The sequence below is a fragment of the Rhinopithecus roxellana genome, chromosome 5 (genome assembly GCF_007565055.1).
Source record: "Rhinopithecus roxellana isolate Shanxi Qingling chromosome 5, ASM756505v1, whole genome shotgun sequence".
NCBI classification, from domain to species: Eukaryota; Metazoa; Chordata; class Mammalia; order Primates; family Cercopithecidae; genus Rhinopithecus; species Rhinopithecus roxellana.
In genome coordinates, this window is record NC_044553.1 from 113,769,998 (window position 1) to 114,058,355 (window position 288,358).

Sequence of the window (288,358 nt, forward strand, 5' to 3'; positions counted from 1 at the left end):
CTACAAGGCTACAGTCACCAAAACAGCATGGTACTGGTACCAAAACAGAGCTATAGACCAACGGAACAGAACAGAGTCCTCAGAAATAATACCACACATCTACAGCCATCTGATCTTTGACAAACCTGGGAGAAACAAGAAATGGGGAAAGGATTCCCTATTTAATAAATGATGCTGGGAAAATTGGCTAGCCATAAGTAGAAAGCTGAAACTGGATCCTTTCCTTACTCCTTATACGAAGATTAATTCAAGATGGATTAGAGACTTAAATGTTAGACCTAATACCATAAAAACCCTAGAAGAAAATCTAGGTAGTACCATTCAGGACAGAGGCATGGGCAAGGACTTCATGTCTAAAACACCAAAAGCAATGGCAGCAAAAGCCAAAATTGACAAATGGGATCTAATTAAACTAAAGAGCTTCTGCACAGCAAAAGAAACTACCATCAGAGTGAACAGGCAATCTACAGAATGGGAGAAAATTTTTGCAACCTACTCATCTGACAAAGGGCTAATATCCAGAATCTACAAAGAACTCAAACAAATATACAAGAAAAAAGCAAACAACCCCATCAAAAAGTGGGCAAAGGATATGAACAGACATTTCTCAAAAGAAGACATTCATACAGCCAACAGACACATGAAAAAATGCTCATCATCACTCGCCATCAGAGAAATGCAAATCAAAACCACAATGAGATACCATCTCACACCAGTTAGAATGGCAATCATTAAGAAGTCAGGAAACAACAGGTGTTGGAGAGGATGTGGAGAAATAGGAACACTTTTACACTGTTGGTGGGATTGTAAACTAGTTCAACCATTATGGAAAACAGTATGGCAATTCCTCAAGGATCTAGAACTAGATGTACCATATGACCCAGCCATCCCACTACTGGGTATATACCCAAAGGATTATAAATCATGCTGCTATAAAGACACATGCACACATATGTTTATTGCAGCACTATTCACAATAGCAAAGACTTGGAATCAACCCAAATGTCCATCTGTGACAGACTGGATTAAGAAAATGTGGCACATATACACCATGGAATACTATGCAGCCATAAAAAAAGATGAGTTTGCGTCCTTTGTAGGGACATGGATGCAGCTGGAAAGCATCATTCTTAGCAAACTATCACAAGAAGAGAAAACCAAACACCACATGTTCTCACTCATAGGTGGGAACTGAACAATGAGATCATTTGGACTCGGGAAGGGGAACATCACACACTGGGGCCTATCATGGGGAGGGGGGAGGAGGGAGGGATTGCATTGGGGAGTTATACATGATATAAATGATGAATTGATGGGTGCTGACGAGTTGATGGGAGCAGCACACCAACACGGCATAAGTATACATATGTAACAAACCTGCACGTTATGCACATGTACCCTAGAACTTAAAGTATAATAAAAAAAAAAAAAAAAAACTACGATACATCCACATGATGGAGGACTATGCATCAATGAAAAGGAAAGAGATGGAGATCATGTAGCTCCAGGATAACTGGTTCAGAATGGTGCTTATAGCATGTACCTTTAGTACACAAAGCAGGAAGGGATATGAAAATATATACATATATACTTATGTTTGTAAGAAGCTATGATGAGAAGATTAAACCCAAAATAAATAAAAATGGTAAACAAATGGAGAAGGAGGGCATAGAGTGAAGGGCATAGAAATAGTCCTATGGAGAAAAAATACATCAAGGAAGGAGGAATAGGGAGTGTTGTTGGGGGGCGGAGGGCAGGATTGCAGTTTTACCATTTATTTATTTATTTTGAGACAAAGTCTTGTTCTGTCACCCAGGCTGGAGTGCAGTGGTGTGATCTTGGCTCACTGCAATCTCTGCCTCCTGGGCTCAAGCAATCCTCCCACCACAGCCTCCCAAGTAGCTGGGACCACAGGTGCTTGCCACCATGCCTGGCTAATTTTTGAATTTTTTGTAGAGATGGGATTTCACCATCCTGCCCAGGCTAGTCTCAAACTCATGGCCTCAAGTGATCCACCCAGCTTGGCATCCCAAAATGCTGGAGTTATAGGCCTGAGCCACCACGCCCAGCCAAGGCTGCTTTTTAAAACAGCTTTCTTGACACATATAATATTCACCTTTTTTTTTTTTTTTTTTAAGACGGAGTCTCACTCTGTCACCCAGGCTGGAGTGCAGTGGCACTATCTCAGCTCACTGCAACCTCTGCCTCCCAGGTTAAAGCAATTCTCCTCCCTCAGCCTCCCATGTAGCTGAGACTACAGGCGCCTGCTACCACGCCCGGCTAATTTTTGTATTTTTAGTAGAGACAGTGTTTCACCATATTGGCCAGGCTGGTCTCAAACTCTTGACCTTGTGATCTGCCCCCCTCAGCCTCCCAAAGTTTTGGGATTGCAGGCATGAGCCACCACGCCCAGCCAGTATTCACTCTTTTAAGTATACAATGCAATTCGTTTGAGTAATTATACAAAGTTCTGCAGTCATCACAACCACTGAGTTGTAGTATATTTCCATCACCCCCCGCCAAGTCCTTCATGCTCATTTGCAGTTACTCCTTGTTCCTTTCCCAGCCCCAGCCAACTACTAGTCTACTCTTTACTACTACAGATTTGCCGTTTCTAGACATTTCCTACAAATAGAATCATTTTGTGTCTGGCTCCTTTTGCTGGGCATAATGATTTTCAATTTCACTGAAGTGGTAGCATATATCAGCATTTCATTCCTCTTTTGTTGCTGAATTATATTCCATTGTACGGATACACCACATTGTGTTTATCCCTTCTCCTGTTGGTGGCCATTCAGGTTGAGTCCATGTTTTGGCTATTATGAAGAATGCTGCTGGCCAAGCGCAGTGGCTCATGCCTGTAATCCCGCTTTGGAAGGCTGAGGTGGGTGGACCACCTGAGGTCAGGCTTTGAGACCAGCCTGACCAACATGGAGAAACCCTGTTTCTATTAAAAACTTAGCCTGGCATGGTGGCACATGCCGTAATCCCAGCTGCTCAGGAGATTGAGGCAGGTGAATCACTTGAACCTGCGAAGTGGAGGTTGCATTGAGCCAACATCACGCAACTGCACTCCAGCCTGAGTGAGACTCTTTCCAAAAAAAAAAAAAAAAATGCTACAAAAATAAGATTCTCATTCACCAATCTCACTCAGTTGTTGAAGAAATTACTTAATTTTTTAAATTGTGAGGTAAGATGGTATAATGTGGAGTTTTTCCTCTCGTTTCCGATTTCTCAGAAATTTGGTTACACTATATTTACAGTTTTAAGAATAAATTTCATTCATTTGATTTAAATTTTATCATGAAATAGTTCAGTCATATACAATGGCATAAGAAGTATAACAACAATTGTGTACACACTACAGCTCAAGAAATATCCCTTCCTCAAGGAGAAAACCACTATCATGAATTTGTGTTTATCATTTTCACTCATTTATCTGTATGTACTTTTACCAACCTATACACATTCTTATACAAATACAGTATTGTTTTGCATGATTTTAGATGGAATATGCACTACATAAATATAATCCTGCTATGTATTCCTCTTATTACTTTCGTACTAACATATTGTAATTTTCACAATAACCATAAGATGTGGAAAATATTATCCCAACTTTACAGGTAAGAAAATGGAGGCCGATCAAGGTTGGAGACGTGCCAAGGTCTTACTGTCAGGAAAGAACAGAGGCAAGTTTGAACCAAGTGAGTCTAACACCAGAACATCTGCATGACTATGCCACACTGTTTCAAATGCTGTTATACTCTTGGTATTCTTATGCCATCTTCTTTTTCCCTCAGCATTATGTTTTCAAGACTCACCATGTTGATACATGTAGCCCTAGTTCATTATTTTCACTACTGTATGGTATACTGTTCAATAAATAGACGATAAGTAATTTGTTCATTCTTCTATTAATAGAAGACATAACCAACAATGTTCCAAGTGCATACTTGTACATGTCTCCTTGTGCATATGTGCAAGAGTTTCACTAGGCTTTACACCTACAGGTACAATTTCTGGGTTACATGGTATGTGCATCTTCAAATTAACAAGATATTACCAAGTATTCTCCAAAATGGATATCATTTTACTTTCAGGAAATAAGTTTGTAAGAAATTCTGCTGTCCATCGTTACCATGTATAAAAAAAAGATACTACAATAAAAGAGAAGAAAACATCAAGAAAAATGACAAAAAATAGGAGCTAAAATAGGATAGCAAAGTAACCCAAGTCTGCCATTTATTTATACATTCTTCCTCTTAAATGTATGCAACAGAGGTGAAACACAGCATTTCTCTACTCTCAATTTTCCTTGCCTTCTAAGCAGTATTCAACTTTCAGACCTTCTCTGAAGAGTGTGGACATGAGAGTTTACTACAAATATTAAAATTTCTGAATTTGACATGAATCACGTTAAGGTGGATTTCCCTCACAATTCGGCATTTCATTTGATTCCTCTCCTCCTCAAGCATTGCCATAGGTTTCTTCCCTACCAGCTTGAAATTTGCTATTTAATTTCACTCACAATGATGGAGTATGAAAGAGCTGAAATGCTCTATTTCATATGGAGATGTAGATACACTGTAGAGACATAGCTATAGACCTCAAGTAAGTTTTCTCAGCAAAGACCTATGATAAAGTTGTAAGAAAACAACAAATTTGGCATGATATTTTAGTTTGATAATTTAGATGCATCCAAGTAATAACAAATCTAACTGCATTTTAAAATAAAAATATAGCCCTAGTTCATGATTTTCACTACTTTATGTACTGTATGTATACTGTTCAATAAATAGACCGTAGGTAATTTGTTCATTCTGTGCAAGTGAAGGATGATGGCAGCCTGAACTGGAGAATCTGATAGATGTGGAGAGGTGGTGACAGAGAGGAGGCAGAGTGGCAGGATTTGTCAATCAGATGTGAAGGGTGAGAAAAAAAGAGAGAGGGAGGAAGGATGTTCCAAAATGTCCAGACTGTGCAATTTAATTTCCTTCACCTCCCTGTCAAATGGCAAGTTTGAATGCCAGCAGCACCAAAGCATCCTGTGATTGAAGATCTTTTGTTTCCCTAGATGCATAGTAAGGCAAGGCTAAAAGCCTCCAAGAAAATCAGAATGGCAAAATAGCCCCATCACATATTCATGTAGAAGAAGAGAACTCAGAAATGAATATTCTCTCTCAAGTGATGGCCTTGGCTCCCTTTGCCATTTACCTCCTCCTTTTCATCATATTGCTTTTTACCCTGTCTTAAGGTGCAATGTTTTGGGGTAAAAAGGGCACTCACTCTCATACAACAGTCAATGAAAGTGTAAATTACAGCAAGCTGTTTGGTTTTTGTTGTTGTTATTGTTTTTGAGACAGAGTCTCACTCTGTCACCCAGGCTGGAATGCAATGGCACCATCTTGGCTCACTGCAACCTCCACCTCCCAGGTTCAAGTGATTCTCCTGCCTCAGCCTCCTGAGTAGTTGGGACTACAGGTGCCTGCCACGATACCTAGCTACTTATTTGTATTTTTAGTAGAGACAGGGTTTCACCATGTTGGCCAGACTGTTCTTGAACTCCTGACCTCAAGTCATTCGCCCTTCTCATCCTCCCAAAGTGCTGGGATTACAGGCATGAGCCACCGCGCCTGGTCTACAGCAAGCTTTTTGAAAAACAATATGGCAATATTCTCCAAGAGCTTAACTATATTCATAGGTTTAGGCCAGATAATTCTAGATCTGATAATTTAACTTAAGAAAGTAATTATCTGGAAAAAATATTTATGTACATAAATGTTTATATTGGAAATATTTATAGCAGTAAAAAACTAAAACCAATGTCCATGTAAAAAAATTTGTACCTTGTGAAATTAGACACATCTCTGTTTTCATTAATGTTTTAAAAGAATTTTTAAATGAAAGAATGTTTATATTATAATGTTAAGAAAAAGCCAGGCAAGGTGGCTCATGCCTGTAATCCCAGTACTTTGGGAGGCCAAGGCGGGTGGATCATGAGGTCAGGAGATCGAGACCATCCTGGCTAACATGGTGAAACCCCATCTCTACTAAAATAAAAAAAAATTATCCGGGCGCGGTGGCATGCATCTGTAGTCCCAGCTACTCAGGAGGCTGAGTCAGGAGAATTGCTTGAACCCAGCAGGCAGAGGTTGCAGTGAGCCAAGATCGTGCCACTGCACCCCAGCCTGGGTGACAGAGCGAGACTTCATCTCAAAAAAACAAAGCAAAACAAAAAGAAAAGAACAAGGCTGAGGTGGAGGATCACTTGAGGCCAGGAGTTCGAGACCAGCCGGGGCAACATAGCGAGCCTCTGTCTCTACAAAAAATATTGAAAATATTATCCAGGCATGGTGGCTCATACCTATAGTACCAACTACTCAGGAGGCTGAGGCAGGAGGACTGCCTGAGCCCAGAAGTTCAAAGAGGTTATAGTGAGCTATGATTGCACCACTGCACTCCAGCCTTGGTGACACAGCGAGACTCTGTCTCAAAAGAAAAAGAAAGAAAAGAAGGAAAGAGAAAGAAAGAGAAAAGACAGTATAAAAGTAAATATCTATTATAATGTCAAGTTTATTTTATAAAAGCATAGCAAAAACTGGAAAAAAATATATCAGAGGATGGTGATATAGGTGATTTTTGTTTTCTTCATTTTATTTTCCTCAAATTTCGATAATGTAATGATATATAATGAGAAGAAAGGGTGCTTTTTTCCAACCCTACCCCACTTCCACCTGTTAGATCAATTCCGAGGTGTTAAAGCAAGATCACTGACAAAGCAAAATAGTTAAAAGACAAGTTCAGTTTGGCTGGGCGCAGTGGCTCACGCCTGTAATCCCAGCACTTTGGGAGGCTGAGGCTGGTGGATCACAAGGTCAAGAGTTTGAGACCAGCCTGACCAACATGGTGAAACCCCGTCTCTACTAAAAATACAAAAATTAGCTGGGCGTGCTGGCATGCGCCTGTAACCCTAGCTACTCAGGAGGCTGAGGCAGGAGAATCGTTTGATCCCGGGAGGCAGAAGTTGCAGTAAGCCAAGACTACACCACTGTACTGTAGTTTGAGCGACAGAGTAAGACTCTGTCTCCAAAAAAAAAAATAGACAAGTACAGTTCAACTGGACTCCTGGGTAGATTACTAGAAAGAGTGCAGCATCAACCTGAGCTACCCATAGAAGCTCAGCAATTATTTAGCAGCTAATTAATACTGAATTTAAGCCAGAGTAGGAGAGAAGAAGAGCTGACCTTTGGGCTTTACCCATTAGAGATTAGGATTGAAAGCTACAGGATAAGGAGCCAACCAGTGAGGCTGAACTGATGGCCTCCTACCTTTTACCACTGCCTCCATCTTTGAATTAGAACAGCTCTGTCACCAGGACATCATTCTCTCCACCTTGTAGGCTAGGACCAAGGCTTAACTTCTCACGTTCAATTCTTGGACCCTTTGAATAATTACTAGGAAGATAATAAGCATGGCCGGGGAAATATGCTCATCTTTATCTATGATTAATAAGGCCCTTAATAATTTGTAATATGTCAAAAAACATTAGAGGGAGAAGAACTAAAACAATAATTGTCAGTGCTGGGACAACTGAATGTCCACATGCACGAGAAGGCAATTGGACCCCTGCCTAACATCATATTCAAAATTTAACTCAAAAAATATCAAAGTCCCGAATATACGAGCTAAAACAATAAACACGTAAAAGAAAAATAGGCATACAGTCTTCATCACTTACATCATCAAGTTCATAAGTGGTTTCTTAGTTAGGACCCCAAAACCACAAGCAGCAAGATAAAATAGGTAAACTGGACTTCATCACACTGAAATATTTGTGCATCAAAGGACACCATCAAGAAAGTGAAAAGTCGACCTATAAAATAGGAGAAAATATTTGCAAATTATGTATCTGATAAGGCATTTGTATCCAGAATATATAAAGAACTCTTACAACTCAGCAATAAAAAGACAGATAATCCAATTTAAAAATAGGCAAAGGACTTGAATAGACATTTCTTCAGACAAGATATATAAATAGCCTTTAAGCACATGGGAAGATGTGTTCTAATGATGTTCAACATCATTAGTCATTAGAGAAATGCACTTTGAAACCACAAAATAGACACCACTTCACACCCACTAGCATGGTTGTAATTAAAAAAAAAAAAAAAAAAAAAAAAAGGAAATAACAACTATTGGCAAGGATGTGGAGAAATTGAAACTCATAACCATGGGAATGTAAAATGATGCAGACACTTTGGAAAACAGTTTTGCAGTTCCTCAAAAAGTTAAATACAGAGTTGTCATATGGCACAGTAATTTCACTCCTACATATATACTTAAGAAAACCTATTCACATAAAACTTGTTTATGAGTGTTCATAGCAGTATTATTCACAATAATGAAAAAGTTGAAATTTCTGTCAAGTTTCTACCAACTGATGAATGTCTAAACAAAATGTAGAATTTTCGTACCTTGGAATGTTAATCATAAAAAGGAATGAAGTACTGGTATATACTGTGACACAGATGGACTTTGAAAATTGTATACTGCCTGGCTCATGCCTGTAATCCCAACACTTTCAGAGACCGAGGTGGGGGGATCACTTGAGAGTTTGAGATCAGCTTGGGCAACATAGTGAAACCTCATCTCTACAAATAATAATTTTTAAAAAATTAGCCAAGTGTGGTGCCATGCACCTGTCGTCCCAGTTACTCGAGAAGCTTAGGTAGGAGAATTGCTTGAGCCCAGGCAGTCTGCAATGAGCCATGATTATGCCACTACACTCCCAGCATGGGTGACAGAGCAAGACCCTGTCTCAAAAAAAAAAAATTAAAAAAATATACTAAGTGAAAGAAATCAGACACAAAAGGCCATGTATTGTATGATCCCATTTATATGAAATGTCCAGAGCAGGCAAACCCGTAGAAACAGAAGGTAGATTAGTGGTTGCCTGGGGCAACTGGTAAAACTGGGGTACAGGATTTCTTTTTGAGTTGATGAAAATGTTCTAAAGTTAGAGTGTGGTGATAGTTGCACAACTCCTGACTTTAGTAAAAACCACTGAATTGAACATTTTAAAAGGGAGTTTAATGTTATGTGAATTATATCTTCCTAAAATAAAAGAGATAAGAGAAAATATACATTGTAGGGGGAAATGCAGTAAACATAAACCAAAAACAAACTTTGGGTACCTACGGGGAAAGGGTGAGAGCTGGGTGGAAAGAATGGGAGGATGGGAATGGAGTAGCAGTGATAAGGAGAGAGTAGCATTTCTCCTATTGTAGTTTTGTATATAGTTCTGACTCGGAACCATGGTAATGTTTCACATACACACGTACATCCAGTCAACCAGGGTGTGGAGGCAAGCCAAAATAGAATGCAAGCAGAAAAAAAAAAAAAAAAAAGTGTTATAAGTGACTAACATCACCATCACAAAGTGGGTGGAGAAGAAAATCACTCACTTAAGTAATTTAGGAAACTTTTATTTTGACTGTGTCATAAGACTAAAGACAAAAACACTTCATACAAATATTGTCCTCTAGTTGGTACATTTGTTTTTCACTGGGGTATAAATTAGCAATTGTGAATCTGCCTTATCTGTGTCTGTGTATCATTGAACAAATAAGTAAAGTTGATTGTGACTAATGACAATCGAGATTCTCCCCATTGGAAACACAAGTTACAAATAAGAAAAGGGGGAAGGCTAGAATGACCTCTGTTGTTTTGGATTAGAATCAGAGGTGTCAATCCGAGGTATGAACACATGGTTTTTAGTGTACATACACGGATGGATACGGCAGGAACCCGCATCCAGGAACAGAGCCCTATGTTCCTCCCTCAGAATGAATGGAGACCAGAAATCAGATGTTTATGCCCAATAAAAGCAGGATTTCTTTCAGCACTTTTCCCAGATCGTTGGGGTGCTGACTGAGGATGAGATGGGGCACCCAGAGACAGGAGATGCTATTGCCCGGCTCAAGGTGGTCCTGGAGTACAATACCATTGGAGACAAGTATCACTGGGGTTTGACAATGCTAGTAGTGTTCCAGGAGCTGATGGAGCCAAGGACACAGGATGCTAATAGTCTCCAGTGGGCCCTGACTGTAGGCTGGTGTCTGGAACTGCTGCAAGCTTTCTTCCTGGTGACAGATGACATCATGGATTCATCCCTCACCCGCTGGGGACAGATCTGCTGTTATCAGAAGCCGGATGTGGGGTAGGATGCCATCAATTATGTTATCCTTCTGGAAGCATGTATCTGCTACCTGCTGAAGCTCTATTGCCGAGAGCAGCCCTATTACCTGAACCTGATCAAGCTCTTCCTACAGATTTCCTATCAGACTGAGATTGGGCAGCCCTGGACCTCGTCGCAGCCCCCTAGGACAATGTGGATTTTGGCAGATTCACTGAAAAGAGGTACAAATCTATTGTCAAGTACAAGACAGCTTTCTACTCCTACCTTCCTGTAGCTGCAGCCATGCACATGGCAGGAATTGATGGCGAGAAGGAGCACGCCAATGCTTAGTAGATCCTACTGGAGATGGGAGAGATTTTTCAAATTCAGGATGATTACCTTGACCTCTTTGGGGACCCCATTGTGACCGGCAAAGTTGGCACTGACATCCAGGACAACAACCTGCTGGCTGGTGGTTCAGTGTCTACAATGGTCCACTCTGGAACAGTACCAGATCCTGAAGGAAAATTACAGACAGAAGGTCAAGAAGGTAGTCCGGGTGAAGGCACTGTATGAGGAGTTGGATCTGCCAGCTGCGTTCTTGCAGTGTGAGGAAAACGGTTACAGCCACATTATGGGTCTCATTGAACCATACACAGCACCCCTGCTCCCAGCCATCTTTCTGGGGCTTGCGTGCAAAATCTACAAGCAGAAAAAGTGACCTAGAGACTGCACGGAATGGGGAGAAGAGTTAATAAATAAATTATTGTGTAAAAAAAAAAAAGATAGATACAAAATATATAGAAATATCTTTATTTACATTTTTTTCTATATTTTATTAACTAGTTCTGTTTGTGAGAGGACCTAGAAGCAATAATACACCAGTAGCAGTGAAATCTAACATCAAGATCTTGGTTCCTTAATATCCTTTTCCAATTTAAAAAAAAAGAGCTTCTTGAGAAATGACTGATTCTAGAGTTGGAGCTAGGGAAAATCAGAGCCGAGACTGGAGCATCTTGTGGTGCCGCAAAGCAAGGACATGCTCTGAAAGGAAGGGAGCATGACAAAAGGGAGCCAGGAGCTGAATCGGGGTTCCCAATGGCTAATGCTTGGACAATCTGAGCAACAAAATAGTGATAATCTTACATCATAACCCATAAAATAAATATCCATAGTGCACACTGATACAAATAAATAGAAGAGATATGCTTCCTTGTCACATAATTCCAGTTAATAAATGTGGAAGGAATAATGGAAATGGAAAATCACTGTGAAGCAAACATTGCAGTTATAATTGTTGCAGACAAAAGCTACTGATGGATGCTAAGCTTAGTGGGTGGAAGAATGATGAGAAACATCGTAATCTCAAAAACATCATAATCTCAAAAATATATCCCCACAAGAAACTTAATAGTGGAGAAACCTAGCAGACACCACCTTAACCGAGTAGTCAATGTTAGCATTACCAGTAAGATGACATATGTTCCCCTCAGTATGATGCACTGGAAAGGACACAGATTTCTGTTGTAGTCCTGCCGGAAATGTGTAACCTCAATCTAATCATGAGAAACCATCAAACCCAAATTGAGGGACATTCTACAAAATGCCAGACTAGTACTCTTCCGAAGTCCCAAAGTCATGAAAGACAAAAGACTGAGGAATTGTCACAGCTTTAAGGAGACATGACACCTAAATTGCATGGTCTGTTTTCGATTTTGGACTGGAAAAGGACATTAGTGAGAAAACTGGGGAATACCAGTAAGATTTGTAGATTGGTGGCCGGGCACGGTGGCTCAAGCCTGTAATCCCAGCACTTTGGGAGGCCGAGATGGGTGGATCACAAGGTCAGGAGATCGAGACCATCCTGGCTAACATGGTGAAACCCCGTATCTACTAAAAAATACAAAAAAATAGCCGGGCGAGGTGGCGGACGCCTGTAGTCCCAGCTACTCGGGAGGCTGAGGCAGGAGAATGGCATGAACCCGGGAGGCGGAGCTTGCAGTGAGCTGAGATCTGGCCAGTGCACTCCAGCTTGGGTGACAGAGCGAGACTCCGTCTCAAAAAAAAAAAAAAAAAAAAAAAAAGATTTGTAGATTGGTTAATCATACTGTATCAATGTTAGTTTCCTTGTTTGGATAGTCATACTATGACCATGTAAGATGTTAATGTTGGTGGCAGCTAGATGAAGTACTATTTTTGCAACTTTTCTGTAAAACTAAAATTAGTGCAAAATAAAAGTTCAAAAAAATTTTTTAACTGTTAAATAAACTGTGAAAGCGTGTGATAGGAGAGACCATCCTTGAAAAACATGGAAATTTTAGTTGACCCTATGTGTTCAGTCAAAAAACATGTAGCTAGGCACAGTGACTCATGCCAGTAATCCCAAAACTTTTGCAGGCCGAGAGAGGAGGATCGCTTGAGCTCAAGAGTTCCCGACTGGCCTGGGCCACAAAGCAAGATCTCCGTATCTACAAAAAAAGCCTAACGTTAGCCAGTTGTGGTAGCATTCACCTGTGATCCCAGCTACTCGCGAGGCTGAGGCAGGAGGATCACTTGAGCCCAGGAGGTTGAGGCTGCTGTGAGCCATGACTGCACCACTGCACTCCAGTCTGAGTGACAGGTGCTTTATTCACTAGAACTCCTCCTAGGAAAGTACCATGTGTATGAGTTCTTTTTTTAAGAAGTACTTCTGGAAGTCACTTGGGGTGGAGAGCTGGAAGCCAAAATGATAAAACATAGTCCCTCAACTGCTGTACATAAGATGACTACAGGACTTAAAGTTGCTTCTCAAAGGGAAGAGTGGAGGGAAATCACTCAAACACAAAGAAAAGATTGTGGGGATAAGAAGGCTAGTTTCTCCTGCATTGGGGGGAGAGGAGAGAAGGGGAAAGTCCCTGGAAACAACACAGTCAGAAGAGAAACTTTGAAGAATAAAAATGTCTAAGAGTAATTTTTTTTTCCACTTATATCTTATGTGGCCTCTCACCTCTCTCCCCGACAAAATATTCAGTGGTCCTTATTGCACAGTTGTGTGAGTGGATTCTTGTGGGTAAACATAAGGCTGATTAGCATGGGACAAAATTTAAAAACTGGAGGATGAGGCTGGGTGCGGTGGCTCACGCCTGTAATCCCAGCACTTTGGGAGGCTGAGGCGGGCGAATCATGAGGTCAGGAGATCGAGACCATCCTGGCTAATACGGTGAAACCCCATCTCTACTAAAAATACAAAAAATTAGCCAGGCGTGGTGGTGGGCGCCTGTAGTCCCAGCTACTCAGGAGACTGAGGCAGAAGAATGGCATGAACCTGGGAGGCAGAGCTTGCAGTGAGCTGAGCTCAAGCCTCTGCCCTCCAGCCTGGGTGACAGAGTGAGACTCTGTCTTAAAAAAACAAAACAAAACTGGAGGATGAGAGGAGAATGGGCATCTGGACTAGAATAAGGCCAGTGATAATCGGAACCATTTTTGAGTTTACTAAATGCCAGGTGCCATGTTAAATTTCTTATGTACTTTCTATGTTCCTCAAAACGAACCACAAGGTACATATTATTACAGTATTTTTATAGAAGAGGAAACAGGTTTGGAAATCCTAGGTGTCTTGCCCTAGCTCACGTAGGTACTATATGAAGGTTATCAGATTCTAACCCAGGATCTCCAAAACTGGCACTAAACTGCACCTCCTCCTCTGTCACAGCACTGTTTCATTAGCTCTGTAGCTCTGTTCTTGTTCTTCCTGTGGAGTATGAGATGGGCCCATGTTCTGTAGTCACCTGTATCTTCACTGCTCGGCACCGGGCCTGATGTGGAAGGGATGCACGGCAGATAGTTGCTGAGTCAGTGAGGGAAGGCTGTGTCATGTGACAACGAGGTGGGAAGAGCAACTTATTAAGCTAATAAAATAACTGGCTGCTGTTTGTTGGAAGTCCAGATCAAGAGAAGAAACCCCATTGTACTCTTTGCTAATGCAGTTACAGCTGAAGCCGTGCACCACACTTTAAGGGTGGCATGGCAAGCTAGTTTTCAGAAGGGGCTGACTCCCTCAGCTCAGGGTGGTAGGTAGTCATTATAGAAATTAAAAAGAAAAGCCACAGTGTCACCAGGGAAAACCCAGTAACCAACTGCCATGCGGTCTCACTGGTTGTGTTTGGGAAGTACTACCATTAATCAATGTATAAACCAAGTGCAAATTTGCAGGAAGAAAGAGAATTATCATGCAAACGATATTATAGCCAGCCTGCACAGAGCATTCTCTCCATTTAGATAGATCAGAAAGTTGCTGGTGACCCCTCCTTCCCCCGTTCCACCATCACCCCCACCCTCATTCCAAGGAAATGACTTTTCAGCTGAAATCACCAGGCTAAGTATGCATTCATTAGTTGAGAGAGTGAGTGAGAACAGGGAAGAGAGAAAAACCAGAAAATTTTTCATGAATAAACAACTGTATATACAAAGGTTCTAAAGGGAAACATGGCATGATATTATTTGAGAGGAATTGAAAGGTGGCCACAATGGCTAATCAACCAAGAGCCAAGAGGAGAGAGACATGAGATGAAGCGAAGAACCAGGGTCCAGATGACATGAGCTTGTATTTTGTTTGTCTGGTTTTTTTTTTTTTTTTTTTTTGGTTTTTTTTTTTTTGAGACAGAGTCTCGCTCTGTCACCCAAGCTGGAGTGCAGTGGCATGATTTCAGCTCACTGCAACCTTTGCCTCCCAGATTCAGGCAATTCTTCTGCCTCAGCCTCCCAAATAGCTGGGATTACAGGTTCCTGCCACCATGCCTGGCTAATTTTTTGTATTTTTAGTAGTGACGGGGTTTTGCCATGTTGGCCAGGCTGGTCTCGAACTCCTGACCTCAGGTGATCTGCCTGCCTCAGCCTCCCAAAGTGCTGCGATTACAGGCATGAGCCACTGAGTCTAGCCAGTGTCTGTTTGTTTGTGTCTGTTTTGTTTTGAGATGGAGTCTCACTCTGTCACCCAGACTGAAGTGCAGTGGCACGATCTCAGCTCACTGCAACCTCTGCCTCCTGGGTTCAAGCGATTCTCCTGCCTCAGCCTCCAAAGTAGCTGGGATTACAGGCACCGCCACCACGCCCTGCTAAATTTTTGTATTTTTTTTAGTAGAGATGAGATTTCACCGTGATAGCCAGGATGGTCTCTATCTCCTGACCTTGTGATCTGCCTGCCCCTGCCTCCCAAAGTGCTAAGATTACCAGTGTGAGCCCCCAAGCCCAGCCGTCTGTTTGTTTTTTAATGAACATTTTGGAAAAATTTGAAATTCACATAAAAGTTGCAAAGATAATACTAATAGTTCCCATATATCCTTTATCCAGTTCCCCCTAATGTTAGGATCTTACATTACCATGGCACATTTAACAAAACTAAGAAACACTGATATACTACTATTAAATAGACTCCAAACTTTTTTTACTGGTTTTTCCTGTGATATCTATTTTCTGTTCTAGGATCCAATCCAGGATACCACACTGTGTCTCTATAGACTCCTCTTTTTTTTTTTTTTTAGTTGGAATCTCACTCTGTCACCCAGGCTGGAGTGCAATGGCACTATCTGGGCTCAGTGCAACCTCTGCCTCCCAGGTTCAAGCGATTCTCCTGCCTCAGCCTCCTTAGTAACTGGGATTACAGGCATGTGCCACCATGCTGGCTAATTTTTGTATTTTTAGTAGAGACGGAGTTTCACCATGTTGACCACGCTGGTCTTGAACTCCTGACCTTGTAATCCACCCGCCTTGGCCTCCCAAAGTACTGAGATTACAGGTGTAAGCCACTGTGCCCGGCCTATAGGCTCCTCTTAAATGTGAAAATTTCCTCAGACTTTTTGTTTTTGATGACCTTGACAGTTTTGAGAAATACTGGTTGGGTGTTTTGTAGAATGTCCCCAAATTTATGTTTGATGTTTTCCTGGGATTATGGGTTTTGGGGAACCAGTACCACAAAGATTAAATGCCTTTTCATCACATGATATCAAGGTGTGCTATCAACTTATCACCTTAACCTTGATCACCTGGCCCAGCTAATTTTTGTATTTTTAGTAGAGACGGGGTTTCACCGTGTTGCCCAGGATGGTCTTGATCTCCTCACCTCGTGATCCTCCTGCCTTGGCCTCCCAAAGTGCTGGAATTAATCAAATGATTTTTAAGCAGTATTGTGACATCAGATTTCCTTTTTAAGATTAATATGCTGGCTGTATCGAATGTACCAAACGGAGACAGGAGTAGATACGGGATACATCAGTAAAAAGGTTGCGGCTGGGGCAGGCGCAGTGGCTCACGCCTGTAATCTCAGCACTTTGGGAGGCCGAGGCGGGTGGATCACGAGGTCAGGAGATCAAGACAAGTTTGACCAACATGGTGAAACCCCGTTTCTACTAAAAATACAAAAATATTAGCCGGGCATGGTGGCAGGCGTCTGTAGTCCCAGCTACTTGGGAGGCTGAGGCGGGAGAATTGCTTGAACCCAGGAAGCGGAGGCTACAGTGAGCTGAGATCTCGCCACTGCACTCCAGCCTGAGCAATAGAGCAGGACTCCACCTCAAAAAAAAAAAAAAAAAAAAAAAAAGTTCTATCAGTGGTTGGCATAAAAGTTAAGAATGAGAAAAGTGGGTAGATTAATAGGCATTTAACAAGTAAAACTGTCAGGATTTGTCCATTTTTAGTTGAATAGAAGGAAGGAAGAAGGTTTGAGAATGACTGCGAGGAACCAAGTTTCTGGTTGAGAAGCTGATTGGATATAAACAAGGGTGAAAGCAAAAGTACACTGAAGAGGCAGGCAGAGCAGGCTGAGGACTTGCTGATGGAGGCAACCCCAGCGCTATGGAGGAAGAAGAATGCTGTGGGTCCGGTGCCCCTGCGGAATTCCAGAGGCATCGATTTTCTGTGTATCCATATCTACTCTGATGATTCTGCACCCTGGACGGAACCCTTTACAAATAAAACACCCCTGTCCAGTTAGGTAAAGCTTTGATTCCCTTGAGGGAAAAGTCTTCCTCATTTGCTCGAAAATCCATGAGAGTAACAACAATGTAGTCTTCATACTCTGCATTTCCATCAAGGATTGTACTCTCAAAGCACCAGCACTTGTACATGCAACACTAGGTGTGAAGTTCATTATGGTTCTGAGTCCCCAGAGAGCTCTGTGGACATTTCACCAATTTTGTTTAAGCCTCAGTAGCCATATTACCAAGGCAGAGATCAAGATCCTAAAAAAAGACTCAGTAACATAAAAGGTTTCAGATATTGGAAAGAGAGAGTGTGGTTGACACTGTAGGGAAGCTTCTTGAGCAAGGGAAAGATGAAGTCAAGCTGTTCACAGGGAAGTAAATTGTGAAAGTCCTTGGAGCCCATTTTAAGAACTTGGACTATTTCTCTGTGTGCAGCAGAAACCACTGAGTTGTGAACGGAGAGGGAACACAAGTGATCTTACATTTTGAAGGATCCTTCTGACTGCAGGTTGGGAACAAATTGCAGAGGAGCAAGGAAATAAGCCAGATGACCAGCTAGGAGATCACTGCAAAATCTGTACAAGGGACTTCAAGTGGCTTGAGTCAGGATAGCAGTTAGTTTAATAAGTAATTTTTATATATGAAATTATATATATTAATTTTTATATAAAATATAATTTATATGTTAATTTATATATAAGTATATATAATTTATATATAAGCATATATAAATATATAAATTATATATAATTATATATATATTTTGAGACAGAGTCTTGCTCTGTCACCAGACTGGAGTGCAGTGGCGTGATCTTGGCTCATTCAACCTCCACCTACTGGGTTCAAGTGATTCTCCTGCCTCAGCCTCCCAAGTAGCTGGGATTACAGGCACGCGCCACCACGCCCAGCTTATTTTTTATTTTTAGTAGAGATGGGGTTTCACCATGTTGGTCAGGATGGTCTCAATCTCTTGACCTCGTCATCTGCCCGCCTCGGCCTCCCAGAGTGCTGGGGGTGAGGGCATGACCCACTGTGCCTGGCCCTGGATGTATTTTGATGAAAGAACCACACAGTTTTGCCTGATGGACTGAATGTGTATAGTGAAAGAAAGAAAAGAGTCAGTGGGTCCAGAGGATTTCCACCTTTAGTGGGTAAAAAGATGGAAATGCAATTAACTAAGATGGTGAAAGATTCAGGGATTAGAGGTTCAGATATTCAGATTTAGACAGTAAATCTGAAGTGCTTGTTAAACATCCAAATAGACATCAGGTCAGCAATTGGATATCTGAGTCTGGAGTTGAAGGGAGAGGTCTTGGCTGGAGATATGTTTTTGGGAGTCATCAGCACATGGTGGATCGTAAAAGCCTTGCTACTGAAAGAGATATCTAGCACCTGAAGGCAGGTAAGGAAAAGAAGTAAGCCAAAAACTAGCCAGGGTACTCCAATATTTAGAGTTAGAGAGTTTAGCTTGGGGAGATGAGGAAGATTCATCAAGGGAAGCAGAGTAATCAGTGACATGGGAGGAGAACCAAGACAGAGTAGTGTCCCAGAAGTCAAATTAAAATATGTAGAAAGTCATATAAAAGTCATATAAAAATAAAAGAAAGTCAGATTAAAAAAAATAGTCTACATAAAATATGTAGAAAGTCACTGTGTCGAATGTCACATCAAGAAAGTTGAGGACTGAGAATTCATCCCTGAATTTAGTAGTGGGGATGAGAGTCTGTCTGATTGATACATGTTCAAGAGACAATGAAAGGAGAGGAATTGGAGACAGCAAGTATTATAGACAGCTCTTTTGAGGATTTTTTCTATGAAGGGAAGCAAAAAAATAGGGTAGTCAGTGAGAGACTGTGTGTTTGGTTTTTTGTTTGTTTGTTTTTACCATAGGAGAAACTATAGCAAGATCAGGTGCTAATAGAACTGGTCCATTAGAGACGGGAAATTGTATGATGCAGAGTACTTTCCTCCTGCAGAGGAAATAAGAAAAAGGTCTAACACGCAAATGTAGAGGTTGGCCTTAGAATAACTGATTCACCATAATAGCAGGAAGGGAAAATGAACCAGTGTAGATGCAGCAGGGGAGGTAGATATGGCAGAGAGAGGATGTAGAAGTTCTCAGTGAAATAGGAAGCAAGGTCAATGGAAATGAGATTGTGTCAAAATAATTGTGTTGCAAGAGTTTATAATACTAAACTCTATATATACATTCTTCTGTTGCTCAAATAGCCTAGTCATCCACCTCCTACTTTAAAACAGTGTAAGGAATCACGGGTCATGGTGTGGATCTCACATGAGCTGCTCAGGCTTAGCTTTTAAGGCAATCAATTGTAGCCCTAGGCTCAGTCAGCTGTCTTAAAAATGCTGCCTCTAGTCATAAGGCAGATGAATCCACAAAAACCCAAACTGTAGAAAAATGATTTAGCGTTGCCCTGTCCTGGTGATGGGATCCTAATAGCAGAAATAATCACACAGAGCTCCCAATTATAAATAAAGGATTTGTTGTATTTTCATGTTCTGTGAGATGTTACAAAGCACCATTTCCCTGTAAGCACTTTGCACACTATGCAAAACGTGTCCAGATCCAAAAGAGGGGCAAGCAGTTTAAGTTGGGGGCAATACAACTGGGAGGACACATATAAAAGGGTGGAAGGTGAAAAAGAGGGAGTATGGGAATGGCCACCTGGCCACCAAAAGGCCAATGGGGAAACCAGTTTCACCGAGCTGACCTTCATGCAGAGTTTCAGCCTGTGAAAGGGATGGGGAAGGAAGCAGAGGTCTAAGTGGCCCCATGCGATCGGCAGGAAGTGGTGCAGTAGGAGGACGCCCAGTGACTGAGAGCCAGTGAGAACTACTGGGAGGTCAGATGCCCCCAACTCTGTGACATTGGGCACGTTTCTTACTTGTTTTAAGCCTGTTTCTTCAATAGTAAAAGAGGGAAAATATCTACTTCAGAGGGTCATCATGAAGATTAAAAATTATGTATCTAAAGTTTTTCACACATGGACAACAACCATTAAATAGCCATCACACTCTCTCATGCTGTATTAGTCTATTTTCTGTTGTTTATAACGAAATACCTAAAATGGGTAATTTGTAAAGGAAAGAAATGTATTTTTGTACTGCTATGGAAGTCAGGAGGTCCAAGGTTGAGGAGGTGCATCTGGTGAGTGCCTTCTTTTTTTCTTTTTTTTGAGACGGGGTCCCACTCTGTCACCCAGGCTGGGGTGCAGTGGCATGATCTTGACTCACTGCAACCTCCACCTCCTGGGTTCAAGTGATTCTCCTGCCTCAGCCTCCCAAGCAGCTGGGACTACAGGTGCACACCACCATGCCTCGCAAATTTTTTTTTTTTTTTTTTCAGAAAGACAGGGTTTCACCATATTGGCCAATGTCTTGAACTCCTGACCTCGTGATCCACCCATCTCGGCCTCCCACAGTGCTGGGATTACAGGAGTGAGCCACTGCACCTGGCCCTGGTGAGGGCCTTCTTGCTGGTGGGGACTCTGTGGAATCCTAAGGCAGTGCAGGGTATCAATGGCAAGAGGACTGAGCATGCTAGCTCAGGTCTCTCTTCCTCTCCTTATAAAGCCACCAGTTCCCCTCCCATGATAACCCATTAATCCATTAACCCGTTAATGTATTAATCCATAAATGGGTTAATTCATTCATGAGAGCAGAGCCCTCATGATCAAATTAGCTCTTAAAGGCCCAACCTCTCAACACTGTTGCATTAGGGATTAAGTTTCAACATGAGTTTTGAAGCAGTCAAACCACAGCACATGCTATTACTGAGAATATGATGTTCAGCCTCACCCCAGCCTCATTTGCTACCAAATGACATAATCAAAACCAATTAATGTTCATTCCCATTTGTTGTTGTGATTTTTGTTGTTCTTGTTGTTGAGACAGAGTCTTGCTCTATCGCCCAGGCTGGAGTGCAGGGGCACCATCTTGGTTCACTGCAATCTCCGTCTTCTGGGTTCAAGCAATTCCCCTGCCTCAGCCTCCTGAGTAACTGGGATTACAGGCGCGCACCACCACGCCCAGCTAATTTTTGTATTTTTAGTAGAGACGGGGTTTCACCATGTTGGCCATGCTGGTCTTGAACTCCAGATCCCAGGCAATCCACCCGCCTCAGCCTCCCAAAGTGCTGAGATTACCGGTGTGAGTCACCGTGCCTGGCCCCCATTTCTTTTTAAACAAAAATATTATTGAGCTCTTACCAGGCTCTGAACTGAGCTCTGAAATAAAATGGTAAACAAAAACAGCCATGGTTCCTGCCCACACAGAACTTAGTATCTGTTGGGGAAACAGATATATTGATTTAAAAATCACCGGCCGGGCGCGGTGGCTCAAGCCTGTAATCCCAGCACTTAGGGAGGCCGAGACGGGCGGATCACGAGGTCAGGAGATCGACACCATCCTGGTTAACACGGTGAAACCCCGTTTTTTCGTATTGAAAAATACAAAAAAACTAGCTGGGCGAGGTGGCGGGCGCCTGTAGTCCCAGCTACTCGGGAGGCTGAGGCAGGAGAATGGCGTAAACCCGGGAGGCGGAGCTTGCAGTGAGCTGAGATCTGGCCACTGCACTCCAGTCCGGGCGACAGAGCGAGACTCTGCCTCAAAAAAAAAAAAAAAAAAAAAAAAATCACACAAATGTAACTCTGTAATTGAGACAGTGGCATTTTGTAAGACTGTAATTGCAGAATTTAACCTAGTCAGGGAAGGCATCCTGAAGAAGTGAATTTTGAGCTGAAATCTGAAAGGCAAGTAAGCATTAACCAGATGCAGAGGCAGAAGGAACAACATGGGCAAACATCTGTGGCAGAAGGTCCTGAAAACAGCTCAGCAAAGCTGCAGAAGAGACAGACCCCCGAGGAGGACACAACTGAAATGAAGTAGGACAATCATAGTAGAGACCAAACCACGTAGGGAGGGCCTGGTAGAACGTCAGCAAGGCTCTAATTCACAATGACAAAGTTCTTTCAAATGACAAGGCAAACAAAATAATGGTGCTTCAGGACTTTATTCATGGCATTAATAACTTTCCAGTTTAAATTAGTAGTTGGGGCCAGGCGCGGTGGCTCAAGCCTGTAATCCCAGCACTTTGGGAGACCGAGACGGGCGGATCACGAGGTCAGGAGATCGAGACCATCCTGGCGAACATGGTGAAACCCCGTCTCTACTAAAAAAATACAAAAAACTAGCCAGGCGAGGTGGCGGGCGCCTGTAGTCCCAGCTACTTGGGAGGCTGAGGCAGGAGAATGGCGTAAACCCAGGAGGCGGAGCTTGCAGTGAGCTGAGATCCGGCCACTGCACTCCAGCCTGGGCGATAGAGCGAGACTCTGTCTCAAAATAAATAAATAAATAAATAAGTAGTTGGAGTGATTTTTATTTCTTTCATTTTGTATGTTTTCTTATTGTTTACATTGCTTCTGATAAGTGTTTATCATTTTTCACAAAACCACTTTTTTCTTTTCTTTCTTTCTTTCTTTTTTTTTTTTTTTTGAGATGGAGTCTTGCTCTGACACCAGGCTGGAATGCAGGGGCGCAGTCTCGGCTCACTGAAACCTCTGCCTCCCGGGTTCAAGCAATTCTCCTGCCTCAGCCTCCCTCGTAGTTGGGACTACAGGTGTCCACCACCACACCTGGCTAATTTTTGTATTTTTAGTAGAGACAGGGTTTCACCATGTTGGCCAGAATGGTCTCCATCTCCTAAACTTGTGATCCGCCTGCCTCGGCCTCCCAAAGTGTTGAGATTACAGGAGTGAGCCACCATGCCTGGCCCAAAACACTTTTTTCTAAGTCAACTTCATTGAGATATTATTTATCTACAATAAAATGCACCAGTTTTACGTGCATATCTCTATGAGTTTTGACAAATTTAAACACCCATGTAACTACTACCACAATCAAGATGAAGAATATTTGTATCACCCCAGGCAAACTTCTTTCTCAGTCAATACTCACATCCCAGCCCCAGGCAACAGCTGACCTGCTTTCTGACACTACATATTGGCCTTTTTTGAGTTTCATGTAAAGGAGATAATACACTATGTACTCTCATGACTGGCTTTTTTCACTCGATATGTTTTTGAGATTTATCTATTCTGTTGCATGTACCAGTAGTTCATTCCTTTTTATTGCTGAGTGACATTCTGTCTTATGGATATTCCAAAATGTGCTTATTCACTCCCCTGTTGATGAACATTTGGGTTCCAGTTTGGGCTATTATCAATAAAGCTATGAATAATATCAGTATATGTTTTTATTTCTTTGGGGTAAATATCTAGGAGAGGAATTTCTGGGTCCTATGGTAAGATATGTTTAACTTTATAAGAAATTTCCAAGCTGTTTTCCAAAGTAGTAGTGCAATTTTACATTATCATCAGTAGTGTGTGTGTAAGACTTCCAGTTGCTCCACATTTTCCCAAAAGCTTAGCATTGTCTACGTTTTTCATTTTAGCTGTTCTGGAGAATGTGTAGTGATCTCTTGCTGTGGTTTTAAATGCATTTCTCTGATAACTAATGGGACTGAACATCTTTTCCATGTCTACTGGCCATTTGTGTATCTGCTTTTGTGAAGTATCTGTTCAAATCTTTTACCCATGCTTAGTATTAGGTTGATGATGATCTTGTTACAGAATTGTAAGAGTATCACATATCACAAGTCCTTTATCAGATATTAGTGTAGTACAGATTGTCTCCCATTATGTGGTTTGCCTTTTTGAGAGCTTTTTTGTAATAGCTTTATTGAAGTATAATTCAAATACCTTCTGTTTGAGTTCTTGAAATGTCTTTTTAAGAGTAAAAATTAAACATTTTTAAATTTTCAAATTATCAATATTTTCTTTTCTGGCTCAAGCTTTGTGTGTTCTGCCTAAGAAGTCTGCCTGCACCAAAGTTGTAAAGATTTTCTCTTACATTTCCTTCTAGACGTTGTATAGTTTTCACATAAATTTAGGCCTGTGATCTGTTTCCATTTAATTTTTCTGTGCCACGTGAAGAGTTGAGGTTTATAAAAACCGTTTTTGTTTGTTTGTTTTTTGAGACGGAGTTTCGCTCTTGCCACCCAGCCTGGAGCACAATGGTGCAATGTCGGCTCACTGCAGCCTCTGCCTCCCGGATTCAAGCGATTCTTGTGCCTCGGCCTACAGAGTAGCTGGGATTACAGGTGTCCCCAACCACGGCATGGCTAATTTTTGTATTTTTAGTAGAGAAGGGGTTTCACTATGTTGGCCAGGCTGGTCTCGAACTCCTGAACTAAGGTGATCCACCCACCTGTATGGTGTCGTGCCGGCCATAAAAACCTTTTTTAAAATTAAATTAATAAAACACACAGCAAGGCACAGTTTAAAAGACCAGGTCACAGACCAAATCAGAAATAGTCACTGATTTCCCAGTGTCACATTGCTAAAGAAGTAACTGCAGTGGGGCCGGGCACAGCGGCTCATGCCTGCAGTCCCAGCACTTTGGGAGGCCAAGGTGGGTAGACCACGAAGTCAGGAGATCAAAACCATCCTGGCTAACACGGTGAAACCCCGTCTCTACTAAAAATACAAAAAATTAGCCAGGCGTGGTGGTGGGTGCCTGTAGTCCCAGTTACTCGGGAGGCTGAAGCAGGAGAATGGCTAGAACCCGGAGGCGGAGCTTGCAGTGAGCCGAGATGGCACCGCTGCACTCCATCCAGCCTGGGCAACAGAGCGAGACTCATCTCGAAAAAGAAAACAAAAAAAAAAAAGGAAGGGAAGACCAGGAAGGTCTAGAACAAGGTATAGCTTCCATATTGCAATCAGATTTGCTGACCTAAAAATTAGAACACAAGGTCTAACAAACTATGTAATTTTCTAATCCGTTCATTTTTACAAAAAAAAAAAAAATTTTTTTAACGCTAGCTCCACATTGAATCATTTACCTAATTTTCTTTGGTCACAATATCTCTGAGTATTTTGCATATCGGGTTGCCATATCCATCAACCCCAAATGGCAAGCCAGAGAGAGAAGGCTGGGGAGGAGGCATCAGTGGAAACTCTAAGCAGCCAGGGGCACTGGAAACTGCAGAAAGCATGGGAAAGAAGGAAGGAAGGAAGAAGAGGGAAGGCGACCTGAGTCTGCTTCTAGCCTGAGTCTGCTTCTCAGTCTGCAGTCTAGCCTAGTGACAGAGAGAAGGACTTTTGGGTAATGGGCACCCCTGAAAGAGTCCACCAGGGGGCAGAAAACACACTGCCTTCCTGGTTGTCATCCCATAATTCATTGCCTGTCTCCTGTGTTGAGCTTTACCCTTCAGCTGAATTTCCAGGCAGACCCAAGAAATTAAGACAAAATGGCATATAGAGAAAAATACATACAATTTATTCATTAAATGGGGAAAAATTTTCCATAACTATGGAAAGTCAGGTTACATCATCACAGCTGTTTGTTTAAAACTAGAAGTATGTGTTGACAATCGTTTTGATGAGAGTTAAGAAAATTAGGCCGGTTTCACAATATGGAGTGTCCTTTCTGGTCAACAGTATTGCTTCAGGAGAGATAGCATTTCACAGATCTTTCCTGTAACTTCTAGAAAAGTCATCCAGCCAGATTTAGGTTCAAACTTCTTTACAAAGCCATTTTCCTATGAGAGAATAAATTTAACATTTTAAAAATCATTGTAGATTAAGTATGCTGTAATAAAAAGCAAAAATATTTTCATTTAAATAGTGCAAATAGTTAATCTTCTACTCCTTCTACCCCTCTTAAGCAGCATCATCTAACAGAAATACAGTGTGACCTACATCTGTAATTTTAATTTTTTTGTAGCCATATTTTAAAAAGTAAAAAAATAGGTAAAACTAACTTTTAAGATACATTTAGTGTTATTTTAATATGTAATCAGTATAAAATCATTAATGGGATATTCTTTTCTCATAACAAATCTTCAAAATCTAATGAGTATTTAGTACTTACGGCATATCTTAGTTCAGACTAGCCACATTTCACTACCATAGTGGACAGCAAGCACAGCTCTAGAGGATAAAAAGTCTTTTGTTGTTCTCGTTCTTGTTTAATTGTCCATTGATTTCAATGCACTTATATTTGTAATATGAATTCTATTATACAGTAAACTGCATTGTATTGAAAATCATGAGAACTCACAGTAAATCCAAATTAAACCAATACCTTTGAAGCTATGAAAAGGTTGATGGTTTCTTTTATAATCTACTCTCTTTGTGATCAGACATAGTTTTAAAAATATACGGTAACCCAACTAACTGGACATTTTATTTAGTTAATTTACAGTCTGTAATCAAAGAATCCTCACTGAAAATTACCTCTGAGATAATCTAGCCTAAAGCCCTCCCTTATTTTAACCAATGAGAAAATCGAGGCCCAGAAAAAAAATAAGTTATCTAAGATTAGCCAACCCCTTGGTGCCTGAACCTGGATTAGAATGCAAACACCCTACTTCTTTCCACTCCATACATTTCCAAACAAGTGCCAAAATAATTAGAAAATTGGTAAAATAATTTTTTCAAATGATCATCTGGCAAACATTCACGTCTCCATCTTACAGGTTTCAGAACCTGGGGTTACAAATACCTGCAAGTAGCTCAGAGCATAGTAACTTAATATTGAAACGGAAACCAAGCATAACTCTTTGATAGTTGGGAGAGATTCAAGAGCTCTGCGGTGCCTTGGAATCACTTTATGAGCATCATTGGCAGAGCGGATGAATACCACCAGCCAGGGGGATTTTCCATTTGAAAGATTTCCTAAGAAAGCCATTTTTTGCCTACGTGTTAAGTGTGCATCGTGCTGTGAGACATGCTGTCATGCCTTGATAGAGGAAGGAAACTGCCCCTCTCTCTTCCTCTTTCCCTCCTGCCAGTACGTACTCATAGTTTCCCATACACTCTCAAGAGGTATCCACTTCGTTACTCTCCTTCCTAGAATTTTCATAAACCCCATGTTTCGCAAGTATAATGAGGCCCTCTGAAATGATTTTTTTTTTTTTTTTTTTTTGAGATGGAGTCTGGCTCTGTTGCCCAGGCTGGAGTGCAGTGGTGTGATCTCGGCACACCTCAGTCTCCGCCTCCTGGGTTCAAGCAATTCTCCTGCCTCAGCCTCCTGAATAGCTGGGACTACAGACGCATGCCACCATGCCTGGTTAATTTTTGTATTTTTAGTAGAGACAGGGTTTCACTATGTTGACCAGGCTGGTCTCGAACTCCTGACCTCATGATCCAGTCACCTCGGCCTCACAAAGTGCTGAGATTACAGGTGTGAGCCACTGTGCCCAGCATGATTTTTATTATGACAATGATCATTGTCTATTATGATTGAGCAGTCATAACATATCATGTTATATACATCAATGTCTAAAGAAAGGACAGTGAACAAAGAAAAAACTAATGAATTCAGCCAGATGAAGATTAAAATGTATTTATTATTATTATTTTTTGAGTCAAAGTCTTGTTCTGTCACCCAGGCTGGAGTGCAGTGGCGCGATCTCAGCTTGCTGCAACCTCCGCCTCCTGGGTTCAAGCGATTCTTCTGCCTTAGCCTCCCAAGTAGCTAGGACTACAGGCACATGCCACTACGCCCAGCTAATTTTTGTATTTTTAGTAGGAATCAGGTTTTTCACCATGTTGGCCAGGATGGTCTTGATCTCTTGACCTCGTGATCCACCCACCTCAGCCCCCAAAGTGCTGGGATTATAGGCGTGAGCCACTGTGCCCGGCCTAAAATTTTTTTTAACTATGAAAAATTAAAATTAAAAGAACAATAGTCTAGGAAAATATTTACATATAGCATGAAAGAGTTCATTCAAATGTAACGGAAAATTCTCAGGCCCTTAATAGTCTAAAAGGGAAAGACCATTAAAGAGAGAAATATAAATCATTAGCAAGTGTATGGTAAAAACACTAATAGCAGTTAAAGAAATGTACTTTCAACACAGTCTTATTGTTTTTTAGACCTATTAAATTCGCTTTGTTACTTTATGCCTACCAAACCCTCAAAATGATTAATAGTACCACCCACGTTGTTAAGTTTGTTGTGACATTGTTCCATTGATATAATGCTTTTGGAAAGAAAATATGTTTTCCAATATGCTAGAGTATTGTAATTATATACATATCTTATGAACCAGTCGTTCCATTGTTAGAAATTTATCATGAGGCAGTCTTCTAAAATATTGGAGGGTAGGGGGTACCAGAAAAGCATACCCATGCTTCAGTACTGAAGCCTTATATCTAGAAGGGGAAAACTCAAAAAAAAAAAAACTGTCTAACAATTGGGAATTGGTTAAGTAAATTATGATATGACAAATTAATGAAATATTCTGTAGATATTAGAAATTAATACCTAATGTTAACATGGAATATGTGAGACAGTGTTGAAAATATTTATGTCACACGAAAAAACTCTTGTATGCCCTAATTACAGTTGCATACAGTGTCTGCATGTGGATATGTTACAGTGATGGGAGTGACTTTTCTTCCTTTCAAAAAGGTTATTTTCAAACATATTTTGTTTAATGATGCTATTTGTATCTTAAAACCATTATGTAAAGATAAATATACGAATAAGGATTCAGTATCTTATCAGTAATGTAGTAGTAAATAAGAATTGTTTCGGCCTTATTATTTCTGGAAATGGTGATAGTTTGTTAAATTCAGCTACTTTGGTTACAAGACAACCAAAGCATAAAATAATATGCTGTATTAATAGTCCAAAGAAAATCAGAACCTCAGAATTTTTTTTTTTTTTTTTTTTTTTTTTTTTTTTTTTTTTTTTTTTTTGAGACGGAGTCTCGCTCTGTCACCCAGACTGGAGTGCAGTGGCCAGATCTCAGCTCACTGCAAGCTCCGCCTCCCGGGTTCACGCCATTCTCCTGTCTCAGCCTCCCGAGTAGCTGGGACTACAGGCGCCGCCACCTCGCCCGGCTAGTTTTTTGTATTTTTAGTAGAGACGGGGTTTCACCGTGTTAGCCAGGATGGTCTCGATCTCCTGACCTCGTGATCCGCCCGTCTCGGCCTCCCAAAGTGCTGGGATTACAGGCTTGAGCCACCGTGCCCGGCCCAGAATTTTTAAAGATAGAGGCAGCCGGGTGCAGTGGCTCAAGCCTGTAATCCTAGCACTTTGGGAGGCTGAGATGTGAGGATGGCTTGAACCCTGGAGGTTGAGGCTGTAGTGAGCCAAGATCGCGCCACTGCACTCCAGCCTGGGTGACAGAGCAAGACCCTGTTTCAAAAAAAAAAAAAAAAAAAAAAAGATACAGACAAATACCATTATGTTGTTCCCATTTCTCTAAATATTATTTATTCATGTATTCATTCAGGAAATATTCATTGAGCACTGGTTAAAGCACTGGAAACACCAGTGCTTTACCAGTTAAAGCACTGGAAACACAGTGGTGAAGAAAGCATACAGGATCCCTGCCCTCAGTATGCTTATATTCTCATGGCAGACACAGACAATAAAGAGATAAGCAAACAAATATGCAATGGGATATCCAGTCATGAAAACTATTATGAAGGCAATAAAGTTGGGTAGGGAGACAGAGAGTGGCAGTAGTACTTTCTCAGTTGGGGTGATCAAGGAAGACTTCTCTGAGGAGGCAATCTTGGAACAGAGGCCTGAGCAAAGGGAAGAAGTAAGGATAACAAAGAAAAGAGAAACCTCTTGGCCTAATGGTATGACCCAAGCTTTAAAATGGTGGTTACTGGGAAAGCACCAACTCTGACTGTATATCCTACTTTCAGAAAAGCAAAGAATAACCTATCTAAACTTCCTGGAATTTCCCACGTAACCCTCATCGTTGCATAGTATTTGACAGCTTGGAAAGCACTGTTTTACAAAAAGTGTTTTATAATCGTTTAGCTTTCCTTTAAAGGTAGGTAAAAGCGTTTTCATTAAATATTATATAAAATAAATCATATGTCATATCATATTATTATATACATTATATAAGGAATCTGAGTCTCAGAGTACCTCAGTAACTTACCCAAGTTTATACCTCTAGTGAGTGAGAAAACCAGAGTTCAAATCTCCAGTTTCAGTGTTGCTTCACTGAATCATTCCATCAGCAAATATTTGTTGTTACCATCTATGCAATAGGCCCTATTCTAGGCATGAGGTACACAGTGATGCATTAAGTAGACATGATTTCTCCCACGTGGAGCTGAGTGCCAAGCATTCTTTCTACTCCCCCGGCATATGCAGAGGAGAATGCTTCATTGAAGGGGGAGGAAGTAAGAAGAGCCACCATGGCCAGGCGCGGTGGCTCACACCTGTAATCCCAGCACTTTGGGAGGCCGAGGCGGGCGGATCACAAGGTCAGGAGATCGAGACCATCCTGGCTAACACTGTGAAACCCCCTCTCTACTAAAAATACAAAAAATTAGCTGGGCATGGTGGCGGGCGCTTGTAGTCTCAGTGACTCGGGAGGCTGAGGCAGGAGAATGGCGTGAACCTGGGAGGTGGAGCTTGCAGTGAGCCAAGATCGCGCCACTGCACTCCAGTCTGGGCGACAGAGCGAGACTCTGTCTAAAAAAAAAAAAAAAAAAAGAGCTACCTGGTTCAAAAGGAAGGGTGATCCCAAGGGAAGAGACATGAGTTTCATCTCAGGATCATTCTAATGGTTTTTAAGAACCATCCTTTCCTCATGAATGCTGAAGGCAGCCAAATGGCACTAGCTCTCCTATCAGATCTTGTGAGAGCACATCCTTTCTCAGCACTTCAAATTAGGAGAGGGGACAGGAGGAAATCATGGTAAATGTGGAAGAGGAGAAAAAGAGATGAGAAGCCACCAAAAAAGAAGGCAGGCAGGCAGGTAGGAAGGCAGGAAGGCAGGAAAGACAACTGATAAAAAGGAGAAAGAATAACGAAAGAGATTATGAGTCCCATTACTGATAGACCAGTCTTGTTTCTTCCCATTAGAGGATCTGTTTTATATGGTAAACAACAGCGGTAAACTTGTATTGAGTACTCATTTTCAGCAACTGTTTCAAGTGCTTTGCATATATTGACTAATTTGATCCTTATACCAGTCCCAGGACATAGGTTGCAATATTTTCCTGTTTTTACAGATGAGGAAACAAGACAGGGAAGTTAAGCAACTTGTACAATTCACACAGGTAGTAAGCACTCGAGCCCAGAAGTGAAGCCAGGTCTGTCTAAACATCTATGCTGTGCTCACATACTGCTTTTTCTTTTTCTTTTTCTTTTTTTTTTTTTTTGAGATGGAGTCACTCTGTTGCCCAGGCTGGAGTGGCACAATCCCGGCTCACTGCAACCTCCGCCTCCCAGGTTCAAGTGATTCTCCTGCCTCAGCCTCCCAAGTAGCTGGGATTATAGACGCCCACCACCACACCCTGCTAATTTTGTATTTTTAGTAGAGACAGGCCTTTACCATCTTAACCAGGCTCCTCTTGAACTCCTGACCTCAGGTGATCCACCCACCACAGCCTCCCAAAGTGCTGGGATTACAAGCGTGAGCCACCGCACCTGGCACATACCACATTCTTGATTAAAAGTTTTCATAAAGTCTCTGGGCAATTTTAACATTTAATTAAAAATATGTTTTATGATGACTTCTTGAGTTTTTTCAGGTGGGTAGAAGTGAGAGGCTGGTGCGCACATCTTGATAAAGTTGTAAGTGCCTCCTCTACCCTTACTTCTTCTTGTGGGCCACTGACTCTACTAGCATAGGCATGTGATTGTGCCATTTCCCTTGAAATGAATCATTCAAGAGTAAATTCATTCATTTGAGCAGATTTGTCAACATCACTATGAAAAGAAGGTAACAGTTTTCCATGCCAGTTTGCACTGAATCAAAAAAGCACTGCCTATCATTGACAGAATCAATGTCTCATCTGAGGTGGGAAAGCAGCACGGAGATTGCTTTGAAGTGACATCTTCAAGAGTATTTCATGTCTACAACCTGAACTATTCAGGTGCTTTTTAAAAAAAAAAAAAAAGAGCTTGGAAATTTTAGAAAGGCTGAGTATGTGCATGTGCAGGCAATGTGTGTATTTGTATCTACACTCGGGAGAGGTTCATCCCACCACACTCATGTTTACATCTGTACCACCCTTGAAAGATGAGGGTACTGCTAGAAATTCTCAGAGACAATTCCACACCTCTTGCTAACAGTGAGTTCCAGGAGCTCACAAAATTTACTGTGGAGAAGTTAAATTTTTAAGTAACATTTATTCACTGTCTGTGTGTTCTAAGTACTAAGCTAGGCATTGGGAATACAATCCAAACCCACAAACCTACTGCAAACTAGTAGAGTATTTCTCTGCAGGCTCATCTGTGGTCCTCTGTGCTAGAGAACGTTTGCCTTCACCTGAAATCTACACAGTACTGCTGAAATTTCCACCAGTCCTCAAGTATAGCCTCCTCCCACAGCCAGAAGAAAACATGATAAAACATTTCACATGCTTCGCCCAGCCTCAGTCAGGCGGAGTTAGAAAGAACTAAGTTCCAGGAAGAAGGTGACTGAGAAAGGGGAGTAGCTGCAGTAAGCTCTATCACGCAGGAAGGCCTTAAACAAAACGAAAAAGGCATCAAGTAAAAGATCAATAAATTTGATCGCAACAAACTTTTAAAGGTTTATAATGACCAAAGACGTCGTTAGCTTTAAAGGATAATCAGCAAACTAAAATACATCTGCCACATATATAAACATATTTTGGCTGGGTGCGTGGCTCACACCTGTAATCCCACAACTTTGGGAGGCCAAAGTGGGAGGATCACCTGAGGTCAGGAGTTCGAGACCAGCCTGACCAACATGGTAAAACCCCGTCTCTACTAAAAATACAAAATTAGCTGGGTGTGGTGGTGCACACCTGTAATCCCAGCTACTTGGGAGGCTGAGGCAGGAGAATTGCTTGAAACCAGGAGGCAGAGGTTGCAGTGAGCTGAGATCACACCATTGCACTCCAGCCTGGGCAACGAGAACAAAAACTGTCTCAAAAAATTTAAATAATAATAATAATAATTTGTATCCAGAATATTCAAAGAATTCCTACAAATCAGTAAGAAAAAGACAAAATAAAAGGAAAATGGGCAAAGGGTGTAAACTGACAATTGCCTGCATTTACAAATGATCAGTTAATATACAAAAAGATGCTCAAAATGTAAAAAAAAATTTAGCCTTACTAGAAATCAAGAAAATGAGAATTGAAACAAGATAAACTCTATATTTTTAGCCCAAAAAATTAAGGAAATTATGACGAATTGCAACAACCTAATGTTAGTCAGCTGGGGTAGGGGGACTGCGGGATACTCTAAGAAGCTGCTGATGGGAGTGGAACTTGGTGGAGCCACTTTGGAAGGCAAGGACCTAGTAAATTAAAAAATGTACGCCACCATGACCCAGCGTGTACAACCCAACATCCACCCTGGAAAACTACACACACGCACAAGGGAAGATATATGAAAAATGATATTCAATGAAGCATTGTGTGTGATAGCAAACTCGAAATAACCTAAACAGCTATCAGCTACAAATGGCCAGACACTCTACAGCATTTACATACAACAGAATATACACGGCATTCTTAATAATACTATTTTAAATAACTCTGGATAAAAAAATAAGTGGCAGAATTAGTACCATGTACTATTTTTACATATACACATGTAAAAATATATACGCAAAATTTATATGTATATATAAAAAAATTTATGTATATATGTAAAAAAAAGTATGTGTTATATGGTATAACATTTTTTTACAAAAAATTTTTTACAAAGAAGTATTGTTTATTTTCTATGGATATATATAGTAGGCATGTTTTACATGCAAAATAATTGATAACAGTGGTTACCTCTTGGGAGAGGTGAAGGCCAGGAATTAGGGGTTGGAGAGAGGATTCATGAACACTTACATGCTTTAAAAAAATAATCATTAAGTATATTGGGATATAAAGGAAAGCATATACATCCAGCTGTGTCAGGCTTTTTACCAACATGAGTTTCAACACAGGCCCCTACACAGTCTTGGCTTTTTGAGGCACTGGATAATAAAGTGAATTTTTATTTGAAAATTCTTGAATAAAGTTTCTTGCTGGTGATACTGTACATTATGTTTTAATCAACAAACTTTAACAGCCCAGAATTTGTTATTATTAGTAATAATTTGTTATACATTATATATAATTTGCTATACATTAATATATGTTACAATTTGTTATGTATTAGTAAACTGAAAAACACCAATTTGTAAGCAATGAACTTACGAAAATTTACACCTGTCTTTTGCAACCTCATAAATACCTAAAAATAACAGCATCTAATAGCAACTCTTTCTGTACTGATTGTAGAAATTTCTGTACTGTCTGTACTGTCATGACAACCCTAGCAAAAGCTAAGTACTAGATTAGAGTGTATACACAGCTGACTGTGAAGCTGCATGAGAGAGGTGCTTTGTTAGTCCCCAAACTTCACTACTGTCATTTATACTGTTAGGAATAAAAACTGGAAACACAAGTGCTTTCCAACTATAAAGTTCAAGTTCAAGGATTCATCGGCGATCAGCCAGAAAGTATATTATTTTAAAAATTAAAACAAACCACCCAAGGAAACTAGTATTCTTAGGTAAGTGTTTTGTTGTTGTTTTAATTAGCAAGAAAATTCTCAATTTCTATTTCACAGTAAAGAACAATGAAGAATTTTTTCCATCACACATACCCAGCCTCCGTTTTGCCTTATCCATTCTCCTGTGTTATTCATTATGAACTCAGCAACAAAATACGAAATCTCCTTATAAGTATCCACATCCGGGGCAATTTGCTGTCGTAGAAGTTTCTTGATGAGAATACCTTCAAATGCAAATATGGTTACAATTCTTCCCCAGTTAATGATGCCATCTTCAAACTCCTTTTCCATCACTTGATTGAATAGTGTTCTGGCAGTGTCTATGGATGCAACATTAACATTGTCCAAGCATGGCTTCAGATTCTTTTCCACTTCTTTCTGGACTGAGAATGCAACCTTTTGTAGCACTCTGGACGTTTTGCTTGGACCCGATCCAGGTTGTGGTATCTGCAGGACGTACTGCAAATAGTCCTGAGCTAGCCTGTAAATATATCCAAATTCACAGTCTGTCATCTTCTGCCTGGTGGAGAGCAAAGTCTTGAGCTGGCTCACCTTGAAGCTGTTGAGGCAATGTGACGAGAATGCTCACTGAGCTTGGCTGAGTTATGACACATGATGATACGTGGAGGTTGGTGGAATTTCTGTTTGCATCACTTTATAATAGCCTTCCTCCTAGTCACTTTCGTGCGTAGGCTGTGTTTCATGTCGTGTATGAAAGAGAAAGTTTAAAATGTGAAAGAGGAAAATGTTTCAGAGGGGCCACTTCCTCATCCTGTGATTAATTCAGCTTTACAAGTCTTAAATGCAGGATGTGGAGAAATTAGAATCCTTGTAGATTGCTGGTGGGAATGCGAAATGGCGCAACCCCTGTGAAAAGGTTGGCAGTTTCTCAAAAAGTTAAATACGGAATTATCAGAAGACCCAGCAGTTCCATTCATAGGTATACAACCAACAGATACTCAAATACTTACATACGAATGTACATAGCAGCACTATTCACAATAGCCAAGAGCTGGGCACAACTCAAATATTCATCAACAGATGAATGGATAAATAAATTATGGAACATTATTCATTCAAAAAAAGGAATGAAGAACTGATACATGCTTCAACAGGAATGAACCTCAAAAACATTAGGCTAATAGAAAGAAGCCAAACAGAAAAGGTCATACATTATGTGATTCTATTTCTATGAAATATCCAGAATAGTTAAATCCATAGAAATAGAAAGCAAATTGATGGTTGCCCGGGACTGAGGAGAGGGAGGAGTAACTGCTTAATGGGTAGAAGGTTTTCTTTTGTGTGATGAAAATGTTTTGCAAGGCCGGGCCCGTTGGCTTACGCCTGTAATCCTAGCACTTTGGGAGGACAAGGCAGGTGGATTGCCTGAGCTCAGGAGTTTGAGACCAGCCTGGGCAACATGGTGAATACCCGTCTCTACCAAAATACAAAAATTTAGCCGGCGGGCAGCATGTGCCTGTAATCCCAACTACTCGGGAGGCTGAGGAAGGAGAATTGCTTGAACCCGGGAGACAGAGGTTGCAGTGAGCCAAGATCACGCCACTGCACTCCAGTCTGGGCAACAGAGCGAGACTCTGTCTCCAAAAAAAAAAAGAAAAGAAAATGTTTTGCAACTAGATAGAGGTGGAAGTTGCACAACACTGCGAAGGTACTAAATGCCACTGAATTGTTTACTTTAAAATGGTTTTGTGAATTTCAAATTTAAGAAAAGTCTTAAATGCCATCCACGGAGTAAACCGGAGTAAAGACAATTTGGAACGGAGACTACAGAACAGTCTGGGTGGCAGAGAACAGAGCCTCTCGAGGTGACTCTGGCAGTACTGCTCTTGATCATCTGTAATTGAGTAAGGATGATACAGAGAGGGAAGAAGAAAATACCCTCTTTTCAGGAGATCGAGACCATCCTGGCTAACCCAGTGAAACCCCGTCTCTACTAAAAAATACACAAAAAACTAGCCAGCCGTGGTGGCGGGCACCTGTAGTCCCAGCTACTTGGGAGGCTGAGGCGGGAGAATGGCCGAGAATGGCGTAAACCCGGGAGGCAGAGCTTGCAGTGAGCTGAGATCCAGCCACTGCACTCCAGCCCGGGCTACAGAGCAAGACTCCATCTCAAAAAAAAAAGAAAGAAAGAAAGAAAATACCCTCTTTGGGCCAGGCACCGTGGCTCACGCCTGTAATCCCAGCACTTTGGGAGGCCGAGGCAAGCAAATCACCAGGTCAGGAAATCGAGACCATCCTGGCTAACATGGTGAAACCCCGTCTCTACTAAAAATACAAAAAATTAGATGAGCGTGGTGGTGGGCGCCTGTAGTCCCAGCTACTTGGGAGGCTGAGGCAGGAGAATCATTTGAACCCAAGAGGCGGAGCTTGCAGTGAGCCGAAATTGCACCACTGCACTCCAGCCTGGGCGACAGCGCCAGACTCCATCTCCAAAAAAAAAAAAAAAAAGAAAGAAAGAAAAGAAAAAGAAAATATCTTCTTTGGTCTTCACCTACCGCCTGCTCTAGGATTTCTGATAGAAAACAAAATTCTGCTTTAAGCCTGACTTAATTCACATTTTTAACTCAGGTAAACTATCCGATGTGTGGATTAGAAATTTTGGGACCAGAAAGAGCACTGGACTTACAGTCAGAGTGCCAGGACTCAGTCCCAGTCAAATCTCTCTTTCTTTCCTGAGTATGTACCCTGGGTCTGTGCTTAATTTGTAAAATGAGGCAATACATGTTGACCTCAGAGGGCTGAGGTGAAGTTCAAAGGGATGACCTGTGTAAAGCCTCTATCACCATGCCTGGTAAAACGTAGGTGCCTAATCAAAGCTAGTTCCCCATTGTTCTTTTGTGGACTAATGAGGAATTTGGCCTCCCAGTTATCTCTTTACCTAGCAAGAGTATAACTTCGTAAGTGAAATGCAAATCTCATTTTATTTAGCTATGACAGCAAATCTGAGAAAAGATTTGTAGTGGGTGGACGAAAAAGGAGACAATTCATGGTCGCTGGAGAAATTGAATTCACTTTTTTTTTTCATCCACATATGGAGTGACTTTGAGTCTTTTATCCTGTCTGTACCAGCTGCAAATAGGAAAAATGATTCATATAAAACTTGCATTTCTGAACTATCACCATAGGGTTAAGGAGGAAAGGAGAGGTGTTGCTTAGAATGCTCGTTAATAGAGTGGCAGCCATGAAAATGCACCTTTCAGACCTACTGCAGTGGTTTAATTGACTAAGGGCCCCAGCCGCAGTGCTTTGAATCTACCACAGCTTTGCACTGAGGCCACATATCCTATAGGCTGTTCCCAGCAACGACTGAGCAAAGCAGGAACCTTAAGACCGGTTCCTGCAAGTCAACTTCCTTTGATAGGTAACTTTGGTTCAATGACTCCCCATGGGCTTTGCTGAAACTTCCTTTGACTGTACTGTCATGGAAGACTTCCCTACCCCATCTTCCTCCTTCTCTCCTTCGCAGAGGTCAGTCCTGAATTGTAGTCTGACGGCTCTGTAGTCTCTTCTGCCTCCCTCCCTTTTTTCCCTCACAGGTATTTACCACAATCATTTGCCAATTAAATCTGTTAGACATTTAATCCCCTCGTGACATTTTCTTGGAGTACCCAGACCGATACAGGACCTGTAGAGCACAAAGGAGCATACAGATATGTGGTCAAGCCACTTCTCCAGGAATTCCCCTGGGAAAGTTCTCCCATGCCTCCTAGACTGTGCCCGTTGGCCCACAGGAGCACAAAGCCAAGAGCAGGCTGCTTTCCCTCCTTAAATCATCTTTGAGCATCATAAGAAGCAGGGAAAGGATGGGAAGATTGAGTTTTCTGTCCCCCATTACATTCCCTTGGTGGTGAACATTTCTTCAAAAATAACAGCAGCAGCTGGACGCGCTGGCTCACGCCTTTGGGAGGCCAAGGCAGGTGGATCATTTGAGGTCAGGAGTTCAAGACCATCCTGGCCAACATGGCAAAAGCCCGTCTTTACTAAAAATACAAAAATTAGTCTGGCAGTAGAGGCACATACCTGTAATCCCAGCTACTTGGGAGGCTGAGACAGGAGAATCACTTGAACCCGGGAGGTGGAGGTTGCGATGAGCCGAGATTGTGCCACTGCACTCCAGTCTGGGCAACAGAGTGAGATCCTGTCCCCTCAAAATAATAATAATAATAGAAGCATGTGGTTTTAAAATTGCAATCAAGCATCTTTGGCTATGTGTGGTGGCTTATGCCTGTAATCCCAGCACTTTGGGAGGCTGAGGCAAGTGGATCACTTGAGGTCCGAAGTTTGAGACCAGTCTGGCCAACATGGTGAAACTCCATCTCTAATTATTAAAAAAAAAAAAAAAAAAGTACAAGGCCAGGCAAGGTGGCTCATGCCTGTAATCCCAGCACTTTGGGAGGCCAAGGCGGGTGGATCACAAGGTCAAGAGATCGAGACCATCCTGGCCAACATGGTGAAACCCCGTCTCTACTAAAAATACAAAAATTAGCTGGGCGTGGTGGCACACCCCTGCAGTCCCAGCTCCTTGGGAGGCTAAGGCAGGACAATCATTTGAACTCAGGAGGTGGAGGCTGCAGTGAACTGAGATTGCACCACTATAGTCCAGCCTGGGCAACAGAGCGAGACTCTGTCTCAAATAAAAAGAAAAAATTTTAAAAAATAATAATTAGCTAGGCATTTCATTTATTCAACAAAGATCAACTACCTTCCTTCACTGGGTCCTGGCTTGGGCAATGGGTGGAGACAGAAAAAAGATAGACCCTTGTTTTTGTTTTTTGAGATGGAGTTTTGCTCTTGTTGCCCAGGCTGGAGTGCAATGGCACAATCTAGGCTCATGGCAATCTCTGTCTCTCGGGTTCAAGTGATTCTCCTGCCTCAGCCTCCCGAGTAGCTGGGATTACAGGTGCCTGAGACCACGCCTGGCTAATTTTTGTAGTTTTAGTAGAGATGAGGTTTCACCATGTTGGCCAGACTGGTCTCAAACTGCTGACCTCAAGTGATCTGCCCGCCTCAGCCTCCCAAAATGCTGGGATTACGGGCAAGAGCCACCATGCCCAGCCTAGGGCTTCATATTTCTAATCTTCTGTATACAAAAAGGAGTTGCTTTAAAAATTCTTACATATTGTGGGCCAGGCGCAGTGGCTCACACCTGGCAATCCCAGCACTTTGGGAAGCCGAGGCAGGCGAATCACCTGAGGTGAGGAGTTTGAGACCAGCCTGACCAACATGGTGAAACCCCATCTCTACTAAAACTACAAAAGTTAGCCAGGCATGGTGGTGGGTAACTGTAATCCCAGCTACTCAGGAGGCTGAGGAGGAAGAATCGCTTGAACCCAAAGGTGGAGGTTGCAGTAAGCCAAGATTATACCACTGCATTCCAGCCTGTGTGACAAGAGCGAAACCCCATTTCAAAAAATAAATAAATAAAAATAAAAAATAAAAAGTCTTACATATCATGGCCTGCTTTAATTTCTTTTGGGGAGTTTCCAAATTATCACTTTTCAAGGATAGGTGGGAGAGAGAAAGACAAAGTTCTTTGCAAAAAAAGGAACATTCTTTCTTTCTTTTATATGAAATGCAAAAGGACTGGTGTGGGGTGGAGTGGAGAGGCAAGTAGCTGACCATGGACCAAGTGTGAAGACATAGGGGATATCTTTCCTCAGTGCCACTACAATCTGAGTCTGCATTCACCAGAGTCTAGTGTACAGGTTCATAAAGACCAGCTCATGGTTCCCCATCCTCTGAGCTGCTCTGTCAATGCATGGAATTTTGTATGAAATTAGGGGTCCACCCCAAGTACATTCTGAATGAGTCAATCAGAAGGCATATTGTCTGGAAACCGTGTGTGTATCCAGTTATCCCATAAACATACACTAAACTGCTACTATGCAACAGGGACCATGTTAGGCGCTGAAGATAAAAATTCTTGCCTTCAAAGGATTTTCAGTCTAGGAGAACATATGCCATATTATAGGCAAAGGAAATGCATAAGGAAATAATTAAAGTAGGTCACAGCAGTGGCCCCAAATGCAGAGACCCTCCCTGGAACCCTTGCTCAGGCCCTGGAGCCAGGTTTGCAGCCTCACAACTGGGAGGTTCTGGAAAATGCACATGTGTAACACTCTTCTATCATAGGTGGAAAGGGCAGCCAGTTGGCGAGAGGGTGATGATAGAAGATAATTGGCGAAACCTGTTCACACTTAACAAGTACCTAGCCGGGCGCGGTGGCTCACGCCTGTAATCCCAGCACTTTGGGAGGCTAAGGCGGGCGAATCACGAGGTCAGGAAATCAAGACCATTCTGGCCAACATGGTGAAACCCCCATCTCTACTAAAAATGCAAAAATTAGCCTGGCAGTAGAGGCACATGCCTGTAATCCCAGCTACTGGAGGCTGAGGGAGGAGAATCACTTGAACCCAGGAGGCGGAGCTTGCAGTAAGCTGAGTTCGTGCCACTGCAGCCTGGATGACAAGAGCAGGACTCCATCTCAAAAAACAAACAAACAAGAAATAATAATTATTATAATAATAAGTACCTATGGCCCGACCAAGGTTCTCTCTGTGCTTATTTTGTCCAGAAGTTCTTACTGAAGAAGCGTGAAGTCCTGTCTAGGACTGAGGAAACTACTTGTGTTTGTCATGAGAATAACAATAAGAAGAATATGAACCATCTTAGTAATTAACAATTTCTTCTATTTGTAAGGTGCTTTGGACTTCATTCCTGTGATTCTTATATACAAATATGTGAACTACAACCTCATGAATATTCATTGTGCCTACATAAATTGCCACATTTATATACATATGTTCCAGTTATACATTGCTTTGGTAACAAACTAAGTTCTCAGAACTTAGTGGCTTAAAACAGTAATAATTTATTTTGCTCATTAACCTGAACTTTGGGCGGGACTCATTAGGAATTATCGGTCTCTACTCCAGAATATCTGGGGTTTAGCAGGAATGATTCAAACAGCTGGGGATTGGCTCTCCTCTGACCAGGGAATAGAAGCCATGGGCTGACACCCTAGCCAGGTAAGTCTTGATGGGGAATAAGAGGGAAGAACTCTGAAGCCACCCTGGCTGATGAGTGGCCAGAGGAATGCAAGCTACAAGACAAGGTTTGTAACCTCAGAAAGAACTCCTGAGGTCAACTTCTTCTTTCTCCAAAGTTGGCTGGGCTTTTGGCTGCTTCAGAGGAGGTGACTCAGGGGAACTCCCACCCCTACTGTACTCTTTAGCTTCTCCAAGCTTATCATGGCTACTTCCCTATTCCAAGGCCCCGACCAGAGCAAATTATCTGTAGGGGAGAACGATCTTCAATAGTGACACAATCATAACACAAAGGGGAGCGGGAAAATATGCATGAGAAGCCACCTGCATGTCTTCCAAGTCATCCCCCTTGGTCCCATGGGGCCAAGTCTTGATGGTCAGAGAACACAATGAGGGAAAGTCCCCCAGCCCATCAAGAAAAGCCAGAGGTCTAGTGTGACAAGGCTTCATTCAGTTGGAGCTTGGTTTCTATCTGGGGAGATGAATTTCCAGGAAATCCTACAAGCACAGGATCCATGTCAGCAGAACTTCCTCCCCAATTTTCCTGCTATCTTTGGGTACAAGGCTTAAGAGGGTACAGGAAAGAGTGACTAGTTGTGAACCAAGGGAACTGAGAGGCAGGGAGGGAAGGAAAGAAGTTTCACGAAGCCTGCCTAGTGGGGCAGAATGTTTTGACTGAGGTTGTGGAGAACTCAAAGGAGATGGAGGAGGAAAGAGTTGGGGAAAGGAAGCAAGAGGGGAGTTAGAGTTATGGATGGCCCATATAAGATGGAGTACCTGAGTGCAACTGTCATTATGTCACTAATTTGTCCTTCCTCATCCCCTCCGGCACACCTGTGCGTGCAGGTGTGTGATCAGCGCAGCCTTGCCTTACCCTCTGGGAATCTGACTTTACTGTCCACTGGCCCTTCCAGTAATCAGCTCAGGATCCTCCAGAGGATTCCCACTGCCCATGAAGAGGAGCTTAGATTCCTAAAAGACTCTTCATGCTCTGACTCAGCCTCCCCAGTCAACCCAATCTTACCCCACTCCAGTCCCCTGCCAGTGCCTACCCCGACACCGATAGGCACTTACTTCCCTGGCACCAGCAATGTGTTCTTACTATTGTCTCTAACTGAAATGGCTCTTCTCTTGCATTCTTGTGTCTTTAAATCTTCTCCATCTCCAGGGCCCAGTCAAATAAAGCCTTCTTTGTTTACCCTGGCCAAGAAAAACCTCTTAGTCTGTGCCCCCAAGGAATTTGTGCCTGTATAATAGCAGGTCTCATGGTGTATCTTATACTGCAGCCATTGTGCTGTTTTATACCCTTTGCTGGACTCCAGACTGGCAGCTCTCCCAGGAAGAGGGCTGTCTTACTTCTCTTTGATTCCCTTAGAAGGCATAGTGACTGGACTGCCATATGCTAAGCACGTGAGAAACGCTGACTGGATTCTATTATTATAATTGCCGGTAATGTTGAGTATTCTACAAATGGCCTGCTTCATAATCAGGGTGATACTGTAGCTGAAGCTAAATTAGTGTTTCTGTTCATTTTTACTCCACAAAGCAAAAGCAAAATTTTCTTTTCTTTCCCTAAATGACATCTGGGGGGAAGTACAAGAGAAAAACCTATTTGAATAGGACCTTTAAGTGATTTGGGCAGAAGGCCTTGGACTTTCCACTGCTCTGAATGGAACAGCAAAATATTCAACATGAACCAAAGAAGCAGAAGTACTCAGTAACAGCAAGCACAACCGGGCCCCTGGAAGGTAATTCTTCGGGAGAGTCGAGGCCTCAGAATGCAACAAAGAGCAAAGTACAGAGAATCCACAGCACTCACTCAGCCCGTTGCTCAGTCAACTTTACTGAGCACCAACTGCATGCAAGGCCCTGCACTGGGCTCCAGGAATACATACACGGGGATGTTGTTTTGCTCACAGGGCAATAGGGGTGCCACACCTACTGCCAGAAAATTCACCTGCAGAAAGTTAAGTGCCACAATACAAAATGACATGAAGTTCATCCTAGAGGAGTAAGAGAGGCCTTGCAAAGTAGGCTGACATACAAGCTGGCCCTTATGGGACTAATAGAATGCCACTGTGCAGACAGCATAGCATTGGTAAATGTCAGGTGTGAATCATGAACTATGCTTCTAATGAAGCTGAAATGTAGAACCTGGGGCTGTGGATAAGTTGTAAAAGGGGAGCAGAATTCCGGTTGTAGCAGCCTTGTGTACGGGGTCAGAAATTCAGAATTGACTTTGAAAAGTAATAGGGTCTGGGCATGGTGGCTCACGCCTGTAATCCCAGCATTTTGGGAGGCCAAGGCAGGTGGATCACGAGGTCAAGAGATCGAGACTATCCTGGCTAACACGGTGAAACCCCGTCTCTACTAAAAATAAAAAATAAAAAAACTAGCCGGGCATGGTGGCAGGTGCCTATAATCCCAGCTACTTGGGAGGCTGAGGCAGGAGAATGGCGTGAACCCGGGAGGCGAAGGTTGTAGTGAGCCGAGATCGTGCCATTGCACTCCAGCCTAGGTAACAAGAGCAAAACTCCATCTCAAAAAAAAAAAAAAGAAACAGAAAAAGAAAAAGGAAAAGGAACAGGAACTTTTGAAAGGTTTTAAGCAAGAGAGTAACATGGTTAGATGTGCATTTTAGGAAGGCTATTTGGACAATCCTTTTTTTTTTTTTTGAGACAGACTCTCACTTTGTTGCCCAGGCTGGAGTGCAGTGGTGCCATCTCAGCTCACTGCAATCTCTGCCTCCTGGGTTCAAGCAATTCCCGTGCCTCAGCCTCCTGAGTAGCTGGGACTACAGGCGCACACCACCATGCCCCACTAATTTTTGTATTTTTGGTAGAGACAAGGTTTTGCCATGTTGTCCAGGCTGGTCTTGAACCCCTGACCTCAAGTGATCTGCCCTCCTCTGCCTCCCAAAGTGCTGGAATTACAAGCATGAGACACCACACCCAGCCTAAACAGTCCTATTTCTAATGAACTTGTTTCTGGGGAAATTGGAATCAAGAATAGCAGAGATTATTTTGTAAAATCAACTTTAAGGAGGTGTAATTTCCAAAAATAAAATCCACTCTCTTTAAATGTACACTTCGATGAGTTTGGGGGGAGGCGGTATTTTCGGTTTTGTTTTGTAGAGACAGGGCTTTGCCATGTTGCCCAGGCTGGTATCAAACTCCTGAAGTGAAGGGATCCGCCCACTTCGGCCTCTCAAAGTACTGGGATTACAGGTGTGAGCCACCGCATCTGACTATTGACCTTGATAAGTTCTGACAATTGTAAATACAAATGTAAACATCCCTACCACAATATAACATAATATAAAACATTCCTACCACCCCAAAATGTGCCCTTATGCCCTTATGTTCCTTTGCAGTCATTTTCTTTCTTTTTTTTTTTTTTTTTGAGACAGTCTTGCTCTGTCTCTTAGGCTGGAGTGCAGTGGCAAAATCTCAATTCACTGCAACCTCTGCCTCCCGGGTTCAAGTGATTCTCCTGCCTCAGCCCCCGCGCCGAGTAGAGTAGTTGGGATTACAGATGTACGCCCCTACGCCTGGCTAATTTTTGTATATTTAGTAGAGACGGGGTTTCACCATGTTGGCCAGGCTGATCTTGAACTCCGGACCTCAGATGATCCACCCACCTCGGCCTCCCAGAGTGCTGGGATTACAGGCGCGAGCCACCGTGCCCGGCCTTATAGTCAACTTCTTACCACCCTTAGTCAGAAGCAACCATTGATCTGCTTACCATCACAATAGATTCAACTTTCCTATCCTAGAATTTCATATAAATTGGCTAGGCATGGTGGCCCATGCCTGTAATCCCAGCACTTTGGGAGTCTGAGGCGGGTGGATTTCTTGGGGTCAGGAGTTCAAGACCAGCTTGGCCAACACGGTGAAACCAGTCTCTACTAAAAACACAAAAATTAGCTGTGCATGTTGGTGCACAAGCTCCCAAGTAGCTTGGGAGGCTGAGGCGGGAGAATCCCTGGAACCCGGAGGCAGAAGTTGCAGTGAGCTGAGACTGTGCCCACTGCACTCCAGTCTGGGTGACAGAGCAAGACTCTGTCTCACAAAAAAAAAATTTTCCTATAAGTAAAATCAATCAGTATGTACTCTTTTTATGTCTAGCTTCTTTCACTTAGCATGATGATTTTGAGATTCGTCAGTGTTATTCAACACATCAGTAGCCCATTCTTTAAAACTGAGTGAGGTATTCCATTGTGTGAATATACCACTATTTGTTTATCTATTTTCCTGTTGATGAACATTTGGGTTGTTTACAACTTTTGGCTATTATGAATAAAGTGTCTGCGAACATTCACATATAGATGTTTTATTTACATAACTATTCAATGTTGTAAGTATGTCACAAGTATCATTTGACTGTTGCTACAATAATGCTGCATAATAAACTTCCCCAAAACTCAGCGCCATACACCAATAATCGTTCAGTATCATGGCCACCAGTTTGCAGGATTGGCTGGGGCAATTCTGCTACAAGCTGCAGGGCTGCGGGTTAGCTGGGCTGGCTCTGCACTCCCTGGCTCTGCTCCCCCTGGCTCTCATCCTGTGGGACTAGTGGCCTCCATGGGATGTACTTTTCTCACCGAGGTGGCAGAGGCACAAGCAGCCCCAACCACAAAAACTCATTTCAGGCCCTTGCTGGAGCTGCATCTGTTAACATACGCCTTAGACAAAGCAAATCGGATGCCCAGTCCTCTAGTGAGGGCAGTGAATATTTGCTGAATAATCCAAACTATAACACCAGCTATAAAGGAAGTCCCTCCCTTGGTAAAGAAAAATTGATCTTTACTGATCTGCTACTGTAATGGACATCTATTGTTTGTCTGCCCTGCATGCTCCCCTCCTTTTTAGAAACAGCACTTCCCTTTTTACTGAGAAATTTTCTGCTCACCAACTCTAATCGTAAGGTTTCAATTATAGGTATCAGATTTGCCACAAAACCCTTCAACTCCCAAGTTTTAGTATCTAACCCCACCAGAGGCCAATTAGAGCCCTCCCTCCAAATTTTTAATTTTAATAACACAGCAAGAATAATTCTGTTCCCTCCAGCATGCACATTCTGGATATGAGGCCCAACAGCTTTAGCGGTGTGTTTCTGACTTTGGGAAAGAAGTTGGTAAACATAAATGAAATTTGTATGCAGGAGAAGAGATGGCAGGTGGGGAGGGCGTCCTAGTGGCCTTCAGGTCCTTTTTTTTGAATTGTTCCATCCTGTATTTAGGTACAAAAACATCTCAGAGCCCCTCCAATAAATTCTTTTTGTCATCTCTAACTACAGGGCTTCCAACAAGTATATTTCCCCAATACAGGACCATCGGGAGAATCTGCTTTGGCTCTACTAAGAAAATTGAACAAGGGTCAGGATAAAAGACTTCGAGAAAGAAGGCCAGGTGTGGTGGCTCAGGCCTGTAATCCCAGCACTTTAGGAGGCAGAGGCGGGTGGATCACGAGGTCAGGAGTTCCAGACCAGCCTGACCAACATGGTGAAATCTCATCTCTACTAAAAATAAAAATATTAGCCAGGCGTGGTGGCAGGCACCTGTAATCCCAGCTACTCAGGAGGACTGAGGCAGGAGAATCACTTGAACCCAGGAGGCAGGGTTGCAGTGAGCCAAGATCGCATCACTGCACTCCAGCCTGGGTGACAGAGTGAGACCCCATTTCAAAAAAGAAAGAAATAAATTACTAGCAGAGATGAAGTTGACACTGTGACTTTGCCTGTCTCATATTCGAACACCTGTTATATAAACCTTCAGAGTGAAAGCTAAATGAAATAATGGTCAGTGCTATTAGGCATTGAACAAAAGCTCCTGAGGCCTGCTCTGAGGCTTATTAGAATGAATTGCACTTTAATGAGTCAGTACACGGAATTCGTAGCAAACAGACATGATGGAACTGGGTTTTAGCAAAAATGTGGAGTAGAAAAGCCATTTGACATGTTTTGTGATAAAATATACAAAGCATATACTTTAGCCATTTTTAAGTGTACAGGTCAATGGCATTAAGTACATTAATGTTGTTTTGCAACAATAACCACCATCTATCTCTAGAACATTTTCTTCATCCCAAACAGAAATTCTGTACTTTTTCTTTTTTTTGAGACGGAGTCTCACTCTGTCGCACAAGCTGGAGTGCAGTGGTGCGATCTCGGCTCACCACGAACTGTGCCTTCCGGGTTCATGTGATTCTCCTGCCTCAGCCTCCTGAGTAGCTGGGGTTACGAGCATGCACCACCATGCCCAGCTAATTTTGTATTTTTAGTAGAGAGGGGGTTTCTCCATGTTGGTCAGGCTGGTCTCGAACTTCCCACCTCAGGTGATCCGTCTGCCTCGGCCTCCCAAAGCGCTGGGATTACAGGTGTGAGTCACCGCACCTGGTCAGAAATTCTGTACTCTTTAAACAATAACTCCCCATTCTCCCCACCCCAGCCCCTGGTAACCACCATGTAAAGAAGGCAGAGAAGCTGCTCATGGAGAGCGGCTGTTTCAGCAGTGGAGGAGACTTCTTCTCCTCATAAAGACTTTATGTCTTTGATAATTTGACTATCCTTGATATCTCATGTAAGTGGAATAATACAATATTTGTCATTTTTATGTCTGGCTTGTTTCACTTAGCATAATGTGTTCAAGGTTCATTCATGTTGTAACATGTGTCAGAATTGTATTCCTGGCCAGGTGTGGTGGCTCACACCTGTAATCCCACCCCGGTAATCGGGAGGCCAAGGTGGGTGGATCATTTGAGGTCAAGAGGTTGAAACCAGACTGGCCAACATGGTGAAACCCCATCTCCACTAAAAATACAAAAATTTGGCCTGGCCTGGTGGCTCAAGCCTGTAATCTCAGCACTTTGGGAGGTCTAGGCAGGCGGATCACTTGAGGTCAGGAGTTCCAGACCAGCCTGGCCGACATGGTGAAACCCTGTCTCTACTGAAAATACAAAAAATAGCTGGGCATGGTGGCAGGCACTGTAATCCCAGCTACCTGGAAGGCTGAGGCAGGAGAATCACTTGAACCTGAGAGGTGGAGGTTACAGTGAGCTGAGTTTGCACCATTGCACTCTAGCTTGGGCAACGAGAACAAAACTCTGTCTAAAAAAAAAAAAAAAAAATACAAATACAAAAATTGGCCGGGCGTGGTGGCACACCCCTGTAATCCCAGCTACTTGGGAGGCTGAGGCAGGAGAATCCCTTGAACCCAGGAGGAGGAGGTTGCACTGCACTCCAGCCTTCATGACAGAGCAAGACACCGTCTCAAAAAGTAAATAAATAGGTGGGGCTTAGTGGTTCATGCCTAGAATTCCAGCACTTTGGGAGGCCAAGGAGGCGGACCATGAAGTCAGGAGATTGAAACCATCCTGGCCAACATGGTGAAACTCCATCTCTACTAAAATACAAAAACTAGCTGGGCATGGTGGCACATGCCTGTAGTCCCAGCTACTCGGGAGGCTGAGGCAGGAGAATCACCTGAACCCGGGAGGTGGAGATTGCAGTGAGCTGAGATTGCGCCACTACACTCCAGCCTGGCGACAGAGTGAGATTCAGTCTCAAAATAATAAAATAAAATAAAAATACATAAATAAATAAATTATAGCAAATTGGAAGATGTCAGTTTTGTAACTTCAAAGGTAACTTTGAAGTCTCCTTGTTAAATTGACTTTAATAAGTCCATTTAATAGTCCATAAGTTTGTAGCACATTTTACATGTGTGTTTATGTGTGTGTGTGTGAGTGTGTATATACGCACAGCTTAAAATTCCTCATTGCTCAAAATCCTCTACAGTTTGCTTTAGAACTGGAACAACAAGAAACCACACTCTAATATGCCTGGAAGAGCCCATGCTATCTGGCCCTGACCCCTACTTTCTTCTTACCTCCCTTCCCGTTGCTCGCCTGACTCCAACCACACCATTCGTCTTGCAGTTCCCAGCACACACCATGCCTCTCAGCACCTTTGTACTCACAGCCCTCTGCTGCCTGGAATGATCTCCTCTGATATCTGCATGAGTTTTCCCTTCACCTTATCTTCTTCATAGTGCTTATTGCCACCTGACAATAGATGATTTATTTGTTTGCTTCAGCTTCTGTCTCTCCCACTAGAACGTAAGCTCCCTGAGGAAAGAGGCCTTTGTTCACTGCTGTAAACTCAGTGCCTCGAATATAGTATTTGTTGAATGAAAAATAGATGGGTGGAAAAAGACTGTTTGAGACATGGAGAGTAATAGGACCCTAATGCTATTGTTTAAGATCCTTAATCCAGCCACATCTGCACCAGACACACTGCTAAACTTTTCAGTTATCTCAACCAATAAAGTCTTTTTTGCTTAAGTCAGAGTGTAGCCAGCTATTGCTGTGATAATGCTATGTTACAAACAATTCCCAAATCTCCGTAGCCTACAGATACAAACATGTTTTTTTTGTTGTTTTTTTTTTTAACTTGCAAGGTCTGTGAATTGGTTGGCGTGACTTTGTTTTAGGCTGTGGGTCAAGTTCTAGTCTGCAACGTTATGTCTCTCATACTGGGTCCAGCAGCTACACCGGGCCTGCTTTTCTCACAGCAGATAGCAGCAAAGAACCCAAACAGAACTACCGAGCACACACACACCTCTGCTCACATCATGTCTGCTCACACTCCCAATGCCAGTGGGGCCAGGAAATAGCTACTCTAGTGGGAAGTACTATAAAGTTATATGGGAAGAAAAAGGCATGGATTTATAATTTCAGTATAGGGAAGAAGCGAAGAATCAGCAAAAATAATTCAATTGATCACATTCAGTAGGCACCTGTTGCTTAAAAGTGAAAAAGTTGTGACTGATGCAAATCTACTGCATTAGGGCTAAAGCTTCAGTGGAGAAGTCGGACTAAGAGACATGGGCGATAGAGGTCACAGGTAGAGACAAGGTGGGTAGAGAAGGTCATGTGAGTGAGAAAAGGCTACAGGGGAGCTGATCAGGAGAAGACAGACATAAGGACAGCAGTCCTGAGGATATTCATGTGGCAGTGGAGGCGCAGACTCTGCATTCAGTACTCTGGAGCCAGCTGACAGAGTGGAAAGAGCCAGAGAGAACTGGACTCTGACCCAGCTTGGTCACTGTAACTCTGTGGTATTGGAGAAGTTTTCTAACCTCTCTGAGCCTCAGTGGATGAATAGTAGCAATAGTAGGTGTGTTTTGAAAGTTACAAAAAAAAAAAAAAAAAAAAAGCCATTAAAGGACCTAACACAGGACTTTGGCCCACAATAAGCCTTCATAGTGCTCCTACACTCCCCAATTCTTGCCTAAGGGCAGAATGGAAAGTGGCAGCCTCTCCCTTGCTGACTGTACTGATGTTCCAAGACCCTTTGAAAGTTATGTATCTGGGATTTAGTGCTAAAGAACTGGCCACCCCTGCCACTCAGATGCTGCCTGGCCAGTCAGTGAAGGAAAGATTCACTCCCCATCAAGCATGTATCCCTTCATGCCCAAAGGCTTCTGGAATACTCTGACTCTCCCTCACCCAGCTCTGCATCACCTTCAGCCACATCAGGGAAGATGTTCCAGCTTGGTAGGGAACCTTGAGCCCAAAGTCATAATGGCATCCCAATGCCTGTGGATCTTACCAAAGAGACCAGATTTCCGCCTTTCACAAAGCCACTGTTTTTGTGGTTTTTCCTCTTCGGGGTAAAACTACAAGAGATGCTTGGGGTCTCAAAGCTACTGGATCCCAGAGGCAGGCAGCCCAGCTCTGGAGCATCCCACCTTTCACCTGGGACACAGCCAAGCCAAGAGAAGGACCCTGGGCTGGAAAAGACATTCTGAGACCTTGGGGCTAATCCTGGATCAGCCACTGACTCAAATCCCTTTACTTCCTGAATTTCCTATTGTGTTTATAAAGATAACACCTACCATTCATAGACTTTGTGAGGATCAAATGTTCTGATCAAAACGAACGTGTTTTGCAAACTCCTAAGCTCTGGGTCCATGTGAGCTGCCTCATGATGTTCAGTGGGTTTTGAGCAGGAAAGTGTCTCAAGTATTCTTGCAACACTCTCTCTCCTTCATAATAGATTTTACTGCAACCTTCAGTGGCTCGTCATTGCCTGAAGCTAGACAAGTCAGCCGCTGGGAGGTCTAGGCTTGGTCTCTAGCCCAGGCCCAGACTCAGGCTTTCAGTGTGCATTTTCCTCTCTGAGTTTCAGTTTTCCTACCTGTAACCTAAGTTGGACTAGAACATTTCCCAGGTTCCTCCCGCCTGTAAATTCTATCTTTGATACTTATCTTAGATCTTTACAAGGGCTTAGCAGTCTCCTAAAATAAGGGAAGAGAGTTGCTTCTACGCTAACAAAAAAAAGTTGGGGAGAGATGAAGGAAGAGTGGGTGAAATGTTGGAAAGCTGTGAAGCTGAGTGAGAAGCAGGTAGGGGCTCATTATGCTCCTTTCACCATTTTGTGTATTTTAAAATTTTTCCCTGATAAAAAAAGTTTTTATAAAATAGAAGTTCCATTGAATTTGAGTGTCTTTATAGCCTTTGTTTTCTGGTACCCCTGGGAGGCATCCATTCTGTTTAATAAAAGGTACCTTCCACAGGAAACTCCCTTCCTTTGTCATCTTTGGTATCCCCATCTCCATCTTCCACAACAGACAGTTTCAACAGCTACACCACCTCAGCATCAGGACAGTTTGGGGGGGTTTCCAGAATCTTCTCTTCCCACTTCCCATTTCTCAAATCACTTGACCTGTCATATACATAAAGTAAAGAGTCATAGACAAGAGACAAGAGAGGATTCAAATTCTTGGCCAAGCTGGGGACATTAAGGAGGCCTCCAGTGCAAAGCCTCTATGCCTACAGCTGAGTCTTCATTGTGGATCTTAGTCCAGGTACAGAGGAATTAGTGGTCAGAGGTGGTTTCTCCCTGGTTCATTATATGCCTTGTGTTTGGTAGCATCTTAAACACACTGGGGAAGCGGTAGGGCTCAGTGAAGTGGTTTGGAGACCCCATGGCCTGTGCACAAAGCATCTCCTCATGTCTCAATTGCCCCTCACTGGTGAACTGCTCATAGTTCAGGTCCCTGCTCAGGAGGACTTCTCTTAACCTGAGGCAAGGTGGGTGACTCCCGTTTTCCCACCTAGATGGGCTGGTCATCCTAAGGAAAGGCAGCGATCATTCCAGGCCTAGGTACATCCTCTCAGTGGAGATGCCTGAACCTCTTTCCACAATAACAGAGGGGCTGTCAGGACGACAGGGACTCAGACATAAGTCCAAACCAAGGGAGGGCAATCCCAGCCCACCCATCCTTTCTGTCTTGGTTCCCTCTCTGCCAGCCAAGCACAAGTGGCCAGTCCCAGCTGCTGGCTCCTGCCCATAACAGGGGATCATGTGTCTGCCCTGAGGGGCTGCACTTCTCTCCACAGCCAGGCAAGTCTGCCCTGGAAAGTTGCCTTTTTTTTTTTTTTTTTTTTTTCAGAGACGGAGTCTCGTTCTGTCACCCAGGCTGGAGTGCAGTGGCTTGATCTCGGCTTACCTCTGCCTCCTGGGTTCAAGTGATTCTCATGCCTCAGCCGCCTGAGTAGCTGAGATTACAGACGTGCGCCACGGATGCCTGGCTAATTTTTGTATTTTCAGCAGGGACAGGGTTTCGCCATGTTGGCCAGGCTGGTCTCAAACTCCTGAACTTAGATGATCTGCCCGCCTCAGCCTCCCAAAGTACTGAGTTTACAGGTGTGAGCCGCCACACTCGGCCTGGAAGGTCGCTGTTCAAACCACTCTGCAGTTGGCACGTGCAGGCAGACAAGCCTCTGGAGTTGATGATTACAAAAGTAACTGTTCAGATTTTATCAAATTTTCCCTGTTGTGTGTTTTAAGCAAAAAATACCCCAAAATTTTGATCTGAATAGCTCAGGTTTTTCTGTGGTCCAGTAAGAGGACATTGGGTGGGGAAGTAGGGGGAATGTACCCATATAAATTGGATGCATTCATTATGTTTTCATTGATTATTTATTGAACTTCTGCTATGTATCTAGCACTGAGCTGGGTGCTGAAGATGAAGAAAAATCAGACAAGTCCTGCCCTCAAAGAGTTCCCCAGACTAGATTAAGTAGCAATAAGACATAAACAGAAAAAGCTATCATATAATAAAATAGAAAGCAATGAGCGTGAAGGGATTATGTAAGGTGAAGAAGAATTTTTTTGTTTTTGTTTTGTTTTGTTTTGTTTTTTAGACAGAGTCTCACTCTGTTGCCCAGGCCGGAGTGCAGTGGTGTGATCTCAGCTCACTGCAAACTCCGCCTCCCGGGTTCAAGCAATTCTCAGCCTCCTGAGTAGCTGGGACTACTGGCGTGCACCACCATGCCCAGTTAATTTTTTGTATTTTTTTTTTTTTTTTAGTAGAGACAGGGTTTCACCATATTGTCCAGGCTAGTCTCTAACTTCTGACCTCGTGATCCACCCACCTCGGCCTCCCAAAGTGCTGGGATTACAGGCATGAGCCACCACACCTGACCATAAGGATTTTTAAAAGGGAAAAATGAATATTTACTGAACATCTAGCATGTGCCAGGATCACACTGAGAATTCTAAAAACCTCATCTCATTTAAAGTTTGCAAAAGGACTTATTAACTGTTTCATGGAGGAGGAACCCAAGACCCAGAACTTGATGAGTCACACAGCTAGTAAGTAGCAGAGCCAGGATTAAACCTCGGGGCCATCTGACTCCAAAATACATAGATTAAATGCTACTTGTAAATTTTTCCGCTAGGCATGGTGGCTCACACCTGTAATCCCAACAGCTTGGGAGGCCAAAGCAGGAGGATCATGTAAGGTCAGGAGGTCGAGATTGCAGTGAGCTATAATCACACCACTGCACTCCAGCCTGGATGACAGAGTGGGACTCTGTCTTTAAAGAAAAGTTTTTTTGGCTGGGCACGGTGGCTCACGCCTGTAATCCCAGCACTTTGGGAAGTCGAGGTGGGTGGATCACGAGGTCAGGAAATTGAGACCAGCCTGGCCAACATGGTGAAACCCCGTCCCTACTAAAACGCAAAAAATTAGCCGGGCGTGGTGGTGAGCGCCTGTAATCCCAGCTACTCGGGAGACTGAGGCAGGAGAATCGCTTGAACCCGGGAGGCGGAGCTTGCAGTGCGCCAAGATCACGTCACTGCACTCCAGCCTGGAGACTGAGCGAGACTCCGTCTCAAAAAAAAAAAAGCTTTTTTTTCTTAAATTCACATATAATGAATGATAAATGCAACCATTTGATAGCTCTATTCAGCATAACAAACAATTGGGTATCAATCTCATCTCTAACTCTCGGTTATTGGGGCTTCTGCTGTTGCTGGGCTTGGCAGGCTATCATGTAGGAAAAATGTCCCAAGACTATCTCAACAGGCCGCCGCAGGGCGCCATCTCGTGTTCTCAAATGGAACTGCAGTAGAGGACGCTTCGTAGGACGGAGCCCCTTCCTCTCTCTGTGCTTAGTATCAAACTGTAAGGTGCTGCAGGCACCATTACCAAAGGCTTAGCCTGAATTGAGAAAACCAGAGACCTCTGTCAATTCTTTATGGGAAAACACCTGCAAATCAGAGTTGCTGTTCTGCTGTGTTTGCAGAACGTCCTTCATAAGAAGTTCCTTGTCTGTGACAGCCATTTGCTAAGGCACTGAGGATTTGAGAGGGAAGATATGGCCCTTGAGTCGCTCACAGTCTAGTGAGGGAACAGCCAAATGCATGAAAATCATAATTGCATGTGCCAAGTGCTCTGATAGAGAGGAACACAGAGCGAATTGGAAAGCCTCCCAGATGAGATTAACATGGAGCTGAAGCTTTAGCATGTGTAGGAGTCTGCCAGACTGAGAAGAGGTTAAAGATAGATGATCCAGGCTGAGGGATGAGATAGAAAAGTGAACAGAAGCTGGGGAAGAACTGCAGGTGTTTCAATTTCAACAAAGTCCAGTTAACAACCAGTGGAGGAAAGGCCACAGGTGGCCAGGGGCCAGGTCATAAAGGATCTTCAAGTGATGCTAAGAGGAGGAGACCGTCTCCTGCAGGCTATGGGTCTTGGAGCAAGGCACTGACTCAGTTAGATCTGAATTTTATTTTATTTTATTACTATTATTATTTTGAGATGGAGTTTCGCTCCTGTTGCCCAGGCTGGAGTGCAGTGGCACAATCTGGGCTCACTGCAACCTCTGCCTCCTGGGTTCAAGCCATTCTCTTGCCTCAGTCTCCCGAGTAACTGGGATTACAGGAGCCTGCCACCACGCCTGGCTAATATTTTTTGTATATTTAGTAGAGACAGGGTTTACCATGATGGCCGGGCTGATCTCGAACTCCTGACCTCAGGTGACCCACCCGCCTCAGCTTCCCAAAGTGCTAGGGATTACAGGCGTGAGCCACCATGCCCGGCCTAGATCTGCATTTTAGAAAGAATAATCTAGTAACAGAGGAGAGTCTGGAAGGGAGAGGACCAAAAACAATGGAACCTAGTTCACATGCTTTAGTAATTTTGTAATCGCCTTTGTAACTAGAGAAGACATGCTTGAGACCCAAATTAAGGTCAAGGTCATCAGGGTGGAGACAAAAAGACAGATCTGAGAGGCATTAAGGAAGCAAAACCACAGTGACCAATGACTTGGGAATGAGGAAACTGGAGGAGTTGAGTAAGTAAAGGATACACTCCTGAGGGCAGGTTTGATGGAGAGGACAAGATCCGCTTAGGACATGTTGAGTTGGTATTGAAGGAACAAAGGAGGCAGTTCAGTAGGTCTGGAGCTTATATTTACAGCTCTGAAGTCTTGGAAGAAATTGAAATCACCCATGAAGAGCGGGTTGTGTAGGACTGGAAAGAAAAGCATAGGGTAGTACCTGGGGGACCTTGGATGTTGTTTTCAAGCTGCTAGAAGAGGAGCCTGTACCAAGCTTCTAAAAGAGGAGACCAAGAAGATGGGCCAAAGAGGTAGGAATAAAAAACAGGCACATGTGGAATATATACTTCTGAGCAGTACTGAAGATTTTCCAAAGGGTATCCAGGAATGGAACTTTAAGAGAATCTTCAATTTCATGTGTTCTCTTTTCTAAGCACAGATTGCCTACCAATGAACCAATATTCGAAGGATTGTGCTGGTGGTTTTGTTTCCTACTTCCTATTCCACAATCCTAGTCTGCCACTGTGGTGCATTTTTCCCCAAGGTATGAAAATCTCTAGGGTGCCAGAGCAAAGGGACAACTCAAAGTTTTAGTGTAGATATTGACAGCATTGCTAAGAACCAATCAAATAATCAGCTGATAAATTGTTAAAAGCAATTCTGATGATAGATTATTATGTGATTTTGGGAGGAGATTTCCAATTGATTGACATTTATATAACAAACCTTTCTTTCCTATCTACTTATTTTGTTTTTAAAAATCTTTCTCAGTGCTTATGGTCATAAAAAAAAAAAGAAAGAAAGAAAAAGGGATGCTGACCCCTAGCAAAAAGAAATAGTCACTCATGGATATGTAAACAAATAGATAAAATATTTTTAAAGTCCCATCTATCTCATTAAGAGATGCATCCCCAGCTGGGCGTGGTGGGTCATGCCTGTAATCCTAGCACTTTGGGAGGCAGAGGTGGGTGGATCACCTGAGGTCAGGAGTTTGAGACCAGCAAGGCCAACCTGGCATAACCCCATCTCTACTAAAACTACAAAAATTAGCCGGGTGTGGTAGTGTGTGCCTGTAATCCCAGCTACTCAGGAGCCTGGGGCAGGAGATTCACTTGAACCCAGGAGGCAGAGGTTGCAGTGAGCCAAGATTGTGCCACTGCACTCCAGCCTGGCCAGGCAACAGCATGAGACTTTGTCTCAAAAAAAAAGGAGATGCATCCCCAACAAAAGTATACACTTTCATATTAAGATTTATAAGATATTTATGTTATTTTGAAAACTAATAATTATTATAATGATAACTGCATCCAAAAGAAATTGCTATTCATCTGACCCTTTTCCATTTAGTCCTGCTGTGAAAATCTTTGTCCCGGCCCTTGCCTCATGTCACTTGTCAGGCTCTCCCAAATCCACTCCCATTTCTCAACACCCCAAGACTGATCTTCCTACAGTCTGACCATAGGAGTCCCTGGGAACCCAAAGTGTGGGCCCTGAGGCTCCTGCAACAGCATTGGCATCACCAGGGATTTTTTTTTCTTTCTTTTTTTTTTTTTTTGAGATGGAGTTTTGCTCCTGTTGCCCAGGCTGGAGTGCAATGGTACAATCTCAGCTCACTGCAACCTCTGCCTCCCGGGTACAAGCAATTCTCCTGCCGTAGCCTCCCAAGCAGCTGGGATTACAGGCGCCCGCCACCACGCCCGGCTAATTTTTGTGTTTTTAGCAGACACGGGATTTTACCACGTTGGCCGGGCTGGTCTGGATCTCCTGACCTCGTGATCTGCCCACCTTGGCCTCCCAAAGTGCTGGGATTACAGGCATGAGCCCAGCCTGGGATTTTCATTTTGGTTACAATACAGCTTAGCAGTCCTCCAATGGAATACTGAATAAAAAACTATAGTACATATGCAAATAGAATACTACTCAGTAATAAAAAAAAAAAAGGATGGGCTGGGAGCAGCGGCTCCTCAGAGACATGCAGTCCCAAGGTGAAGATTGACTGTAAAGAATGTAAGAGGATCGGGAGGCCAAGGCAGGCAGATCATGATGTCAGGAGATAGAGACCATCCTGGCTAACACGGTGAAACCCCGTCTCTACTAAAAATACAAAGTATTAGCCAGGCGTGGTGGCGGGTGCCTGTAATCCCAGCTGCTTGGGAGGCTAAGGCAGGAGAATGGCCTGAACCCAGTAGGCAGAGCTTGCAGTGAGCCGAGATTGTGCCATTGCACTCCAGCCTGGGCAACAGAGCGGGACTCCATCTCAAAAAAAAAAAAAGAATGTAAGAGGAGGCCGGGTGCGGTGGCTCTTGCCTGTAATCCTGGCACTTTGGGAGGCCAAAGCAGGCAGACCACCTGAGGTCAGGAGTTCGAGACCAGCCTGGCCAACATGGTGAAACCCTGTTTCTACTAAAAATACAAAAAAAAAAAAAAAAAAGACCTGACGTGGTTGCACACACCTGTAGTTCCAGCTACTCAGAAGGCTAAGCCAGGAGAATCACTTGAACCCAGGAGGCGGAGATTGGAGTGAGCCGAGATTGTGCCATTGCACTCCAGCATGGCGACAGAGCGAGACTCCATCTCAAAAACAAAAATAAAGGCCAGGCGCAGTGGCTCATGCCTGTAATCCCAGCACTTTGGGAGGCTGAGTCATGTGGATCATAAGATCAGGAGTTCAAGACCAGCCTGGCCAATATGGTGAAACCCCGTCTCTACGACAAATACAACAATTAGCCGGGCATGGTGGCAGGTGCCTATAGTCTCAGCTATTCAGGAGGTCGAGACAGGAGAATTGCTTGAACCCAGGAGGCAGAGGTTGCAGTGAGCCAAGTTCGTGCCACTGCACTCCAGCCTGGGCAACAGAGGGAGACTCCATCTCAAAAAATAAATAAATAAATGATAAAAAAAAAAAAAAATGTAAAAGGACTTGCTGAGTGACAGCAATATCCTATACCTTGGAAGAGGTTTGGGTTACATGTGCATTAGTCAAAATTGAACTAATGTACACACATTAGGCAAATCCCATCTGCACTTAATTGACTATAAATTTTACATCAAAATTAAAAGCTATAAGCAAATATTGAATTCTAGTTAACAATATGCATGCTGACTATCTGGGTGAACTATACTGATATTTGTGATTTACTTTAAAATAGACCAAAAAAAGCCCAGGCACAGTGTTTCAGGCCTATTGTTTTTGAGGCCTAGGTGGCAGGATCGCTTGAGCCTAGGCTTTCGAGGCTGTCATGAGCTATGATCACGCTGGGGCACTCCAGCCTGGGCAACAGAGCCCGCATCTTTGAAAAAAAATAATTTAAATTGGCCAATATAAAATGAATTAGGCCAGGTGCAGTGGCTCATGCCAGTAATCCCAACACTGAGATGCCAAGGCGGGAGAATCACCTGAGGCCAGGAGAGACCAGCCTGGCCAACATGGTGAAACCCTGTCACTACTAAAAATACAAAAATCAGCCAGTCGTGGTGGTGCATACCTGTAGTCCTAGCAACTCAAGAGGCTGAGGCAGGAGAATCACTTGAACCTTGGAGGTGGAGGTTGCAGTGAGCCGAGATCATGCTATTGCACTCCAGCCTTGGCGACAGGGCAAGACTCTGTCTCAAAAAAAAAATAAACTAAATAAATAAGTAAAATAAACTAAAATGAATTAATCAAGGGATGAAGGGATGAAAAGATCAGTAGTTATGTGATAAAGCTAGTAGAGTAAAATATTAATGGTAGACTCTAGCTGATGGGCATATATGGCTCTAAAACAAAAAAAACTAAGGTGAAAAATAAATCTGAACAGTGGTTGCTGAGGTCAGGGAAGATTGCCCGGGAGAGGACTTGAGGGAACTTTCTGGGTGATGGCAGTGCTCTCCATTTTGGCATGGCTCTGTTTAACACAAGAATATCTATTTGTAAATTTTGTGAGACTAAGATTTATGCAGTTCAATGCATGTACATTTTGCCAAGAATAATAATAGAGTAGAGGTGAGGGGAGGTATAGATAAAACAAGAATAGCAGAGGCCAAGCGCAGTGGCTCATGCCTGTCATCCCAGCACTTTGGGAGGCCGAGGCAGACAGATCACCTGAGGTTGGGAGTTTGAGACCAGTTCAAGAAACCCCATCTCTATTAAAAATACAAAATTAGCCGAGCGTAGTCGTGCATGCCTGTAATGTCAGCTACTCGGGAGGCTAAGGCAGGAGAATTGCTTGAACCCAGGAGGCAGAGGTTGCAGTGAGCCAAGATCACGCCATTGCACTCCAGCCTGGGCAACAAAAGTGAAACTCCGTCTCAAAAAAAAAAAAAAAGAATAGCAAAATGTTGAGTTTTATTAAGGCTGGATGATGTATGGGTGGGAGTTTAATAAATTATTCTCTTTATCTTATATATGTTGAAATTATTTCTCCAATAAGATGCCTTTCCAAAACATGTGATTTACAATAGCATCAAAAATATCAATATCTAGCAATAATCTAACAAAAGATATGCAAAAGCTCTCTGCAGAAAACTACTAAATATTATAGAGAGAAATTAAAGAAAACTTACATAAATGGAGAGATATAATGTGTTTACAGATTGGAAGATTCTATATTTTAACAATATCTATTCAATGTAATCTCAATAGAAATCCCTGCTGCTTATTTAGTTGTGTAAATTAACAAGTTTAGGCCGGGCACAGTGGCTCATACCTGTAATCCCAGCAATTTAGGAGGCCGAGGGGGGCAGATCACCTGAGGTCAGGAGTTCGAGACCAGCCTGGCCAATATGGTGAAACCCCACCTCTACTAAAAATACAAAAATTAGCTGGGCATGGTGGCGCATCCCTGTAGTCCCAGCTACTTGGGAGGCTGAGACAGGAGAATCACTTGAACCTGGGAGGTGGAGGTTGTAGTGAGCTGAGATCGCACCACTGCACGCCAGCCTGAGCAACAGAGACTCTGTCTCAAAAGAAAAACACACACAAACACACACACATAAGTTTATTCCAAAACATATATAGAAATGCAAATGACCTAAATAGCCAAGACAATGATGAAGAACAGAGTTGAAAGATTTGTACTACTAGATTTCAACGTTTACTGTGAAGTTATTAGGGCAGTGTAGCATTAGTACAAAGATAGGAGAATGAATAGACCAACAGAATAGAATAGAGTCAGAAATAGATTCGTACGTACACATGCCTTGATTTATAACAAATGTGCCACCACCACAATTCAATGGTGGAAAGGATGATCTTTTAATTCAATGGTGGTGGATAAGGTAGATATTGTATAGGGGGAGGAAAGGAGAACTTTGACTCTTACCTCATAACATACATAAAAATAACTTGAACTGGATCATCAACCTAAATATGAAAGGCAAAACAATAAGGATTCCAGAAGAAAACATAGGAGAATATTTGTATGTCATCAGGGTAGGCAAATATTTCTTAAATAGGACACGAAAAACTCTATAAAAAGTAAATTGACAAATTATACTATATCAACATTAAGAACTTCTTTAATCAAAAGACACTATCAGGAGACCGAAAAGAGAAGCCATGGATTGGGAAAGTATATTTGTAAAACATATTTCTGACAAAGAACTCATAACTACAATATATAAAGAACTTCTACAAACCATTAAAAAAAAAAATCAGCCCTGGCCGGGCGCAGTGGCTCACACTTGTAATCCCAGCACTTTGGGAGCCCGAGGCGGGCAGATCACGAGGTCAGCAGATCAAGACCATCCTGGCTAACACCGTGAAACCCCATCTCTACTAAAAATACAAAAAAATTAGCTGGGTGTGGTGGCGGGCATCTGTAGTCCCAGCTACTTGGGAGGCTGAGGCAGGAGAATGGCGGGAACCCAGGAGGTGGAGCTGGCAGTGAGCCGAGATTGAGCCACCGCACTCCAGCCTGGGTGACAAGGCAAGACTCTGTCTCAAAAAAAAAAAAAAAATAGCCCCATTTTAAAAAATAGGTTTGGTCAGGAACTTCATAACCAATAAATATATGGAAGAATGCTTCACATCATTACTCAATAGGGAAACGTGAATTCAACCACAATATGATATCACTACACACCCCAGAAGAACAGCTAAAATTAAAAAGTCTGACAATATCAAGCGCTGGTGAGGAGTGGAGCAATAAGAACCCTCTTACATTGTTTTTGGAGTGTAAATTTGGAAATGGTTTGGCAGTATCTACAAATAAATCAATACCCCAGCCTGGCAATCCCATTCTTAGTATATACCCAAGAGAATCTGTGCTATGTGCATCAAAAGACACATACAAGAATGTTCACATCAATTTATTTGTAATAGCCTCAAAACTGAAACAACCCAAATATGCAACAACAAGGAGAAAAGATGAACAGAAGTTAGAATAGTGATGGTCTTAAGGATGGAGTTGTAATTGATTGGGAAACCTTATGGTTCGCTGTAAATATTCAACTTGTTCTGAATAGAGGTTCTCTGGGTACAGACGTATGTAAAAATCTACTGAGCTGCGCACTTAAGCTTCATACAATGTATGCACTTTCTGCATGTTATATTTCAATTTTAAATATTTTTATAAGCTTCTACTAGATACTATAAAAGAACATATTCATGACAAGTGTTTCTTAAATAGGACATTAAAGCACTAATGGTAAGGAAAGAACTGATAAAATTTGACCATGTTAACAATTAAAAACTTCCCTTTATCAAAAGATGATGTTAAGAGAACGACAAGCCTCTGAGTGGTGGGGATATTTGCAATACTTGTAATGGACAAAGCATTATATCCATATTATATAAAGAGCTGACTCTATGTACATGTTTGTGTACGTGTGTGTATGTCTACATAATAAGGAAAGAAAAATACAGAGCTCACAGTAAATAAATGAGCAAAAGACACGAATAAGCACTTTGCAATAGAGGATACTAAACGGCCAATAAACATAGGAAAACGTGCTCCATCTCAATAATCATCAGGGAAGTACAAATAAAAACCATTTACGGGCCAGGCGCGGTGGCTCACGCCTGTAATCTCAGCACTTTGGGAGCCCCAGGCGGGTGGATCATTTCAGCTCAAGAGTTCGAGAGCAGCCTGGTCAACATGATGACACCCCATTGTGGTAGTGGGCGCCTGTAATCCCAGTTACTTGGGAGGGTGAGGCAGGAGAATTGCTTGAACCAGGGAGGCAGAGGTTGCAGTGAGCCGAGATCATGCTGCTGCACTCCAGCCTGGGCAACAGAGCAAAACTCCATCTCAAACAAACAAACAAGCAAACAAACAAAACTATTTACACCCACCAAAATGACTAAAATTTAAAAGACCATGTTACCAAGTGTTGGGACAGATATAGAGTAGCTGCTTCTCTCGTATACAGCTGGTGAAGTGTAAACTGCTACAATCACTGCTTATGCTGTATTTATTAAAGTTGATGATATGCACACTCTTAAGATCAGAAATTGCACTCTAAGGTTTGTACCTAGCAGAAATGCATGCATGTATAGTGCAGGAGACACGCAAAAAAAACCATATTCATAGCAGTATTATTCAGAAACACCAAAAACTAGAAATAATCAAAATTTTCAAAAAAAAAAAAAAGCAGGAGCTGAATATGGTGGTGTGTGCCTGTCGTCCCAGCTACTCAGGAGGCTGAGGCAGGAGAACTGCTTGAGTCCAGGAGTTTGAGTCCACCCTGAGCAACATAGTGAGATCATGTCTCTTAAAACAAAACAAAACAAAACAAAAAAACAGGAAAGTGGTGGTGGTTTCCTTAAAGGTCAGTGTTGGAAATAAGAGCTCGGAGTCACAGGGAAAACAAGCATTCAAACAAAAGGTTTCTCAGCAAAGCAAGCTTACTTCTGCAGAAGGCTGCCGCTCCTCCTTCTGGCCACTGCCAGAGCACACCTAACAAAGGAGAGAAGGAGTTTTTATCCCTAAGGCAGTCCCTATTCCTGTGTCCTTCCCCTATTGGCCAGGACTGCACAATCTAAGCTAACCCCAGTTGGCTAAGACTTAAACTTTTTGGCCAGGCATGGTGGCTCACACCTGTAATCCCAGCACTTTGGGAGGCCGAAGTGGGTGGATCATGAGGTCAGGAGATCAAGACCATCCTGGCCAACATGGTGAAACCCCGTCTCTACTAAAAATGCAAAAAAATTAGCCGATCGTGGCGGCACACACCTGTAGTCCCAGCTACTCGGGAGGCTGAGGCAGGAGAATTGCTTGAACCCGGGAGGCAGAAACTGCAGTGAGCTGAAACTGCACCACTGCACTCCAGCCTGGCGACAGAGCAAGACTCCGTCTCAAAAAAAAAAAAAAAAAAAAAAAAAAAGACTTACACTTTTCCAATTAGGGTAAACGTGTGAATCCCAAGGGAGGGTGGGTGTTAGGAGTGGTCCCTCTGCTACAGCAGAAGGCATGTTCGGACATGTCTGGGCAAGTCAGGGCACAACAAGAGTGGGAGGGCTGCTTGCAGGCTAGAAACAAGAAAGTACAAGGAGGTGAGGCCTCCGAATCAAGGACAAGGACATTACACAATTAAACCCTTTGAAGAGGAATTCACCACCTCTGGCAGTCGGAACGATGGAGGGAGAGGACTGCAGATAGGACAAGGCCTTTGGGAGAAGGGGGAGTTGAAGTGGAGGAGGTGATGCTGGAGTACTGGGAATGTTCTATTTCATGATCTGAGTGTGGATTACTTTGGTATTTGCTGTATCGCAGTTTATGGAACTGTGAGTTTATGTTTGATAACACTTCTCCAAGTAAGTGTTACATTTTGCAATATTAAAAAAAAGAAGAAGAAACTTTAAAATTAACAGGGAAGGCGGGGTGCAGTGGCTCACGCCTGTACTCCCAGCACTTTGGGAGGCTGAGGCGGGTGGATCACCTGGGGTCAGGAGTTTGAGACCAGCCTGACCAACACGATGAAACCCCGTCTTTACTAAAAACACAAAAAATTAGCCGGGCACGGTGGCAGGTGCCTGTAATCCCAGCTACTCAGGAGGCTGAGGCAGAAGAATTGCTTCAACCTGGGAGGCAGTGGTTGCAGTGAGCCAAGATCACACCACTGCACTCCAGTCTGGGCGACAAGAGTGAAACTCCATTTCAAAAAAAAAAATTAACAGGGAAAAATCAGTCACATGTAGGACTTGACCAGATAGAGAAGGGAAGGAAGGCTTTTATAGACAGGGCAGAGAGCACGAGGGAGATACAGGGCCTGGGGCCTACCAAGCTAGTGGATTGGCGGAAGTATGGAAGGCTGTCTGAAGGCCCCACAACAAGGAAGGGTGCAGTGGGAGACAAAGCCAGGACAATTCAAGCCAAGCTATGAAGGACTGTGAATAGAACCACCACACATGACTATGAAATTCGTGCCCTGCATCCGGGTACCAGCCAAGAGGGCAAAGGTATTCACCCTGGCATGTGCTGGTTCTGCTGAAGGAAGAGTAATTCTTTTCTAATTGCACAAAACTTCACCTCATGGAGAACACAGTATTTCTTTATATGGTTTTTTTCCTGTAATTTGAACGCTTAAAAAAACATATTTTATATACGTATATGTAATATATATTTATATATGTATATATTATAGATGTATAAATATATGTATATGTTATATATACATATATGTATATACATATATAATTATATATGAATGCATATATTATTATGTATATTATATATGTATATATTATAGTATACATATACACATATTAATATATATATTTATATATTTAATATATATATATGAGAGACAGAGAGAGAGGAAGGATGTGGGACTTTATCCTGGAGGCACTGCTGAATGATAATATGCATCAGGCCTCCTCCCAGCATCAGACTCAAGTCCCTGTAAGGCTTCTTCCCTACCCAAATTAGAGGGCTGTGGAAGAGGAGCCACTACTAATTCTTTGCCTTCTTTCGCATACCCTCCAGCAGCCTCAGAGCACTCTGTGCCTGTGAGGTTGCTGAAACATAGCAGACTGGCTCCAGGCTTCTACCCATCACCATTACTGAGGCTGAGCCAACAATGGCATTTTAAAGGATTCAGCAATTAAGGTCATTAGTGGGATAAGGTGATCTCACAGGTGGAGCAGGCCTCAGCTGCTTCAAAATACAAAAGATCAGACTGTCTCCTGAGATTTTACACAGGCAGGCTTTGCCGATTATGGTGTTGAAAGGGGCAGTAAAGTCTTAAACTGGGTGCCAAAGGCCTGTGGCAGTCCAGGTGGGTTGTTTCCTCAATTCCTCCTTCCACTCCACACCCTTGCATCTCTTTTTTTCTTCTCTTTTTTTTGAGATGGAGTCTCGCTCTATCGCCCAGGCTGGAGTGCAATGGTGTGATCTCGGCTCACTGCAACCTCTGCCTCCTGGGTTCAAGCAGTTCTCCTGCCTCAGCCTCCCCAAGTAGCTGGGACTACAGGCATGCACCGACACACCTGGCTAATTTTGTATTTTTAGTAGAGTCGGGGTTTCACCATGTTGCCCAGGCTGGTCTCCATCTCCTGACCTCAAGTGATCCACTTGCCGCAGTCTCCCAAAATGATGGGATTACAGGCATAAGCCACAGCTCCTGGCCCATTCTTGCATCTCAATTCTTCACAAAAAAAATTCTTGAATTGGCTGAATATCTTGGAAAACGTCCTCTCACCTTCATCAGTGAGTAAGAACACTAATATAAACAAACATCATTCAAATTAGCTGGAAGGTGAACTAATGAGGACGAGTACTGGGCAGTAAGTGGGAAGTCCTATCATGTTGACCATTTGTCCTGGAGCACAGCAGCACCTGCCCAGCTCCCTGCCGGCCTCCTTTCCTGGGCCTGTGATTCTCTGACTCTGTTCTACAGACCCTCTAACTGCCATGTCCCAGGCTTCAAGACTGGGAGAATTAGGGGGCTCCAGAAGCTTTGAGGGGCTTCAGCAACAAGGCAGTCTGGCTGCTGGTCCCTGTGTCATAGAGACCTGAGTCTCTGTCCTGAAAACCCATCTGGCCCTCAGCCTTCTTAGAACCAGTGTACTCAACCTGGGTTTCCAGATAATGCCAGCTCCAAACTTCCCATTCTTGTGTGCTCTTACTGATAAGGACTCCTGCCATTTCTTGCAGGGCAAAAGATAATATTCAGAATTTGTCTCTGCTTCCAGTCTTTATCATGATTCAATAAAAGCAAAAATGTGATATTTACATACGCTGAACAATAGACTTCAGTTGCATGGCTGATACCATATTCTATCATGTTTAATGTCCAAACAATCTTTTTTTTTTTTTTTTTTTTTGAGACAGGTTCTTGCTCTGTTGCCCAGGCTGGAGTTACAGTGGTACAATCACAGCCCACTGCAGCATTGACCTCCAGGGCCCAAGCAATCCTCCGATCTCAGCCTCCCAAGTAGCTGGGACCACACGCATGCACCACCATGCCAGGCTTTTTTTTTTTTTTTTTTGTAGAGAGAGGGTCTCCCTGTGTTGACCAGGTTGGTATCAAACTTCTGAGTTCAAGTGATCCTCCCACCTCCAACTCCCAAAGTGCTGGGATTACAGGCATGAGCCGCCATGCCTGCCCTCCCATCAAATTTTTTTGCCAATACATTCCATCCCTGCTCTGCAAAGTCGGGATATTGGTGTGACGTGAGTGAATTAAGCTGAAATACTGAGAAAGACACGTTATGAATACAAGGATATGTGCGGCCTCGTCCATGCTACACTGCTGTTCTCAGAGGTAGTTCCCCTGGAACTACCCCCACCATTTGCAAACATCCTCTTTGATTTCCACAAGCCAAGTGTCCAAAGAGCACATCTAGCTGCAGATTCCTGACCCTTTCAACCTACTCCATTTAGTTGGAATTAATTGCTCCATGCTCCGTCATGTCACAAGAAAAAAACCAGAGGTGATTATTATATAGTCCAAAAACCGGCCTTTTCTAATTTGATGTATGAACACGTTTTGTATGACATTTAGGAAAATGAGGCATAAGTGGCTCCAAATGAAGCTCGGTCATATATAATTACCACGTAACAAAAGGAATATAATTCAAAACTATTAAATAAAAAAATTGTCGGCCGGGCACGGTGGCTCAAGCCTGTAATCCCAGCACTTTGGGAGGCCGAGACGGGCGGATCACTAAGTCAGGAGATCGAGACCATCCTGGCTAACACAGTGAAACCCCGTCTCTACTAAAAAATACAAAAAAAACTAGCCGGGCGAGGTGGCGGGCGCCTGTAGTCCCAGCTACTCAGGAGGCTGAGGCAGGAGAATGGTGTAAACCCAGGAGGCGGAGCTTGCAGTGAGCTGAGATCCGCCCACTGCACTCCAGCCTGGGTGACAGAGCGAGACTCCATCTCAAAAAAAAAAAAAAAAAAAAAAAAAAAAAAAAAAAAAAATTGTCCACATTTGAGAGTTAAAGATCTTCCACTAAGGATAAATCCTCTTTAAAAATATGGGTTATTGTGGCACAGTGGTCTCACTTAAACCTCAACAAAGGTAAGTACAATGAAAAGTTCATTTTAACTTCACATTTTATCAAGCCCTTGACTGCATTAATATTTCTAATAGCTCATCTCTCTCATTTTGAACCTTTCAGGCCTTAGACCGCTTGAGGGTTTTTGTTTTATTTACCTCATATCATTGGAGACAGCAGTATTTTAGTGACATATAATAATGTCTCAGGCCAGGTGCAGTGGCTCACACCTGTAATCCCCACACTTTGGGAGGCCGAGGTGGGCAGATCACCTGAGGTCAGGAGTTTGAGACCAGCCTGGACAACATGGTAAAACCCATCTCTACTAAAAATACAAAAAACATCAGAAGGTGAAGTGATGCGCACCTGTAGTCCCAGCTACTCAGGAGGCCGAGGTAGGAGAATCGCTTGAACTGGAAGGTGGAGGTTGCAGTGAGCTGAGATTGCACCACTGCACTCCAGCCTGGGTGACAGTGCAAGATTCTGTCCCAAAATAATAATAATAATAATAATAATAATAATAATAATTATAATCCCCCACTGAAAGGTGAAGCCAGCTAAGCTTCTGGGCCAGGTGGGGACTTGGAGAACTTTTGTGTCTAGCTAAAGGATTGTAAATGCACCAGTCAGTGCTCTGTGTCTAGCTAAAGGATTGTAAATGCACCAATCAGAACTCTGTAAAAACGCACCAATCAGCACTCTGTAAAACACACCAATCAGCACTCTGTAAAATGGACCAATCAGCAGGATGTGGCCAGGGCCAAATAAGAGAATAAAAGCTGGCCACCTAGCCAGCAGAGACAACTCGCTCAGATTCCAGTTCCACAGTGTGGAAGCTCTGTTCTTTTGCTCTTCACAATAAACTTTGCTACTGTTCACTCTTTGGGTCCACACTATCTTTATGAGCTGTAACACTCACCGGGAGGGTCTGCAGCTCCATTCTTGAAGTCAGCGAGACCACGAACCCACTGGGAGGAACAAACTCCGGACACACCACCTTTAAGAGCTGTAACACTCACCGTGAGGGTCTGGGGCTTCATTATTGAAGTTAGCAAGACCAAGAACCCACGGGAAGGAATAAATTCCAGACACCCCACTTCCCATTTTCTAGTCTGTCTCTGTTATTGTTAACTCTTCATCTACAGATGCTTAGATACAGCTATATTTTCTAAGATGAAGAAGAAGCCAATACTATCCTGACATTATGAGAAAAGAATAATCTCAAAATATACAGACTTTTCTCATAGCTTAAAAGATAACATGAAAAAACTATTAGTCTCTTCAAGTGACTTTTTGAAATATGTTCACTGTGTGTCATATTTTCACATCCCTAACAGTAGCCAGCCACCCAACCTACGGAAGTGGAATCATGGGACCTCCTGACATTCTCTTACTCCTTGCAGCTCTCAGCCTGCAAAGAGTGAGTAGTGGGATGGGGAACTTCCACAAAGGCCCCTCAGAACTGGGCACAAACAGGATCAAAGGACCAAAGTGGTACTAAAGGGCTAGAGGCACAGCCAGAGACAGGAGATGCAAATAGAGGTGCCATGCCCGGGATGCGGGACAGTCCCAGCAGGCATGGAAATGGACTTCACAATGTGGGATATTAGACATAAAACCCCATGAGAACCTTCCTAGGGGCAAGTCAAGAAGCAGAATCAGAGGTCTGTGATCTTCACACCATTTTTTTTTTTCTTCTTCTTCTTTCTTTCCTTTCTTTTGTTTCTTTTGTTTCTTTCTTTCTTTCTTTCTTTCTTTTTGACAGAGTCTCGCTCTGTCGCCAGGCTGGAATGCAGTGGTGTGATCTCGGCTCACTGAAACCTCCGCTTCCCGGGTTCAAGCGATTCTCCTGTCTCAGCCTCCCAAGTAGCTGGGACTACAGGTGCCCGCCACCATGCCCAGCTAATTTTTGTATTTTTAGTAGAGATGAGGTTGCACCATGTTGGCCAGGATTGTCTCAAACTTCTCACCTCAAATGATTCACCTGCCTTGGCCTCTGAAAGTGCTGAGATGACCTCGTGATCCACCCACCTCGGCCTCCCAAAGTGCTGGGATTACAGGCATGAGCCACTGTGCCTGGCCTCTATTTTATTTATTTATTTATTTATTTATTTATTTATTTATTTATTTATTTTTGAGATGCAGTCTTGCTCGTTGCACAGGTTGGAGTGCAGTGGCATGATTTCAGTTCACTGCAACCTCCGCCTCCCGGGTTCAAGCAATTCTCCTGCCTCAACTTCCCAAATAGCTGGGATTACAGGCATGCACCACCACACCTGGCTAATGTTTGTATTTTTAGTAGAGGCAGGGTTTCACCATGTTGGCCAGGCTGGTCTCAAAACTCCTGACCTCAAATGATTCACCTGCCTCGGCTTTCCAAAGTGCTGAGATTACAGGTGTGAGCCACCACGACCTGTCAGACACACCCTGTAACTTCTTTTTTCTTTTTTATTTGATACGGAGTCCCGCTCTGTCGCCCAGGCTGGAGTTCAGTGGCGTGATCTCGGCTCACTGAAACCTCTGTCTCCGGGGTTCATGCAATTCTTTGCCCCAGCCTCCTGAGTAGCTGGGATTACAGGCGCCTGCCACCACACCCAGCTAATTTTTTGCATTTTTAGTAAAGACGGGGTTTCACCCTCTTGGCCAGGCTTGTCCTGAACTCCTGACCTCGTGATCCACCCGCCTAGGCCCCGCAAAGTGCTGGGACTACTGGCATGAGCCACTACGCCCGGCCAGATGCACCCTGTTTCTTCTATGAGTTCTGTATTTTTGTTTGCCACACAAGGTTGTTTTGCATTTGGTAGTACCAGAGGTTTAGGTTGGCACCCCCTCAGATGATGACTGAACAGCTCATTGGCACAGAAACCTGGGTGGCACTCTATGGAGGATGCCAATGGACAATCAAACAATACTCCTGCTGCAGATTGTTTTCAGCCTACTTGCCTGACACTTAAAAGTCAGCAGCCCCACTTGACCAATGTAATGGTTAAAAGCAAGGAGCCACCTTGTAAGGGTTTTAATCCTGACTCTGCCACTTACTAGTTAGTTGCATGACCTTGGGCAGGTTACTTAATCACTCTGTTTCCCTGTATGCAGAATGGGGATGATAATAGCAACTATTCCACAGTGGTGTTGTGAAGATTGCATAAGTTAATACAAACGAAGATCCTACAAGGCCTGAAACATAGTAAGCACTCACTAAATATTAATACTAGATATTATTTTTGTTTCCACTCTTTTGGAACCTTCCACCTAATTTTTCCTGCCTCCCCAGGATCCTCCAAATTCCTTACCCACATTTCTTTACCACTGTCGACCAAAAGTCCTTATTCTCTCATGTTACCTTACAGTAGCCCTAGAATTCCTGACAGAAGAGCCTTTACAAAAAAAGCCAACCCATCTCATAAACTATAAAACAAAAAAATTATAAATTGGTTCTATCAAACTTAAAATATTCAAAGGATACTGCTGAGAAAATGACAAGACGAGTCACAGATTGTGAGGGAAAAAATCAAAATCTGTATATCTGACAAAGAACTTGTGTCTAGAATATGTAATGAACTATTGTCCTCAGTAACAAAAGACAACTTTTAAACTCAACGTCTAAAAATGGGCAAAAGATGTAAATAGGCATTTTGCAATAGATATATAAATGACTAATAAGCAAATGAACAGAGCTCAACATCATTAGTCAACATGGAAATGTAAATTAAAACCACATTGAGAGGCTGGGCTAACTGTAATGCTAACACTTTGGGAGGCTCATGCCTGTAATGCTAACACTTTCGGAGGCGGAGGTGGGTGGATCACTTGAGGCCAGGAGTTCAAAACCACCCTGACCAACATAGTGAAACCCTGTCTCTACCAAAAATGCAAAAACAGGTAGTCAGGCGTGGTGGCGGGCACCTGTAATCCCAGCTACTTGGAAGGCTGAGACAAGAGAATCGCTTGAACCCAGGAGGCAGAGGTTGCAATGAACAGAGATCACACCATGGCACTCCAGCCTGGGCAAGAAGAGTGAAACTCCATCTCAGAAAAAAAAAAAACCACGCATTGAGAGACTGCCTCTCAATATACCCTCTAGACTGGCAAAAATAAAAAAGACTGAAAATACCAAGTGTGATGAGGACATAGAAGGACTGGAACTCTCATACACTGCTGGTGGGTGTGTAAAATGGTACAATCACATTGGAAAAGAGTTTGGTAGTTTCTTATAAAGTTAAACATAAACTTACCATACAACCACACAATTCCACTGTCAGTATTCTATTCAAGAGAAATAAAAATATGTCTACCCAAGGAAGTCTAATCAAATTTTCATAGCATGTTTTTTTTTTATAATAGCCCAAAGCTGGCAACAATTCAAATGCCACCAACAGGAAAATGGATAAAGAAAATAGTATATCCATACATGGAATAATAATCAACAATAAAAAAGAATGACTTACTAATACATGCAACAACATGAATAAATATTTAAAAATAATGTTAAAGCAAAAGAAGCCAGACGCAAAAAAATTCCCTATCACATAATTCTGTTTATATGAATTTCCTGAATAGGCAAAACTAATCTTGTAATGGCAGAGAAAGCAAATGAGTGGTTTTCTGGGGCTGGGGTATGGGAATTGGCTGCACAGGGGCATAAGGGAACTCTTTGAGGTGATGGAAATATTCTATATCTTGATTGTGCTGGCTGGCGGTTACACAGGGGGTTTACGCTTGTCAAAACTCATTGAATTGAAAAAAAAACCCACATCAAATGGTACATTTAAAATGAGTGCATTTTTTTATATGTAAATTTTTCCTCAGTAAAGTAACTTTTTAAAAACAATCAGCCCCTTTCTTTAGCAACAAAAACATTAGTTCTGCATGCCCAGAGTAGCAGGGGACAAGATAGCTAGAGGCGAGAGAAGGAGTCAGTTGGGGCTGAGTCAGAGGGACTCTTTCTTAAATAGATTTTATTTTTTAGTAGTTTAGGTTCTCAGCGAAATTGAACAGAAGGTACAGAAATTTACCATTCACTTCCTGCTTTTATATCCTCACAGCCTTTCCCACTAACAACATCCCACTCCAGGATGATACATTTGTTACATCTGATGAACCTACATTGACACATTATTATCACCCAAAGTCTAAATTCACTTTTGATGTTGAACATTTTGAGTTTGGACAAATGGATAACAACATGCACCCATCACTAAAATATTATACAGAATAGTTTCACTGCCATAAAAATCCTCTGTGCTCTGCCTATTCATCCCTCCCTACTCATACCTCCCTACTCCCTAATCCCTGGCAACCACTGACCTCTTCACTGGCTCTATAGTTTTCCCTTTCTAGACTGTAATATAGTTGGAACAATACAGTCTGTGGCCTTTTCAGATTGGTTCCTTCCACTCAGTAATATTTAGGGTCCCTTCTTAATCTTTTTATGGCTTGATAAATCTTTTATCTTTATTACTAAATAATGTCAGTTTTTCTAGATGTACCACAGTTTATTTATCCATTCATCTACTAAAGGGCATCTTGATTGCTTCCAGGTTTGGCAATTATGAATAAAGCTGCTATAAACATTCATGTGCAGGCTTTTGTGTTGACATAGTTTTTAATCATTTGGGCAAATTAGAAGCATGATTGCTGAAACATGTAAGTCTATGTTGTGCTGTGTAAGAAATTGCCAAGCTCGGCTGGGCATGGTGGCTCACGCCTGTAATCCCAGCATTTTTGGAGGTCGAGGTGGGCAGATCACCTGAGGTCAGGAGTTCGACCTCACCTCACCAAAGAAGATATACAGGTGGCAAATAAATATATAAAAAGATGCTCACATCTGTCATTAGGGAGTTACCAATTAAAACAATAATGAGATACCACTACACACCTATTAGAATGGCTCCAATGCAAAATACAGACACCACCAAATGTGGTGAGAATGTGGAGCATCAGGGGCTCTCATTCATTACTAATGAGAATACAAAATAGCACAGCTACTTTTGAAAGAGAGCTCAGTAACTTTTTTTTTTTCTTTTGAGACGGAGTTTTGCTCTTGTTGCCCAGGCTGGAGTGCAATGGGGCAATCTTGACTCACCGGCTCCACCTCCCAGGTTCAAGCAGTTCTCTTCCCTCAGCCTCCCGAGTAGCTAGGATTACAGGCATGCGCCACCACGCCTGGCTAATTTTGATTTTTTATTAGAGATGGGGTTTCAGCATGTTGGTCAGGCTGGTCTTGAACTCCTGACCTCAAATGATCTACCAGCCTTGGCCTCCCGAAGTACTGGGATTACAGGCCTGAGCCACTGCACCTGGCCTGCTTCCCCATTTTGTAACCAGTTTGTGTTTGTTCCTATGGTTGAGTTTTAAGAGTTTTTTTGTTTGTTTGTTTTTATTTTGTTTTGTTTTCAGATGGAGTCTCACTCTGTCGCCAGGCAGGAGTGTAATGCCACGGTCTCCGCTCACAGCAACCTCCACCTCCTGGGTTCAAGAGATTCTCCAGTCTCAGCCTCCCAAGTAGCTGGCATTACAGGCGCCCACCACCACACCCAGCTAATTTTTTCGTATTTTTAGTAGAGAAGGGGTTTCACCATGTTAGCCAAAATGGTCTCCATCTCCTGACCTCGTGATCCGCCCACCTCAGCCTCCCAAAGTGCTGGTGAGAGATGACAACGTGTTGGCGGCCCTCCATGGCTCTCGGCGCCTCCTCGGCCTCCGCTCTGGCCATGCTTGAGGAGCCCTTCAGCCCACCACTGCACTGTGGGAGCCCTTCTGTGGGCTGGCCGAGGCCGGAGCCGGCTCCCTCTGCTGGTGGGGAGGTGTGGAGGGAGAGGCGCCAGCGGGAACCGGGCTGCGCGAGTTCAGCGTGGGCGCGGGCTCGGCTGGCCCCGGATTCAAAGCGGCAGGCCGGTGAGCAGGCCCAGGCAGTGAGGGGCTTAGCACCCGGGCCACCAGCTACAGAGATTGCGCAGGGTCCCCCAGCACTGCTGGCCCACCCGCACCGTGCTCAAATTCTCGCCGGCCTCAGCTGCCTCCCTGTCGGGCAGGGCTCAGGACCTGCAGCTCCCCATGCCCAAGTCCCCGCCTCAGTGGGCTCCCACCCAGATGGAGCCTCCCTGAAGGGCCCCGCCCCCTGCTCCACGGTCCCATCGACCATCCAAGTGCTGAGGAGCGCACAAGCCTGGTGTGGGACTGGCCGGCAGCTCTGCCCACCCCGGCGCGGGATCCACTAGTTGAAGCCAGCTGGGCTCCTGCGTCGGGAGGGGACTTGGAGAACTTTTATGTCTAGTTAAAGGTTTGTAAACGCACCAATCAGCGGTCTGTGTCTACCTAATCTAGTGGGAACTTGGAGAACTTTTCTGTCTAGCACTGTGTCTAGCTAAAGGATTGTAAACGCACCAATCAGCACTCTGTGTCTAGCTAAAGGTTTTTAAATGCACCAATCAGCACCCTGTCAAAACGAACGGATTAGCTCTCTGTAAAAGGAACCAATCAACTCTCTGTAAAATGGACCAATCAGCAGGATGTGAGTGGGGTTAGATAAGCAAATAAAAGCAGGCTGCTCTGCCCAACAGTGGCAACCTGCTGCGGTGTGGTTCCATACTGTGGAAGCCTTGTTCTTTCTCTCTTTGCAGTGAGTCTTGTTGCAGCTCACTCTTGGGTCCACGTGGATTTTATGAGCTGTAACACTCACAGGGAAGGTCTGCAGCTTCATTCCTGAAGCCAGCGAGAGCACTCTTGAAGCCAGCGCGGCCACAACCCCACCGGGAAGAAGGAACACCTGCAGACTTGCTGCCTTTAAGAGCTGTAACACTCACTATGAAGGTCTGCGGCTTCACGCCTGAAGTCAGTGAGACCACGAACCCACCAGAAGGAAGAAATGCGGGACACATCTGAACATCTGAAGGAACAGACTCCGGACACATCATCTTTGAGAACTGTTAACACTCACCGTGAGGGTCTGCGGCTTCATTCTTGAAGTCAGCGAGACCAAGAACCCACCAATTCAGTACACACCGGGATTACTGGTGTGAGCCACCGCGCCCAGCCTTAAGAGTTCTTTGTATATTTTGGATAACAACAGTTTATCAATTATGTCTTTTGCAAATATTTTCTTGCATCTTTGGCTTGTCTTCTCATTCTCTTAACAGCGTCTTTCGCAGAAGAGAACTTTAAAAATTTTAATGAATCCAGCTTATCAATTTATTTCACGGGTTGGGCCTTTGGTGTTTTATCTAAAAACGTCTTCGCCATACCCAATATCCAATGTCACATAGATTTCTCTTGTTATCTTCTAGGAGTTCTGTGATTTTGCATTTTACCTTTGGGCCTATAATCCATTTTGAGTTAATTTTTGTGAAACATGTAAGATCTTTGCCTAGATGTTTTTTCAAGTGTTTGGCCAGTTTTTCACCGCAATTTGTTGAAAAGAATAGCTTTGCATCATTGTATTGCTTTGTCCCTTTGTCACAGGTCAGTTGACTATATTTATTTGGCTCTATTTCTGGGCTCTGTTTTGTTCCATTGATATATTTGTCTATTCTTTCACCACTACCATACTGTCTTGATTATTGTAGCTTTAATAGTTTTGAAGTTGGGTAATGTCAGTCTTCCAACTGTGTTTTCCTCCTTCAATATTGTGTTGGCTATCCTAAGTCTCTTGCCTCTCCATATAAATTTTAGAATCAGTTTGGCAATATGCAGAAAATAACTTGCTGGGATATGGATTGGGTGTATTTGGCCATTCTTGCTTTGCTGTAAAGGAATACCTGAGACTGAGTAATTTTTGAGGAAAAGAGGTTTAATTGGTTCACAGTTCCGCAGGCTTATATAGAAGCATGGCACCAACATCTGCTTGGCTTCTGGTGAGGACTTCAGGAAGCTTACAATCGTGGCATAAGGCAAAGTGGGAGCAGGCATGTAACATGACTAGAGTGAGAGCAAGTGAGCCAGTGGGGGAGGTCCTAGATTTTTAAACAACCAGATCTTGAGTGAAGTAACTCAGCAAGAATTCACTTCTCACCAAGGGGAAAGTGATATTACGTCCCTCCCAGGCCCCACCTGCGACACTGGGAATCGTATTTTAGCATGAGATTTAAAAGGGACAAACATCCAAATCATACCATTGGGATTGCATTGCAATTATAGATCAAGTTGGCAAGAACCAGTATCTTGACAATATCGTATCTTCCTATGAATGACTATGGAATATATCTCCATTTATTTAGTTATTTGATTTCTTTCAGCAGTTTTATAGTTTTTCTCACATAAATCTTGTGCATATTTTGTTAGATTTACACTTTATTTCATTTTTTGAGGTGCTAATGTAAATGATATTGTGTTTTTAATTTCAAATTCTACTAGTTCATTGCTGGTGTATAGGAAAGTGATTGACTTTTTTGTATTAACCTTATATCCTATAAAGCTGCTATAAGCACTCATTAGCTCCAGGGAAGTTTTGTCTATTCTTTCAGATTTTCTTTTCTTTTCTTTTTTTTTTTTTTGGTTTTTGTTTGTTTGTTTGTTTTGTTTTAAATTCAGACAGAGTCTTGCCCTGTCACCCAGGCTGGAGTACAGTGGTGCAACATTGGCTCACTGCAACCTCTGCCTCCTGGGTTCAAGTGATTCTTGAGCCTCAACCTCCTGAGTAGCTGGGATTACAGGCACGCACCCTCATGCCTGGCTACTTTTTGTATTTTTAGAAAAGATGGGGTTTCTCCATGTTGGCCAGGCTGGTCTCGAACTCCTGGCCTCAAGTGATCCACCTGCCTTGGCCTCCCAAAGTGCTAGGATTACAGGTGTGAGCCACCACCCCGGCTCTTTTAGATTTTCTACATAGACAATCATATCATCTGAGAACAAAGACAGTTTAATATTCCTACTTAACCCATACATCTTTTCTTTTCTGGTCTTATTACATTATTAGATCTTCCAGTATGACACTGAAAAAGAGAAGTGAAAAGGGATATCCTTACCTTGTTTCTGAGCTTAGAGAGAAAGCTTCTTGTTTCTCACCATTAATAGGTGTTAGCTATAGGGTTTTGTTAATGTCCTTTATCAAATCGAGAAAGTTCTCCTCTATTCCTAGTTTGGTGAGAGTTTTCATCATAAATGGGTATCGGACTTAGTCAATTTTTTTTTTTTTATCTATTGATATAATCTTGTAATTTTTGTTCTTTCTCTGTTGATGTGATGGATTTTAGCGATTGATTTTTTTGAATGTTGAACCAGGCCTGCATACTTTGGGTAATTCCATTTGGTCATGGTATGTAATTCTTTTGTTTTGTTTTTGAGACGAAGTCTCGCTCTGTCACCCAGGCTGCAGTGCAGTGGCATGATCCCGGCTTACTGCAGCCTCCACCTCCCAGGTTCCGGTGATTCTCCTGCCTCAGCCTCCGGAGTAGCTGGGACTACAGGTGCGTGCCACCATGCCTGACTATTTTTGTATTTTTAGTAAAGACGGGGTTTCACTATGTTGGCCAGGCTGGTCTTGAACTCCTGACCTCGTGATCTGCCCACCTCAGCCTCCCAAAGTGCTGGGATTACAGGTGTGAGCCACCACACCCGGCCTGTTTTATTTTGTTTTGTTTTGTTTTGTTTTGTTTTTTGAGATGAAGCTTCCCTCTTGTCACCCAGGCTGGAGTACAATGGCGCGATTTCAGGTCATTGCAACCTCTGCCTCTCAGGTCCAAGCAATTCTCCTGGCTCAGCCTTCCAAGTAGCTGGGACTACAGGTGTGCACCACCACGCCCAGCTAATGTTTGTATTTTTAGTAGAGATGGGGTTTCTCCATGTTGACCAGGCTGGTCTCAAATTCCTGACCTAAGGAGAGCTGCCCTCCTTGGCCTCCTGAAGTGCTGGGATTACAAGCATGAACCACCAAGCCTGGCCCTGGTTATGGTATATAATTCTTTTTACACATTGTTGTATCTGATTTGTTAATATGGTGTTGAGTATTTTTGCATTAATGTTCATGAGAAATATTGGTCTGTAGCTTTCTTTTCTTTGTCTTGTTTTGATATTAAGGTAATATTGACCTCACAGAATGACCTAGGAAGTATTCCCTCTGCTTCTATCTTCTGAAAGAGATTGGAGAGTCAGAATAATTTCTTCCTTAAATATTTGGTAGAATTCACCAGTGAACTCATCTGGGTCTGATGGTTTCTGTTACAGAAAGTTATTAATTATTGATTCAATTTTTTTTTTTTTGAGACAGAGTCTTGCTTTATCACCCAGGCTGGAGTGTAGTGGCATGATCTCGGCTCACTGCAAGCTCCACCTTCTGGGTTCAAGCAGTTCTCCTGCCTCAGCCTCCTGAGTAGCTAGGATTAAAGGCGTGTGCCACCATGCCCGGCTAATTTTTGTATTTTTAGTAGAGATGGGATTCACTATGTTGGTCAGGCTGTTCTGGAATTCCTGACCTTGTGATCTGCTCACCTTGGCCTCCCAAAGTGTTGGGATTACAGGCGTGAGCCACCGTGCCCTGCTGATTCAACTTCTTTTTTTTTTTTTTTTTTTGAGATGGAGTCTCGCTCTGTAGCCCAGGCTGGAGTGCAGTGGCCGGATCTCAGCTCACTGCAAGCTCCGCCTCCCGGGTTTACGCCATTCTCCTGCCTCAGCCTCCCGAGTAGCTGGGACTACAGGCACCCGCCACCTCACCCGGCTGGTTTTTTGTATTTTTTTTAGTGGAGACGGGGTTTCACTGTGTTAGCCAGGATGGTCTCAATCTGCTGACCTCGTGATCCGCCCGTCTCGGCCTCCCAAAGTGCTGGGATTACAGGCTTGAGCCACCGCGCCCGGCCTCAACTTCTTTAATAGATATTGGCCTATTCAGATTGTCTGTTTCTCTTCATATGCTTTGGCAGATTGTATCTTTCAGGGAATTTGCCCACTTCATCTAGGTTGTCAAATGCCTGGGCATAGTTGTTCATAATATTCCTTTCTTAGCCTCTTAATGTTCATGGGATATGGAAAAGATATCTCTTTCACTTCTGATATTAATTATTTGTCAACTCTTTTTTTTTCTTAGGCTGGCTAGAGGCTTATTTATTTTATTGATCTTTTCAAATAACTGACTTTTAATTTTGAAGGTTTTTTTTGTTTTGTTTTGAGATGGAAGTCGCCCAGGTTAGAGCGCAGTGACATGATCTCAGCTCACTGCAACTTCTACCTCCTGGATTCAAGTGATTCTCCTGCCTCAGCCTCCCAAGTAGCTGGGATTACAGGCATGCACCACCACACCTGGCTAATGTTTATATTTTTAGTAGAGGCAGGGTTTTGCCATGTTGGCCAGGCTGGTCTCAAACTCCTGACCTCAAGTGATCTGCCTGCCTCGGCCTCCCAAAGTGCTGAGATTACAGGCATGAGCCACCACGTCCAGCCTTTTTTTTTTTTTTTTTAAGAGTCAGGATCTTGCTCTGTTGCCCAAGCTGGAGCGCAGTGGCCCAATCTCGGCTTACTGCAACCTCCGCCTCTTGGGCTTGAGCGATCCTCCCAACTCAGCATCCTGAGTTTCTTTTTCGTTTTTTCAGACTATTTTTTCTTTGCTTTTTCATTTCAGAAGTTTCTATTGACATATCTTTAAGCTGAGAGAATCTTTCCTCAGCCTTATGCACATTACTAATGAGTCCATCAAAGACATTCTTTATTTCTGTTACAATGTTTTTAATCTCTAGCATTTACTTTTTATTCTTAGAATTTCTATCTCTCTACATTGCCCATCAGTTCTTGCATGCTTTCTACTTTATCCATTAGAGCCCTTAGCATATTCATCATAGTTCTTTTAAATTCCTGGTCTGGGCTGGGAGTGGTGGCTCACACCTGTAATCCCAGCACTTTGGGAGGCTGAGGTGGGCGGATCACGAGGTCAGGAGTTCGAGACCAGCCTGGCCAACATAGTAAAACTCCGTCTCTACTAAAAATACAAAAATTAGCCAGGCATGGTGGTGCATGCCTGTAGTCCCAGCTACTAGGGAGGCTGAGGCAGGAGAATCACTTGAACCCAGGAGGCAGAGGTAGTAGTGCGCCAAGATCGTGCCACTGCACACCAGTCCAGGTGACAGTGCGAGACTCCATCTCAAAAAATAAAATAAGGCCGGGCGCGGTGGCTCAAGCCTGTAATCCCTGCACTTTGGGAGGCCGAGACGGGCGGATCACGAGGTCAGGAGTTCGAGACCATCCTGGCTAACACGGTGAAACCCCGTCTCTACTAAAAAATACAAAAAGCTAGCCGGGCGAGGTGGCTGGCGCCTGTAGTCCCAGCTACTCGGGAGGCCGAGGCAGGAGAATGGCGTAAACCCGGGAGGCGGAGCTTGCAGTGAGCTGAGATCTGGCCACTGCACTCCAGCTCGGGCGACAGAGCGAGACTCCGTCTCAAAAAAAAAATAAATAAAATAAAATAAAATAAAATAAAATAAAATAAAATAAGGCCAGGCGCGGTGGCTCAAGCCTGTAATCCCAGCACTTTGGGAGGCCAAGATGGGCAGATCACGAGGTCAGGAGATCGAGACCATCCTGGCGAACACAGTGAAACCCTGTCTCTACTAAAAAATACAAAAAACTAGCTGGGCGAGGTGGCGGGCGCCTGTAGTCCCAGCTACTCATGAGGCTGAGGCGGGAGAATGGCGTAAACCCGGGAGGCAGAGCTTGCAGTGAGCTGAGATCCGGCCACTGCACTCCGGCCTGGGTGACAGAGCAAGACTCCGTCTCAAAAAAAAATTTTTTTAATTTTTAAAAATAAAATAAAATAAAAATAAATTCCTGGTCTGATAATTCCAATGTCCCTAGCATATCTGAGTCTGGTTCTGTTGCTTGCTCTGTCTTTGCAAACCGTGTTTTTGCCTTTTAGTATGCCTTGTAAAAGAAACTGAGGTAAATAAGCCTTTAGTGATGTGGTGGCAAGGTGTGGCACTAGGGGAAGGGAAGCATTATATAGTCCTATGACTGGATCTCAGTCTTTTAGTGAGCCTGTGGCTCTGGATTGTGAACTTCACAAGTACTTCTCAGGTGTTTTTCCCCCTACCTAGGTGAGACAGCGTGGCTATAGTGGGTTGAGGTTGGGTATTTTTCTTCCATCAGATAGAAGGCTAAAGAGGGCTGGAGTGGGGCATTTTTATTCTCCCTGATTGACTAGGCTCTGATAAAACCCCATTAGTTTAGACAATGGTGAATGTCGTTTCTCTGAACTCAGGCCTTTATAAGGATAACAGAAGGCAGCCAGGCATGGTGGCTCAAGTTTCCAATCCCAGCACTTTGAGAGGCTGAGGCAGGAGGATTGTTTCAGGCCAGGAGTTTGAGACCAGCCTGGCCAATATGGCAAGACCCCATCTCTACAAAAAACATTAGCTGAGTGTGGTGGTGCACACCCATAGTCCCAGCTACTTGGGAGGCTAAGCAGAAGGATCCCTTGAGCCTGGGAGGTGGAGACTGCGGTAAGCCAGGATTACGCTGCTGCACTCCAGCCTGGGTGACAGAGACTTTGTTTCATTAAAAATAAAACAGAGAGAGAGAGAGAGAAAGAAAAGAATATTCTTATATATTTCAAAATGGTTTGTTTTCCCCTCTCCCTGCTAGAAGCACAAGGGGATTTTTCTCTTGATATTCATTTTGAGAACCTGTTAGAACTCCTGGAGGTAAAACTCAAAAGTGTAGGGCCCTCCCTGACTGAGTCTTCCTGGAGTTGTTAACTGTCAGACTTGCCACTCTGAGTCTCCAGCAATTCTTTTTTTTTTTTTTTTTTTTTTGAGACGGAGTCTCGCTCTGTCGTCCAGGCTGGAGTGCAGTGGCCGGATCTCAGCTCGCTGCAAGCTCCGCCGCCTCCCGGGTTTACGCCATTCTCCTGCCTCAGCCTCCCGAGTAGCGTAGCTGGGACTACAGGCGCCCGCCACCTCGCCCGGCTAGTTTTTTGTATTTTTTAGTAGAGATGGGGTTTCACCGTGTTTGCCAGGATGGTCTCGATCTCCTGACCTCGTGATCCGCCCGTCTCGGCCTCCCAAAGTGCTGGGATTACCGGCTTGAGCCACCGCGCCCGGCCAATCTCCAGCAATTCTTGAATTACAATTCAGATTTTCCTATCCTGGTACAGTTTCCTGTGGAAGTTTCTATTACAGTGAGTTGTGATTCTCTGCATTTGCCTATCTCTCTAATTTTTGGGGCAGCAGTTTGCTATGTGACCTCACTTTTCTAACAAAACAAGAGAAGAGTTTTTTTTTTTTTTCAGTTTGTTCAGCTTCTTACTTGTTAAGACAGAGTGCTGACTTCCAAGTTCCATACATGTCAGACTGGAAACCAGAAGTCAGGAGTCAGTTTTTCAAAAACACAAGTGCCTCTCTAAAAAAAAAAAAAAAAAAAAAAAATTGTATTTATTTAGAAAGTGTATGATGATTGAAATGTTAAAGTTAGAAAGAATTTATAAATGGGGAAATTGAACTCTGGAAAGGTTGTAACTTATCAGTCAAGGTCTTGGTGGAAACAGATGGTATACTTCATTTTATTTTTATTTATTTCTGAGACATGGTCTCATTCTGTCACCCAGGCGGGAGTGCAGTGGCACAAACACAGCTCACTGCAGCCTGGAACTCCTGAGCTCAAGCAATCCTCTTACCTCAGCCTCATGAGTAGCTGGAACTACAGGCACATGACACCATGCCCAGCTAATTTTTCTAATTTTTTTGTAGAGATGGAGTCTCGCTATGTTTCCCAGGTTGGTCTCAGCCTCCTGGGCTCAAACAATCTGCCGGCATTGGCCTCCCAAAATGCTGGGATTACAGGTGTGAACCACTGAACCCAGCCCTAGATGGTGTATTTTAACAGGGCAATTTGAGAAGAGTGTAAAAAAGCAACTATATATACAAAAGGTATAAGCATGGTTTAAGAAGACATACAAGGCATAAATAGTGCAGTATGCCAGGGCTAGTAACAGCCTGGAGCTATAACCCCCGCTAAGGCTAAAGAGGCAAGGGTGAAGGACTAGTTATCAGAACACACGAAGATTATCACGAGGAACAACTGATAGAAGCTATGACCCCTAAAAGGATGCAGCCAACTCACAACAATATGGTAGGGAGGAAACCTCCCACCTTCCCATCTCCTGCCAATATTGTCCACTGACCAAGCCCAACCAGAAGATGAAGGGCAAAGGTGCCATTGATGACACCCATCCAGGGACACCAGAGTACAGCGAAGTGGAGAGTGGATCTTCATGCTGTGATATCCTTGTCTCCCAGAGAGGTATGTTTAAACCAGGATATTCTTTGCAATAAATAGCATTCAAAGTCCTTGTTTTGGTCACATCTGTTACTTTTAGAGAATACCTAATTTATACACCCTGGAGGAAAGATACCTTATTTAGTCCTGGAAAAGTTGTTCTATCCCCACCCCCTAAAAAGAGCAAATGATTTCTTCTAAGGAGCATTAAAGATAGGAGGGAGGAAAAAGGAGAAAAATCATGGCCCAACATTTATATCCTATACCCCACAGCTGTTTTTCCCCTCTGGAACCCTCCATTCTGCTGGGGTGGCAGCAGAGGTAAGCTCGGGGTACAGGTCCTTGGTCCAAGTCTTTTCACGTCAGGGGTCTAGCGGCAGGCAGGGAAGCCAATCAACAGATGTTTTCCCACTTCTGCCAGCATCACTGAGACCCTTAGGACGAGACAGTCAGGGCTCAGGAGCTGGGCCTGGAGCTTCTCCAAGACTTGCTTCTCTGCTAAGTGTACAGCTGGTGACACAAGAAACTTGGGCCATATGGACCAAGAATCCTACTCCCCACATGCCTTGCAGAGGCTGCTGCAAGCCCAGGTTTAAACAGTGATGCAATGCAGCCTCCACTCCTCCCTCCCCAGCACTCAACCATCACCAAGTCTTGTCAATTCCAATTTCAAATAAATTTCAAATTCATCCACTTTCCTTGATCCCTCGTGCCCCAATCCCAGTCCACAGCTCTTTTGCACTTTCTCACTTGTCTTCCTGTTGTTCTTCCTGCTCCCATTTTGTCCCTTCTAGGCTTTCTCATTACTTTAAGGAAGAATTCAAAATCCATAAGATGACCTTCAAAGCTTTACATGATCTAGTCCTGCCACCCTCTCTGGAGCCATCTGATATTCACTTCTTACTCTTGATCCCTTAGCTATCCTAACCCTCTTCTCTCCTCTAACACAACCTCTTTCCTGCCTCAGGGCCTTTGCACATGTTATTCTCACTTAGCTCATGCTTCAGACTTTGGTTTAGTAGCCACATCCTGTTTTCTTCTTCTTCTTCTTCTTCTTTTTTTTTTTTCTTTTTTTTGAGACAGAGTCTTGCTCCGTCGCCAGGCTGGAGTGCAGTGGTGCGATCTCGGCTCACTGCGACCTCCACCTCCCTGGTTTAAGCAATTCCCTGCCTCAGCCTCCCAATTAGCTGGGATTACAGGCGCACACCACCACATCTGGCTAATTTTTTTGTATTTTTAGTAGAGACGGAGTTTCACCATGTTGGCCAGACTGGTCTTGAACTCCTGACCTCAGGTGATCCACCTGCCTCGGCCTCCCAAAGTGCTGGGATTACAGGCATGAGCCACTGTGCCCGGCCCACATCCTGCTTTCTTATATTCACATAGTAACCTGTAGTGTTTTTCTTCATATAATTTGTCGTATTTTAAAATTATATGGGGCTTTTAAAATTATTTGTTTCATGTCTGTCTGCCTACTTATACTTCTTTTTTTTTTGAGATGGAGTCTTGCTCTGTCACCCAGGCTGGAGTGCCCGATGGTGTGATCTCAGCTCACTGCAACCTCCGCCTCCCAGGTTCAAGCCATTCTCCTGCCTCCGCCTCCCAAGTAGCTGGGACTACAGTCACATGCCGCCACACCTGGCTAATTTTTGTATTTTTAGTAGAGGCAGAATTTCACCATGTTAGCCACGCTGGTCTTGAACTCCTGACCTCAAGTGATCCACCCGCTTCGACCTCCCAAAGTGCTGGGATTATAAGGGTGAGCCAACGCACCCAACCTGCCCTACTTATACTTCCTGTGTGTGTGTATGATGGAGTCTTGCTCTTTTGCCCAGGCTGTAGTGCAGTGGCGCAATCTGGGCTCACCGCAACCTCTGCTTCGCGGGTTCAAGCAATTCTCCTGCCTCAGCTTCCTGAGTGGCTGGGATTACAGGCTCCTGCTACCACAACCGGCTAATTTTTGTATTTTTAGTAGAGACGAGGTTTCACCATGTTGGCCAGACTGGTCTCAAACTCCTGAGCTCAGGTGATCCACTCACCTCAGCCTCCCAAAGTGCTAGGATTACAGGCGTGAGCCACCACACTCAGCCTGCCTACTTATACTTCTTAAAGGCAGCTCCAGTGTCTGATTTGCTGATCACAGAATTCTAGATTCCTAGAATTGTGCCTGGCATTTAAGAGGCCTAAATAGATATTCTTTAAATCAGGGGTTCCCAGTCTCCAGGCCATGGACTGGTACTGCTCCATGGTTTATCAGGAACCAGGCCACACAACAGGAGGTGAGTGGCAGGCAAGCGAACAAGGCTTCATCTGTATTTACAGCTGCTTTCCATCACTCATATTACCACCTGAGCTCTGCCTCCTGTCAGATCAGTGGCGGCATTAGATTCTCATAGGAGCACAAACCCTATTGTGAACTGCACATGCGATGGATCTAGATTTTGCTTATGAGAATCTAATGCCTGATGATCTGTCACTGTCTCCTATCACTCCCAGATAGGACTGTCTAGTTGCTGGAAAACAAGCTCAGGGGTCTCACTGAATCTACGTTATGGCGAGTTGTATAATTATTTCATTATATATTACAATGTAATAATAACAGAAATAAAGTGCACAATAAACGTAATGCACTGGAATCATCCCCAAACCATCCCCTGCACACACACACTCCATCCCTGGAAAAATTGTCTTCCACAAAACAAGACCCTGGTGCCAAAATTGTTGGGGACCGGTGCTTTAAATGGATGGACTGAATGAACAAAGGTGCACTTTACAATGTAGGTTTTATTATTGTTTAGGTATGGCAAACCCAACAGACAACCGCCATTGGAAAGATATTTTGTTATACTCCCAGATCCCATAAGAAGGGGGCATGCCGGCTGGGCGCAGTGGCTCATGCCTGTAATCCTAGCACTTTGGGAGGCCAAGGCAGGCAGATCATGAGGTCAGGAGATCGAGACCATCCTGGCTAACACGGTGATACCCCGTCTCTACTAAAAATACAAAAAATTAGCCAGACATGGTGGCACGCGCCTATGGTCCCAGATACTCGGGAGTCTGAGGCAGAAGAATTTCTTGAACCCGGGAGGGGGAGGTTGCAGTGAGCCAAGATCATGCCACTGCACTCCAGCCTGGGTGACAGAGCGAGACTCCATCTCAAAAAAAAAAGGGGGGGGGGGGAAGGGGAGCATGCCACACCATGGGGAACACACAGGAAAGCACCAGGGCTAGGCTGAAGGCAGAGGGAAAGAGAGAAAAATGTGGAGAAGAGCCTTTGTTGTGGTTTCCATAGTAAGGAATCAGGGAAACAGGGTAAACAGGGTTGGAATTGGCTGCTTTGAATAATTACAAGGGGTTCTGGGGTATAGGGGCTATCTCTAGCTATTTGGTACCTGGCCCTGGAGTTACTAGGACAGGGAGTGTGAGAGCCCAGTAAAGGAGATGGTTGGGAGGGGGGACTCTGGATTCGTTGGTTTGTATTTGAAAAACCCTAGGAGGGCCGTCCACCTAGAGTCAAGGAGGATCCAAGATGTCAAAGCATCAGAATACAGAAATAAAAGACATAGTTACTATATAAGGGGTAAGACCCAGGACTTAATTCATACAAATGCCCCCCAGGGATTGGTCTTTCATACACACACACACACACACACATCCCTCCTAACCATGGGACTGCCGACTCAGAGAAAGAAGGCCTTGGGCAAGGGTTATTGAAAGAATTATTGAAAGAGGTATTCAAGTATGGTTCTCTACTTTCTTTCTAGTAACAGCATGAACACTTCATCCCTCTTGTTTCCTTTCTAACAGGGATATTAGGAAGAGTAACTACCTTCCCAGCTGGAAGCTGGTATATCTCCCAGCAGGGCTGGGCTTCTATTTCAGAAAGAACACAGCCACTTTACTGGAACCAGAGCAGTGGCACAATCCTAATCCTGGCGGAGGGGAGCAAGTCAGCTTCATGCTCAGAATGTGCTTCTCTGAAGGCCTGTGAGTTACCAGGAAGAATCTAAGCACAAGCAGATATATTTCTCTTGGTCATGGGGTGTGGGTCAGTGTTCTCAGTTGCAGACCACAGAATCTGCCCCAGCTAGTTTAAACAGAAAGGTATTTATTACGTGTTAAAGACAGATCACAGAATCATTGGAGGCCCTAAAGAAATAGACACTAGAATGAACCTTCCGGAAGGACTCCCAAAACCACAACACAGAACTGTGCAGCCAAGGGACCTTCTGTTTCTGCGTGATCAAGAAGCTTCAGAAGCAGGAAGCTGCCACCCCAGCCACCCCCAGGAAGCTACCTCCCAAACCAGGAAACCACTGGCAGCCTCCAGTTCCACACAGCCTCTACCGCCATTGCTGCCACATGGCTCTCCCTACAAAATTCAACACCACATTCAAGTACATTTGGTTGGTTGAAAGTAATTCCCATTTTGTACGGTAGTTACAAGGGGGTATGGAAAATGCCATTTGTAGTCCTAGCCTCTCAATTAGAATGGATGTCAGTATACCACACATGGTTTGGTCCTTTCCCCGGGCCTGGTGTTTTTTAAAGAAATTGTGAATTATTCAACAAAATTCTGTCCCTAAATCTCAGTGGCTATGGCTCGGCTGCTCACGGTCCAACTTTCTAGATATTCAAGGCCCACCTGCCTAGATGTCTAAAGGCTACTGTGCTCCTAGCTCCTGTTGGCATACACCATGGCTTCTAAAAACATAGAGCCAAACATTTGTCCAAACTTCGGCCTGGCACGGTGGCTCACACCTGTAATCCCAGCACTTTGGGAGGCCGAGGTGGGCAGATCTCTTGAGGTCAGGAGTTCAAGACCAGCCTGGCCAACATGGTGAAACCCCATCTCTACTGAAAATACAAAAATTAGCCGAATGTGGTGGCAGGTGCCTGTGATCCCAACTACTTGGGAGGCTAGGCAGGAGAACTGCTTGAACCTGGGAGGCAGAGGTTACAGTGAGACGAGATCGTGCCACTGCACTCCAGCCTGGGCGATAGAGCGAGACACTATACCCTCTCCCACAAAAAAGGCCATGCATGGTGGCTCATGCCTGTAATCTCAGCACTTTGGGAGGTCGAGGTGGACAGATCACCTGAGGTAAGGAGTTCGAGACCAGCCTGATCAACATGGTGAAACCCTATCTTTACTAAAAATAGAAAAATTAGCCAAGCGTGGTGGTGCAGTGGCTTGAACCTGGGAGGCAGAGGTTACAGTGAGCCGAGATCACGCCACTGCACTCCAGCCTGGGTGGCAGAGCAAGACTCGGTCTCAAAAAAATAAAAAATAATAATACATTTTTAAAAATTATCCAAACTTCAAGGAGAGATTGGGATTTTGCAGTATTTTTATCTAGAACATAACATTTCCCAGCTACAGCAACCAGTACTGTCTGCTAGACCAGTGCAGGAGGCTTAGCAACTGTTCCTGACTTTCTCTGTTCCCTGAGGCTTATTAAATAGTTCTCATAACCGAGAAGAAACACAGGTGGGAAATACCTTGTTGGTTTAGATAAAGGCTTAGAATTTACAAGCAAGAGCGCTAAGTTCAGATTCTGACTCTCCCATAATTTATATTTTTATTTTTGGTCAAGTCATTTATCTTCATGAAGTATACATTTTCTCATCTCTAAAACAGGCCTTTATGAAGTAGCAACTACTTAATAAAGCTGTTGAGAAAAGCAAAAGAGATAATGTATCTAAAAATGTTATGTAAACTGAAAAACTATTGTCCTGAGCTAGTAATCAGGCTCTATCTCATGAACTTACTCTCATGAATTTATTACAGCTGTCTGGAGAACTGTGTTGAGAAGGATTCTGAGGGGTACAACCATGTTCATTGGGAAAAAGTACTATTGTTGGGTAAAAATGCCTGCTGTGATTACCAGGGTTTGTTGGCATTGGAAGGGCACTGGTAAAGACCGTGTCACATATTTGACATTACCACGCTAGATAAGCAGGTGTTGTAATTAGCATCATAATGACAGAAGTCATCTGGAGCAGCCTTAAGAAGACAAAGAAGAAACAGCAGCATTAAAGAAGCAGAATATCAGCTAAAAGAGAATGTAGCCTAAAGAAACAAATGACTTACTTTGCTGGATGAGGAGTTTGCTGTTTCCCAAACAGCAAACTCCAAGCTGAGCCTTGGTGGATTAGGAATAGAGCTGAACATTTAGCTCCTTCTCCATCTCCTTTGTGAGTTCTCATTCATCTGCCATTTCTCAAGTATCCAGGCCAGGTCCTCTTCCATTGTCATGATGCCAACTTGCAGAGCAATCCTTTTGTTGTTGTTGTTGTTGTTTTGGAGACAAAGTCCCACTGTTGCTCAGGCTGGAGTGCAGTGGCGCAATCTCTGCTCACTGCAATCTTCGCCTCCCGGGTTCAAGCAATTCTCGTGCCTCAGCCTCCCTAGGATTACAGGCGCCCACCACCATGCCCCGCTAATTTTTGTATTTTTACCAGAGATGGGGTTTCGCCATGTTGGCCAGGGTGGTCTCAAACTCCTGACCTCGGGTGATCCACCTGCCTCAGCCTTGGGATTACAGGCATGAGCTACCGTGCCCAGCTGCACAGCAATTGTATCTACTCCCATGGCTTTAACCACCTCCATGAATATCTCTGCCCCAGATCTCCTAAGCTCTACAACTGCATATCTAAATGCTGTCTGTACATTTATACTTGGCCTATATGAGAGCAAGTGTCTAGTTGCAAGCAACAGAAAACAACCTTCGTGAATTTACACAGAAAAAAATATTAAAGATATTAAATAGTTCACAGAATCTCTGAAAGGGCACCAGGCAACACAGCAAAAAACAATGTCAAAGATCATGCCATAGAACTGTCATCAGTGGACAAAGTCATAGAATCCTGGGCCACTAATATCACCGACATTGAATACTAGATGCTGCAGCTGGAATAGCTGCCATGCCAGCCTCAGAACACTGGTAGGATAAACTCTCCTGCTGCCTCCCTCACCTGAACGGATTCGGAATGCCATTAGCTTCCAAATCAAAGTCTGAGGGAGAACTGTCTGAATGACACTGGCTAGGCCATGTGCCCATGCCTTGGACGCAAGGAAGTCTGAGAAAGTACCAGTTGGGCATTTTTCACTTTATGGTAGGAGGTAGGCTCTGCCTTATAAAGTTTGGAAGAGGGTTTAAATGCTAGATGGCCCTTTTGGGATAAGATGGTATGGTGCAGCCACAAGAGGGAAGGAGTCTGGTCCCCTAAACCACCATGTCACCTTGTTGCCATGCTGATCTGAAATACCTGCATTGGACTGTCATGTGGAGCAAAGCAAAAATAAAATAAAATAAAATAAACCCAAAACATCTATTATGTTAAGTCACTGAAATTGTAGAATTTATTTCTTAGGGCAGATAGTAGTCGTATCTTAACTACCATAGTGGCCCCAAATCATTTTAAATTTCCACTTCATTGCCTCAGCAGATTCTTAAATGTAGGGGTCATCCTCTTTATCCTACACCTCTAAATTTGCTCTCCTTTGTTTCCAGCCTCCCTAGCCCTCAGTCAGAAGCTTGGCTGTCACCTTGCACTCCTTCCTCTGCTTCACTCCTGACATTCAACCAGAGACCAAATTCTGCAGATTCCTGCTGTCAATTCCCTCCTCAGCTTTTCTGCTTTTACTGTCTTGGCCCATTCACCAATTCTCATCTCTTTTCTGCCCTAACTACTGGATCAGTCTCTGAATTTGTCCTTGCCTTTACTCAGCCTCAGCTCCAGTTCATCCATTAATCCATCCATCCATCCATCCATCCATCCATCCATCCATCCATCCAACCATCCATCCATTCAACCATCCAGCCATTCATCCATCTAAACATCCAGTCATCCATCCCATCCATCCAACCTTCCAATCATCTATCCATCAATCTATGAATCCATCCATCCATTTATTCATCCACCCATCCCATCCATCCAACCATCATCTATCCATCCATTTAATTTATATGTATTAAATACATTACCAGGGTTAGACAGTATAAATGTTATAATAAATGAGTCCTTGACAGAGGACCAAGTGCTGGGGAGACCAACAATAATGAAATAGTCTCACTAATAAATTATAATTACAGGTGCTATGAAAGAAAATTACAGGTTGCTGTGAGAACATCATAATGGGGCTCTGAACTGGTTAAGAGGTCAGGGACATCCTCCTTGAGGAGGTGACTTCTGAGCTGAGATCTAAAGGCTAGAGTAGGTAACCTGGTCAAGTAGATGGGGACTATGATCTTTCAAGTAGAGGGAACAGTGAGTGTGAAGACTCTGAGGCAGGGAGGAGCTGAGCACATTTGGGAAGCCAAATGTCCAGTGTGGTAGAGGAACCAGTCTTTTTTATCATGGTATTCCCAGGACCTAGCAGAGTGTCTGACACATAATAGGTGTTTCAAGAGCTTGTTGAAGGAGCCAATTAATGAATGAAGAGATGGATGGTGGAGACAGATGGGTAAAGAAATGAAACTGTAATCATGGCACAATGTACCACTGAAAAATAGAGCTGCAGCCTCCTTGCTGGTCTCCTTACTTCAAGTTTGGCCATCTCCAATCCCTACTCCACCCTATGGCCCCAGGAGCTTAGGCCATTATAGCACTTATCACACTGGATATAACTGACTGGTTATTGTCTCCCTCCTCCTCCATAATGAGCTCCACAGAAACTTGTTTACCAATACAGTCCCAGCACCCAACCCACTGCCTGCAAAGAGGAAGCATTGCATATAAAAATTTAATGGGTTGGTAGGCATAGGAGGCAAATGCCCAGCATCAAAGTCAATTGAGCAGGAGAGGGTGGAGTTGCGAATGAGTAAAACACAGTCAGCTGTCAGTGTCAGCCAGCACGGGAGGGGCTGAGAGCCAAGTGGAGCACTTAAATGCCAGTGGCATTTGACAGCCATATATAGAGACAAGCCTAGAGCCTGCAGAGATGAGCAAGTAAGCAGGTGCAGGAGATACAAGGAGGAGCTGCAGGGCAGGCCCACATCAACCAGGGGATGGCATCCTTCTGGCCTTTAAAGAGCTTGGCTTACACCTGTCAGGTCACACAATGCCCTTCAAAAGAAGGCACTCACACCTCCTGACACTTAACTTCTATTTTTTTTTTTTTTTTTGAGACAGAGTCTCGCTCTGTCGCCCAGGCTAGAGTGCAGTGGCGCGATCCCAGCTCACTGCAAGTTCCGCCTCCTGGGTTCACCCTATTCTCCTGCCTCAGCCCCCTGAGTAGCGGGGACTACAGGCGACTGCCACCAAGCCCCAATAATCTTTTGTATTTTTTTAGTAGAGACAGGGTTTCACCGTGTTAGCCAGGATGGTCTCGATCTCCTGACCTCGTGATCTGCCCTCCTCGGCCTCCCAAAGTGTTGGGATTACAGGCGTGAGCCACCGCGCCCGGCCTTAACTGCTTTTTCTACTGCATCTTGGCTGTGTGTGTGTGCGTGTGTGTGTGTGTGTACTGCACCCCCTACGGGGACATCCTGTTTCTAGCCTCTGCACCTTGCCAATGCCCAGTCCAGTGCCTGACTCAGTGCCTGAGTAAATGTGCGTTGGAGGAATGAACAGCCAGCAAAAGAGAGAGGACACTGGGCCTGGCAGCCAGAGCAGCTGGAAGAGAGGCCCCAAAACAAACAGAACCTCCGCCAGGAAATCTAACAACACAAGGCCCCATGGACGATTGTGAGTTGTTGTCTGAATGCTTCCTGTTTGCTTGCTTGAAACTAGACTTCCTACAGTGTCTATTCTGGTCCTCTCACTTTGACTTACGGCCTTTCAAAATGATCAGTTTCACCATTCATTCTGCCCTTTTGGCTCCTAGTTTCTGCAACAGACAGATTGAATCTTTATGCATTTATTCATGAAACACTTCTGGAGTTCCTATTATGTGCGATACACTAAGTCACCAGACTCAGGATTCTATGAAAGAACCTGGTGGGAAAGTCAGCAAAATAATAAAAAATCTACAATCTAGAGTGATAAGAGAACGAAACACCAGGGCGACACTGGGAAGCAGACACTCACACCAAAATAATACATGATTGTGTTTTTTTCTGAATTCATTTCCTCATATATGAGTGACCAATGAACCAGATTGGAGGTATTTGGGTCAGGAATGCCACTAATTATTTCCCAAACACCCAGCTGTGTGGTCATTCAGGGCAGCTAGGCACAAACACCAGCCCAACAGCGTTCAAACTTGCCAGGACCAAGCTTGGGGGCTTTGCCACAGCACCAGCAATTACTCACTTGGCATGCAGCCACTCCTCACTCTTACCTGCCCAAGGACCTCAGTCCTGCACTAGAGGGGTTTCCTGGGACAATGCTAAAACCAAACCAGCCCTGGGCAAACTGGGACAGTTGGTCACACTAAAGTCTGTGTGCTTTGCTGAACTTATGGGTCTGCACACACACCAGGACAGCTGGTCTGGATTGGGGATAATAGAGGGAGAGGCGTTCACTGTTGTGTGGAATCATAGCCTCAGCACCTGCCTCTCCAATCTGGCACCCTGCCAGCCCCAGCTCCTAAGATGCAGGCCACTCACACTTCCTGCCTGCTGACTCAGCCACACGTCAGCTGCTTAGTCCTGATGGAGGCAGGACAGGTGACCTTGAGCTAGTGAGGAGGGTGGAGACCCTGCTGCTCTTCTTCATCACTCTATCCTTAGCAGCTTAGCATGGTACTCCATGGAGCAGGGGTTCAGTAATTAATGAGTTAAGAGTGGTCTTAGTCTGTCTCTGTTCAGTGGGGCTTAAAGCCTCTGACTCCTGCCATGTACTTCCCTCTACCCGCCTCCTAAATTCTCCTCTGTTGCAACTCACGGGACACCAAGAACCCAGGGACCAGCCCAGAAAATGCATGCTGCCTGAAACCCAGTCATCTCTCACTTTCCCACTCCATGGGGACTCTTTTAAGGCTGCCCAGGCCCCTTTGGCCAATATCTGACTACCGCCTGTCCCCTTTCACCCTGAAGTGGCCTTGCCTTGTGCTTGCCAGACTTCCCATGTGCTGCAGTTTCCTGGGCAGATCTCCAGCATGTTGGCTGCTCCGCCGCCCACAGCCTCAGGTCTGGCAGCTGCCTAGATGGGGACCCTATGTTTTACATACGTCCTCCTGAGCAATCTGCATGCTGACTTTTCTGAACTTCTGAGCTGGCAACGCTTTTGGGTTCTATACCTACTCCACCTATCTGCACCCTCAAGGTCAGTCACCATGAGTCAGGTGATGAGGGGGAAAACAAGGTATTAAGGGAAGTTCCAATCTTTTATTTTTCCCCATCAACACATTTACCATCAGCTACCACCTGAGTCCCTGGAGAGCTGTGAGGAGGGTGTAGGAGGAGCACGGGGCTATTTGTAGACTCACAACCTCAGAGCTGGAGGGAACTGTCTGGGTCACTGAGCCTAGCCTCCCACCTGAGCAGGAAAGCAGATTTGCTGTATTCTGTCAATAAATGGGAATTATGCTTTTGATTCAATCTGCCTTCATGGGTCGCTCACTCCCTTTTGGGGGGTGTGCTTTGTGGTTAGATTGTGGACATTTTCCCTACATCTCTTGTAGTAAAATGAGCCCCTTGTTGTACATGTCATATTCCAATGTTGCACTCTTGGATTCTGGTAAGCTTACCCTGTCGGTACCACTGTGGGTTGAGATGAGATCTCCCCCTAAAGATGTGATGTTTCCCATCATTGATCCATCGTATCAGTCAGGATCCCGACAGGTGCACTCAAGTTAGGATAACGTGAGGAAAATTTATTTACAAAAGGACTACTTACCAAGTTATGGGTGGGATACACGGAAACCCCAGAGACAGTGCAGTGATCTGCCTTCACTAGCAGTAGAGATCTTACTCATTAGGCCTTATGGATCAGGGGATAGACTGGTAGTTTCTGGAACCCACAAAGTGGAGTCATGTATAGGAGCTACCTATCAGAACCACCTAGGGGCTTTCCAAATGCACTCTCCACTTCCAGACTCCCCAGGAGAGTTTCCTAGAGCAACTGTGGGGAATGCAGGCTGGTTACCAGGGCCTATGAAGCAGAGAAGCTGAATTTCATCACCAGATGTGAAGGCTGAGTTTGGGGCTAAGAAAGAGCAAAGTTGCCAGATTATAAAATTGGTGAAAATATGAAAAACACATGAATACAAAAGCCAATAGTAATCATCACCTATAATGCCATATATGTAAATATGTAAATATATATACACATATATAAATTTATATGCATGTGTATATATAAATATAAACATCTATTTTCCTAGGCATATATATGTGTTTACATTTACACATGTGTATGTGTATATATTTAAATATGTATATATATTTACATATATAGGAGATATTTATAGATATTTTTACATACACATATTTTTATATATACACACATACATGTGCTTATATAAACATACTTTATATCTGTTTATATATAATTTATTTTTATTATAAAAAATATATCTTCATTATAAAAAATTCAAACACTCATAAATAAGCTTTCTCTTACCACTCAAACCCATCCCTTAGAGATAATAACCCCTATTTTCTTTTTTTGTTGTTGTTGAGATGGAGTCTGGCTCTGTTGCCCAGGCTGGAGTGCAGTGGTGCTAACTCGGCTCACTGCAAGCTCTGCCTCCCAGGTTTACGCCATTCTCCTGTCTCAGCCTCCCCAGTAGCTGGGACTACAGGATCCCGCCACCACGCCCAGCTAATTTTTGTATTTTTAGTAGAGACGGGGTTTCACCGTGTTAGCCAGGATGGTCTCGATCTCCTGACCTTGTGATCCGCCCGCCTTGGCCTCCCAAAGTGCTGGGATTACAGGAGTGAGCCACCATGCCCGGCCGATAATAACCCCTATTTTCAATTTAGTATCTATCTTTTTTTTTTTTTTGAGACGGAGTCTCGCTCTGTCGCCCAGGCTGGAGTGCAGTGGCGTGATCTTGGTTCACTGGAAGCTCCACCTCCTGGGTTCACGCCATTCTCCTGCCTCAGCCTCCCAAGTAGCTGGGACTACAGTCGCCTGCTGCCACGCCCGGCTAATTGTTTGCATTTTTAGTAGAGACAGGGGTTTCACTGTGTTAGCCAGGATGGTCTCGATCTCCTGACCTCGTGATCTGCCCGCCTCAGCCTCCCAAAGTGCTGGAATTACAGGTGTGAGCCACCGCGCCTGGCCTTGGTATCTATCTTTACAGGCATTTATTTCATTTGTAGGTATACATGTGTCTACATTTTTAACACAGGTAGGATCTTAACATAGTACTGTTCTGTGACTTCCCTTTTCACTTAAAATATTACTGGCATATTCATAGAATGTTCTCTCCTGCTTTATTCACTTAACTTTCAAAGATAACTTCCAGACTTTTTATAAACTGAAATATTTTACTGAATGGCTACAGTTGTTAAACCTCACCTTTGGCACTTCTTTGTTATTCCTGATTTTAACTTATTTTTTAAATTATACAAGTAGTATGTGGATACATTCACATTTTAAAAAATTCAAACTGTAAGGAAGAGGCCAGTCACAGTGGCTCACACCTGTAATCCCAGCACTTTAGGAGGCTTAAGTGCCTCGATCACCTGAGCCCAGGAGTTTGAGACCAGTCTAGGCAACATAGTGAAACTCCATCTCTACTAAAAATACAAAAAAAACTAGCAGGGTGTGGTAGCGCACACCTATACTCCCAGCTATTCAGAAGGCTGAAGTGGGAGAATCGCTTGAGCCTGGGAGGCAGAGATTGCAGTGAGCTGAGATCCCACCACCGTACTACCACCCAGGGATAGAGCCAGACCCTCTCTCAAACAAACAAACAAATTCAAACTATAAGAAAGAAAAAAGAGCAGTTTGCCTTCCTCTTTTCCCCACCCATATAGCAATAGCCACCGTAACAGTCTCTCTTTATGCATTTACATGTATGAACATATTTACTTACTGGAATCACACTGTTTACCTATTGTTCTGCAACCTGCTTTTTACATACACGTAGACATCTACAGTGCCTTCACCAGCCTATTCAATGCCTTTACTGAGTTTGGAAAAAGGCACTCCTTTATCAAATAAATATTTTTTAAGTTAGCACAATCTGATTAGCTCTGCCAAGGGTGCTTTCCAGAGTGTGGCCTGGCTCTGGCATGACCTGGCTGTGCACCACACTCACACCCACTTATACTCTGAACTCCCTGAATGCCAGTGTGCTCGAGCCTCCAAAGAGGGCACAGTCCACCTCCATGTGAGGAATCTATGTCAGATTTGGAGTTGGGCAGGAGGCAGGGATTGGAGCAGCAGGTGAATAAGAGACTTCAGTGGGCTCTTAGAATACATGTGGGACTGGTTTTAACTACGTATGCATGTGTGTGCCAGTGAGAGTGAGTGCATGCTCTGCCAAGTGTTTGCATGGCTATGTGTGACAGTACTAAATTATATGAGGACAAGCAAGCTGCACATCTCGGTATATGTCTAAGATGTCAATGAAGTTCCCTCGGCAGTGGCTCCCTTGTGCAGTGAACAACCCAGACAGCAGTAGGCAGCATCCCTGGAGGTGGACTTGTTTTTAACAGCTACATAGCAATGCATAAAATGGCTGTATCATAATTTAGCTACGTGTTCTCTTTCTGATGGATATTTAGCTTCCCACCCTCCCTCCCTTCCTCCCTCCCTCCCTCCGTCTACCTACCTGTCTATTGTTATTACAAACAATGGTGTTAGGAATTTCGTTGTACTCACTTCTTTGATTATTTCTGTAGTATAGACTACTAGAAGCACAATTAATAGGTCAGAGGTAGGTGCACTTAAATTTTAAAAACTATTGCCTTCTGGTATTTTTGTGCTCCAAACTGAATGATTGACACTCCTTGTTTCATCATGACCTTTCTGGCTTTAAGTATAGTTAAAACAATTTTCTAGCTTTGGAGGCAAGATGTGGTATCTCATTGTTGTTTCCTTTGCATTTCTTTGCTTACTAGCTAGGTTGAACATGTTTACATCTTTGCTTGCCAATTACTTTTGGTTGCTTGCTAATTATCTATTTGTGTCCTTACTCATTTATCTATTGCAAAAGACCATCTAATTTTAGCCATGACTGGATTAGATAACTAATTAGGTAACACTTATAATTATTGTTTACTAAGCATTTTTTTTTTTTTGTGCCAGACATTATGCTAAGCACTTTGCACAGACTATTTTTCATTTAATTAACTTAGCAAAGAAGATACTTTGATCTCCACTTTAAAGATAAGAGACTAAGGCTTAGAGAACTAGAACAACATAGATCACTCACCTGGGTAAGTTGAAGATGCCACAGTTTGAGCCCAGCACTGACTACTTAGTCCTCTAACCACTCAGTTGTATTGTCACAAGGGTGTCTTGCAACTTCTTTAACATGTGATTCGTTGACTGATTCATTCATTCAACAAACACTGATTTCCCACACTGGGGCAAGCACATACCTTTCTGGCACCCATGCCACAGTGGGTTTGCAAGGTGCTACCTATAAGCTCTACACATATAGTGTGGCATGAGGGCTAAGCTTTGGACTGATAGGGACAAGGAGAGGGAGCTGTTACTAGAAACTGGAAAGAGTGGCTGGGTGGAAAAGGCCATTGACAGGAGAGTGGCTTTGGTAGAAGTGTCACCAATTTTATATGACCAGCAGCGCTAGAACTGAGAATAAACACCCTATCCTGACACTCCTCCCTCTCTCCCATCTCCTGCCAGTGCTTCCCATGGACCAGACACAACTGGAGGCTAAAGGATAAGGATACTCACTGAGGAAGTCCAGGTGGGTCAGCCTCTCAGGGTACAGAGTTGGGGAGGGCATGATAAAATATATCTAGGCTGGTTGTGGTGGCTCACGCCTGTAATCTCAGCACTTTGGGAGGTTGAGGAGGGTGGATCACTTGAGGTCAGGAGTTTGAGACCAGTCAAGACAACATGATGAAACACCATCTCCACTAAAAATACAAAAATTAGCCGGGCATGGTGGCAGGTGCCACCCAGCTACTCAGGAGGCTGGGGCACAAGAACTGCTTAAACCTAGGAGGCAGAGGTCACAGTGAGCTGAGAATGTGCCACTGAACTCTAGCCTGGGAGACAAAGCGAGGCTCTAACTCGAAAAAACAAAAAGAAAGAAAAAGTATATCTAGAGGGACAAACAGAAGACATCCATCACCCTGTCTTCTGCACATGTGGTGGATTCCCAGCAACAGCTGGGGATCCAACCATTTTGCTCACTGAACCAGGTACACCTTAATAGTGGCCACTTGTGGGGTCTACTGGCCTAAGGCCTAGACAAGGCAGGTCACTGATGCAAGTTCATTGGAGAGAAAATGGGTTTGCAGGGGTGTTTATGGGGTTACTGAGAATTTTAATTTATTGTAATTTTTATTTTAGGTTCAGGGATACATATGAAGGATTGTTATATGGGTAAACTCATGTCGCAGGGGTTTGCTGTACGCATTATTTCGTCACCCAGCTACTAAGCCTAGTACCCATTAGTTATATTTATTTATTTTTGAGACAGGGTCCTGCTAACTCTATGTTGATCTTTGTAAAAAAACTGCCAAACTCCCTTCCAAGGGGCTGTATAATTTTGCATTTCCCATCAGCCATGAATGAGAATTCCTCTTGCTCCACATTTTTGCCAGAAATTTGTGTTTCAGGTTTTTGGATTTTAGCAATTCTAATAGGTACATAATGATATATCTTGTTTTAATTTGCATTTCCCTAATGACAAATGATGTTGCACATTTTTTTCCATATGCGTATTTGCATATGGTCTTGCTATGTTGCCCAGGCTGGAGTGCAATGGCATGAACATGGCTCACTGCAGCCTTGACCTCCCGGGTTCAAGTGATCCTTCTTCTTCAGCTCCCAAGTAGCTAGGACCACAGGTTTGTGCCACTATACTTGGCTAATTTTTAAATTTAGCAATATACATTTAAAATTAATCCATCTTTTCACACTTTGATAGCTCATTTCTTTTTATTGTTGGATACTATTCCATTGTACAGATATATCACATTGTATGTATCCATTCACCTATCAAAGAACACCTTAGTTGCTTCCAGTTTTTGGCAATTATGAATAAAGCTGCCATGAACATTTGTGTGCACCTTTTTGGATGGATATACATTTTCAAATCAGTTGGGTAAATACCAACAGGTGTGATTGCTCAATCTCCTGGGCTCAAGCAACCTTCCCACCTCAGCCTCCCAGGTAGCTGAGACTACAGTTGCACAACACCATGCCTAGCTAATTTTACAATTTTTTGTAGAGACGGGCTACCACTGTGTTACCCAGGCTGGTCTCGAACTCCTGGGATTAAGCAAATCCTCTTGCCTCAAACTCTGAAGATATTCACTTTGCGATTTTAGGAGAACAGGGGAGGGAAATGTACTGATGGAACTATTAGGAGGAAAGTAATTAACATAAAGTAGTATTTTTTTATGATTTATTTATCTATTTTTTTGAGACACAGTCTTGCTCTGTCACCCAGGCTGGAATGCAGTGGGGCGATCTTGGCTCACTGCAAGCTCCTCCTTCTAGGTTCATGCCATTCTCCTGCCTCAGCCTCCCCAGTAGCTGGAACTACAGGCACCCGCCACCTCACCCGGCTAATTTTTTGTATTTTTAGTAGAGATAGGGTTTCACTGTGTTAGCCAGGATGGTCTCAATCTCCTGACCTCATGATCCGCCTGCCTTGGCCTCCCAAAGTGCTGGGATTACAGGTGTGAGCCACTGTGCTGGCCCTATTTCGCTCATTTTAAAATTCAGTTGTTTCTTTTCTTTTTCTTTCTTTCTTTTTTTTTTTTTTTTGGAGATGGAGTCTTGCTCTGTCACCAGGTTGGAGTGTAGTGGCGTGATCTCAGCTCACTGCGACACCCATCTCCTGGGTTCAAGTGATTCTCCTGCCTCAGCCTCCTGAGTAGCTGGGATTACAGGTGCGCACCACCATGCCCAGCTAATTTTTGTATTTTTAGTAGAGATGGGGTTTCACCTTGTTGGCCAGGATGGTCTCCATCTCTTGACTTTGTGATCCGCCTGCCTCAGTCTCCCAAAGTGCTGGGATTACAGGTTTACAGGCGTGAGCCACCGTGCCCAGCGTTTTTTTGTTTTTTTGTTTTTTGTTTTAGATGAGAGTGTTGCACCCAGGCTGGAGTGCAATGGCACGATCTCAGCTCTCTGCAACTTCTGCCTCTCGGGTTCAAGCGATTCTTCTACCTCAGTCTCCTGAGTAGCTGGTATTACAGGCGCCCGCCACCATGCCCAGCTACTTTTTTGTATTTTTAGCAGAGACAGGGTTTCACCATGTTAGCCAGGATGGTCTTGATCTCCTGACCTCGTGATCCCTCCGCCTTGGCCTACCAAAGTGCTGGGATTATAGGCATGAGCCACTGCGCCCGGCCCAGTTGTTTGTTTTCTTATTGTTGAGTTTTTAAGAATGTTTTTTGCGTTTCTCAGATGTGTTTCTCAATATTTTCTCCCAGTCTGTGGCTTGTCTTATTCTGTTAACACTGTCTTTCACACAGCAAATGTTCATTTTAATAAAGTGCAATTACATAAAGTCCAGCACATAGACTGTGCTTTTGGTGTTATGTCCGAATGGATTTTCTCTTATGTTCCCTTTTAGAAGTTTTATAGTTTTGTTTCACACTTAGATCTACAATCCATTTGAGGAAATTTTTGCAAAAGGTTTAAAGTCTGTGTTTAGGTTAATTTTTTTTCCATATCAATGCCCAATTGTTCCAGCACCATTTATTTTAAAATTATCCTTTCTATATTGAAATTGCCTTTGCATCTTTGCCAAAAACCAGTTAACTATATTTATGTGGGTACTGAGATAGTTTCATTAAATAATACAACTAAAATGCTTAGCATAGGGCCTATTGTAGAATAACCAATTAGTGTTAGCTTTTATTAGTCTATGAACCTATTTCTTTGGTAGTGTGTTCAAATTAAAATAGAATAAGAAAATTAAGCTATATCATGGAATATGTGGATGTTATTTGGCTAAGTCCCATTTTGGACATGGTTTTAAAGCACACTTTTTAAAAATTTTAATCAAGAGAAGGGTTTTACCTTATGTATAGTACTCTGATGGACACTGTGTGTTGTGATGATAAAAATTATGAGATTGTTATTCTCTAGACTACGTTTCGATTTGGTAACAATGAACATCTTTATTCAGGAAAATGGTTTACACAGCAAAGTGACAATTATTTGCAGTATTTTTAACCAAGCTCTTTTCACATGTCACTTAATATCATAGATTTTCTTGATGTTTGAATTTCTCCACGACTTCGGAAAAACTTTTTTATATTTTAAGCCAGTCAAATTTAGCAGTGGGGAGTAGAAAAACTTAAAGGACCAACATATGGGGGTATAAAAATACGGTTAGATAAAAGAATAAGTTCTTGCATTTGGCAGCAGGAAAATTATAGTTAACAATAATTTATTGCGTATTTCAAAATAATTACGAGAGAAGGTTTGGAATGTTCCCAACACAAAGAAAACATAAATGTTTGAGGCAATGGATATCACAATTACCCTGATTTGATCATTACACATTATTTACAGATATCAAAATATCACATATACCCCCAAAATATGTGTATTATATGCTAATGAGAAAATAAAAATAGCACCCATTTTACAAGGTCACTATGATTAACTTATTTATTAGATATAATATGCTTAAAATGGTGCCTGACACATTCAATAAATTTATTACCTTTTAAAAAAATAACCAACATACAGAGATGTTAGGAAATGATTAAACCTTTCATTATTAGCAAAAGGTAAATAGACCCTGAAAGCTGCAACCAACAAAAAGATGCAGTTGGTGCTACAAGGTCAGGAAACTTGAAGATGCCTGTCCTCTCATCTTGGAAAGCCAAATACACTTGACTCTAATCTAGACTCTAGAAATATAGATTTCTATGTGAGACTCTGGGAACAAGAACTTAAGTAGAAGACAAAAAGCCTGGGTGGGTTCTGTTGTGACTTTGAGAGTGATCTTGCTGTTTGTAGGTATGTGTTCTGGTTTTGTGACAAGACAACTAGCTTCATTGTATTTTAAGTTGTCAAGTTTCAAGGGATAATAATACCTAAGGGGTCAACTTCAGAAGGCTGTTAGAAAAATCACCTAGTATATGTGAATATATTCATAAGGTGTAAAATGATATTCAAACGTTAGATATTTAAGAGAATCTAGCTCTAGAAAAAGCCAGGCTAAAATTCTGAAAACACAGAAAGAGGAACCTAGTGTAGAAGAAACAAAACCAATATGAAAATCAAATAGGGAGGGACCTTCATACAGAAGAAGCATATCTCAGAGGTTAATTCTTTATCATAAAAGCTGCTGTATAAGACAGCTATAATAAGAAACAAGATAGTCACTCTGTGAATTTAGGACAACAGGGGAGGGAAATGTCCTGATGAAACTATTAAGAGTAAAGTAATTAACATAAAGTAGTATTTTTTTATTATTTATTTATTTATTTTTATTTTTATTTTTTTGAGACGGAGTCTCGCTCTGTCGCCCAGGTTGTCGTGCAGTGGCGGGATCCCGGCTCACTGCAAGCTCCGCCTCCTGGGTTCACGCCATTCTCCTGCCTCAGCCTCCTGAGTAGCTGGGACTACAGGCACCTGCCACCACGCCCGGCTAATTTTTTTGTATTTTTAGTAGAGACGGGGTTTCACCGTGTTAGCCAGGGTGGTCTCTTCTGACCTTGTGATCCGCCCACTTCGGCCTCCCAAAGTGCTGGGATTACAGGCGTGAGCCACCGCGCCTGGCCTAAAGTAGTATTTAAATCAATTAGAAGCCATAAGAAAGAGTAGAACTGATACGTAAATACAAGATGGTGGCTGGATGTGGTGGTTCACACCTGTAATCCCAGCATTTTGGGAGGCTGAGATGGGAGGATTACTTGAGCCCAAGAGTTTGCGACCAGCCAGGGCAACATAGGGAGACCTAGTCTCTATAAATAACAATAAAAATAGGCAGGGTGCTATGGCTCATGCCTGTAATCACAGAACTTTGGGAGGCCAAGGCATGTGTATCACCAGGTCAGGAGTTTGAGACCAGCCTGGCTAGCATGGTGAAAACCCATCTCTAATAAAAATACAAAAAATTAGCTGGGTGTGGTGGTGCACACCTGTAGTCCCAAGTACTCAGGAGGCTGAGGCAGGAGAATGGCTTGCCCTGGCAGGTGGAGGTTGCAATGAGCTGAGATTGTGCCACTGCACTCCAGCCTGGGCGACAGAGCAAGACTCTGTCTCAAAAAAAGAAAAAAAAAAAAAAAATATATATATATATATATATAAAAGTTACCTGGGCAAGGTAGTGTGAGCCTGTGGTCTCAGCTGCTTAGGAAGCTGAGGTGGGACGATCACTTGAGCCAGGGAGGTCGAGGCTGCAATAAGTCATGATTGCATTTCTGCACTCCAGCCTGGGTGACAGAGTGAGATCCTGTCTTAAAAACAAAAAAAAGACGAATTTTTTTTTGTTTTTGAGACAGAGTCTGGCTCTGTCGTCCAGGCTGGAGTGCAGTGGCACAATCTCGGCTCACAGCAAGCTCCACCTCCCAGGTTCACACCATTCTCCTGCCTCAGCCTCCCGAGTAGCTGGGATTACAGGCATCTGCCACCACGCCTGGCTAATTTTTTGCATTTTTAGTAGAGACGGGGTTTCACCATGTTAGCCAGGATGGTCTTGATCTCCTGACCTCGTGATCCACCCACCTTGGCCTCCCAAAGTGCTGGGATTACAGGCGTGGATGATCTTATCTCCTGACCTCGTGATCCACCCACCTCAGGCCTCCCAAAGTGCTAGGATTACAGGTGTGAGCCACCGCGCCCAGCCCGAAATGTTTTTAAAAAGATAATGTAATCGGCCGGGTGCGGTGGCTCAAGCCTGTAATCCCAGCACTTTGGGAGGCCGAGACGGGCGGATCACGAGGTCAGGAGATCGAGACCATCCTGGCTAACACTGTGAAACCCCGTCTCTACTAAAAAATACAAAAAAAGCTAGCCGGGCGAGGTGGCTGGCGCCTGTAGTCCCAGCTACTCGGGAGGCTGAGGCAGGAGAGTGGCGTAAACCCTGGAGGCGGAGCTTGCAGTGAGCTGAGATCGCGCCACTGCACTCCAGCCTGGGCAACAGAGCAAGACTCCGTCTCGGGAAAAAAAAAAAAAAAAAAAAAAGATAATGTAAACAGATAATCCTTTGAATCCTAGTCAAGAAGCAGGAATAATTACAATTAGAATGAAGAAAAGGCTATATGATTAGGTGTAGGATAGTTCTATGTGTTGAGGATAGCTAGCCTGGTCATCACAATAATCCTGTTAGATGTCCTGCCTGAATGAACCCAGTGGGATGTTCCCTGAGAGGCATTATGGGGCAGCATTCCCTATCCTCATTTGGTTGATTTATCAAGTGCTCGGTTTTGCATCTCAGAATGCTGATTTTTGTCTCAGAGCCATTTCTCACAGGCAGACTCACAATAGCCAAGTTCATAAGACTGGTGTATAAATCCAAGTACCAATTTATAAATTAAAAATGAGAAACATAACTGAGGCTGGAAAACAGCCCAATCATATTAACTCACAACAAAGGAAGTCTGTTAGATAAATTGAGCATTTAATAACAAGATATCCTTGTGAAGAATGTAAACTAGATAAAAACGTTCATTTTACAATAAGGATCACCTTGTCAGCTAGACAAGCATATGTGAAATTCAGCCACTGAAACTGCCTATCCCCTGGACCGTGCTGAGATGAACACTGCTGATCACTGCATCTCTGACTCTCCTTTGATTCTGCTTCTACGAGGACCAACCTTCCCCTCTTTATGATTGACACTGGCTTGTTTCAGATAGGTCAGTGCATTCAAAAGTCAAATGAACAATGGCAATCCTGGGAGTGGCTCCATCATTTTAGTTACAGAGCTCAGGGACATGGATCCATGGTCTGCAGACAGGTTCTGGGAGATACAGGAAGTTTCTCAACTAGATGGAAAGCTTTAAAATCTAGTTTTTGCAATTTTCTGACGAGAGAATCTACAGGCTTCATGAGACCCTCAAAGAGGCCCACACACTAAAAACAACAATTACAATCTTCCAACATCTCTACTATGATCCTTTTGAGTTGGGTTTGCAGTTTAATTCTCAGTAGATTATTTTATCCTTGCGCTCAGAAGAAACTCACATTTGGCCCAGAGTGCTGACAGCACAAGTATACATTAACAAATAAATTTGAGGCCAGGTGCAGTGGCTCACGCCTGTAATCCCAGCACTTTGGGAGGCTAAGGTGGGAGGATCACAAGGTCAGGAGTTCAAGACCAGCCTGACCAACATGGTGAAATCCTGTCTCTACTAAAAATACAAAAATTAGCTGGGTGTGGTGGTGCATGCCTGCAATCCCAGCTATTCAGGAGGCTGAGGTAGGAGAATCGCTTGAACCCGGGAGGCGGAGGTTACAGTGAGCTGAGATTGTACCATTGTACTCCAGCCTGGGTGACAGAGCGAGAGTCCATCTCAAAATAATAATAGTAATAATAATAATTTGAAAAATATCAATGAAATAGGCAATTTTCTATAAAAATATATATTATCAAAATTGATAAAACATAGAGTAAAAAACCTGACTGGACCAGTAAGTCAGGCAGAGACTGAGAAAGTTTTCAAGAATAATATTGGAAAGCAATCTCACACATGAAAATATGCAGTATGGAGACTGTAAGCATCATGGGGGAAGACTGGAAGTCATAAACATGCTCATTTCTGGAACTGTCTATGGGCCCATGGGGCAAAGCAATGGGTATGCCTGCATCCAATCATCTTGAAGTAGGGGGAACTTGGGACCTGGAGAACAGGGGAGAAGGATTTAGTCCAAGTGAGCCTTTGAGTCCATCTTGCCCTCTTGCTGCTGGTGGAGGGAGAGTGTTTGAATACTAATCCTTTCAGGAGCAGATCTTCTCAGTCCCTCCCTCTCTTGCCCAGAGGAGCTACTGCTAAACAAGACACATGAGTAAGACTGCCGGGGACACCAGCGGATGAAGCAACAGAACTAACAACCAAACAAACAGCATAGACTCCCATGCTGACTTAGTTGGCATTCTGGTTTTCTCTCTTTGAGCATAAGTATCCTTTGGCCTGAGTAAATTTCCTGGAATTATCATAAAAGGGAAGATAAAAGAGGGTAAGGGAAGGTAAAATGGGAGTTTAGAATCATTTAATGTAAGCTCATTTGATACTACTGACGAAATGGGCTATATCAGGTAGATATAGATGAAAAATCGAAACTAAAACATTAGCAGATGTAATTAAACAAATAATGAAAGAAAAACTCACTATAGTGCTACGCATATCAATAATATAAGAAAAATTCAATAAGTAAGCCTATTAATATACTACTTTAAAACTATAGATCAAATGTAAAAATGATCATCTTTGGCTGGGCATGGTGGCCCACACCTGTAATCCCAGCACTTTGGGAGATGGAGGCGGGTGGATCACAAGGTCAGAAGTTTGAGACCAGTCTGGCCAACATAGTGAAACCTCGTCTCTACTAAAAATACAAAAACTAGCCGGGCATGGTGGCACACGCCTGTAGTCCCAGCTACTCGGGTGGCTGAGGCAGAAGAATTGCTTGAACCTGGGAACCTGGGAAGCAGAGGTTGCGGTGAGCCGAGATCGTGCCACTGCACTCCAGCCTGGGTGACAGAATGAGACTCCATCTCAAAAAAAAAAAAAAAAAAAGATCAACTTTTTTGGAAGGGGAAAATCAGTCAATACAATTCAATAGTCATTTCTAACAAAAATTAATTATAAAAATAGATGGTACCTCTTTAGCATCACTTTTCAAAAAATTGCAATAAAATATACAGAGCCTAAAATTTACCATCTTAACCATTTTTAAGTGTACAGTTTGGTGGCATTAAGAACATTCACTTTCTAGTGCAGCCATCACCACCATCATCTATCTCCACAATTCTTTTCATCTTGCAAAACTGAAACTCTGTACACATTAAACAATGACTTTCCATTCCTCCCTCCCCTCAGCCCTTGGCAACCATCATTCTACTTTCTATCTCTAAGAATTTGATAACTCTAAGTACCCCGATCTAAAAAGTCATACAGTATATGTCTTTTTGAGACTGGTTTATTTCACTTAGCATAATGTCCTCCAGGTTCATCAGTGTTGTCGTATGTGTCAGAATTTCCTTCCTTTTTAAGGTGGAATAATATTCCATCTCATATATATACACCACATTTTGTTTATCCATTCATCTGTCAATGGACACAAGATACTTCTACCTTTTGGCTATGTGAATAATGCTGTTTGAATATCCATGTATAAATATCTCTTTGAGACCCTGCTTTCAATTCTTTTGGTTATATGCCCAGAAGTACAATTGCTGAATCATACAGGAATTCTAATTTTTTGTGGCTGTACTATTTTACACTCCCACCATCAACACACAAGAGTTCCAATTTCTCCACATCTTTGCCAACACTTATTGTTCTGTTTATATAGTAGCCATCCTTAGAACACATTATTATTATTATTATTATTATTATTATTATTATTATTATTATTGAGACAGAGTCTTGCTCTATTGCCCAGGCTGAGTGCAGTGGCACGGTCTTGTCTCACTGCAACCTCCGCCTCCTGGTTTAAAGCAATTCTCCTGCTTCAGCCTCTCAAGTAGCTGGGACTACAGGTACATACCACCACACCTGGCTAATTTTTTTTGTATTTTAGTAGAGACGAGGTTTCACCATATTGCCCAGGCTGGTCGCGAACTCCTAAGCTCAGGCATTCCGCCCACCTGAGCCTCCCAAAGTGCTGGGATTACAGGTGTGAGCCATCACGCCCGGCCAGAACACATTTTTTTTTTTCTTTTTGAGACAGAGTCTCACTCTGTTGCCCAGGCTGGAGTGCAGTGCCTGCGATTTCGCTCACTGCAACCTCCGCCTCCCAGGTTCAAGCAATTCTCCTGCCTCAGCCTCCTGAGTAGCGGGACTATAGGTATACGCCACCATGCCCAGCTAATTTTTGCATTTTTAGTAGAGATGAGGTTTCACCATGTTGGCTGGGATGGTCTAGATCTCTTGACCTCGTGATCCACCCACCTTGGCCTCCCAAGGTGCTGGGATTACAGGTGTGAGCCACTACGCCCAGCCCAGAACACAATTTTTTAAAAAGATATTTATTCCAACTAAATCAGCATTTGCCAGAAACTAGTCTACAATGGAATGTCATATCAATATTATCATATCAACATGATATAATATCATATCAATCAATATTGTCATATCAATAATATCAATATTATTTAATTTTGCTTTAAAACGGGCTACATCAGTAAGACATGAAACATAAATAAAAAATAAATATTTTAAAGGAAGACAGAAAATACTATTTTAGTTATAACAACAAAAAACAAAGCAGGCTGGGTGCCTGTAATCCTAGCATTCTGGGAGGCCGAGGTGGGCGGATGGCCTGAGGTCAGGAGTTTGAGACCAGTCTGACCACCATGGTGAAACCCTGTCTCTACTAAAAATACAAAATAATTAGCCAGACATGGTGGGGTGCGCCTGTAATCCCAGCTACTCGGGAGGTTGAGGCAGGGGAATTGCTTGAACCAGTGGGGTGGAGGTTGCAGTGAGCAGAGATCCTGCCACTGCACTCCAGCCTGGGTGACTAGAGAAAGACTGCATCTCAAAAAACAAACAAACAAACACACAAAACCACAAAAACAAAGCAATCAACTGAAAAATTATTTAAAAATTTTTTAAGGACAGAGTGTGGTGATATACATCTGTAATTCCAGCACTTTAGGAGTTTGAGGCAAGAGGATTTGCTTGATCCCAGGAGTTCAAGACCAGCCTGGGCAACACAGTGGTAGCCCGTCTCTACAAAAAATTTTCAAATTAGCTAGGCATGGTGTTGTGCACCTGTACTTCCAGCTACCTGGGAGGCTGAGGTGGGAGGACTGCTTGAGCCCAGGAGATTGAGGCTGCAGTGAGCTATGATTGTGTCACTGCACTCCAGCCTGGGAGACAAAGCAAGACTGTCTCAAAAATATATATATAAATGTATATATACACATTTTTTTTCTAAAGACCAGTTTACAATAGATATATAGAATTAAGGTATACAATAGATATATAGAATTAAATAGCATTGTAATATATTATCAATGACTAGCTTGAAAATATAAAAAAATTTCATCCACAGTTTCAATAAATCATAAGTGAATTATTAACAAAAAATATAATGCTCATAAGCATTTCTCTTTAATATTTCACTGTTAAGGAAACAAAAATATGAGAAGTGTTTTTTGTAAAGCTGAATAAATGGGGAAAAAAGACAGCAGATTTCTTTCTTTTTTTGCTTTTTTGGGATGGAGTCTAGCTCTGTTGCCCAGGCTGGAGTGCAGTGGCACGATCTCGGCTCACTGCAACCTCTGCCTCCCGGGTTCATGCCATTCTCCTGCCTCAGCCTCCCGAGTAGCTGGACTATAGGTGCCCGCCACCATGCCTGGCTAGTGTTTTTTTTTTGTATTTTTAGTAGAGACGGGGTTTCACCGTGTTAGCCAGGATAGTCTCGATCTCCTGACCTCGTGATCCACCTGCCTGGGCCTCTGAAGTGCTGGGATTACAGGCGTTAGCCAGGATTACAGGTGTTAGCCACCGCGCCTGGCCCGACAGCAGATTTCTTAATGGGCCATCCAGATACTGTGAAGATGAAAATATTTCTCCCTGCTCCCCCAAATTGTTTCTGGCAAATGCAATTCCAATTAAAATCTTGGCAGGATATTTCTTAAACAACTGACGAAATTATTCTAGTTAACCTAGAGGCATAAACAGATCAGATTTTCAAATAAAATTCAGAAGAAGAGCAATGAACAGTAAAAAGACAAGCTCTAGTAGATACTAAAGCATATTATATAGCAATGAGATTAAAATGTCATGGGTCTTGAATAAAAACATGCTGTTGAAGCAAAAATAGCAAGAATAGTGGAAAAGCTCAGATCTAGAATCTATTATGTATAAAAAGTTGACATATGGTAAAGAAGGCCTCACACAAAACCATGGGGAAGAGGAGAGTTGATATATTTGTTAGAACAATTGATTAGAAATGGCTGGGTGCAGTGGCCTGTAATCCCAGGACTTTGGGAGGCCAAGATGGGTGGATCGTGAGGTAAAGGGATCAAGACTAGCCTGGCCAAAGTGGCGAAACTCCGTCTCTACTAAAAATATGAAAATTTGCTGGGAACGGTAGCACGTGCCTGTAGTCCCAGCTACTTGGGAGACTAAGGCACGAGAATTGCCTGAACACAGAGGCCGATGCTGTGGTGAGCTGAAACTGCACCACTGCACTCAAGCCTGGGTGACAGAGAGAGGCTCTGTTTCAAAACAAAACAAAACAAAAGAACAATTGGCTAGAGACTTGGAAACGGAGCAATTTACATGCTTATCATATACCAACTTTTTTTTTTTTTTAAATCACACTTCAGAAAAACAAGTTTCTGGTCTAACTAGGGAAGAGGCAAACAAATTCCTTCCCTTCCTCCCTCCCTCCCTCCCTCCCTCCCTCCCTCCCTTCCTTCCTTCCTTCCTTCCTTTTCTTCCTTTCTTCCTTTCTTTCCTCTCTCCTCTCTCTCTCTCTTTCTTTGTTTCTTCTTTCTTTCTCAGAGTCTTGCTCTATTGCCCAGGCTGGAGTATAGAGGCACAATCATAGTTCACTGTAACCTAAACTCCTGAGGTCAAGTGATCTTCCTACCTCAGCTTCCTGAGTAAGGCACGTGCTGCCACACCTGGCTAATTTATTTTTAACTTTTAGTAAAGAGGGTATCTTTCTATGGTGCCCAGGCTATACTGACAAATTTCAGTGTAACAAGGGAAGTACTATTGCAGAAGGAAGAATAAAGTGTGTGAAACACAGAAGAGGGGCGTCCTAATTATACCCAGAGGAATCAAGACAGCCTTGACCAATGAGCAGGCATTTATACTGGAATTTGAGGGATGAGTGGGAGTTTGATAGAGATAAGAGAGAATACCCATACAAAGGTGAGGTCATAAAAAGGCCCAGCGTCCTGAATGGAATGAATAGAAGGAGGTGGGCAGAAACATGTCCATGAATTGAGGGAGCTGCTTGCCTGAAGGCCTTCCACAAGTATAGTACCCTTCCAACAATTTTAAGAGACTGTGTCAACATGATGATAGTTTAGACCAGCAGTCCTCAAAGTGAGATTCATGAACCCCTGGAGGCCCTTGAGATCTTTTTAGAGGGTCTGCAAGGTTAAAATTATTTTCATTGTAATGTTAGATCATTATTTCTCTTTTTCACTGTTATTGTCATGAGTATACAGTGGAGTTTTCTAGAGACTACATGATGTGTGATATTATAACAGATAAAATGTAGAGGACTGGTGGGGTGGCTCATGCCTGTAATCTCAGCACTTTGGGAGGCTGAGGTGGGCATATCATGAGGTCAGGAGATTGACACCATCCTGGCTAACACGGTGAAACTCTGTCACTACTAAAAATACAAAAAATTAGCCGGGCGTGGTGGTGCATGCCTGTAGTCTCAGCTACTTGGGAGGCTGAGGCAGAAGAATCGCTTGAACCCTGGAGGCGGAGGTTGCATTGAGCCGAGATTGCACCACTGCACTCCAGCCTGGGCAACAGAGCAAGACTCCATCTCAAAAAAAAAAAAATGTAGAGGAAAATAGGGGACACAATCAAGCTGTCTTGTGCTGAGCCAAACATTAAGGATGGGCCGTGAAACCCAAAGTTTGAGAACTTTGATTTAGACTCTGATGGAAAGTTATTAGAGGAAACACTATTAACAGAAGTCAAGTTCATGAGAAGTTTTCCTAAAAGTAGCTCCTTCCCCATTAACCAGAGCCTCAAATTCTGTTTTGGCCCTATCCTTCCCTGGGGTTATGTTAGAAGTGGGTGTGCCCTTGGAGATAGTTTTGAAAAGGTAAATTGGTAAAGTGAATTAAATGACCATCAATTCTTTGAAACGTGTTTCAAAAGATAGAATTTATCTCCCTACCCCTTGAATCTAGGTCAGTTTTGTATCATTCTTTCATAAAATACAGCAGAAGTGTTATCATACAACTTCCAAGGAAGACCAGGCTCATGCTATTGTATTCCTGAAAGTACTGTGCTCTGAAAGACTATGAGGAAAGAGAGGACCCAGCTAAACAGCTATCTCAGCTCATGTGTCACCTACAGCTTCTCCATAAGAGAGTCCAGGCAACAGTACCGGAAGGATTGCCCAGTCCACCCACAGAATCAAGAAAAATAATAAATTGCTGTTTTAAGCCATTAGGTTTGGGGCGTTTCTTACGGAGCAACAGATGCTTGATAGAATTGGGGACTAACTGCCTGGCCTCAAATGCATAAGTTTGTATTTTATCTTCTGGATCAGGGTTTCTCAACATGAAATGATTGACATTTTAGGCTGATAATTCTTTTTTTTGTTTGTTTTGAGACAGAGTCTCACTCTCTCGCCCAGGCTGGAGTGCAGTGCTGCGATCTCGGCTCACTGCAAGCTCCGCCTCCTGTGTTCATGCCATTCTCCTGCCTCAGCCTCCCGAGTAGCTGGGACTACAGGTGCCCGCCACCACGCCTGTATTTTTAGTAGAGACAGGGTTTTACAGTGTTAGCCAGGATGGTCTCAATCTCCTGACCTCATGATTCGCCCGCCTCAGCCTCCCAAAGTGCTGGGATTACAGGCGTGAGCCACCGTGCCCAGTCGAGGCTGGTAATTCTTTGTTGAGGGGGGCTGCCCTGTGCATTACAGGATGCTTAGCAGCATTCCTGCTGCCACTAGATAACAGTGACAGCTCCATCCAGTTGTGACAACCAAAAATATCTCCAGACATTGCCAAATGTCCTCTGGGGGACAAAATCGCACCCCTCCTTTAGAACGATAGGCTAAACCATTCTGAGAATAAGAATCACCTGGGGGGTTATTAAAAGTAGATTTCCAGACTCCTCCCCTAGAGATTCTTATCTATCGTGTCCAGATTATGACCTGCAATGTGAATTTTTTAAATGCTCAAGGTATTCTTATCAGAGGAATGTGAGAACTGCTACAGTACAGACCAGGAACCAACAGAGGTCTGACCTGCTCATTTTGTGTTTCAGGAAGATCCTTCTGGAAGCAGTTGGAAGATAAATCGGGTAGGATGTGGGGGGATGCAGAAAAGAGAATAGAATTGGAGGCTATTACTTAAATTCAGGTGAGAAATAACAAGAGGGTTGTACAGGGCAGTGGTGGTGGGGGTGCATTTCAAAGATATTTCTAAGGCAGAATCAGTGAAATTCATGATGAATTGGATACTGGGGAGAGGAGGGCTTAAGATAAAAAACGAGGCCAGGCGCTGTGGCTCACGCCTGTAATCCCAGCACTCTGGGAGGCTGAGACGAGTGGATCATGAGGTCAAGAGATCGAGACCAGCCTGGCCAACATGGTGAAGCCCCGTCTGTACTAAAAATACAAAAATTAGCTGAGTGTGGTGGTGCACGCCTGTAGTCCCAGCCACTTGGAAGGCTGAGGCAGGAGAATCACTTGAACCCAGTAGGTGGAGGCTGCAGTGAGCCGGGATTACACCACTGCACTCCAGCCTGGCGACAGAGTGAGACTCCATCACACACAAAAAAAAAAAAAAAAGAAAAAGAAAAAAGAAAAAGAAAAAGAAAAAAAGAAAAAAAATGAGCAAAAAGTAAAGAACTTTTATACTTCAAGTGATATCATCAAGCAAGTGAAAAGACAATGTGCAAAATGGGAGAAAATATTTGCAAATTATATATCTGAAAAGGGACTTGTATCCAGAATATGTAAGAACTCTTATGACCGACAATAAAAAGACAAACAACCCAATTAAAAAATGGGCAAAGATCTGAATATACATGTTTTCAAAGAAGATACCCGAATGGCCAATAAACACATGAAAAGATGCTCAACATCATTAGCCATCAGGGAAATGCCAAGCAAAACCACAGTGATACACCACTTCATACTCACTAGGGTGGTTATAATCAAGAAGACTGATTATGACAAGTGTTGGCAAAGATGTGGAGAAATTGAAACCCTCACTCATTGCTGGTGGTTACGTAAAATGGTAATAGCCTCTATGGAAAACAGTCTGGCAGTTCCACAAATGGTTAAACAGAGTTACCATATGACGCAGTGTCTACCTGCTCCTAGGTAGATACCCAAGACAAATAAAAACAAGCTGGGCACAGTACACCTGTAATCTCAGCACTTCGAGAGGCCAAGCTGGGAGGACTGCTTAAGCCCAAGAGTTTGAGACCAGTCTGGGCAACATAGTGAAACCCCATCTCTACAAAAAATAAAAAAAAAATTAACTGGGCATGGTGGTGCATACCTGTAGTCCCAGCTACTTGGGAGGCTGAGGTGGGAGGATTGTTTGAGTCCAGTAGTTGAAGTGTCAGTAAGCTATGTTCATGCTACCACACCCTCACCAGGGTGACAGAGTGAGACCTCATCTATTAAAAAAAAAAAGTCCCTATAAGAACTTGGATAAAAATATTAATAGGAGCACTAGTCATATAATGGGCAAAAAGTGGAAAATGTCTATAAATTAATGAATAAATGTGCTATATTAAATATCAATACAGTGAAATATTACTCAGCAATAAAAGGAAATAAAGTGCTGATACATACTACAACATGATGAACTTTGAAAACCTTATGCTAAGTGAAAGTAGCCAGTCTCAAAAGACCACATATTATATGACTACGTATTTATGAAATGTCCAAAATAGGCAAAACTGGCCAGGCATGGTAGTTTGCGCCTGTAGACCCAGCTACTCAGGAGGCTGAGGCCAAAGGATCACTTTGCAAAACTAAAGGGACACACAGTAGCTTAATGGTTACCCAGGGGTGGAGGTGGGACATGAATTGGGGGAAAGGGGAATGTGACTGCTAAAAGGTACAAGGTTGTTTCTTTGTTTTTTCTTTTTTTCTTTCTTTCTTTTTTTTTTTTTTTGAGATGGAGTCTTGCTCTGTCACCCAGGCTGGAGTGCAGTGGCGTGATCTTGGCTCACTGCCACCTCTGCCTGCCGGGTTCAAGTGATTCTCCTGCCTCAATCTCCCAAGCAGCCGGGACTACAAGTGTGCACCACCAAGGCTGGCTAATTTTTGTATTTTTAGTAGAGACAGGGTTTTACTGTATTGACCAGGCTGGTCTCTAACACCTGACCTCAAGTAATCCACCTGCCTTGGCCTCCCAAAATGTTGGTATTACAGGCATGAGCCACTGCACCCTGTCAAGGTTTCTTTTTAGGGTGACAAAATGTTCTGAAACTGATTTGTGGTGATAACTGCACCACTGTGAATATACTAAAAACCACTGAATTGTGTAATTTATTTTATTTTTCTTTTTGTTTTTTCTTTAATAGGAGACAGAGTCTTGCTATGTTTCCCAGGCTGGAGTGCAATGGCCATGATCCCATTACTAATCAGCACAGGAGTTTTGACCTACTCTGTTTTGGACTTGGGCAGAGTCCTCTTTCTTAGGCAACTTGACGGTCCCCCCCATCCTTGTGGACACCCGTGGGTACAGTGCATTACTGCCCAGAATTCCTGGACTTGATCAATTCCCCCACCTAACCCTCCTGAGTAGCTGGGACCACTGGCATGTGTCACTGTGCCCAGCAAATTGTATTCTTTAAAAATGGGTGAGTTGTAATGATATGTGTGTTAAATCTCAATAAAGCTTGAGTTTCTAGCTTTAATAACTGGAAACATGGTGTCACCATTAGCCAAAATTGGGACTATAGGAGGAAGAATGTGTTTGGGGGGAAAATGAGCCTTGGACATATTGAGTGGCTGTGATAAGCACACAGTAAATGTCTTGCTCTGGAACACAGGAAAGAAGATGGGGCTGGAAATAATGATGCAAATAAACAATCATTTATTGCGCATTTGTTAAATTCCAGGTGCTGTGAATATGTTGTTTACATACACTGCCTGGTAGGTTGCATACATATACTGTTTATTGTTTCTGCTCCCTCTTCCCCTGTGTAAGTCAATGAGAGGAGGGCCTTCATCTGTCTTACCTAATGCTGTCTCCAGCACCTACAGCACAGGCTGGCAGAGAGTTGGCATACAGCATTTACTGGGTGAATAGAAATGCAGTATCTTTTAACCTTCATAACAATCCTTTGTGGTAGGTTTTTGTTCCCATTTCACACGATTTTCTTAAGACCACAAAGCTAGTAAGTGACAGTGGTCTGTCTGCATTCCAAGTCACAATGCAATGCTATAATCTCTCAATCTCCCAGAATGAATCTGGAACAAAGGAAAGCAGTAAAGGTCATGTAAACCCAATTTGTGCAATTCATAATAACTGTATATGAAAATCCAACTGGGTTAGGTGCTGGAGTTCATACAATGATAAACTGGACAAGAATCTGAAGAAAAATACATTTAAGACAAAATCCATAAGACTTGGCGCATAACCTTGCTAGTTCAAGAAGCTCTTTCACATATATTATCTTAGTTAACCCCCACAAATAGCCTAATAAGTAGGTTTTATTACCATTCCAATCAGGCTTTTGTCCTCCACTGAAGGTGACTTCTGTGTTGCTAAATGCAACAGGTACTCGCTTCAGGCACAACATTTAAGGGAGCACCAAAAAACTAAGTGATCAAGATGAATAACATTTTTATTTTTTAAAATTAAAATTAATGCAAAAAAATCCATGAATAACAAAATACCAACATTTAAAATAAAGAGGATCCTCAGGACTGGGCCCGCCTACCTGAAAGCCCCAACGGAACCCCTCATTCACGATAGGATTGAACGACCTCGAACTAAAGTGTCACATACTTCCTGCTTGTGATGCTCGTGAGCCCGAACGAAGGCTGAAAAACTTCAGGGGGAGCCATTCTGCCCAACATCCCTAGTTCCAGCGCAGCGCAGCATGCACCACGCAGGTGGGAACTGACCCCATGCTTTTGGAAAAGGCTGGAACTGAGGGTGCTTGTGCCCGTGCATGTATGTATCGCACACGTGTGCATGCACGTTTCTCGTCTTGCTTCTATTTCCAAGTCCCAGTTCAGGACAGGGCAGAGTACTGCTTTCCAGTATGCGCCCTGAGCTCGGACTTCGCGCTTGCAGACTGAGGCGCCGGCGTGCATGTGAAGACAGAAGCTCAGAATTCCTTCCTGCACAAGTGGCAGGTGGACGGCAACTCTCTGGTGCCTCAATCCGGGACAGGGACACGCCATTCCCTGCGAGGTAGCAAAGGTACCTGAACCTATCAAGCCCTTAAAGTCTCCGTAGCACCTCTTAATCGCTTTCCCGTAGCTACTGGAGGTAGGGAAACTGCAGCCCAGAGACGGCAGCTGAGCAAGCGACGGTGGAGGCGCAGAGGGCGGAGGAGCATCTCCTTTCGCTCCGCCCCGCCTCTTCTCTCGCCTCCGGCCAATTGCCGTGCGCTCCGAGCCTTGACCCCGCCTCTCCCCGCCTCCTCCGGCCTGCGGCCCCGCCCGCGCCGGTAATAATTAGGATGCGGGCGGGGCCCACCGCGTCAGCCCCGGGAGCCGGCCAATCCAGTGGCTCTCCTCCGCGGTCGCGTCATAGGCCGAACAACCAAACAGAAAAGTTTAATAAACAGCAGACGGAGGGACCGGCGGTGGCGGAGCCAGAGCTAGCAGGGGTTCGGCGGCCTTACCTGTCCCCATTCACCAGCGGCTACCGGCGGCGGCGGGCAGCGCGTCAGGCGGAGAGAGCCGCCGCCAGGTGAATAGCGCGGCCCGCGGGGCCCGGCCTGGTCGGCCCTGCCCCTCCCCCGCCCGCTCCCTTCCCCCACCCGGCTGCAGCCAGGCGAGGCCCGCCCCCGGCCCCTCCCGGCTCCCGGGAGCCGGAAGCGGAGGGCGGCTGGCCGGCGCAGCAGGTGGTGGACCCGCGGGGGCCGCGGGCTAGAGGGCCAGGACTCCGGGCTCCGGGGGCGGGGGCCGGGGATCGGCGGGTTCACCTCAGACGCGCGCGGGCGCCAGCAGCCCGGGGCCACTTCGTGTCAGGGTGGTCGCGCTGGGGTCGGGAGCCTGAGTTCTTCAGGGCCGCGGAGGCCGCGCCGCGCGCCGCCCGGAGCGGGTTCTGAGCGGTTGGCGGGTGAGGGGTCGGAAGGGCCCTGGGCACCCTGGGGCGCGTCAACTCCCCCTTCCCCCCCCACAGTCTCAGGTCTTGTTCGGGATGTTTTTCCACCTGCCGTGTTTTCGGAAACCAGCCTGAGGCAGCCCGGTGTTTCCAACTCCTGACTGGCACCGGGAAGGGAATCGGTCTCTTTTTTCCGTGCTTGGGTTTAGCTTGCTTAGGATTCTAAATTTTTCGTCTGCCCTTTTGAAATAGTTGTTTTCAAGTTTTAGCCACCTAAAGAAGTACAAAAGAATATTGTGTTTGAAATCTTTTAAACTTGGTTTCGAAGTCATGTGCTAACCCACACAGTTGGGACGCTATGATTTACCTTCACAACTCGGAAGTTGTGACCAGTTGTGAGGAAGTTAGGGCCTTGGGGTTACCTAAAGGTAATTTATATTAGGTTGTTGGGCCATAAAAACTGGGCAGAATTGGCCACGCACGGTAACTCAACGCCTGTAATCCCAGCACTTTGGGAGGCCGACGCGGGCTAATAACGAGGTCAGGAGATCGAGACCATTCTGGCCAACATGGTGAAACCCCGTCTCTGCTAAAAACGCAAAAATTAGCTGGGCGTGGTGGTGCTCGCCTGTAGTCCCAGCTACTGGGAGGCTGAGGCGGGAGCATCGCTTGAACCCGGGGGGTGGAGGTTGCAGTGAGCCCAGATCGCACTACTGCACTCCAGCCTGGCGACAGAGGGAGACTCCGTCTCAAAAAACAAAACAAAAAAACAAAACAAAACTGGGCAGAATTAATGATTTTGATGCCTCGAGAAACAGGATTAAATTCCTCTTTCAAACCAAAGTCGGAATTTGATTTTTCAAAAGTGTAAAATACCATAAACTTTTAAGGTTAGTTGTTCAGTAACTATGTCACCAAGTTTAAGGCACTTTCTGAGTTTACGTATAGTTTCTCCAGAGCCCTAGGGGAAATGTTTTGCAAAATGTGCAAGTTTAAGTTTCCAAAACAGGTTGTCTTTTTTATTTTTACTTTTGTAAATTTTAAAGTATATTTAAAGGGAGACAGATCACAAATGTACAGGAGAAAATACAGGGGTCGATGGATTTATTATCTTGTAGTGATAACTTTCTGGGTGTATGCATACGTCAGAACTTACACGTTTTACAGTTCAAATATGTGCAGTTTATTGTCAACTATATGTCAGTAAAGTTTATAAGAAGTAACCAAAATATATTTAATACCACAAAAAAAAATACAGTAAAGTATAAACAGATAAAACGTCATAAATCCTTGACTCCTCCCCCCAACCCAAAACTGGAACATTAGTAAAACTTGCATTTGTCTATGAGTTTATCTGTGCAGTGGATTTTGTGTATGTCACTTCCTTGACCTTTTGAAAAATAGTTTTATCATACGTGTTTGTATGCCGAAACAGAGTGGCATTTAATTTGCTTTTCTTTTGAGCTTTATAAAAATAGTATGTGGCTGTAGTTTATTTCATTGCTTTGTGACATGTTAATCTACCGTAACTCATGGGCACTTAGACCGTGTTTTTATTGTTTTTTATTTTGTTTTGCTGTAAACAGTCTTGCTCTATGAACATTTCTTGTTTCCGGCTCTTGGTACACATGTACAATAATTTCTCTAGAGTAAATACTTAATGTGGATTGCATTAGAAGGTATTAGGTAATCAGGACTAGAATAGATTGAATAACTTAGAAATAAAATGAATGAAAAACGTTAGGATTATTATGTTTAAATAGAAGATTCATGGCCATAGTGATTGAACTAGTTCAACCTATTTGAACATTTGCATGAAAACATAAAATTCCTGTTAACCTATGTGTAATGACCCTCTTACTTTGAAGTCACATTGTAAAAAGTCTGGCGCTGTTTGGTATCTCCTTTTCAATGCAAAAATAGTAAGTATAGTAGAAAAAACGCTGGATTGTATGTAAAATAAATCACCCTTTCTGCTGTTCCTCTCCTCCCCTCTAATCTCTAGCAAATTGCTTAAGAATTTCTCTTGTGCCTTAGCATACTCATGTAGAAGAAACTTGTCCTAAGCTTATTTTTCCAGTTTTGCGCAGACTTTAGTTAAGGAAAACACCTGTCAAATGGCACACACCCTTTAAGGGAAAGCATTAGGACCAAGGTGTTATTCTGTGGAATTACATTTTGTATCCTTTGGAATACTTTCAAAAAACTTGTGTGGTGTTTCAGGATTTGTTAACTGAATATTTAAATATCTTTTAGATTAGAGAATGCCCACAAGGTGTGCTTCTCAAGGATCTGTTTCATTATGCTAACAGAGACACAGTGACAAATTAGGGAATAGCTCCTTAATATCCTGAAGATAGGTGTGTTTGTGTGTGTTTCATGTTTCATTCATGTATGTAAGTGTGAATTTACATGTAGCGTTGAATAACCTTTTTGAAGGCGTGGGAGTAAAAGATGGTTTCATTTTTTCTATATGTAGCTTGGAGACAAATACCAGGATGCTTTGTTTTGGTAGGGCTGTATTTTGCTTTTAAAAACCTCATTTTTTATTTGATTGTAAGGACAATGTGTATATGGGGTTTTCCCCCTCAAATTTTGAGAAAGAATAGAAAGTTACTAAGAAAAGCCACCTATAACACCATCATAGATAACTATTGTTAACATTTTGTCAGGTATATCCCTGGTCTTTGTGTTTTCTTAATATCCTAAACTATTAAGAGTGAATTTTTTTTTTTTTTGGAGAGGGAGTCTTGCTCTGTCACCCAGGCTGGAGTGTAGTGGTGCCATCTCGGCTCACTGCAAGCTCCGCCTCCCGGGTTCACGCCATTCTCCTGCCTCAGCCTCCTGAGTAGCTGGGACTACAGGCGCCTGCCACCACGCCTGGCTAATTTTTTGTATTTTTAGTAGAGACGGGGTTTCACCGTGTTAGCCAGTATGGTCTTGATCTCCTGACCTTGTGATCCGCCCACCTCGGCGTCCCAAAGTGCTGGGATTATGGGCCGGCGCTCATGCCCGGCCTATTAAGAATCAATTCTAAACACTCTCAGGCTGGCTCTTCCTTAAGAAATTACCAAAATGTAATCTGCCTCACCATCTTGTTTTATATAAGATGGTAATAGAGGTCATCTACCTGGTACCATTGCTTCAACTTTTCTACTCGTCTGTTTCATTTAAATGTGTAAATTAGAGTATCTTATTCTCTGACTCAAAACTCCCCAGTAGGTTTGCAATATACCAAATAAAATGGAAACCTCTTTCTGTGGTTTGTATACCTCAGACCAGCAAAGTCCACTAGAAATACAATGTTAGTCACGAATAGGAGCTACATTAAGTAATTTAAAATTTTCTGGTAGCCACATTGTGAAAAGAAGAGAAACAGGTGAAATACATTTTATTGAACCCCAAAACTATGAATTCAATATGTAATCAGTGTAAGAAATTGTTGATGGGATAGTTTTCTTTTTTAGACTGTCTTTATAATTTGTTGTGTATTTTCCACTTAAAGTACATCTCAATTCGGACTAGCTACATTTCTTTTTTTTTTTTATTTTTTTTTGAGACAGAGTCTTGCTCTGTCTCCCAGGCTGGAGTGCAATGGTGCGATCTCAGTTCACTGCAACCTCCACCTCCCAGGTTCAACCGATTTTTGTTCCTCAGCCTTCCGAGTAGCTGGGACTACAGGCGTGCACCACCACGCCTGTCTTTTTTTTTTTCTGAGACGGAGTCTTACTCTAGTATACAGGCTAGAGTGCAGTGGTGCAATCTTGGCTCACTGCAACCTTTGCCTCCTGGGTTCAAGCGATTCTCCTGCCTTAGCCTCCCCCCAGTAGCTGGGACTACAGGTGCGTGCCACTACACCCAGCTAATTTTTGTATTTTCCGTAGAGAGGGGGTTTCACTGTGTTGGCCAGATTGGTCTCAAACTCCTGACCTCAGGTGAGCCACCTGTCTTGGCCTCCCAAAATGCTAGAATTACAGACGTGAGCCACTGCGCCTTGCCTAAATTTTTATAGTTTTAGTAGATACCGTGTTATCGCCATGTTGGCCAGGCTGGTCTTTTCCTGGTCTCAAGTGATCCACCTACCTTTGCCTCCCAAAGTGCTGGGATTACAGTCATAAGCCACCGTGTCTGACCCAGACTAGCCACATTTCAAATGTTCAGTAGACATGTGACCAGGGTTACCCCCAGGGACAGTTCTATCTTATAAAAGTACTATAACCTAATTAGTTGTCTGTTGGGTGTAACTTACGTTTATTATTTTTTTCTTCTTATAAGTAGTGTGATAAATATCATAAGAGCTACTTCTGTGTATTTGTCGTTGTGTCCTTAGGGTCTAGTCTGTCTTATAATCACTGAATCAAAGCATATGAACATTTCTTAAAGTCTTTTCATAAATATTGCCAAATTTGGTTCTTAAATTTTGACTGACATCAAACTTTAATATCAAATTTGACTAAAAATATGACAGAATACACATTTCTTGTATATCTTTACCAACATTATCTGTCTATCCATCTACCCTCCATCCTTCCTTCCCTTTCTATAGGAATCATTATATATTTCTGTAATTAATTATGATGGTAAATAAACATGGATCTTGGACATCTGGTTTATCTTTTGCCCATTTTGGATGGTGGTTTATGTTTGTGATACCCTTTTAAACCTTTTATATTTTTAGGGTTTAGGATAGCAACTCTGCCATATATTACAAATATGCATATACACATTTGTATATACACACGTATACATATACACACACACACACGTTTGGTTTTTTTAAAATGTTTTTTGAAACACGTCTTGCTCTCTCACCCAGGCTGGAGGGCAGTGGTGCAGTCATGGCTCACTGTGGCCTTTACTCCTGGGCTTAAGTGATTATCCCACCTCAGCCTCCCATGTAACTGGGACTACAGGCATGGTGGGGACCATGCCTGGCAATATTTTGTAGAGATGGGGTTTCACCATGTTGCCCAGAGTGGTTTCAAACTCCTGGGCTCAAGCGATTCACCAGCCTCGGCCTCCCAAAGTGCTGGGATTACAGGTACGAGCCATTGGGCCTGGCCTACAAATATTTTTCCTAACTCTTCATTTACCTTACAGTGTTTTCTTTTCTCTTGCTCTTTTTTTTTTTTTTTTTCTTTTTTAACAAAACAAAAACAGGCAATGGTTTTTACCTTTTGAGAAAATTAGGTTAATACTTTCTTTCATGGCTTCTACTTTGCTTTTATATTTAAAGGTTTCTCCTGCCCAGATAAATTTTCTTCTAGTTCTTTTACAGTTTCATATTTCACATCTGTCTTTTTCTGTTCATCTGGGATTTATTTTGATATATGTGAAGTGAAATAACTTCCTTTATTTTTTCTTAAAAATTTCGGCCCCACTAAAAAAAAAAAAAAAAATCTTGTTGCCTTGAAATAAAGCTGCCTTTATCATATGTTAAATGCACATATTCTTGGTTCTTTTTAGGTTTTATTGAAATATCAATGATTTGGTACCAGTGCATACTTGTATACACCGGGCATAGTATTTTCATTTTGTAAACAAATGTGTGTTTTTTTTGTTATTTAAGTCTGTCCTCCATCCCTTTTTTTTGGTTGTTGCTATGTTAGTCCTCAGATTTTTTAGTTTATTCTTTTTGGGCTACAAATTAGTTTTGGTTTTGATTTTTTTTTTTTTTTTTGAGACAGTGTCTTACTGTGTTGCCCAGGCGGGAGTGCAATGGCATGATCTCGGCTCACCACAACCTTTGTCTCCAGGTTCAAGTGATTCTCATGCCTCAGCCCTCTGAGTAGTTGGGATCACAGGGGTGTGTCACCACACCTGGCTAATTTTTGTGTTTTTAGTAGAGATGGGGTTTCACCATGTTGGCCAAGCTGGTCTTGAATCCCTGACCTCAGGTGATCTACCCACCTCGGCCTCCCAAAGTGCTGGGATTACAGGCGTGAGCCACTGTGCCCAGCCAGTTTTGAATTTTTTAACTTAAAAAAATTGCAACTTTTACAATATTTTATGTTTTATAATGAAAATGTGTAATGCTGTTGAATGTTCTTCTGAGCATAGCTTTAACTATTTTTTTTTTTTTTTTTTTGAGGCGGAGTCTCGCTCTGTCGCCCGGACTGGAGTGCAGTGGCCAGATCTCAGCTCACCGCAAGCTCCGCCTCCCGGGTTTACGCCATTCTCCTGCCTCAGCCTCCCGAGTAGCTGGGACTACAGGCGCCCGCCACCTCGCCCGGCTAGTTTTTGTATTTTTAGTAGAGACAGGGTTTCACAGTGTTAGCCAGGATGGTCTCGATCTCCTGACCTCGTGATCCGCCTGTCTCGGCCTCCCAAAGTGCTGGGATTACAGGCTTGAGCCACCGCGCCCGGCCAGCTTTAACTATTACTTAAATTTTGATGAGTAATATTTTTATGTTTATATGTTTAAAAACCCCTAGAGTTGCAGTTTTTATTTTTTCAACAAGTATTTAAGTACCTGCTGCATCTAGACGTTGTGCCAAGTACTGAGGACACAATTGTGTGCAAGACAAGGTCTCTTGACTTCATGCAGTTAGTCTGTCAATATAGACAAACCAATATAGACAAAAATAAAGAATTTCAGATTTCGACAAGTGCCTAGGAAGTAAATAAATAATAGAAGGTGCTAATCGGATGATCTGTGACTGTCTCTCTGAGGATGTCACATTTAAATTGATCAGTGGCACCAAGGTGTGTATGGGAGTTTCTTTAGCTTTCCCAATCTATCAAAACATTAAAAAAAAAATAAATAAATAAAAATGGAGTCTTGCTGCGTTGCCCAGGCTGGAGTGCAGTAGTGCAATCTTGGTTCACTGCAGCCTCTGCCTCCTGGGTTCAAGCAATTCTCCTGCCTCAGCCTCCTGAGTGGTTGAGATTACAGGCATGTGCCCCCATGCTTGGGTAATTTTTGTATTTTTAGTAGAGATGGGGTTTCACCATGTTGGCCAGGCTGGTCCCAAATTCCTGACCCCAGGTGATCCACCCACCTCAGCCTCCCAAAGTGCTGGGATTACAGGCGTGAGCCACTGCACCTGACTGAAATGACTAAGTTTTTTTGGCAAAATATTTTGTGAAAATTGCTTTGCAGGCGTGGTTGAGATCATCTGAGGTCAGGAGTTCAAGACCAGCCTGACGACCAACGTGGCGAAACCTCATCTCTACTGAAAATGCCAAAATTAGCTGGGTGTGGTGGCCGGTGCCTGTAATCCCAGCTACTCGGGAGGCTGAGGCAGGAGAATCATTTGCACCCTGGAGGCAGAAGTTGCAGTGAGCCGAGACTGCACCACTGCACTCTAGCCTGGGCGACAGAGTGAGACTCCATCTCCAAAAAAAAAAAAAAAAAAGAAAAGAAAAATTGCTTTGCAGTTTCAGGCCTCTTCCCCATCTTCCAACTGGATCACTGCTCCAAAACTTGTCCTGTGATTCTGAGTTCTAAAATCAAGAAGTTGGAGGAGGTTTCCCAAGTGAAGGGAACTGCTGGCACAAATGGCACGTAGGCAAAGTGCTTGACTTGACTTTGAATTTGACAGAAGATTGGAATGACTGCAGTTTACTGAGTGAGGACAGTGGGACAAGCTTTGTTTCAGGACTTGTTTGGGAGACTTTTATTTTTTATTTCCAAATGGTAGGGCTGCTTCCACCCCTCCTGCCTTCCTGTGGAGTTTCGATTTGTGATCCAAATCAGTCTCCTACAAATAGCATATATTATTTTACCCCTTTTACTTTTCTTCATTATTTCTACTGTGTTTTCAGTTTTCTCTACTCAAGACCTTTGCATATGCTTTTGTTTTGCTTAGTTGTGATTTCCTTGAGGAATCCTTCCTTGATGCCACAAAATAGGTTAGGTCTTTCTGTTGGTTTCATGTGCTCATTTTGTATTGGGCTTTTCTTTCATAAACATTTGTAACAACTCCAGTTCATTAAGTTTGTGTGAATTGTTTTAGCGTCTATTTCTTCTTTCAGATCCGTACAGTCCTGTAGCTGCCAGCCACTTGTGGCTATTTAAATAAATTTAAATTTAATTTAATATTAAAAATTCAGTTCCTTATTTGTATTAGTCACATTTTAGGTGCTCACTCAGTGGCCTTATGTGGCTAGTGGCGATTGTGTTGGACAGCAGAGATACAGAGTCTTCTGCAATAATAGATATTTATCTTAATTTATAGTCCTGTGGCTAATGGCTACCATATTTTATTTAAATAGTCACATCTGACTATTGAGATGTGGCAAGTCTGAATTGATGTACTGAGTATGAAACAGGAACTTGATTTCTAGTACAAACAATGAAAATATCTCAATTTTTAAAATATTGATTACATAGATTACATATTTTACGTATATTGTGTTAAAATATACTATTACTGTTTTTTTTAATTAAAACAATTTTTTTTTTTTTTAAACAGAGTCTTACTCTGTCGTCCAGGCTGAAGTGCACACAGTCTCAGCTCACTGCAGCCTCTGCCTCCTGGGTTCAAGTGATTCTCCTGCCTCCGCTTCCCAAGTAGCTGGGACTACAGGCGAGCACCACCGCTCCTGGCCTATTAATTTTTGTTATTGTTGTTGTTTGTTTGTTTTTGAGACATGGTGTTGCCTTTGTCGCCCAGGATGGAGTGCAGTGGTGTGATGTTGGCTCACTGTAGTCTCAACCTCCCTGGCTCAAGGGATCCTCCCACCTCAGCCTCCCAAGTAGCTGCGACTACAGGCGCAGCACCACGCCCGGATAATTTAAAAAAAAATTTTTTAACTTTTTTGTAGAGATGGGGTTTCACTGCGGTGCCCAGGCTAGTCTTGAACTTTTGAGCTCAAGTGATCTGGCTGCCTTGGCCTCTGAAAGTCTTGGGATTACAGGCGTGAGCTGCTGTGCCCAGCCAATTTTTATATTTCAATGTGACTACTGGGAAATAGAAAATCACATACGGCTCTCATGTTTCTGTGAGACAGCACTGGTCTGACTTGTCCATAAGTTTCTACCATGGTAGGGACTATATCCATTTTATTTACTGTGGTATCTTCAGCACATAATAGACGTTCAAAAGATTTGGTGAATGAATAAACTAACTCTATTAACTTTTGAATGTTATTGTATAGTTCACAGAGAATGTTACCTATTCAACTTTTGCTTTTCAGAATTGTTCGTTTTCTTTGTGACTGATTAAACTGGTTGAGAAAAGCTCTTTTGGTAGCTATATGAAGAGTTAGTCTTTGTCTTTTATGTAATATTTTTTTTTTTTTTTTCTGGTTTAGGCCTCCAAGGAGAGAGAGGGAATTTAAAGTTGGCCAGTCTATTTTCTCTTCGTTTTTGTATGTCTAGCACGTTTTCTTAGATGATCTATGGTATGTTATTTGGCACATGAAAATGTATGACTCTTAAAATCTTAATAGTTGAGTATTATAAATGTCTTCTCTTTTACTTTTGTCTCACTATTGTGATCTGGGTTTCTTTTTATTTTGTATGAATCGTAACCTTGTTTATCCCTTGAGACCTAAAACAAAGCAATTTACTGTGTTTTTCGTAGAAAGATACCTTATCCTATCAGCTTGGTTTATGCTTTCTTATCTGTATGTTTCCTTAATGTTTCCTTTGTGTTCACTGTTGACTGAATGGCCTATTCAGTCAAACTCCCCAACTCCTCCTACACACCTTGTAATCTTTTCCTTAAGGAGTCAGGAGAGAGACACCAGGAATTGCAAGCTCAAATGTAGCTTACTTTTGTAGGCAATGTGTATTGGCCAGGAAAATATTTTTTATTTTTATTTATTTATTTGAGACAGAGTCTTACTGTGTCACCCAGGCTGGAGTGCAATGTCTGCAACCTCAAGCAAATAAATCTCCTGCCTCAGCCTCCCAAGTAGCTGAGATTACAGGCGCCTGCCTCTGCACCCAGCTAATTTTTGTAGTTCTAGTAGAGACGGGGTCTCACCATCTTGGCCAGGCTGGTCTTGAACTCCTGACCTTGTGATCCACCTGCTTCTGCCTCCCAAAGTGCTAGGATTACAGGCTAGAGCTACCACACCCGGCCATATTTTTTTTATTTTTTATTCCCGGTTGAGGTGTTTTTCAGTTTATCCTTAGTGATCCCAGTCATGTTTTGCTAATGTCAGGGTGGTCTTTTTATCAACTACTACAATAAACCACCAGCTGTGCCAGAGAAAATGCCCAGGATTAATTTCTTTTGTAGGAAGAGCAATTTGAACTATCCGGAATCCTTCAAAATTCTAAGAAAGTGTTTGCCCTGTTCTGTATATATTCTGCTAAAAGTTGTTCCTAATAGTCTAGATACTGATTCTTAATATAAGTAGGGTCTTTTTAATCAAAAGTGAAGTGGGACCAAATTGTTCAGTGGCTTGTTCTCTTCTAAATTGTTTTTAGCTGATAAGATTTGGGAAACTTTCTGGGCTCCCACAAATAATGTACAATACATCCTTTGAATACTTGATGCTTAAAAAGTGTTGTTACTGCACGCAGTCAGGGAGCTCCAGAGCTTTTTGCAGGCTCCTTGTTTTCATATTATCTCGGTTATAAATTTTATGGTTGTGACATTGCTTTCTTTTTATTTATTTTTGCTGTTGTTTTCTGTTGCTGCTGATTTAGAAATGGAATAAACTACTCTTAACTTTAACCTGTTTGCTACCTAAAATGATAATCACCTTGATGTTCTTTCAAGCAGGTCCCAGAGATCTTTAAACAATCTGGATTCACTAAGTACACAGTTCTCTTTTCTCTTGGTTATATATAGATTGAGAGTGGTCTTGGTGTTATATTAGTGTATGATTCGTGTTTGTTTTGTAATTAACTTTGAAGTGAAAAATTGATGCGAGAGCAAAGGTTTATTTGGTTTCCATAGCTGTCTACTAATTTTATGCTTGCCAGATTTTAAGATTAAAATGTTTGCTAACTCTTTTTTTTTTTTCCATAAAACTTTTGGCCATCTACAGTCACTTTTCCTCAAGTCTTATGCTGTAATTCAAGCTGTGTATTCTTTTTGCTGATTGCTTCTGTGCCTCCACTGCTTCCAGTGTTCTTTTGCAAGAGTGTCCACACAGTGGGAAGAAAACCTGAACTTGACTCATGAAGTGCTGGGCATTCAAAACAGTGAATCCTTGCAAAGGATCCTGGGACTAGACCTCTGTGAATTGGCTCTTTCAATTTGTCCACTTAAAGGGCATAATAGATTATGCAGCTGTTTGGGCTTCAGCAGGGTATTGCTCCATATTCATGTCTAGTTGCAATTATGTGAATTTTCAGTTTGTTACAAAGACTTCCCTTTGTATTCAAAACAATTTTGTTGGCTTTGTGTTCTAATATGTGAGTTTTCTCTGGGGAAAAATAGTTGCAAGATTTTGAACTTCGAAAACTTTAAAATGTTGAAAGGTTTTGTCACCGTTTTTATTTTCTGATGCAAACCAAACATTGAAAACATATTTTAAGAAGAAGTCACTCTAATATGCTTTAATTTCGAGTTTATGAATCACAGGATTTTTGGTAGAGGTAAAAAGTATACTTACACAGTTAATTAGATGTAAAATGCCATTGAATCAGTCAGGTAATGATTAATGTCAGAGTAATATTTGATGGGCCAAGCTGCTAAAAACATAAGCAGTTCTAATTAAAATATATAAACTTATAATGTAAAAATAGCAAACCTAGTAGTGTATAAAGTGACAGGTCTGTCTTTTTTGCTTAAAAATCAGAGTTCCTGGATAGTATCTCTTTAGGATCTCTGTAGTAAAAATACAATTTAATGTAGCTTAGTGAGAAGTTTAAGAGGAATATACCTTTCACTTTAGGGTGCCCATGCCACTTTGAAGTTATAGAGTGCAAAGTAGTTTCCACACATTAAAAAAAAATATGAAAAAGACTTAAACTTTTCTAAATTTTATACCTGAACAGGTCATTAGAACATGTGCCTTTTGCTTTTAGATCTCTGTTTGCAAGTGGTTAAGCATTAATGTTGGCAAAATACTCACATGTCGTATCTGTTAAATGTAATATTTCTGCCCAGTCTTCAGTTTTAAGTAGAAATATCAACCTTTGATGTCACTAACATTTCTACTCTGTTGTGATACTGAGAACATAAGTGTCAGTGAATTTGATAGACAGCTTAGAAATGAATCTTTTGCATTCAATATTTTAGTGCTGTATATTTTCACTTAAGTTATAGTTTTCTCTTTAAGTCTTAGAAAAAACATTAGTTTGTTCCTCTTAGCAACATATTGTAATGAATTTTCTGTTGCCCTTTTACAATATTCAGGTAAAATGTGAACTCTATTAAAAATAATCTGTCTTTAAAGCATAACTTCACCTTCATTGCTCCAAAAAAAAACAAATGATTTAGATTAAAAGCGTTGTATTTTAAACAATTGGTAACAGCTGCTTCTGTGAGATTTTCATTTATGTTACTTAGTTTATTTTTCACCTAGAAAAGGGTAAGCAAACAGTATATGATGGGAAAACTGAAACCTTATCTACTGTTTCTTTAAGAAACCAGCTTATCCAGGGGGTTTTAGTGTGTCTAACCTAACCTGCTAGCAAGGAAAAGTTCTTTAAAATAATGGATATTAGCAGTATCCAATCACAATTATCAGTTTCACTAACAGGGAGGAGATTTTACTCTTCAACCACTAGAATTGGAGAAGGTGGAGCTTGGTATTCAGGTTTGGTTGCTTTGGAGTACAGCTTCAAGTGAAGTTAATCTGAGGTGAAGCAAACAGAAAATTGTGGAGGTTTTGTTGGTAGGATTTTTGTTCTAATCTTTTTATGATCCTTTATTTTATAATTTTGCTTCTTTATGATTCTGTGTGTGCTAGGTTTTGTCATTGTTTTTATTTTCTGATGCAAACTGAACACTAAAATTAAGCAGGGAAGCAGAACAAAAGGGCTGTTTGGACAGGAAATAGGTGTTCAGAGAATCAAACTTGACTTTCTCCTATCATTATTTTTAGTTCAGAATATGAGTGTCATCAAAAAATCTTAGACTCCAAATCATCTTCAATAACAGGCTTTTCTTTGGGATTGGTTGTTCGAACAGTCAGTTGTCAGTTTTCATAAATGACATCTTGAGAAGGTTCATTTGATAGTGTCATTTTCCTTAAACTTAAAATGTAAGTTGCTGAAAGATAAATGTGATAGGCTTAAATAAGTCTTTTTTAATAAATTGAAATGCCAACTGTTTAATTTTTTTAACCCCAGCACAATCCCCCCTTTAATTTCAGTATGTTTTAACAATATGTTGACATTTTTAATATGCTCATAATTTTAGCTTTGTTTTTAAAAAGGCCGTTGATGAACAAAGTAAAACTGCTTTCTTCTTCATTCACTCTTCATTTCTTTCAAAGGTGGAGATAAGTAATTAACATTTTGAAACAGGATTTGTATTTTTAAAAGCTATAGGTAGGCTACTAAAACTTTTTTTAAAGTATCTGATTCTATTTACATTTCTTATTTATGAAGTAATTGTAGTGTATTTCAGTACAAGAATATTTTTTTAGAGACTGTTTTCTTTATATTGTTGCTCTTTGTTCTCACAGAAATTAAGGTATAAATTGCAATAATCATTGCAGTAATCAGAACAAATGCCGGCTAAGCATTTTCAGCTATTGTATTTGCTATGCTGCTTGTTCCGGATCATGCAAAGGTTTTTAAATTAATGCTTTTCTGCTCTATCTGTTGCTTAAACAATAGTGTAATAATAATGAAATCGAGAAAAGTTACCTATTTACCCACCAGAAGATCATTGTTTGGTCATCTCATATTTTTGCTGTTCCCTTCTCTATCTTATATTCTTGCAGTTTTCCAATAATTATGAATTTGTGCAGTTTTATGTTTTCACTTAACTAACTGTTGAAATTGTTTTCATTTCAGTAACTCTGTAATTCTCCTAAATTGATGTGACCTTAATTAACCTAGTTTTTTGACTTGTCTACTTTTAGGTTACTAATTTTTTGTCATTTTTAGTAGTATTACATTGAACACACATCTGTGTGTAGCTGTAAACTATTTTCCTTTTTAAAAAAGATTTCTTTTGGAAAAATCCTGGAGTGGCCTTACCTAGATCAAAGGATATGAACACTTCACTGGCCAAATTGTTTTTCTAAAAAGTTACACCAGTTTATATTGACACCAGCAGAATGTGCTTCAAAGTTTTTCTAATGTGTAGCCTGAAATGTTCTGTTAAAGTGTGCCTATGGAGCTCTCTGACTTGTTGATTCGTTTTTGCCTATTTTCAACACCATTTTCCAAGATGTAGATGGATATAAATAAATTTTTCTGGATATGAAAATCAGCTGAAGGAAATTGGAAAAACTTTACCCACTTAAGTGAGCAATTGTATCTCTGTTAGATATTTCATATACTTATTTGTATGTATTGCTATTAGTAAGTATGGGGCTTAATGTTTTACACTGGCTTTGTTATTCAGGCTGGCTTTTCTTTTTCTTCTGGTAAGCACATGTCAGAAGAAATATTTTCTTTCAAGAAAATATATCAAACATTTTTAGGAGGAGACTGGAGCAGCACCAGTTAACCTTAGTTTACCTGCCTCAAAAACATGTCATTATTTGTGCATTTCTTAATTTTGAGTTTTTAAAACTATGCTTCGGAAACAGATAACTGTTATGAATAATTACAGGCTTTGAAATGGTATATCAGCATCTTTCCAGTATTTTATAGGTTTCAGTTACAGGTAAGAACTTAACTTTACACACATATAGTGGTGCTAGACATACGTTGTTTCTATTTGTCTTTAAGAGCATGCTTTGTTGGCATTGACCACGGATTATGTATACTCTTACTAGCTAGTCTGTTAAATGAAATAGGCGTAACTGGCTTATAAATGAGTAACGTTCCAGAATAAACTTAAGTTGTGTTAAAATCAAAGACAATCCTAATTTTTCTTAGAAATGGGGAGTAATGATAAGCCATGGGCTGAGCTATAACTCATTGATGCAACCAGTAGTTGAGCATGTATGGTATTGAGTTAGTCTAGCTCATTTTGCAATTTAAATAATTTAACTTACTTTGTGTCAACTTTTATTTCAGTTAACTGATAATTTAGTATCTCTGACTTTCAGAGCTAATGCTGGTATGTTGTTGTGTTTGTTTCAGGGGAAGGTTTTTTTTAATGTCTACTTTTATGGTTTGATTTTTTTTTTTTTTCAGATACTTTGGTGTCTGGAACATTTGAGATAGAGAGAAGTTTAAAATTTTCCATATTTATATCATGAATATTGGTAATTTGACATGTAATTTGATTGTCTTCATAAAATGTAATGTTATTGCTATCAAATAGAGATAAAGATAATTGTAAATACTGTAGTGAAAGTTATTTCAAGTTTAGCTGTTGATTACATTTTGCTGGGTACCCCAGGGTAAAGAAATGATGTTCTTTTAGTGGTTTCTATAACTGTAACTCTGCAATACTACTGATCTTATGTTGGCAGATTTAGGGAATATCTTCTTGGTTTCGTAGGGAGAGTAGAAACTAGTTTTCTACAAGGAGAAGAAAACTTTTAAATTGACCTAGGTATTTGGGTCAAGATACGAAGAGTGATGGTTGCGTTTTATTCCCTTACATTGGAGATGAAATAATGTATTCAAAGTCTGTGTTAGTTGCCATTCAAGAGGAACATAGTGATTTTTTTCCCTCCAAATAATACGAGGAAAAAATTTAATTGGCAGTAAGTTGATAAAACTTGAAAGAACCTAGAGCCATTTTTGTCGAAACCTATTAATGCTAATTTTTGAACTGATGTGTCTGTGAACTTGTTTGACTAAATATGGTTTTCCGTGTTTGTATGCCATTAGAGAAAATGAACTCAAAACAGTTTTGTGGTTAGTAGCGCTTTGGTAGAAGAGAGAAGATCCATCCATCACTGTTTATACCTTTTTTTCCCCTCCCCAGTATAAATACCCTGTGTCATGTGCTACCAATAGATTTTTGTAAGTGCTAGATTTCTCAGCAACATTTAGTGCCATTGACTACTTTTCCTGCTTGAAACTCTTATTAGTTTCATGATACTGTCTATGCTTTCCTCATTAGTGATTTGTGTCCTTTGCAAATTTTTCTTCTTTACAGCCATTAAGTAATAGAAGTTCATAGGATTTTGTTCTTAACTCTTCTCTAGACTTCCCTTTTGATAATCTCCAGTCCCATATCTTTAATTAACATACTATACATATTAATGGTTCCAACGTCTGTATCTAAAATCCAAAATTTTTTTTTGTACCTGAGAGCCATATTTATCCAGCTCACCAAAAGTCACAGTAAATGGGTGATGCTACCACCCAAGCCAGAATCTGATTGTCATTCTGATTCTTCTCCTTCATCACCAGTTAGCCACAATTAGCCTATAAATTTTAAATTTAGTGTCTCTAGAATCGATTTTTTTTTTTTTCCTTCATATGTTAGCATAAGGCCATGGTATGATTTCTTCCTTAGATGACTAAACAACCCCCTAATTGATCTTCATTTCCATTTTAGGCTCTATATAATACATTCTTTACTGTGCAGTCGTATCTGTTTTTCTCTGCTTCATTTTCGTCAGTGAATACTAGCATACTAGCTAGAGTGAAGAATAACACCAGCTAATTCTGTGCTAAATGTTCTTTCAGATGGTCCCCATGCTAAGTACTGTTACTATCATTGAACCAGTAAGTCAATTTAGAAAGGTTAGCTAATTTGTCTAAGGTCTCCTTGGCTGGTAAATGGCTAGCATACTTTAAAACTGAGGTTTGTCAGACCAGAAGTCCTTTCCCTTACGCACTGAGCTGTGTGCTTTCCTGAGCTTACTTCTCTATTCCTTTTTTCCCCACACATCATTCCACTTTACTCTTTAACCAGCTATTTGTAGTTCCTTCTTCTAAGGCATACTGAAAACTTGCTGCCTGTCTAAAAATGCTTTAAGGGAAACAAACATTTTTAAAAAAAGTATTTCTGACAGTTTTTGAAACACTTTGAAAAAGGATATTAAACATTTTAGCATCCCCAGAATGTAAGAAGATAAAGAATGAGAGACAGGAAAAGGAAAGGTAGTTTTCCTTATGCACATAGTTTTGAGTTTCATAGCTGTTGAATTCCTCACATTTAATAAAAGCTTGAGACCAACCTGTGTAGTAGGAAGATTAGGCAAAGTGCAAAAGCACTTTAAGCTATTTGAAATGCTAACAAGTCCTTAAATAACTATTGGCTTGGACCTTGTGCTCATTCTGCATGCAGATATATAAAGCACCTGTGAACAAAAGTCAGCTAACTTACTAAGTAACTTATACATAGGGTAGAGAAGCTACATAGATTATTTTGCATCGAGTATTATATCATCAAAAAAGTTAAATACTGCAGCCAACATTACTTGCAAATGAAATTGACGTGAACTGAAAAATAGTTGATTTGGAATCATTTTCATTTAAAATATTTTCTCTTTGTCCTCTGTGCCATTCCCCCTCTAACATATTTTAAAGCAAAAGGACCTCTATTGGACCAAAAAAAGAAAAAGTAGCCTTTCTATTCATAGCTTTGAAAGCAACTTGGTGGTAAAGGAAAAAGATCAAATTGATGAAACTTTTGAAATGGAGGTAAATATTACCAGTATTTCTTTATTTGAAGGGATCAAATTCTTAACTATAGTTGGGAATTAAAGGTAATTATAAGCATAATAAAAATCCATGAATTATCCATTATAAGAATAGGAGTGGTTTTCCTTTCTTTTTTGTTTTTACCAGTTAACAATTTTTTTAGAGGCAGGAAGCGCCATGCTATCGTAACTCTTTATCTTTTTTTTGTTTTTTTCTTTTTTTGAGACAGAGTCTTGCTCTGTCACCCAGGCTGGAGTGCAGTGGCCTGATCTCGGTTCACTGCAGCCTCCACCTCCCTGGTTCAAGTGATTCTCCTGTCTCAGCCTCCTGAGTACTGGGACTACAGGTGCCTGCCACCACACCCGGCTAATTTTTGTATTTTTAGTAGAGATGGGGTTTCACCATATTGGCCAGGCTGGTCTGGAACTCCTGACCCTTGTGATATGCCCACCTCGGCCTCCTAAAGTGCTGGGATTACAGGTGTGAACCACTGCGCCCGGCCTTCAAAACTTAATGTGACATTATTTACTATCCAAAATAGTCTTTTACTATATTTCAGTTTTTTAACTTTTATTTTAGGTTCAGGGGTACATGTGCAGGTTTGTTACATGGGTAAATTGCCTGTCACTGTGGTTTGACGTACAAACGATCCCATCACTCAGTGAACATAGTACCTGATAGGTATTAATAGGTTTTCAACACTTGTCTCTCCCCCGCCCTTCCCTCTAATTGTCTCCAGTGTTTATTGTTCTCATCTTTATGTCCTTGTGTACTTAGTGCTTAGCTCCCATGTATAAGTGAAAATGTGATATTTGGTTTCCTGTCCTGCATTAACTCAGGATAGTGGCCTCCAGCCCCATCCATGTTGCTACAAAGAACATGATTTTGTTCTTTTTTATGGCTGCATATAGTATCCCATAATGTATATGTACCACATTTTCTTTAGGCCACTGTTGATGGGCACCTAGGTTAATTCTGTGTCTTTGCTATTGTGAATAGTGATGAAAATAAATGAGTGCACATGTCTTTTTGGTAGAATGATTTATTTTCCTTTGAGTATACACCCAGTAATGGGATTGCTGGATCTAATGGTAGTTGTGTTTTAAGTTCTTTGGGAAATCTCCAAACTGCTTTTCGCAGTGGCTGAACTAATTTACCTTAACACTAACAGTGTATAAGCATTCCATTTTCTCAGAAACCTCGCCAACATGTGTCATTTTTTTGACTTTTTAATAATAGCCATTCTGACTGGTGTGAGATGATATTTTGATTTTGATTTGTATTTCTCTAATAATTAGTGATGGTGATGTTGAACATTTTTTCATGTATTTGTTGGCTGTATTTATGTCTTCCTTTGAGAAATATCGGTTCCTGTCCTTTGCTCATTTTTTAATGGGATTATTTGTTTCTTGCTTGTTGAATTGTTTTATAGATCCTGGATATTAGACCTTTGTCAGAGGCACATAGTTTGTGAATATTTTCTCCTATTCTGTAGATTATTTGTTTACTCCGTTCTTTTGGTATACGTTAAATAATAAAAATGTAAAATAATGACTTAATAGATTTTGAATGTTATAATAGATTAATATGATATATAATTTGAAAAGAATGTTTTCCTTAGCCTTTTTTTTTTTTTTTTTTTTGAGACAGAGTCTTGCTCTCTTGCTCTGTTGTCCAGGCTGTAGTGAAGTGGCGTGATCTCTGCTCACTGCAAGCTCCGCCTCCTGGGTTCACACCATTCTCCTGCCTCAGCCTCCCAAGTAGCTGGGACTGTAGGCACCCACCACCACCCCCGGCTAATTTTGTTGTATTTTCAGTAGAGTCGGGGTTTCACCATAGCCAGGATGGTCTTGATCTCCTGACATCGTGATCCGCCTGCCTTGGCCTCCCAAAGTGCTGGGATTATAGGTGTGAGCCACTACACCCAGCCCTTAGCTTTGAGAAATAGAATACACAACCGTTTTTATGGTTTTTTTTTTCTTTCTTTCTTTTTCTTTTTGAGATGGAGTGTCTTACTCAGCTGCCCAGGCTGGAGTACAGTGGTGCAATCTCGGATCACTGCAACCACCATCTCCGGGGTTCAGGCGATTCTCCCGTTCAGCCTTCGAGTAGCTGGGATTACAGGCACCCACCATCATGACCAGCAAGTTTTTATATTTTAGTGATAATGGGGTTTCACCATGTTGGCCAAGCTGGTCTTGAACTCCTGACCTCAGGTGATCCACCCACCTTGGCCTCCCAAAGTGCTAGGATTACAGGCAGGAGCCACTGCACCTGGCCTACACAACCAGTTTTCTTAAATTTTTTAAGATAATTGTTTCAAATATATACAGTAATTGCCCCTTATCCGTGGGGGATACGTTTGAAGACCCTCTGTGGATATTACCAAACCTATATGTGCTGTGTTTTGTCCTATGCATACATACATACCTATGACATAGTTTTATAAATTAGACATAGTAAGAAATTAACAATAATATAATAATTATACTGTAATCAAAGTTATGTGAATATGGTCTCCCTCCCTTTTAAATATCTTAATATCTTCAGGCTGTGGTTGATCTCAGGTAACTGAAACAGCCAACAATGAAATCTTGGATGTATTCGGTCATTCTTGCATTACTATAAAGAAATGAGGGAGACTGAGTGTAAAGAAAAAAGGTTTAATTGGCTCATGGTTCTGCAGGCTGTGCAGGAAACATGGCACCAGACATCTGCTCAGCTTCTGATCAAGCCTCAGGAAGCTTACAATCACTGTGGAAGGCAAGGAGGGAGCTGGTGTATCACATGACAAAAGCCAGGCGCTAAAGAGAGAATGAGGTTGGGGGAGGTGCCACACACTTTTAAGCAGCCGGATCTTGTGAAAACTATCTCAAGGACAGCACCAGGGGGATGGTGTTAAGCTATTCATGAGAACTCCTCCATCCCCATGATCCAGTCACCTCCCGTCAGGCCCCACCTCCTACACTGGGGATTACAGTTCACCCATGAGATGTGAGTGGGGACAAATACACAAACTTTATCAGTGGATAAGGGTGGACTACTGTAAGATTATCTTTTCTCTGAATGAATACTGAATCTCAGTAGGTTAGGAATTTTAAAAATACATTTACTTTTTGTAGAAAAATTTGTTCTTTGGAGACTTTCAAATGAAAACCTACATTGAAAAGGTGACATTGATTGCCTAAAATAATTGTTTCAGTAACAAATTTGTATTGAGTTGTGTGCATACAGCCTAGTCAGGTAGTCAAACTAGTTACATAGTCAGATGAGCTTGCAAAGTACTGTAAAATGGTCCTTTTCTGGAGGAAACTCACTGTTTGATAAAACTAGGGGATATGAATATTTCCTATCTGATAAGTCAGTGTTAAAGACTTTAGACAAATTTAATGGAATTTAGTTGAGCAAAAAGCAATTCAAGAACCAAGAAGCTCCCAGAACCAGAACAGTTCAAAAGGACACCAGAGTGTACTGTATTGTCAGATAACATTTATGGTCAGAAAAGGGGAAGTGACATACATACAGCAAAGGGAAGTGAGGTGCAGTAACAGCTGGATTGGTTACAGCAGCCGTTGCCTCATCTGAACACAGTTTGAACAGTTGTCCACCTGTGATTGGCTGAAACTCAGCTACTGTGATTGGCTGAGACTTGGCTACTTGTTACAAGAGTAGGTTACAGTTTGCTTACATATCAAGTTAGCTTTATAGTTCACTATGTAGGGAGAAACTTTGGGCCAAACCTAAAATATGGATGGAGGCAGCCTTGGGCCAGACTTAATTCAGTTTAATGTCAGGATCATGTATTACTGAGTGCAAAATTGTGTTTTGTTATAGATGATTGCTATAGAAGTTCAAGTGGGGAGAAAGGTAAGCTAAGATCATAAGAAAATTAGAAAAAGTAAAATCTGAGACATTCCTTGAAGGTTTGCCAGATAGGTTTGAGACTAAATGTACACTAAAAGCTTTATTTTATTTACCCGGAAAGAGGCAATCCTGGAATGGCAAAATGGAAGGAGTAATAGATTCTGGATACGCCAACCAAAATTTTGCTGGTTTAGCAGGTGCCATTTAATTTCTCACTTTTCCAGTAAGCCCAGGTGGGGAAGAGGCATGGAGTACATACAGGATATGGGAATGGTGTGACTGAGCAGTGGTGAATTATGAAGGCTTCTATGCAAATAAGTGAAAAAACAGAGTTTAGAATATTAATTTAATTGCATCTCATATTAGGCATTGTGAGACACGTTAACTTTGTGCCTGTTTCACAGATGACATTGCTAAGTTATAGAGAGATGGGTTATGTGGCAGAGCCTAGATTGAAAATGGGAAGGCTAACACCAGAGCATGATCTTGCTATTCAGGTTTACTTGGAGAGGGAAGGTTTACTTGGGAAGAGGAATTCAAGGCAGGGAGACTACTGGTGGCTGTTTTTGAAGCTCCATGATAACCTGAGTAATTTTACGAATGTTCCTAAACCTTTGGGTTTGGTATCTCAGTATCACTGTCAAGTGACTTTCTGGGAAAGGTAGGAAAGATGCATGTAACAGGGATTATTCATTCTTATTTTAGTGAGTGTCAAATGATGGAAATTGGTAAGAGTTCCAGATACTTAAGGATTTTATGAGGATTGGACCATGCTTCCCTCCTTGTTTTGCTGAATTTATATTTTCTGGTTCTTTGATTTCCTATGAACTAAAAATCAGAATTCCATCTTAGAAGTTTGTTATTCAGTTGAACTGTCCTCACCTCCCTTAATTTTCTTTTATAAAGTCTTCTCTGAGGTGGATATGGTATAGAAAAAATGGTGGACTGAGCACCTGCTATGTATCCTATACATATATACGTATTTTATTTATTTATTTTTTTAGAGACGGAGTCTCCCTCTGTTGCCCAGGCTGGAGTGCAGTGGTGTGATCTCGGCTCACTGCAAGCTCCGCCTCCCGGGTTCACGCCATTCTCCTGCCTCAGCCTCCTGAGTAGCTGGGACTACAGGCGCCCGCCACCATGCCCGGCTAATTTTTTGTATTTTTTAGTAGAAACGGGGTTTCACCATGTTAGCCAGGATGTTCTCGATCTCCTGACCTCGTGATCTGCCCACCTCGGCCTCCCAAAGTGCTGGGAATACAAGCGTGAGCCAGTGTGCCCGGCCTATACATATGTTATTTTAAACCTCCCAGCCCTGTGAATTGGTGGTGGTATTATCCACAATAATAAATTCTGCACAAGTTTCTTAAGCACCTACTAACTAGGTGCTATGTTAGTAACTTACATGTTGGGGAAACATGCAGAGAATTTATGTTAACTGATAATGAGGGAAAAAAAGAGACCAGATTATCATTGGAGCAGAGTCAGAGAAGACTGTAAAGTGAATGTGCTAAGACTTAGAAAATAAAAGTTAACCAGAGTGAGTGAAAGGGATGATAGGTAAGCCTTGTAACTTGAGAGAAAAGCCTGTTCGTGGAGATGATTAACCATGAAAGGCCAGGCACGGTGGCTCATGCCTATAATCCCAGCAGTTTAGGAAGCCGAAGCAGGAGGATCACTTGAGGTCAGGAGTTTGAGACTAGCCCAACCAACGTGGTGAAACCCTGTATCTACTGAAAATACAAAAATCAGCTGGGCATGATGGCAAGCATCTGTAATCCCAGCTACTCAGGAGGCTGAGGAGGTTGCGGTGAGCTTAGATCATGCCATTGCGCTCCAGCCTGGGCGACAGAGCGAAATTCCCTCTCAAAAGCATGGAAGTTGAGAGCTTTAGGGCCCAGGAGGAAAAATGGCAGGAGAATGAATCTGGATAGACAAGATGAGCTAAGCCTATTCTCTTAGTGATGGGAAACCTTTTAATTATTGATCTGGGGAGTGGTCTGATCCTCCTGAGAGGATTTAAGTATCCTCTTAGGCAGTAAAGTGATGTGGGTTCAAGATTGCACAGCTAATACGTAACAGCTGGGATTCGAATCCAGGCCTTATCAATATTATAGCACTCTGCTTCTTACAAAGTCTGTTTAAGCCTAGATCAGGGAACACAGGCAGGGGGAATGATTACAGCACACACATAGTTACTGCAAATCAGTTCAGAGAGGCAAGAGATTAAGTGAAATTTATGAAGTGTAAGTCAATCATCCCAAATTCGAAATTTGAAATACTCCAAAATTGGAAACTTTCTGAGTGCAGACACGATGCTGAAAGGAAATGTTCATTAGAGCATTTCAGATTTTGGATTTTCAGATTAGGGATGCTCAACTGTTAAGTATTTAATGCAGATATTCCAAAATATGAAAAAAATTGAAATCTGAAACTCTTCTGGTCCCAAACATTTTGAATAAAGGATATACTTCCTAATAACTGAGGCCTAACTGGACAAGAAGTGGGAGGGAGGAGGGCCTAAACCAGATGTAATGGCATAAAAGGGTTAGATGAGGAGTATTGATTTAATTACTAATTTACATGGGGGCAGTGTGTCAGAAATGACCAAGGCATTAAGCCAGGTTGGCAGAGGGATGATAGTTTCCTTGAAAACAACACTAAGTTAGGCAAAGCTATTTCTTGGAGCAAGTTCCTGAGCGATGCTAAACTTTGCTATTTAGGATTTTCTCTTCAAGTCATTGAAGGTTTTTGCTTTTACTAACCTGCAGATTTGACTCTATTAGACTCTGAGGATACAGTGATAAATATGCTGTCACAGCATCTGGGGACCAGGTGATTGTCATCTTGCATCATCATCAAGCCTCAAAATGCCTTGTAAGCTGCAGTCTGAACCTAGTTAAGAATTTTGAAGTCAGTTAATCCTGCCATGCTCCCTTGGTTCCTATACCAAATATAGTTTACTACTCATCCTTTTTGCTCTAGAGCTCTATTCTGTAGTGAACAAGATACTTAACTCCTCACAGAATCTTTGTCTCCTGCCCTAACTGAAGCTTTCATCTTTCAAAGGATGCCACTTTACTTCTAGTCCTCAAGTGTTGGTTGCTGATTCTTCCATACTTCTTACAAGGAAGTAAAAAAGGGAGTGAGGTCTGTGTTTTCAGGCCATTACTCTTCTGTTAAGTATCAAGGCTACTCCTGTTCATTATCTCTTTTTTTTCTCTCTATCGTTCTTTCACATTCATTTAGAATTTTTGTACCTGGTTTAAGTTCTTCACCCCGTTCAAGTGACTTTCCACTTCTGTGAATGCTGGGATTTGGGTCTGTTTTATTCGTTGCTGTATCCTCAGATCCTAGAACAGTAGCTGGCACATAGGAAATGCTTAATTTTTATTGAATACATAAATTCATTTAAATTTCAAAGTAAATTAATTTTTTTAACTCCTATGACCGTTGTCTCCAGAACTTTCGCAATCAATTCCCAAAATCAAGACCATATCGTTGCTTAAAACAATTCCACTTCTGAACTTTTCTGATTATACAATTAAAATACATATTAATTGGCTGGGCGCGGTGGCTCACGCCTGTAATCCCAGCACTTTGGGAGGCCAAGGTGTGCAGATCACAAGGTCAGGAGATCAAGACCATCCTGGCTAACGCTGTGAAACCCTGTCTCTACTAAAAAAATACAAAAAATTAGCCAGGCGTGGTGGCGGGCGCCCATAGTCCCAGCTACTCAGGAGGCTGAGTCAGGAGAATGGCGTGAACCCGGGAGGCAGAGCTTGCAGTAAGCCAAGATCACGCCACTGCTCTCCAACCTGGGCGACAGAGTGAGACTCCATCTCAAAACAAAACAAAACAAAAAATACATATTAATTATGGAAAATTTGGCAAATGGATAGGCAAAAACAAAAAACACTCATCATCTACTTAGCAATAAAAATGAATAAAAATTTCTATGTATCTGTCTAGCCTTTTTTCTATAAACATGCATACCTAGGTTTAATTTTTTAAATGGGGGATCATATTGTACATACTGTTTTAAAAATCCTGGTGTATTTTGTGTGTGTGTTTAACTTAAGGATATTTTGTGAAATCTTTACTTGTATAGTCATGTGCCACATGATGTGTTGGTCAGTGATGGACTGCATATAGACTGTGGTCACGTGTGATTATAATACTGTATTTTATTGTACCCTTTTTATAGACACACAAATACTTACCATTATGTAAGTACTATACTCTCCGTCTCCGGACCTATAAAAAAAAAGGTAGTTCATCTGCACCCATACCAGTAGATATACTAATTTTTTTTTTTACTGATTGGCAATTCGATCGGTGAAAAAAAAATTTATTTTTATTTATTTATTTATTTTGATACTTATTTTTGAGATGGAGTTTTGCTCTTGTTGCCCAGGCTAGAGTGCAGTGGCACAATCTCGGCTCACCGGAACCTCTGCCTCCTGGGTTCAAGTGATTTTCCTGCCTCAGCCTTCCAGGTAGCTGGGATTACAGGCATGCACCATCACACCCAGCTAATTTTGTATTTTTAGTAGGGATGGAGTTTCTCCATGTTGGTCAGGCTGGTCTCGAACTCCTGACCTCAGGTGATCTGCCTGCTTCGGCCTCCCAAAGTGCTGGGATTACAGGCGTGAGCCACCACACCTGGCCTAAAACTTCTTATATTGAGGTATAATTTACATACCACAAAATTCACCTGTTTCATAAGTGCTCAATATTTTTTAGTAAATTTATAAAGTTATGTTGTTACTACCACAATCCACTTTTAGAACATTTCTGTCACCCAAAATATCCCTTGAACCAATTTGTAAACAATCCCCTTTCCTACCACCCGTCATGGGTAACCAGTAATCTATAGATTTGCCCTTTCTTGACATTTCATATAAATGGAATAATAAAATACATGACCTTAAAATGTTTTTGAGGTACATTCATGTTGCACTCTCTGTCATTAGCTTAATCTTTTATTGTGATAAAATATACATAAAATTTACCATTTAAACCGTTTTTAAATAGACTGTTCAGTAGCATTAAATACATTCACATTGTTATATAACTATTAACCAGTCTCCATCTTCAAAACTATAAAAATTGTCCCAAACCGAAACTACCCATTAAACTATAACTCCCAATCATGTCTCCCCCAGTCAGTGGTAACCAACATTCTTTCTGTCACTGTGAATTTGACCATTCCAAGTACTTCACGTAAGTGGAATCATACAATATCTGTCCTTTTGTAGTGTGGCTTATTCAATTTGGCATGTCTTCAGGGTTCATCCAAATTGTAGCATGTATCAGAATTTCATTCCTTTTAAAGGTGGATTAATTATATATATACATACCACATTTTGTTTATCCATTCATCTATCTATGGGCACTTGGCTGCTTTTATGCTTTGGCTGTTGTGAATAATGCCGCTGTGAACATTTGTGTACAAGTGTGTGGCATATGTTTTTGTTACTTGTGGGTAGAAACCCAGGAGTGGAATTGCTAGATCTTAGGATAATTGCGCATTTAACTGTAGTTTTTTACATGCCCACTAGTCATACGTGGGAATTCTGTTTCTCTTCACCCTCACCAAAAATTGGTGTGGTCAATCTTTTAAATGTTAACCATTTTAGTGGATGTGGGGTGGTATTCTGTTGTGAGATTAATTTGCGTTTCCTAAATGACTAATAACAACTCTGATTTGGAATGCTTAATATCCTACCTTTCTGACTGTAGCCTCCTGTCATGCCAGTGCTGATTCTCCTTTTCCCACCACATTTATTCTTAAGCTTTAAGCTTTATCAGGATCTCCGGTCCTAGCACCTGTTTCATTCTCTCCTCTAGCTTCAGTTCCCTCTTCAATCGCTTTTCTTCCCAGTATTCTTAGCTTATAATCTTTGACCAGGTTTGCCATCTACTCTGCTTCTAAGTGCTATCAGAGAAAATCATATAGTTTTGTTTTGACACTGCTATGAATTTTTCTGTAACTTTTAATTTGTATTTATTTTCAAACTTTTACATAGTTATTGCATGTACAGTACAAGGAGCTTTCATATATCATTTTTATAGAGTCCCAATTGTTATACTCTGTCCTGTTTGCTTTATCATATTCTTACTTTTCTTGGGTGTGTATTATACATGCATATATAAAAATTAAATTAGTATACACATATATGTGCGTTGTATATATAAATATATGCATACTGTGTTTTTCTGAATCATTTGAGAGTAAGCTGGAGACTTTTACCCCTACCTAGTTCAGTATGTGTTTCCATAGAACAAAAATATTCTCTTACACAGTGTGATTATCAAAATCAGGAAATTTAACTTTTATGCAATAGTATTATTTAATGTACTGTCCATATTTAGTTTTGTCAGTTGTCTCAACAATACCCTTTATAGCTTTTTTTTTTTTTTAAGTTTTACTACATACCTTATACTTTACAACTCCAGCTTGGACTTGTCCATCCTGTTCATCCTAACCCTCTACCATTTTTCTTTGTGCTTATTTTAAACCTTCTCCATTCTTTAAGACTTTGGCCGAGCACAGTGGTTCATGCCTGTAATTCCAGCACTTTGAGGGCCGAGGCGGGTGGATCACTTGAGGTTCGAGACCAACCTGACCAACATGGTGAAACCCCGTCTCTACTGAAAATACAAAATTAACCGGGTGTGGTGGTGCATTCCTGTAATCCCAGCTACTCGGGAGGCTGAAGCAGGAGAGTCACTTGAACCTGGGGGACGGAGGTTGCAGTGAGCTGAGATTGTGCCAGTGCGCTCCAGTCTGGGCAATAAGAGTGAAACTTTTATCTCCAAAAAAAAAAAAAAAGACTTTCACCTCACTCCTCCTTTATACTTTATTGTTATCATTGACATAATTTTGTGAGTTTTCTCAATTTCCTGCCCCTTCTTTTCCTTAACTTACAAATGCCTGTATCTTCATTTACCCTCTTTTCTTTGTAGAAGATAAATTATTTCTGGATAAGAAAATTCCCTTACGTGTGCTTAGATCATTGCTGTCTAATATGGTAGTTAGTAGTGGCTGTTTAAATTGATTAAAACTTAACTCCTTAGTTGCACCATTCCAAGTGCTCAGTAGTTCCAGGAGGCTGGTGGCTACTTAATGTATTGGGTAGCACCTTTCTAGATTCCCTTCTTTCCCAACATTTTCAGGATTTTTCTTTATTGCATCTTTATCCAGAACAGACCCACCATGATCATGCCCTTGCTTGTCTCTGTATCCTCATCTCACTGCTTTCTCAATGTGTACTGTACTTCAGTCACAGTAAACTACCAGCATTTTCTCCAAATACCTTGTTTCGGGCTCTTTTCACTTTTACAGCTGTTATCTTCCCGCATCTTCCTGAAAGAGCTACTCGTAATTGGCAACTCCTTCTGTTCTTCACTGATCACACCATTTGCCTTAATAATTCAACACATTTGCCTTTTGTACCAAAGCTGTGAAATCCTGTATGAGTAGGGGCCATATTCTGTCTTCGTGTGTGAGTGTGTGTGTGGTGTTTTGTTTTGTTTTTTCTTTTTTTTTTGAGACAGAGTCTCTGTCACCCAGGCTGGAGCAGTGGCATGATCTCCTCACTGCAACCTCCGTCTCCCTGGTTCAAGCAATTCTCCTGATTACAGGAGCTAGGATTACAGACTGTGCCACCACCTGGCTAATTTTTGTATTCTTAGTAGAGATTGGATTTTGCCCTGTTTGCCAGGCTAATGTTGGAACTCCTGGGCTCAAGTGATCTGCCTGCCTCGGCCTCCCAAAGTGGTGGGATTACAGGTGTGAGCCATTGCTCCCAGCCTATCCTCTGTGTTCTCTTGACCTAGCATTCAACTGTATGTTGAACTGAAATGAAGATGTAATCTCTGCCTTCTAGCTGCTTACCATAGGCTAATTGATGATCACTTGTATAGACTCCCATGCCCAAGGAAATGGAATAGCTTTCCTTGTAGTACTGCCTGAGCTCTGCTTTCCACCCAGTCCATTTTAGCCTGCTTGAGCCTTGGACCTTGACTTCTGTCTGGATGCTTGAACTGTGTTTTCCTTTTTATTTTTCTACTCATCTAGAATCCAGCCTAACTCTCCAGCTTCCTAGGTATTTATATTTTAGGAGTATCAGTCTACTTGTGACCCTGTTGAGTGCACTATGTAGAATCATGGTATCATGTTTTATTTAGTCTGGAATATCCTTCATCCTCATTCAAAATATTAAGGTGAGTCTCCCACCATAAACCAAAACAATCCCTTCCCTATGACAAAGCTAATCACTGTATAAATTCTTTTCCTTGTTTATATTTGTGTTGTTTCATATTGTATTGTGACTTGTTAATTTGTCTATTTTCCTGAGTAGCAGCCATTCCTTATTCAAATCATACTGCTCAGAAACTTTTTCATTTCAGTTTACATAGCTTTTAAGTAGTAAAGCAAAAATTTGAACCCAGATGTACTTTTTTTGGGTGTGTGTATCCTCAGTGTCTGGCAGTACCTAAGTACTCAAGAAATACCTCTTGAATTGACCGGTGACCACAAGTCTGTCAGAATCTGCATCTCATTCTTTTTGATGTCTTAGCATCTTCAGGTGCTTGGGCTTTGGAGTCAGACTCTTGGATTCAAATCCTTGCTTTACTGCATACTAGCTGTCTGACCTGAGCAAGTTCCATAATCTTTGTAGGCCTCAGTTTCCTCATCTCTAAATAGTTGCTGCTACCTTTAAGGGATATTGTGAAGATGAAAGGAGACAATGCAGATAAAGCATTTATCATGGGACCCCTCAATTTTGTTCTTACTATTTGTCCTGCAGTTCTGACTGACTTACTACCTCTTAGTCGATCCTGCTCCATGCTCACCCGATGTTTTTTGTTTGTTTGTTTACTGGCAGAGCCAATGAGACATCTAAGTGAATTTCTAGTAGGCAGTTAGCAAAAACAGAACCCTGGAGAAAGGTCTGAGAAAGAGTCATATTTGGGAGAGATTTGCTCAGAACTCCTATTTAGAACTTTGAAACCTGAGCTAATGTATTTTATAAAAAGACAAATAGCCGGTGATGGGATTTTGAGATACCGTTCTAGGAGCCATGTATCTTCAGGCAACCCGGTTTTCAAATATTTTTTATTGGCCTTCTAAATTTTTGGAATATTTTAGAAATATTAACTTTTTGACATCCTTAAAATACAGAGCCATACATTTGGAAGTAGCACAAAAATTTGAACTGCCTCTTTGCCGCAACCCACTAGAGATTTATGTTTTTCTACTAAAATATTCTATCTTGTTGGATCATACATCCTAAGTTTTGATTTAGAAGATAAGGTCACCGTAGGTGTTACTCGACTTGGCCAGTAGGAGGAAGAGAAGTTGCCAAAGGAAATACTTGCAAAGAAAGATTTCATTAGTATCATATTGTCTATTTAGTCATTAAGGAGTGTGTGTGTGTGTTTTGCACACGCGTGCGCATGCATAGTTTCTCACTGTTAGGTGATTTTGTATCAGAATGGGGTGAGAAGGAGGAGGATGTATATGAAAATCTAGGGGTGTTATTGAGAAGACAGAGCACCACAGAAATCTCTGACTCTGGATACCTAATGGATTATTTGTATGTCATTAAACTCTAAGCCATATTTCATTCTTCTAATCATTTTGGTAATTTTCTCAGAATAATCAAATGCCCTTTTGAAGGAAAAGGTTGCCAGGACCTTTTGTTCATTTGCTTTTGCAGAGTTCCATTTAGATAAGATGGTTAATTTTTATAATGTGATGAAAACTGAAGAGTGAACTATTTTAGAGAAAAGTAACACTGAAGATTGCAAATTTGCCACAGGTATCCTTGATTTGCTCTTCGTCATCTCTAATAACAGATACAAATTTTTAATATATTTACTGTTAAAAACTTTTTTAAGAGACAGGGTCTTGATCTTGTCACCCCAGCTGGAATGCAGTGGCACGATCATAGCTCACTGTAACCTCAAACTCCAGGACTGAAGCATTCCTCCTGCCTCAGCCTCTTGAGTAGCTAAGCACTACAGGCACACGCCACCGTGCCTGGCTAATTTTAAAATTTTTTGTAGAGGCGGAATCTTGCTGTATTGCCCAGGCTGATCTTGAACTCCTGACCTCAAGCTATCCTCTCATCTCAGCCTCCCAAAGTGCTAAGATTACAAACATGAGTCTCCATACCTGGCCAATACATATATTTAATATCTCACTTTGACTGTTAACGTTAATAGCTGATAACATTCTTGAATGTAAACATTTGCTCCCTGATAATGATGAAGTGCTTTGTTTCTGAGTAGAGGTGATAGTTTTGTATTTAGTTTTCACTACATGTATCTGTCCCACTGGCAACGGATAGTATTTATCTGCTAAATAACTAATTGTTAACGGGAATGAATTATCAAAGAGGATTTATAGAAAAAATTTGGTTTGTTGATGGTTGGGAAACAAAAAAAAAATTAACTGACCAGCACGATGGCTCACACGTGTAATCTCAGCACTTCAGGGATCAAGGTGGGTGGATCCCTTGATCCCAGGAGTTCTAGACCAGCCTGGGCAACATGGCAAAACCCCGTTTCTACAAAAAAAAAAGCATTGCCTGAGCCCGGGAGGCAGAGGTTGCAGTGAGCCAAGATTGTGCCGCTGCACTCTAGTCCAGGCGACAGAGTGAGACTCTGTCTCAAAAAACAAAACAACTGTGTATCCTCGTTAAACAATATGATAAACTGAATGTGCTATTTCAAACATATCAGTTATTCATTGTTAACATGTTTTATTAGAGGGATAGTAACATTTTAATTTATTCAAAGTTCTAAATGGTAAGAGATGGGGAAAAAGTTCTTGACTCATCATTCAGGCTGAATTTGTGTCTTACATTTTGTATCCCCCAAGGCTGTACACGTAATCAGTGGTGAGTGAGTGGGTTCATTGACAGTGTTACCCTGGAGTATTTGGCAACATTGACACACTACAATACCAATAGAATTTTAAAAAATTGCTTAAATTGGAAGGCTACTCTTAAAAAATAGCTACTATTTTGAGCATTTTAATTTTATGGTAAACAAGAAAAAAGGTTTTAAATGAATTATATTAAAAAATGCTTTTATATTTAGCTCCTGAAGAAGTCTTTTGGTCTCAAAATACCCAATTTACTGTAAGTTACTATTTAGGTTTTGTATTTAAATATTGGCCACTACAATTATTATTTTTTAATTTTTTTTGAGACGAAGTCTCGCTCTGTCACCCAGGCTGGAATGCAGTAGCACGATCTCAGCTCACTGCAACCTCTGCGTCCTCAGTTCAAGCAATTCTCCTGCCTCAGCCTCCTGAATAGCTGGGATTACAGGTGTGTGCTACCATGCCCAGCTAATTTTTTTTTTTTTTTGTATTTTTAGTAGAGTTGGGGTTTCACCATGCTGACCAGGCTGGTTTTGACCTCATGATCCGCCTGCCTCGGCCTCCCAAAGTGCTGAGATTACAGGCGTGAGCCACCACGCCCAGGCAGGACTTTTTTTTTTTTCTTTTAATGTGCAAGTTTTTATCTAGAAATTGGAATCTTTAGGAACTTGAGTTATTTTGTAATGTCAATGTAATAGATGAGCAAGAAAGTTGTATCTGAGGTGTGGGAAGGGAGGTTGCTTTCTCTATATTCTTTCAAATAATCGGAAAACATTAAGAAGTGATTGCTGCTTGAAGAAATAAGCTATGCTGCCTTTATTTGAGAAGCATCTTTTATTGAAATGCAATAAATTAGTTAATGGCAGTTACACTTTAAAATCTAAGATTAGCAAAAACTGTTTAGTAGAATTACAAGCTTTATTTATTGTAAAATAATGTGTTAAAAAGGCAGTCCAAGTTAGTCTTGTTTAAGGTACCAAATCGTTTTCAGGGTATTGAAATGATGTAAAAGTGGATATAGTGGTAAAGGAGGGAAAAATGTGTTTCTGTGCTTACAGCTAAATGAAGAGAATTAGGCCGGGCGTGGTGGCTCACACCTGTAATCCCAACCCTTTGGGAGGCCTTGGTGAGCAGATCACTTGAGGTTGGCAGTTTGAGAGCAGCCTGGCCAACATGGTGAAACTGCATCTCTACAAAAAATACAACAATTAGCCAGGCATGGAGGCGGTACCTGTAATCCCAGCCACTCATTAGACTGAGGTATGAGAATCGCTTGAACCTGGGGGACAGAGGTTGCGGTGAGCCAAGATCGTGTCACTGTACTCCAGCCTGGATGACAGAGCAAGGCTCCCTCTCAAAATTATAAATAAGGAGAATTAGAAAGTTATTATTATTATTTGTTGAGACCAAGTCTTGCTCTGTTGCCCAGGCTGGAGTGCAGTGGCGTGATCTTGGCTCACTGGCTCATGGCAAACCTCCACCTCCCAGGTTCAAGCGATTCTCCTCCCTCAGTCTCCCGAGTAGCTGGGATTACAGGCATGTGCCACAACACTCAATTAATTTTGTATTTTTAGTAGAGACCAGATTTCACCACACTACTTCTTCGAACTCCTCACCTCTTGATCTGCCCACCTCAGCCTCCCAAAGTGCTGGGATTACAGGCATGAGCCACTGCACCCAGCCTAGAAAGTTATTTTAAGACATCTTTTTAAAAATACTTAGTGAAAAACTGATTCTAGGTGAAACTTGAACTCATTAGTTTTGTGGCTTCTCTTGGTATAGTTTGAAATTTCTAATACTTATCTTTTACTGATTTAACTGAATAGTACTTTAAGTCAAAATGACCTGTTTCCACTCCTTTTTCCTATTTTGTCTTTTAAAATCAGCTTTATTAAGGTAAGTTTACACAATGAAATATACTAATTTTTGGTGTGCAGTTTTAGTTATGATTTATGTAGTTGTTTAACCACCACCACAGTCATGACGGTATAATATTTCCATCACCCTGGAAAGTTTCCTTGTGTACTTTTGAAGTCAATCCCATCTCCCTATCCTGTGGTCCCTGGATCTGCTTTCTGTTATAGTTGCATTTTAATTACATTTTAAGAGATGAGGGCCTCACTATATTGCTCAGGCTGGACTCAACTCCTGAGCTCAGGCGATCCTTACCCTTCCTCCTCTGCACGCCGTCATGCCTACTCGGTTTATAGTTGTGTTTTTGTAACTTTTCCTGTGAGTAGAATCTCATTGTGTAGTCTTTTTTCTTTCACTTAGCATAATAATTTGGGATTCACCCACATTGTATTATCAGTAGTTCTTTACTTTTAGTTGCAGAATAGTATTTCATTTTATGGTCATGTCATAATTTGTTTATCTGTTTACCATTAGATGGATAATTTGGATTGTTTCCATTTCTTGGCTGTTAAAATAAGGTTACTATGAACATTTCAGTACAAGTCTTTGTGTGGACATGTGTATAAATACCTAGGAGTGGAAACTGCTGTCTTTTAAATCTATCATTTCACTCCTGGCCCAGGTGCTGGTGACTCACGTCTGTAATCACACACTTTGGGAGAACGAGGTGGGAGGATTGCTTGAGCCCAGGAGTTCCAGACCAGCCTCAACAACGTAGTGAGACCCTTTCTCTACAAAAAATAAACATCTTTTTTTTTTTTGAGACGGAGTCTTGCTCTGTCACCCAGGCTGTAGTGCAGTGGCGTGATCTCGGCTCACTGCAATCTCCGCCTCCCAGGTTCACACTGTTCTCCTGCCTCAGCCTTCCCAGTAACTGGGACTACAGGCACATGGCACCATTCCCAGCCAATTTTTTTGTATTTTTTTTTTGTAGTGACGGAGTTTCACCATGTTAGCCAGGATGGTCTTGATCTGACCTCGTGATCCACCTGCCTTGGCCTCCCAAAGTGCTGGGATTACAGGTGTGAGCCACAGCACCAGGCTGCAGTCTTTTAAATTAGTGGGGTGTAGTGGGTGTGCCCCTGTAGTGTATGCAACTACTCAATAGGCTGACGGTAGAGGCTTCATTGAGCTGTGGTCATTCCACTGCACTGCAGCCTGAGCAACAGAGTATGACCCTGTCTCAAAAAATGACAACAAATACAATGCTTAGTTTTGGTAGAGAAGATAGAAAAATTTAATTAAACCGGAAGGCTTTTATTTCAGGGAAAGAATTGAATTGCCAGTTGTTATTCTCTTTTATTTTTATTTCCTACTCACCTCTGCCAAAAAGCTACTGCCTTTCCTTTAAACCTCCCCTAAGAAGGTATTCCTTATTTAAAACTCTTGTTTACAAGAATATGCTAGATTTTGAATGGGTTACTTGAATCTTGTCCATGTCGCAACACTTCTGTCCCCCATTCCCTAGTATTTTTCTAACTTATACTTGGATTTATTGTTTGGAGCCTTTTTTTGTTTCTTTCCATACTACCTCCTTTCTTTTCAGGGTTTGGGACTTAATGCAATTTAAGTTAAGGGGAATCTGTAGAGGAAGCTACAGATCAAGGTTTATGATTTGTAATGTCATATTAGGGATTTGCTAGAAATTCAGCTGCATGACCGTGCTGATTTGACTAATGACTTAATGAAAGCCTTTGAATTGAGCTATAATTGCAGACTCATATGCCTAAGTCTTCTTAGAAGTGTAGGTATAAGAGTTAATTTGGAAGATGATGGATACTTGAAAACTTGCTCCCTTCGCCCCCAAATATATTATGTTTGTATACACACACGTCCATTGATAAATCTTTTATTTACTAAGTTAGTGATTTTAGGTTTAAATTGGTTTACATTTTAGGTTTGAATTGGTCAAGTTTCATTCACAGTGTGTGTTATTCTGATCCTTTTATTCGGAGAATTGGAGTTTAAATTGAGATATGTGGGGAAAAAAATTGGAGAGCTAATAGAGAGATCTGGCAGAGGCAGAAGAGTTGATAGCTTGGTACCTGAGCAAATAGGAGAGAAGGCAGGGATTGGGATTGAGATAAAAATGGTTTTGCTTGTTTTGTAGTTTGGCATTCAACAAGAACCTGTTAAAATGCTTACTTTAAACAAGGCAGTGTTGGTGCTCTGTAGTCAGAGAGATTAACCTGATAAAGAGACTGTCTGAAAGAAGGCCACAGCTTAGCAGCAGGGCCCAAGGCCTGGAATTAGCTAAACGACCAGTAAATACTGTGCCAACTTGGCACGGTGGCTCACGCCTGTAATCCCAGCACTTTAGGAGGCCGAGGTGGGTGGATCATGAGGTCAGGAGTCCAAGACCAGCCTGCCCAACATGGTGAAACCCCGTCTCCACTAAAAATGCAAATATTAGCCGGGCGTGGTGGTGCATGTCTATAATCCCAGCTACTCAGGAGGCTGAGTCAGAAGAATCCTTTGAACCCAGGAGGCGGAGGTTGCAGTGAGCCAAGATCGCGCCATTGCAATCCAGTCTGGGCAACAGAGCGAGACTCCGTCTCAAAGAAAAAAAAAACAATTGTGCCATAAGTTGCTGATACCTGATGTAGGATGTATCTAGATTAGTATAGGAAGCTAAAATAATTCATTTCATTCTTCCCAGAGTTAGAAGGTTTGGAAGGCTGTTGGAATTAGGTGATGTGAATTAGATGATGTGTTCTGACACTCCACTCCTTTCCAATGTGAATTGTTTGTGAGAATTTCCTAGTAGACTGCTGTTTTGGGCCGCTCAACAAGTTTAAAAAAAAAAAAAAAGCATCATCACAAGATACAGTCAAAGCTGTGCTCTTAACAGTTCTTAACATTTCTTGCAGTCTTACAAAGACGGACTTTTATATTTTATAGTAGGTGAGGTGAACAACAGTGGAAGATAAAATGTGTGGAAGAAAAATCCGTCTAATCATTGGAGAAGAACTCAAAATAATGTGGTGATATGTAGCCATCATTATTTCTTCTTGAATGTTTTCTTTAATATTCATTCATATTCTACTTCTGTTTGTTTTCTTTTTCCCTCTTTCTGTTCTTCATTTCTTTTTTTTTTGGCAGCTGAAGTGTTTGTGTATTAACCATTTGTATGTTAGTCTCGGTAATTAACATTCTGGACTCTTGTTTTTGCCAGGTGCTCTGTAGTGAGTATGTAGTGTACTTTGCCAGCTTTTAATTGGCATTAGAGTTTTGTTTAGAGTGAAGTTTTTAAAAATATTTTCCATATAGGTTATTGATTGCTATCAAATTGGGTCTGTTTTGCAACCTGGCATAATCAGAAAATAACTTACTTTGGGCTGGCCATGGTGACTCATGCCTATAATCCCACCACTTTGGGAGGCCAAGGTGGGCAGATCACCTGAGGTCAGGAGTTCGAGACCAGCCTGACCAAATGATGAAACTCCATCTCTACTAAAAATACAAAATTAACTGGGCCTGGTGGCACATGCCTGTAATTCCAGCTACTCGGGAGACTGAAGCAGGAGAATCGCTTGAACCCAAGAGGCAGAGGTTGCAGTGAGCCAAGATTGCACCATTGCACTCCAGCCTGGGCAACAAGAGAAAAACTTCATTTCAAAATAAATAAATAGATAGATAGATAACTTAATTTGGAGTTTTTAGCAAGGAGACACTTGCTACTACTGCCTTCTTAATGGAAGAATAGCAGTGCTTTATTGTCTCTGTTCTTTAATTCCAGTGTATTTTGGGGAAGGGTGCAGTAGAATAAAACAAGATTGGGAGGAGGTAGACATTCACCTGTCTTAGATCTCTGAGTCATACCTTATCGTCAGTGGAATGGTACATGTCACTTGGCACTTATATTTGGTATTTTAAACTGGAGCACTCTTTATTATAACTCATTTGATCATCATAAATCAGTTTAGACTGCTGTTGGATTGGAGTTTGTGTGTGGAGACAAGATAGGGAATCTGGTTCTTTCAGGTATTTAGAATCCTTGGAACATCAGGTTCAAATATTTACCAGGTTTTATTTTGAAATAATTCAAATTTATGGAAGGTTAAAATATACATGTATTTCCTATCCCAATCCCCGGGCTGCTGACTGGACTAGTCCTGGTACTAGTCTGTGGCCTGTTAGAAACCTGGCTGCACAGCAGGTGAGTGCATGGGAGCTGGCATTACCACTTTAGCTCCGCCTCTTGTCAGATCAGCAACATTGGATTCTCATAGGAGCACGAACCCTCTTGAGAACTGCTCATGAGAGTGAACTAGGTTACACTCTCCTTATGAGAACCTAAGGCCTGATGATCTGAGGTGGAACAGTTTCATCCTGAAATCATCCTGCCCACCTCCCCCACAACTGTAAACACATGGAAAATTTGTCTTCCACGAAACTGGTCCCTGGACCTCTTAGTAAGATTAACCCATTGTTAACATTTTGTGCTATTTACTTATTCATTCTCTGTCATGTTATTTTTTTCTGAATCTTTTGAGGTTAAGTTGCTTACATCATGTTCCTTTACCATGTAATATTTCAGTGTATAGTTTCTAAGAACGAGGACCTTCTCTTGTTTAACTACATTACAGTTATTAGATTAAGGAAATAACGCAGTTATCTAATACACAGTCTACATTCACATTTTACTAGTTTTCCGATTAATTTTTTTTTTCTTTTGTATGTGAGACGGGGTTTTGCTCTTGTATTCCAGGCTGGAGTGCAATGGCTCACTGCAACGTCTGCCTCTCAGGTTCAAATGATTCTCCTGCCTCAGCCTCCTGAGTAGCTAGGATTACAAGCGTGCCACCACGCCCGGCTCATTTTTGTATTTTTAGTAGAGATGGGGTTTCACCATGTTGGCCAGGCTGGTCTCAAACTCCTGACCTCAGGTGATCCACCTGTCTCGGCCTCCCAGAGTGCTGGGATTATAGGCGTGAGCCCAATAATGTTCTTTAATGATTTTTTTTTCCTGTCCAGAATCCAACCCATAATCATTCATTGCATTTAGTTGCCACATCTCTTTATTCTTCTTTAATCAGAAGCGTTTCTTCAGCCTTTCTTTGTCTTTAATGACATTGACATTTCTGAAGAGAGTGACAGACCATTTATTTGTAGAATCTCCCTCAATTTGGGTGTATCTGATGTGTTCTCGTGATAAAATTTAGGAATGTAGTTTTGGCAGGAATGTTACACTTGTGTGCTTTTCAGTGCATCACATTAGGAGGCACATGTCCACTTGTTCCCTTATCAGTGATACTTACTAGATCTTTAGGTTAATGTGATACCTGCCAGGTTCCTCTACTTAAGTTAATATTTTTCCTTCTGTAATACATAATTTGTGGGAAGACACTATTAGACTCAGTGTATACCAGTCCTCATCAAACTTTCATTCACAAAGAGTTTTAACATTCTTTGGTGACTTTGTCTGAATCAGGTTATTACTATGATGGTAATAATTCAGATATTTAATTGGGTTTAGGTATTTAACCGGGTTTAGGTATTTAATTGCAGGAGCTCAGTACTATAGTAGGAACTGCTTTGAGCTCTTGGATTCCTTAGCATTATAAAGTGCTTTGTGTTGAACAAGAATGTCTCCTGAGACTTCTATACACTGTTTCAAGTTCTGTACTCTGTACCACACGAGATGAGCCTGCTTTTTTTGTGTCTCTCTAACTGCCCTTCAAAATGTGTTCTTTTTTGTCTTTTTGCTAGGTTACTTGCTTTAATTTCATACAGTCACTTCTTGTAAGAGATGACTTTCCTGAAGTTATAACCATCCTGTTGGTTTTCTGATAACACTCATTTATCAGTATCACACTTAACGTATGGTATCCAAATCAGTATACTAATTCCAGATACAGTTGGATCTATCAGTACAATGGATCACTGTTTGCCTGTAATCTAGCTTTATGCTCAAGAGCATCAGGTTTTGGAGACAAATAGATCTGGCTTCAGGTCCTAGCTCTGCCACTTAACTAGCTCTGTGATCTTGAACTCGTTCCTAACATCTCCGAACCAGTTTTGTCATCTGTAAAGGGTTGGTAATAGTAGCACCTGACTTTTAAGGATGGAATGAAGATTAAGTGTGCATATAAAACTCTCAGTGGTGTCTGTTATATTCTAAACACCTATAAAATGTTAATTATTATAATACAGAAAGCATGCTTCTGTTTTATAGCCCAAGATAGGTACAGTTTATGTTTTAGCCGTTGTACTGCAGACTCAGTTAAGCCTGCGGTGAAATCAGAAAGTTTTAGTCAGTTCTACTGAAGCAAAGTTAGACTCTTAAACAAATATTTTAACTTTTTATGATAGAATACCTTTCATACAACTCTTATGAGTTACAACATGTCTCCTCCTGCTGTCACAAAACAATCTCATTCTCCCTAGTCTGGTGCTATGATATGTGTACTTGGGACTCTAAAGGCATTCCACTGACTATCTGTAAAAGCGTTCTTTAGTTGGTAGCTGTTTATTCTAAAGAAATTAGCTAGACTTAAGGAAAACAGAAAAATACCTACTTTTGCTTACTTTGGACAAAATGATTATATAAAGTAATCCTTACTCACCTAGTCTGTGGCCAGGTGTAGAAAAATCTATGGATTAGTTATATGCGTATTAATAACGTCAAATACCAATTGGAATGTTTTTGTTTTTCACTTTTCCTTTAGCCACCCTTTTAACCTAGCTATAATGGCGAAAGCACTTCTTAAAATTTTAGATGATTAAAATGTGGTACATAAATTTTATATGTCTCAACTCTGTTTCATGTTAAATGTGTTACAGGAATGAATCTGAAGTCTGCTGCAGTAAAACACTGAAGGCTTTAAAATGTTTTCTTGCATAAAACTCAAAACTTTTAAGTAGCTGCTTATGAGGATAGGGAAGGCAGAAAGCTAATGTCTGTTTCAAGATACAGGACAGCTGTTTGCTCATCAACCTCAACTGTGTGAGTAGAGACTTAAGCCTGTAACCATGTAATTGGGCATAGTAACTTAATTTTTTTTTTTTTAATTTAAAATGCTTGAAGATGGACCTAAGTCATCATGATGAGACATTTTTAGGGTGTATTTTTTCTGGTGGGTAGGATACTGAGGGTGGAGTGGGTGGTAGACTTTTATTTATATAATATTTTGTGCAATAACATTTATAACTAATGTTGTTAGTGACCACGCATCTTTTATCAGAATTATTATAAGCATTAGAATCTGCATTACTAATTTTATTATTGTGAAGCAAAAGATTGTAATTCTTTAGATTGCTGTTTATTTTGCAGTTGATTTCAGCCATTTAAAGTTAATATTTTGACCAAACAACCGTAAAAAAATTGCTTGGGATTATGATGTTTGATATTAATATAGAAAATTGCTTCTGGAAATAATAATTTAAATTATAATAATTTTGGAAACTAATATTTTTTTAAATCGCTTTATTTAATCAAAGAGTGTATCAAAATACAAGCACCCTGGTTCCCTAAATGCAGTTGAAAGTTTTTTAAATTTGCCAATTTTATTTTTTAAAGTACTTTGAAAAATAGAAATGCCATTGAAGAAAAATTTCTCCTTTTCCTTCCTTTAAGGTGTTAAAGTTATTCCTTAAGAATCCATGGTGGGGTGGTGTCTGTTTTTTTTCTATCCTCCTCCCCCGACTTTTTCTTTATGGATTTAGGAGTGAGACTCTGAATTGGATATTTTTTTTCTCTCTCTTTAGAAGAATTCATTGTTTGTATAGATGGAGTGATTAAAATATAAAGCATTGTAGTGAGCAAAATGATGAGCATGTAGACAGAGACTTATAAAATCTTGTTAATTGTTCACTGAGGCATGCAGTAGAAGGAATGTTACGCATTTGTATGCACTAAAATGAAATTACTTTCTCTTTCATAACACAAATGTGTTGACTGAAGGAAAATCAAAATGGACTATCTTTAGAATCAGTGAATGAGAAAACATTTAGAAAATGTGAAGAATACACATTGAATATGGATATCCTTTTTTCTTTTTTTTTTTGAGGAGTCTCACTCTGTCACCCAGGCTGGAAGCAGTGGCACCATTTCTGCTCACTGCATCCTCTGCCTCCCAAGTTCAAGTAATTCTCCTGTCTCAGCCTCCCGAGCAGCTGGGACTACAGGCATGTGCCACCATGCCCGGCTAATTTTTGTATCTTTACAAAGAGGTGGAGTTTCACCATGTTGGCCAGTCTGGTCTCAAATTCCTGACCTCCAGTGATCTGCCTGCCTTGGCCTCCCAAAGTGCTGAGATTACCAGTGCAAGCCACCTTGCGTGGCCGAATATGGATATTCTTTTTTTTTTTTTTTTTTTTTTTTTTTTTTTTTTTTTTTTTTTTGAGGCGGAGTCTTGCTCTGCCACCCAGGCTGGAGTGCAGTGGCCGGCTCTCAGCTCACTGCAAGCTCCGCCTCCCGGGTTCACGCCATTCTCCTGTCTCAGCCTCCCGAGTAGCTGGGACTACAGGCGCCCGCCTCGTCGCCCGGCTAGTTTTTTGTATTTTTTAGTAGAGACGGGGTTTCATCGTATTAGCCAGGATGGTCTCGATCTCCTGACCTCATGATCCGCCCGTCTCGGCCTCCCAAAGTGCTGGGATTACAGGCTTGAGCCACCGCGCCCGGCCCGAATATGGATATTCTTAATGAAGGTGGTCAAAGGATACATGGCAGAAATGGAGAGACACATGTTGCTGCATTCAAAACTAGTGAAAATCCCAAAGGTTTCACTTTGCCCCATTATTTTCTTTTCTATATTGGTCAGTAGATATATAGCCCACTGTATAAATCTCCAGAGGTTATCTATCTAGTTCCTAATCTTTCAGTAGTTCTAGAGAAGAAATATTTATAATCTTGTTTAATGATGACAAGCCTCACTTTAATGCAGTTTTAGGGTCTGTAATATGAAATTTAATTCTTCATTTACAGCCATTTGGCATTTCCCTTGAAAAGCCACGTTTAATTTGGTGCTGCTATTCTGTGAACAGTACTTCAGCACCCTTCCCTCCTCTTTTTTGATTAGTGTCAAAAATAAGGAAAATTCAAGGTGAGAGAAGCCTTTGGAACATACTGATGAAACTTTGATTTTTAAAATGAGATTAGGAGAGAACACACAATAGGGTAGAAAGAGAGTTGCTTTTATCACTGTAGAGGGTTTAGGGTGAAATTGTATGATAGTAAATTGGTCCCAAATTTCTTTTTATCTCTCTGAGATGATTCTCTGTGTTCTGTTCTCTATTACTCTTCTCTCAAGGGGGTAAAGTTAGAAGCTAATTAACTTTACTGGGATAGAAAGTACTTGTAGGAATATGTGAGCACCATATATAAAACTCGTCTACTTTATTCCCTCTGTCCTTGCTCTACCCTTTACCTTACCACAATAGTGTAGGCTTCTCATTGATCCTGTAGCCAATTCTATCATTTGGTTTTGCTTAGATTTGTAAAGGTATTTGAGCTTGTTTTACTGTTGTATAATGCAGTGTATTAAAATGAAGTTTTTGGGCTATGTAAGGCCATGTAACATGGTCATGTATGCAGGCTATAGAGTCTGGCTGCCTGAGTTCAGATCCTAGGTGTCCCTTCTGACATCTCTGTGATACTAAGCAAATTACTTAAACTTTTCTGGGCCTCAGTTGTATAATCTGTAAAATAGATACAGTAATAATTTGCTACCTGGTGGGATATTGTGAGGTTGATTGAATCATCAATGCTTGCAAATTATTATTATTATTAAACCTGTTTGTTCTTTGAGAGGAGGAATATTAGGTAGCATATTATAAATGCTCAAAGTAATAGATTTTAAGGCTTTAGGATTAAGAATTTGAACATCACAAAGTAGGGTATTTTCTATTAAGGTATCATGAGAAACATCTACAGAAGAGTAGAATAGAAATCTTTACTCCTGGCCTGGCATGGTGGCTCACCCTGTAATCACAGCACTTTGAGAGGCTGAGGCGGGTGGATCATGGGGTCAGGAGTTCAAGACCAGCCTGGCCAACATGATGAAACCTCCATCTCTACTAAAGATACAAAAAATTAGCCGGCCTTGGTGGCGGGCGCCTGCCATCAAAGCTACTCGGGAGGCTTGAGGCAGGAGAATCGCTTGAACCCGGGAGGCAGAGGTTGCACTGAGCTGAGATTGCACCATTGCACTCCAGCCTGGGCGACAGGGAAAGACTCCGTCTCAAAAAAAAGAAAAAAGAAAAATAATCTTTACTCCCTGCCTTCCTGTCTCAGTCTGCTGTATGCATTAGCCCCATTTCACATTCTTAGTAGCCACATGTGGCTGATGGCTGCTGTATTGGACAACACTGTTCTAGATAGTTGGTTTTACTAGGTAATGTATTTGCATTAAACATGACATTTATTGATGACACAATTCTCTTTGTCTGGAACATGAAAGATTGGCTCTTGCATCAGATAGAACTCCACCAAGAGGAGAAGAGGAAGCAAAAAATATTTCTTTAAGAATCTTGTTGAAGGTTAGGTGTATTTTCTCTGGGTTTTATATAACGTGATTTTTTTTTTTTTTTTTTTTTTTTGAAATGGAGTCTCGCTCTGTGGCCCAGGTTGGAGTGTAGTGGCGCAATCTTGGCTCACTGCAAGCTCTGCCTCCTGGGTTCAAGCCATTCTCCTGCCTCAGCCTCCTGAGTAGCTGGGACTACAGGCGCCCGCCACCACACCAAACTAATTTTTTGTATTTTTTAGTAGAGATAGGGTTTTACCGTGTTAGCCAGGATGGTCTCGATCTCCTGACCTCATGATCTGCCCGTCTCGGCCTCCCAAAGTGATGGGATTACAAGCATGAGCCACTGCACCTGGCCATAAAGTCATTTTTAAACAATTTATAAAATGTAGTTATTTTTATTTTTCATTTTTATTTTTGAGATGGAGTTTCACTCTTGTTGCCGAGGCTGGAGTGCAGTAGCACGATTCTCGTGCCTCACACTCCCAAGTAGCTGGGATTACAGGCATGCACCACCATGCCCAACTAATTTTGCACTTTTAGTAGAGACAGGGTTTTACCATGTTGGTCAGTCTGGTTTCGAACTGACAGGTGATCCACCTGCCTTGGCCTCCCAAGTGCTGGGATTACAGGTGTGAGCCCCCGCGCCCAGCCTTGCAGTTATTTTTGAATAAAGATATTGACAGGTGAGTCAAGCAGTGTTGTAAGTATTGAAGTCTGTCAGTGACTGCTTCTCAGATTAAAGTGAGCCATCTGTTTATATGCGATATGGAAATGAAAACTAATTTTTACATTTAAATGCTAGTAGATTTCTTATCTAGACGCACCTTTGAAGACAAGCAATGTGATGGGTGGTACATTAATTTAGAGTCAGGAAGGACTAGGTTTCAGTTAGTAGTTTTATTGTGAGATAAATTTATCTGTTTGAGATGATTCCACTAAAGGTTAAAAGTAGTTTAGATTTCAGCACTGATAATCACTTTTACTTTGTGCTTAGAAATAGTGTAGGTGTTAGGGGAGATACCAAAGGATAGGAACAAGGTATTAATGTTATGTTCTAAAATAAATCACTGTTTACTGGATTCTAATCAGGGACCAGAACACATGGAAATAGAAATCAATTCTAACTAAGGAAAGAAAAAAGGATTATTTTGAAAATCTTTGGAAAATCGTATGTAATTGAATTGCAAGTATGTAGCCTTGGTACTTTTTATGTGTGTGCTATTCTGTCTCCTCCCCACCTCCACTCATGACTTTAGATAGGTTCATTGGGTTGGTGTTGTTCATCCAGGTCTAATTAGCTTGTCTGGAGGGTTTATTATCCCATGGTACTAAAAGGGCAGCAAGAGCTGATTTATAGGTATACAGATTGTCTTAGAAGGGAATTTTAGCAGGGAGGCAGTGAATGACATGTGTAACTTCAGTTTCTTTAACTGATTACAAAGGAACATGTGTGAGAATGTCACCTCCCTTATACAGATTTGCTGAGGCCTAAGTCAGATAATCTATATAAAGTGCTTAGCCCAGGGCCTAGTACATAATAATGAGTAGACGTTTTCAGTGAGCACTTACTATAATATATACCTAATTATATAGTTTTTCTGACCTGATTTTTTTAATTTAGGGAAAAAATTTGGAGAATTTAGTAGAGTTAATTGGTGACTTACGGATATTCACTCAAAACATTTCAATTCAAAGTGGGGTGGCTGCCTAACTGAAATTTAACTCTTACAACTAGTGGCCTAGATATGCTCTAAAGTGTTCATGGTATAGTATATCAACCCTACCTCAGATTGGCTTACTGTTGACCATTGTTGAATTTGCTCTTAATCAAGAACTTAAGAGTGTCCAAATTTTTTAGCCGTTTGAACCCCTTTATTTAATTGAAATCTTTTACAGAAACCAGGTATGTGAAGAGACCAAAAATGAACTATTCTGTTTGAAGCAGAAATTTGTAACCCATTCTGCCTTCTCAGTGTGCTTTCTCTCTACCCTTTTCCTCTGCCTCAGCAATCTTTAATAGAACAAAAGCACACACTTAGAAATAAACTTTATGAAGGATTGCCTAAATGATAAGCCTGGATGATAAGTTCATTATTATTATTGTTTTTTTAAGAGACGAGTCTTGCTGTGTCGCCCATGCAGGGATGCAGTTGTATGATCTCAGCTCACTGCAGCCTCAATTTCCTAGGCTCAAGTGGTACTCCCACCATACATAGCCTCCTGAGTAGCTGGGACCACAGGTGTGCACTGCCACATCCAGATAATTTTTTTAGTTTTTGTAGAGACGGGGATCTCACTTTGTTGCCCAGGCTGGTCTTGAACTCCTGGCCTCAAGCAATCCTCTTGCTTTGGCCTCCCAGAATGTTGGGATTACACACGTGAGCCACCACCCCTGGCCGGATTTTATTTTTAACTCTGGCTCCATGAAGACTGGCTGTTAACTGAAGGTGGCCATGAGACTATTGATTTATATTAGAACTAAAAACCCAGAGGCTGGATGGGTGGCTCACACCTTATAATCCCAGCACTTTGGGAGGCCGAGGCGAGTGGATCATTTGAGATCAGGAGTTCAAGACCAGCCTGGCCAACATGGTGAAACCCCATCTCTTGTAAAAATACAAAAATCAGCTGGGTATGGTGGTGCGCAACTGTAATCCCAGCTACTTGGGAGGCTGAGGCAGGAGAATTGCTTGATCCTGGGAGGTAGAGCTGGCAGTGAGCTGAGATTGCGCCACTGCACTCCAGCCTGGGTGACAGAGTGAGACCCTGTCTCAAATCAGTCCATCCATCTATCTATCCATCCATCCATCCCAGAAACTTACATTTTACTTTACAGATATTATTGACCTTATCACGCTGTGTTTTACTTGTAAATTATAAGTGAAATCCTCTTACGTTATTGGGGGTAAGATTTCATTGTACTTCTTTGCATTAGCTACTTGAAAGAATAGAGTCAAATGAATGGCTTCTAATTAGCAAATAGGCCTTTATGGGCATACATTTTATTTATTGACAGTATTTCTAACTTTTTTTTTAACCATTTTTCCTTGGATTGACTATTTTTGCTTACTTTTGATACCATACAGCATGCATTTTTAAAGTTACCTTGAATTATTTTCAGAGCAATTTAAAGTATATAAAAACAGTAGTATTTAGTGAATAGCACTTGTTCTAAAAAGATCCCCTTTTCATTCTAAGGTGGTGGGATTCCCTGTTGCCTGTGGGTTTAAGTTCCGACTCCTTAGCATGGAAACACAAAGATTTTGTGATGTGGCCTTATTCTAAGATCATTTCCCACTATCCTATATGCTAGGCACACAGAAGTCTCCCCTGGTAGAACACATACTTGCTTTTATCCCTCCTTTACAGTTATAAATACGGAGCATAAGCACGTAGTAAATTTTTGTTGCCAGTTATCCAGAATAATTGATACATCATTTTATAAACTTTTGAGAGGAGGATATTAGAAACTGTTCCATCACGCTTTTAATAAAAAACGGTATCATCTCAGGTGGAAGTGAGGCCTACTCACAGATCTCCTAACAGGTGATTAGTGTCTCTGTGGCAAGGAGAACTTTTATGAACCTGTCCTTTGTGAGCTATGGGTAAATAAAGAGTCTTGGATTTATGACTGCAGCTATTATTAAATACCTGACAGTTTGCAACTCTCCCTCTCATGATGAACTGCAGATATGTGACTTAAATAAGCCACCCAATTCTGAACTGAGCTTTATGTTGCAACTTAGGGGTTAAAGTATTTTCACAATCACCTCCCAGTTGACCCCCTCAAAGTCCTATGAGTTAGAAAGGACAGGCATCATACCTATCTTAAATGAAGTACTTTAGGCTAGCCATTTATCTAAGTAGGAAGTTTATATTCACAACCAATTTGAAGATGAGTCAGTTCTTTTTTCTTTCTACTATACATCAAGTTGTCCCTGTATATATAGCAGTTGTTTTGCAGTGATTTATAGTTATACTTCCTTTCATGATGCATTTGTTAGTCATCCCCACAAGGTGTGTTACATTTTAACTGAAGGAAAATCAGTTTCTGAAATACCTTGCAATCATTTCTGGCATCCGTTTTTGTATACCTCTATGAAGTGAGAGTGGTATATTCTAAAACTTTGTGGTTTTGGTACTTCTTAGCATTTGGTGGTTTTGTGGCTAATGAAGTTGTAAGTTTGGAGTTAGATGTGATATTTGTGCAGAAAATCAGACATTAATATTTCTGTTCTTGTACCTACATTGATGAGAGCAGAACTGTGTGTCCTAAATGTCTTTTATAGTGTTTAATAGCTAGCAAAGTGATAGGTATCAAGATATCCTTGAACAAAGAGCTATGACAAAAGAAAGTAATACTTGCTTATAGTCATGGAATTTTGCTATGTCTTTCCTGATAATATTTCTAACCAAAATAGTTGTGAAATCATTTATTCATCCAGCATGTATTTGAGTACCTCCTATGTGCCTGGCATTAATCTAGAGCAGGAATTGGCCAACTGTGGCGCACTCACCAACTCCGTTCCAGTCACCCCTTATTGTAAATAAAAGTTTTATTGAAACACAGCCATTCCTATTCATTTACTTGTTGTCTATGGCTTCTTTTTTGCTATAAAGGCAGAATTGAGCAGTTGTGACAGACTGTATGGCCCACAAAGCCTAGAATATTTGCTATGTGGTGCTTTAGAGAAAAAATTTGCCAGCCCTAATCTAGAGTGCTGGGAATATAACTCTGGAAAAAACAAATAATTGTTCTGTGTGTTAAATTTGTTTTTTTGCTTTCATGTGCTCTTTGTGCTTAGAAACTTATTATTTGTTCATTATTCATATTTTAATTCATGTTGAAGGACAGTGTTGATTATTACAAGTAAGTTTTTTCCTCTGAATTTATGTAGGTATCTTTTTCCTCAGTAACACTTTTTCCTGAAAAGGGAGATTGATCAGGAACTATGTGCCCCAAACCTCTCTGAGGATAGAGACTTTAGTTTCCAGTATGTGGATGAGAAACTAGAATGAGGAAGGCTTTACTCTGGGGTGACGTATCTCAAAATAGTTGAAAGAGGAAAAATACAATGAAGTGTAATCAGAATCAAGATTTAATAAAAGGTCCGGGCACAGTGGCTCACACCTGTAATCCCAGCATTTTGGGAGGCCAAGGCAGGTGGATCACCTGAGGTCTGGAGTTTGAGACCAGCCTGACCAACATGGTGAAACCCCATCTCTACTAAAAATACAAAAAAAATCAGCCAGGCATGGTGGCGGATACCAGTAATCTCAGCTACTCAGGAGGCTGAGGTAGGAGAATCACTTGAACCCAGGAGGCAAAGGTTGCAGTGAGCCAAGATCACGCCACCGCACTCCAGCCTGTGCAACAAGCGCAGAATTCCATCTCAAAAAAAAAAAAAAATAGATTTAATAAAAATAATTTGTTTCATCATGAATACTCACAAGTAAAACTGGTTTTTTTGTTTTTTAACTGTGAGAGTATGGTGATGAATATAATGACTACTATTAGGTAGTCATTACCTAATGACATCACCATATTATATGACATCCTCTTGTCATATAATGACAACTATACTATTATAGTATGGTTTGGTGCCACTGCCTTGATGGCATGTTAAAGCTCTAGCTGTTTTACCCTTCATTGCTTTTACACTGCCAGTACAAATGTCAACACAGTGAATAAGACGAATAACAAGTTATTGTTATTATGAAAATAGGGACTGGGCGCAGTGGTTCATGCCTGTAATCCCAGCACTTTGGGAGACCGAGGTGGGTGGGTCACCTAGGTCAGGAGTTCAAGACCAGTCTGGCCAACATGGCGAAACCCTGTCTCTACTAAAAACACAAAAAATAGTGGTGGTAGGCACCCGTAAATCCCAGCTACTCAGGAGGCTGAGTCAGGGAAATCACTTGAACCTGGGAGGCGGAGGTTGCAGTGAGCCGAGATCCTGCCACTGCACTCCAGCCTGGGCAATAAGAGCAAAACTCTATCGAAGAGAAGAGAGGAGAGAGTGGAAACGGGGGGGAGAAGAGGGAGTTGGGAGGGCAGGGAGGAGGGGGAGGGACCTCTGAAAGGCTCTCAGGAATCCCCAGGAGTCCACAGATATGCTTTGGGAACTACTGATTTAGAGTGTGGACTCCAGCCAACTGCTTGGATTGAATCCCAGCTCCTCACTTACTAGCTGTGTGTCCTTGAACAGTTTACTTGTCTGTAAAATGAGAGTGGTAATAGTACCTACTTCATAGGACTATTATGAGGATTAAAGTGGTTGGTATTTATAAGTGCTTGGCACATAAAGCACTCAATAAATAGTAAAGCAAGTTTTCTTCTGTAAAAAATGTGCAGAGTTTCATGAGCAGAAAAGATACAAATTTAGAGAATGACCATATATTAAACTTTAGAATTAGGGAAGGACATTCATTTACAATTGAAGATTTGCCTTAGGGGGAGAAGAGATTTTTTTAAAAGGTTTTGGGCACGGGTGTGAAGCACAAAGTCTACATGGTTGAATTAAAAGCTTTAAGGGCAAACACGAATAAAAAGGCATAGATAGATTGATCTGTGGTAATCTTGAGAAGAAAAGAGAATGAGTGTCCATGAATGTGGAAGCCAGTGGGAAAATTTGAACGGTTTTCCTCTTTTTGCAAATAGGAATATTAGGTGGCCTTGTGCTGGTAAAAACTATGCCTTGCTCTTTAAGGTATGCGATATGGAACCTAGGTCAGTTTGAGAACATGAAATTCACTGCAACTTAATTTTACTAATAAAATTATCATTGGGTATGCTAAATTAGTCACATTGCTAAATGAACCTCTTTCTGAGTAGGCTGAATGGAAAAGATGCCCAAAAGCTTGGAGCATGAGGCCAGGCATACTTGTTTTTTGTTTTTTTTCTTTTTTTTTTTGGAGTCTTGCTCTGTCGCCCAGGCTGGAATGCAGTGGTGCGATCGTGGCTCACTGCAACCTCTGCCTCCTGGGTTCAAGCACTTCTGCCTTAGCCTCCTGAGTAGCTGGGATTGCAGACGCCTGCCACCATGCCTGGCCAATTTTTGTATTTTTAGTAGAGACAGGATTTCACCATGTTGGCCAGGCTGATCTCGAACTCCTGACCTCAAGTCATCTGCCTGTCTCAGCTTCCTAAAGTGCTGGGATTACAGGCGTGAGCCGCTGCGCCTGCAGACATCTTTGTTCAGTGCACAAACTATATAGTCATATGTGGCGCACCTTGCTGACAGATCTAGCTCTCTTCTTAAACAGCAAATTCAATTTCTTTAAAAGGAGCCTTCTAGTTTTTTACCTTGGGATACATCCTTGGCTGCTAGTGGTGGTGTGCAGGTAAGGTGGCAGTGCAGTTTCATTCATACATTCAATCAATATTGAATGCCTACCATTTACCAAGCATTTTTCAAAGCATCAGGGAACAAAATGGACAAAATCCCTGCCCTTAAGGAGGTAACATTTTAGCACAGGGGAGACACAATACAACAGGAAATTAAGATTAGGATAAGGGCGTTGAAGAAAAATAAAACTGGAATTGATGCTGGGGACAATTTTAAATAGGTGGCAAGGGAAGTCCTCCTTGAAAAAGGTAACATTTGAGCAGAGACTGGAAGGAGGTGAAGAACCTAGTCATGAGGATTTCTGGAAAATGGAAGGAATAGCAAGTACAAAGGACTCAGGCAGGAAAATACCTGTCATACCCGCCAGTGTGTATGATAGGAAGAGGAGTAAAAGAGGAAGTCATGTAATGGGGGACCGGATCATGAAGGGCCTTTAAGTCATGGTAAAGAATATGGCTTTTAACGCTTTGTAAGTTGGGAAGCTACTGGAAAATTTTGAGTAAGCAAGCAGTGTGATTGGTTTAGATTTTAATAAGATCACTGGCTGCTGTGTTGAAAATAAACTATAGGGGGGCGAGAAGCAGGGAGACATATATACCAGAAACTGTGTCATCAATTGCTGTGTAAGAAACTAACCCAAAATTCACTGGCTTAAACAACAAATATTTATTATCTCACACAGTTTCTGTTGGGAATATGGAAGGGCCTCAGCTATAGTTTTGGCCCAGGGTGTTTCATGAGGTTGCAGTTCACATATCAGCCAAGGCTGCAGTCATTCAAAGATTTGATCAGGGCTAGAGAAAATCCGCTTCCTGGTTCACTCATATAGCTGTTGGCCAGAGACCTCAGCTACTCATCACATGAGCCTTTCTCTATGACATGGCTCTCAGCCTCGCCAGAGTGAGTTACCAAGGAGGAAGCAAAGCAGAAACCACAGACCTAGACTTGGAAGACATGCCATTACTTCCGTGGTATTCTGTTGATCTCCCAGACCAACGCTGATAAAATGTGGGAAGGAACTGCATGAGGCCTGACTACCAGGGGGCTCAGGGAATTGGTACAGGCCACCTTGGAGGCTGGCAACAGACAGACAGAAAATGAGATTTAAAAATATGATACACCCTTTATAGTAGACTTTAAACAAATACCTAGGAGTATCTAAAAGATATGCAAGACCTCGTCACAGAACACTATAAAACATTATTACGAACCTAAAGGAGAACTAAATAAACTGAGAGATATACAGTAGTAGTTGCACATCTGTAGACTCAACACAGTTCCAATAAAAATCCTATTGGTTTTTATTTTTTAAGTAGAAATTGACAAACTGAATCTAAAATTTGTGTGGAAATGCGAAGAGCCAAGAATAGCCAACACAATCACGAGGAAGGTTGAAACTGATGCTAGATACCGAAAAAAACTGTAGTTAATTTAGAACAGGATAGAGAAATAAACCAGTAGAATAGAATAGTGAGCCTAGGAAAAGACCCATACATGTATGAGGCCTAATGTGTGGGCAAAGATGAGACTGTAGGGAAAAGATGATCATTTTAATAAATGGTTTGGAGTTAATTAGATATCCATATGGAGAAAAGCATTAATCTTAACTCTTCATTCCATACCAAAAAAATCAACTCTAGATGGATTGCAGATATAAAAGTGAAAGGCTCAGCTTGTCACATGCCCAGACTTGGCTCAGGTATTCACCCCTGAGACAGGGCTGGCCCTGGGATGGGAGGGGTCAGGCCTACCCAAGCAAATGAAATGGTCTTCCTGCAAGAAATAGATGTTCTGTTACCTAAAAGAGCAAGGAAAGAAAACATAGTAGGCAGATTGAAGCTGTCAGCTTCAGTAATACAGATACCCTTCAGATTCAGTTGTTGAGTAATTTCATAATTAAGACACCACAGATATGTTTAGCTTGGTGTGCTAAGTGGAGATGGGATTGTACCAAAAGCGTTACTATCATTTATCACGTCATGGCTATAACTCCATATAAACCATGTCTGGGAATACATTTGGATGGGATGTACTACCTTTCTAATCCTTTCCCTTCACTGGGTGATGAACATACATCAGTCATCCCTCAGTATCTGCAGGTATTGGTTCCAGGATCCCCCTCCTCCCACTCCTGCAGACACCAGAATTTGTGGGTTCTTAAGTCTTGCAGTCAACCCTGCGATACATTTGGGTATGAAAAGTCAGTCTTCCTTATTGACAGGTTTCACATCCTGGGAATACTGTATTTTCAATCTGAGGTTGGTGGAGTTGCTGGTAGCCACCTAAGATAGGAATGCCCATCAGAAGTTTTCTGGAATATATCTTCAGATGCACACAATACAGTGGCCTCTTGGTGAGATTTATTTTACCAGTATAACTATATAGCAATATAGGATAAGTATATAGTGATATATTGCTATAAGGAAATTTTTCTCATAAGTTTTTTATAAAGTTTTCTTATAAGTGGGAGGGGCTCATCTTACCACTTTGTACTGCGGTACTAGTTCAAAGTTTAATGTGCATTCTTAATTAACTAGGTATGTGTATTTTTTTTCTTCTCTTGAAACTAATAGTGAAGATTCCCAAATTGAAAAGGCCAAAGATTGCTTATAAGATCAGTCAGGTAGCTAAAATTGAAGGTGGTCTTGAATTGGAGAGTACAGGCTCTGCCTAATAGGGCCTTAGCTGATGGGTTTTAATTTGGGGGACATGAGTCCAGTATTGTCAGATCTTCCTATTTTTCAACAGAAGAAATCTGGAAAAAACTGCTGTATAGGCCAGGCATGGTGACTTACACCTGTAATCCCAGCACTTTGGGAGGCCGAGGGAGGTGGATCACCTGAGATCAGGGGTTCGAGACCAGCCTGGCCAACATGGTGAAACCCTATCTTTACAAAAAATAAAAAATTAGCTGGGCATGGTGGTGCATGCCTGTATTCCCAACTACATGGGAGGCTGAGATAGGAGAATTGCTTGAACTTGGGAGGTAGAGGTTGCAGTGAGCCGAGATTGCACCACTGCAGTCTGGCCTGGGCAGCAAGAGCGAAACTCCGTCTCAAAAAAACCCAAAAAACTGCTATGCAGAGAAACTACAAAGCACAGTCAGTACAGTAGTCCAAAATCCCTATACTTTTATCAGAGTGAATAGCAATCATCCCAAGTGTTTTGTATCAAGTCATACTTTCTGATCTGTTGGCTTTATGAGCTTTGCTGGATTTTTTTGAGATGGAGTCTCGCTCTGTTGCCCAGGCTGGATTATAATGGCGTGATCTTGGCTCACTGCAACCTCCGCCTCCTGGGTTCAAGCGATTCTCCTGCCTCAGTCTCCTGAGTAGCTGGGATTACAGGCACTCGTCACCATGCCCGGCTGATTTTTATATTTTTAGTAGAGATGAGGTTTCACCGTGTTGGTCAGGCTGGTCTCGAACTCCTGACCTCGTGATCTGCCCACCTCGGCCACCCAAAGTGCTGGGATTACAGACGTGAGCCACTGCGACTGGCGGGATTTTTTTTTTTTTTAATCATCTCTGCAAAAAGGTTACTGCTGCCCCTTACCATCCCTCATATCTGTTTATTATCCATATGATAATTGGAGATCCAAAGGCTTAGAACTGGGAGTTACTGTATGCAGCCAGGAAACGCTAATCTCAAGCACCTATGCCAAGTTAGGTAATTCCTCTTTTGATCAGTTAATAAAAAAAAAATTAGAGTGTACCATAAATCCTATTTTGCTCTCTTCTGGGATCCATTTGATACAATTGCAAAGAGAATTCACCCATTCTGAGTGGTTAGTTTTCCAGTGATCTAAAAAAAGGCAGAATGTGGCAGGAGCTCGTCTTACTTTGTGTTGCGGTGTGGTACTAGTTCAAAGTTTAATGTGCATTTTTATTTAACTAGACATGTTATGTGTATTTTTTTTCTTTTCTTGAAATTATTAGTGAAGGTCCCAAATTGAAAAGGCCAGAGATTACTTACAGGATCAGTCAGATAACTAAAATTAAAAGTGGTCTTGAATTGGAGAGTACAGGCTCTGCCTAATAGGGCCCTAGCGGATGGGTTTTAATTTGAGGAACATGAGTCCAATATTGTCAGATCTTCCTATTTTTCAACAGAAGAAATCTGGAATTATGTGACATTCCCCAATTTTTGAATGCTAACAACTAATTTTTTAAAAAAGTAATAGATAGGCCGGGCGCGGTGGCTCAAGCCTGTAATTCCAGCACTTTGGGAGGCCGAGACGGGTGGATCACGAGGTCAGGAGATCGAGACCATCCTGGCTAACACAGTGAAACCCCGTCTCTACTAAAAATATAAAAAACTAGCCGGGCGAGGTGGCGGGCGCCTGTAGTCCCAGCTACTCGGGAGGCTGAGGCAGGAGAATGGCGGGAACCTGGGAGGCGGAGCTTGCAGTGAGCTGAGATCCGGCCACTGCACTCCAGCCCGGACGACAGAGCAAGACTCTGTCTCCAAAAAAAAAAAAAAAAGTAATAGATACTGGCCAATCAAATATGGCTATGGGTCAGACTTAACTCAGGTTTGCTAGTTCATAACTTCTTTGGACTAATTCATCATTATAAATTATATTTTCTCCCTATTTTTTTCAGGAGGAGGGAGAAAAAGAATGAAGTGAAAAAAAGTATGCGTTTTATAACTGCCTTGGGCTGTTGGTCATTGTTGCTGAATTAACTGTTTCATTATATGAATTATGAATATTGCACTGTGAAACGTTCTTCATCAGTTTTCTCCCCTTTTCAACAGAATAACGGTTTTTTTTGCCTGACATGAATACTTGTGACAATGATGGAGTGTGTTTACTCAACAAAATATTTTGTGGGATTCATGTTAGCCATAAAGAGGGTTTGAAGAAGAAACTTAAGAGTTTAGCTGGTAACAGAGTTGTATACCAGTGAAGTATTTGAGTAATGGTACAATTAAATGCCCCAAAAGAGTGGTACAAGAAGCTTCCTTAGGAATAGAGTAGAAGAGGCTTGAGGTGGTCATGGTCAGAAATGGGCCCAGAAGAAATAGAATTTAAGTTGATTTCCTGAGGATTATTACAAGCAGAGTACAAAGGTAGGCGGGATATACTCAAAAAGGAGCAATACGAGCTAGAAGCTCGTTTCCAGGAGTGAACATGATTTGTTTCAAACAGAGGGAAGCAAAAGACCCTCTGCTTTTACGAAGAGTAGAGTAAGAACAGTTACTGAGACTTTGCTGTGTGCCACATGCTATTTAGATGCTTTTCATATGCATTATTTAATCTGGTTAGGTAGATGATGTAAGTGCCTCTTAGGGAGTTGAAACCAGGGAAATTTAGCAACAAGTCCAAGCTTTTACAGGTAATAAAATGACAAAGCTGGGATTCCAGCTGCGGGCAACCTGACTCCAAGCCCATTCTGTTTACAAACAGCATATTTTCTAGGGAAATTAGGCTGCTCGGGTTAAATTATGTGAAGCACGAATGCTAGGTTGAGTACTCCTCTCTGGGACAGTTACACAAACTAAAACAGAAGTAATATGATGAGAACTGGATGTTTTAGGAGAATTTCAATAAATGTATTAGGAGGAGGGGTAGTAAACTGTTAAAAATAACCCAGGTATGACAAGCAATGAGAACCACAGTTGGGATGGAAAATAAGAGGATGAAACATTTCAAAATAAAAATTATTGGAACATGATGACTTACCTTTAGGGAAGGAAGCACAGGAAAGTAGTTTTAATTGACATGTATATGCTGTTATACTTGAGTTTATGTTGCCATCGTTACTATTCTTTTTGTCAGAATTTTAATAATTGGTAATGAATTTTCTTTACAGTCTTAAAGCATTTAATTTTGAATTTTTAATCCTGCTAAGAACTTCCTAGGTAAAAAGACACAAAGGAAAAGCAAATTTTTTCAAGAGCATGATTTTAGCTAATTAAAGCTGCATAATATGTTAAGATTGAATAAATGGAATTTAAAATGTATACTTAAATGAAAGTAATAAGAATTAATGAATGCTCAGAAAATGATAGGTTTTCAGGGATATGGTGGACTTTGACAGTTCTCTTTGTTTTTTGTTGTTGTTGTTTTTGTTTTTGTTTTTTAGATCAAAAGACACCGACTTAGCTGCTTACCAGATAGGGGAACTTGGGCAAGTAACTAAGTCTTTTTGAGTATCATTTTTTTTGTTGTTTTTTAAATAGGGATTTCAACAGCACCAACATCATAGGGTTCTTGAGAGGATTAAACGAGATATAAATAAAACAATAAAAACAGTTCCTAGCACATAGTAAACTCCAAATAACTGTTAAGTATTGTCTGGAATGTTAGAGGGAGTAATAAGTTGGAGGTTTGACTGTGAATGTTATGAACAGTCAAAAGTCACATTTTATGAATTCTATTCAATTCATAGGCTTTTGTTTATTTATACCATGCTAATCATTTTTAAAATATCTGGTAGAGTGATCTTACTCCCTGTCTCTGGATTTGTGGTTTTATAATTCCACAATGCAGCAGTTAAGGAATTGTTCTGCCTTTTCTCCCCTTATCCCTTTTCCTCCCTGACCATTTGAATGCCAGACTGATTGCCCCAAAAAGGTATAGTAGCAGAGGGAGGGAGGCAGGACTTCCAGTTTCTTCATAGCTACCCCATCTGTGCCGTTACACATTCAGATAAAGTAAATTACCCTTTTATGGTTTTTCATCTTTTTCAGTCTTTCTTACTCTTCATGTAAAGGTACATTTTACGGCCTAACCGATTAATGAATAAGGTTGATTCTTTTTTTTTTTTTTAAGAATTCTAAGAAAAAAACAAACAACCCCATCAAAAAGTGGGCAAAGGATATGAACAGACATTTCTCAAAAGAAGACATTCATACAGCCAACAGACACATGAAAAAATGCTCATCATCACTGGCCATCAGAGAAATGCAAATCAAAACCACAATGAGATACCATCTCACACCAGTTAGAATGGCAATCATTAAAAAGTCAGGCAACAACGGGTGCTGGAGAGGATGTGGAGAAATAGGAACACTTTTACACTGTTGGTGGGATTGTAAACTAGTTCAACCATTATGGAAAACAGTATGGCGATTCCTCAAGGATCTAGAACTAGATGTACCATATGACCCAGCCATCCCACTACTGGGTATATACCCAAAGGATTATAAATCATGCTGCTATAAAGACACATGCACACGTATGTTTATTGCGGCACTATTCACAATAGCAAAGACTGGGAATCAACCCAGATGTCCATCAGTGACAGACTGGATTAAGAAAATGTGGCACATATACACCATGGAATATTATGCAGCCATAAAAAAGGATGAGTTTGCGTCCTTTGTAGGGACATGGATGCAGCTGGAAACCATCATTCTTAGCAAACTATCACAAGAACAGAAAACCAAACACCGTATGTTCTCACTCATAGGTGGGAACTGAACAATGAGATCAGGGAGGGGGGAGGGGGGAAGGATTGCATTGGGAGTTATACCTGATATAAATGATGAATTGAGGGGTGCTGACGAGTTGATGGGTACAGCACACTAACATGGCACAAGTATACATATGTAACAAACCTGCACGTTATGCACATGTACCCTAGAACTTAAAGTATAATTAAAAAAAAAAAAATACTGTGAGAATCCCTTTGTGCCTCTTGAGTTATAAGTATCATTGTTAATTTGATGCCGTGCAGGCAGTTTGACTTGGGAAAATTGGTAGTGTTACATGTTTTCAAACTTTAATCTTAATGTTTTGAAGTAATTGTAATGGAAAGCTTAGTGGTCATATTGTACTTTCATCTATGACTTTTTACTTGAGTTTTTATGGAAATATGGTATTTATCTCTTCTACAGTTTTGTTGCTAGCCATGTATTTATCATTATCATTGGGAAAGTTCCTTTATTTCCTCTCTTGTACTTTAATATTGTTAATAGGCGGTGTAGCATAGTTGGTGGTTTAAACCTGAGTTCCTCAGTCTTTTTTCTCTCTTTTTTCCCTAAGGAACCTTTTTAGGTTTTTTTTTTTTTTTTTTCCTAAGTGGCCCCTACCTCCAGAGATGTTAACTCCAGAGAGATATTGCACATCTGTTATGTATTTTATGTATATCTGTGTTTTATACAAGAGTAAGGGTTTTTGTGACCCTTTTCTCCAAAAATCAGTGTTTTCTCCCTTGAGGGGCAAACTGTCTATACTGAGAGTACACGTTTTATAAGCAGTGAATTCTCAAAATTTTGGTGTCAATATCCTGAAGGGATTTGTGTATAAGAGTTATATCTAGTTAAATAAATCATATTAAAAATTAAAGCTGAGAAAATATTTTAAGTACTAGTTTATTTTAAAATATTTTATGAAAAATAACCACTTTCCTCTCCCCCACACTTGTTAATGAGAAGAGTGGCGTTATTAACACATTTTTGCAGATTTTTTAAAAAAGTCTGCCTTAGTAGCAAGATTCTAGTAATTGCTTTGGCATTCAATCTGTTAACAGTGTTACAAAGAAAATCTGGGCTCATGTATTTGGAAAGAATATTTTAATAACATTTTCAGATAATAGAGGTTCTTTAATATTACACCAAAACTTGACGATTGATAGTTTCTTAAAGGATAGCTGCAGTGTGAAATTGAAACCATTCAAAACAAGCTTGTTGAATTTGTGGCCCCAACACAAACTCATAAACTTTCTTAAAACATTATTTATTTATTTATTTAATTTATTTATTTATCTATTTTAGTATTTCATTAGTATTAGTGTATTTTATGTGTGGCCTAAGACAATACTTCCACTGTGGCCCAGGGAAGCCAAACGATTGGACACCCCGATATAAAACTTTTTGTCCTGTTACATTAAAATTCATGGCCTTTCACTTTGAATGGATCTTCTGTTGATGAGTAATTTCTTACTATTTCTTGCTAAGCAACCAACATTGGTTGCTGAGAAAATACTTGATTCACTGTCTTATGATGATATTTCAAATATTGATACCATATCAACTAATCACATTTCATTAATATCACCGGGAATCTTATCAGAACTCTCAGAATATTGGAGATACTTGTCAAGGATTTTTTCACTTGACTGTTGTCTTTAATGACAAATACTATTAGATGTTTGAAGTGATGAGTGCACTTTGTTCATTTTCAAAAATGTCTGCTGAATACTCAAGTCTTAACCAGTTTATTAGTCATTCTTTCAAATAAAAAACATATTCCATGAAAAAGGCAATTCAGTCAGCTCACAACTCAAACAATTGCACAGTGCTTTTACTTCAGTCTTTATACTGTTTTACACAACAGGAGTGCTTCATGCATGCTTCCCAGTTTGTCACATAAAATATTAATAAGATGTGTATTCGGGGTCAAGATTTAGTAAAATTAATAATTTTTACTGTGAGAGCATGGTGATGAAGAATTGACTGCTAGTACAGTTGGGTGCCACTGCTTTGATTTGGCTCCTTGATAAGGCTTCAGGTGTTGTTTTTTTTTTTTTCCCACAATTGCTATAGCAAAATTTGTGCTCATGTCCATATGGTGAAAAAGGCAAATAACTCACTAGTATTATGAAAACAATTTTGACCTCTGTAGGGGTATGTGAACCATACTTTGAGAATCATTGATGACTTAATAAGTGATGGAGCTGGGATTCATTCCAGGTGTGTGTGTGTGTGTGTGTGTGTGTGTGTGTGTGTGTGTATGTATGTGATGTATAATCCCAGCTCCATCACTTATTTATTTATTTATTTAGGGACGGAGTCTTGCTCTGTTGCCCAGGCTGGGTTGCAGTGGTGTGACCCCTGCTCACTGCAACCTCTGCCTCCCTGCTTCAAGTGATTCTCCTGCCTCAGCCTCCCGAGTAGCTGGGACTACAGGCACACGCCACCACACCTGGCTAATTTTTTTGTAATTTTAGCAGAGACGGAGTTTCACCGTGTTAGCCAGGATAGTCTCAATCTCCTGACCTCGTGATCCGCCTGCCTCGGCCTCCCAAAGTGCTGGGCTTACAAGTGTGAGCCACCGCGCCTGGCCTCCATCACTTATTAACTACATGACCTTGAGCAATTACTCTGATACCAAAATCAGATAAACATAAAAGAGAAAGCTGCAGACCAGTATTCTTCACAAAACAGGCAAAAAAGGGAAAAAACCCAAAGATGTTTGACATTAGCATTTCTATACTGTCATTGTTATTTTTTAATTTGATGCGTGTGTGTGTGTGTATATATGTGTATATATATATTTTACAGGGCTGTAGAAGAAAGAGGGTTCTAAAGTAGCATTTATAAAAAAGAAAGGTGGCAAAGATGGGATTCTGAAATGACTCGTCATCACGGAATAAGAAAGATGCTTGCCAGAATCCCAAATTGTATTCATAGGCTAAAGGTTTAACTATCCGCAACAGTTTTAGGACTTTTTTTTTTTTTAAGGCAAATGCTAAGCCTGCTGTCTTGTTTTGTAGTTCAGTCAAGTGCATTATTGCTATTGATTCTGAAATATGTATAAATCCTCACTACCCATCAGCGGTCTTCAGATAATGTAGGGGAAGAAAAATCTAGTTGGTAACAATAAACCATGAATGCTTTCCTTGGGTATTTACCAGTTCAAGGAAATTTCAGTGGCAAAACATTTTCCTTCTTTGGTTAGTCTCATTCTTCATGATCTTTGAAAATAAACTCATCTGTAATACATATACACCCATTTCAGAGTAACCTTCACTTAGGAGATTGCTGTTTTTTAATAAGAAAGAGAGCCTGTTAGTACCGTCTGTCATGTTATTCATGCCAAAGAACCAATTGCTTTATGGGAGAAATGGCACATGGGGTTCTTCCATCTGCTGTAATTGATTATTGCTTTCATGTGGTTCCCAAACAATTCCCTCAGTCCCAGCCTCACTTGCCTGTCTGACTAATGCCTCTGTCCTGTTAGTTTTTAATATTTTTTAGTTTTAAATATTAAAAAAAATAAAAATTTCCACCAATTAGGCAAGAATATCTTCATTTTAGAGAATTTTATAAGTAAAGGTACAAATCAGGGAAAACACTAGCTTCACCATCCTGGGATATGTTCATTACTGTCCTTTTTGATGATTAATGGATGCTGCTTTTTTCCTAATTGGCAAAATATTGTATACACATTTCATATTGTGCCTTTTCATTTATTACCAGTATATTTCCCTCCATCAAAAAGTATTCTAAAATATTTTTAATGACAGCATAACTTTTGTCATTAATATATATCATGCTTTAAAAAAAAAAACTGCATATATTCTAATGTTATTATCAGTTTATAAAATTTATAAATACGCTGTGAAGCACATCCCTTATATTTTATTATTATTTTTCTGATTATACTCTAGTCATTTTGTTGAAGACCTTTAAAGGGGAATGACTGGTTCAGATAGCAATATTTGTCTTTTATAGGGTTCTTGAAGTGAATTGCTAACTTGCTTTCCAAAAAGATTGAACCAATTTATTATCATTTTTTACAAGCATTCAGCCCAGTTGTTCATATCTTCACCAGACATGATACTATGTGAAATGCTTTTAAAACAGAATAAATAACACACATTAGCACATGAACTTCCAGCAAAAGTTTAAATGCTTAGAAATTAAATAGTATAACATACATCACAACTTACCATGTATATCTCTTATTACTAGGAGGGTCCAAACTGAGCTAGACTTAATGAGTTATCCTTAACCTTCTGGGGGTAGAGTCTTCAAAACAAATTTCTTTCTCTAGGAGTTCTTTGTACTTTCTGAGCCTGTACAGACTTGCTTATGTAGAGTGGGTTGGAGATAAAAAGTTCAGTATGTGTCCTTTTGGTTTTTATATTTTCCTCTCCTTTAGCCCTATGTCTTGGTTCAGTTATATAGAGTAGTTTGGTATATGTGGGTTTTTTTTCTTTATCTTATAAAGCAGATTTGGATAATATGTGACTGGAAGTTTTGTGTCTGTGTTCCTTGCTAATTTTATGTAAATTTCAGGTGTGCAACGGAGGAACATGGCTCAAGAAACTAATCACAGCCAAGTGCCTATGCTTTGTTCCACTGGCTGCGGATTTTATGGAAACCCTCGTACAAATGGCATGTGTTCAGTATGCTATAAAGAACATCTTCAAAGACAGAATAGTAGTAATGGTAGAATAAGCCCACCTGGTAAGTAATTCTAGTAAAACCCATCTGTATTCGTAAATGAAATACAAGTGGATAGTTCAGTATACCCAATACCTTTTTCTGCTCTCACATTGTATTTATATTACCATATTCATATCAGTAAAATTTCTCATTACACATTCTGATTATAATCAGTAGTGAGGAGTTAGGAATGAGTATCATCACTCATTGAAAATACTGTAAATTCATACCATAATCTTACTTGCTGTGGCTGCGGAATTCTATTACATTATGAAAATAGAGGGGACACCTCAAGTGTCTTGGAAAGTAAGGTAAGAGAGTGATAAAAGAACCTGGGTTCTTTTATCTGGTGTGACTTTTACAGCTCAAGTAGTTGTTGAAAGAGTGGATTATTGATAACCACAGCTCAGTGGACTTTAGAGGAAGCTTTACTCCATTAGGAAGGTGTAGTATTGTGGATTAACTCATAGTAAGGGATATTCAACCCCAGTTCATTAGGGTTTTTTATGCGTTTTTGTGTCAAAGGATATTCTTGGTCTTTTGTTTCAGTAGTTGTGTAAGAAGGATCATGAGAATTCTGAGTGTAAGCTTTGCAAAATAGGAAGTGTTTATTCATTTAGGATAGTTTTCATGTAGGTTAATGCCTGCATATATAGATTTTTGTGGTTAATGAAAGTGTAGGCTATTAGTTCATTTAATATTGTATATGAGATCTTGTCTGTTTCTGTTCAAGCCAAAACCTACAACCGTTTAACTAAAACTCCAAATTTTCTTAAGGCTAAGATCAAATGAGTATAAACTGTTTCAAAATTAAATCATCTACATGTGTAACCTAATGTACTGAGCATAGATTTTAATTCTGAACCTATATTCTTCACTGCTGTGTCATCTTATTTAAATATCTCATTTGTACTGTAGTACTTGGAAGATGTTTTTGAGTTAAAGAATTTGGGCTTGGATGCTATTCAGTACTAAGAAATAGGAGTTTATTAATGTATACAACTTGTATATGGTTTCCTTCTTGGTTTAAAATTAACATATTTTTCACTGGCAAACCATTGAAAAAATTTTAAGTAAAAATAATGAACCAACATACTACATATTAAAAATCTCTATACTGTGTTCTGTGGAAAATGGATTTTGATTTTTTTAGATAAGGTCTTAGACTACTTAGCATATAGAATCACTAATAGGAAATGTGGTACTGTTACAGCAACCTCTGTCAGTAGTCTGTCTGAATCTTTACCAGTTCAATGCACAGATGGCAGTGTCCCAGAAGCCCAGTCAACGTTAGACTCTACATCTTCATCTATGCAGCCAAGGTAGGATGTAGTGTCTGAATTATAGTGGGAATGCCAATAAAAACTAAAGAGTATATTCTGTGTTTGATGAATTCTAATGAGGAAAACTGCATAAAGCTACTTGTAGATTAACTGGCCTAAAATTTTATCTGTCTGATTATAACTAGTTAGAAAAAGCGATTTCTTGCTTTTACCTTGGGGGAATCGTGGGTTATCGTTTAAGTCTTAGATTTCTTTTTCAGGCATCTTTTTGTGTCTTCTTTCTCATAATATATCCTGACCTACTCCTGAAGTCCTTTGGAAGCATGTTAAGTGAAATGTTAGTCTTATTCTGCAAGTATTACTACCTTGTATTAAAAAAAATACAGTCTTGTCACACATTATCTTTGTTTAATATCATGGTGTAGTACTCATATTTGTTTATATTGTACTGTATATATATATATTTTTAACTCTGAAGTCACATCATTTAGAAGCCTGCATACAGCAATACTGGTTTCATTTTTATTCTGCTGTTAGGAACCACTGTATTAAGTTCCTACACTAGGGTTTCTTTTTTCCAATTCATGATAGGAGATGTTCAGTTTTACTAGGCCGGAATATCATTTACAGCTTTGTCTTAGGGTTCTTTAAGCATGTCTTTGTCATGCTAGTTTTCATTTAGTGGATTAATGTGGTACTTGAAATACACAAAGGCAGTAAAATTCTGATTCAAATTGGTCTCTAGTTTTAAAGCTCTATGATTATGTTGTTAAAAAAAAGTACCTCTGTGTTCTCATCTTAATCATCTACTTAGATACGTTGAACTTTTACTGTGTCACATTAGTTAATATTCATGTGTAGAGATCACCTTTTAAAATGAAATGTTTTGCTTTTCTAGCTCTGTATCAAATCAGTCACTTTTATCAGAATCTGTAGCATCTTCTCAATTGGACAGTACATCTGTGGACAAAGCAGTACCTGAAACAGAAGATCTGCAGGGTTTGTATTGAGCTAGCATGTATTTTGTTATTTGAGTGTTATAGGCCAGACGCTATCCTAGGTGCATGTATAAAAAAACTGCCAGCTTAAAATACATAGTTTTCTGTTTTCCCTATGAACACAATCTTTATATTTTTAAGTATTTAATTAACATGTTGGGGAGCCATTTCACACTTACATGTAATTTTATCATCAGCATAAACGTTGCAAATTCAAAATTCATTGTGAAAATATCATTAAATGAACTGTTCTCCTTTACTATTTTGGCCGGTTCAGTCTAAATACTACTCTCTAAGAAAACTGGGGCTGCTGGTTTGAGGGGAATATCTTTCTTTTGTGTTTTAACTCATTATCTGAGAGACTGTGTCCATCTTGCCTGGCAGTTCTGCCCCTTCTTCCCCATGTATGCGGTAGTCACATTCAGTTGCTTGTATTCACAGCATGGTATCTATCGTGTTCTTGCCCATGCTCTTCATATCCCCATTATGTAGCTCAAAATGATCTAGGAAGACTTGAAAATTTGTAGGAAGGCTTTTGTAGTAGGGAGAGAGAATGCGGAGTAGGCCATTTAGAAGGCTATTAAATCTCTGCTTAGTTTGTATTCTAGCAGTGTGTGGAAGTAACGTGGTAATAAGGAAAGATGTCTGGAAAGATAAGCCTAATGAAGAGCAGTGTGTCATTCTACCTGTGGGATGATTTACCAGTGAAACTTCATTGCACGTGGTGTTCACGTGATGGTAACAGATACATCTGCCAATCCTAGTTTAAGTTTGCTAAATTTTTAATTTAGGCCAAGCACAGTGGCTTGTGCCTATAGTCCTACCTACTTGAGAGACTGAGGCAGGAGGATTACTTGAGTCTGGGAGTTTGAGACTAGCCTGGACAACAAAAAATTAGCCAGGTGAGGTGGCACATACCTATAGTCACAACTACTCAGGAAGCTGAGGTGGGAGGATTGCTTGAGCCCAGGAATTCCAGGCTGCGGTAAGCCATGATCATGTCACTGCACTCCAGCCTGGGTGGGCGCCAGAGCACGTCCCCCACCCCCGGTCTCAAGAATTAAATACATTTAAATAAGCTAGGTAATTCCTCTTGCTTTTTTTTTTTTTTTCCATACCCAGCAAATACTTGACCCAATTTGCTTGTTTGTGCAGATTTTGCTGTAATGAAAGAATATACTGTGTGGTCAACATAAATATTCTATTCCATCTAGCATATTGTGATAAATTCATAAATGTTTTAAGTGAGTAATTTTTATTTCTTAGTTACATCAAAACATTTAAGGAAGGGCAGAAATGAGGAATATTTTTAAAGAAATAAGGAAAAGACTGGTCATGGTAGCTCATGCCTATAATCCTAGCACTTTGGGAGGCTGAGGTGGGCGGATTGCCTGAGCTCAGGAGTTCAAGCTCAGCTTGGGCAATAAGGGAAAACCCCATCTCTACAAAAAATACAAAAAATTAGCTGGGCGTGGTGGCACACAGCTGTAGTCCCAGCTTTTCGGGAGGCTGAGGCATGAGAATTGCTTGAACTGGGAGGCAGAGGTTACAGTGATCCAGGATCATGCCACCACCCTCCAGCCTGGGCGACAGAGTAAGACTCTCAGTAAATAAATGAATAAGAAATCTCAAGATTTAGTTATTTACCAGACATAGGAAATGAGACAAGGGTATTGTCAAAGCTTTCAGTTTTATCATAGTGGCAGCGGTGTAGTTAGTTGCTTTTTAGATAGGGAAGCTGAACAAGGTGATTTGGTTAGACAAAGTTTTAGGTATAGTGAGTTTTAAATGATCAAATTTCAAAGTTGAAAAAAGCTCATTTGGAGATTGTATAGGTAGTAGGTATTTAAGTGTGTGTAGTAGTCGGTATTATGCCTGAAATTTAGAAGCCCTTGTCATAGGTTGAAAAATGAAGAGTTTAAACACAAGGGAGTAAGCAGGAGGATGAGCCAGCAAAGGAGCTGAGGAAGAAACCATCTAGATCCTGGTTAGTTTTGGGTCATAGTTGCCGAAGGATAATTTCAAGAAGCAAAGATTACATGACAGTTTTGAGCAGTTTTGACAGAGATAGGAAGGAAGAAAACAGGATGCTAATCATGAAGATGTTCTTTATGTCTTATGATAGAACAAATTTTAAAATGTTGGCGGTGAAAAAAATGTATAAAGCTTAAGAATACAATAGTACTTACAGAAGTCTGACAAAGAATAAAGGTCATAGATTGGCAGACTATCATAATACATATGAAGTGTTTTTATACCATTTGTGTATAAAAGTGTTTTTATTTACATTTGTGGTGTATGGAAAACAATACTGTTTTCTCCACTTAGCCCTGAGTATATCACTTCAAAAGGTGGTCCTGATGCCATATTAGGAGAAATTGTATAGGCCCCATTTTTCGTACATGATTTGAATGATTTTTAGGTTAAAAAGTACTTAGGTACTTTTTAAAGGTACTTAGGTTTTTAAAGGTACTTACAAGTTAATACTTTAAAAAAAAGATGACTTTTAGGTTAAAAAGAAAACTATAATTGAAGCATTTTGGTACACTCTAAAATAGTTGTAGAATACGCTTAAATTTGGTCAACCTCTTAGTCCCTCAGATCTTGAGTCATAGTAGAAAAATACTGAATTTGGATTCATAAGTTCTGTTTTCCTATCTTGATATGCCTGCTTAACTTCACTGAGGCTTACTTTCATTACTCTTAAAAGAGAATGATAAGTATGTCCCTCTTACCGGGTATTAAAAGATACTGAGATAATGGAGGTTGGATGAGCTTTGTAAGCTGCAGAAGGTATTCTTTATATTGCCTAAGTGATTTGGGAGTTGTAGGAGGCCTAGAGTAAGAGAATTTTGAAGCTTTCCAACACTAGAATGATGTCATATGTTAAGCTGGTAAGGTCTACATCACTGAAGCATTCTAGGAAAAATGAGTTGATGTTAGGGAACGTATAGAGGGGAATTCTGTGCTAAGTGGCAGGATGAACTAGAATTCTCAGGCTCTTTCCTACTCTGGGGGTTTCTGACTTTATACAAAGCTGAATTGTCAAATCATTGGTTCAAGAAATCAGAGGGGGAACAGTCTCTTTGGACTGATTTAGGAAGGCTGTCTAGGTTTAAAAAATCAGGCAGTTCTTCTGATTCTAAAGAATGAGTGAGAATAGCCAAAGCTATCTTGAAAAAGAGCAAAGTTGGAGGACTCACAATTACTGGCTTCAAAATTGAATACAAGCTACAGTAATCAAGACTGTGTTGTACCAGCATGAGGATAGTCATAAAGGTAAGTGGAATAGAATTGAGAGTCCAGAAATAAGCTCTTATTATATTTATGGGCAATTGACTTTCAACAATGGTGCCAAAATCATTTGATGGGAAAAGAATAATCTTTTAAACAAATGATTCAGGAACAACCTCATATTCACATTCAAAAGAATGAATTGGACTCCTGCCTCATACCATATGCAAAAATTCACCCGAAATACATCAAAGACCTGAAACAAATATAAGAGAACTATAAAACTCTTAAAACAGGTATAAATTTTTGTGATCTTGGTTTAGGCAGTGGTTTCTTAGATATGACACCTTAACCACCAGCAACCAAAGAAAAGATAGATAAATTGAGCTACATCAAAATAAAGATTTTCACTTAAAAGAGTGGAAAAACAGCTAGGCGCAGTGATTTATGCCTGTAATCCCAGCACGTTGGGAGGCCAAGGTGGGCAGATCACTTGAGCTCAAGAGTTTGAGACCAGCCTGGGCAACATGGCAAAACCCCGTCTGTACAAAAAATAGCCGAGTGTGGTGGTGCTCGCTTGTAGTCCCAGCTACTGGGGAGGGAGGCTGAAGTGGGAGGATCACTTGAGCCTGGGATGTTGAGGCCTCAGTGAACTGTTAACGCACCACTGCACTTCAGCCTGGGTGACAGAACGAGACCCTCTCTCAAAAAATAAGATTGAAAAACCAGCCTATAGAATGAGAGAAAAATACTTGCAAATCATATATGTGATAAGAATACATAAAGAAATAATTACAATTCAACAATAGAAAACCCATTTTAAAAATAAGCAAAGGATTTGAATAGACATTGCTCCAGAAAATATATACAAGTTTGCAGTAAACACATTGAAAGATGCTCAACAGGGCCGGGCACAGTGGGTCACATCTGTAATCCCAGCACTTTGGGAGGCCGAGGCAGGCGGATCACCTGTAGTCAGGAGTTGGAGACCATCCTGGCCAACATGGTAAAACCCCATCTCTACTAAAAATACGAAAATTAGCTGGGCGTGATGGCATGCGCCTATAGTCCCAGATACTTGTGAGGCTGAGGCAGAGGAGAATTGCTTGAACCTCGGAGGTGGAGGTTGCAGTGATCTGAGATTCTGCCACTGCACTCCAGCCTGTGCAACAGAGCAAGACTCCATCTCAAAAAAAAAAAAAAAAAAAAAAAAAGCTCAACATCATCAAATATTAGGGAAATGGAAGTCATAAGGCACCACTTCATACCCACTCACGTGGCTCTAATCAATGACTAAGTATTGTCAAGGATGTAGAAAAATTGGAGCCCTCCTGCCTTGGTGGGGGTTTCAAATGATGCCAGATATTCTGGAAAACAATCTGCTAGCTCCACAAAAAATTAAAAAGAATTGTTATATGACCCAGCATTTTGCTCTTGATTCCTGGGAGAATTGAAAACGTATGTCCACACAAAAACTTGTACACAAATGTTCATAGCAGCATTATCCGTAATAAATAGAAACTACTCAGATGGCTGTAAATAGATGATTGGATTTAAAAAATGTGGTATATCCATATAGTAGAATATTCAGCCACAAAGAGAAAGGATATTCTGATACATGCCACAGCATGAATGATCCTTGAAAATATGCTGAATAAAGGAAGCTAGGTACAAAAGGCTACATGTTGTATGACTTTATTTATATAGAATGTCTAAAATAGGCTAGTCATACAGAAAGATTAGTGGTTGCCAGAAACTGGGAAGTGGGGAGTAATTGCTAATGAGTAGAGTTTTCCTTTAATGTGACTTAAATGTTCTGAAAGTAGATAGTGGTGATGGTTTTATAACTTTGTGAATATAATAAAAACCACTGAATTGTATACTTTTTAAAGGGTGAATTTTATGGTATGTGAATTATATTTCCTCACCACCCCAAGACAGCTTTTGCTGGAGGATAACTTGTGAGTGCAAATGCATATAGGTAGGAAAAATGAAATTTGAGAAAGAGTGAAAAGACCCGTTGCTGAAGTGGTCAGTTCAGGCAGTTATATGTTGAAACTAAAGCTAGAAAGGTTGTTTGGAATTTGATAAGGTATTCTTTGGTCTTAAAACTCACATAAAAACTGAGGAAACTGGATAATTTCTGGGAATCATAGACTTTTAAAAATAGTACTATATCATCTTGTCCGTGAATTCATTTGGTTGGTGACTGTTGAAATTCAGGTTGTCAGCTATTAGTTTCAGGTAAGCTGAGGTTACCTTAGCCTCATGGGTACATAATCAATCAACATTTATTGGTCCCACATTTTAGCTGTAGCATATAAGCTTTTAAACAGCCTTCCGATCCTTCACTATAAAGACTGTGCATTTGCCTCAGTTAAAAAGAAACCATTCGCCACCTTTGGGGCTTTAGGGTTAAAACTGTGAAATGTCTTTTGAGATATGCAGTAGCATTTGTATGCGTAGAAGATAGATGTATTTTCACTTCTCCATTTCCAGTTCCCATTCAAATTTGTGTCTCAGTAGTTAAACCAGTTTTGTTAAAACTATAATCTTGTGATAGTGTTACTGCCATTAAATGGGTCTTTTTGAATATCAGACTGTTTTTGGAGAACAGGTTAGATATTATGGCTTATAGATTTCAAAACCAGTAAATACAATAGGTTCATTTCTGATTGCAAACTAAGCTGTTTTTTAGTTTATATGCATAGCCAGATAGGCTTATCTGATACTGTTGTAGGAGCTGGGGATAAACAGTAAACAAGATACTCAGCCCCTGCCCTCTTGGAGCTTACATTCTAGGAATGTTTATTCATTGAAAATAAAAGGTTTGATGTGTCTGTATTCTGTTTCAAAAATAATATGTTCACAGGGTATTACTAGAACTGTCTCCTGTCTGGTTTCAGCATGTCTGAGTGGAGTAACATGCTATAGAGTTTGTCATTAGCACACATTTACTTGTTTGTGGTATTTGCCTTTTGTCATCTTTTGTTAAAATATGAGATAATGATGTTAACATAAGCAGGTTAGAGTCACAGTAAATGTCTGAGCATGTATTATGTGTCGTTCACTGTGATGGGACTGGAGATTCAGATGGGGAATAAGGTAACCATCCTTCTTCTCAACGGCCTTACAGTGTAGTTGGGGAAATGAGGCACATATAGGTAAGTAATTCAGTTCAACAGATACTTATTGTTGAGTGCCTGCTATGTGGTTGGAAACACTGGGATAGGCACTGATAATGGGATAAATAGGACAGATGTCTCCTGTCAAAGAATTCAAAGTTAAACCAGGTTAAGCCAGCGAGGGAATTTTAATATGAAAAGTGCTATACAGTAGGGTTTCCCACCCCAAAGTTGTGGGAGAGGCAGTGGAGGAAGAGCTGATTATATAAGTTTAAACAAGAAAAACAAGTTAGAGTTAGCCTGGTAAAAAGAGGGACAGAAGGGGCATAGAAAGAGTATTTTGTATGGAAATCACAACTTACCCAAGAGCCCAGAGGCAAGAGAATTTGATACGTCCAGGGAAACTGCAAGTACTTCCGTATGGCTGAATCATGGAGTACCATTGAGGAATAGTGAGAGATGAGGCTAGAGAAAGAAGGATGAAGAAAATCATGAAAGACCTCTGGGCTTTATCCTGGGAGTTAGTTGGGAGCCATTGAAGAATTCTAAGTATCAGAGGGAACACCATTAGATTTTCACTTAAGGCACATGATTGGGTGCAATGTGTGAAGCATGGATGGAAGAGGGAACTTGTGAGGTATCCGGTGTTTGGAAAGGTGTTAAGGAAAATCAGAGTGAGAAGCTATAGAGAATTGAGATAAGGAAAGGGTATTTGACCTTGATCTTGAAAAAGAAGAGGACCTAGATCAAATGGGGAAAAAAAGGAAACCCTTTGGAATAGATTATAAGAAGTGTGAGCAAAGGTACATGGCGTATTCCCAGTGTAGATTAATGGAGAGTGGATTTCTGGGGAAAGTCTAGCTGGTGATGAAACTGAAGAGATTAAGAATTTGATCCATGGCAAATTCCACCATTTTAGAGCAAAATGACATGTCTGCAAGGTCATATTACATGATTCTGACTCTGGCAGCAGCGTTTATGAGGGCCAGAGTGGTTAGCAACGGGAGGGAGTCATGTTAAGATTTCAGAGCAGTAATTTAACCCAAATCTTTGTAAATCTGGCTTTGGTTTCCATACATAAATGCATCAACTTACTATCTTACAACATTTTAAAGCTTCTTTGCTTCAATTTGCCTTATTTCTAACATTTAAAGTGCTTTATGTGAAACATTCTGGGAACTTTAAACATACTTAATATTCCACAGAATCTTGGTTTCACCTTTTCCCTCCTTGTTCTCTGAGAAACCTATGTCATTCTGACCCCGAACAATATTAAGAAGTATGCATATGGCTATTTTCTTGCACACTCCCTTAGAATATTCAAGTAGTATTTGTTTATGTGCCTTTTATTGATTAAATATGTAGTTACTAGAAAAATTAGAAAATACAGTTAAAACCTAAAGAAGAAAGTCTATAAAACCACTGTTAATATATCATTACATGTTCTAGATTATTTTCTAGATAGAAATGCATTATTTATGCATTTTCTATACATAAATTTAACAAAAAGGGGTCATATTTTTGTAAACAACTTTGTAATTAAATGACTAGTTTCCTGTGCTAGTTAATTCCTCAGTATCCTCTGAATGATAGACTGGGGGGGTGAGATAAGGAATAGCAAAATCTTACAGAATAATTAAATTTTGCCACCTTCCTATTTTTGTCAGCTTCAGTATCAGACACGGCACAGCAGCCATCTGAAGAGCAAAGCAAGTCTCTTGAAAAACCAAAACAAAAAAAGAATCGCTGTTTCATGTGCAGGAAGAAAGTGGGACTTACTGGTAAGGACCTAAATCAGATGTTTAAAATTAAGATACTGTTTTATAGTAATGCATAGCTTACTATTATTGACTTCAATTAAGATTGTTCCTGTTCCCTTGAGAGCTAATACTGGATATACTTCAGCTTCTGAATTTTCTTAAGGAAATAAAAATAGCTTTGATTATACACCTAAAAGTGAAATGAATAGCTTTTTTAAAGAAAAAAAAAAGTTTATTTCAGTTGAATTTAGAAATATTAGACAAGTAAGGTTAGTGTGCCAGATTCTGTGAAAGGTCAAAGATGTGGCTCCTGCTTTCAAGGAGAGAATATTTTGAAGTACTTAGTAAACTGGAAGTACTTTCTGTATATAAAATAGGGCTAACCATACATTGTTGTGTGGGTTCAGTGAGTTAAGACATGTAAGCAGTTAGCCCAGCCCAGTGCTGCCACACAGTAAGTAATCAATATATGTTGGCTACTGTAACATAGCTATCAGATGCAGATGGTGGTGGGAGGGAGAAAAAAATGTTCAAAAGCATTTAGCAAAGAAAGTACATGAAGTGCAGTCAGATTGCTCTGGGAATTCAGGGATGAGAGTAACTAATTTACAATTAAAAATGGTGGTTCTTAGAGGCCCAGCAAGGAAAGGATCATGAAGGCAGAATGTTTCAGCGTGTCTTGAACAGTGAGTAGGACCTATAATTGATGGAAATAGGGGCATTTCAGGCAGAAAGAATAACTTGAAGAAAATGAGTAGGGCATGTGCAGGAACCATAAATAGGGGAATGTTGCTGAATAGCACATAATATGTGAACAAGAGTGTTGTGTACTGCAATCCAACAGGAATAAAGAAATAAGACTAAAAACATATACAGTTGACCCTTGAACAACATGGGACTGTTGTAGGGGTTCACTTATAGTTTTTTCTAATATATTGGAAAATTTTTTGGGAGATTTGCGCAAATTGGAAAAAACTCACAGATGAACTGTATAGCCTAGAAATATATGTTTTTATTAAGAAAAGTTAGACAAGTCTTGAATGTGTAAAACATGTGTAGATACTTGTGTATTTTATCATTTGCTACCACAAAATATGCACAAATCTGGTAAAAAAAATTAAAATTTTATCAAAACTTGCTTATACAAATGCAGATCATACATGAAGCCATTCAGTCGAAAAATGTAAACAAATGTAAAGCAGTATTAAGCGATAGTGGCAAAAAGTTACTGTAGTATATACTGTACTTCTCTAATAATTTCATAGCCACCTCCTATTGCTATTGCAGTGAGTTCAGGTGCTGCAAGTATCCACTTAAAATGCTATGCATTTTAATCAGTCACTGATCACCTCTGTTTCAGCAGTTTGTCTCTGTAGTAAATTGCCTACCACAGTAAAAGGTAATCTCTTATGGTTCTCATGTATTTTTCATCGTGTTTAATACCATACTGTAAACTTTGAATAATACCATAAGACTCGTACAAAGTGCCACTAGTGATACTGGAAGTGCTCCCAAGAAGAAGAGAAAAGTCTGACATTACAAGAAAAAGTTGAATTGCTTGGTATTACCATAGATTAATGTCTGCAGCTGCTATTGTGCCATTTCAAGTCAAAATGAATGATGTCTGCCATTTCAGTATAAATGAATTCATTGTAAGGATTATTGTTTAAAAAAAAAAGGAAATTTGTGAAGCCGTCTCTGCAGCTATGCCAGCAGGCACAAAAACCTTGTACTTTTTTGTGCAATACCTTTTTATTTTGTATTGACAATGCAGCTTTTATGTGGGTGCAGGATTGCTATAAAGAAAGGCATACTATGATTGAAGAAAAAGTGAAGTCATTACGTGACAACTTTTAGATTCTAAAATTGGAGATTTCAATGCCAGCAAAGGATAGTTTGATTTTTTTTTTTTTTTTGAAATGGAGTCTTGCTCTGTCATCCAGACTGGAGTGCAGTGGCACTCTCTTGGCTCACTGCAACTCCTGGGTTCAAGCAATTCTCCTGCCCCACCCTCCCAAGTAGTTGTGATTACAGGTTGTGCGCCACCATGCCTGGCTAATTTTTGTATTTCTTTAGTAGAGACAGGGTTTCACGACATTGGCCAGGCTGGTCTCAAAAACTCCTGACCTCAGGTGATCTGCCTACCTCAGCCTCCCAAAGTGCTGGGATTATAGATTGGAACTGCCCTACCTGGCTGGTTTGGTAATTTTAGAACAAGGTTTGGCTTAAAAAAAGTCAAGATAACAGGAGAAACAGCTTCTGCCAAAAAAGAGGCAGCGGGTTCCCAAACTACTTTAAGAAAGTTTCCAAACTATATAAAGTTGTTGGAGAAAGAGTATCTGCCTGAACAAGTTTTTAATGCAGACAAAAGTGCCCTATTCTGAAAGAAAAAGGTCACAAAGACATTTATAAATAAGGAAGAAAAGTGAATACTAGTACTTAAGGCAGGAAGAGATAGTCTAACTTTACTGTTTTGCGCAAATGCAATTGGGTTTATGATCAGGACTGCCCTTACCTGTAAAGCTGCTAACCCGAGTCTTGAAGGGAAAAAGATAAACACCAGCGGGGCCAGTCTTTTGGTTATACAACAAGAACACCTAAACAATATGAACCCTTTCTCGTAATTGGTTACATTAATGTTTTGTCCCTGAAATCAGAAAGTACCTTGCCAGTAAGGGACTGCCTTTCGAAGTTGTTGGGCTTTGTTTTGTTTTTTTTTGTTTGTTTTTGAGATGGAGTTTCACTCTTGTCACCCAGGCTGGAGTGCAGTGGCACAATCTCCGCTCACTGCAACCTCCTCCTCCTGGGTTCAAGCGATTCTCCTGCTTCAGCCTCCCTGGTAGTTGGGATTACAGGCGTACTCCACCATGCCCAACTAATTTCTTTGTATCTTTAGTAGAGATAGGGTTTCACCCCGTTGGCCAAGCTGGTCCCAAACTCCTGATCTCAGGTGATCCGTCCACCTCAGCCTCCCAAAATGCTGGGATTACAGGCATGAGCCACAGCTCCTGGCCTAAAGTTGTTTTGATATTGGACAGTTGCCCCTGGCCACCCAGAACCTCATGAGTTCAGCACGGAAGGTGTCGAAGTGATATGCTTGCCCCCAGAGAAGCATCTCTAATTCGGTCACTACGTCAGGGGTCATAAAGACCTTTCAGGCTCATTACACATGGTACTCTATGGAAAAGATTGTCAGTGCTATGGAAGAGAACCCCAATAGAGGGAACATCATACCATTGAAGATACCATTATTGTTTAGAAAAAGATGTGAAAGCTATCAAGCCTGAAACAAATTCTTGCAGGAGAAAACTGTGTCCAGATGTTGTGCGTGACTTCACAGTATGGAAATCATGGTAGAGATTGTGGATATGGCAAGAAAGGTTGGGGGTTAAGGATTTCAAGATAGGGATCTTGGAGACATTCAGGAGCTAATAGACACCAAACCAGAAGAATTAACAGAAGATGACTTGATGGAGATGCCTGCTTCCAAACCACTGCCAGACAGTGAGGAAGAAGACATAGGAAAAGCAGTGCCAGAAAACAAATTGACGCTAGACAGTCTGACAGAAGGGGTCTGATTATTCAAGACTGCTTTTCACTTCTTTTGCAACATGGGCTCTTCGGTGATACCAGAACTAAAACTAAAGCAAATGGTGGAAAAAGGATGTCGGTACCATGTAGAAACATTTTTAGAGAAACAAAAAAGCAGGAAAGTCAGAAATTACATTGTATTTCCATAAAGTTACACCAAGTATGTCTGCATCTCCAGCCTCCCCTTTTACCTTCTCCACTTCTGCTAACCCTGAGACAGCAAGACCAACCCCTCTTCTACCTGTTCAATGTGAAGACAAGGATGAAGTCTTTTATGATGATCGACTTTCACTTAATGAATAGTAAATATATTTTCTCCTCGTGATTTTCTTAATAACATTTCCTTTTCTCTAGCTTACTGTTATTAGAATACATTATATATTAATAATATAAAATACAAACATATAACACAAAATATATGTTAGTCGACTATTTATGTTACCAGTAAAGCTTCTGGTTAATAGGCTATTAATAGCTCAAGTTTTGGGGAAACATAAAATTATACATGGATTTTTGACTTGTAGAGGGGTCTGCATGCCTAAACCTGGCATCCTTCAAGGATCAACTGTACTGTAGTTAGTTGGAAAGTAGTTGCAGCTATAGATGGTTAAAATGTATTATTGACTATGTGCCAGGCATTGTGCTGAATACATTGCATAAAAATTGAACTTACAGAAAACAGTAGGTAAGATTTTCAGCGGAGCTTTGCTTTAGGAAGATTATTTCTGGTTAAGGAATGGGTTGGAGATGAAAAAGAAAGGAAGTTAGAGTTTAATATCAAAGATACTTCAAGATCAGGCATAGTGGCCCACTCCTGTAATCCTAGCACTTTGGGAGGCCAAGGTGAGAGGATTGCTTGAGGCCAGGAATTCGAGCCCAGCCTGGGCAACATAATGAGACCTCATCTTTAAAAGAGAAAATTTAAAAAGATGTTTCAGATTTACCCATACCTTAGCACATGTATATTTAAAGAATACAAATATGGCCCAGTGCAGTGACTCACACCTGTATTCCCAGCACTGGGAGGCCAAGGCGGGAGGATCACCTGAGGCCAGGAGTTCAAGACCAGCCTGGACTACATAGTGAGACTCAGTCTCTACAAAAAAATTTTAAAAATTAGCTGAGCATGATGGCATGTACCTGTAGTCCCAGCTACTCAGAAGGCTGAGGTGGGAGGATTGCTTGAGCCCAGGAGGTCGAGGCTGCAGTGAGCTATGATTGCACCACTTCATACTAGCCTGAGTGATAGAGTGAGACCCTGTGTCAAAAAAAAAAAGTGTGTGTGTGTGTGTGTGTGTATAGCCCCCAGAGAAGCAATATATATATAAGCAATATATATAAGCAAATATATATACACTATATATACATATAAGACAAATATATATATATTTAATATTAAAGATAGCCTTTCTAGGGCTGGGCGCAGTGGCTCATGCCTGTAATCCCAGTACTTGGGGAGGCTGAGGCAGGCGGATCACAAAGTCAGGAGACCTAGGCCATCCTGGGCAACATGGTGAAACCCAGTCTCTACTAAAAATACAAAAATTACCTGAGTGTGGTGGCGTGCATCTGTAGTCCCAGCTACTCGGGAGGCTGAGGCAGGAGAATGGCTTCAACCCAGGAGGTGGAGATTGTGGTGAGCTGAGATCGTGCCACTGCACTCCAGCCTGGCGACAAAGTGAGACTCCGTCTCAAAAAGAAGAAGAAGAAGAAAAAAGCCTTTGTAAATCTCACAAACCCTCAGACTTCATGATTAGAAGGGTGAGATTTAGTAATTTTCATCTTGTCCAATTTGTCAGTCTAATACTGTTTGTTGTTTACTTCATTTTTAATTCATTATTATTAAGTTACAAATATGTCTTTGAAGTTAAAAATGTGGCAATGGAGGTTAACATCAAATATTAGTGTTTAAAATATTGATTCCTGTGGTCCATTTCCAACAATTGTATCATACCATAAAATTCTAATTTGGGGGATTAGGACCAGTTTTTATTTAAAGACTGGCCGCACCCATTACATCTTGATTTTGGCTTTAACTCCAGGCATTTTCTTAAAATTAAGTAGCATTTGTTGTGTGTTTTACCATATGTTCAGCATTAAATTCATTCCTCATTTAATCCTTACTTATTATTATTCCAAAATTACAGATGCAGAAACTCAGGCTAAGAGAGGCGAATTTGCCTTCATTATTCGTCAGTAGGTTCACACTGAGGCAGTCAGATTCTAGATCCCATGCTCTTTACTTCTCAACCGCAGTACAGTTCACATCTCCATTGGAGGTTAGCAGAGTAAAGCAAATACTGAAGCTGTGTTCTTTGTTAACAGTTCTTTCAGAGGCATTATTTGATCTTTCTTAAATAAATGCCAAGACTGCCTTCTGACAGTGGGCTTATTCTCACATTGTAGTGTCTGGATTTAAAAAATGTTTTACATTTTCAACCTAGCAACTGTGTTTTTGTTAAGAAGTAATTGTTGCCATATCACAGGTGAAGAAACCAGCTCAGAGGAGACTTGCACTGGGGCAAACCTACGTTTGTAGATAGGAACAAGAAATGAAGCTCTCAGGTAGTGAATAAGAATGTAGTTTGTGAGACAGTGTATTTAGAATGATTCTTTAGTTTACATTGCTGCCCTAAATATATTGTGCTGTTCAGTATTAAGTATGCCGAAGACCTTAATCAACTCATGTATGTGTATTACTCCATTTTCAGGGTTTGAATGCCGGTGTGGAAATGTTTACTGTGGTGTACACCGTTACTCAGATGTACACAATTGCTCTTACAATTACAAAGCTGATGCTGCTGAGAAAATCAGAAAAGAAAATCCAGTAGTTGTTGGCGAAAAGATCCAAAAGATTTGAACTCCTGCTGGAATACAAAATCCTTGAGCATCTGCAAACTAAAAATTGACTTGAGGTTTTTTTTTTCCTAGTCATTGGGAATGTAGAGCAGTGTGTCTTGCATGTCATCGGAAGAATAGATTTTTGTTTTGGTTTTGTTTTGGTTTTGTTTTGAAAATGACTCTGAACATTTATTTCCATTGCAGTTTCTGTGGCTGAGAAGACTTAAACTTTACAAGTATTATCCTTTTAAGATCATTTTAATTTTAGTTGAGTGCAGAGGGCTTTTATAACAAATGTGCAGAAATTTTGGAGGGCTGTGATTTTTCCAGTATTAAACATGCATGCATTAATCTTGCAGTTTATTTTCTCATTGTGTATGTATATATCGCTTTTCTCTGCAGCACGATTTCTCTTTTGATAATGCCCTTTAGGGCACAACTAGTTATTGGTAACTGAATGTATCTTAATCATTATGGCTGCTTCTGTTTTTTCATTAACAAAGGTTATTCATATGTTAGCATATAGTTTCTTTGCACCCACTATTTATGTCTGAATCATTTGTCACAAGAGAGTGTGTGCTGATGAGATTCTAAGTTTGTGTGTTTAAACTTTTTTTTGAGTGAGGGAAGAAAAAGCTGTATGCATTTCATTGCTGTCTACAGGTTTCTTTCAGATTATGTTCATGGGTTTGTGTATACAATATGAAGAATGATCTGAAGTAATCGTGCTGTATTTATGTTTATTCACCAGTCTTTGATTAAATAAAAAGGAAAACGAGAATGTTCCCTTGTGTTACTTTTTCTCTTATTCTTTCTGGTAGTTAATTTTATTTTTTGGTCTTTTAGTTTTCTGCTTTCCTCATTTTGTAAAATAACTACCATTATTTGTCTCGCATCTATTTGTGACTAAGCTAATGATCATAAATTGTAATTTTGTATTCCTCTGAATTGAAGACCTCAGCATATCTTCAAAGGCAAGCACTCCTCTCTGTTACTTAAATGTATTTTTTAGTCCTTGTCTGATTCCCTTTTCTACACTGTCATACTGAATTAACATCTAATAGAAGCTTTTTCTTGTAGGATTAGAGAAATTTTAAGAGTATAATTCAAGCTGCAGGGCAGTTGTAGAATTGTCGAGTAGAAAGACCCTGTGAAAGATCATTTGTCCTGTGGTTTTCAAATGTGTCTGGTAGCCAAACATTTTTAAACATGAAATGTCATATGAAACAGATGAAGGCAATAATTTACAATATAAATTTCTCAGTTTAAAATTATTGGCATGTTCTATTTAAACAGTGGTTTAATTATCAAAATCTGTAAATTGATCACATTAACAGATTATAAAGAGAATAAACTGTTACAACTATCTTAATAGATTCAGGTAAAGTAATAGAATTTAACACCCATTCGTGATAAGAAAAATTAAACTTGATAAATTAAGACTGAAAGGAATTTCCTTAAGCTGATAGTTCTGTGTGAAATAAACTAGCCAAACAAACTCAAAACCAAGCATCAATTAAAAAGAGGAAACTTCCTTTTAAAGTCAGAAACAAAGATGACTGCCCACTATTACTGCTTACTATTCAAAATTGTGTTGAAGATTATAATCAGTGGAGCAAGACAAGATAGAAAAATGATAAGAGGTAGCACTTATTTGCACATTGTTGTTTTTATAGAAAACTTAAATCATGAAATTACTAGAAATAATTGGGTTTAGTTGGGTAGCTAGATACAACATTAGTTTTTAGAAGACAGTTGCATTTCTTTACACCAGTTACCTAGAAAACCAGGAAACACCATTTAACAATAATATCAGAATCTTGGTTACCTAGGAAATTTACAATATATGTTGATGGCCTCGTCAAGAAAGAATTCTAAAACATTAAGGGATAAGAACTCAGTAAATAGATGTTAGTGGATAGGAAGACAGTATCAAAAAATGTCGTTTGTCCCTCAATAGGCATAGATTCAAGGTAATCCCAATAAAAATTCCACTTGTTTTTTTTTTCCTGGAGCTTGTTTAGTTGATTCTAAAAGTAAAAGTTAAAAGAGCAAAAGGCTAGAACATTTCAGAAAAGAGCAGGGAGACAGGGACTTGTCCTGCTAAATGTCAGGACTCACTGTGAAGGCTTGTTAGTTAAAATAGCATGTTACTAGCTGATGGGGACAGACAGATACCCGAATTGAATAGATTTCCCGTGCATGGACTGAACTTTGGAGAAAGAGAGGTGGCATATTACATTCAGGAAAGGAGACTGTTCGATAATTAGTGCTAGAAGAATTGGTTTTCTGTATGGAAAAGGAAAAATCCTGTTATGCCATAGGAAAAAGTTAAGTACTTAAATGTGAAACAAAACTTGAAAACTCTCAGAGAAAAAAGATGACTGCCTGTTAGATCTTAGGATAGAGAGACTTCTTGGCCAGACACAGTAGCTAACGGTAATCCCATCATTTGGAGGCCGAGTTGGGCAGATCACTAGTTCAAGACCTGGCCAACATGGTGAAACCCTGTCTCTACTAAAAAATAAAATTAGCCAAGCGCAGTGGCACATGCCTGTAATCTCTACTACTTGGGAGACTGAGGCAGGAGAATCGCTGGAATCCGGAGGCAGAGGTTGCGGTGAACCAATACCGCACCACTGCACTCCAGCCTGGGTGACAGAGCAAGACTCCATCTCAAAAAAAAAAATTCTCAAGGCACAAAGCATACTATAAATGTATTATTAATGAATTTGTCTTTTAAAAGAAAAGGATATTTTATTCTCTGAAATGCATTAAAATACCTTCAAAGAATGTGGACAAGTTACAAGGTGGGAGAAGTTCCACTGCAAATGAAGACTACAATTTTATGCCCATTCAAGTATCAAAAAATTAAAAATCTGTCAATATATAGTGTTGGCAGATTTCTGCATGTTCTCTTGCATTGCTGGTGTTAGTGGAAAGTGGTTCAATCCTTGAGAAAGTTTCATATTACCTTTTAAAGTGGAACTTTTACATACCCAATAGTCCAGAAATTGCACTCCCAAGGGCATACCCAAAAAAAAACTTGCACATAGATAAATGGGGGACCACAGCCCGGAGCGGTGGCTCAAGCGTGTAATCCCAGCACTTTGGAAGGCCAGGGTGGGTGGATCATGAAGTCAGGAGTTCAAGACTGGCCTGGCCAAAATGGTAAAATCTCGTTTCTACTAAAAATACAAAAATTAGCCAGGCGCTGTGGTGGGTGCCTGTAATCCCAGCTACTGGGGAGGCTGAGGCAGGAGAATCGTGTGAACCCAAGAGGCGGGGATTGCAGTGAGCCGAGATCGCACCACTGCACTCTAACCTGGGCGACGGAGTGAGACTCCATCTCAGAAAAAAATAAAAAAGATAAATGGGGGACCACTACATGAGGACCAGTACACGAAGTTCTATAGTGCTGTTTACAAAAGCAAAAGCCCAGAAAGAAGTCTTCAAATCCCCACTGAAAAAGAGTGGACGAATATAATGTGATATATTCATAAACTGGAATAATACACAGTAACCAAAACTGATCCATAGTGATACAACAAAATAGAAGCATATTATGCAAAAAAGTCTTCTAGTAAGCTTTAGAAATACAGGAAGTACAGTATAGTAAGCAAAAGTAGTCTCAAAATATGAAACATGCTCACTTCAAAATATATTTGCATGTAATAGATTTTTTTTTTTTAATAAGACAAGAGTTTTGCTCTTGTTGCCCAGGCTGGAGTGCAATGGCACAATGTTGGCTCACCGCAACCTCCGCCTCCTAGGTTCAAGTGATTCTCCTTCCTCAGCCTCCTGAGTAGCTGGGACTACAGGCACCTGCCACCAGGCGTGGCTAATTTTGTATTTTTAGTAGAGATGGGGTTTCACCACATTGGTCAGGCTGGTCTCAAACTCCTGACCTCAGGTGATCTGCCTGCCTCGGCCTCTCAAAGTGCTGGGATTACAGGTGTGAGCCACTGTGTCCAGCCAGTAGATAGATTTTATGTAAAAAGCAGGATGGTGATGATGAAAAAATTCAGAACAATGCCCTTAGATGAGAGGTGGCAAGGGATGTGCTAGTAAGTGGTACTGTATGGTCAAAGCTCCAGCTTTTTTGGTGTTGTTAGAGTCAGGATGCTTATATTAGAAAACTAAAAGAGGCCATGTATGAACCAATGCTGAGAGTGTCTGGAACCAAGGATTATGATTAATCCAATATTCTGTACCTGAAGTCCAAAGTATCAAAAGAAGAAAGTTAATTATAAAGCTGTTTTGATGATCACATTTTAGAACTTGAAGGTTATGCAAGGAAAGATGTTGAACCAGCCTCAGCATTCAATTTGTATTTCTTTTTAAAATTGTCACACACAAAAAACAAACATTCACAGTCTTCCAGTTTCACTACACCTAAATACACTGTTTTCTCGTACTTCAGTCTTCCATACTAATTTGTCTCGGATGTTTGTACTCAAGTCTGGTGCCAAGTGTCCTCTCCCCTAGTTATCCTACAATGCTAACTTATACTGCACGTTGCAGTCTTGAAATCATTCCTTTACTTCAACCACAATTCAAAAGCCATGTTTTTTCCTAATGTGAAAACAGTTTTTACTAAACTGACAATGGCTATACTTCCCCTTTCTCATCGTTTCTAGAATATGATGCCAAGACCAGCTCGGTCATGGAGACCCTAACCCAGCAGCACTGGAGGAATGAAGACAAAGACACAGAAATAGAGTGCAGAGTGGGATCAGGGGGCTGATAGCCTTCAGAGCTGAGGGCCACAAACAGTTTGACCCACATATTTATTGACAGCAAGCCAGTGATAAGCATTATTTCTATAGATTATAGATTAGCTAAAAGCACTTCTTATTGGAAACAAAGGGACAGGCCCTGGCTTGTTATCTGCAGCAGGAACATGTCCTTAGCTGTTCCTAAGATCACTCAGGCACAGATCGCTCATGCTATTCTTAGGAACGCCTTGAGCGGTTTTCTGCCCTGGGTGGGCCAGGTGTTCCTTGCCCTCATTCCAGTAAACCAACAACCTCCAGCGTGGGAGTCATAGGCATCACAAGCATGTCACAGTGCTGCAGAGATTTTGTTTATGGCCTGTTTATGGCCAGATTTGTGGGGCGTATTCCCAGCATGTCCCCCTTCTTGTTTTTGCAGGGCGATAAAAGCAAAGGCAGCTTTATCACAGTGAGCTGCTTCTCGCAGAAGTAGGGATCCGCATCTGCAGACTACACAAAGACAACAGATTAAGAGCACAGCCATCAGAGAAATCACAGAGCCTCCAAGGGTTTTTATCTGTTTGAAGGATTTATGGCTGCCAATCCATCTGCAGCTCCTTCAAGCACTCTAGTTCCTGGCATTAAGGTCAGGTGTGCCTGGGATGCTATAAATATTTGTTCTCTTAATTTTGCAACATCTAAAGACAAGTTTGTAGAGTGTCCTTCTAGACGCTGTTTTATCCTTTCCCATTCATGTTCTGATTCATTATAAGGGTGAGGAGTGATACAAAAGTCAGAAGTATTCTACTATACTATACTATACTATAGAATATCGCATTTTAGCTATATTCTATATTCCAAACTGGCTACTCAGTCTTCTAGCCACATTACAGTTTGTTGGAGATCATTGATTTGATTAACTATCTTTTGGTCTATTTTAGTTTGAGAATTCCACAGCAGACTAGAATTCTTTTGCCATTTATTTACGAAATCTGCTGTCTACACTGATGAATGTAGCACAACTCCCAGCTGCTGCTGCAGTAGCTGTGACAGCAATCAGTCCCATAATAATCAATATTAAAGTAGCAATGAAACGCCAAGAGCATCTCAGAATTTTCTGAAGAATTTCAGTAATCATACGTACAGAGGGAGAGGCTTCCCAAGGACGGGAAAGCTTCACCAGTAACCATACTCCTCGAGCTCTCACTACTAGGATAGAATGATTAGTATTAAACAAGGAAGAGTTCACACAAGAGAACAATCTACATTCCTGGCAAGTTGCATGATAATTAGGGATGTCAAACTTTAGATCGCCCATTACCAACAGAAAAGGAGGGTGAACACAACTTTATATTCAAATTGTATTGTTTTCAACAAGTTCTAAAATGTAATTAGGATTATATTGTGATGGCATAGTATACTTTCCTTCCCAAATTTTGATCTTATTATGAGCCATTAATAGTTTCCACAAATCCTTATGTTTAGCTCCTACAGCAGGCCATATCATGTGAGGCTGAGGTACCACTATACCGCCATGTTTCCAGATAATAAGAACTCTTACCATACTTCTTATCATTTCTACCATCTAACTGTTTTGTTCAGACCAGTTGAACATAGTGTGGCTATGGCACACAGACTGAGAGTTGCAATTCATACTAAGCATCCCCATAGGGGACCAATCAATAATGATTCCATAGGAATTGTTGTGCAGCACCTCTGCCTGTTCTGCAATGCAATCTTCCCAAACAAATATCTTCATTTTTTCTGGCCAGGTCCAATTCTGTTTACAAATAGGTTTTTGAGGGTGGTATGCCTCAATTATAGGAGCAGATTCATTATGGTAAATACTGAGACCAGAAAACATGTGTAACTGTGCCACAGAGTGATACATCCAGACATCATTGCCAGCCAAGATTGATAGCAAGGGGGTAGACAACTAGTGGCCTTTCCCAAACAGATAGGCAGATGTTCAAATCCTAAAGAAATAAAACAGTTCCTTCCTCATGTGGGTAAGATGGGCCTCTATCATCTGTAGGACCAAGCATCCCAGAGCTGTCATTAGTGTATACCTCCACTGGGGGGTCCAGCCAAGTTACAGGCTGTAGAAGTGGAAAAGGTAAATATGCCCAGTAAGTATAATTGTTCTCTGTGTCAGCCCTTGCTGAAGGAATACTCACGGCAATGGTGATCACCACTATCATAGTTGTCATTAAATTACTCATTGTGACTGGTTGTCCCACTTTCCTCAGGTTTTCTTCTGCCATCTGCAACAGCTTCTTGATCTGTCCCCAGGTAGGTGACTGTGTTCTACGGGTGTTGTTTGTGACAGTCGGGGTCCTCTTCAGCATCAACTTGGACAACGCTGCCACCGGTGGGTCTTTGGGATCTTCCCAAAACGTCTTCCTGGGTATCTGGCTCACAGTAAGGCTTTAGATGTCTTGAGGGCACCCAAACTGGCTATTGATTCAGTCCTGGAGAAACACAAGCATAACCTCTACCCCAAGTTATTATTTTACCTATTTCCAAACTATTTGTTATCGGATCTCTCCACCAAACCAGTTGTTCTGCTTCTGTCTTTGGTCTGAAACCAGCTGCTGATAGCATCTGGTCTTTAGGCAGGCTCAAAATATTTAAAGTCAATAATGCTAGTTCAATTGCATATGTAGAGTCCCTTAGGCCCTGTTTCCCGCTCTCTGCTTTTGCAGTTGTCGTTTTGGGGAGAGATCCATTCTTTCCACTATGACTTGTCCTTGAGAATTATATGGGATACTAGTAATGTGTTTAATATTCCATGTAGAGAGAAATGTAGCTAGAGCTTGGCTAGTATAGCCTGGGGTATTATCTGTTTTAATAGAAGCCTGAATGCCTGTCACTGCAATACACTGCAAAAGGTGATGTTTAACACAGGCAGAAGACTTCTGATTGGCATGTAGCCGAAGGTGAGAAAAGGTGTCCATACATACATGTACCTAAGCTAGTCTCCCAAACGAGGGAACATGTGTGACATCCATTTGTCAAAGAGAATTAGATTCCAATCCTCGAGGATTAAGTCTTCTTGTAAAAGATGAGGAATGCACCATTTGGCAAGTTGGGCATCGCTGGATAATAGCTTTAGCTTCTTTCCAGGTAATGCTGTATCTGTTTTTGAGACCAGAGGCATTAACATGGGTTAAATTGTGAAAAAGTGTCTAGCATTAGATATTGCAGTAGCAACTAGGCAATCAGCCATTTGATTCCCTGCAGTCAAAGGTCCTGCAAGAGGTGTATAAGCCCTAATGTGAGTGATGTAAAAAGGGTGCATTCTACTCGTAACTGGTGTTTGCAGTTGGGGAAATAAAGTCATCAGTTGCTCATCTGTGTAGAATCATAGCTGAGCATTTTCAACTGTGTAGAATGAACCACATATGAAGAATCAGAAATCACATTAGTAGGCATATCAAAAGCAGTCAATACCTAAATTACAGCTACAAGCTCTGCTTTTTGAGCAGAAGTATAGGGTGTCTGAAAAACTTTACCTTTCGATCCAGAAGAAGAGGCTTTACCATTACTAGACCCATCTGTAAAAACATTTTCAGCACCTTCAGTTGGTTTAAATGTACTTATTTTAGGGAGAATCCAATTCGTTAATTTCAAACATTGAAATAATTTTGTTTTCGGAAAGTGATTATCAAGAACACTCACGAAATCAGCTAAATGGGTTTGCCAAGTAAGACTATTTATAAAGGCCTGTTGTATTTGTGCCTTTGCAAGAGGGACAATAATTTTTCCAGGATCATATCCATGTAATTTAACAATCTGAGTTCTCCCATTTCCTATCATAGCAGCAATTTGATCCAAATAAGGAGTCAAAGTCCGTGAATTAGTATGTGGAAGAAAAAGCCACTCTACCAAGTCCTGCTGTTGGACACTAACACCAGTAGGTGAATGCTGAGTTGGAAAAATTAGCAAATCTGGAGTCTTCTCTGGATCTATTCTATTTATTTGAGCTTTATGTACTTGCTTCTCAATCAGCTGTAACCCTGCCTTAGCTTCCTTTGTTAATTGCTGAGGGCTAGTGAGACTAGCATCTCCTCTAAGGATAGAAAATAGATTACTCATGGCATAGGTAGGAATACCTAGAGCAGGTCACATCCAATTAATGTCCCCTAGTAATTTTTGAAAGTCATTTAATGTTTTTAATTGATCCTTACATATGGTTACTTTCTGTGGCACTATTGTAGTGTCATTTACTAAGGTCCCTAAGTAGGAGTAAGGAGCAGTAGTCTGAATTTCGTCAGGAGCTATAATTAAACTGGCATGAGAAATCAAATTTTGCAAGTGATCATAACATTGGAGTAATATTTCTCGAGCGGGGCAGCACAAAGAATATCATCTATATAATGAATAATGTAACACTGTGAAAATTTTTATGAGTAGGTTCAATTGCTTGCCCTATATAAGTCTGGCAAATTGTTGGACTGTTTAACGTGCCTTGTGGCAACACTTTCCAGTGAAAACACTTAACAGGCTGCAGGTTGTTTACCGCAGGAATTGTAAATGCAAACTGTCCACAGTCTTGCTCAGCTAAGGGGATAGTAAAGAAGCAGTCTTTTAAATCTATGACTATTAAAGGCCAATTTTTTGGAATCATAGCAGGAGAAGACAGTCCTGACTGTAATGTCCCCATAGGTGGCATAACTGAATTAATGGCCCCTAAGTCAGTTAACATTCTCCATTTACCTGATTTTTTCTTAATTACAAAAACTGGAGAATTCCAAGGGGAGAATGTTGGAGCTATGTGTCCTTTTTCTAACTGTTCAGTAACTACGTCCTCTAAAGCCTCCAGTTTCTCTTTACTCAGTGGCCATTGTTCTATCCAAATTGGCTTATCTGTTAACCATTTTAAAGATATAAGTTCTGGAGGCTTAACCATCATCAAAAATGGTATCCTAACCCTTGGTGGGAACTTTGTCTTTCCACTTGAAGCAGTTCCTTCAAACCTTTCACGTTTTTTCCTAGTCCCATACCAGGGACGTACCCCATATCATGCATCATATTTTGACTTTGAGGGCTGTATAATTGCTCAGGAATTAGAGCTTGTGCTCCCCATTGTTGTAATCTCTTCCCCATAAATTTATAGGTACAGAAGTTACAATTGGTTGAATAGTCCCAGGTTGTCCATCAGGCCCTTAACAACGCAAAATATAACTGCTTTGGTATACCTCAGGGGCTTTACCAACTCCAACTATGTTAAATTGAGCAGGTTGAATTGGCCATGCAGACGGCCAGTGCTGTAGAGAAATGATTGAAATGTCTGCTCCTGTATCTACCAAACCTTTACATTTTTTTTTCCCTGAATAGTTATTTCACAGGTAGGACGTTTATCAGTAATTTGATTCACCCAATATGCTGCTTTGTCTTGTTTATTTGTACTGCCAAATCCTGTTCATTTAGTTTCACTTTTCCCCATTTCCACATATGGCACAATCAGGAGCTGTGCTATAGGCTCTTCTGGCTCTGCTTTCCAGGGAACAGAAGTAGATACGGCAATTTGAATTTCCCCATTGTAATCTGAATCAATGACTCCTGTATGTACTTGCACTCCTTTTAAATTTAAACTAGACCTACCTAGAAGTAATCCTACCATCCTTGCTGGAAAGGGTCCACAGACTCCTGTTGGCACTTTTTGTGGGGGTTCTCCAGACGGAAAGCTCACAGCTTTTGTGCAGCATAAATCTACTGTGGCACTACCGCCTGTGGCAGGGGACAGGCATTGTACAGGGGTGAGGGAGTGGCCTGAGCCAGAAATGCCCCGGTTTGGAACGGAGCCGGGGACGGGCCCCTCATGGCGTTTCCTGAAATTGGGTTCTCATCTTTATCAAACTTAGAGTGACATTGATTAGCCCAATGTTTTCCTTTTTTAGATTTTGGACATATTTCAGGCTCAGTAGTTTTCTTGTTTCCCCCATCTGGTGGCCTGACTCGCTGATTTTTTCTACATTCTTTTTTAGTATGACCATGCTTCCCACAGTTGAAACAAACTCCAGGAAATGGAGCTTCCTCTAAAGCACTAAAACTCTGCATAAGTTGGTTAGTGCTAACCTTCACACCTCCTTTTCTGAGGAGCTGCCAAAGCAGACTCAAATAAGCCTCATGCCTGCTCGACCCTTGTCCCATTGTTACCCTGATGCTTCCGAGCTCCCCTTCTGACTCACCACGGGGATTGCTTAAGAGTACTCCGGTGTCCTTCAGTGTAGTTCCACGTTCTCCAACTGTCACTCCGGCGGCCCTTCAACCCGGGTTTGAGCCCCACATATGGGCATCACTTGCCGAGACCAGCTCGGTCATGGAGACCCTAACCCAGCAGCGCTGGAGGAATGAAGACAAAGACACAGAAATAGAGTGCAGAGTGGGATCAGGGGGTGACAGCCTTCAGAGCTGAGAGCCCCGAATAGAGTTTGACCCACATATTTATTGACAGCAAGCCAGTGATAAGCATTATTTCTATAGCTTATAGATTAGCTAAAAGCATTCCTTATGGGAAACAAAAGGCTCTGGCTTGTTATCTGTAGTGGGAACATGTCCTTAAGGCACAGATCGCTCATGCTGTTGTTTGTGGTTTAGGAACGCCTTGAGCAGTTTTCTGCCCTGGGTGGGCCAGGTGTTCCTTGCCCTCATTCTGGTAAACCAGCAACCTCCAGCGTGGGCATCATAGCCATCACAAGCATGTCACAGTGCTGCAGAGATTTTGTTTATGGCCAGATATGGGGGGCCTGTTCCCTGCAACATCTAAACAGATATTATTGGGAATTTAGGAAAGGATACTTTGTTGTGGTGTCTTTTCAGAGACTGGCTTCCTGGCCATTTTTCCTTCTTTTTATTAACACATAAGCATCAAGATTAATTCAGAAGGCTAGTAGAATGGAAAGTCAGAATGTGGAGATGGGAGACAGAATGTAATCAGTGAAAGATGTTAACATCTGGAATGAAATCAAAGTATCTACATAAAGACTCTTGAAACTTATAAGCAATTATAATAAGATTGCAGGATAAAAGTTTAATAGAAAAAAAAGGTTAATATATAATACAAAAGCCAATTGCTTTGCTATATACCAGCAATGAAAAATTTGAATTTAAAATTAAAAACACCATTCACGCCAGGTGCACTGACTCACGCCTGTAATCCCAGTACTTTGGGAGGCTGAGGTGGGCGGATCACGAGATCAAGAGATCAAGACCATCCTGGCCAAGATGGTGAAACCCTGTCTCTACTAAAAATACAAAAAATCAGCTGGGCGTGGTGGCACGCGCCTGTAATCCCAGCTACTCAGGAGGCTGTGGCTGGAGAATCATTTGAATCTGGGAAGTGGAGGTTGCAGCGAGCCGAGATTGCGCCACTGCACACCATCCTGGCGACAGAATGAGACTCCGTCTCAGAAAACAAACAACAAGCAAACAAACAAAAAACACCATTCACATTAGCACCAGTAAGAGGGAATGCTTAGGTAGAAATCTAATAAAATATGACAAGATCTATGTGAAGAAGATGATAAAACTAATCAAGGAAATCAAAGATAATTTCAATAAATAGCTATTTCATTTCAGTGCTAGGAAGACTCAATATTGTCAGTTCTTCCCACGTTAGTCCACAAGTTCAATGTGATTTCAGTCAAAATCCTAGCACATTATTTTGTGGATAGCAACAAAGTAATTCTAAAGTTTATGTGGAGGGGCAAAGGCCCAAAATGGCCAATGCAATACTGAAGAACAAAGTTAAAGGCTGATGCCACCCAACTTAAACACCTACTATAAAGCTCCTATAATGAAGACTGGTATTTGCAGAATATATCAGAGAGCCCGGAAATAAACCAACACAATCATAGTTAACTGATCTTTGACAAAGGAGAGAAGACAATTCATGGAGAAAGTCTTTTTCATAGGAATACTTTTTCAAGCAGTAGTGATCAGCTGTACATTACATGCAAAAAAAAAGTGGATCTAGATACCTTGAATCTTTCACAAAAGTTAACTCAAAATTTATCATAGACCTAAATTTAAAACACAAAAACGTAAAACTTAGAATATAAGAAATTTAAGGCAACCTTGGGTTTGGTTTTGATTTTTTAAGTAAAACACTAAAAGCATAACTTGTGAAAGAAAAATAATTGATGACTTGAACTCTGTTAAAGTTAAAAACTGCAGAAGCTGCTGTTAAAAAAATTAAAAGATAAGCCACAGACTTGGAAAAAATCAGCAAAACATATAAAGGGCTTTCATTTAACATATACAAAAAACTCTTAAAGCTTAATTGTACGAAAACAATGCAACCTAAAAATGGGCAAAATATCTGAACAGATATCTCATCAAAGAAGATACACTGAGAGCAATTAAAAAAAAAAAAAAAAAAAGCCTGCAGCCTCAGCTACTCAGGAGGCTGAGGCAAGAGAGTCACTTGAGTCCAGGAGTTTGAGTTTGGTCTGGGCAACATAGTGAGGCAACATAAAAAAAATTTTTTTTTAATGATTTAATAAAGTATACTTGGTTAAAAAACAAAAGCGTCCACAGAAAAACTTGCACACTGACATTTTAGCAGCTTTATTCTTAATTGCTAAAAATTGGAAGCAACCAAGATGTCCTTCAATAGGTGAACAAACAAACTATGGAACATTTATACAGTGAAACAGCATTCAACAATAATAGAAAGGAACTTTCAGGGAAGGAAAAGGCATAGAAGAAACTTAATGCATATTGCTAAGTGAAAGAACCCAATCTAAAAAGCTACATACTATATGATTCCAATTATATGACATTCTGGACAAGTCAAGACTACAGAGACAGTAAAGAGATAAGTGGCTGCCAGTGGTCCAGGGAATGAATAGAAGCAACAGAAGGCATTTTTAGAAATTAAGAAAACAATCTCATTTACAATAGCTACCAAAAAACCCCTAACCAAACAAAACACTTGGGAATAAATTTAACCAAGGAGGTGAAGGACCTGTACACTGGTAACTAGAAAACATCAATGAAAGAAATTGAAGAAAACAGAAATAAATGAAAAGATATGGCCAGGCGCAGTGACTCACGCCTGTAATTCCAGCACTTTGGGAGGCCAAGGCAGACAGATCACCTGAGGCTGGGAGTTCGAAACCAGCCTGTCCAACATGGAGAAACCCTGTCTCTACTAAAAATACAAAATTAGCCAGACGTGGTGGCGCATACCTGTAATCCCAGCTACTCGGGAGGCTGAGGCAGGAGAATCGCTTGAACCCCGGAGGCTTCCTTAGCCAATGACAATGATCATAATGAAGCCTATTGGGCCTCAGGGAAAAATATTCAAGAGAATAAGGTAGAGAAAGACTGAAAAATTGCATCTATGTAAAGTTTATAAGGATGGAAAAGTCATGTGCATACAAATAGTATGAAAAAAGCCATGAAAATATGAAGACTACATTGGTGGGATTATGGGCAATATCTTTCTTTTAAAATTCTTTCTTACTAACTGTTGTGATGTACATGGCCAACACATTCTCTTCCAAAAAATGAGAAAGAAAAAATATAGTATACTTACTTGCAGGTTATTTCAAATGCTGTTTTCCAAATAGAGAACAGCTTTGGCGTTTTCAGACACTATGTATAATTAGTGGGTTGGTTAAGTCTATTTTAAAACTACGAAATCTTACTCCCTCTTCAGCCATCTCATCCCCACATCCTTTTCCACAGATACATGTGCCCCACCTCCTTTCCCTAAAAGACTTTGGTTTTCTCTCTCCAAGGGTCTTATCATTCAGGCTTTTGTTAACTTGTGTGTATTCAGCAGAAGCTCATGGCCTAGCATCCCCCACACAACACATGCTCCATAAAAAAGGAATTAAAGATGTGAGCTGCTGGTGTATCCCCATGGCCTGGCATAGAGTATGGGCTTATTGGCTATTCCTTCATTTCCTTTTGGTCAAGTTTTATATTAATGACATATATTATGGAGCACCTATTCTGTGCCAGGTGTTTTGCTAGGTATTGACAAGAGTTGTACATGGAATAAGAAAGCTCGTGGTTTTAATGGGAAGGGGCAGGGCAACTACAGAACGTGAAAATAATTCATTGCCTTGCAGCTGAGGAGTAGCTTAAATTAGGCAAGTATCAAGTGCTGCCTGGAATGCCTCTTTATAAGGCCACCAAGTTGGGATACTCCCCTCTTCTTTCCTCTTTCAGGAACCTACCAGAACAAGTCAGACCACCTTCATTCCCTCCCCAGGGCTGACTTAAAAGAACTCAAGCCAGTCCTTGGCAGAGTCACTCAGGGCAGGAGATGAGAGCCAAGAGGCTGTTCCCAGACTGCGCTCCTTACTGGGTGATGATCACTGGTCATGCCTGGTGGACAGGCAACAGAGTGATCTCAGGGGCTAGGAAGGGGGGCTCAACAGCGGGCCCTGCTTGCCTTATTTGCTCCTCTCAAGCCTTCTGGTTTCAGGCCCACTTAGCTCACATTATCCTGCCATCTTCCAGCCTCTTCTCCCTAAGCTGAAATGCAGAGCAGCCTCCCTAACTCAGCAGTCACCGTGTCACATTCCTCAAGAATCTTCAGGGAACCCTTGCCCAGACTATCGTCTACTTTTCTAGATTTCAGCCAGCCTCCTGGCTGTTTAAAAGTGTACCTGAATCATTCACACCAACAATAACACAACAACACACTCTCCGGTGTGTTCCAAGTGTTCCTGGCTGTGGCGTGGTCTCAAAAAACTGCAGATGACTGCACATGAGTGATTAGATTAACACCTTGAACCCACCCTAAGATAGTCTGCCTTTCCCTTCTTTCCTGCCTTCCTCCTTTTCTTTCTCCCTCTCTCTCTTTTCCTCTTTCTCTTTTTTCTTTCCTTTCCTTTATCCCCCTCCCTTCCTTTCCTCTTCTTTCCTCCCTTTTCTCTCTTTCCACACACACATAATCTCTGTATGCCAGGCATTATTCTAGGTGCCTCACAAATACTAATTCATTCCATTCTCATATTAATTTTGGGAAGTAGGAACTATTATCATCAACACTATACGGAGAAGGAAGCTGAGGTATAGAAAGTTTAAGTAACTTGTCCAAGGTTGAGCAGCTTGTCAACGTCATTTTACTACTGGCATGTGAAACAGGTGAGTTATATTTTTTAGAATATTAATTCTCATTAATTGAAGCCTTCCAAACAGGCGTAACTGTCCCGTTCTCTGAAACACAAGTGGAAGTGTCATAGCTGGACGGAGCAGCATGGTATGCAGGGAGAAAGGACGCGACTGGGTATTCTTCTGAAGCTCAGGAAGCAGCTCCTGGGGAGAAAGTGTTTTTTTCCCGGAAGCGGACAAGAGTTCTGTTGAGCTGAAGAGCAGGGCAGCAGCTGGGGCGAGCGAGGCTGGAGTCATGCAGGGCAGAGCCTTAACTGCTAAGCTAGGGTTTGCCCTCGGTAGGACCAGCTGCCCCGAGCGGAGGCTGGAACCAGATCTCCCCGATGTAGACTCGCGGATGGGGCGGGGATCAGGACGGGGGCGGGGCCAGGGGAGGGGCGGGGCTCGAGGAGGGAGGAGAGACTGGAGTGCCTGGGATTCGCGGGGGCCGGGGCCAGGGGAGGGGCGGGCTCAGGGAGGGAGGGAGAGACTGGATGACCTGGGGCTCGCAGGGCGAGGCCAGGGGAAGGGCGGGGCTCTGGGAGGGAAGGTGGGACTGGAGGACCTAGGGCTTGCAGAGGCGGGGCCAGGGGAGGGGCGGGGCTTGGGGAGGGAGGGTGAGACTGTGGAGGACCGGGGCTCGCGGGGGCGGGGCAAGGGGCGGGGCGGGGCTCGGGGAGGGAGGAGAGACAGGAGGACCTGAGGCTCAGGAGGCGGGGCCAGGGGAGCGGCGGGGATCGGGGAGGGAGGAGAGACTGTGAAGGACCTGAGGCTCGCAGGAGTGGGGTCAGGGGATGGGCGGGGCTCTGGAAGAGAAGGCGAGACAGTGGAGGACATGGAGCTCGCAGGGGTCAGGGTAGGGGAGGGGCAGGGTTCAGGGTTCGGGGGCGGGTTGTTTATGGTGAGATCAAAGTCAGGCAGGAGCCTCCGGGGTCCCTGCTGTGCCACCCGGACAGGCCGTGAGGGTGGGCCGGAGGGGCGGGGCCGGGCCTGACCACGGCGGCAGAGTTCAGTCCCACTTTCCGCACGCCACCTTAGGCCCGCAGCGGTGCCGGGTGCTCGCCAGCATGTCCTTCATCCCGGTGGCCGAGGATTCCGACTTCCCCATCCACAACCTGCCCTACGGCGTCTTCTCCACCAGAGGCGACGTGAGCAGTGGGGCTTCGGCTTCCGGGCGAGGGGAGGGAGTGGAGTGGAGTGGAATGGAATGGAGTGGAATGGGGGGCGGGATGGAGGCTTGGGCCATTTTTCTCTTAAGATCCGTTCCGTGAGAGTGCCTGGGGGCTCGAGTCCCACCTCGTAACTTTCTAGCTGTGCACGTTATTTGACTTTTCAGCCTCAGTGTCCTCAGGTTTGCTGAGAATTAAATGCAAAATGAAATGAATAGTGTCACTCTCCCAGACAAGCAGAGCAAGCAGGATTCTGTTACCGGAAGCTGCAGAACGCAGGCATGCTGCCTACTCCGAGGTGGTTGCGGTGTGTTTCTCTCGCCCAAGAGGCTGGTGGTTCATCTCACTGGATAGCCCCTAACCCTAGAACCCAGGAAATGATAACCTGGTATGCGTAGCAGCTCAGAGGGGGACGCGCATGTCCTGTCTTAGAGCTGTGAGATCTAAGATGGCAAGTGTCTCTCTCTGCCTGTAGCTGGAATTCTTTCAGTTCCTGGTGTGGGCTGCCTGGCATTCCCCCACTGATCAGAAGAAAGAGGGCAGAGAAACAAACTTTGACTAAGTCAGTGTAGTCTGATTGGTAGAAATAAGTGTTTGAAAACTGGAGGTTTATCAGCAAATAGATAATAAGAGGGTCCCTAGGTTGGAAAAGCAGATTCCCTTGGATTTGTTGATGATATTTTTGGCTTAGATTTTTGCTCCCAACTTTAAAGGTAAACTCCTGATTCAGCTCTGTAAGCCATAGAACCCCAGAATCAGGAAATGTTTGCTAAATGAGGGGCTTGGCAGTTAGCTTCTTCCTGGAAAGTGGGGTTCCCTCCTTCCCCCATGGCTTGTCATTGGAGGCAAGTGGCTGGCTTTTTGTGGGCCTGTCTGCGGTGAGTACTTTGGTCTAGAAGAGTCAACTTGTGGTTTCATATCTGGCCAGGCTGACCAGATGTTGCAAGGACACAGAAAGTGGACACTAAATGGAGGACACAATTTGAGGCACATTAAACCTTAACCTGTGATGGCCAACAACCTTTCTGCAGACAAAGCTCTTCCTCTGCCCTCCTCGAACACTTTGCCCTCAGCAGATGTGTCCTCCCTCACCTTTCCTGGAGCACAAATCCATTAGACAGAAACATTTGTGAGAGGCAGTCACACCCCAGTAGGGTGCTCTGACTTGCTTTCTCAGGGAAATCGAATTAATGTCCCTTAGAGTGTGGCTAGGAGCTTTCAGACACCATGTCCTGCTGTTTCAACATCAGCATGTGCAGGGCAGCCACTACAGATGTCTGGGAGAGAGAGCCCCATCCCCCTGTCCTCTGATAGAGTGCTGGGGGTGGAGAGTTGGCCCTTTGGCCTTCCAGCTGAACAAGTCTCATCTGAAACTTTCTCTGCAGGCACTGGACATTCCAACGGTGATGGCTGCCTTGCCAGGCAAGACTAGTTGCCAAGGCAAAACCTCCCTTCCCCATGTCAGCAGTCAGCCCTTCCTAATTTGAGTGGAATAACAATGAATCCAGTCATCATTTTATTCATTTTTTTATTCAGCGAATGCTTACGAACCCCAACTGTGGTCCAGACTGCCTGGACTGTGAGTTGGGATCAAAGACACAGGAGACGCCTTCCTTCCATTTCTGGTTGCTCATGGACTAGTAAGGCATATGGGGTGCTCTCTGTGAAGGTAGGGGTGGTGGCCTCTGAGAACGAGATTGTAGTAGTGTGGAGCTGGTTTGCCGGGTGCCTTCTTAAAGTCCCTGGGGTGTGACCCTGCCACTGCCTCCTGGCCTCTGCTCTCTCCAGCCACACTGGCTGCCTTTGAGTCTCTGAGACATGCTAAGAGCAGCTTCCTGCCTTCGGGCCTTAGCACATGTTGCTCCTTCTGCCTGGAATACTCGTCCTTCTGCTCTCTATATGCTTGGCCCCTTCTCACTCTTTGGGACTCAGCTTAAATATCACCTCCTAAGCACTCTCTCTGAAAGAGCTCCTAGCTGCAGCCCAGCCTTGGTTGTCTCTCACCACACCCTGTGTTTCCTTTTGCTTCTGGAGAGAAGGAACCAAGTCACTGTTCCCAGGGCCTCAGCAGCCTTTGTGTAGTGCTGGTACTGAGAAGATGCTCTCTAAATGTTTGTGGCATGAATAGCGTCTACCCTGTGTCTATTCTTGTGGTGAGAGATTTACAGATATTAATCAAATTCTCACAATAAAACCACTGTGAAGTTATTGTCCCCATTCTACAGATGAGGAAACTGAGGCCCAGAGAGGCAAAGCATCATGCTCCAGATCTCACAGCCAGTAGGAGGCCGATACGGGGTTGTCCCCACATCTGTCAGCCTCCCAATCTGTAGGGTCCAGCCCTATGGGGCTTAGCGGGTGTTCTCCCCATGTGTGGAAACGAGAGATTGTAAGAAATAAAGACACAAGACAAAGAGATAAAGAGAAAACAACTGGACCCGGGGGACCACTACCACCAAGACACGGAGACCGGTAGTGGCCCCGAATGGCTGGGTGCACTGATATTTATTGCATACAAGACAAGAGGGGCAGGGTAAGGAGGGTGAATCGTCCAAGTGATTGATAAGATCAGGCAAGTCACATGATCATGGGACAGTGGGCCCTTCCCTTTCAGGTAGCCACAGCCAGAGAGGGAAGGCAGCATACGTCAGCGTTTTCTTCTATTCACTTATAAGAAAGATCAAAGACTTTAAGACTTTTGCTATTTCTTCTACCGCTATCTACTACGAACTTCAAAGAGGAATCAGGAGTACGGGAGGAACATGAAAGTGGACAAGGAGTGTGACCATTGAAGCACAGCACCATAGGGAGGGATTTAGGCCTCCAGATGACTGCGGGCAGGCCTGGATAATATCCAGCCTCCCACAAGAAACTGGTGGAGCAGAGTGTTTCCTGACTCCGCCAAGGAAGGGAGACTCCCTTTTGCGGTCTGCTAAGTAATGGGTGCCTTCCCCGACACTGGTGTTGCCTCTTGACCAAGGAGTCCTCAAGCAGCCCTTATGCGGGCGTGACAGAGGGCTCACCTCTTGCCTTCTAGGTCACTTCTCACAATGTCCCCTCAGTACCTGACCCTACACCCACCGGTTATTCCTAGGTTATATTAGTAATGCAACAAAGAGTAATATTAAAAGCTAATGATTAATAATGTTTATAGTAATGATTGATAATTGTCCATGATCATCTGTATATCTAATTTGTATTATAACTGTATAGCAGTATAGCTACAGTTTGTGCCTTCAGTCTCTTGCCTCGGCACCTGGGTAATCTTTCGCCCACACCAATCCCATACTTCCCCCTCTATGTCAGGCTGGGAGTTGGGTAATGCTTTCCCTTGGAAAACTTTATATCAGATATGACCAACTATTTTAAAACAGAGGGAATGCACATTTTTCTCTTGAAGTTAGACAAATGGAGTCTCCCTCCTTGGTTTGTTTCCCTCAAATTGCATATGGGAAACTGAGGCCCAGAGAGGACCAGGGACTTGTCCAAGATGATAAGATGGTGAATGAGGGAACAGACTTGGAGCCCAGGAATCCTGCATCCGACCTGGGAGCCCTTTCTAGTTTTGTGCTGAAGAAAATAACTCCCAAGGTTGAAAGTAGAGGGTACTCACTCTCTCAGACTTTTTCTGGGTCCTCAGGTCATAGTTTGAAGCACAAGTTTGAAGCTTTTATGCTTTGTTTGCATTTGAGGCATCAGGCAGCTGCACTTGTGACCCCATTTTGGAGGTTGCTTACTGGTGGTGGCTCCTTCTTGCCTTCAGCTGGGTGTGGGGACCAGGGTCAGAGATGTGGTCCACGGGTCTGAACTGCACATTCCCTGAATGGAAAACCACTTGGATCCAGGTGGTTCAGCTCTTTGCCTACTGCAGCAGATTTTCCATTTTCAGGAGGGGAACACTGAGGCACAGGGAGTTGGCAGCGGGGCTGATAATGGGTAGCTAAGCTCTCCGGGCAGCCTCTTCTAGGGTAGGCTCTGCTGGGACCTCAGATGAGGAGTGTGGCTGTGCTCTACCCCTGGTCCCAAGAGCTGACATGCTTGGAGAAATGGCCATCTTTTCTCAGCCCACCCCAATGAGCAGCCAATGGAGATAAGGCCAGCCAATAATCCTACCACTAAGCTCGCTGGCACTGAAATGGCCAAGCTGGTGGTTCAGGAGAGCTGGAAGCCTGACTCAGGACAGAGCACCAGGAAGTTGAGTCTGCAAACATGCCCTCTGGTTCTTGTTGATGAGCAAAGCTCAGGGTTGTGGGGACAAAGACCAGGCCTTAACAAATATTTAAGACATCTTTGCTGATGCTGGGATTTTGTGGTGCGGAAAGGAACTTCCCTTGCATGTTCTGAGCAGTCTGGCTTCCTGCAGCTCCCTGATAACCTGAGCTCTCCTCCATTTGAGCCACAACAGAGCTCATTAATCCAAGCCACCTGGCCCTCAGCACTGTGCGTTGGGCACTCACTGCTCCACTGCACAACTGAATTACCCTGAGCCAAGGCCTAGGTTAAACCTGGAAAATAATCCAACATCCTGGTAAGGTGGTGAGCTCCTCATCACTGGAGGCATTTATGTAATGCCTAGGGAACTTTGCAGGGGACTTTGGTCAGGTTAAGTGGCTAGAACCAGGCTGACTGCTCTTCCCCTAGTCCAAGGGATATTTGATTTATTTCCCATTCAGGGAACACAGATTCTTTTCTGTTTAGTCCTGGAAGCAGAGATGGCACAAGGGAGCTGGGGCAGGATGCTGAGAAGGTGGTTCTTCAGTCCGCTCTGTATACAGGGCCACCTAAAGGGGGACCCATGGGCTCTTCAACAGGCAGGCTTTCTGAGGAAATGAGCCAAGCCCAGCCAGGGACTTTTTCTGGTGCTGACCATGTCGTCTTCCTCCTAGCCAAGACTGAGAATAGGCGTGGCCATTGGCGACCAGATCCTGGACCTCAGCGTCATCAAGCACCTCTTTACTGGGCCTGTCCTCTCCAAACACCAGGATGTCTTCAATCAGGTAGGACGTTGTGAAACGGCTTGTTCCTGACCTCAGTGGCACTGCAGATGCCAAAAAGAGAATGCTCCTTGCGTTCCATTTCCGATAGAGGTAATGCCATCGGAGGTCTTAGAAGTTATACTTGAATAAGGTTGGGGTTGTTTTGAGACAGACAAGCTGGTAGGAGGTGGCCTTGGGATAATTCAGGGTGGCTTCTCACCTCAGGGTGAGTTCCTAGGTGAAAAAAGTGTCAATGTCTGCAGTCCTGGGTCATTTCTAGTTGTCTCTGAGGTGAAGCTCTTCAGAAACTCTGGTTACTTTCCTTGTCAAGCTGTTTGAGCCTCTGCCTGTCCAAGGGCTGTGTGGGCCCCCAAGGGAGGGAGCTACAAGCCCTGACCTCCAGTTCTGTGGAAGCAGCCATGGAGGAGTCAGCCTGAAGTACATGTTCACATGGGATGGACATGAATTTGCTTCCCTGTAAATGGTCAGCTACTTTGATATAGCATCTTCTCATTGCATGGGTCAGGAAGGAGGGTGGGATTTATGGGTACCTCTTGTGTGCCACAAGCTTCGCACACATCCTCTCCTTCAATCCTCCTGACCACCCTCTGGCATAGGAATTGGAATTCCTATGGGGGCCTGAGCATCTAGATGGGGACCTGAACTTCTGCAGTGAGACACTGTTTTCCCAAGCTCTACAGCTAGAAGTATCAGAGCTGGAGCTGGAACTCTGACTCTTAGAACCTACAAGGGCTTTTTCTGCTATGCCTCACTGGCTACAAAACCTCCTTTTTTTAAATTAGAAAAGCTCTTGACCGGGCATGGTGGCTCACGCCTGTAACCTCAGCACTTTGGGAGGCCGAGGTGGGTGGATCACTTGAGATCAGGAGTTCGAGACCAGCCTGGCCAACATGGTGAAACCCTCTCTCTACTAAAAATACAAAAATTAGCTGGGCGTGGTGGTGCACGCCTATGATCCCAGCTACTCGGGAGGCTGAGGCAGGAGAATTGCTTCAACCTGGGAAGCAGAGGTTGCAGTGAGCCGAGATCACATCAGTGGACTCCAGCCTGGGTGACAGAGTGGGAATTTTTTTTAAAAAATAGAGATGAAGTCTCACTATATTGCCCAGGCTGATCTTGAACTCCTGGGCTCAAGTGATCCTCCAACTCGGCCTCCCAATGTGCTGGGATTATAGGCATGAGCCATCACACCCAGCCTAAAACCTCTTCTTAACTGATGTGAAAGGAATTAGTTTAGGCTGTGATCACTCTGCAGACTGGAGTGTGCCTCTACTGGAAGAACATGGCCACCTTCAACTGTGGGCTGGGCCAGGTTTAGCACAGTTGCTGTGCCAGGTAGCAGCTCCTGGGCTTGTGTGCAGGTGCATGAGGGCATGAGGCAACGTCAAGGGAGGATATGCTTTTCTCCAGCTTGATGAATAGATGGCAAAACTAAGAGCAGAGGTCCTGAGAGTGTGAGTGAATGGGAGAGAAGTGGCAGGGGCAGGCAAGCTGGCTGGCCTCCCATTGGCAGGAGGGATACTCCCTGGGTTTTCCTGTGCGTAATCTTCTTTCTCCATGTTTTGGTTTTAGCCTATGCTCAACAGCTTCATGGGCCTGGGTCAGGCTGCCTGGAAGGAGGCAAGAGTGTTCTTGCAGAACTTGCTGTCTGTGAGCCAAGCCAGACTCAGAGATGACACTGAACTTCGGAAGCGGTGAGAAGCATGTGGTCATGGAGGTGATGAGAGGATACAGCAGGGGGGATGAGGGCTGTGTGGTGGTCAGTGCCATTCTGAGTCACGGCTTGGCAGCCTTAGTGTGGTCAAGTCAGACCTGCCCCCATACGGCCCCTGCCTGAGCTGCATATTGATGGGAGGGCTTTGGGAGGACTGGGATTGCCTTGGTGCCTGGACTGGAGCTGTCCGAGCTAGGCCAGGCCAGGCCCGGCCCATTGGCCCTCTCTCTTACTCAGCTGGTCCTCATTAGCATCATCTGTACCATCATCTGGTTTCTAGAGTAGGAAAGAGTTTCCACTTGTCTAGTCCCATTTCCTAGGGTAGAATATAGAGACGACTTCAGTGGGTGGATGTCCTCTCAGTTGTGAAAGGTTCAGCATAGCTCTGGCCCCAGGCCAGCCAGGAGGTGCCCACTGGAGACTGTGGATAATCTTGGGGATGGTCTGGACTGAGCCTGTGGGTGGGACCGCGCTTTGCTGCCTGCTTGACTTTGAAGCCCCTGGTTCTGTGTTTCAGTGCATTCATCTCCCAGGCTTCTGCCACGATGCACCTTCCAGCCACCATAGGTGAGTGCAGTCTCTTCACCAAGGCAAGAACAGAGCAGCTTCATGGGCCAAGAGGGCTGGCCAGGTGCTTTGATTCTGCATCTGGGTGGAGGGTCCCTGCTGGGGGCGGGGAGATAGAGGGGCTCTGGGGCTGTTACCCCTCCTCATCACTGACCTTTCTCAGCACCCAAGCCCGGCATTCACTCAGGCTATATCTTGGCTCAGGTAGTGAGTTGCAGGCTGGTCAAGTTCATGACTAACTACATGGCTCCCTGCATAGCAAATTGCTCTCCTTCCCCCAAAGGCTATGGAACAAGTTCTCTGAGCTCAGTCTGTGAGCAGTTTTGAGGAAAGACGCCAGAGGGTTATGCCCAGTTTGAGCACGTGGCAGGATGTCTGGTTGGAGCGTCATTCAGGAAGTTGGAGCTGTTGAAACTCTCAACCTAAAGCAGAGAGGCTGGTTCAGCCTGCGGCCCAAAGCACAGCCCTCTTCCTTGTGCACAGTCCTCCTCAGCTGGGTTACCCAGGCACCTGTAAGCTGAGGAGACTGGTTGACCCTGCCCTGGGGTACACTGCCTCTCTGGAACAGCTCTTGCTGTCCGGGGAGAGTCCTTTGCTGCTGGGCTGCTTGGGCTAAGCTGACTGGAGGATGGGATTGGGGACAGGGGCTGAGTCACCTGCCTCCTCCCAGCCCCTCTCACTCCCTACTCTCATGCACTCATGGGACTGTGCTATTTTTTGGCAAACCAGCTGTTGTGCAAACCATATGTCTTTCAGGGATTCCTCATCATGTCTGGTTGACTGATGGTGCTCTTTCTTGTTATTATTATTATTTTTTGTTATGGATTTATTCTTTTGAAAAATCTCTCAGCTATTACTTCTGTGCATTGGGACCAAAGATGGGAAGCAGCAGCTAAGGCTCCACCTGCCCCGTGGACTTTTCTTCCTCTCCTCACCCTTCACCATGACTGTTGCTAGTCTAGGCTGTTGGTATTGGTGAATACCCAGCTTTTTTTTTTTTTCTTTGAGGAGACATTTAGGAAGATAAAACAGGCAGGCTGTCCCAACTGGTTTTTCTTTCAGATTTTTAATTCTCCGAATGATAGATATGCCTACAGCTTGCTGGCCAGCCCGTTCAGTTCTTCATAATCAATAGGCACTGATATGCATCTGCAGCGTGCACACCCTTGTCCTTGGCACTTGGGCAGTCCAAGAAAATGAGGACTGGGCTGGGGCTGTCCTGGAATGTCCACAGTCTAGCAAAGATGTGCACACACATAACCGGAGCACCAGTGGGAAGCGAAGCCTGCCCCAGAAGGATTCAGGGGAGGGGATTTGGAAGGGCAAGGGATCCTGCTAGAGAGAGCAGGGAAGGCTTCAGGGAGGAGGGGGCCTCAAAGAGTTGCCAGGATTGAACACACAGGACAGAGGAGAAGTCAGTCAGTGTACGCGTGGTGAGGGAGCCTGTGGGAACTCGGAAATGGCAGTTGTGTGTGGTAAAAGTGGGGAGCCTGAGAAGGGGGGTGGTATCAGCCAGTTGGTGTTCACATTCCACTGTCAGTTTCAGAAAGTCTGGACTCCTAATTTCTTATTTGTTTCTCAGCTGAGGGCTCTAAGAACAAATCTTCAGTGAGGATATTTTATATTGCATTTGGTGCTGTCACTGCTGGCTGCAGGCTGAGCTCTGGATGTGTAAACAGTATTGTGTGCACACTCATGGCTCCAGTGCTTAGAACAGTCCATTCTCCTTCCTGAGGCATCTGGGTTGCTGATGGGATCTCTTGGGTCTCTCCTTTGCAGGAGACTACACAGACTTCTATTCCTCTCGGCAGCATGCTACCAACGTCGGAATCATGTTCAGGGACAAGGAGAATGCATTGATGCCAAATTGGTATGTTCTGGGCCAAATGTTTGCATAAGTTCAAAGTCTTTCTTTTCATTTCCAGCAGCATGTTTGTCTCAGGGGCTGCCAAGTTCTTCTTAAAGTAAACTGGGGAGGAAAAGCAGTTATGATGTTGCAACCTCTGGAAGCAGTGGTCTCAGCTTCTGGTCTCCTGCTCAGCTTGGCTCAGGACTTGCTGTGGGATGGAAGGGGTAGTCTCTTAAGCTCCTTTGGACAGCAGGGGTTGGAATTAGATTCCCTGAATCACTATGCTCCTTCTGGAGTCTTTCATTTATAAGCTGTGTATTATCGTACTATGGGCAAGTCTTAGACTCTAGCTAGCATGCTCCATACTTACATTTTCTGATGAATGAGAATCCTCAAATGTGCCAGTGCTGTATATTCCTCAACATGTGATCTGTTTCATTCATTTGTTTGATCCTCATAATAGTTCTGTGATGTCACAAGGCCATGATTGTAAGCCCCATTTTACAGATAGGAAAATGGGCTCAGAGAAGGATCAACTTGCCTGAGCACAACAGGGCCACAGCCTGTCTCCCAGCCCCCAGATCAGGCCATTGACCAATCTGAGGATGCAGAGCTGGGATCCTTGCCCTTCGTTCTGTGTTGTCCGCTGGATGAGATGATTCCTCGGGACTGAAGAGGGCTTGGACGCAGTGACAGGCATACACCCCAGGCCCCGGTGCCATCAGTCACACACAGGAGCTGGGTTAGGGATGGGGCTTTACTCTCTCTCGAGTGAGTGTCTCCAGTAGGCTATGCTATGAGGGGAAGGTCTGTTAGAACCAAGATGAAGAAGAAAGAAAGGGAGAGAGAGCAGTTCCAAGCCAGACATGTTGAGCAACAAGGCCAAGGTTGCAGAACAAGGCATGGGTGAATCTGAGACCAGAACCCATACTCCGGGTTCCAGGCTCCCATGTGAGATGGGCAAATATTTGAGACTCTTGCATTTTACAGACTCCAGGCTGTATTTGTCCCCAGCCAGCTTCAACTTGTCTATCTGAGTGTCCTTGGCAGTGATGACCCAGTGGACTGCCCAGCCCCAGAAGAGCTGGCTATCACCTATGTGCCAGGATCCCAGTGGCCAAAAGGCACGGGTACCAGGAAGTGAGAGGAGAGCCGGGACCTGGGAAATGAGTGTTGACTGTGTCTGAAACCAAGTGTGGGGGCCACAGCCATCCTTGCCCCATGTTCTTCTGCAGAATAAGAGCAAACAGGCCTTCTCTAGCCATGTTTGATGCAAGATGACCCACGGCTGTGACTTTTTAACTTTATGTACATAGTCTTTATTATAAATGTAGGGTATATTTACTGGAATTAACCCAAACACTACAGGAAATATGTAAAGTAAAACATTTACAATTTAAAATGTGTCTTCTCTTTGACCTGCAATGCTCACTTTCATGCATCTATCCTACAGAAATAAAAGCACCAGTGGGTTGTATCCAAGAGCAAGGATGTTAATTAGCAGAGTTTCTAGTGGCCCAGAGCTGGAAGTAATCTGAATGCTTATCGGTGGAGGAATGGTTGAAAAATTGGTCTATTCACAATATGAAATGTTTTGTAGCTAGTGAAAGATTTAGATCAAGAGAGATGTTCATTGATCTATGTTAAGTGAAATAGGTAAACTATAGGCAATTAGGTAAAGTGTGTTTCACTTTTATAAAAAAAGCACAAAAAATATATATGTACATACACACTGTATTAGTTTTCTGTTACTGCTGTAACAAATTACCACAAACTTGGTGGCTTAAAACATAAATATATTCTCTTCTAGTTCTGGAGGCCAGAAGTTGAAAATCAGTCTCACTGGCTAAAGCCAAGGTGTCAGCAGGGCTGGTTCCTTCTGGAGGCTCTAGGAGAGAACCCATTTCCTTGACTTTTCGGCTTTAGAGGTTGCCTGTATCCCTTGCCTTTTGACCCCTTCCTCACATCACTCCAACCACTCGCTTCCACTGTTATATTTCCTACTTTCTCCTTTGACCTTGCCTCTGTCTATAAGGACCCTTGTGATTACATTTAGGGCTCACTCAAATAACCAGGGACAGTATCCCTATCTCAAGATCCCTAACTTAATCACATCTGCAAAACCCTTTTTGCCATGTAATAATATCCACAGGCTGCAGGGATTAGGATCTAGATATCTTTTGGAGGGCTATTTTTCAGCTTAACACACACATATGCATGTGCACATGCACACACACACACTTATGCATACATTATTTCCATAGGCTGGTATGAGCATACAGAAAGGCAAAAAATATCAGACTGCAGATTAACATTGCTTTCCTCAGGGGAGTGGCTGGATGGGGAGAGATTACTAACTCCTTTTTTTCATCTGAATTGTTTGCATTATTACATGCCATGTAATTGCATGCAATTGAATTTTATAATTTAATCCAATAAAGGAACCAAAGTGGGTAAAAAAGGGAGCTCTTCCTCAGCCACTCACCAGGGGCAACTACTTTGAACAAGTTGGATGTGCTGCCTCCTGTACTTTGCTCCAGGTTACACATGCATGACTACACGTATGCATGCATACATATGCATTTTATTTCTTTTGTTAACAAAACGAGGCCATGCTGAAATTTGCTTTTTTTCACTTCATCATTGACATATCTCCATGTAAATAAGTTTAAATCTACCTCAGTCTTTTACAAAATAAGTTTTTTGGAGTAGGTAATACAAGATAATTACACAGTAAAATATCATTTTTATAAAAAGATACAAAAATATGGTACAGTAGGGCTGGGCGCAGTGGCTCACATCTGTAATCCCAGCACTTTGGGAGGCTGAGGTGGGTGGATCACAAGGTCAGGAGTTTGAGACCAGCCTGGCCAATATGGTGAAACCCTGTCTCTACTAAAAGTACAAAAATTAGCAGCTGGGCATGGTGGCTCACGTCTGTAATCCCAGCACTTTGGGAGGCCGAGACGGGTGGATCATCTGAGGTCAGGAGTTCGAGACCAGCCTGGCCAACATGGTAAAACCCCATCTCTACAAAAGTACAAAAATTAGCTGGGCATGATGGCGGGTGCCTGTAATCCCAGCTAGTTGGGAGACTGAGGCAGAAGAATCACTTGAACCTGGGAGGCAGAGGTTGCAGTGAGCTGAGATCATGCCATTGCACTCCAGCCTGGGCAAGAGAGCGAGATTCTGTCTCAAAAAAAAAAAAAAAAAAAAAAAAAAAAACCAGGTGTGGTGGCGGGCGCCAGTAGTCGCAGCTAATTGGGAGGCTGAGGCAGGAGAATCATTTGAACCCAGGAGGTGGAGGTTGCAGTGAGCCAAGATCACGCCACTGCACTCCAGCCTGGGTGACAGAGCGAGACTCTGTCTCAAACCTCACCGCCCCTGTGCCCAAAAAAACAGTACAGTAATGAAAGTGTCTAGAAATATAGGGAAATGAGGACCATGCTGATTTCCTCTAGAGTGAGGGGCAGGAAGGGAGGGAAGAAGAGTGAGACCAGGGAGGGATCCCAAGGATGCATTGGACTGGATTAGTGAAGTGTTATTTCTTTAGCTCCTTGGTAGTGCATGGTGACTTTTGTTATTACATGTTTTTGTATATCATAAATATTGCAAAATAATTTATCAAACATTTAAAAAATTAAAAGCAATAAAAAGAGTCTATATATATGCATGGTTGAGAATTCAAAAGGTACTTAAGGGTAAACAATGGGAAAAAACAGAGCTCAACCACCTATGGGCCACCATCCAGTTCCCTTCTCCAGAGGCAAAACTGTTAATCAGTGTCATATATATATTTTCTTTTCTTTTTTTTTTTTTTTGAGACAGAGTCTCGCTCTGTCACCCAGACTGGAGTGCAGTGGTGCCATCTCAGCTCACCGCAAGCTCCGCCTCCCGGGCTCACGCCATTCTCCTGCCTCAGCCTCCCGAGTAGCTGGGACTATAGGCGCCCGCCACCTCGCCCAGCTAATTTTTTGTATTTTTAGTAGAGACGGGGTTTCACCAGTTAGCCAGGATGGTCTCGATCTCCTGACCTCGTGATCTGCCCGCCTCGGCCTGCCGAAGTGCTGGGATTACAGGCGTGAACCACCGCGCCTGGCCTTCTTTCTCTTTCTTTTTTCTTTCTTTCTTTCTTTTTTTTTTTTTTTTGAGACGGGGTCTTACTTGATCACCCAGGCTGGAGTGCAGTGGCATGACCTTGGCTCACTGCAGCCTTGACCTCCCAGGTTAAAGCCATCCTCCTGCCTCAGCCCCCTAAGTAGCTGGGACTAAAGGTGCATGCCACCATGCCTGGCTAATTTTTGTATTTTTTGTAGAGATGAGTTTTCGCCATGTTGACCAGGCTGGTCTCAAACTCCCGGACTCAAGCGATCCGCCTGCCTTGGCCCCCCAAAGTGCTGGGGTTATAGGCATGAGTCACCGTGCCTGGACTTCTTATATATTTTTTCACAGATGTTTTTGCATACTCTGCCAGTTTATCTATATAGTCACTTCTCTATTATTTGTTTAAAAGGTGTTTTATAAGTGATAGAAATTAACCCTTTGTTGCAATGCATTGCAAATATTTTCTCCCGGTATGTTCTTTTTTCTTTGTTTGCCAGTCTTTCTAGATACAGAGTTTTGCATTTTTATAAAGTCAAGCATGCCAATCATTTTCCTTATGGCATTTACTTTTGTGTAATGTTTAGAAAGGCTTTCTCCACCCCAAGAATTTGGAAATTTTGTGTATGTGTGTGTTTTGTTGTTGTTGTTGTTTCTAGGGCCTGTATTAGCCTTTCTTTGTACATTTAGATCTTGAATCCATCTGGATTTCCTTTTATGTGTGAGGTGTGGTGTGGGTCTGTATCCATTTCCTGGGGCTGCTATGAGAAAAAGTCACAACAACAGGAATTTATCCCCTCAGTTTCTGGAGGCCATAAGTCTGCAATCCAGGTGTCAGCAGGGCCATCTCCTCCTGAAGCTCCTAGGACCATCCCTGTCCTTGCTGCTTCCAGCTTCTGGGGGCTGCAGGCGTTCCTTGTGGCTGCATCACTCCAGTGTCTGCCTCTGTCTTCATGTGGCCTTCTCCTCCTCTCTACATCTTCTCTTCATTTCTAATTGGATATAGGGCTCACCTGGATAATCCAGGATGCTCACATCTCAAGATTCTTAACTTGATTAACTGTAAAAATACTCTTTTTCCATATTTTCTGGGAGTTAGGACATGGCTGTATCTTTTTTTTTTTTTTTTTTTGAGACGGAGTTTTACTCTGTTGCCCAGGCTGGAGTGCAGTGGTACGATCTCGGTTCACTGCAACCTCCACCTCCCAGGTTCAAGTGATTCTCCTGCCTCAGCCTCCCGAATAGCTGGGACTACAGGCATGCACCACCATGCCTGGCTAATTTTCATATTTTTAGTAAAGACGGGTTTCACCGTGTTACCCAAGCTGTTCTCGAACTCCTGGCCTCATGTGATCTGCCTACCTCGGCCTCCCAAAGTGCTGGGATTACAGGCGCGAGCCACTACACCTAGTCCAGAATCTTCTTCCTTTTTGAGGCTGAATAATATTCTACTGTATGTATGTACCACAGTTTGTTTATCCACGTATCCATGGATGGAAACTTGTAAGCACCTTTTGATTTTTGAGCCATATGTATATGGCGACTCTTTGTTTCTAATTTTTGAAGTTTTTAAACTTAATTGACAACATATAACAGCTCTGATGCCCTGCATTCTCTTGCCTTTCTTTCTCAGGCTGCACTTACCAGTGGGCTACCATGGCCGTGCCTCCTCCATTGTGGTGTCTGGCACCCCAATCCGAAGGCCCATGGGACAGATGAAACCTGATGACTGTAAGTGACCCCCGCATCCAGACCCTGCTGGTGCCCAGCTCTTTGTTCCCACACAGTGAGTTCTGTGGCCTCACTCACAGCAGTCTTTTTTTTTTTTTTCTGGTGTTATTCCAGCTAAGCCTCCTGTATATGGTGCCTGCAAGCTCTTGGACATGGAGCTGGAAATGGTAAGTGAGCTTGGTGTTTTATTGCCACGGGATCTATAGACACCCAGCAGGAGAGCCCTCTGGGATGGCTCCCTGCACCATGAGCCGCCGTACTTCTCTCCTCTTCAGCCACATTGGCAGCTGCTCTGTGTCCCCACCTGGCCGTCAGAAGGACAGTCGAGTCTCATTACTTGCAGATTCTGTATTTGAGAATTCACAACTATTTGCTAATACTTATTTGTAAGTCCAAAATTAATATTCACAGAGCTTTTGTGGGCACGTGTGGACATGCGCAGAGCAGTGAAACATGAGCTGCCCGGTGAGCACGTTCCCAGGTGAGGCTGGACAAGGTGTTACTCTGCCTTCTTGTCTCAGCTCATGCTGTAAACACGTGTCATTTGTGGTCTATTTAGTGCCATGTTTTTTGTGTATCTGTGCTTTTTTGGCGGTTTCACTGTTTTTTTATAATGGCCTCAAGTGCAGTGCTGAAGTGCCGTCTAGTGTCCGTAGCACAGGAAGACTGTGATGTGCCTAATGGAGAGAATATGCGTGTTACTAAGCTTCATTCAGGCAAGGTACAGTGCTGCTGCCTGAGCTCAAGTGTTCATGAATCAACAAAATATATTACGTAAAGTGTTTTTAAGCAGAAACATACATAAAACAAGGTTATATAGTTAAGTTTTGATTAGTTGATAAACACTTTCTGACCAAAGGCTTGTAGGAACCTAATCCTGTGTTGCCTCTGGGAACAGTCATTCTGTATTTGCTAATTCTGTGTTCATGATGACTTTATAAAAACTAATTACCCTGCCAGGCACAGTGGCTCATGCCTGTAATCCCAGCACTTTGGGAGGCCAAGGCGGGTGGATCACCTGAGGTCAGGAGTTCAAGACCAGCCTGGCCAACATGGTGAAATCCTGTCTCTATTAAAAATACAAAAATTAGCTGGGGATGGTGGCAGATGCCTGTAATCCCAGCTACTTGGGAGGCTGGAGCAGGAGAATTGCTTGAACTCACGAGGCAGAGGTTGCAGTGAGCAGAGATCACGCCATTACACTCCAGCCTGGTTGACAGAGCGAGACTCCATCTCAAAAACAAACAAACAAAACAACAATAACAATAAAAAACCCCAAAATAATAATTAACAGGAGTGACAAGAATTGACTGTATCAGCCCCATAGCTGGGCCCAGACAACCTCAGAACTGTGGTCACTGTAGGGCTGCATACTTTTTTAAATTAAACATTTTATTTTGAGGTCATTGTAGACTCAACATGCAGTTGTGAGAAATAATACGGAGATCCCAATACCCTTCACACAGCCTCCCCCGATGGCAGCATCCTTCGTAACCATGGTGCCTATCACAACCTGGATGTTGATGTTGGTATAGTTGGTCCTACCACCTGAGGATCCCTCATGCTGCAGGGCTGCCCATTTTCCAGAGGGGACATGGAAATCTGGGCAGCCCCCAAGGTGAGGGGACCAGGAAAGTGATGGGAAGGAGGAGCTGACCTGGGAGAGGGAGTGCTCCAGGGACCTGGCAGTGTCTTCAGCATCTCCTGGGTTGTCTGATGCCCAAGGGTGGAGTCAGCCTCCATGTGGGAAATGCAGACAGGCAGGTGGAGGGGGCTTTCCCATAGTCAGCACCTACAGTTTTAGGCGTTGCCTCAGGAAACTCTGAGTGCCTCATCACTGATGGTGTAGAAGAAGCTGTCGTGGGGCCACCGAGTCAGGCTGAGGCAGTGGGAAGCCCTGGTTGGTGGAGGCAGGCTGGAAGGCCCGTCTGCTTTTCTGGAGCTCCCTGTCTCTCCTGGGCTTCCATGTGATTTCTCTGGATTCAGTCCAGAGGAGGGAAATGAATGGGCACTGCTGAATAGCCTGTGGATAGCAGAGCATTCCCTGCCAGCCCTCTGCCTCCTCTTGCCTTAGCAAGGGTGCCATGTGAGACTTTGGGAGGGGGACTCCCAACTGAGATTCATCAGAGCAGGGCATCTGAGCCCTGGTTTGGGGCCACGGTCTTCTCTCTGGGAGAACTAAGGACTCTGCAGGCAGACACTTCACCCATGTTGGTCCCTGTTGAGAGGGGGAGAGAAAAGACAGAGAGAGTCAGCATGTGGAGAAATGGTTGGGGCAGAGAACCCAGGTCACCTGGACTGAAGGTTGTGGGATTCTCCATAAGATAGTGCTTTTGGGTTCTTTTTTATCTTGATGAAAAGTTTGCAATGTTTACTGTCACAGAACAAATACAGTGGTGACTAAGTTTTGCAAATGTCATGGCTGAGTCTATGTGTTTTCAAAAGAGATTTTCCCAATTTTTTCTTTCTAATGATGTCTGGCTAGTCTGTTGGTTCATGGACATCATGTTGGTTCTGTTTTTCTTTAGAGGTAGTGGGGTGATGGATTGGGGTTAGAGGCTGTGGGGTGTGCTCTCTCTGGCACTATTTGCTGCATGAAGGAGGCAGTCTTTTGGTTTTTCATTTTAAAAATTTTTATTTTTATTTTATTTTATTTTTTTAAGACAGGGTCTTGCTCTGTCACCCAGGCTGGAGTGCAGTGGCGTGATCTCGGCCCACTGCAGCCTTGACCTCCCTGGCTCAAGCAGTCCACCCACATGAGCCTCCTAAGTACCTGGGACTGCAGACAGGTGCCACCATGCCTGGCTAATTTTGTTTATTTTTTGTAGAGGTGGGTCTCACTATGTTGCTCAGGCTTGTCTCAAACTCCTAGGCTCAAGTGATCCTTCCACCTCAGCCTCCCAAAGTGCTGAGATTATAGACGTGAGCCACAGTGTCTGGCCTGGCTTTTCATGACATGAATACAAACTCTGATAGTTTCAGTTTTACAAGCCCCATGTAGCTGTCAAGTCTTGAAAGGCAAAGCCTGAATGGGACGAAGAGGAAAGAGCAGAGTGGTCTGGGATGCACTGAAGGGAGGGGAGGCTGCTGTGGAGCTCAGGGGCGTGGAAGGAAGGCTGGGGGCGGGGGCAGGGCACACCACTGCACGCTGCTTTCCTGAGGCGTCTACCTGACCTCTGACTTAGAAACACAGTGGATTCTTGCCAGGCCCCTGTGGCAGTCCTGATCCATGGCTGGAGTTTGGAAATACCTGACCTTTGCTCTCTAGGTGACAAGTGACCTGGGCGGGCAGATCAGCTCCAGATTCTAATGAACTCTCCCCCATGTCAGGCTTTTTTTGTAGGCCCTGGAAACAGATTGGGAGAGCCGATCCCCATTTCCAAGGCCCATGAGCACATTTTTGGGATGGTCCTTATGAACGACTGGAGTGGTAATTACTGGAGCTCTGCTCCTGTGGAGATGAAGGGGAGGAGGCTGGGGACTGGGGGCAATTTCATAGAAGCTGAAGATCTGGTGCAGGTCAAAAGTGGCAGTTGATGCAGTGACTGAGAGTGTGGGTTTGGGTATCAAACAAAGTTTCAGCTCTAAGAACTCAGGCCACTCACTTAATTCCTCTGAGCTCCAGTTTCCTCATGAGTGGCTAGGGACACGGCTGACACCATAACTAATATTTACTGAGCACTTATGTGTCAGGCCCTGTGCTTAACACCCTACATATATTTTCCCTCTGATCCCTACGTGGTATGTGCAATATTATCATTCCCATTTTACAGATGAGGAACAGGGAGATTTCAGTTAATTGCTAAACTAAGATTTGAAGCAAAACAGTCCAGCTTCTGAGCCTGAGCTCTCAACCCTTTGCCATACGTGGGAGGAAGGTGGCACCATAAGCCCCAGGAAGTGTCTCCCTCATAGTTTGAGGATGAGCTTCCGGTCCCTTCCCTGGGGATATCCTGACCACCATTGGGTCATCCTTCTCTTTGCTGTAGCCTGGCACAGTGGCCTCAAAGGACCTCTGTCCTTGGCATTGGATGCTCTTGCCCCTTGGTCCTGGGGCAGCCTGGCTGGGGCTGAGCTTTGTGGAGGGGGCTGTGCTGGGTGTCTGCTCCTTGGTCAAGGGCAGGAGGGGATCTTGGGGAGAGGTCCTGATCAGCCTTTGTAAGTCCCGGGTGTGCCCTTCTTCTGCAGCACGTGACATTCAGAAGTGGGAGTATGTCCCTCTCGGGCCATTCCTTGGGAAGAGTTTTGGGACCACCATCTCTCCGTGGGTGGTGCCCATGGATGCTCTCATGCCCTTTGCTGTGCCCAACCCAAAGCAGGTAAGCACATTCTCTGCAGGAAGCTCCCAAACCCAGCCCTGCTGCCTCCAAACCTGCTTGCCCACTGAGTGGACATGCCGGGCATGCAGACCATCGGGAGGGAAGCCCTGTGCCCACGGCATGCCCACAGTGGAGTGCCTGGGAGTTCCTGGCCACGATTACCTCCAGGCAGCCAGGGGGTCATTCTCCCTTATGGTTTCCCTGACCCTGGCACAGTTCTTGGAGAAAACACAGGATTTTATAACCTTAAGAATCTTGCAAGACCAGGGGATCTGGCCAGTTGGTAGGAGGAGTCCCTGCAGGTACCAACATTGCACAACCTCCCAGGTGGCCATCAAATCGTGTTCTGTGCAAATGACGCCACCTGGATCCCAACTCATAGAATGTGGCTTGGAGCCGCATTCTATGAGTCCCAGCAGCCTCTGGTTCCCAGCACCACTGGGTCTACCACTGGGCCTAGGCCTTGACCCCTGGTCCCAGTCCCCCCTTCTCAGCCTCTTGCAATCTGCCCCACTCCATCACTGGCAACATCTGGCAACATCTGGCCAGAGTCACCTGCGACCCAATAGCCAGTGTCATGACCTTGTGTCCCCTTCAGCATGGACTTCCTGTGGCCCCTCACTCTTGCTGGCATTCCCTCACCCCTTGGCTTCTGGCATGTGACCTGTCCTCGTTCTCCAGTGTCTCTGAGTCCTCACGATGCCCCTCTCCAATTCTGACCTCCCTGTGGAGATCCAGGCCAAGCTCCCAGCCATTTGCACATCCTCACTTGAGCATCTCACCACTCATTTGCTGGGGGCCTCTAGCAACACCCTGTGCAGGTCCTGCACCCACACTGCTCTCCCGTGTTCCTCTGCCTCTGGGGTCATCTCATGTTTGCTGTGCTACAAACAACCTTGAGGTCTTTCCCTGCAAGCCAGTTCTAGTGAAGTACTGTGGGGCTTTCACACTCGCCCCTTGCTCTCTCCTTGCTGCTCCCTGCCCACCCCTGCTCATTTTCGGTGTCCAGGACGTGGCTTTCTCTCTAGCCGGCAGTGGCCCTGTCTAGTCTCCCTAGGGCCGCAAGGCCACAGCCTCTCTCTGCTTGTCCTCCAGTCATCTGCCTTCTTCCAGGTCTGTCATCACAAGGCTTTGCCCACCCTCCTCTGTGCCAGCCCTTCCTGAACACCATTTATGTACAACCATCACTACTGTTACCCCTTCTGAACTATTATTTACTTAATGTTTTTCTTCAGAGTGGCTCCCAGTTTAAAACTTAATATATTAAGAAGGGAACTTTATATTCCTACTGGCATCACTAGCTACAGTGTTTCATAACTATTAGAATCACCAAAAACGATCTCATGTCCCATGGGTGACCGATGTACCATGCTTTGGAAAACACTGCTTTTGGCCGAAGTGCAGATGTTCTGGCCCAGCCACCCAAGCTGCCTCCCTTGCTGGCTCCAGCACCAGCCAGGGCTGTCTGCTTCTTTTGTGACCCCTCTGCCTTCCAGGGGCCCTGCAATGCCCTTTCAGGCCCCAGCCTTTCCTCACAGGCCATGCTTTGTTCCCCATCTTGACCTATCTGCTGCCCACCTTCCCTTTCTCTCCCCTCCCGTGGCTTACAGGAACATCTCTGGTTTGGCTTCTGTGACATTTGACCTGCTGATGCCCCTTCCTTGGCTGCTTTTCCTGGAGCCCCACAGTATGATCCCCCCATTGCTATCCAGGGACACAGTGCTGGGACCCTGGAGAGGGAATGCTCCTGCTGTCTCAGACCCTCTGCCTGGGGGAACAAGTGCTGCCGGGGGCCTGACTGGTCTGGGGGCCCAGCCGGATGAGCTCAGCCCACCTACCAGTGACCTCTGTGCTGTGCTTTGCCCTCCCAGGACCCCAGGCCTCTGCCGTATCTCTGCCATGATCAGCCCTACACATTTGACATCAACCTCTCTGTTGCCCTGAAAGGTATGTCTTGGGGGGATTGACATGGCCAGGAGCTCTGAGGGAATGTGTGCCTGTGTGCCTTGTCCTGAAGGCTCCTGAGCTTTGGCAAGGGTGGGGGCACATGCTACAGCCCTGGAGATGTGTGGCTCTTCTAAAGGAAAGAGGGCCGGGCACGGTGGCTCACGCCTGTAATCCTACCACTTTGGGAGGCCGAGGCGGGCGGATCACGAGGTCAGGAGATCAAGACCATCTTGGCTAGCACGGTGAAACCCCATCTACTAAAAATACAAAAAATTAGCCCAGCGTGGTGGTGGGCGCCTGTAGTCCCAGCTACTTGGGAGGCTGAGGCAGGAGAATGACGTGAACCCAGGAGGCGGAGCTTATAGTGAGCCGAGATGGCGCCACTGCACTCCAGCCTGGGCGACAGAGCGAGACTCCGTCTCAAAAAAATAAAATAAAATAAAATAAAATACAATAGAATAAAATAAAATAACATAAAATAAAATAGGAGGGGAGGGGACGCTCTGGTGCTCACTGGGAACCTAACTGGGCCCATAGGGCATTAACCCTATCACTGAGCTCTCAGTGATAGGGCTGAAAGGATGGAGTCCAGCACCTCTGTCTTCCACTTGAATTCCGTCTCCAGCCTCTCCAGGGACTGCCTGGCCCCCGCTCACATATCACTACTGACCCTCACTTCCGTGGTGGGTGGCACATTTCATTGAGTGCCTGTTTGAAAGCATGTCCTTGTAGGTCTGCTCGCAGGAGGCTTGGCTGAGCCCCTGGGGCCACACAGAGCCAGAGCATCAAGGCCCCAGATTCCCACCCTGGGCCAGCCCTGAGTGTCTTGCTGACAGGCCTGAGATCCCCACCCTGGGCCAGCCCTGAGATAGACAGGGCCCACATCTCCCTGTGGCTGCTCAGCCCAGCTCCGTGAACAGACCGGCAGAGAGTTGGTAATAAAGAGACTGGCTCTGCAGGCCATGACTCTGCTCCTCAGCTGCGGGACTTTGGGCAAGTTGCCCAACCTGGCCATGTCCTCATTTGTCATCTATGAAATGGGATAATAATGATGTTGACCTCATGGTGTGTTGTGAGGACCAAACATGTCAATTCATGCAAAGGTCTGGGACAGGGTCTGTGCCTAGGAAGAGTCAGGTGTCATTTTCCAGTCCCAATGGGGGCCCTCAGGTGGAGAGGGTTTGCCTGGTGGCCACATACAGACCCCCTAGCCACACTCTGGCCACATCTCCTTTTTAGCTACATTCCTTTCTTTTTTTCTCTCTGTCTTTTTTTTTTTTCCTGACACAGAGTTTCACTTTTGTCACCCAGGCTGGAGTGCAATGGTGCGATCTTGGCTCACCACAACCTTCGCCCCTGGGTCCAAGCAATTCTTCTGTCTCAGTCTCCTGTGTAGCTGGGATTACAGGCATGTGCCACCACACCTGGCTAATTTGGTATTTTTAGTAGAGACGGAGTTTCTTCACGTTGGTCAGGATGTTCTCGAACTCCTGACCTTAGGTGATCCACCTGCCTCAGCCTCCCAAAGTGCTGGGATTACAGGTGTGAGCCACCACGCCCAGCCAGCTCCATTCCATTCTTCCATCTCCTCTGTCTGCACACACCAGGCTTTGCCGTGTCTTTCTCACTGCCAGTTCCAGGGTCTCGGCCCTTCATGAGGTGGTTCCTGTCAGGAGGCTCAGTACCCTGCAGGAGTGAGGAGCTGTCGCCATGGGAGCAGGATGCTCCATGGAGAAAGGGCTGCCACAGAGAGCCTCCTGGCTGCTCATGGCCCCCTGGGAAGTTGTGCTGGGCCTGCTCTTTCAGGTTCCAGGTCAGGTAGCTGAGGCTCAGAGAGGAGAAGGATTCACCCCGAGCCACCTACCTGGCTAATGGCAGGGCTGGGACTCAATCCAAGTGTCACAAGTTCTAGGCTGGCCTCCTGCCACCCACTATGCATGCTTGGAGTGTATTTTCTATCTGGTTTCATCCTAGATATTTCTTCCTGCCTGCCTAGAGGTGAACCCACCCAGGGGAGGCCACTGGTGGAGAAGGGACAAAATTATCCAGAAAGCATGGTGTCCAGAGATGTAGTCTTGCATTTGCAGTTCTGATGTTCTGAGTTGGGATCTGGGTGAAAGGGTCTGGGGAGGAGCAGGCTTGGGGGACCCAGAACTCACATGGCTGAAGAGCACATTTGTTCTGTGCCACCTCAGAGGGGAAGTTAGGACCAAGGAAGGAAGCCAGGTTTTGAGGGAGCAGAGGAGCTTTCTACTTATTAGTGTTGTTCAGAAGTGGAACAACAACAGTCCGGTAACTTGCATGTAGTAGATGTTTAGTAAATATTGTTTAGTCCATTGTAAAGTAGCACATTGCCCATCACTGGAGGAGCTTGGCAGGGGACAGATGACCCAGCTATCCAGAGGACTTCTGAGGGGACAACAGGTTATCCTTGGTCAAAGGTCACAAGTAGCCTTCAAATGGCACACTATCTCCAGTGGATTTGTGGGTGCCAGGTTCACTGTGTTAAGAAGGATTCTGAGGCTGCATGTGGACTCAGAGCAAACATGCGCTGTGATCAGTTAATGCTGCCTGCTGTAGGCGTGGGAGGAGGAAGTGATGACTTGTGCGCATGTATTGGCCAACCCTGGACATCCCAGCTCTGATGTCCTAGGAGCTAATTGTTTCACAGACTTTAAGTGAAATCATGTTGGACGATGGGAAGCTTCAACCACAGAACAATTCTTTTTTTATTTTCCTCCCTGAAGCATGGAATTAAGTTTTCATCAATATTGCTTTTCTTTCCAACAGGAGAAGGAATGAGCCAGGCGGCTACTATATGCAAGTCCAATTCTAAGGTAAGTTTTGACGCTGATCAGACTGCTTCTTAGAATTGGGGGAAAGAGAGACTTTTCTTCTTGGCAGGAGCAGGAGGAGGGCATTGCTTTTGGGATATGATGATGGCTCAGCCTGTGGGCCTGGAGCTTCTATGGCCTGTCTCTTTTAGGAGTGGCCATGGGGTCACAGAGGTCTGTCAACATAGAGGCTGTATAAATGTGGCCAGGGATTTTCTTGGGGGACAATAGGTGTTCCTGTAAAGGTCTAGTTCCTGGTTTATCCTGTCCTGCCAGGGGCTGTATTGGTGAGAGTGACTTATTTTTTAAGTGAACTTTTAATTGAAGCATAATACTCATAGATAAAAATGCACACATTACTGTAATCCCAGCACTTTGGGAAGGCCGAGGTGGGAGGATCACTTAAGCCTAGGAGTTTGAGACCAGCCTGGGCAACATAATGAGACCTTGTCTCTGCAAAAAGTAAAAAAAATTAGCTGGGCATGGTAACATGCACCTGTGGTCCCAGCTACTTGGGAGGCTGAGGCAGGAGGATCACTTGAGCCCAGGAGGTTGAGGCTGCAGTGAACCATGATCACGCCACTACACTCCAGCATGTGTGATAGAGCAAGACCCTATTTCAAAAAATAAAAATTTTAAAAAGTGCATATTATACATGTATAGCTAGAAGAGTTTTCCTAAAATGAACATCCCTGTGCAACCAGCACCCAGATCAGAAATAGGACATTTCCAGCACCTCAGCAGACCCCTGGGCCCCACCAGGTCACTTAATCACTCCCTCCAGCAAAGGTCACTCCTCTCCTGACCTCTATTACCATATTTTTTTTTTCCTGTTTTTCAGTTTTATAGAAATGGAATCATAGAATAGCATGTATTCTTTTCTAGCTGGCTTCTTTGTTTTAGTGTTATATTTGTGAGTTTCGACCCTGTTGCTCTTTGCAGTGATAGCTCATTTTTCTCATTGCCTTCTAGTGTTGCACGGTATGTATATTCCACACTTGACTTATTTTTTTAAGTCACATCAGTTCCACAATTGATGGACATTTGGTTGTTTCCATTGTTTTTGGCTATCATAGAGTTACTGTGAACATTTTAGTACACACCTTTTGGTGCACATATGTGCACGTTTCTGTGGAGTGTATATCCAGTAATAAGCTTGCTGGGTCATAGCGTACACGTAGATTCAGCCTAGGAGTACTTCCAAACAGTTTCCTGAAGTGGTTATACCAGTATATACTCCCACTAGCAGCATGTAAGCATTTTGCCTGCTCCACATCCTCGCCAGCCCTGGTGGTGTTTGCCTTTTCATTCAAACTATGCCGGGGACTGTGACTGCAGTTTGCATTTCCCTAATGACTAATGCAGCTGGGCATGTTAGTCATATGTTTATGGTTCATTTGTTTCTTGGCCTTTTGAATATCCTCTGAATCATTGAACCATTCCTAGTTCCCCTAATTTCCCTTCTAATTTAATATTATTCTGGGCTCCTTAGGCTAGTAAGAAGAAATGAAGGGGCCTCCTTGTGGGGGCTCGTGGGCAAGAATCCATCTTTTGGGTTTCCTATGCCAGGATGTATGGCTGTAGGAATGGCGATGTGAGAAGCTGTGGCGTGGGACAGGCGTGGGTGTGCATTGCCTCTGAGTGTCTTGGGGGGCACATGGTACCTTGGACCCCTCTGCCCACAGCCTGACCTCCCATAGCTCTCCATCACTTCTTGGCCTGCCCTGACATCGTGTTTGAATCATTCAGCTCCATTGCCCAGTGTCCATCCCAAGGCCCGGCATGGGAGAATGGGAGCGAGGACTTTGTTCACAAGAAGCCTCTGCTGTGGTGAGGACTTAGACTCTCCCAGTGCAGGACTGGAGGGTGTTCCCGGGGCAGAGTGGAGTGTTTTACACATGGGCATGTTGCAGGCTGAGGGACTGAGCAGCAAGGTCAGCCCCTAGGGGATGCTGCTTGGAGAAGGTGGTCAGTGTGGGCTTGAGGTAGCAGAGGAGCTGAGGTCGGAGCTTGTGAAGGAGATGAAAGAGCTTGAGGGAGGTCTCTGGGCAGCTCCCTAGGAGGACAGTGTGTCCTTGCTATAAGGGCCTGGAGAGAGCTGGCTGGGGGAGCTCAGGACTGGGGAAAGGCCAGGGAAGGTGGTCGTGAGCAGGGCAGGCTGTGCTCAGTTGCCTCCGGGATGCTAGGCTGAGCCTGCAGCTGCTCATTCCACCTTGCGTCCGTTGCCCACAGTATATGTACTGGACGATGCTGCAGCAGCTTACTCACCACTCTGTCAATGGCTGCAACCTGCGGCCCGGGGACCTCTTGGCTACTGGGACCATCAGCGGGCCGGTGAGTATTTGGCTGCACTGAGGGCTGCCCACACAGAGCATCCCTACTCCCCACACAGCCCCGAGGGCCCTCAGCTCACCCTCAAGAAGGAATTTCAGGCCCAAGGTGGGTGTATCTCACAACTCTGTCTTCCTCATAGCCTTTCTCTCTGGGTGCAGTAGGGACTTCTCATCCAGATTCAAACCTAAGGAGACTGGTGTGAGAATGGAAGCCTGAGTCTCTGCCTCTGTAGGGGAGCAGCACAGTGACATGTGGGGAGGAGTCAGGAGACAGTGATAGTGTCTTCGTTGTCACCATCTCACACTGTACCCTCCCAGGATGAGGTGGCCGTGCTGCTGTGCCCCTTCCTGCCCACTTGTCCCCCTGTAAGCCTGCGGGAGTCACAGAACCTTCAGAGACGATGACCCTGGGGTGGTGCATGCGTCAGTCACTCCCTGCAGGGGCCTGGCCGAGCCCTCTTGTTCCATGAGCTCTAGACAGGAGGGTGTTAAGCATCACAGTATCTGGGCAAACTGCAGCCTCCAGAGTGGGGAGGGGATGCTGCAGGGGGCACTGGGCACTCTGGTCAGGGATTCACTGATTCCTAAATAAGCGATGTCCTTAGTGGAACCATTGCTGTCCCCACAGGAAGAAGGGGCAGAGTTCCAGGTCTTAAAGGCATCTCTGCAGTGATCCCACCAAGGCCGAGACAGTGTTTCTGAGGGGCATGAGGGACCCTGCTGCTTCTCGGGACTCCCAGGTCTTGCTGAGCATGGTCCATGCCCGAGCCAAGGCATAAATTCATGTTATTCTTTCCTTTTCTGTGAATAAGGAGCCAGAAAGCTTCGGCTCCATGTTGGAACTGTCGTGGAAGGGAACGAAGCCCATCGACCTGGGGAATGGTCAGACCAGGAAGTTTCTGCTGGATGGGGATGAAGTCATCATAACAGGTGAGGGCTGCCAAACCCAGCAGCTCATCTTTCTCCTTGCCCGCCATGCACTGTTCTAGCTGCGGGACGCTTCCACCTGGCCATGAAGCCATCTGTTCTAATGTATCTTGACTCTGCCTCCCAGAGTCTGTGCCTGCTTGTTCTGTCCTTCCCCACAGCTATGGCTACCCAGGACTTCAAGCGTGAGTCTCCCCAGGTCAGAAAGACTGTAGACATTCTGCTTGGTCTCCCTTCTCCCTGAGCAAAATTAGAAAATCCTGGCAGGTTCCTCAGGGTCTAGACTTTGCAGCAAACCTCCTGTGCAGAAACTTGGTGAGCTATGACTAGGATCAAGGAAGGTTCAGCTGAGTTAGTGGCTGAGGCTTCCCAGCAGCCCATTCCGAGGAGGCGAGGGTGCCTTTTAATTCTTCTGGGGGGCCATTCTGCCTACCACATTTTACCAATAGAGGGGAAGGGCACCATAGTGGTTAGCAGCACACTCTTTAGAGTTGGAAAGATTCAGGTTGGACTCCCAGGTCCCCCACCAGCTGTGCGACCTTCATTAAGTTATTTGACCTTTCTGAGACTCAGTTTTTCCTCATCTTTAATTTTTTTTTTTGAGTCAGAGTCTCGCTCTGTCATCTAATCTGGAGTGTGGTGGCACAGTCTCAGCTCACTGAAACCTCCGTCTCCAAGGTTCAAGCGATTCTCCTGCCTTAGCCTCCTGAGTAGCTGGGATTATAGGCATGCTAATTGTGTACATGTCAGTTTCCATGATTAACTAAAAGCTCTCCTAATAGTTTCCTAATACACCTGGCTAATTTTTGTGTTTTTAGTAGATACGGGGTTTCACCATGTTGGCCAGGCTGGTTTCAAACTCCTGACCTTGTGATCTGCCCGGCTTGGCCTCCCAAAGTGCTGGGATTACAGGCATGAGCCACCGTGCCCAGCCTTCTTCATCTTTAAAATGGAGTGAATACAATACGTAACCTGACAGCATAGTTGTAAAGATTAAATGAACTTGTTTATTCCCTTTGTAGACATTTATTGAGCACCTACTCTGAGTCCCATCTTGGGGTTCTGGTGGTAAAAAGACACATGAAGTCTCTGCTCTTCTGGGTTTATATTCCAGTGTCGTGACTGCACCATTTTACAGATGAGAAAGTGAAGGCGTAGTGGGGTTAAATGAGTTGCCCCAGATCTGCAGCCAGTAAATAATGAAATCTGGTTTCCTTTCCAGGCAGCATATCTTCAGAACCTCGGTGTTTAACACCTTTGATAGTGTCTAAAGCACCTATCAGAGGACACGTTACCTTGTGAGTGCTTAAAAATGGTGATGATGGTCGTCTTTTCATAGTTATCTTTATTGTCATTGCTGCTTTTTTCCAGAACCCAGGTTTTAGAAGGCTTTGCCTCTTGACCTCTTCTTAATGGGATCCCTGCATGAAGTGACAAGCAGTGGCACCTGCTTGCCCGGTAGAACAGCCACCCTGGGGCGAGGTAGTGCCCAGCCTCTGCACTAAAACTCCATGTCCTGCTCTCCACCTGCTGACCACACATTTCCCTTGGGATGCCTAATTGTCACCCTCGCCCCTCCTTCTTTGACTGTCTTGGTACCGCTGACAATCTGTGGGCTGGAACCTTGCCCCCATTTCATCAGTACAGTCTGTTGGGCATCCTTGGAAAATGCCCTGCCATCTCTGTGCCGCGGACCCACTCCACACCATCACCCTTCCAGGCCTGAAATCCTAGAAGAGCTTTTGCACCAGGCCCTTGCAATCCATCCTGCTCATGGTGCCTGAAAAATGAACCTTCATGTTTGCTTTTCCCATTACTCTTCCACTCAAGGTCTTCTCAAAGCTGCTGTTTCAACAAGTCAATATCTTCCCCTCTGATTCTGCTCTATCTGCTTAGTCTTATAGTCTTGTTCTAATACGTAACCCTCTGTGATAAGAGAGTTGCTTTTCTCATTACCTGCAAACTCTTGGATATACACGGGCTCAGCCCAAATGTTACCTTCTCTGGTTGCTCAGGTAGAATCAATATCTCTGTCCTCTCTGCTAGCAATTCATGGAAAATACAGAATTCTGGTTAATGGTGTTCATGTCAGTTTCTGTGCTTAACTAAAAGCTTGTGTTAGTTTTCTGTGGCCTCAGTAACATAGTACTGCAAACTTTTTGGCTTAAAACAACTGAAATGTATTCTCTCACAGTTCTATAAGGCACAAGTTCAAAATCCTCGTGTTGGCAGTGCCACGTTCCTGGAAACTCTGGGGAGCGTCTGTCCCTGGCCTCTTCCAGCTTCTGGTGGAAGCCTCTTTGGCTTGTGGCCACATCGCGCCAATCTCTGCCTCCATGGTCACATTGTCGCCTCCTCTTCTGTCTCATCTCCTTTACCTCTCTCTTATAACACACATGTGATAGCATTTAGGGCCCACCTAGACAATCTCCTCATTCTAAGATTCTAACTTAATTACGTCTCCAAAAAATTTACTATATAAGGTAACATTCACAGGTCCTAGGGATTCAGCCGTATGTCTTTGGGGGCCATAATTTAGTCTACTCCAGAGCTCTTGGAGAGCAAAGTTTAGTTCAAGTAGCAACCACATAGTGCATGCTCAGTGTGGCTGTTGGTTAGTTCCTTGAATAAAGTGGATTTGGTAGAGAAGATGCAGGCGGAGTTCAAAACAGCAGATGATACCCATTATTAGTCAATAAATACCCATTTTGCTCACATTTCTGCAGCCTAATTATACCTCTCTAATTTGCATTTGACAATATTTACTGAACATCTGCTGGTAGCCAACCATATTGTAGGCATGTCCACCTTCCTTATTTCATTTTTTACTCACAATAGCCGTTTGGTAATATATCATTGCCCCCATTTTGCAGAGTAGAAAACTTAGGCTGATAGAAGGCAGGTTACTTGACAAAAGTCCCACAACTGGGGAAGCCAGGCTGCAACCGAGGTCTCTGATTCCCCTGCTGGGTTTGTTTCTAGTCTTTCTGCGGTGCTTGCCAGACCTACCGCAGGCTTTTGGTCACGGTTCTGTGGATTGAGTGAAAGCACTTTCTGAAGTTTTGATTTGGGGAAAGGAAGGAAAGAGATGATGGCAGTAGAGAAAATGGTGGCTTTAGCTCTCTGTTGTCAGTGTGATAAGACCCCCTGACTAAGCCATGCTAGACCAGGCAGCTGTCCAGGGCCTGGAAGAAAGGAGGCTGGTATTTAGCAGTTGGAATGCACATGTGTTCTTGACATTTGAGCCAGAGAAGGATTGAGAAAGGAGCCAAGATGCCATGAGAGTCATTTCCATGTTTGTTTGTGTATACAATGCCTTGCTCCAGAAGGATTTTTGGAGGCCAGCAGAGGAATTCAGGGAAAGGCAGTTCCTTGGATCTGAAGAAGCATGTGTTGGCAAGTGAAGAGGGAAATGGGAACAGATGCACAAAATCCCCTGGAACCAAGAAAGAAGAATTATAATTTGCTAAGAGGAGAGGCATACATTATATATTAATAAAAAGAAAAAAGAGAATCTCATACAGAAGGGGACCACTGAAAAACTCAAATGAGTGCATATTGCTAAAATTTGGGCTGTGTGTTTATGGGGGAAAAGAGGGGGTAAGCAGAGGAGCAGGCAGGTGGAGGTGGTGCGTCAGCTGTGTTACCTTGTGCAAAGGTGCCCCGTGTTGGCGGACAGCTCTGCCGTCACCTTTTACGACTTCACTGGTCAGCCCTGCTGAGCTGCTTTCTTGCTTGAAAGCCACACATGGTTTCTTCAGCTCTTCCTGGCTTTCCTCCTCCTTCTCTGTACCTGCTCAGATGCCTTTATGGCTGCCTCTCATTTCCCTGCTTGCTCTTCATGGATGCTCCTTCCCCAGATCAATTTCTAACCATTGGAAATGTGATAGAACATTCAGAAGTGCTGGCATCAGCCAACGCCGCAGCACTTATTGCAGGCCAGACACTGTGCCAAGTGCTTTACCTGCAGTACATTTTCTATTCCTAACAAGGCAGCTACTTTTATTGTCTCTATTTTTCAGATTTGGAAACTGAGACCCAGAAAGATGCATATTTACCCAGGATCACACAGACGATAAAGGGTGGAGCCAGGGTTTGAACACAGGCAGCTGGGCTCCAGGAGCTGTGCTCTGAACCCTTGTGTCCTCTTGCCTCTTTAAGTGGTGCAATGAGATTCTCATTTCTGAGAGTCCAAAAACCACAAAATGTTCAGCAAGAGAACAGGTGAAGTAAACAAACCAACAATTATCAACAAAAATCTCTGATGGTCTTGGTGTAACTCATCCATCCCCTAGTCTTGCTCACAAGCCCCATCTAGTGTTCAGCTTGCAACTTGCAAGAATGTGTTCTCACAGGCATTTGCACAGATGGCTCTGCACTTCTGGACCCATGCATTTCCCACTCTCCTTCAGATCTCTGATGTGTTGATAGTTGTGGTTTGTTGTGGATTCTTTCTTGGTATCTGACATGATTTGGAAACAATATCTGAGCAAAAGTCTTTCTTTCTTTCCCTGTATCTCTCAGTGGTGGCATCTGCCGCCTGGTCTTCCTGTGTCTCTGTTTATTCCAGTTTCTCTCTCCAGCTTTATTGCTTCCCTTGCCTGGCACAGAATTCCTGGGCAAGGGTGGCCAGGGGTCCCAGGGTGTAGAAGCGGTGACCCTTCTCCTTCAGGACCATGTTTGGGAGAAGGCTTTTTAAAAATGCTGCAGTTCCGAGTTAGTTGTTTTGATAGTTGTTTAATAAATGTCTGCTGGGAGCTAGTTTTACTTTAATAGGCTTTTTTTTTTTCCTCCAGTGGTGTGGATATTTCTGAGCGTTGAGATGGAAAAGTGGCTGACAGAAAATAATGAAACTGAGCAACAGAAGAGGCGAGGGCATAGCTCTCGACAAAGGGCATCCCTGCACGTTGTCAGCATGTGGGTCACGGGGTGCGCCCAGCCAGGGAGGCTGGCTCGACTGTGCTGGCGCCAGGGAGGGTAAGGGGCTCCAGGACCAAAACTTCTGGGAATGCCACTGTGGTGTTCAAGCTGCTGCCTTTCCAGAGAAGGAGAGTGGTCAGAGTGGCCTGAGCCAGAAGGCCCGTTCAGATGACCAGGCAGTGGAAGGGAGAGGGCTGAGGAAACATGCTGGGTTGAGCTGCTGCTGAGCAGGGGTGGCCATGAGGACCACCTCAGAGAAGCTGTACCCTTTTGGGCCAGGAGGGCTTGTTGAAGATGTTGTTGACCCCGTTGCGTGGATCCACCCTTGGTCTCGGTGTCAGACGGCCATGAGTCTTCTCAGCATTGTGCTTGGATTTTTTTCTCTTGGCTTCTGGGATCTTGTAATGCATCATTTCTCCTCTTCACATTGGGTAGCAGGAAGCACAGCTCCACGTTTGGGGCTTGCCTCCAGCAGGAGAAGGGATCTAATAGTATTTTTCTGTAACTCAAGGTCATTAGCATCCCCAGAAGTGGCTTTGCCTCCATCCTGGGCCTGGTGTCGTCTCAGTGGTGCCCTGTCACTGCCTCTTCTGGCTTTCATGTGGCTCGGGGCCTTTGAGAAGCAATTCAACCCAGGTGCCTGAAGGCCTCTGTACTGACTTGATTCTGATAAGTGAAAGTTGCTGAATACTCCTCTGTGTTACCTCATTGCCCTTAGAATGAGGTTCAAACACCTTACCATGGCTTCTCAGAGCCCTTGGTAACCTGGCTTGTTAGCGTCCCCCAAAGGACAGCCTCACTGAACAGATGTGACAAATGCATCCCGTGCCTGAGTCTCTGAGCCTTTGCACATGTTCTTCCCTCTGTCTGGAGTGGCATTTTCATGTGTCTTCCCTAATGAACTCCTAGCTACCTGTCAAGGCCCAGCTCAGATGTCCCCGCTCCCTGCTCCCTTTCCCTCCATGCTGCTCACTCAGCACCTTGTAGGCATTTCTCTGTATCTCTCATCCAGACCTCCCACTCCCTCTAAGTGGACCCCTCTCAAGGGCAGAGATGGACTTCTCTCTGCTTTTCCATCAGCCTTGTTGAAATGAAATTAAATGAATGAAACTAGTATTTATTAGTTTCTGAGATGTACTGGGAATTTCACTGAAATATTTAGTCTAATCCTTACAACCTTGAGAGATAAGCATTGTTTTTCTTGTTTGTAGATGAAGGAGGTGAGTTCCGAAGTTAAACAGCTTGTTCCCCGTCACCCAGTTCATAATGGTTATAATGACTGACACTTACAGGGTATTTCACATAGGGACTGGAGACTGTTCTCAGAGTTTTCTATGCATTTGCTCCCATCATCCTTGCAGCAGTCCTGTGTGGTGGGCACTATCATTAGATCCATTGCATAGATGAAGAAACTGAGGTCTAGAGGGACCCAAGATCACAGAGCCAGTAAGTGGAGGAACTAGGCTTTGAACTCAGGTATTCTGGCTTCAGGCTAATTGACAGAGCGAGGATTTGAACCCAAACCCGTGTGGGGAGAGTTGACCTCTGTATTAGTCTGTTTTCACACTGCTGATAAAGACATACCTGAGGCTGGGTAATTTATGAAGAAGGAGAGGTTTAATGGACTCACAGTTCCACATGGCTGGGGAGGCCTCACAATCATGGTGGAAGGCAAAAGGCACGTCTTACATGGTGGCAGGCAAGAGAGAATGAGAGCCAAGTGAAAGGGGTTTCCTCTTATAAAACCATCAGATCTCATGAGACTTCTTCACTACCATGAGAGCAGTATGGGGGAAACCACCCCATGATTCAATTATCTCCCATCGTGTCCCTCCCACAACACATGGGAATTATGGGAGCTATAACTCAAGATGAGGTTTGGTGGGGACACAGCCAAACCATATCAGCCACAGGAAAGCTGTTGAGCCTTGCAGTTACTCTGAGGATCCCTGGCTGGGAGGTGGGCCCAGGTTCTAGTCCAAGTGCTCCTGTGTGTAACTCTGCCCAGCTTCTGTGGAGGGTTATTCTTGTGTTTAAGATATGTGTGTGATTCTGATGGCACCTTCCTGCCTTGGGCCAGCCGTGTGCTGACGGGCACTGCCGCTGCCTAGGTGTTGGTTCTGGTGAGCCCAGCAACTTTGTGACTGACCCTTGTCCTCCTCTGTTCCAGGGTATTGCCAGGGGGATGGTTACCGCATCGGCTTTGGCCAGTGTGCTGGAAAAGTGCTGCCTGCTCTCTTACCATCATGAGATTTTCTCTGCTGTTCCAGAAACAAAGGGCTCAAGCACCCCTTTCAATCCTGTGACGGGGATCCTCCCTCGGGCTGTAAGCCTGGTCCTTCATTCAGTGACAAATAAAGCCATTGTGCTCTGAGGCCTGCACTGCCGCAGGTGCAGCTGTGTCCACTTATGATCGTGATTTGATCCAGTGGGTCAAGGTGTGTAAAGCCTCCCTGCCAGACATTCATTAATATGTTTTCTCACTGTTATTCATGAGGTCAAGGGTCTTTGTGGGGTTTTCTTATTAGACATCCCAGGCCTCCTGGTTTTCCATGGAATATGAAAAGAGACTGGCACCTGTAGTAGTCAGGGTTCTCCAGAGAAATAGAACCAAGGAGAAAGAGGTCGATTGATTGATTGATTGATGTTTAGCAAATTGGCTTATGGGATTCTGGAGGATGGCAAGTCCAAAACCTGCTGGGTGGGTTACAGACTGAAGACCCAAGGAAGAGCTGCAATTTGAATCTGAAGCAGTCTGCTGTCAAAATTTTCTCTTCCTCTGGGAAGTGAGTCATTGTGAAGGCCTTAAACTGATTAGATGAGGCCCAGCCACATTGTGGGGGGTCATCTGCTTTACTCCACTGATTTAAGTTTATTTCACTTAAAAAATACTTTCTTAGAAACATGTAGAATATTTGGGTACCTTAGTCTAGCCAAATTAGTACATGAAATTGCCCATCACAGCACCCTACATGTCCAGTATTTCTTGGGGCTAACGGATGAGCACATATGGGTCGTAGGCTTGGTTCATGGGCCCTGTGGCTGTGTCTCCACACTGTAAGCCTTGGGAAGAGCCTCCGAGTCATGGGTGCACACCTGAACTGTGATGATGGCAGAAAAGGACCTAGCTTTTCACCTCTTGAAAGCCCACTAGAGCCAGAAGAGTGAGCTCTGTCCCATCTCTTCTGCCCCAACCCATTGCACACAGGCAGCCCTGGTTCTACCCTAGTTCCTTGGTGACTACAGCAAGGGAGGGTGCCCTGCAACCTTTCCTGGGCCTGATGAACCTTATACTGGGGCCTAGGAGGATAGTTGAGGATGCAGAGCCGATCCATCAGATCGCACCATTCATTCATTCACTCAACAAATCTTTATTGAGCACCTTCCATGTGTTAAGCACTGTTCTAAGGATGAGAGGCACAGCAGTAAACAGAATAGCCCATTTGAAGCTTACATTTGAGTGGAAAGAGATAGACAATAAACAGGTAAGGAAAAGACATGTGGTATGACAGATGGTAATAAGTTTTATGGACGACTGGGGGATGTGGATGCTATTGTAAATATGGTCACAGAAGGCCTTAATCCTGTAGTACCTTTCTGCTAGAGAGCTGAAGGAGTGAGGGGAGCAGGCCAGATGGATACCTGGGGACAGAGTCCTCCAGGCACAGGAATCAGCCAGTGCAAAGCCCTGAGGATGGAATATGCTTATCATTTCTAAAGAACATCAAGGAGACTGGTATTTCTCCCTTACATAAAAGCAATCTGGGGTCAGGAAGGCTGGAGCTAGTATGGCAGCTCCACAGTATCATTAAAGATACCTCTGCTCGGCCATCCTTGGTATGTGGTTTTCAGTCTTGGAGTTACCTCATGGTGCAAAATGGCTGCTGGAGCTCCAACTAGTATACCTAAGTTCCAGGCCAGCAGAAAGAGACAACAAAGAGGTGAGGATTGGGAGGAAGGAAGGGCAGAACTCCTTCCTCCTGAGTTAGGTCACTTTAAGCAGCTTTCCTGGTGGTCCCATACCACACATTTCTTACGTTTCATTGATGTAAATTTGGTCACAAGGCCATACCTCATTACAAGAAAGCCTGGAAATACAGTATTTCATCTAAACACATTGCTTGCCCTGTGAAAATTAGTTTGATTGCCCTAAAAGAAGGGGAGAATGAACACTGGGGGACAATTAGTAGTCTCTGCTACATGCAGGCTTGGAAATATCACACTCTGAGGCTGAACTGCTCCCCATGGACTTGACTTCCTAGAGCTATGCTCTAGGGCCATATTCTCCAGTGCTTTGCTGATTTCAGTGGAAATGCTGTATAGGGCAGCTGTCAGTCGGGTGTCCCAGACGTTACTCTCCAGATCAGACTGATGTAAACACTTATTTGAATTTGGAAGACCAAAGCCTTCCCCAGGATTTTTCTGAATTCCTGGGGCTTATGTTCCCAGGGTGACATCTGCTTCTGTTGACTCAGCTAAAACCCCTGCTCTCTAGACTGTGTTCTGAGATTGTTCCTGAAGCCTTCTCTCCTGGCATCAACCCACAGGAGTGACTCATCTTTTTCTCAAAGCCCTCACCTGCACATAGATAAAAGGCCCTCATGCTCTGCACAGTAGGTCTTTACTGGAGATCTCTGGGTCATGGGCAAAGGTCACTTAAAATCATTATTAATCCACTTGTTCCCACTGGCACCAGAGAATGCCGATGTCATCAGTTGAGATCACACGCTTATTCCCTTTTTGGGCATTTAACGCACTTAAAGGGCTTGGTGATGTTGGGAAAACCCAATGGACCTGCACCAGAGTCTGAAACATACACAGGGCAGAAAGAGCCAGAAATGTTCCTGGCACCAGATTCACTTAAGAAACCAAACTAATGGATGTTAATTCTGGGTCCAGCCTGGGCTTTACTTGGCAATTACTTTTCCCTAATCTTCAGCGGCAAGAGCCTCTTTGTTTTACTGTCTCCAACTCCAGAAGTGCTCACTGCCAGCCCCACATGACAAGTGACTTTAATGGTCTTTAGTTTTAGAGATCTAATTTATTGAAACCTATCTGTGTGTAATAATATGAAATAGACAAAAATGACTTTCAGAGCCAAATTTCCTCTTTTTGACAGTGGTATTTTAAGGACTAGAAGCATTTTGACCAGATGAATGGAGCTTGCAGATGAGATGATGAGCATCTCAAGGCAGGTTGGCTATAGTTATCACTGTATCTTCCTTATAATTTGTATTCCATTTATGCTTCCTGTTTTTAACTAGTGGCCCATTTGGAATATGAATGGATGACTGTGGAACTGAGAGTAGAGTTCATTTGAAACTTTACCTGACCAGGAGGAGTCAGTGCAGAGGTGTTTCTGGCAAGATGGGGCCCACTGCAGGTTTTATTGTAGGGTGGCAAGGGAGTTAGGCTCAGGGGCATGCTACTGCCCTGGGCTGGGACAGGCACTAGGGGTTCCAGGGGCCAGGAGCCCCTGTCTCTATTGCAGAGGGGAGTGGAGGAAGAGAAGCCTTGTTGCCCCCACCATGGTACTTCTCTGTCCTGAGGCCTTTCACACGTATTGGTTTACCTTTGAAACACTGTACATTGAGAGCTCTCCTGAGGGTGAGTGTAGACTTGAATGAAGACAATGTTTTTGAGGACAAGGGAATTTTAGGGATTTTTTTCTGTTTGTTGTTGTTGTTGTTGTTGTTTTTGTTGTTGTTTTTTAATTTTGAGAAAGGGTCTCACTCCGTCACCTAGGCTGGTGTGCAGTGGCACAATCTTGTCTCACTGCAGCCTTGACTTCTCCGGCTCAGGTGATCTTCCCACCTCAGCCTCCCAAGTAGCTGGGACTACAGGTGCACACCACTATGCCCAGGTGATTTTTTTATTTTTTTGTATAGATGGGATCTCATTATGTTGCCTAGGCTGGTCTTGAACACCTGTGCTCAAGTGATCCTCCCACCTTGGCCTCCCAAAGTCCCAAAGAGTCAAGCCAGACTCTTCTTTCAAATGATGTTAGTCCTGGGATTAGAGGCATGAGCCACCATGCCTGGCAATTTTGGGGTGTAAAGTATCATAATTAATATTATCTCAAAGATTCCTGACAACAAAACGGATCTCAAAAGTGGTTCTATTTTCACATTTTTCCCCCTTTCTTTAGTTTGGAAGCATATTCCTTTTAATAACTCCAGAAAAAGTAATGTGGCAGGGTTGTATTCCGAAGTACTAATTTGTTTTCTGTGTATCCCCTCTCTTTCTGCCCTCTCAGCAAGACTTCCAGGGCTGTGGGAGTATTTTGCTCTCTCTCCTCCTGCAGAGAGGCAGAAAGAAACTCGTGGGAGATGGACCAAGACTGGATGCTTGCTTGCAAGCCTGTTTTTGCTTTTTAAAATTTTGCTCTTGAAAACTAAATAAGGCTGAGGCCAGTCTTATTTTCAGACTGTTTGCCAACAGCACACCCAAAAGCTGGAGCGACAAGTTCTTTCTTGAAGAGGGAATGGAGTAGCATGGCACATCTATTCCGGCCAAGGTCATGATCCCAGAAATAAATAGACCTTTGTTGTTTATGATGATTTGATTAGTATCTGCCTTCATTAGATTTTCAGCTATTTGAGGATAGTCTGCTTTTGCTTACTGAAAGTTCATCAGTACCTAGCACATAAGAGCTACTCAATGTATACTTGTTAAGTAAGTGAATGAATTCTAGGAGATGACTGGGAGCAGATTGTGTCTTATTGATAGGTCTACTTCTAGTATTTGCAGGGCCTAACCTGAGAGTGCTCATGGAGTCTCAGTATTTAGGCAGTATAAACAAGCTATACACTGTTAAATAAAATACTTTCTATTTTCCTACCTAGATATGTTTGCTTTCATAATTGCAAAACAAACATATTTGCAAATTGATGGCTTTTATATGATTGAAAATTGGTAAAATATACAACTGAACTTAATTATCATTGCACTTGAAGAAAGCTGATGGGATGGCAATGTTTGGATGAGCATTAAAGACATAAATTCATGAATTTTATACTTTATACATTTTTAAAATCAGACGTTATTTTTTACAATTATTTTTTCTTTCTTTAATTTCATTAGAATCATTAATTATGCTCTCCTGAGCTTTTCATAAATGTGTGTTTTATTGACAATATAAAATATTAAAAAGTATATCGAATTATACTTCACTGTACAAGAAGTAAATATCTTCATCAAAACTCTAAACTAAGTGTTAAAGATTGAAAAATTAAATTTTTCGTATGCGCTTTCAAAGTTAGTTTTCTTTGAAAATATTCAAAATGTTTAATAATAAAAAGCAAGATACAGATTATAATTAAAGAGCTTTAACATTTAATCTCAAAATTCTTCAAATAAAAATGAAATGTCTAAATTCATTTTTTGAAAATGTAATAAAATCTGTTTTGTTTTGTTTTTTGATATGGGGTCTCACTATGTTGCCCAGGCTGGCCTCAAACTCCTGGGCTCAAGAGATCATCCTGCCTCAGCCATCTGAGTAGCTGGAACTACAAGCATGTGTCACTGAACCCAACTCAAAAAATTAATTAAATCTTATTAAATATATTTTATAAAAACAAAACTACTTTGCAGTCTTAGTGTTCACTGTCTATTTAGTTGCCAAAGTAAAGAATTAGTATCACTCTTCGTTTAGGTTATGATACCCATGTGCCAACTAGGGCACGTTTTGTGAGTCCCTTCAGAACCACAGGTTGGAAATGAAGTTTGATTTTAAAAATGTATAAAGTAGGTATGTAATTGATGAATTTATGTCTTTAATTCTCATCCAAACATTGCCATCCCATCAACTCCCTTCAAGTGCGATGATAATTAAGTTCAGTTGCCTATTTTACCAATTTTCAATCAAATAGAAGCCAAACAAGAAAAAAAAGCAAGAAAGTGGATATTTGATATAAATGGGAAATGACATTTGTTTGGGGAAATAATCATTTACATTCTGGCTAGGAGGAAGTGTGTAATAAGTTAAATAATCATTCCTTTCTCTTACCTAAGCGCTTCCACTGACATGTCCACCTCCAGGGTTGGACCTGCCACAGTCCTGCGTGGCATTCACATAGTCTCTTTTATTTTGAGGATGCAGGGTAGGGACGTGAAGAAGAACTCTCTTGGCTTGGACAGTATTACTCATAAGATTGGATATTTGCGGTACAGGTTGAGCTGCACCAACCTGAGGCCCAAGGGGTAGAAGTGCTCGTATGAATTTGAACAAATAGATTTGTGTATGCATATTTGTTATAAGCTGGCCCCTCTGTGGCATGAGTTCCAAGGAAGCGCCCCCTCCATACCTTACTCCAGCTTAAGGGCAATATTGCTTCTTTATCTCCATCTTTGGACTCCACATTGTCTCTGATATTTGTTGTGTAATAGCAGAGACTTGCTCATTTCACACAACTAGTGAGTGGCAGAGCTGAAACTGGATTCTAGAGCTTTCAGCCTTTAGGACAACACTCTCCCCATTTATGGTCTAGTGGTATGTGGACTTTGATTTTGGCCTGTGGAAGCAAGCTTCTCAAGGGCAGAGTTGTGCACTACGCATCTTTGTGTCCAATCCCCCTGTTAGACAGTAGTTGCTTCTAAATGTGTGTGGCATTGTACTCACAAAATTCCCCGTTTCATAGCTATAAGCTCAAGCCAGACTCTTCTTTCAAATGATGTTAGTACTGTATTTGGTAATCTAAGAGAAGAAAAAAGGAAAACAAAACAAAAACAAAACAAAACAAAACAACAACCTCTGTGCACCAAGGATGGTCACTGAAGCACTACGTTTGTAGCTTAAGTTTCAGCCTTTGAATGTCATCGAGTCGTTTAACTTTCTGGGATCTCTCTTCCCTTAATATACATTCACGGAAAGCCTGAGCTGCTGTCCTATCTCCAAAGTGAACCCCCATAACTCCCCCGCTTAACGGGATGACTGCTGTGAAATGGAGGTGGCTTCTAAGAGACAGTGTAATCTTTTTTGGGGGTATATTGCCCAGCAGCCTCTGTATGGTCAGCTGAAGTATTCTCAATTCTGGGGCCCTTCTTAGTTATGTAGATTAGGCAAGTGGACACTCCTTTCCTTGGAAAAAGGGTAGAGTTGGATATAACCAGGGTGCCCCTCTCCTTGGTGCAGAAGGGTGGAGAGGGAGTGGACCAAATTGCATAAGAAGTCCAAGGGATGTGAGGAACTGATATTCCAACCCTCTCTCCTAAATAATCAGAAAATTGTTTTTCTAACTAAAAAGTTAGAAAATTGCTTTGGGCACACTTGTTGGGCCCTGACTGAGGTCTGTTGGCAGGAAGAGCACCCAGGGCCCTCTGCAGGTTTGTCTCCCTTTGTCCCTCTAGATCTCTTCTCCATCCTTCCCTGTGCTGCTCTTCGTGTCCCTGGAGGCTGACCTCATTGGACAACATCACCCAGGCTCATGCCCTCTGGCTGCTGGTTAGGACTGACCAGTGGAAGTGCAGGCAGAGGTTGGAATATAGAGGGAGAAAGCAGCAGGGAGCATCATTCTCCTTACTCTTTCCCTGCTGAGCCATGGTTTGGGCAGTGGCTGTGTCCCACTGTGTCCTACTGCTCCTGTGGGAAACATAACCACAGCCTTTGCTAGATTCTGGTGCCACTGTTTTCTCCCTAAGCAAGGGGCAGTAATGGCTTCTTATCGTTGTTAACCCTGGATTAACCATCAACCCTTACTGATTCTCTTTACCTTACCTGTCCCTCTGAAAATTGTCCCAAATTAAACCCTCTTCACTGAGCCTTTTGAATTTGCCACTTAAATCCTGATGAATAAAGCCATTGGTATTAAGGGTGACAATTGGACCCATGGAGTGAGGGCTATTATGGAAGAAGTGGCCCCATGCAAGCCCTTGGAACCACCTCTTTGTGCCAAAATAGTAAACCAAAAGCAATACTGCATTTTCAGGGCAACTGAATTGTGCCCCCATCAAAGACTTGAGAGATGCAGGACAGGTGGTTCTAATCATATCACTGTTTAAGCCACCTGTCTGGCCTATGCAAAAACCAGGTGGATCCTAGAGAACGATTACAGATTTTCATAAACACAATCAGGAATTGATGCCATTTCAGAAGTTGTTCTGGATGTGGTATCTTTATTAGAGAAGATCCGCTTAGCCCCTGGCACCTGGTATGCACCTGGTATTGTGCCTGGTGACTAGAACAGCAATTCGCAAAGGGTAGTCCCTGGATTAGCAGCTTCAGCGTCACCTTGGAACATGTCTGATGTACAATTTATAGAACTCCACTGAAGACCACCTGAATTAAAAATTTTATGGGCTCACCAGCTGTGTTAGAACAAGCTGTCCAGGTGATTCCAATGCATACCGAAGTTTGAGAACTGTGGTATTAGAAATAGTTTCCACTGCATCACAATCAATACAGATAATCAGGAGGAGTTCACCTTCACCTGTTAGAAGACTGTGGCACACCCTAAATGCATTACCTCAGGGATCTGCCAGTTCTCCTGGTCTCTGTCATATTATATGAGACCCTTCTTATCTTGACAGCCCATAGAACTTTATGATTGTCTGCTACACTGATAACATTATGCTACTGGGATCTGGTGAATGAGGACTAGCGAGTGCCATACTGCCACATGCTTGCCAGAGAGGGGAAGAAAACACATGTGGAGGTTCAGTGGCCTCCCACATTGGTGAAATTTCTTGGGTTCTAGCAGTCTGAGGCCTGTTGGAATATCCCCACTAAGATGAGAAACATGTTGCTTCACCCTGTGTCTTCCACCATAAAGAAAGAGGCTCAGCAGTTGATGGATCTCTGGATTTTTGAGGCAATGTATAAAACATTTGTGTGTGTGTGTCTCATGGATTTACTGGTTACATCATAAGACCGCTGGTTTTGAATGGGGCCCAGAATAATAAAGGACTCTAGAAAAGATATATCCAGACTGTGATGAAAGCTACTCTGCCGTTTGGTCCGTAAGGTCAGCAGATCCAATAGTGCCAGAAGTGTCTGTTGCAAATGGGGGTGCTGTGTGGAATTCCCAACCATCTCCAATAGAAGAATCACAGCATTGACCCAACTGAACAGGATGGGAAGAGGGTCCAAGGCAGTCTTCGGGAGATATGTGTGAAAAGACATCTTTGAAGGGGCCCTGGGTGTCAAGATATTCAAGGGCCATCTAAATGCCTACTGGAGGGCATCCACTGCAGAAAAGACTCTCAACGATCAGGTGGATAAAATGACCCAACTTGGGGGTGTCAGCCTCTTCCTCTGTCTACTCTGGTGTTTGCTCAATGACATCATGAACAAAGTGACTGTAGTGGAAGGGACAGAGGCTATCAACACTATGGGCTTTCCCTTGCTAAGGTCCATTGGTTTCCATAACTTCTGGATATGTAGCCTTCCAATGAATGAGACCAATGCCAAGCCCCTGATATGGCACCATTCCCAGGGATGGGTGGTGGGAGATAGAGCAAACACTTACTTGGTAGAAGGTTAATTAAACTGAGTCCCTTTCATCATGGAGGGCAGTAGGAATAGACACTTATTCCGGATATGGATTTGCCATCCCTGTCCCTCCCCGCCATTTGTGGTGGTTCATTCTGTTCATTTTGTGCTGCTAAAACAGAATAACACAAACTGGGTAATTTATAATGAATAGAAATTTATTTGGCTCACAATTATGGAGGCTGCAAAATCCAAGATCAAGGAACCAGCATTTGGTGAGGACCTTCTTGTTGCATCATAAACATGGTGGAATGAATCACATGGGCAAGAGAGAAAAGGGGACGAAACACCCCCTTTCAAAACAAGCCCACTCTCGAGATAACAGCATTAATCCATTCATTCCACCCTCATGGCCTAATCACCTCTCATTGGGTCCCACCTCTCAACACTGTTGCATTGGGAATCAAGTTTCCAACATATGAACTTTGGGGGACACATTCAAACCACAGCATATTCATCTCAGTATATCCCACAAACATGGCCTTTAAACAAGAAACCTTAGGTTTTGTGGGTTTGGAAATCTCTAGTGACCAAGAGGAACTGCTTCCACCAGGGAATATAGTTATGGGTCTGTTAAATTGGAAGATGATCTTGTGCCATCTGGGGCTCCTTATGTTGAAACATTGGCAGAGAAAGAGATCACTGCACTGTCAGGATGGTTCACCCCAATATCCAAGGGAAAGTAGGGTTTCTGCTACACAATAGGGGCAAGGAGTACTAGCTTTGGAACCCTGGGATTCGCTAGGGCACTTGATACTCCCTGTATCCCTTGTCCTCATTCTGTAAGCCTGAGGTGGGGGCATGAAATTAGATTTCTAACAGGCTCCCCAGAGATGCCAATGCTGTCCATCCTTGGACCATAGTTTGAGTGGTGTTGCCCTAGAGCACCTGTTATTCTTTTTGAGAATTTTACAGTGCTTCCAGGTGAGATCTTCAAGGCCTTTTCATGTTCTTTAGGAATCTGTGGATACTGTGGCAACTCAATGAAGACAGGGCACCAAGAATCTGAATCCTCTGTGGATGAAGATTTGGGTCATTCCACCAGATAAAATTATCCAACAGCTAAGGGACTGCCAGAAAGTAGAGGGGCTATGGAATGGGTGGTGGGAGAACAAGACTACAGTTACCACTTTGGGCCCCATGATCAGTCACAGAAGGGGGCACTAGCAGTTGTGCTTTACAGGAAGTGTTCCACTTACCCAGGAGTGGCTACATTATGATTTAAGTTGCAGGTGGGAATGGGACTAAATTGCTATCACCCCCACACAATATGGTGACTGATGAGATTTTATGTTTCCCCTGTGCTGGGGACAAAATATTTTCCTCCCATCTAAGCAAAGTTTGTGAATGGCTGCTAAGTGGTAATAGGATGAATTGTGCTGGGTTTTCTTCTTTTGCTTCAGTTTGCTGCCTATGTGGACCGTATCACTTAGGGTCCCCTGACCTTTAGCTTCTGTTGTTTTTGGCCAATGGAAGACCCAGACAGGAGATTGGAGGGCAGGAGGCAAGAGGTCAAGGTATTTATTCCCCTGGTTCTCTTCCTACTGAGCTGCAGTGGGTGCAGGAGTTTTGATCTTCTAGCTGTGGCCAGGGCTTCCATCAGGTGACTCCTTCTCCATGGCTGTAGCTCTCCCTGGGTTCTAGATCCTCCTCCTTGTCTCTCTAGGCTGAGATGGTAATAGTTTGTGGCCTGCCTGTCCCTGGGTAGTTTGTTTTAGTTTTTTATTTTTAGAGACAGTGTCTCTCTCTATCACACAGGCTGGAGTGCAGTAGTGTGATCCTAGCTCACTGTAACCTCAAACTTCTGGACTCGAGTGATCCTCCCACCTCAGACTCCTGAGTAGCTGGGACTATAGGTGTGCAACACCACACCCAGCTAATTTTTTAAAAAACATTTTATTTTTTGTAGATAAACAGGTTCTTGCTTATGTTGGCCAGGCTGGTTTCAAACTCCTGGGCTCAAGCAGTCCGCCTGCCTTGGCCTCCCAAAGTGCTGGGATTACAGACATGAGCTTCCTTGCCCGGCCATCCCTGGGTGTTTTACTCTTCCCTGTTGCTTTCCATACCCTTGCCCAAACTCTGCAAATATTCTTTCATTAAACTATCTTCAGTCAGTGCTTCGTGCGTGCCATCTCTTTCCTGCCAAGACACTGAAAGCTCCCAAGGAGAACCCTCCTAAAGGGAGAGAGTCTTTGCTGATGACCATCAAGTTCATAAGGGCTGGTGTGGCTGAGGCTGTGTGTCCCTCTGGACACAGGCAACCTGTCTTTGTGCTATGATTGGACAGAATAGCTGGGAACGTGGATGTGGACCCAGATAACTCTGTGTGAGCACCTCTCCACAGGCTGGGCCACAGGGCATTGCGGGTGGTCATTGATCATGCATGGCAGACCCAGTCCTCAACAACAAGACCTAGTGGTATGAAACCACACTAGTGCACACACCAAGCTTTGCAGTTCTCTTCACTTGGTGTTTGGAAGCAGGACCAGCCCCTTTTGGATTGATTTAGCCTCTGAAGTTCTTCTGGAAATTTAATGAGACAGGGAGACACTGGTTTTCAACTCAATAAGAACATGTAGACATTTGAGCAACTAATTAGAAAAAAATGAAATATCTATGATGGGAATGATATGCCAGGATGGTAAAGCTAGGGTCCTATTATAAGTATCCAACTCTCTGAGCATCCTTAGGGGCCATGTTTCTTCTAGTGATCATCACTCTGAACTCTTGGTTCTGGATATTTCTGCTACCCCACTTGTCTGTGGGACTGCTGGCCCCTTCCAGATCGTATTTCCTTACATGACCCACCACCGAGGTGTCTTCATTGTCCCAAAGACCACTGCTGCAGAGTGGATCGTTTATCAGACTTTAGAGAGGGCTTGGGGTGACACGAAGGGAGTGTAGCTGAGCTCAGTATAAGCAACAACTTAAAACTGGCCTCTAGGCACCATTGCCTGGAAAACCCATCACCCATTCTCTGCTTTGGAGAGTTCCTCTCCAGCCTGTGTTCTCCTTAAGTCCTGGGTTGTGGCCAACTTCACAGGCCTCCCATTCTTTTAATACTTTTCATTTCTTCTCTGCCAACTTCTAGCCTTGAAGACTTCTGTTCATTCCTTTTGCTGATCAGTTTATCTTTCTATCCACAACCCCAAAGTTCATCTCAGCTTGCCAGAAACGAGTTGAGATGCTCTGGTCACAAAGGACCATCTCCTCTGTGCTTCAGCAGCATAATGCAACAATTGAAGCCTGAGATTCCAGTTGCTTTTTTCTCCTTAATATGATCCAGTTCTTAGATATGTCTCCCTCCGCACTGTGCTCCATGTGTCTCTTAGATGGAGGGAGTGTATAGTAAATATTTATTCTCCCCTGCCCTAAGCAAGCACCCTGCCTTCATCATATGTATTTTAATCTTTCTTTTTTGCTTGGAACATGTATAATAGGGAAAATGGGAGAAATCCAAGTATTTAATAATAGGAAGCTACATAATTATGTATGTGCACTAGATGTCATGTTTTATGGCCATTAAAATGACAAGTGTGAAGAATGTAGTAGCAACATGAAAGTATACTTATGATTCAATACTAAGAGAAACAGTATGATATAAAATTATATAGCAGATCTTTATGAAAAAAAATCTTGCATGAGGACAATGATTAGAAGGCAATATATGGACACAAAATTAAAATTGCTGTTTTTTGGAGGCTTGGGTTGGGAGTGCTTTTTATATTTTCCACCCTTCTTGAAATGTTACTATTTCCTGTTGCCATCAAACAAGAGTCAAGAGATAAGGTGAAACCCATTAGCCAATCTGAGTATGGAAAAGAATTAATTAGGACCAAGGGATTCTCAGGCACTGCTTCTTAAACTTTAAGGTGCATATAAACCACCTAGGGAATCTTGCTAATGTACATTCTGTACGTTGGTCTGGAGGGGGCTGTGAATTTGGGTTTCTTTTCTTTTTTTTCTTTTGTAATTTTTTTTTTATTATACTTTAAGTTCTAGGGTACATGTGCATAACGTGCAGGTTTGTTACATATGTATACTTGTGCCATGTTGGTGTGCTGCACCCATCAACTCTTCAGCACCCATCAACTTGTCATTTACATCAGGTATAACTCCCAATGCAATGAATTTGGGTTTCTAACAAGCTCCTCAAGTATTGCAGAGGCTGTTTGCCCTTCAACCACAGGTTAAGTTGCACTGCCCTGGAGCACCCTCTTTTTCACCCTGAGGGTTCTAAAGTGTGTCCAGGGGCGGTCTGGAAGACCTTTTCTTGTTCCTGGGCTCTGTTATTAGCTGACTGGGAGTTGGTTCTAGTTTACATTGTAAATGCATGCTGATGAGATTTTTAACAGAAGTGCCTGGCATCTCAAGGTGGGCTTCAGAGTGAGGGCTGCTGCTGCTAAACCTGAGGCAACGCACATGAGTCTTGCTTTAGATCCTCCTCACTATACAGGGCCTTCCCTGCATCTTGGTTCACTGCCATTGCCAGCTGTCCCTTTGTGCATCCCACAATAGTGGGGATAAGGGTGGGTAGGAGAGGGGTAACAACTGGATATCCCCTGAAATGCTGCCTGAACAGCTGTGGCCTTGTCCGCATTCAGGGGTCACCTAGTAGTGATAGTGCTTTGGAAACCCATTTTCCAGGTGGCCTGGGCTGTGGTGGGGACTAATGGCTGGGAGGCAGACAATGAGAAGTCTTGAGCTTCTTCACACCTGCAGGTCTCTTGGATGGGGATGGAAGGCCACACCTTGGAGGGACAGAATAAATGCACTCAGAGGAAGGGGAGCTCAGGTGCTCTTGTTTAACTTCATATCATGTTACGGGAAAACTGATGACACTGGCAATTACGTAAATTGGAAGACACCACATCCCTTGAGGTTAGGTGCTAGGGAAGGCTGCTGTGACTATTCCTCTGACCAAGTGGTTCTGGCTGGGAGATTTGGCCTGTAGGAAGTAGCCCTCAGAAGTTGAGGAAAGCTGAGGGTTCCAGGCTCTGTAGGGGCAGGGGGCACTCCTCCCAGCTCAGACCCCTGGCTTCTCCTGGGGTAGTGAACTCAAGAACATTCATGTTTGTCCATGTTCTCTCATTGCATCCTCACCTTGTGAGGTAGATGTTATTCCCTCACTTTACAGATGAGGAAATTGGGGCTCAGAGAGGCTGAGTTATTTGGGGTGCTAAAACAAGGAAGTAGAGGAATTGGGACCTGGGACCAGTTTTGTAGGCTCTGCTCTAATAATTTTGCTGCAAGGTCATGGATGCAGGTGATGGAGTAGGAGTGGGGTCGAGGGCAGAAGGAGGTGGGAAGAGGGAGGGCCCGAGAAGAGTCATCATCAATAACTTCTTCCTTGCCCCCCAACTCCGACTATAGCAAATTTATAGCACATTGACTCCCCTTTCTGTCTTTTTGTTCACATGAGGTATATGCAAAAAATAAACATTCTAAAATGACAAGGCTTTTCCTATCTTACAATGAGGAAACTGAGGCACTGGGAGGTGAAATGACTTGCTCAAGGTCACATTGTAACTTGACTGATAAATGTGGGACTAGAACCCAGATCTCCCCATTCAATATTTATCTCATGGACTGTGCACCCTCAGAAAGGTTACTGGGTGAAGTAATTTTGTGTGAGGAAAAATTAGCGAAAAAAATTAAAAGTACAACCAAAGGAGATGATTTTTTAACTATGACCTACCCAACTGATGGTTGGGTAGTGACTGAAGTGACTCTTCAGTCTCACTAAAACTGGCAGCTAAGAAGAATGTTTGATGTCGTGGGGAATACTCATGCTACCATATGAAGTGATACACCATCATGCATGGAGTATGAATTTGACTAAAAAATACAAGTAAAAAGGCTGGAAGAAAATATATCAAAATGGTGGTTTCTGGGAGGTGGGATTATTAAGTGTTATTTCCCTCCCTTTCTTTCTATTTATCTGCATTTTCCCAAGTTTCTAAAATGTACATTTTATTTATAACAGGAAAAATATATCCCTCTATATTTAGTTTAAAAAAATACTGCTTGGAAGCAGCCCATATCCTGTGCCTTTCGTGAATTTTCAGGTGAGACTCCCTCAACCTGCTTTCCCCTCTCACTGCCACACCATTGCTGGTCCATGGGGAGGGGGCTGGGGTTCAGGTGGGACCTCTTGGTTGGAAGCCTCCATGTGCTACTTTGTATTTTAAGGATAGAGAGTCTCCTCAAGACAAGACCACTGTTGTGTGATGGCTGGGGGGTGTCTGTTGCTGGATCCAATTCCAAAAGGTGCCCAGGAGCCTGGGAAGGTGACTACCCCATCATCTCACAGTGACTCCCCACACTGGAACCCCTGCCTCCTGGGTCCTGGTCCAGGGCTCTTTTCCCCTGGCTGCTCCAGGGTTGTGACACCCATGGCACCCGGGCATTCCACGCTGGCGCTCGAGGGAGGGCTGACAGGGCTAAGTTGCACTTTCTCCTTCCCTGGGTGACCAGATTCATTCCTTGCCTCTGTGGGATGGCAGGCTGACAGGGGACACATGGGTGCATCCTGGGGCACAGCCACCCGCAGATTGCCAGGTCCAGTCTCCACCGCCGCTGTGCCTCAGTCGTCCAGGTGCTGCTCCTCCCAGGTGGATGTGGGGATGGCGCTGTAAGGGTCCATGATGACCTTGGCACAGCGGATGATCATCACAACAAGGAAGAGGCAGAGGAAGACGAAGCAGGCCAAGGTCAGCCCTTTGTCCACATCGACATAGACGGGCTCGGGCGTGGGCTCCTCCATCTTGTGGCAGCGACTGAGGGCTGCTCCTCCTCTGCCTCGGGTTTGACTGGTACCATTTTCCACCCCTGCAGAGACAGCCACAGCAGTGGGGAAGGAGGGGTGTGGTCATGTGCCTGGGGTGATTGCAGGGCACCAACCTCTGCTCCCTCTTATCTGCTACCCCTGCATGGAGAGCTTGCTGCTCAGACCACCCTGCAGGAGAGTAGAAGGGGATGGGTACACATGGTCCCACATGGTCCCAGCCCGAAACCTTGTAGGTAACCAGAGGCTCTAGCAGGGTGCAGCCAGTGCCTCCCCAGGCTGGGGCAGGGGAGGTGACATCTGTCCAGCAGGTGTGGGACTAGGGTGGGACTGGGGGCTGGGAGGGGATAGAGGCCCTGCAGCTGCCTCCACTCCATGAAACCCTTTAGAAAGGCAGTTAGGATAATGCTTTCCATTTAGACAAACTACTATCTGAGGGTAATCTGAAAGCATTTCAAAAATTAAGTAATTATGATATATATGCATATATTTTAGAGACAGGGTCTCACTCTGTCGCTCAGGCTGGAGTGCGGTGCAGTGGCACAATCATGGCGCACTGCAGCCTCCAACTCCCGGCTCAAGCAATCCTCTTGCCTCGGACTCCCAAAGCATTGGGATTACAGGCGTGAGCCACTGTGTCTGGTCTATTATGTTTTTTAAAGCATAAGAACCTAGATTTCAAGTGAAACCTATTGTGGAAAACCACAGAGGAACAGACCGACGAGGGACTGCTGTCGTGGAAGAGAGTGAGAGGCCTGGAGGGTCTATATCCCCTTCCCTGCTGCAGGTCCTCACAGGGACTCTCTAGAGACTCCTGCTGAGGCCAGCACAAGGCCTGAAAACTGTGTGATGGGAAGAACGGTTTTGGCAGTCACATGGAAGAGTCCCAGCTCTGCCACCGCCTTGCAGTGCAGGTCTGGACAGCTCTCAATTATTGTTAGGACTCCAGCAGTAGTCCCTACACTGACACATCACTCATTCATCTTGGGATGATTTGCCAACTTCTCTGGGTCCTAATTTCCTCCATGCTGAGGACAGGTGGCCATACCTGCTTCACAGGGGCGTGACAACCAAATGCACAGTCCCTGGCTCCAGTGGATGGTCAGTACACACTTTGGGTGAACTGGCAGCTTGAGGAGCTGGCTTGGAGGGGGCAGGCAGCTCCCCAAGTTCAGCTGCCATGGACAGCTTTAGGAGGAGGGCTGGCTGCTGCTCCCTCTCCCCACACATAGCATTCATCCCCATCCTTATCCCTGAACTTGGGGAGTGCTTGGGCTGTACGCTGTGCTTCGTGTTCTGTTTGTTATTTAAAGCTCGTGACACACCTGGAAGCAAGTTACCCAGGCATCAATAGGCCCATTTTATAAATTTGGAAACTGAGGCACTGAGCAGGAAAATGACGTATCCAAGGTCCCTCATCCCACACCCTAGGTCCCTACACGTCTCTGCCTCCTCTAGTGGGGCTCCATCTTCCCCACCCACTCTGGAACTTTAGGAAGATACCTGTCTGTGCAAGCTTAGAGCCCGCTGGCTGGGGAATAGCTGTAACCACAGTCAACCACGACTTCCCCTCTCTTAGACCTTGTCTCAGCCCTCACCACTCTTGCGGGACACTGACCTGCTGACTGGAGTGGTCACCACTTCAGAAGGACCCTGGCTGTTCCAGGAGGCACAGGGAGTGGTCAGGCATCATGGGGGTCGCCCACGGAGAGCAGTGGCTGTTCACTGAGAGCAGGCGCTGTGCTGGCTGGTGGGGGCGCTGGAGTGTAACTGTAAGAGAAACGGACAAAGAAGACTAGTTATTTCCTGAGATGCCCAGCCCTAGATATAATGTGGACTCCCCTGGGTAGCTCCTTCCTGGCATGGGGGTGGGATCTGCCACACACTGTTGCTTAATGCTGATTTCTTCTCTCTTTTTAAAATATAACAACTTTCACGCCTGTAATCCCAGCACTTTGGAAGGCTGAGGTGGGAGAATTGCTTGAGCCCAGGAGTTTGAGACCAGCATGACAAAATCCTGTCTCTACAAAAAGTACAAAAAAATTTAGCCAGGCATGGTGGTGCACGCCTGTAATCCCAGCTACTCAGGAGGCTGAGGCAAGAGAATCGCTCGACCCTGGAGGCGGAGGTTGCACCGCTGCACTCTAGCCTGGGCGACAGAGCAAGACTGTGTCTCCAAAAAAAAAAAAAAAAAGTTTATACACACACACACACATAAACTTTAAAAAGTGTGGCCACATACACATAACATAAAATCTACCGTCTTGACCATTTTTAAGTGTGCAGCGGCATTTTTGTGTACTGTTCAGTGGCATTAAGTACATTCACACTGTGGTGCAGCCATTGCTGCCATCCATCTCCAGAACTCTTCATTTTGCAAAACAAACTGTGCACTCATTAGACCATAACTCCCCATTTCCCTTCCCCTAGCCCCGGGCAGCCACCATTCTACTTTATGTCTATATGAATTTGACTGCTCTACCTACTTCATGTAAGTGGAATTGTACGTATTTATCTTTTTGTGACTGGCTTATTTCATTGTGCATAATGTCCTCCAGCTTCATTCATATTGTAGCATGTCAGAATTTCCTTTTTTTAAAGGTCTGAATAATATTCCATTGTATATATGTTTATACCACATTTTGTTTATCCATTTTTTCATCAATGGACACTCGGGATGTTTTCACCTTTTGGCTGTGTAAATAGTGTTGTTATGAATATGGGTGTACAAATCTCTCTTTGAGACTCTACTTTCAATGCTTTGGGGTATATAAGCAGAAGTGGCATTGCTGGATCACATGGTAACTATGTTTTTAACTTTTTGAGGATTAAATTGAACATTTTGCATAATTAATTGTTGTACACTATTCAAAACTCAAAAAGCACAAAAAGAAAACAGTAAAATCAGTGTTTTCACTACCCCTATCCCCAGCCATCTAGCTCATCTCCAGATAGGCAACTATTGTTATCAGGTCTTTATACATCCTTCTAATCTGGAGATATTTTATTCTTATAAAAGAAAATATGTATGTTTATTTGTTTTTCAAACAAATGAAAGCCTGTTATATAAACTGTTCCACATCTTACTTTTAAAGTTTAACATATTTTGGAAATTATTTAACGTCAACATATAGAAGGTTACCTCTTTCTTTTTAATGGCTGTATTGTATTTTGTTGTATGGATATCCCATAGTAAATTCAACCATAGTCTTCTATCAGACAGGATTTCCAATCTTTTGTTTTTCACATATTGATGGAGCAAATGTCCTTGCAGCTATGCATTTTGCACATGTCTGAGTATGTCTGTAATTAAATTCCTTCAGGCGAAACTGCTGTGTCTAAGGATAAAGTCATTTTAATTCTGATCGATATTATTATTCTCGGAGGTTGTACCTATGTAAGCTTCCATTGGCAACGGTTGTGAGAGACGGTTGTCCTACAGCTGAAACCAGCCCAATTGTCCCATAGAACTGATATTTATGGGTTTTTTGAATAAACATAGAAATTGACCTTCCGAGTCTTAAAATTTTAAACTTACACTTTTCTCATCTGAGTTTTTTCCTTAGGAAACTGTCAGGCAAGGGACTGAAATGGCACCAGATCCCGGCATCTAGACAATGAGACACCAGACCCCTCGTTCATCTTCCTTACTCTTCCTTACCTTCCTAGTCCAACTCTTTTTCCACATTCTTTCCTCAGTCTATAAACCCCCAATTTTAGTCAGTTGAGGAGATGGATTTGAGACTTATTTCCCATTCTCCCAGTTGACATCATGAGAATAAAAAGCCTTCTGCCCTGGAAATACTCGTTGTTTCAGTTACTGGCTTTCTGTACGGTGAGCAACAGGACCCAGACCAAACCCCTGGTGTTTCAGTAGCAGAATCTTGAAAACAACGTTATCTTTTATTTTTGCCAATTTGAAAGAAAATTTGAAAGCTGTTATAACATCCTATAACAAACATTTTCAAACATACGGAGAAGTTGAAAGAATTATAGAGTAAACAAATACATATCCACCACCTAGATTCTATGTTTTGCCGCATTTTAAAAATTTTGTCCTATTTACCCACCTATCCATCCTTTTTACTTTTTGAATGCATTTCAAAGATGCAAGCATTAACACACTTCACTTCAAAGCACTTCAGCATGTGTATCATTAACTAGAATTCAGTGTTTATGGATTTCTTAAAAGGTAAATTTTACATGTAGTGAAATGTACACATATTAAATGCATCATTTTTCAGATTTTACAAATGTATACACCCTGTAGCTCTCAGAGTAATTAAGTTAAGCATCTTTGCATGTGTTTAACATCCATTTGTCCTTCCTCTTTTTGTGAATTCTCTGTTAATATCTTTTACCTATTTTTCTATTGGGTTTTTGGTATCTCTCCTTTTTGGCCTTGGAAGCAGAGTTGAGATAAATATACTCACTTTATTAATTTTTGTTTTATTACCGTTTTTCCTTTATCCCTGATTCCTACTCCTATTTCTTATTTTCTTTCACTACCTAATTTTAGTCACTAGTATTAGCTAATTGTTTACCTTTGTTCTTTTACATGTGCATCAGTTTCTGTAATTTGAATTGTCAACTTTAAATGTATGCATTTTTATTCCCAGCTGTAAGGTATTAGGAAATTAGGGAGTTTATTCTAATTATCACCTCCTTTTCCCATTCTCTTTCCATTGACAGTTACTTCCATTATTTCTACATGGTTAGGGTATGTAACATTTATATGTTGTTTTTGCCCTTAAGTCTACTTTAGTTTTCATTCTGTTTTACAGTGACATCTATTTAAGGCTTCCCACCAGTCATTGTGTCTGTGATTGGTGGGTTCTTGGTCTCACTAACTTCAACAATGAAGCCGCGGACCCTAGCAGTGAGTCTTACAGTTCTTACAGATGGCGGGTCTGGAGTTTGTTCCTTCTCATGTTCAGACGTGTTTGGGGTTTGTTCCTTCTGGTAGGGTTGTGGTCTTGCTGACTTCAGGAGTGAAGCTGCAGACCTTTGCATGTAAGTGCTGCGTTTCTGGAGTTGTCGGGTCCTCCTGGTGGGATCATGGTCTTACTGGCCTCAAGAGTGAAGCTGCAAACCTTTGCTGTGAGTGTTACACCCCATAGAGGTGGCATAGACCCAAACACCGAACAGCAGGAAGAGCTATTGCGAATAGGAAAAAAAACAACACACCATAAACGACGCCAGCCGCTTGCCCCTGGCTAGCTCCGGCAGCCTGCTTTTATTCTTTTATCTGGCCCCACCCACATCCTGCTGATTGGTCCATTTTACAGAGAGCTGATTGGTCCATTTTGACAGAGTGCTGATTGGTGCCTTTACAATCCTTTAGCTAGACACAGAGTGCTAGACAGTAAAGTTCTCCAGGTCCCCACTAGGTTAGCTAGATACAGAGTAGTGATTGGTGTATTTACAAACCCTGAGCTAGACACAGAGTGCTGATTGGTGCATTTACAATCCTGTAGCTAGACATAGAGCTCTAGCCAGAAAAGTTTTCCAAGTCCCGACTAGGTTAGCTAGATACAGAGTAGTGATTGGTGTATTTACAAACCCTGAGCTAGACACAGGGTGCTGATTGGTGTATTTACAATCCCTTAGCTAGACATAAAGGTTCTCCAAGTCCCCACTAGACTTAGGAGCTCAGCTGGCTTCACCTTGTGGATCCCGCACCAGCGCTGCAGGCAGAGCTGCCCGCCAGTCCCGCACGTGCACCTGCACTTTTCAGCCCTTGAGCGGGTCATGGGACCGGGTGCTGTGGCGCAGGGGGCGGAGCTCATCGGGGAGGCTCAGGCCACGCGGGAGCCCACGGCACAGTGGAGCTAGGCTCAGGCATGGTGGGCTGCAGGTCCCCATCCCTGCCCTGTGGGGAGGCAGCTGAGGACCGGCAAGAATTCCAGCACAACGCCGCCGGGCCAGCACAGCTGGTGGACCTAGCAGACCCTCTGCAGCTTCTGGCCCAGGTGCTAAGCCCCTTACTGCCCGGGGCCCCCGGCCTGCCCCTCCAAGTGTGGGGCCTGCTGAGCCCACGCCCACCCAGAACTCGCACTGGCTAGCGAGGGCCGCATGCAGCCCCAGTTCACGCCGGTGCCTCTCCCTTCACACCTCCCCGCAAGCAGAGGGAGCCAGCTCCTGCCTCGGCCAGCCCTGAGAGGGGCTCCCACAGTGCCCTGGCGGGCTGAAGGGCTCCTCAGGCGCCGCCAGAGTGGACGGTGAGGTGGAGGAGGTGCCGAGAGCAAGGGCTGCTAGCATGTTGTCACCTCTCACTTTGGCTGAAGTTTTTCTATCATCTCTTGTTTGGCTGTAGATTGTTGTCTAGCATGTCCTTCAGGAAGAGGTCATGTGAATAATACTCCCCAAGGTCTTGTCTTCTTTGAAGGGAATGTACATTTTTCTCAGCCTGCTTTAAAGATTTTCTCCTTGTCTTTGGTTTTCAGCAGTTTTGCTGTGAATGTGCCTATGTGTGTTTTTCTCTGTATTTTCTTAGTGTTTGTACTACTTCTTGAATGTTACTTGAGGTCAGCTTCTGAAAATTTTAGGCTGTTTCCCCTTTAAATATTCATTTGTTCCATTTTCTCTCTCTTCCCTTTGTGATGCTCCAGGTACACTTAGACCTTTTCACTGTGTCACAATTTTATTTGTTATGCTTTCTTCCTGTTTTTTTTTTTATGCCGTAGTCTGAATATTTTCTATGAACTAACTTCAAGTTCATTAATCTTGTCTTTAACTATGTCCCATCAGCTGTTAAATCTACCTATTCAAATTTCCCTTCAGCCATACTTTTCAGTTTTAGAATTACCATTTGATGCTTTAAAGCAATTTCCAGCTCTCCAGTGCCATTTTCCACCTTGTCACTGATACAATTTTTCTGAAGTCCTTATTTGATAACTCCAATATCCAGGTCATCTGTGGGTTTGCTTCTACTGTTTTTTTTTCTTTTGGTTCAGTTTCTTGATATACCTGATAAACATTTCAGTGAGTTACTGAGCACTGATGTAAAACGTTGTAGCAGCTCAGGGTGATGTTATTTTTCTGCAGAGAGGATTCACCATTTTCTCTGATAAGCAACTATTGTGCAAGCACATCACCTCCATTCAATAAGGGGCTAAGCCCACTCAAGGTGGGGTTCACTTATTGCAAACAAGGCTGTGTCTATCTTTAGTTTGACAATATTACTAGGGTGTTGCACTCTAGGGTACCAAGTTGAGATCCTGGGATGTTTACTTGGGCTGTTCCTTTCTTGGCATATCTTAGAGTCTAGTTTTTCTCCTTAGTGCCTTGAGATAGCTGAAAACTGCCTGGGGGAAATTATTCAGGATTATCTGGGAACTGGTTTTTGATTCCGTGCAGTGGAATGCAAGTGTGTGAAACTTAAGAACATTGGCCATTCACTAATAGCCACTCATAACTATGAGGCCAGGCCTGAGGATGAAGAAATAGGTGTCTGGTTACAGGTCTGCTGTTCCTTTGCCCTGGGATTTTGAAATATGTTCACTGCAGTATTGTAACAGTGAAAAACTGGGAACAAAATGAACTTCTGTCAGTAATGGAATGGTTAAAACAGTCATGGTATATCTGCATCATGGAGTACTCTTAGTTCATTGGAAACACACGTGTGCACACATATATATGCACATACACACAATAGAGGGCTAGAAATTCTGTTAAGTGAAAAAGTAAGTTGATAAACAATATCGCAAATACGATATTTATGTTAAATAAGAAACTAATTTTTTTTTTTTTTTTTGAGACAGAGTCTCACTTTGTCACCCAGGCTGGAGTGCAGTGGCCGGATCTCGGCTCACTGCAAGCTCCGCCTCCCGGGTTTACGCCATTCTCCTGCCTCAGCCTCCCGAGTAGCTGTGACTACAGGCTCCTGCCACCTCGCCTGGCTAGTTTTTTTTTTTTTGTATTTTTTAGTAGAGATGGGGTTTCACTGGGTTAGCCAGGATGTCTCGATCTCCTGACCTCGTGATCCGCCCCTCTCGGCCTCCCAAAGTGCTGGGATTACAGGCTTCAGCCACCGAGCCCGGCCTAGAAACTAAATTTTTAATGTAAAATCTGCACGTGCTGGGTGAGGGGGTGGGAGGTCAGTGCTGTCTACTGACTGCTAGGTCAAGACCTGCTCCTGCTTTAATTGCTTTTTTTTGTTTGAGAAATTAAAGACCTAGAAAAGTACGAACAATGCTGTAACAAGTGCTTACATTTCCATGATGCAGAATTTGTGGTTGTTATCGTTTTTGCATTGTCTTTTTTTTAAAAAATAAATCCTTACATTGTAACTCCTAACCTATAGAACTATTCCTCACACTTTCAGCAGTATCACTATCATGAGTGGTGTGCACTTTCCACTTTGGGCATTCACAAAACCTCTAGAATTCCTTACCATACTTTGAAAATACGGCTCTAACCCACCTCCCTCTGTTTCATAGATGAAGAGACTGAAGTGTAGGGGGAGGAAGACTTTTGCTCAGAGTCAATAGCACAGCAGAATTTGGAGAAACCCGTGTTTCTGACCCCATGCCTGTGCCCTGGGCCCTGCGGCATGGATTCCACATAGTCATTTAGTGGGTGTTAAAGAAAGATGAATGTGTAAGGGATTCCTGCTCCAATGTTTCATAGTAGGACTCAGCCTAGCCTCTCAAACCCTGATTTTGAAATCTCAGGCTCTGCCAAGTTAATATCAGATAACTAGATACGGATTGCAGGGGTCAGATCTCACAGGGATCACCATGTGACCCTCCACTGTCTTGTCTGGAACCGGGATTGGGTCCTACAACCTGGCGACATATCCCAGGGGAGGATTATTACTGTCTCCTGGATCCTTCTGGTTGGGGTGAATGCCAAGAATGTGGACTCAAAAACCAGATTTGCTTTTCTGCCTTGCAGATGGAATGTGCTCATTCACCTTAATTACCAGGCAGGCATAAGTCCTATCCAGCTCTGCTTCGAAGCAAGGACACACATCCAGGAGAGAAGGCAACACTGAACTCAGCTGCAGTTCCCTGGGAGCTGAGCTGCTGGCCTTCCCGGTGGCCAGCTCAGTGGGCCCCAGCATAACTGCATCGTCCTTCAACACTGAGCCTGTATGAGCCAAGTGCTCCATCTGCCATGTTCTTGCAGCAGCTGGAGGTGGATTTGCTTCAGAGTCAGGGACTCTGACCTGGGCAAATGAGTGACCCTCAAGGAAAGTGGCCGCTGGGCTGACCCAGTGTACTTGTTAAGCGTAAAGGTGTAAGGTTGGGTTGTAGCAGATCCAAGTGGAAAAGAGTCCTGCCAAATGCTGTGAGAAAGCCACAGGACACAATGAAGAATCCAAACATAGACCTGGAAACAAGCATCTGAATCGGGATTTTAGGAAAAAACTAGCAGCAAAGCAATCACAATTCAAAGGGTGCACAAATACAGGATTTATGTACAAATATGTGTACTACCCCAGGGCTGGGAGTGAGGTACTCAGGGAAGGTGCATATATTTGACTAATCTCATCCCATCCTCTCTTTTACAACTATGCATTGGGTAAGCCTAATTTAGACTCACATGTATCTTTGGTAATTTATTAAAATGCCAATCAGGGCAATTTTTCATTTCAAAAATATGACACCTTATTTGTACGTTTAAAGCATACATGTAACTATAATCTAAATCAAACTTAAACTCAATTTTAAAAAGTTATAGAAGATTAGAAACATGCTCAATGCAGATAAGAAAATAATGTTCTCAGCATTTTGGCTGCATTTGAGGAATTTTGCCCCCGATCATCTGGTAATAGGAACACAGGCCTGGCCAGGCAGAGCTTTTCTTCCACTGGCCTCTGAATCTCTCCAGATCCATCTGTTTGCCGCCTCCTTAATGTTTTTTCTTTATTCTCTGGGGGCAAGGTGGGCATGAGGCATAGCCAGGCTTGTTCTAGCCAGTCCACTGAAGTTTGGTATTAAGCATGGATACTAAATTAAATATTAATACTAGTAAGTATTGGTTCCCATTAACTGTTTTCCCCAAAATGTGAGTAAGACTCTTTCCACCTTCAATCTGCTTTATTCGAACCACAGTAAGTCAGAAGCTGTTTCTCCCTTTTGTGGCTTTCTCTTCCCTCTCGGAGCCAGAGAACTTGGCATGGGTAGGAAGAGGGGGACTTGTCTTTTCTGTCCCACGTCTTGACTCTGCTTCTGCTGTGTCACCTTGTTCCCCTGGACATGTATTTAATGAAATGATGAGACAGTAGATGCTGTGTAATGTGCGGAACTTTGTTATCTGTTTGGAGGATCTATGAAAGGCACCAGCTCAAGGCCATCCCTTGCCTGAACACTTCAGAATCAGCAGCTTTGCTTTCTATGCTGATGTATTTCCTTATTTCTGTACATGTGTTTCTTAGTCTGCTCAGGCTGCCATAGCAAAATGCCACAGACTGGGTGGATTAAACAGCAGAAATTTATTTCCTTACAGATCTGGAGGCTGGAATTCCCAGCTCAGGGTCCAGTGGGGTTGGCTGCTCCCAAGGGCTCTCTTCCTGGCCTGCAGATGGCTGTCTTCTCATTGTGTGCCCACAAGACCTTTCCTAGGTATGTGAGTCTTCTTGTAAAGCCACCAATTTGATTCTATTGGGACCCCACCCTTTCACTCATGTAACTTTAATTACCTCCTGAAAGCCCTGTCTTCAGATACAGTCACATTGAGGGTTAGAGGTTCATGAGTTTGGAGGAGGAGGGAACAAGATTCGGTCCATAGCAATGAGATCCTTGAGGGCAGAGTCTGAGTCTGCTGAGGGGCACTGCCTTCCTGGAGCCAGGCCAAGTCCACACCTGTTAGGCCGGCTCACAGTAAATGACAGAAGGTGAGAGCCAGTGCCTGGCTGGTGCCCACCAGCCCCTGAAAATAGGAAGATGAAGGGACTGAGAGAGCACGCCACTTCTCACTGTGGGCATAAACAGTACACTGCAGCGACATTATGAATTCATTCGGGGTAAGAAGAATCCGAGCTGACCACGTGCAGTCATCAGCTGGTTCTATAAATAGAAGTGTAGCCATTATGAAAGGTGACCTGTCAGGATCACTTCCCCAAACTGAAAAATGGGTTAAGTGGATGGCATTTGCTCAGGACAGAGGAGATGTTCAGTGTCATAACCTCCCACCAATCACATCGTTCTGTGGGACTGCACTTGGTGGCCTCACTCCTCTACCAGAACAATTCACAGGCCTGTCAGGGGGAGGTGATGAGTGTATGTCAACAGATAATTAAAACCACGACAATCAGCAGGGCGGTGGAGAGGATGGGATTAATGGAATACTGTATTTAAGACTTGCTATCTTCTGATATTTAAACACCCCCACCCTCTAAGAAACCTCCCAGAGCAAGGAGGCAGTATGAGCCAGCACCATTTTAGATAAAAGTAAGAACAGAAGGTATTTCTGCCAAGAGAATGCACTGTCTTTACTTCATAATTCTATGAACCACCATACCACTTCTGCTGTATCATGTTATGATAATGCTGATGCTGTTGGTCTCGCTCAGATCTCCTTGGATTCCCTTTACCATTTGGTATGCACAGCACCCAGGCTCTGAATGTTTTTTATTCTTTTTCTTATAGCAGGTCACACTTACAACTCTATAGAAGACTATCTTTAGACTACTAGAGCTGCTTCACCCATGTGTGTAGAAAGCTGGAAGTGCCTGGGAATTAGGAGTTATGTCACCCTGGGGTGGCCCATAGCTAATGGCTAACTCGTGCAGGAATGTGAAAGTCTAGCTCACTAGTCTTGAGGGAGGAAAAACTCTGTTGTGTAATTTACACTACAGAGCATCACAGGATCAGGCTGAGACTTGTCCTTCATCTGAAATTGCACCCTTGCTGGGCTTCTTTCCCTTCTAGCCCTACTTCCTCCAGTCCCTTGTCAGTTTCTCCTAGAAGCCCTTCCCAAATAAATCCTTGCACATGAATCATTGCCTCAGAGTCTGCTTTGGGGTAACCTGATCCTAGGTAGATGAATATCAATTTTCTGTATCTATCCCATACTTTTAAATTCAAAATATCAAACTTCCACTGGAAGCCAGAACAGGAAACATACTATGTTTTGGATATTCAATGTTATATCAGACCTAGTCCTTACCCTCAAGGATTCTCTGCATATCTGGGTTGCAAAAGATGCTAAAATTAGGATATTCACTGTTAGGAAAGTATGCTCTGGAGAGAAAGCCAAAGGTGGGACTGGACAATCTTTTGCTAATGGTATAAAAATTAGATGTGTCACTCGCAGATCCCCTCAGCCATCTCAGCAGAAGTTAGAAATAGAGATAATATTATCCAGAAAAAAAATATTGGAAGACTCTCTGGTCTGAAGGAGTAAATCACCATGACATACATGGGAGATCTGCAAAAATTTTTCAAATGTCATATCAGCAGAAACACTGCCAGCTTGGATTAAAAGGGACAGAGACAAGATGAAATAAAAGAAAGCTGTTGGACTCCCCAAATTCTACAGGTAGAGAACATGCTGATGAAACTAATCAGCTAAAAATATGTGCTACCCTTTAAGAAAAAAGGGAGGATGACTCTGAGGGAAGAGCTGTGGTCAAGAGGGCAGAGCTGTGGGCAGGAAGGGTGGAGCCTTGAAAAATAGAGGATTATTCAGGCTTTGGAAACCCATGGAGTTTTTCTGGTTGGATTTTGGGATTTCTTGGGACTATGACTCCTTTCCTCCTTCTGTTTTTTTTTTTCTCTTTTGAAATGAGAATGCATATAACTGTCATCCTATGCTTGTCCCATGATTCTGTCTTCAGAGCAGATAACTTGTTTTCCAGGTCCACAGATGGAGAGGAATTTTGTCCCAGGGTGGATCATACCCAGAGTCTCATGCACATCTAATTTAGATGATCTAGATTATGAGATTTTGGACTTTAATGGGTTGAGGTTTTGGGGGAATGTTGGAATGAGGTGAATATATGTAGCATAGGCATGAATCTTTGGGGGCCAAATGGTGGACTATGGTAGGTTGAATAATGGCCTCCCAAGATGTCCACCATATAATCCTTGGAACTTGTGAATGTTACTTTATATGGCAAAAAGGACTGTGCAGATGTGATTAAGTTAAGCGTGTTGGGATTGGGGGGATTATCCTGAGTTATCTGGGTGGGCCCTAGATGTAATCACAAGTGTCCTTATAAGAGAGAGGCAGTGGGAGATTTGACTATAGGAGAGGAGAAGGCAATGTGACTCACAGAAGCAGAGACTGTAGTGATGTGGCCAGGGGCCAAGGAATGCTGGCAGTGACTAGGAGTAGAAGGAGCAAGGATGAGAAAAATCCCACAAAGACATAAAGAGACAGAAAAAATAGGTTATCCACATAGGGGAAGAAAATTACGTTAACAGGCTAGCATAGGATTCTCCTCTACAACACTGAACACCTGAGGATGAGGAGCAACATCTTTAGGATTTTGAAGGGGAAGATTATAAATAATACATTCTATATTAAGTGGTACTATTCAGCTATGACAGCAACAGAAAGACATATTCAGACATTAAAGAATTGTATATACCTGTCTCATATATGCAAAAACCTTTCTAGCAAGAAAAAATTGCTTGAAGAGGTACCTCTACCACTAAGAGATGAATCAAAGTGAATAAATGAAGGGAGGAAAAGGCATATAGAGAATAATAAAACCAATAAGGCAATAACCTACTGTGTTTATATAGGTATAAAACAACAAAAACATTAAAAACAATTTTTGAAAAAAGTTACCTATCGTAAGAGCTTTATAATAATAATTTGTACCTATGAGTCCATATTATTTCAATAAAAATTAGTGGGAAAAGGTAGAAGTAAATGAAAGTACAGTACATTGTTCACATTATTGGGTAATGTCAATAAATATTATTTTAATATTGATAGAAAAGTGTAAGTTCAGATACGTGATTGAACATTTAAAGATAACACTAGTAGGATGATATATCAATACAAAATTTGAATAGTGTAATTAATTAGCTGAATAAATGTTTTTATTACTGGGAGGGAATAGACATTGTTTTCAGATGTGCATGAAATATTTACAGAAATTGATTTCCAAAGGAAACATCCATAAATTTTAAAAAGTAAAAATTCTGCAGACTACATTTCTGACCACAAAGGAGTAAACAAAACAACAAACCAACAAGCTTCTTGATTTAAATAACATTAAAAAATTATTGAGTTAATGAGAAAATTAAGCTGCAATTATAGAAAATCACTATAATGAGAATACTTCCTGTTAAAGCTTATGGGGTGAGGTGAGTGGCAGCTGTTTACTATACTCGGGGGCAAAATCATAACTCTCATCATGGAACAAAGGGAATTAAATGTAGTGAAACAAGGAATCAACTTAGGAAGCTGCATAAACAGCATCAAGAAAATCCAGAAGATGAGATTAGTATAGTTAAAAGTGGAAATTAGTAATTCACAAAACACAAAATCAACACAGTTAAAAATAAACCCTAGAGCAAGTTCTTTAAAATAGTTTGAACCTGGGCAAACTTCTGGCAAGTTTAATCTGGTTAAAAAGAGAAGAGGCAAATACACACCATTAGGAATGAGAAACAGGATATAACCACAGATATTATACAAAGGAGATCAAAAATATAATGAGGCAGTACTATGAAAACTCTGCCATTACATTGGAAAACTTCAATGATATGGATGTTTTCCAGAAAAATGTAAATAGCCAAAATTGGCTCAAAATGAAATAGAAAACCCAAATTAAACAATCTCCATGGGTGTTTGTCAAGACTGTTTACTTGGCCCAAGTTGGGTTCCAGTCCAGCAGCCAGACCAAGGCCAAGTCCATGAAGCCACCCAATGCTCTCCAGCACGTAATGACCTACGCCTGAAACTCCTCCATATTGGGGGTACCATTTCTTGTTCTGAGAGCTGGGGGAATTGTATTGGCCACCATTGGAGTTCCTCCTTGCCCCTTTGGGGTACAAACACATTTCCTGTTAGTACTTTCATTGAACAGCTCAAGCGCCAATATTGATTATTTTGCATATGTTTATGAGGAAAGAAGTCCCCAAGGTGCTTATTTATGACCAAAGAGCAAGTTTATTCATGCCTTCCAGATGGCGTGTCTCCTCTCCTGAAGGACAAAGGATGGCACATCACTAAGAGAAGGTGATTAGGAAGTCTATTCCAGTCCCTGCCACAGTGACTCTACATGGGTGGTCCTTCAAGGTGTGGGAAGGGGGCTTCCTGGTCTTCCTCAGCTCTTTGTCAAGGGTTCCAATGTCGCAGCTTTTTAGATTTGTTTTCTCATATAGGGCACATTCCTGGGGCATTATCTGGTCTCCAGGATGGCTGGATTGGAACCTGTCCTAGGATCCACAGCATTAGGGATTCAGAACCATTCCTATCTTAAGACAGCCCAACTCAGCAGTGGCCCACCCCAAGTCTAATGCTTTTTATCCCCAAGATGATTTCATTCCAGGGGCTTCGTTGCTCTTTCCTCCCTCTGGACGTTGCTTAGGGGAGACTGGGCTACTGAAGCAGATTTCTGCAACTTCATTCTTGGGAAGAAGTGGGTGGAGTTTCAATCAGTTCCCACTTTCAAGAGTCCTAGGGGATCATACAAATGTGCGGCCTCTCCCCAGCATCTTCCAAGGTCTGCTCATTAGCAGTTTTTCTCCCAGAAAGATATGTTAAATTTCTACCTTGTTGAACATTCTGTGTTAACTGTGTTGACACAGAATATTCAACAATTCACAAAATGGCATTTAAAGATGTTTGTCTTTATCTCATCTCTCATTGGAAAACTCTGAAGATCGTGTCCCCATTCTCCAGGGCTGGGGCTGTACCAAGCTGCATCAAGCATATGTTTTCTGGCTCTACTCCTGCTGGACATATGGCAAAAGGGGACACTTCCTATTGATAGTATTTCCTCTAAATTAATGCAAATCCCCTCTGCACAGCTACACAAATTGATTTTCTGCGTTTGAAGGGTAAACTGACATAAGCTCAACGTTTTGCAAACTAGGGAAGAGATGTTTCTTTTCCAAAGAACACATTTCATTTGTTTCCAGCCATGAATTGAGATGTTCATATTTCCTTCCTACAAATTTGACAACTGTTACATAGCAGCAGGAGGACCAACAAACTGTCATTTACTTTGCTGCAATTGCAAAAGTGATTTGAGCCTTGTTTATGGATCATCATTTAATATAGAATCAGAAGTGATGACATTGGAGATCATCCAGTCCCTTCCATTATTTTATTTATTTATTTATTTATTTATTTATTTATTTATTTATTTATTTATTTTGAGACGAAGTCTTGCTCTGTTGCTCTCCCAGGCTGGAGTGCAGTGGCACAATCTTGGCTCACTGCAGCCTCTGCCTCCTGGGTTCAAGGGATTCTCCTGTCTCAGCCTCCTGAGTAGCTGGGACTACAGGGGCACACCACCATGCCTGGCTAATTTTTGGATTTTTAGTAGAGACGAGGTTTCATCATATTGGTCAGGCTGGTCTTGAACTCCTAACCTCAAACGATCCACCTGCCTCGGCCTCCCAAAGTGCTGGCATTACAGACGTTAGCCACCGTGCCTGGCCCCTTCCATTATTTTAGAGTTTGATGGAACAAGGCTCAGATAGGGCAAACGATTTGATCAAAGATTCTTCTTATATGGGCCAGAACTCTTGAGTTCTAGTCACTGGTGAGTGCAGCAACTTCACACTATCCCTGATAGCTGCAACTAAATCTCTGCTTTCCTTGAATTGGTCCCAATAGCAGAAGGTAGGCTCTAGTGCCAGGACACGAGGGAAAAAACATTCATCTTGGGGTTTTTCTATGCCAATTTGCAAGCTGAACCTCTCTTCTGCTGTGGGTTGAATAGCAACATATCAAGCCTTGGGGAGTTAAAGAAAGGTCTAGGAAACTGACAAAACCCCCACATGGGTTTTCTTCTTTGTCTACAAATAGATATCTTAATATTGAACCAAATTTACATCCTGAAATAGATCCTACTTGGTATACTGTTTTCTAATACACTGTCAGATTCAAATGTTAATATTTTATTTAGGATTCTTACAACCATTACTAAGTAAAATGGAATCTATTGTTGCTTTTTTTTTTTTTTTTGGTATGATTTTGTTAATTTTTGTGTCAAGGTTGTGCTAATTTCTTAGGACAAATTGGAAAGATTTATAAATGTGTCTGTGCTCTCCAAAAGCTTGCTTATTTATTTATTTAGCGACAGTGTCTGGCTCTGTCACCCAGGCTGGAGTGCAGTGGCGCAATCTCTGCTTACTGCAAGTTCCACCCAATGGGTTCAAGCCATTCTCCCACCTCAGCCTCCCAAGTAGCTGGGACTACAGGTGCACATCATCACACTGGGCTAATTCTTGTATTTTTTATAGAGACAGGGTTTCACCATGTTGCCCAGGCTGGTCTTGAACTCCTGAGCTCAAGCAATCTGCCTGCCTCAGCCTCACAAAGTGTTGGGATTACAGGTGTAGGTCACTGTGGCCAGCCCACTAATAGTTTAAGAGGAATTATCTGTTCCTTAGAAGTTTTTTGAATTCTAAAAGACCCTGTGTGACTCGGATCTTTTCTGGAAATAAATAATGGGAAATATTTTTCAGTTTCTTCTATGGATGCCAATATGTTTAGATTTTCTACCTTTTCTTATAGCAATTTGGGAAATGTATAACTTCATGGGAAATTGTCCATATTATGTATTCAACTTCAGTGGTATAAAATTGTATGTAGTATTCTCATTACTTTTTGGTGTGCTTCCTGGCTGTAATTATCTGCTTACTATTATATATATATTTTAGAGATAGGGTCTTGTTCTGTCCTCCAGGCTGGAGTGCAGTGGCACAATCAGCTCACTGTAGCCTGGAACTCCTGGGCTCAAGCAATCCTATCACCTCAGCCTCTCAAGTAGCTAGGACTACAGGTGTGCACCACCACACCTGGCAATGTTTTTAAACAGTGTTTTGTAGAAGTGGAGTCTTGCTATGTTGCCCAAGCTGGTCTCGAACTTCTGGCCTCAAGCAATCTTCCCACCTGGCCTCCTAAAGTGCTGGGATTACAGGTGTGAGCCATCGCTCCTGGCCTATTTGCTTATTTCTTTTTTTTTTTTTTTTTTTGAGGCGGAGTCTCGCTCTATCGCCCGGACTGGAGTGCAGTGGCCAGATCTCAGCTCACTGCAAGCTCCACCTTCCGGGTTTACGCCATTCTCCTGCCTCAGCCTCCCAAGTAGCTGGGACTACAGGCGCCCGCCACCTCGCCCGGCTAGTTTTTGTATTTTTAGTAGAGACGGGGTTTCACCGTGTTAGCCAGGATGGTCTCGATCTCCTGACCTCGTGATCCGCCCGTCTCGGCCTCCCAAAGTGCTGGGATTACAGGCTTGAGCCACCGCACCCGGCCCTATTTGCTTATTTCTTATTGCATATATTATTTATTTGTGTTTTCTCTTGGTTAGGCTTTCCAGAACTTTCTGCATTTTGCTGATGTTTTAAAAGTATTGATATTACAGATCAATTGTATGCTTTCCTTGCTTTCCAATGGTTTTCTTATTATTTATTTTACCTTTCTTCTTAATATTACATATATATTTTTTTCGTTGATA

General features: G+C 42.6%; 4 protein-coding genes, 1 long non-coding RNA gene and 1 pseudogene across 12 annotated transcripts; 4 read left to right on the plus strand and 2 right to left on the minus strand.

The window, feature by feature from the left end:
- Window positions 1-9,830: 9,830 nt before the first annotated feature.
- On the plus strand, window positions 9,831-10,901 carry LOC104678094 (annotated as a pseudogene).
- Window positions 10,902-25,475: 14,574 nt separating this feature from the next.
- BCL2A1 (BCL2 related protein A1) lies at window positions 25,476-35,563 on the minus strand. Its single transcript, XM_010383297.2, has 2 exons — window positions 34,822-35,563; window positions 25,476-25,753 (listed from the first exon to the last, which is right to left on the minus strand). The coding sequence occupies exons 1-2, from the start codon at window positions 35,239-35,241 to the stop codon at window positions 25,646-25,648; spliced, it is 528 nt and encodes a 175-aa protein (XP_010381599.1). The 5' UTR covers window positions 35,242-35,563; the 3' UTR covers window positions 25,476-25,645.
- A 59,012-nt stretch (window positions 35,564-94,575) lies between these two features.
- LOC115897727 lies at window positions 94,576-118,795 on the plus strand. The gene is made up of 4 exons (XR_004057511.1): window positions 94,576-94,739; window positions 100,764-100,827; window positions 116,219-116,313; window positions 118,499-118,795. It is a non-coding gene; the product is annotated as an uncharacterized LOC115897727 (long non-coding RNA).
- A 1,808-nt stretch (window positions 118,796-120,603) lies between these two features.
- On the plus strand, window positions 120,604-203,033 carry ZFAND6 (zinc finger AN1-type containing 6). Of its 4 annotated transcripts, none has more exons than XM_030930034.1 (7): window positions 120,604-120,846; window positions 162,255-162,417; window positions 185,260-185,430; window positions 186,623-186,731; window positions 187,591-187,691; window positions 195,717-195,830; window positions 202,112-203,033. In XM_030930034.1, exons 3-7 carry the CDS (start codon window positions 185,277-185,279, stop codon window positions 202,258-202,260), a joined length of 627 nt encoding a protein of 208 aa, XP_030785894.1. In that variant the 5' UTR covers window positions 120,604-120,846; window positions 162,255-162,417; window positions 185,260-185,276; the 3' UTR covers window positions 202,261-203,033. The 4 variants fall into 4 exon arrangements, with proteins under 4 accessions (XP_030785894.1, XP_030785893.1, XP_010381602.1 ...); XM_010383300.2 differs by lacking the exon at window positions 120,604-120,846 and adding an exon at window positions 133,869-133,950; XM_030930033.1 differs by lacking the exon at window positions 162,255-162,417 and having other exon boundaries at window positions 202,112-203,027.
- A 14,793-nt stretch (window positions 203,034-217,826) lies between these two features.
- Window positions 217,827-253,878, plus strand: FAH (fumarylacetoacetate hydrolase). 5 transcript variants are annotated; one of them, XM_030930028.1, is made up of 16 exons: window positions 217,827-218,068; window positions 219,113-219,222; window positions 224,130-224,240; window positions 225,813-225,934; window positions 226,472-226,521; window positions 228,301-228,391; window positions 234,105-234,202; window positions 234,317-234,369; window positions 237,533-237,632; window positions 238,391-238,521; window positions 240,393-240,468; window positions 243,259-243,305; window positions 245,052-245,132; window positions 245,535-245,636; window positions 246,448-246,565; window positions 253,653-253,878. In XM_030930028.1, the coding sequence occupies exons 2-16, from the start codon at window positions 219,142-219,144 to the stop codon at window positions 253,730-253,732; spliced, it is 1,341 nt and encodes a 446-aa protein (XP_030785888.1). In that variant the 5' UTR covers window positions 217,827-218,068; window positions 219,113-219,141; the 3' UTR covers window positions 253,733-253,878. The 5 variants fall into 5 exon arrangements, with proteins under 5 accessions (XP_030785888.1, XP_030785892.1, XP_010381603.1 ...); XM_010383301.2 differs by lacking the exon at window positions 217,827-218,068 and adding an exon at window positions 218,874-218,930; XM_030930029.1 differs by lacking the exon at window positions 217,827-218,068 and adding an exon at window positions 218,907-218,924.
- A 15,043-nt stretch (window positions 253,879-268,921) lies between these two features.
- On the minus strand, window positions 268,922-269,736 carry CTXND1 (cortexin domain containing 1). Its single transcript, XM_030931583.1, has one exon. It carries the CDS (start codon window positions 269,734-269,736, stop codon window positions 269,557-269,559), a length of 180 nt encoding a protein of 59 aa, XP_030787443.1. The 3' UTR covers window positions 268,922-269,556.
- Window positions 269,737-288,358: the final 18,622 nt, after the last annotated feature.

Coding starts and splice junctions, on each gene's coding strand:
- BCL2A1 (XM_010383297.2), bottom strand. CDS start 35,241: ATGACAGACTGTGAATTTGGATATATTTACAGGCTAGCTCAGGACTAT. Junction 25,754..34,821: donor TAAGGCAAAACGGAGGCTGG/GTATGTGTGATG, acceptor ATTCTCTCATAG/GAAAATGGCTTTGTAAAGAA.
- ZFAND6 (XM_030930034.1), top strand. CDS start 185,277: ATGGCTCAAGAAACTAATCACAGCCAAGTGCCTATGCTTTGTTCCACT. Junction 185,431..186,622: donor TGGTAGAATAAGCCCACCTG/GTAAGTAATTCT, acceptor GTACTGTTACAG/CAACCTCTGTCAGTAGTCTG. Junction 187,692..195,716: donor TGAAACAGAAGATCTGCAGG/GTTTGTATTGAG, acceptor TATTTTTGTCAG/CTTCAGTATCAGACACGGCA.
- FAH (XM_030930028.1), top strand. CDS start 219,142: ATGTCCTTCATCCCGGTGGCCGAGGATTCCGACTTCCCCATCCACAAC. Junction 219,223..224,129: donor TCTTCTCCACCAGAGGCGAC/GTGAGCAGTGGG, acceptor TCTTCCTCCTAG/CCAAGACTGAGAATAGGCGT. Junction 237,633..238,390: donor CCTTATGAACGACTGGAGTG/GTAATTACTGGA, acceptor CTTCTTCTGCAG/CACGTGACATTCAGAAGTGG.
- CTXND1 (XM_030931583.1), bottom strand. CDS start 269,736: ATGGAGGAGCCCACGCCCGAGCCCGTCTATGTCGATGTGGACAAAGGG.